General features: G+C 34.7%; 7 protein-coding genes across 18 annotated transcripts in view; 4 read left to right on the top strand and 3 right to left on the bottom strand.

The window, feature by feature from the left end:
• Positions 1–1,457, bottom strand: part of LOC123539401 (fucolectin-5-like) — a 9,859-nt gene extending 8,402 nt beyond the window's left edge. Inside the window, exon 1 of the mRNA XM_045323970.2 lies at positions 1,179–1,457. Coding sequence (XP_045179905.2) covers positions 1,179–1,364 — 186 coding nt within the window. The 5' untranslated portion in view covers positions 1,365–1,457. The remainder of the gene's footprint in view (positions 1–1,178) is intronic.
• Positions 1,458–66,083: 64,626 nt separating this feature from the next.
• Positions 66,084–97,600, top strand: LOC123539020 (uncharacterized). Of its 3 annotated transcripts, XM_045323484.2 has the most exons (20): positions 66,084–67,148; positions 77,091–77,308; positions 77,559–77,633; positions 79,094–79,208; positions 80,429–80,566; positions 82,273–82,405; positions 83,900–83,975; positions 84,933–85,010; positions 85,910–86,076; positions 86,881–86,915; positions 87,427–87,516; positions 88,443–88,551; positions 90,997–91,179; positions 91,852–92,011; positions 92,695–92,814; positions 93,257–93,308; positions 94,501–94,614; positions 95,177–95,320; positions 95,873–96,035; positions 97,333–97,600. In XM_045323484.2, the coding sequence occupies exons 1-20, from the start codon at positions 66,866–66,868 to the stop codon at positions 97,595–97,597; spliced, it is 2,718 nt and encodes a 905-aa protein (XP_045179419.2). In that variant the 5' UTR covers positions 66,084–66,865; the 3' UTR covers positions 97,598–97,600. The 3 variants fall into 3 exon arrangements, with proteins under 3 accessions (XP_045179419.2, XP_045179421.2, XP_045179420.2); XM_045323486.2 differs by lacking the exon at positions 80,429–80,566 and having other exon boundaries at positions 66,085–67,148; XM_045323485.2 differs by lacking the exon at positions 87,427–87,516 and having other exon boundaries at positions 66,085–67,148.
• Positions 97,601–99,649: 2,049 nt separating this feature from the next.
• LOC123539073 (transmembrane protein 272-like) lies at positions 99,650–109,741 on the bottom strand. Its single transcript, XM_045323549.2, has 5 exons — positions 109,373–109,741; positions 106,982–107,119; positions 106,290–106,358; positions 105,058–105,267; positions 99,650–104,124 (listed from the first exon to the last, which is right to left on the bottom strand). The coding sequence occupies exons 2-5, from the start codon at positions 107,073–107,075 to the stop codon at positions 103,916–103,918; spliced, it is 582 nt and encodes a 193-aa protein (XP_045179484.2). The 5' UTR covers positions 107,076–107,119; positions 109,373–109,741; the 3' UTR covers positions 99,650–103,915.
• A 2,768-nt stretch (positions 109,742–112,509) lies between these two features.
• LOC123538667 (transmembrane protein 272-like) lies at positions 112,510–126,816 on the bottom strand. Of its 4 annotated transcripts, none has more exons than XM_045322947.2 (5): positions 126,632–126,816; positions 119,989–120,129; positions 116,877–116,945; positions 115,928–116,104; positions 112,510–114,489 (listed from the first exon to the last, which is right to left on the bottom strand). In XM_045322947.2, the coding sequence occupies exons 2-5, from the start codon at positions 120,086–120,088 to the stop codon at positions 114,266–114,268; spliced, it is 570 nt and encodes a 189-aa protein (XP_045178882.1). In that variant the 5' UTR covers positions 120,089–120,129; positions 126,632–126,816; the 3' UTR covers positions 112,510–114,265. The 4 variants fall into 4 exon arrangements, with proteins under 4 accessions (XP_045178882.1, XP_045178883.1, XP_045178884.1 ...); XM_045322948.2 differs by lacking the exon at positions 126,632–126,816 and adding an exon at positions 124,006–124,121; XM_045322949.2 differs by lacking the exon at positions 126,632–126,816 and adding an exon at positions 123,650–123,969.
• Positions 126,817–128,419: 1,603 nt separating this feature from the next.
• LOC123539936 (uncharacterized) lies at positions 128,420–132,694 on the top strand. The gene is made up of 2 exons (XM_053529863.1): positions 128,420–130,485; positions 131,824–132,694. Exons 1-2 carry the CDS (start codon positions 128,420–128,422, stop codon positions 132,692–132,694), a joined length of 2,937 nt encoding a protein of 978 aa, XP_053385838.1.
• Positions 132,695–149,733: 17,039 nt separating this feature from the next.
• LOC123538991 (endoplasmic reticulum resident protein 44-like) lies at positions 149,734–188,974 on the top strand. 2 transcript variants are annotated; one of them, XM_053530026.1, is made up of 13 exons: positions 149,734–149,897; positions 161,136–161,208; positions 161,743–161,852; positions 162,505–162,550; positions 163,142–163,326; positions 165,011–165,126; positions 166,097–166,157; positions 169,950–170,066; positions 171,009–171,120; positions 171,718–171,865; positions 172,491–172,599; positions 179,024–179,447; positions 181,924–182,062. In XM_053530026.1, exons 1-12 carry the CDS (start codon positions 149,829–149,831, stop codon positions 179,402–179,404), a joined length of 1,527 nt encoding a protein of 508 aa, XP_053386001.1. In that variant the 5' UTR covers positions 149,734–149,828; the 3' UTR covers positions 179,405–179,447; positions 181,924–182,062. The 2 variants fall into 2 exon arrangements, with proteins under 2 accessions (XP_053386001.1, XP_045179370.2); XM_045323435.2 differs by lacking the exon at positions 179,024–179,447 and having other exon boundaries at positions 149,737–149,897; positions 181,924–188,974.
• A 17,126-nt stretch (positions 188,975–206,100) lies between these two features.
• LOC123537912 (melatonin receptor type 1A-like) lies at positions 206,101–287,688 on the top strand. 6 transcript variants are annotated; one of them, XM_053530023.1, is made up of 6 exons: positions 263,868–264,265; positions 264,985–265,700; positions 277,860–277,980; positions 280,494–280,614; positions 283,947–284,248; positions 287,082–287,688. In XM_053530023.1, the coding sequence occupies exons 2-6, from the start codon at positions 265,512–265,514 to the stop codon at positions 287,498–287,500; spliced, it is 1,152 nt and encodes a 383-aa protein (XP_053385998.1). In that variant the 5' UTR covers positions 263,868–264,265; positions 264,985–265,511; the 3' UTR covers positions 287,501–287,688. The 6 variants fall into 6 exon arrangements, with proteins under 6 accessions (XP_045177759.2, XP_053385998.1, XP_045177762.2 ...); XM_045321827.2 differs by having other exon boundaries at positions 264,718–265,700; XM_045321828.2 differs by having other exon boundaries at positions 263,868–264,270; positions 264,718–265,700.
• Positions 287,689–288,358: the final 670 nt, after the last annotated feature.

The following is a 288,358-nucleotide window of genomic DNA, read 5'->3' as shown; positions in this document are numbered from 1 at the left end:
CGAAATAATGCTCCTTTAAGGTTACATGCCTCTAGGTCAAATACTTTTTGAGATACATGCTACACAAGCTTTCACATGCCATTTACGTATATATTTGACCACGTCAAGGGACATAAATCTGTTTTTACTTAGTGAAACCTCAAATAAAAGCACTGGTGCACAACTTCGCATGCTTGATTTAATTCTTGTGTGGTTTCATGACTCTTGGCGCATATACTTTTGAGGTATATGCGACACAAATGTTTAGACCGTTTATGTACAATTTGACTGTCAAGGGCCATAACTCTGGTCTTACTACGTGAAATGCGGGATGGGGCACAAAAAGTATAACAACATTTTTAGGAAGTCACATTTGAACTCGAAGGAGATAGATCTACGTTAAAATTTTCTGGATTTTTATTTGACTTGGAGTCGGCTTCATCATTACTGGACGAAATAGTTTACTTTCAAATTGGCTGTCCACAATGTATTTGATTCGAGCACTTCCTACGACTACTCCTCCAATAAAACACCATCTCTTTTAAAGGTAAAATATGGATGCACGACCTATATTGTCAGTACATACGATATTTTTTGCGCGAGTGCACTGCATATCCGACAATTATGCACTTTAGGTGGCGAATCCTGAACTTTACAGTGGTTATCGCTTGCTGCGCGATTGAGCTGCGCACAAAATATTGTGATGAACTCCTTTAAACGAAATAACTTATTTCGTTTAAACGAAATCATTTCGTTCAAACGAAATAAAAAAAAGTCTCACATTACCTAATTGGAAAAATGTGTGTAACATGTCACTTTAGGGGCACCGTACATTATACTGTTAGAGATCTGCCCCCTCTTTTTTCTGCCGTGATAGGTTGGTGTAGGGAAATTTGTATTGCCTATGAAATTTAAGGCAAATCTACAACCACTTAACATGAAACACAAAGTATCGTGATTGATAGAATACCCGTAAATACATAAAAAAATATTAATATTGAATTTATCATAACAGATTTTTCAATGCCTTGGTGGCTTTTGTGTGCACATTCCTCTTCAAACCGGCAAAGCTATATCTGTAAAAGACGCAGGCTTAAAGATTCTAGTAACAAATATCCCGTCAAATTAGTTGTGTTATAACATGTATTATACATTAATTAAACAACAACATAACAAAAAGAAAAACGAAAACAACTCACCATAACTTCACAAAGAGATCCGCATTCGGTCCTGCTGCAAGTGACGGTTGACTGCATTTCAAAATTATTCAAAATCGGATTGAATCCTGTCTGATAGCGAACAAATTGAACGTTGACCGCAACTGTTAAAATGGCGAAAAATGCTACGAAAATGGTATATAGCAAAGTTTTGGAAAAAGTATACATCCTCTGTGATATGGGTTGCTCGACGTGTCGAAATTTGAAGGCCGAATGGCTGAAATTTTACAATAGTTTCATTTTATAACATTACATGAAACGTTATGAATAATTCCTGGAAATTATATCTTGTTTGAGCATTGCGATATAATGAAATGAACTAGCTTCAGTTAAATATGCATGACTTTAATAGCAGAATACCAAACCATAAATTGTTTTCATTATTGATTCTTGAAAATTAACAATCAATAGTAAATGCATTTTACAAATTTGTCGTCAACGTTTAAAGTCTCAATGTCGGCGTGACATATGAAACCAGCTAATGTTTAAACGAAATCGGATCCGCGGTTTTCGACAAATGCATATCCATAGGACGACGGGCACACTTCTATATAATCTTGCGAGGCATACGTCTGTTTTTGACAAAACAGCAATTGATGAACTTCAGCTTTTTCCTTAAGTAAAGTAAATGAAAAAAACGGGCTAAACGAAAGTCGCATTTCCATTGGTCTGTTGTCAGGGATCACGCGCAAGGGTCACGCCGTCTAAATGTATGCGCATGGACTTCTTTTTATTTTTTGCTAATGGTGAGTCAGTTTTCAGCAATTTGTAACGCCTTAAGATAACTGGGCTTTTGCACGACATGTCAGCTTTTCCCCTACGAAAACAATATTTGAACTCGGTATAAACACAAAATTCGTAGTAATTTTTTTTCCAGAAAATTTAAGGAAGATTTTGTAGGAATTGATCCAGAATGAGTAATCAGTTGATAGTCTGACGTTCTTCAGGCATTAGTCATTACTTTAATACCCTGTTTTGTGAATCTTGTTGGCCTAAATAACGTCAAACGTGGTGTGTTTAACCACGTACAGATGCATGCTAGAATTTGGGGCGAAAATTTTCTCAATAACAGAATTTCCTCAAACTTTGGATATTGAAGGACAATCATCTGAGAAACAAAACTATGCAAAAAAAATAATAGGTAATTGGTATCAAAAAAAAGAGTTATCTGCCCTTAAAAACAGCATTTCCCTTAAACAAATGACGTTTTCAAGGGCATATAAGTCTTTTTCAATACCGGTGCCTTATGATTTTTCTTGCTTATTTTGTTTTTTAGATGATTGTCCTTCAATATGCAGACTTTGAAGAAATTCTATTATTGTGAAAAAAATCGCCTAACTCATATATAGGAATGTTTAGCACAATCTACGTTTCAATAGCATCAAATGTATAAAAAGATCAAACCCAAAAGACAATTTCGACTAAAATTACATATTAAGTTATAGATTGTGCAAACTGTATATAAATCAGAAAATAATATACATAGTCTGTACTGTTTGGTCCATCGTAGTTTATAAAACAACGATATATTATTATTATACATGTAAGGATACATATTTAAATATCAAAACGGTACACCATTAGTAGAATATCTTTTATATCGTAATTTAATAGAATGTCAACGTTGTTGATATATTGGCAATTACATGTATTCGTAAAGCAGTGAAAGTTTTCGGGGAAAGTGTTCGAGTGTGTAGGGATAACTTGTATATATTTATGTTTTAACAGGAAACAAACTTACATTAGCGATACATCTTATAAGAAGCTAAATTTAATTGAAAGTATGACTTATTCTTAACTTGTTTTAATTATACGGTTACTGAGTGGTAGTAAGTTTAAGTGTTGGCATGGAATGTGAATGAATAAAAAGGTTCTGTAACGACATCTGATATTGTCGTTAATAGACCTTCTCCCTCGCGTAAATATGTCCTCTGTAAACGGCCATTGCAGAAGTTTCAAGCAATAATGTCGGTATTTATGTCTATTTGCATATTTGAAGTGGGTGAAATTAACAAGAAATAAGGCACTTCCTAAACGGGGAATCGATCTTTTTCAGCTTATCCGAAAAACATTTGAAAAATTTATTATGCCACCAGCATTATGCTGTTTTGAAGTAAAAGCGGAGAATACTCAATAATTAAAGTACTGGCATTTATGGTTTGCATACACTCCTTGCTACCGATAAATATATAATATAAAATCATTCAGAAGTAGCAGTTAAATAGACAATAATGTTAGGGCTTATTGACATAACAATTCAAATAAAATTCTAGACGGTGATACGGTTCTTGCACTTAGTATTGTATCTATCGCTTTGTAGATTATCTTGAAGTTATTGCAAAAGGTTTCGAAACTGAAATAAGCTAGATTATTCAAGGAGAGTTCAGTTTAAATACTCTGCATTTGTTATAACCACAGCTGACATGTTTATTTAATTTTCTTTCTGTACTTGTAAATTTAATGTCAAATCCAAACTAAAGCCTAGTAAGGGAGATGATTAAAACATTATTAGAAGCGTTATTAAATTATAACATGTGCTCTGCAATTCCATTCAGTAGTTCCAAAGTTTTATTGGAGAAAAATTAGAAACTTACGTACCAACAATGGCTATTATTTAAAAACTGTTTAAGACAAGACGGTCATTATAGGACTGTCCCTTGTCCGATTAAGACTGTTCGACCTTGAAAATGTCCTAAATTTCACAGATGATTGAACAGGTCAAAATTACGTCTCCTACAGTATTGACTTAATAAACTACTTACAGTTTCAAAGTTGATATTGCATAAAGACAAACATTCTCATACAATTTCAAGAAGATAAGGTAGGAAATATGACGGCTAAACTGTGCACACGTTTTGATTTTTTAATTTTGTCACCTACACTCAATGATGACACAATTTCAAAATTGTCCAAATATTTATTCAGATACAAAATCTGACCAGGCCTCATTAAGATGTAGCAAATATTATAACTTTTAAAGTGCTAACACACCAGATCATGATGCAAGGCGATACCTAGTATTGTAACAAGTCACCTAAAATGTTTCAAAGGTTCAAGATAAGCAATGTGAGATATGATTATAACGTTCTGCAATTTCTCTAATACTAAACCTGTCTTTAGGACAAGTTTCTTTCAATTCCTTTTCGCGAAGTAACACTCCATACGCACAAAGAAGACAAGCCAAATAAGTGAGAAAATTAAGAAAAAACATTAAATAATTCAAGGCTTATGAACGCCGCTTTTCATGGAATTGCACTCTGTGTATCATTGAAGATTCCACGTGCAGCCGTATTAATACATCTGCGGATGTCTCTAAAGTGTAGTCTGATAACATATGCAAATGTTGCGTTCTGCTCAACCAGGGGATAGAGGGCGTGAAGTGTAGCCAGCATTTCCACTACCGTCCATGAATATGGTCAATTAAACCAACATGTTAGTTTATGTCGTGTTGGGCGACCTGTGGATTTCCGTTTTATTTTGCTTTTTGATTTTGTTTTGTAATGCACTCCCTGTTATTCTCATCTTTCACATATTAGATTTAATTACATCTCCTTTTGCAGCTTTGAAGTTATTGTCTAGACAGTACTAATGTGCCCTCCTACTTTTGTTTTAGGGGAATAAACCTTGAAGCACGTTTTAACTGACAAGTAGCTCAGCCAATATCATTGGAACCGATAGACACATACAGGCAAATTTGAATGCCTCTCAGCAAGTTAAGAGAATATAGCAAGTGGAAGTGCTTGTCGACATTAACTTTATCATCACTGATGACTGCCCTATTGAAATAACTCGCTCTAGTATTATGCTTGGCAACTAAAATACTAAATATTAGAAAATCTCATATTTATACTTTATTTAATTGTCCACATGTTCAGTCTACATATATACGATTATGGAATCTAGAAATTGTTTATTTATTTTCACAAAAAGAAATACTTGCTTAATGACTTCAACATGCTACAAATTTGTCAAGGAAATATATCAGTGTGTTGCAAAAAAATCTGATCTTTATAATTGTCACAGATTATCATCTTTTTAACTAACACACACACAAGCGGAAAAAAACAATAGTCGGACACCGTATAAGGTCGGCCGGCGGCCAAAAGTATGTACGGCACGATAACTCACTCAGAGTAAATGGCGAGGGGGTGCAAATGCAAAGGAGAAGGAATGGGAGGGTGCGGCACATTTCATATTTCCAAATTAAAAGGTAATTTAAAGGTCAAGTACCCTTTTTAAAACCTCAGAATGAGTGGAATATGCATATTGGGTCATGAACAAATCGCGCATCTGTAGACATATGAAAATAAATTATTTGATATTCCTTGTTATCTTTCATTATCTGAAATTGGTTTATCAGAATTGTCTATTTGATAACAGGCTCATCAATTTTGATAGTAGTCCATATTTTCAAATAGATTGTCTTTTATGTAACTTCTACTCTTCTAATTAGTTAAACTCCGTATTTCAGCATACTTCGAAGCCTTTTGTTGTCACCTAGTGACTATCTGTGTGAGTTTTGTTTTAGAAAACTCAACTATTCCTTTTTAAGACAGTACTATACATATAAATGGCCCTGCGCCTGACATCCATGTTAAGCGGCTCAATTAATCTTCAGTCTTTTGACCAGTGGTCAATTGACATTACATTCAGATAATTCTAGAAGGTCCACTGCACTTTATAACAATTATTCAATTTAAAAGTATTGATTTACAAAAGAAATCACATATTCTCAGCCCGCCCGCTTAGCTCAGTAGGTAAGAGCGTTGGTCTACGGATCTCGGGGTCGCGAGTTCGATCCTCGGGCGGGGCGTATGTTCTCCGTGACTATTTGATAAACGACATTGTGTCTGAAATCATTAGTCCTCCACCTCTGATTAATCATGTGGGGGAAGTTGGCAGTTACTTGCGGAGAACAGGTTTGTACTGGTTCAGAATCCAGGAATACTGGTTAGGTTAACTGTCCGCCGTTACATGACTGAAATACAGTTGAAAAACGGCGTTAAACCCAAAACAAACAAAAACAAAACATATTCTCAGGAAAAAAACAACATAAAAGCTTACGTAAAATTTCATTCAGTCTCTAAATCTCATTCTAGGTGCATGTGCTGTCCTCATTTTAATTGTAACTCGAAAATACGATCTACTGTATATAATAGAAATTTCACTTTAAATGGTCATTCAGATTTTTCTTGGAATTCTTTTAATGTTATCATGTACTTACATGAAATGCCCATAATTATCGTTTACAGTATGTTGAGCTTACATAGACCTCTTAAAACCAGATTTCGATAACGCTGTTATAAAATTCGTAATAATAAATTTTGAAATTTTTTATACATGTACCAGATAAAGGAATAGAGTTTATTGACTTACCTAATATTTTAGAGACCAATCTGTAGTTAGCTCTATTCTAAATATTTTAAGAATTCAAAGGCGGCTATAAACCGTAAAAATATAATAAACCAGTAGGAAACGTAATGTGTAATTACAACAAGTTAAAGCATAGCAAAAGTTCCTTCTAGGGCACATCTATATAAATATATAATGATGATCTTGTAAAATTTTGGTTGCAATGTCTGTTTTAAATATGAGGAACCCTAGGATAGGACGCAATGACAAGACCATTCTATCTTACTGACATTCCGTATCACCCGTTTAAGCTCCCCGGGGGAGGGGGTGATACATTTTGCACAAAAGGGGGCGTTTATTTCTGCACCAAAATACAAAGAAAAGACACGGAAATTTTGAAAAAGATGTATGTTGTTTTCTATTGCCTAAAAAATGTCAAGTCCGCTATTTCCGCAGTATGCACGCTAACATAAGTTATTAAATCCAAGAAAAAAGTAAAACCGTAACCACTTTCAGTTGGAAAATACGGCAATTAAGAAACACTGACTGTACACATTGACCCGATTTAAACTCAGTCCAAAAATGTCCAAGTGTTACTGGTAAAGTGTTTTGAGAAGTTTATAGAGATGATACTAGGGGACATTAAAAGTGAATAGTGGACATTTTCCGGAACTTGTTTTTTAACTAACATGTAAAATGGATATTTCACGGAAGTGTTTGATTTTAATCAGTTACATTTTGCCTGACTTATTCACCCCTTCAAAGCTGGTAAGTCATTTTTGTGCTAGATATATGGTGGGATCCTAAGGTACTAGTGATTTGATGCGCTAACAGGTTACGACCTCGCACACAACAAACTTAGTGGTCACTGCTCAAGTAATTCACGGCTGTAATTTAGTAGTATCTGTCCTAAATCCCGTGAATGTGTCATCCGGGCATTTGATTCGTGAATTTGTTGCACACAATGAGAGGGTCGCAATGGGGTTTATTATCACATATTAAACATGCATTCGAAGGTAACGACATATTTTAACCTTTGTGACAAATGAGATGTTTACCTGTTTCAACAACAACACTTTTCCATCCTCGGATTTAGTAATGTGTAATCCGCAGAGCAATCCGGAGAGCGCGTTCAGCCAGAGAGTCGCATCAATTAGGGAAGAATATTTCTAATGTCAGAGGTTATTGCTAAGGTCACGGAGTTTGATTGTCCAGCTTGGAATGACAACAGCTTTCGAGATCAGTATCTCAGTCAAGTGTGACTTACCGAATCTAAGTGTTCCTTCTCAAGAGAATGAACAATGAAATTGTCTCGGATTTAGGCAAAGAGCTTTATGTTCAAGAAAGTTGTAATTGTAAAGAATCTAAATACTGTTATCAATACTACAGTTAATTTTCAAATTATTGCTGACAAACGAATCAATAACATTTCTATAAATGTCCAAAATATAGAATTCCTACGAGTATAAACTTTGAAAAATGTCTCATTGAAATATCTCAGTTTATTGGTGACTATGCTAAAGACTGGTATCAGAAAGAAAATGCAGACACGAATGCTCCTACACATTATTTACAATGTTCAAATAAAATTTGGATATGGAGATTCTACTCGGCTTGTGATTTGAGGGTAAATGTATTTTCTATGAGCTCCATATCCGCTTTCTTGAGATTCTACTCGGCATGTGATTTGGTGGTAAATATATTTCATATAAGCTTCATATCAACTTTATAGAGATTCTACTCGGCGTGTGGAATAGGGGTAAAAGTATTTTATATGAGATGCATACCTGATTTCTTTAGATTCTACTCGTCGCATGATTTGGGCGTTAATGTATTTTATATGAGCTCCATATCTACTTTCTAGTATCTGGATATTCTACTTGGAGTGTTATTTTGGGTGTGTGTGTGGGGGGGGGGGGGGGGGGGGGGGAAGGCGGCAGGTATTATATATAATATATATAAGCTCCATATCCGACTGCTTTAGGTTTTGTTCTATCTGTTAATTAAGGAAGAAGGTATCATTCAGTAGAATCGATTTGTTTCAACAGAGATTTTTATCCATTTAAATGAAAATCTATTACAATGTACATTGAAACTGTGTTACATATTTCACATGTTTCTCATATTTCGTATAGACAGAATTTCTCTCAAATCTACTACTTCTTACCATAAGAGAACTGTTCTACATTTTCAAATAGCCGCCGTTCTGTAAGTTTGGTTATGTTATATGCCGGGGTCTCCGTGGTCGAGTGGTTAAGGTCACTTCAAATCATTGCCCCTTATCGATGTGGGTTCGAGCCTCAGGGGCGTTGAGGGGTACCTGGGGTCTTCCTCCACCATCAAAGCTTGAAAGTCGCCGTATGACCTATAATTGTGTCGGTGCAACGTTAAACCCAACAAAAACAAAAACAAAACGTTTTATGTCTCCAAATAGTCTCCTTACAGATTATGTCTATGATTACATTGTAAAAACATGGATTATTCCCTTTATGGATATACTGAAACGACTACACCACACTGTAGACTTCAAGTTCGCAAACAGTCAAATACTCAGTTGCTTCAATTTTCAACCTAACGTAACGTCCTCGACATGGTGTATCAAATATGACTGTGCAGACCGCACCAACAGCATTAGTGTGATTGAAGGCAGTTTGAAGATTTGACATATCGTTGCCTATTTCGACAACTAGGTGATGCAATCTTTCAGCTGAAATATATACATAATGAAAGCAATATATAATAACATTGTCGAAATGCTCTACCCTGTGTACATATAAATATATTGACCAAGGTTCCTCCTCGATTTCAAAAAGTAAGATCTTCTTTTAATATCATAAATTGACTAAGATTTTTATCAAAGCAATTGACGTCCTACATCTCAAATAAATAAGGTTTCTTGTATCTCAAAGAAATTGAGGTTTCCCTCTATCTGAAAGAAATTAAGGTATTTGTATATCTCAAAACAAATATGGTGTTCCTTCATTTCAAACAAATATGGTTTTCCCCTATCGGAAAGAAATTATGGTACTGCTACTTAACACAACTGATTTCTTCCTCTGTCTCAAAAATGTTTAAAAGTTTCTATACGACCACAGAACAAACCCAGTATTGAATTTGTAATTAAATACTCCTTTTCACTCATTAGCTATTATAAGACATAACTTAAAAAACAAAGACAAATATCAAACAGGGAATGCCACATACCAAAAACGCAGCCTCCCCAAAACGAAACCCACAGCACACAGACGCGTACACCACAAACACACACACACGCGCGCGCGCACACACACAAAGCCAACACATTAGGACAAAACGAACAAACAAAGGAACATAGTGGGGCACCGCCCTGGAACGGTCAGTGGCAAAAACACCACTGGGGAGCTTAAACCGGTTTATGGTGCGCAACCAACCTCACTATTACCCTCACCATGTTCCAAAGACACGGGACAGTGTAAATAAAAGTTATCCTATCCAGGGGAATCTCTAACACACGTAATGGAAACAAAAAGGCATAGCATGTAAAACACAAAAATGCTCGTGAATATGTATATAAAAAGCAAACCTTTAGAACCAAAACCGTATGTACTCAATTGCTTTTCAGAAGACGGAGCAACAAGAGAAACACCATTAAGAGCCCGACGAAACAGGCCAAAAGACAGATATCAAAACAGTTCAGTCCTGGTAGGATTTAAAAACTGCTCATCATAGAGTCCTTCCCCTCTTCCGTGAGACACAATCAAAGAGGGAAGCGTAGTGTCCAACTGTAAACGGGTTGAACACTAAACATGCGGTATGTCTCAAAACAGTTGGGTCGTAACCTCTTTTTATAAAACGTTTTATAATTTTACCAAATACATTTGGAAAATTACCATGCCCCAAGATCCTACGAAGTTTGTAAACCACATCCCCATAAAAAACGGGTTTAGAAATACCTTCTCGCAGGCAGAAGTGTCTTTAAATTACTATTGAATTTTAAAACTAAATCAGAATTACGATAGTAAAATTTAGCAAAATATTTACGCAATTTCTAATAACGGTAACCTTGCTGAAGAAGTTTACTTGTAATATATTGATTACGTTCATTGAAATGCTTGACATGACTACACGCTCTAGCAAACCGAATTAATTGAGAAATATATACCCCATAAGATGTAGCCTGAGGTACATTAAACCTTAACCTACTTTTCTATAATGAACTTGTCCATCTTTCAATTTGGACAGTTGCATTAACTGTTAAAAGGGGTGCATACCAAAAAGTCACTGACTGATTGTCGAACAGTGTAGGTTATGATCAGACTGCATGGCAGCCGGATCATGATCTGCACTGATCGCAAAGGCGGAATCAATCGTGTCCAGCTTGATAAAGGTTAAAATATAAACATGTCAAGTCTTTTATTGGATTTACTCTTTTTATCATCAGTCCAGTCACAAAAATCAACCGAGAAAGCATTAACTTTTTTTGTCCTTCATTATACCAATCTGACTTATAATAATGTTTTTTTTATTTAAACACTTGCATAAATGCATTAGATTTTTAATGGCAATAACGTCATTTGATCATTTCTTGTGTCCTCTGTGTCAACGACCTGGGAGGCATTTAGTGTGTAAACAGACCGTCTTTCAGTCCGTCCGTCATACTTTCTTGTGTATTCAACACCTACATTTTTATTCAGTTGCAATTAAACAAGGTATATATCATCAACTTGATCTGGACAGCCTCCCATCTATAAGCTTATTATCGGACCTTTTATATCAACTATAATTCTTTTCTTCAGCTGTGACACTTTTTGGACTTTCAAATATTTTAAGCGAACATGCGCATATTATCAGTTTTAAGCATTTTCATTTTTGTTTGTTTTGGGTTTAACGCCGTTTTTCAACAGTATTTCAGTCATGTAACGGCGGGCAGTTAACCTAACCAGTATTCCTGGATTCTGTACCATTAATACATATGTTACTATATATAGCAACAAAAATGAATGTGTTTTCAGTAGGTTATTGCTTTCGCGCACTGATTATCACTTATCGGCCCGGGCCGAAAACTCATAATCATAATCCGCCCGGTGAACACGTGCGCGTGAAACCAATAGCTACATAAAACGTCATCGTAGACGTCATAATGGTCTGTCACAGGTTTACACGTTAGAACGTTATTTATCGCAGATATGTTAGATCTACAATGCTTTGCTTAAAATTAGTAATAAAACAGGACATGCACATATTTACTTTGGAGCCAGAGTTCCGAGTTTCAACAGTGTTCGAGTATGCCTTGTAAAACAGCATGATTCGCACGTTGCGGGTTTCTTCTCAGTGAAAATGTTATGACTGCTTTTCATAAACAAAGATCTAGATATCTAGCTATTGTTAATAAAATTGCAGTTTTTCTTTCATGAACTGGCTCAAATTATGTGTTGTTCCACATTTTTAGAATGGTGAACCATTGATGAGTTTGATAGTACGAATTTACTTAGCTCCTGACCGACAAGAAATTCTGTAGATCTAGATCTAATTTGTCTAAATGTGCAAGAATAAGTTTACTGTAGTACACTCACTTATGACCCCAAATTGCTTAATTGCTTCCGGCTAATGGCCCTCATAATGGCCCTCGGGCCATTATTCATTTTCCGGGCCGATTATCACCTCCCGGCCCGGCTCTGTCGTGTATTAACCTCTAAGTACAAACCTGTTCTCCGCAAGTAACTGCCAACTTCCCCACATGAATCAGAGGTGGAGGACTAATGATTTCAGACACAATGTCGTTTATCAAATAGTCACGTAGAACATACGCCCCGCCCAAGGATCGAACTCGCCACCCCGAGATCCGTAGACCAACGCTCTTACCTACTGAGCTAAGCGGGCGGGCTTCAAGCATTTTCATAGAATATGCATCATAATATACTGAGAAAGAATGGGACCAATATGAGAAGACACATACAGCAGCAGTCAATACGATTCACGATGTATATGGCATTTATCTCAAAGCTCTTCAACAGGTCAACAGTGGCGTGTGGATGAGTGTCTAATTTTGTGTGAGCACACGGGTAGGAGCTGCTGCGACTACCATCGACCTGCGAAATAGAGAATAGAAGTTGTTGTACATGTTTTTATAGTAACATGAAGTCTTCAATCTTGTTTATTGTAAGTCAGAAATAATTGTAAAACAAGCATTTGTATAAGGAATGTAAGGAAAGTTCGTTCTACATGGAAAAGTAAATCAGCATATCAAAACCCATGGAAAGTAAGGCATATAACAGTTTTCCATCATATTTAATGCTGATATGTTGACATAATGCTGCTATTGAACTTTTCTTAATTTCAGATTGTCTTATTGGAGAAAAGGCATTCTGTTCTTTGTACTAAGTTCAGAAATTTTCAACTTTTGAAAATAAACAAGCATTTCTTCCTTCATTGATTCTAACGCAACTTTTTTATGTCAGATCTGAATTATTATTTGTACAGTACAGATTCAACTACTATAATGTAAAACAAAGCAAAAAACTTCTAAATATATTTCAACATACCGGTATGTGACTGCAAAGTATGGAAGTGGCCTAACCCTTTAAATTTTAGTGAAAATGCCATTTTCTGCAAAAAAAAAGGAACATTTTCACCTTATGTCATATATTCCTCTCAACTTATCCAGCAGTAAAACACAAAATATGAGTCACTATTTTTAGTCTTTCAGTGAATGGTATAAACTTTTATCGTTTTCTTTTACATCTCAGTAAAATAAAATGGCCATTTGCTTAACACCCTTTTTAATGTTCTACGTACAGTTTCCTATTAAATATTGCTATGTAAGATAAATGAATACATTTAATGAACAGAAATGTTCTTTACAATGACATTTAAAAAAAAACATTTTAACTTAAGTATGACTACTAAATCTTCTGAAGTGTTCTCCATAGGCATGCATACTAGCTTAATTAATGAAACAAACATATCTTATCAATTGGTTTCCACATCGGAAAGAAATAATATTGTTTATCTTACTGGAAGGTGTGAGTGTGCTTAAACAGAACGAGCATTTTGGAAATCTTAAAATCAAAAATCTCAATGTCGGTTAGTTGGGAGCGGGGTGTAGGTGTTTGGAATATACCATTAAGCTTGCAGGAGAATCAGCCCGGAATTGTGAGCTCATTGTGACATCTTTATTTAAGGCAACATTGGTACTTGTATTCAGTATGTTTCCACTGCTGCAACTCTCGTCTACTTCTGAAATTAAACGTAATTACGAGAAAGTCTTTTTTCACGAGGAATGATTTTTGAATTGAACAAGTCCCATAACTAATAATGAACAAATGGAAAATTCTTGTATGATCTCGTTTACATACCCGTTAATCTCCCGTTAATATTTCCCCTGAAAACGACTGTGACAGCAGTTTCTATGGCAGCGTCCTGGTGCCAGCAGAGATATTTAAATTTATCTTACGTACGACTTACCATCTCCTACGTAGTAATTAGTATCTCCTACGTAGGACTTAGAGATAGTATCGTATCTCCTACGTAGGAGATAGTAAGTCTATCATGTATATGTATATAGTGTCAGGATACGAGTAATATGACCCAGGGAAGTGCCTACGCCTTTAGTATCTTGAACAATGGTTTGGGTCCAATCTCTAAGGTGACTATGTCGTAGACTAGCTGACAAACGATGTAGAATGTCCTCTGTTAAAACGTACAGCTAGTGAGACCAAATATCTCATATATAGAACTTTCCTCTGGCTACGCTACCTTGCCTAAATGATTTGTGTACCAATGATTCGTAAACGATTTTAATTATGAGCTAGACAATTTCAGGGATCAGGCAAATCACTAAATATTTCAAACTAACAATTTTCAATTAGCTCAAACTCCTATAGGCTGGAGACTCTATACTTGACTGGTCCTTTTTCGTTGAAGTTCCCGTCAGACAATGTCTTTGAATCAACAACATACGAATCCTATCGCATAGATGTTCGGCCTCTGTCCTCTTAATTGAAGTTGCAACTCTATATAATTGCCCTGACTCCTGGATGTTCAGCGCCTATATGCTATCACATGCAGCATTCATCTACCATAGGTATATCCCCGATGCCTTGGCTGTACTTCGCCAATAATGCAGAACCGTCTATAAGCTGGAACTCTCCTACTCTCAGTAAATTACCAATCTCTGGGTGTCTGTCTCAGCTTTCCGATGCTCAGCCTATATTTGCTATGGTCTACAGGTAAAACTCCTATGCGCTGGCCCTATAGTTCGAAACCTTGTTGAAATTCGGCAACTCTTCTTTAGTCTATGAATTTCAAACGTCTTCTTTTTTAATAATTTATCCGCCCTGACAGGGTAGTTGCAATAATGCAATAACCTCCTTCTCAAGGTACTGGGATAAATTATTAGTTGAATCCTCGACGTGTCTTCTTCAATCGCTGGATACCGAATGTTCTCTCTGTCATCCATTTATCTTTACCCTAGCAGACTTGCTATTTTTATGCAAACCCGCCCCCATGGCCCCCCCCCCCCCCTTCGAAAAAGGTGGGGTATATTGTTTTGCAGATGTTGGTCGGTCGGTCGGAATGTAGACCAATCCGTTTCCGGATGATAACTCAAGAATGCTTGGGCCTAGGATCATGAAAGTTGATAGGGAGATTGGTCATTACCAGCAGATGACCCCTATTGATTTTGATGTGTGTATGTCAAAGGTCAAGGTCACAGTGACCCTAAATAGTAAAACGGTTTCCGGATGATATTTCAAGAACGCTTGGGCCTAGGATCATGAAAGTTGACAGGGAGGTTGGTCATGACCAGCAGAAGACCCCTATTGATTTTGAGGTCAGTATGTCAAAGGTCAAGGTCACAGTGACCAGAAACAGTAAATGGTTTCAGGACAGTAACTCAAGAACGCTTGAGCCTAGTGTCACGAAAATTGACAGTTAGGTTGGTCATGATCAGCAGATGACCTCTATTGATCTTGAGGTCAAAGGTCAAGGTCATATTGGCCAGGAACAGTTAAACGGTTTCTGATCTTGTCCAAAACCACAGGGCCTAGGGCTTTGATGTTTGGTATGAAGCATCATCTAGTGGTCCTCTACCAAGATGATTCAAATTATTTTCCTGGGGTCTAATATGGCCCCGCCCCGGGGGTCCCATGGTTTATATAGACTTATATAGGGAAAGACTTTGAAAAACCTCTTGTCCAAAACCACAGGGCCTAGGGCTTTGATATTTTGTATGTGACATCATCTAGTGGTCTTCTACTAAGATTGTTCAAATTATTCCCCTAGGGTCAAATATGGCCCCGCCCTGGGGGTCACATGATTAACATAGACTTATATAGGGAAAAACTTTGAAAATCTTCTTGTCCAAACCACAAAGACTAAGGCTTTGATATTTGTAATGTAGCATCATCTAGTGATTATCTACCAAGTTTGTTCAAATTATCCCCCTAGGGTCAAATATGGCCCCGCCCTGGGGGTCACATGGTTCATATAGACTTATATAGGGAAAAGCTTTTAAAATCTTCTTGTCAATACCTACAACATTTAAATTTTGACCGTATGTATGGTTTTGAGTGGCAAGATGAACCTTGACATGAGTTGACCTAGACCTAGTGACCTACTTTCACATTTCTGTAGCTACAGCCTTCAAATTTGGACCACATGCATAGTTTTGTGCACCGAAAAACATTTTGACCTGGACATTGACCTAGTGACCTACTTTCACATTTTTGAAGGTACAGGCTTCAAATTTGGACCACATGCATAGTTTTGTGTTCCGAAATGAAATTTGACCTTGATTTTGACATAGTGACCTACTTTCACATTTCGCAAGATACAGCCTTCAAATTTGGACCACATGCATAGTTTTGTGTACTGAAAACATTTTGACCTTGACATTGACCGTGTGACCTACTTTCACATTTTTGAAGGTACAGGCTTCAAATTTGGACCACATGTATAGTTTTGTGTACCGAAATGAACTTTGATCTTGAGATTGACCTAGTGACCTACTTTCACATTTCTGATTGTACAGACTTCAGATTTGGACCGCATGCATATTTTTTGTGCTCTGAATTGAAATTTGACATTGATTTTTACCTACTACCTGCTTTCACATTTCTCAAGCTGCAGCCTCCAAATTTGAAGCACATGCATACTTCTGTCTACCGAAATGAACTTTGACCTTGATATTGATCTAGTGACCTACTTTCACATTTCTCAAGCCACAGCTTTCAAATTTGGACCACATACACATTATTTTGTACCGAAATGAAATTTGACCTTGATTTTGACCTTGAGCTAGTCTTGAAATTCGGAACATTCAAAAATGGCTCAGTGGATGGCACCAAGATCACTTTGTAATCTCTTGCTAGGTTAATAGGTTAAATGTCAAGGTCAGATTAAACCAGAATGGTAGAACTTTTGTTTACAGTGAGCATTATAATTTATGTTCCTTGTGCAATTACTAAATGCATCAAGGGGGGCATTTCGTGTTCGACGAGCTCTTGTTAGAACTTGTTTCTGATTGATCCAAATTTAAGCATAGCGTTTTACAACGAGTACTTGCTCTATCAAATATCCGGTGCCCTTTAACTTTTGTATATGACATGTGTGATTCCGGGATCCAGCTATCCACATAATGAACCCAAATCAGCCACAAATGACCCAAATTCTATAATTTACAGCAACTCAATAATAATTATACAAATGACAACATGAAAAGGGAGTCAAGCACTATCTGTGTTTATGTGTTACGTTATCAATATGTTAAATATACAAATTATTCTGACATATAGTTTCCTGATTACGAAATATATTCAAAATACGCATTCTGTTGTTTGTATAATTTATGTTCCCACTTATGTTTAAAAGTAGTAGAGGACCTGACTCTAGATCACATTTCCCCTTCTTTGTCTATATAAAGCCGCCATCTTGGATTGAGAGGAGTCAATTTTCGGGATGGGACTCAATGATGTGGATTGGGTGCAGTCAATTTTCGGGGTGGATCTCAATGACGTCACGTTAATATGTTTATCCTTCATTTTAGATATTGGAAATAATGAAAAGATAAGAAACGATACCGCTCTGTTCATCTTTTATTTTTTGTATAAATAACATGCAATATATATATACTCAATATCCATACGGGTAAGATATACATCCATCTCTCACTCTCTTAACAAACACAATCCTATGATTTTTCTTTTGCGTCATCGTTAAAAGTCTAGCTCGATCACGGTCTCGACCAATTTTTTGAGAATCTGTCACCGTTACGACTCGGTTTGATGAGCCTATAATCATGTCCTTAATGGTTTCAAAATTGATTGACATTTGATTTTTGAAATTCAGAGTGATGCCTTTTATTTTGCAGTGTGTTTGTTTACCAGACTCATCAGGATTTTCTAATTGATACTCATAACTTTTTGGTCCGCTAGCCACAAAGGTCTTGATTTGATTTCCTTGTTTTTCGTCCGTCAGATCACCTAAATAATCACCTAACGAGGGCATCCAATCTCCTACCTTTGACGTAAATACAACAGAATCTGTATCCGCGTACAACGCGCGGGGTCCTAGCTTTTCTAAGTAAGAGTATAATTTGAGTCTAGCTTGAGCTGTTTTATAGGCTGCAGTGACCACGTTGGTTTTCCCAGTGGGCTCTACAAATTCCTCCTTATATTTCCAACGAATCTCTACCATTTCATTAGACTCAAAGTTTACAGCCGTTACTTCTTCCCTATCACTCGTTAGTTTTTCAAAGTATAGGGCCGGTGTGACATGAAAAACGTAAGACCTGTGAAATACATAAGACTATACGTACTGCGCATGCGCACAAGATATTTACATCGATGACGAGCATGGCCGTGAAACATGTAAGACTGAGCAGATTACAGCAGAAATTTATGATTTTATCATCCTTTTAGATAGGGACAGGTTTAGTTTTAACATGAAGACACAAGTGGAGAAACATTTTCGATGAATACAAGTATACTGGATAAGTAATTTGTTAGAATTAATATTTATTATTGGAATGAAAGCTGACATTGTCGGTGACAACGTCCGTAAATTTCACAAGGTGATTTTTGTTTAATCTCTGACCAAATTTTCCCCAGAATGAATTGAGCATAAGTTTAGCAAAAGCGCTCATTCCCGGGTTTTTCTCTATATTACTGTAATCAAGTTGGAGCCCCTCGTTTTCATAATACTGTTCAATATACGTTTGTTTTTTGCTCTTAACAGCCAATCAGAAAGCAGTATTTTGACAAGCGGTAACACTTTTCCAATACACCTAGCAGGTTAAGACCTGTATCGCTTTACGTCTACTCCACGCTATAGTGTACATATATATTGATTTTAAACAGCGCGTTAACGCTTTATGCATAATTATAGAAATGATTATGGCAAAATGTCATTAATTTCTTTAATAAACCTGATACGAAAATGAAACAGAAATACCTAATTTAATCGTTCATACAGCATAAACCGTGATGTACTTTTCTTTAATACATAGATGAATAACTATTGACACGGCAGTCAATTAAGCACGATGGTTGTCTTACCTTACCTATCTGTAAAAACGTAAAACATTACTCTATTATGCTTGGAACGACTTTGGTAGCAGTGTTTGGTATCAAATGAAAGGTTTTGACGAGGACTATTGCGTTGTATACAGAATTTGAATGCGTGGTCACTCCTGCTTAAAATTATAGGTGTTACGAGGTACTGTATTACCGAACACTTGCTCTCTTCTCTTGATAACTTAGCATGTTGGGTTCTATCGAATGTCTACGTTAGTACTATAGGCAATATACTTAAACGAAGTAAATCAATCATGCGAGATACGGAAGTAAATTAAGTGGTGAATGAAAACCAATGCCTCCATGTATGAAACATTTTTCGAGATACACAAACGTTTTATTACTGTCTGCAACAGATATGAATCTGACGGATTTGAGCGTTCTAATCACATCCAATATTCGAATACAACTACCTTAAGCAGGCAAATCGATCATACAAGTCTTCTAAAATCGACCACGTCATAATGAAGCACAAAACATTCAGAATATTGACACAAACTAGAAATTTTTAATATTATATCACATCACACCACCCCACTACACCCCCACCTCTCTCCACCACCCGCCACACACAACCTCTCACACCACCACCATCACCACATCCCCACCCCACACACCACCTTCAGAGATGCAGCAACGTGACAGTTTACTTGAAACGGAGAATACGTCATTTAGCGTATTTTTTGAAGTTGCATAGATTTGGAATTTGTATGCACGGTAGTTAAATTTGGCTCGGTTGGTCGAGTAAAACGTATAAAATGTAGGGGAAATTGAGAATTTGAAAAATGGAAGAAACTTTCATTATTACATGTCAGTATTTGTTCTGCTCAGCGGATATATCTACGAATTTGTTGCATTATATGTTCATATTCAATGAAAGCGGTAATCGAAATCGTGGATTCAGCTGGCATGTTTATGACCAGCAATTTCGTTTGCGCCAGGCCATTTCTCTTTCTGGTCAAAAATAAATAACGACCTCTAGTGGCGCTGTATGCAAATGCAACCTGTCTTTAAAAATGCATCGTCAGTCGTGCGAATTGAAGGTAAAGAAGGAATTGCACTTGCTATCCCTTGAAATTTGCGGTAAATTGTTCGATACGCTAACATTTGCCATGATTGCATTGCCACACCATTGACAAGCAATCTGAAAAACTTCAGGATTTCTATATACTGTATCATAAAATGTGATACTTTGCAGTTAATTGTCGAAATCTATAATAGGGCACCTACCTATTTCGTTCTGTAGCAGGGGATCATCATAAAAAATAGTCCAGCGCTGCCTCCCCAGACATTCGCTTCCTGCCACGGTTCAATCAGCTAAAGGTGCGTCAGCGTCCTTGGTATGGCTTTCGTCCTAGTCGTCTTCCGTCAAACCTAGGTTGGTACTGGTGTTGTGTAAGTGGGGCGCTGTGCAGAGCTTATGCTCTCGTCCTTCTATTTCCATATTGCGGGTGGTGGGTGTGCTGCCGCTGCCGGCGTCGGCATTCGCCTACTTACCGGTACTCGTGCATGTTCTCTTCTATTGAGAACCTCACGCTGTGGTGCCCATCTCCTCTCTCGCCCGCGGCGCGGCCAAGTTAGTAAATAAATTTAACTTTACGATTTAAAGTTGAGAGCGTCGTACTTGACTTTTGTCATGTAGAAATTCAACTGAAAGCGTTACATGTGTGCCCGACTTTTTTACATAGACTGGTTCCTACCTACTACGTTTCTTGTGACTACAAGCGTGACAATCGGTCTGCAGTGACGTAGCCAGTATTACAATAGAACGCTTTTTGTCGCAAAAATAAAATGAATGATTATCCCCCGACGAAAGTCGGAGGGATATAATTTTGGCATTTTCCGTCCGTCCGTCCGGAGCCATATCTAGGAAGTGGTTGGGAATATATTTATAAAACTCCTGTACATGTTTATCACTATGAGTTTATGCGGTCCGTCAAGTTTCAGTCGGATTGCCCAAGTAACACCAGAGTTATGGCCCTTAGAAGTTCAATATGGCAATTTCTGCATCATAACTTTTGATATATTTGACCTAGAACTATGAAAATTAAACAGAGTTTAGATAACCAAAATATGGTTGTGCACACACAATTTTGTTTGGATTTACTTCAGAGATTCAGTTTGTGACCCGTAGGTACTCTGTATAATGTTCAAGCTCCATATCCGCTTCAGGAGAATCTACTCGACCTGTAGCATTCAAAGAATAGGTATTATTTTATAGAATCAATTGTTTTAATATCGATATTTTATGTATCAAAAGAAAACCTTTTAAGTACTATAGCAGCCTTTTTTCATGAAAATATATTATATCTTTTCACATTGTACAGACATTTTACAAGGACGTAAAGTATCTAATTTATTACGTAATACGATGCATTCCTCCAAGGAAGTTGTCAATTACACATGAAACGAAAACAGCTTGCTGTTATTCTGCTTGGTTGCATTATATACCTCCAAATGGTCTCCTTATAGAACATGTAATTAAAAGATTCATATAAATTCTACTTTGTAAAACGTATTTCTTGTCAACGTGCATTATTCTTTTTATGGATTTACTCCTGGTCGAAAATTTCGTGTTAACAAGGAGTTTGTATGAATGTACGTGTAACGACTATATCAAACTGTAGACTTCAAGTTCGCAAACAGTCAAATACTCAGTCGTTTGAATTTGCAATCTAACATAACGTCCTCGACGTGGTGTATCAAATATGACTGTACAGTCTGCACCAACAGCATTAGTGTGATTGAAGACAGTTTGAAGATTTGACATGTCGTCGCCAATTTCCACAATTAGGTGATGCAGTCGTGTAGCTGAAATATACATGTTGAAAGCAATATATAATAACATTGTCGATATTCTCTAAAAAGCTATATCCTGTTTACATATCGATTTCAAAAAGTAAAATCATCTTTTAATGCCATAAATTGACTAAGGTATTTATCAAAATAACTGAGGTCTTCCTAAGTCTCAAACTCTCAAAGAAATTGAGGTTCCCCTCCATCTAAAAGAAATAAAGGTATGTGTACATTTCAAAACAAATATAGTCTTCCTTCTTTTCAAACAAAGATGGTCTTCCTTCATTTAAACAAATATGGTCTTCCGCTATCTAAAAGAAATTAAGGTATTGCTCTTTAACACAACTGATTTCTTCCTCTGTCTACAAAATTTTGAAAAGTTGACATGCGACCATGCAACGAACCAGGTATTGAATTTGTAATGATAGGCTGTGACTAAATACAGAGTTGGTGTGCCCGTGATATATTACAGACTCCGGTATATACCGGATTAACTAAATTAGAACAAAAATACCTTAAATGTATATATTTTGTAACCATGGTGATTCTAACCCTAACCTTTAGTCAGTATATTATGCACATTATACACTAAATGCGTGCGGACATGCAAAAAATGAGTATTTTTGCCGTGCGTTACATTTGATAATAATTCCGCGCATGCGCAAAACGGCTGCACCAACTCTGCAATGAGAAACATTCGTAATGATAATATCCTTTTTGCTCATTAGATATATGGTGGCATAACTTAACTTTTAACCTGTTAAATTTCTATATTGAACTTGTCCATCTTTCAGTGTGAACAGTACCATTAACTGTTAAACGGGGTGCATACCAAAATTTCTTTTTACTATCAGTCAAGTTCAAAAAATAAATCGAGGAAGTATTGACCAACTTCTTTGTTTTTCGTTTATATCATTCTTTTATCACATATTTGACGTCGCGGTGGTGTTATAAAGCCATTAAATAAAAGTGATAATACACTAGGTCGACGTCGTTTATGGTATATGAGACATTGGTCAAATTGACTTGTTTATATAGTAAAAGAAAGTAGAATGTTTGATGTTTCGACAGGAAGGCTAACATGTGAAAGAATATTACATTTGTGACTTTTCAACTCGTTGAATAGATTCAATATGATAAGACACTCATGATATACCCCTTATATAATACTGTAATTTTATTTTATCGCTTGCAGAGATGCATCAGATTTTTACCTGCAATTCTGGAAATAAGAAAATCACAGGTCGCCCAAAACGAAAACCCGTTCAATTTATTTAAGTTAAAATTAATGACAATCTGATTTAAATCATCTCCAACTAATACTACGCACCTTGGACCCGAAGACATGCTATAAGACACTCATTTTATTAACAGAGCATTGCTTTCAACATTTTGAAAGTGAAAGTAAAAATTCCAGTCTTCGAATTGTGATTATCACGCACGGGTTTATAATTGTAATAAGTAAGCTTTTTATAAACGCACGAGGTTTTTCTATTTTCATAAATTAAAAACGTTTTAAAGTTATACCGAAGGTAAACTGCCTTAAGGTATTGGACTCGTAATAGAGTACCTCCTTTTTGAAGAGTACTCAATTCCTACCATAAACCTTCTTTGACTGAAATTTTCAGGTGGGGGGGGGGGGGGGGGGGGCGTAGGTTCAAGCCCCACTGGGACCAAATATTTTTTCTCCATAGTTTCCTTTTTTCTAGTAAGATTTTACTTCTTTCAAGAGTTATTATGGATGTATTGTACAAAAGCGGAAATTTTTCATTTTATAAGCGATTTCTTGCTGTTCAAAGTGAATTTTCTTCTGAATTAGGAGGGGTAGAGTTAGACGTCTTTAAAAATACTGAGTTACCTGCGGTAAAAGTTCTCTATTTTGCCTTCATTCTTTAGATTACATATTGTGGAAGAAATGCAAGTAGATTTTACTTCTGCCCTAAGGTTATTTTTGAATGAAGTGAGCAAAATTCAAAACAGACCCATGGGATTTGACCTTAATTTTTCAATGTTTGAGTTAGAATTCTGTCTAATTAAATCTGTTTACTTGGGGCACCCTAGAAGAAATGATATTTACAGTTTTATTTTGTGTTTAATAATTGTTAAACAATAGTTTGATGTTTCTTTTATCAAAATTGATGCTGTAATGAATTATCTGCAAACGTTTTAGATAGTGGCCATCACATTGAAATTTGTCTCTACTTCAGCTTGAGAAAAATACCATAAATTATACAAAATTTACAAAAAAACGGCACGGTAAAACTTGTTTAAAATTTGCAACACAGTGCGAAACATAGTCAACTTTAAGAATATACCAAGCAAATGCAATTTTTTAAACATTGCTCTTAGGGGTCCAATACCTTAATTTATAAAGCTTTATCATATTCAGCCATCGATAATTACGTATTCTTCTGTGGTGTATTAGTCAAATACGCAAGAAAATATTTATTGCTTCGATTCCCGACTCGGGTTTGATTTCACTTTTTCAAAGATAATTTTAGAAACAAACGGTTCATATGTTCATAATATTTCATAATATTACGAAACTTTTAATCTAAAGAAAAACATTTCAGCTAAAATCTGAGTACAGTCCCTTTTAGTCAAACGCAAGTTGAAACGAGTTGTTAGATTCAAATGAAAACAGATCGGTGGAAATTAAAATAGCAGTATTTGAAATCAGATTATACAGAAAATGAATTTGAATCGGTTGTATTAAGACGTAATTTTTAGGAAGATCGAGAACATTAATCAGATTGAACTAATGACAATAACGTCATGTGATCATTTCCTGTGCCCTCTGTGTCAAAGTTCCTAGAGACATTTAGTGTATGAATTGTCTGTCCTACACTCTGTCCGTCATATTTTCTTGTGTATTCAACTCCTCCAGTTTTACCCATTTGTGATTAAACACGGTAAATATCGTCAAATTGACCGTGACAGCCTCCAATTTATTTACTTATTATCGCAACTTTAATATCAACATTTACTGTTCTTTTCTTCAGTTATGACACTTTTTGGACATCGAAATATTGCAAGCGGACATATTATCAAGTTTCAAGCATTTGTATAGGGTATGTGTCATAATATACTGACAAAGAATGGAACCAATGTTAGAGGAAACATACAGCAGCAGTCAACTCGATTCACGATATATAGGGCATTTATCTCAAAGCTCTGCAATAGGTCTACAGTGGCGTGTGGATGAGTGTCTAATTTAGTGTGAGCACACGGGTAGGAGCTACTGCGACTACCATCGACCTGCGAAATAGAGAATTGAAGTTGCTGTACATGTTTTTGTAGTAACAAGAAGTCTTCAATTGTAATTTAGAAATAATTGTAAAACAAGAGTTTTCTACTAATTGGTGTAAGAAAAGTTCGTTCTACATGGAAAAAGTGAATAACCATATCAGAAACCATGGAAAATAAGACATATAGCAGTTTTCCGTCATATTTTTATGCTGACGTGTTGAGTTAATGCTGCTATTATTATTTTTATATTAATTAGACATTGTCTTATTGGAGACAACAAAACATTCTATTTAATATACTAAGTTCAGAATGTTTGTATTTTTGAAAAAAAATGGGATTTCTTCTTTCATTGATTCTTACAGAAACATTTTATGTCAGATCTGAATTATTATTTGTACAATATAAATTTAACTACTATAAAGTAAAACAAAGAAATAACTTGTAAATATATTGCTCGATATGTGTTCTGCAAAGGCTACCCCTGTAATATTTGAGTGAAAATGCTATTTTTCAAAAACAAAATAAGTGAGGGAATATTTTCACCAAATGTCATATGAGCCGTGCCATGGGAAAACCAACATAGTGGGTTTGCGACCAGCATGGATCCAGACCAGCCTGCGCATCCGCGCAGTCTTGTCAGGATCCATGCTGTTCGCTAACGGTTTCTCTAATTGCAGTAGGCTTTAAAAGCGAACAGCATGGATCCTGACCAGACTGCGCGGATGCGCAGGCTAGTCTGGATCCATGCTGGTCGCAAACCCACTATGTTGGTTTTCGCATGGCACGGCTCAAATGTCATATATTCCCTCAGTTTTTCCAATAGTAAAACACAAAATATGATCGTAGTTAGTCTTTCAGTGAATGGTTTTAACCTTTATTGTTTTCTTTTACATCTCTAAAATAACATGGCTACTTGCATACGTGGAACAAACTTTCTTTTCATCCTTTATAATGTTCTTCGTACATTTTTCTATTGAATATCTCTGTGTCAGATAAATAAATATATCTTGAAAACAGATATGTTCTTTAAAATGAAATTTAAAGTAAACACTTAAACTTGATTGACTACTAAATCTTCTGAAGTGTTCTCCATAGGTACGCATACTAGCTTAATTAATGAAACAAACATATCTTATCAATTGCTTTCCATATCGGAAAGAATAATAATGATATTATTTATCTCACTGGAGGGTGTGAGTGTGCTTAAACAGAACGTGTAGTTTGGAAATCTTGTAAAAATCTCAATATCGGTTATTTGGGAGCGTGGTGTAGGTTTTTGGAATTTACCATTAAGCTTGCAGGAGAATTAGTCCGGTATATAGAGCTCAGTGCGACATCTTTGTGAAGGGCAACATTGGTACTTAGACTTGGTATGTTTCCACTGCTACAACGCTCGACTACTTCTGAAATTATATGCAATAACGAGAAAGTCATTTTTTTTTTCTTTCTTTTTTTCTTGGCAAAAGCTATCAACGGTCTGTGTCCAGTTTGTTCGAAACTTTTTAACAGGCGATTAAGCTAATGGTTGGTTAATGTTTAGAGTTATATTTCGACATTTCAGAAGACTTAGAAAAACAAATGTATGAGGTAAGAATTATGAACATTGAAAAATCTTTAAAATGAAATCAAAATATCACACTAGTGTTTCCCATCAAGTCTAGCATTTTGAATCAAAATTTAACCGCCGGTTAGTTTAACAGCCGATTAAAGTTTCGAACAACCGGGTCCTGGTTATCAAATAATTGGCCAGGACACATGCATAACTTTGAGCAGTATTTGCAGGCTCTTCAACCCAAGATAATAGCCGCAAATAAACTACTAAACTCCAAATGAATGAATAAAAGATCCTTTGGAAACAAAAAAAAACAACACACAAACAAATAAAAAACAAAAAAGAAAAGGAAAAATACCATACTCGTTTTAATTGAACAATAACAAGACTTTGTATACCCATTTGTAACAGGCACATTTGTTTTGTTTCAGATAATGTTCTTCAACTAAGCTATTTTGTTCTTATTCTTATTTATCTATAGTCCGAATCAGATTCAAGTTTAATTTTCAATGACCTACAACAGCAATCCATGCCCAACCACATTGCACAGTGCATATATTGTGATACAACATCCATAGAAAACAGTTTCCATTTAGAAAGTAATTTTGGAATAGCTGCAATAAAGTAAGCTATAAGCAATACCGAATAAAGTCTAGAGGCCCGTTGCTCTGACTATATTTCTTTCAGAGGCATAAAGTAATATTTCATCTGGTTCCCAGCTTGCCAAATGCATATTGCAGTGTAAGCAAGGTAAACTATTTAAAACAAAACTTCTTGCGTTATACCGGCCCGTCAAAACGGTGCTGACTAAGGGACAAGATACATTAGTTCAAAAAATGCACCTAGTAAAAGCAAACCAATACAGTATATGTATGTTATATTGACGTGTACATAACTGACATGCATACAAAATTGAGTGATCCAATACAAATATATCTACAAGGGCAAAATTAATAGGTGATATACCGTGCGAGTGATACAAAATAACTTTTACTCGATGCCAGTATGCATTTGGAGTGGGGCAATTTTCACAATCCCACATGCATTTGGCTCAATCTAAGCGAAATTTCTTTAAATATTATAAAATAATCAAGATTGTACCATTGTGAATATGTTCCTCAGCACCTGATCTTATATAATATCCACCAAGGATCAAACCATCCTCGTAGGTCATGTAAACACTGTACAGGGTGCACAGTTTTTGTGTGTCTTGAAATATGAATGACTTGCAGTCCTGAAAGCACAATGATAAAGAATTTGTCAATAAAGATACATTTTTTTTGTTACATACACCAAATGATTTATATATTATATATACATATATCTATTTTAGGTCGATTGTGAAGCAAGTTCTACAACTTATATCAATCACTCTCGATAAATCATTTCCGATGGAACTTATCGCCGGGAGGTATGACAGATGACAGGCCGGTTTCCCTTTTAATGCTGAGCGCCAAGCATGGGAGCTACTGGTACTATTTTTCACGACTTTAGTATTACGCTACCGGGAATGGAATTCACGACATCCCGCACGCGAAGGTGACGCTCTACCACTAGGCTACCAAGAGATTGGTCTCACTTATCTAAAGAATTACTTACCGACATTGAAGTTTTTTTCCATTTTCTGGTTATGCTTGCTCTACAGATAAAGATCAGTCATTGTATTTAAGATTGACCTTGAACAATACTACGATATCCAGCCACGATAGGTTGGAACAGGAATAAAGTATTGGCTATGAAAGCTGTTGCACATGTTTAATTTTATAAGCACGTAAATCAAAATGCAAAACATTGGTTATATCGAATCTGATATCGGTATATATCAAATAATGAAGAATTCTTTTTCTGAAGAAACAGTATTGAAATATTCTTATGACTGATTTATAAAGACATGTGCAGTCAAGTTGGCATTGTCGGCTATAATAAGCATCTGACCTAAAAAAACGGCAAACTTAAAGTTCATTTTATTCTGTCAAACATGGGGACTAACAGATTCCAAAAATGAAAACGAATATTTTCTCAAAATAATTTCATACAACACCAAATGCTCATAAATAAAACACAAAAATAACAAAGCAATTGACTCACCATATTTTCACAGAAAGAGCCGCATTCTGTTCTGCTCCTAGTGACGGTTGATTGCATTTCAAAGGATTTTAAAATCGGATTGAAACCTGTTGCGCATTTAACAAATTTAACGCTAATCTCCGCAACGTTTAAAACCGCCAATGATGTTATAGAAATTATAAAAATATAAATGTAACGCATTTTGGAAAAAACATACGTCTTTTTATATAAAGACTTTTTCAGGTATTCTAATTCTGTCGAATGAGAAAACCTTATCATACAATGTTTATAATGTGCTAATAACTAGGCCTATGCATAAAATGCTATGCATTCACTGAACTTACATCAAATGTATTGTTTACTTGAAACTGAAGTAAACTAAAGTTTCAATGAGATATGAAAGAATTCAATAACAGTACCAAGTGTTTTATTGTTTTCAGTACAACTGATTCTTAAACAAACATTTTCAAGAATTGATTCTACAAATTTCACCGGAAACGTTTTGTACACATGCACACTCTAGGCAAAATATATATTCTGAACGAAACCACTGTGAATTCTAACAAAAATCGGGCCCGGTGTTTTCGATTAATTTACTTGATACGTAGGAAATAAAGTCAAGCGTTCATTCACGTGTTTAAGAAAACTTTAAGCACACGCAATAGGAAAATACAGTTAGCTCACTTGAACCTAAATATTAGGAAAACATTCCCTCTTTGAATCTGCTGGTGAAAGTAAGGTAAAACCTATCATAATATAATTCCACTTAAGCCGGTGATTTGGCGTTTAGGGGTGAGGCAAAATTCACATGAACAGACTTATTTAAATCGAGTCTGCTATTATTTTGCTTAGCTGCATTCCATGCTTCCTAGGAATCTATCTCCATATATATTTTGTTAGTGTGTATCATTTCAAGTATGGATCTTTTCTTAAACGAAACGGTTGTAAGTACGTATTATTTATTATGTTATACCAGATTTATATAGATCTCTTTTCTTTTTTAAAGCGCTTTTACATAACGCAACGGCAACCATTCAGGAAGCAAAATTATCCTCTAGTAGTACAGACAAAGAGCGATCAATAGGTCAGAGTGAAACAAGCCCCCCAAACAGTGAGAGAGAAATCCTTTTAAAGGCCTGCCCAGCTTACTTAGTCCGGCTTTTTTATGAACAGACAGTCCGGTTCTTCAAGCGTGTTACCACTAGACCAACGGGCAACGTTATGCAGTAAGATATCGCATGAATGAGAAGACATGAAACTGAAGAGAATAGGTAAGGGTAGATTTCTCAGAAGCATAGAGCACCAAAATACAGCCTCAGAGCCACGCGTATGCAAAGTAGGCCCACAACAAAAAGAAGCTGTAATGGAAAAATATTACAGACGGGTTGCTTCAAACATCTAACTTGTACATAATACTTTATTCCAAATATAGATAGAGGGGGATGAAGTGGTAAGGGATAAAGTGCGGGGGAGGGGGGGGGGCGGGGAGGGATTTCCCATTTATTCCAAATATAGGTAGAGGGGGGATGAAGTGGTAAGGGGTAAAGTGCGGGGGGGATTCGAAGGGGAAAGTAGAACAAGGATGAATATACAAAGGGAATGCTACGTTCCGTAATCACAGTCTCGTTACAACGTAAACCACAATAATACAGACACTCATGTACCAAAGATAAGCTTACAACCACATCCAACTAAATAACACAGAAAAACAAACAGTAAGATACAAGAACACATTAGGGCACCGCTTTAGACTCACTTCTATAGCATAAAATGCTTATAAAATACATACACAAACTACAACTCCGAGATAACTTATTAACCCTTATCATGCTGGACACGAGTGATTCTGCCTTTGCGAAGACCAGTGCAGACCTCATTCTATAGTCTCGCCATTTAGCCAGTATCTTTTGGCAAACACCCCATTTTACAGTTGAATGGTGATATCAAAATTGAAAGACGGACAAGTTCATTATAGAAATTTAGCATGGTAAGGGTTAATTTATATATGTAAGTTATATATTGCGAATACTGTACATAAAAAGGATAGACAGTGTATGTATTATTTGGTCCACCGTATTTTCCATCGAATTTTAGAAATGTAAAACCGATATATATGTATACATATTATAATAATTACACTACATTTAGTAAATATCAAAATAAAAAATTTTGAAGATTATCCTCCTCTTGTATCGTGAGTTTTTTACTGTTTTAGTCATTCACTTATGTTCGTGATCAGTCATTAGTTTTTTAAGTTTGTTACTTGTACATATAGATAATGCATATATCTTCAAGTATTATCAGGCAACACACATGTTAATAAAGCTATAATTCTAGTGATAAATTTTATAAGTCAAAATAAATGAACAACATGTCTACATGGGTAGGTTTCAAACGAAATAGATGTTTGCTTAAATCATAGTTTGATCAAATATTGCAGTCTCTTAGATATTTATCAGATTTAAAACTACAGTATTGATGTAAAGTTCAAATGTCATATTTCAAAGAAAGCTGAAAAGACAGCTTAAGTATTAGCAAATTTGTCCCGAGTGCTATGTAAAAAGTCAGACATTTGAGCCGTGCCATGAGAAAACCAACATAGTGGGTTTTCGACCAGCATGGATCCAGACCAGCCTGCGCATCCGCGCAGTCTGCTCAAGATCCATGCTGTTCGCTAACATTTTCTCTAATTCCAATAGGCTTTGAAAGCGAACAGCATGGATTCTGACCAGACTGCGTGGATGCGCAGGCTGGTCTGGATCCATGCAGGTCGCAAACCCATTATGTTGGTTTTCTGATGGCACGGCTCATTTCAATTCAAGAACATACAAAGCATCTGTATACGCACAATCAATTGCTTTTGTTGAATTTCCGTTTTAGGACATGCTAAATCTATATAACGCCTTTGTCTGTATCTGTTATATTAAAAGCATGAAAGACGCTTAAAGAGCGAAAGGACTAAAAATGTCTAATGTTTGACAATAAAAAGGACAAAAAAGATATGGACCGTTACATGAGAACTCCTGTATTAGTGACATGATGTAGATATTGCATAATAAGTAATTCAAAATACTGAAAAATCATCGTTTTTCTTATGTTCATGCAAAAACTAGAAACAAGTATATTGTAATATAGTCAAATTCTACCATATTTTACAAATAAATGGTATTTGTGTTGTCATCGCAACGAAAATTCCAAAGCACCCATGTATGATGAAAATATACAGGGTTGTAGATTAAATGCCCGTGATGAAACAAAAATATACGGTTTAGTTATTTTTCAGTAAAATCATTATAAAAGAATGTATAAACAGTTTTTTTTCTGTTCATGACTGCAGTATGAAATGCAATTGATTGTGTTGCACGTCTAACAAGACAAATCAAGACATTCGTTTTTCAGCATGTGCTTGGTGTTTTGTTTTTGTTTTTTTTTTTTTTTTTTTGTTTATTTTTATTTATTTTATTTTTTTACTATTTTTTTTAACTACTTTGTGGAAACTGTCAAACTTTAGTCTTTACCGGCATAAATTTTGGCTTACTGCCTTTTAGGTTCACCAGTATCATAAAACGCAAAAAAGAAAAAATAGAGGCAGATACAATTATAGCAAAAACAAGGAATGTCACACTTTTGCTTCATTTTTTTAAATGATCCTTTAAGTGGTAACTTATTTAATTACTCGTAAAAGGGCTGTTATAAATTTTAGTCTCGCTTTTGAATGCGCACATTTTAGTTACACTGCTTGTTGGTGACAGGATACGGGATATACCCTGTCGAGGAAATCCATATTAGGCGCGAGCGAAGTGTAACGATTTTATCTTGCCGACTACCTTTTACATCCTCGCTGAAATTGACATCATTTTTTATATAATTAAGCTACTTACGATTACAATGCAGACTGGAAAATTTCTGCAATCTTCTCTGGTCACCATACTTTGATTATAGTTGATTAACACCAGTGCCAGCCATAAAATGCAAAATGAACTGTATTTTGACTGAATCACAAAACACAGAATCTCATTTGTACATGTTATGAACTGGTTTTGAAAATCTTTTATGGTCCATCCTTCCGAAAAATCATCAGATTACACGATGTCAGAAATGCCTTAAAACTTTGGCTTTCGTCCCGTTTCCAGTTAATTCCTTTATCGTGCAGGTATATTTAATGATCCTACAAGAAACTGCTGTCTTACAAATGTGTTAATTCCTTTTCTTTACGATGATTTATCTAAAACAACATTTCAACCTGTTAATCGCGGCCGTGCCATACAAAGTTACTGTTCTTACTTCACGAACCTAAATTTGATAGGAAAAATGAGAACGGCAAGAAAACGCTAATTTTTTTTTATCTTGGAAATGATATCTAAAGCTGGGGCTTATAATTTTACTTGATTCAATTACGCTTCCGATGCGGCAGACATTTTGTTTTTAATCAAGTTCATACCTGTAATGTACTAGCAGGATATGGAATATATCCTTTCTCCACGGGACGTCTATTGACCAGTAAAAATGCAAGCATCTTGTAGGTGGCGAGATAAAAAAATATATTATAACAGCATGTGATCTTGTTTACACACCTTTAATATCCCATTGATATGTCCTCTCTGAAATCAACGGTAACAGCAGTTTCGTGTGTATATATGTTTGTATGCATGTTTGAGCTATGGTGAACATATCAAATTACTACTTATTACTACTTTAAAATTGTCACGAGATGTCATAGACTTTGTATTAATTGACCAAATTCCTTCCATTTGAAAGCATTCTGCTTCATTAAAGAAAAAACATGACCGCTAAGTGAAATTTGAAAATAGCAAAATTGAAAATGACAACAGAACAACCAAAAGCCATTGCACATTTTATGTAAAAAATGCATACATTGTAATTTCCGTAAACATTACCGAGCACAGGGGTCCGTATATTGTAGTTCGTCTTTTAATTGTTATTTTAACCATACTGTCTACAATAAACCATAGGCTAATACAATGATACGACACCCTAGACGCATTACTTCTTATTAGGAAAAGTAATTTTATTCTGTCCTCAAAGGATATTTAAGGCAGGTTTATTGTCTATTTCATCTGGCAACTAAAGAGATTTGAGTGCACATATGTTGCAGAAAATGTTTTGTTTTCTTCTTTATTTTATAGGGTATATATAACATGCAACTGATAGATTCAAATGCATTCTACTTTGTAAAAACGTATTTCCTGTCAACGTGCATTATTTCTTTAATGGAAATGGATTAACACCGAAATTTACGGTCGAAATTTTCTTGTTAACTAGGAGTTTGTATGAATGTACGTGGAACGACTATATCACACTGTAGACTTCAAGTTCGCATACAGTCAAATAAGTAGTTGCTTTGATCTGCAATCTAACGTAACGTCCCCGACGTGGTGTATCAAATATGACTGTGCAGTACGCTCCAATAGCATTAGTGTGATTAAAAGCAGTTTGAAGCTTTGACATGTCGTCGCCTATTTCCACAACTAGGTGATGCAGTCGTTCAGCTGAAATGTATAAAATGAAACATGCGCTCTGTATATTTGAACGTTTTGCATTTAAGGTCTTCATCGGGTATTCATTCATCTCAAAAACATTTAGGTATTCCAGGCATCCTTGTCAACAAAATAAAGGTTTTCATCCAGCTCAAATACGTTTAGGTAGGGGGGCAATTCTAAACATAATGACAGTCGCGCTCTTCCTTAGTAGTTTGATGCAAGAAACTCGTGCTTTACATGGATGATACAAGAATGACTTCTTATAATCCAGGAATATTTCATTGAAAACTTTCTTATAATTACCATTCGGGAGATATTAAGTTTTGTATCAGATGTAATTATATACACTAAGCAAAATACATGTAGCTATGGGAAGCGATCAAAAATCTTAAATTAGAGCCTACAAGAAAATACGTTGTTCTATAGAAAAACCTACCAGGCAGATACTCAGTGAACTACACACTTCCTGTGGAAAGTCTGCAGTATCAGAGAAAACTGTTTATAGGTGGGTACGTAAATTTAAAGATGGTTAGGTATATAGACAGTGCTCATCCTACGGGTCCAAAACAGCAATGATGTCAAAGACCATTGCTGCTGTAAAAGCTGATTGATGAAGACGCCAGTTACGTGGTGTCCGAGATAACGCCTTTTCTTGGCATGTCAACGGGGAGAACTTAGATGATCGCACAAATTTCAGTTCTAAACAGGTCTAATTATTTCATGAAGGCTCATAGCGTCGCTTAATAAACAGATGATGCAGAACGAAAAGGTTGACTGGTCGTCCGTAAACAACTAATTGTAATTATTGCAAAACGAATTTTAAAAGTGTTAAAAAGCTTTTGTATTCCATCTTCTTTAACTCGAGGGGTACTGGTGTACATAATTCTACACAGTCAGAAAAGTCAGTCATTGGAACGTTTTATAGAAACAAAGCACTGAAAGTGGTTAAACGAAAACACAAAAAAGAAATGCACACAAGGACTTCGTGGTCCAGTTATTCCATGACAACGCTGTGGCACACAAAAGTGCCATCGTTCAAGTTTGTGAGGGATAAAAAAGTGGTACAAGTCATGCGCAGTAACTACATCTATGTCATAGTGACTCTTCCCTCTTTACAAGGCATAAAGATGCTGACTGGGCGCAAATAGTTTCCGAATAAAGCATTTGGGCGTGTTTTTTTTTTTTTCAGTTATTTAAACCATACTAAGGGGAGACTACACTGCAGCGTTTAGATTTCTCTGCTGAGGAAATGCGTGGAAGTCAAGAGCGAATACTTCGAAGGGATAAACTAGATATTAAGTCTGTGCACGATTGTCATTATTTTAAGAATTGTCCTAGTATTCCTTTGTCTAAACATATTTGAAAATTGTCAAAATGACTTAATGATCAATATAAACTTCAATGGTAAAAATGTCATCATTCATTTAGTTTTAAGTTTCATCTTTATCTGACAATTAACATGTAGAGTTCTGAATGCCATTACTAAAAAGTGACCAAACAACGAAAACACAAAAAAGAGAAATGCACACAATGACTTGTCTTCGTGGTCCAGTTATTCCATGACAACGCACCACCCTCCTCCCCTCCCACCACCAACACACACACACACACCCGCGTTAATGAATACCCTTCTGATATAAAAGTATAGTTTCAGAACCTTGCTTAGACTTTTAAGGCACATGCTTAGATGCTTCACAGCAGTTAATTTATCTTTTAATTTTGTTCAGTATATTTTTGAACATTGGTAAAACATGTGGTCTAAAGTAAACTAAATGTACCATGTACTGTGAAAGCTTTTACATGTATAAAGAATAAACATCATATTTGCAAATAATTTATAATCATTGACATTGAAAAGCAATACAACATACTATGTACCTCTTCTTTGATGGATTTTTAAATTGTTGTGTCATGATTTAAGATTTTAGGACCTGTGGAATTTTTTTTATAAAATAGCAGAATCCTTACGGCAGCAATCAAACCGGTTGACGATATATAGGGCCTTTATCTCAAAGCTCTGTAACAGGTCAACAGTGGCGTGTGGGTTTGTTTCTAAAACAGTGCATGCACAAGGCCAAGAGCCACTGCGACTTCCATCAACCTAAAAATAGTTCATTATGTAAAGACTATTACAATACATACATTTGTTATTATATTTCGGAAGCACTTTACAAATGTTATTCATTTACATTTTGTATTCTACGCACAATTTTCAGTTAAGTAGTTCTATGTAAATGAATACGTATCAAATGGACAGAAAGATTCTTCAAAAAGACATTTTTAATCAGAGTTTAGCGTTCATATGAAACTTTAAAATTCTTATATTTCCAGCATATATATTGTACAAGCATACACGTTTAAACAATTACGTGTGTAAACAAAATGATAATTTTATCAATTAGTTTCCGCATCGCCAAAAATTCTCAAAATTCAGTGTAATATACTTAACCTTTTTTGTGCTAAAGATTTTGAAAGTGTCCTTAAAAGAATCTATATTTCATATCTATTTGACGTGACATTAATTTTGAGCCGCGCCATGAGAAAATCAATATAGTAGCTTTGCGACTAGCATGGATCCAGACAAGCCTGCGCATCCGCGCAGTCCGGTCAGGATCCATGCTGTTCGCTTATGGTTTCTCTAATTGCAATAGGCTTTGAAAGCGAACAGCATGGATCCTGACCAGATTGCGCGGATTTGCAGGCTTGTCTGGTTCCATGCTCGTCGCAAACCCACTATGTCGGTTTTCTCATGTCGCGGCTTAATAATTTACCATTAAACTAGCGGGAGAATATGAAGCATATTGGGAGCTCATTACGACGTCTTTATGAAGGGCAACATTGGTACTTGTACTTGGTACGTTTCCAATACTACAAAGCTCGATTAATTCTGAAATTAAAATGAATTATGTTAAAATCGCTTTTTTTCCGATAATAAAATAAAATGTTAGTAGGTGCCATAATTGACATAAACACATTGAAACACAAATTACATGCAGCTCTATTTCGATCATTAAACAAAAAAATGTTGTAAGAACGAAAAAAGCAGAAAGAAGAATGTATTAGGAATTACAACGTTCCATTGACGTATTCCGGCCCGCAAAACAAAACCAATAGCTTACCCTAACACAGAATATACAATCGGGCACCGCCTTGGAACACACTACTGGGAAGACATTTTTGTATGTCCAGGTTAGCCCTATCAGGTTAGGCCCTACCAAGTCGTATAAAACAAGTAATCTTTTTTTAGCAGTAAGCACAATGCCCGACTTTATAGCACGGCATCACTTTAGTATTACGCTGTAGACACATGACATGTTACCCACCACCATCAGTCAAGTTATACTGACACCGGCCTGACTGGTCCAAGAACTACCCTGTTAATACTGACCGGCGCCACGCGAGGAAGCTACTGGTAACATTTTTCACCTTCGACGCGGCAAGGCAGTGAACCTGTTATCCCTGTTATCCCTTGCACGTGGAGCGGGCGTTCTACAACAAAGTTACCGAGGCGGTTCTATTATGATTGTACCGTTATGGACATACTCCGCAGCATCTGATCTGGCATAGTACTGGTCCAGTATATCACCATCGTCGTAGGTCATGTAAACACTGTACAGGGTGCACAGTTTTTGAGTTGCTTGAAACGTGAATGACGTGCAGTCCTGAAGACACAATAATAAATTGGTCAATTAAGGTATATGCAGATACAGTTTTACAAAATATGTATGTGTTCTGGTTTACGTCTTCTCAAAAAATTAAAAAATTCAGTCATCTACTTGTAGCAGTGAGCACGCTATATAGTGCTGCTCCACAGATATTTCACTCCGTATACACGTGACATGATACCCAAACCAGTCACATTCTACTGACACCGGGCTGACTAGTCCTTGCACTATCCTGTTAATGCCGAAAGCCAGGCGATGAAGCTAATAGTATTATCATGTTTACGTCTTTGGTTTGACGCAGGGTTCGAACCAATGACCCCTCGCACTGTACAACGATGTTACCGAGGCAAGCAGCATATTTGACCAGCATACCATTGTGCCGTGTTCAAGCTGTACGATAATAAGGTAAATGTTGTTCTATATAACTCACACTGGGTTATAACTCATACCGAGTATGGACGGGAAATTGCCTTTTTTCCCTATTTTTCTTTTCAAAATGCGCATCATGATTTGTTTTGCTTTTTTTTTAAACGAATAGAACGATTTACGAAAACAGTCTGACGGACATGAAATCACGGTTCATCAAAAATGGACGTCAATAGGCGTGTTTGAAGGTTTGCAGAGAAAAAATGTTACAGAAATTTCAAAAATGTAGATTACGCAATACATGTGGAATAATCTTTTTATTATGTTGAATTTTATATTAATCTAAATGTCAAAACAGAACCTTATATGAGCCGCTCCATGATAAAACGAACATAGTGGCTTTGCGACCAGCATGGATCCAGACCAGCCTGTGCATCCGCGCAGTCTGGTCAGGATCCATGCTGGTCGCTAACAGTTTTTCTAATTGCTATAAGCTTTGAAAGCGACCAGCATGGATCCTGACCAGACTGCGCGGATGCGCAGGCTTGTCTGTATCCATGCCGGTCGCAAAGATACTATGTTGGTTTTCTCATGGCACGGCTCAATTATCTTAAATTTAGGCTCATTCCAGCTTAACCAAATGATATCCCAAATAATATTAGATGACATGTATCCTATATCATGACTGATTCTTATTTCTTTCATTATAACTCGCAACTGTTTATATACCAAAATTTCTATTTTTAATTAGTCCTTTTAGTACAGTATTTCCATCTTTCTTAGCAATCCAAAATGTTGAGTAAAAAAAAAATACATATTAATTTGAAAATGTCAAGATCAATTGTCAAAATAGAAAAAAATAAATATTTGAAATATAATAAGATACTTTCAAAATAAATTAAATGTTTCTAATGTACATAATAGTCACTTCTCATAATTATAAATGACGACAAACATGTAGAAAATACTAATTATTTTTGATTATTTTTGAACATTTAAATTCGCGGATTTTTAAACAGCTTTTAATAGCTAATTAAAAGCCACTGTTCAAAAATTATAAAGGTCAAAATATTGACGTGGTGTATGGACATATATTTGCTGTGAAATCTAAAAGCACTTGTAAATTTAAACATATGAATGGAACTTCAAATTTAAAGACTGCTCATAACTATTAATATATAAATAAAAGTTACACACTTTTAAGACCTGCAGCTGTCGAGATTAATTTTGTATGACCGATTCATGAGACAAACTATTATATGCATAGGACACTGAAAATGGTAAGTGAAATAGAGAAAGTGGAAACTCCACAGGTAGCTCAACACGACAAATTGAAAATGTTGCAGCCTCGGTTTGACTGAGCCTGTTCATGGACGGTAGTGGAAATGCATGCTACTGTCCACGCGCTCAAGCACCAGGTTGAGCAGAACTCAGCATTTACTTACACATGCTACAAGTACAAAAACAATTTAGAGACATCCGCAGACGTGTTCATACGGCGGTGCACATGGAACCTTCAATATTCCATGAAAAGCAGTGTATGATCTCCACTTAAAATCATGTGTTTACAATAGAGCCCCAACTGACTTACCTTAAGACTTATACTTTTTAAAACAAACAACCAATAAACAATCGTCCACTCACCATTTCTTCACAAAATGATCCACATTTGATTCTGCTCCTGGTTTCTGTTGACTGTGTTTTAAAAGAATTTAAAACTGGATTGAAACCTGTGTGATATCTAACAAATTTAACATTGACCATAGCGATATCTGAAACGACTAAAAGTTTAATAAAAGCATTGATAAATATACGTAACATGATCATCCTTTGTGATATACACTGCTTCTTGGCTTACAGTAAAAATGAAGACATTAATGATAAGAAGTAATTACGGAAATGTTTGTTAAAACGCATTATCCAATATATGTACTCAAAATAAAATCCGTGAAAGAGTATTAAATTTGTTCTTTGATTAAAATTTAACTGAACAATTTACTATGAGATATGGTGGAATACAGTGCAAAATCATTATGCACAGATTGATTCTTACATAGTCAGCAACAATATGACTGTTAATCAGTCATTGATCGACTATTGTTGGATTGCAATAAAAATGTATTAGCAAACATGAATATTTGGATAGTTAAGACTTTACCAAGCGACATGATTACAACTGGAAAGGAAATCCCTTAGTCTACATTTAAAGTCGGATGTGTGCCAGGATATGGAAGACCCAACCGGAACCTGCCTTTAGGTTTGTAACAAACTTATCCGATGATTCAATTAAGCGTACCAACTTTCGTTGTGACAATTCATGTATTTGCTTTATTTCAGTATAATTGAAGGTTATTAATAAAATTTACTAACTTCCAACATTACATACCAGATTTTCAGTCATGTTGAAAGCTCTCAATGTTAAAATACTTTCATTTGTTCGTGTACAGTGCTTTTATTTTACAAAAAAATGCTGTTCGTGTACAGTGCTTTTATTTTACAAAAATGCTGTTCGTGTACAAAATACAGTGAAATCTAAAAAAAAAAAAAACCCGAAATCTTATTTTCCGTTTTTTTTATGTCTTTTTTATGTAAGTAATGACTAAACGTTTTGTGATGAGTGAATAAGAATCTTACACTATTCGAATATCATCATCATGTATCATGTTTAGGCGATAACGGGGCTTTGCTAAGTTACTACAAAAACAGATATCCTAGAGCTTTATATTTTCACCCGCAAAAGTTAAGTTCTTAACGAGATTCGTTTTATTGCAAACCATTATACATATGTACTCGAATAGTAACAGAAATTAAATCAATTACGGCTCTTCGTTTAGAAAAGCGTAGAAATCGAAACAAATACACGTCCATAACAGGTGCCATTTTTTGTTATATCTGTAATATAATAATTGAGCTGCGCCATGAGAAAACCAACATAATGGCTTTGCGACCAGCATGGATCCAGACCAGCTTGCGCATCCGCGCAGTCTGGCCAGGATCCATGCTGTTCGCTTTCAAAGCCTTTTGAAATTAGAGAAACCGTTAGCGAACAGCATCCGCGCAGGCTGGTCTGGATCCATGCTGGTCGCAAAGCCACTATGTTGGTTTTCTCATGGTTCGGCACATATGTCATTAACTATAATGACCAAAGTGCATACATTAAGGTATTTAATATATATGTCCTGTTGTTTTACACTAAATTAGAATTCATACACGAAAAACAATATAATTCCCTATATTGTTATATACAACAGGACTGTCATCTTCAGCTCAAGCACTGGTGAAAACAAGGAGAAATTGCGCAAAATCTTGTTCACACAAATCTAGTTTGTAAATTGTGTTCATCGTTTTCAGAAGTATAAAAGCAACGATAATTGTTTAAAAATATCTACTACAATGACACTGCCAAACATCTTAAGTGTGTCAGATGAAGTAAAAAAAAAATTAATATGTGATTGCATGTCTTGAGTATGATGGACATGTTACATGTTATTAGGAATAGGTCTTTCAAAATACGTGTAAAATTCAGATGTTATTAGCAATATATCTTTCAAAATTCGTGTAAAATTCACACGTTATTAGCAATAGATCTTTCAAAATACGTGTGGAATGTTAAAGATATTGGCAAAGCAAGCGTTACGTTACAAGAAGTGTTACGTGTACAAACTGAGCATAGGGATGTTTAGACAGCACGAAAAGTCCATCTATTCAGACAGAGGAGAAGTCAAGCTTGTGTAAAGACAAGTGTTATTAGTAAAGTAAAACTAAGGTATATTGCTTGCAACTTTGCGATAGTTGAATGATAAATCTGATAGCATCTATGGGCCGAACATCATGGAATCAGGACAGCTATATTGAGGTGCAGCTGTTAATGTAAAACATATTGGCTAAACATAGTCTGAACAAAACTGCAACAAAAATGCCAGTAAGAAATGAAAGTTCCATCTCATTCGATGTTAAGATGAGCATCATTATTCGTATCATTGAGTAGTTTGCCAAGTCCTCGCAAACTAATTTTTTCGGCGTGCCGTATTAAGCACGATTTTATGACCTTGTATGACCTTATGCCGCCTGAATAATGTACCAATCGGATTGCTTGGTAAGGTATTCTCGGTATTTTCAGCCATAATGAGAGATTTTGTAAGAGTGGCGCTGATTGGAGGAAAGGCTGGAAATGCTTCACTCTGAGTCATGTGTGACACTGAGTGAAATGACAACGCGTTCGTCATCTATAACGGTTACCTCTTTAAGTACAACACCATCGGGTTGTATGCGTACCACTTGAACAGGTGAGCGTAATCAAATATTCATATGCTCATCCGACATATTTCTGTTTTGTTAAGTTTTCTTGTTTAGTTATTTCTGTTTTGTTAATTTTCCTTTCCTTAAGTTTTGTTTTTACAAAAAGGTTATTTGTTTTATCCAGTTAGTAACTCTTACCCTGCATTACAGCAACAATTTCTAACCAGTGCAAATCATTACTAACCTGCAACAACATGTCCGATACTGTTAAATTTTAGACTCTAAATTTTAAATTAGTCTTTCCGGTGAAAACAGTACTGTACATATTCTGAATGATAGACAAATTTGATAATAAGCTGAAGTAGGGTAAGGGTTCATGTTGCTTCCAACAATTCCAGAAACAAAGTATAGAACGTATTTCAATATTGTTTGCTTACTGTTACCATCTTTTATGCACCAAAGACTCAAAGTGAGCTTTTGTGATTGTTTGGTGTCCGTCGTGTGTCCCTCCACAATTTCTAAACACAGTCTTCTTCAGGACTACTGTCCTCATTTATACAAAATTTCACAGTGGCCCCTTTCAACATTGCCAAACGATTTAAAATACAGGTTTCTGCCCATATATAACTTGTGCTTCAGTTACATCACGCCGACCATCTTTTTTAAAGATATTTCTTGTTTTGAAAATGATTGGTACACTTATAATTTAGCCAAAGGAAATTGTATGTATGAGATATTAAGAGCCCTGCAGTTTTACATAATTATGACATTCAGCATGATTTGTCACAATGGTCACATGTATTTTCGGAAAAAGAACCATATATAACAGAATAGTTTTAGAGAAGTGAGAACTATAGTTTATGATTTTCTTCTTTTGATTTGATACGTAATTTAGGGCAGCATTGTTAAAATATTGCAAGCATATGGATCGGTAATGTCATCAAAAGTGACTAAGTGTAATGACCTAATGGTACATTAGAGTCAACATTTATAAGTTCAAACTAATTTATTTTATCTCAATTGTGATGAAAGCTCTAAGCTTATTTGAATCACTCTCGGGTCTGTTTCCTTGGAAACCAGTACATGGGGGTGGTCGTTACTCCAGAGGATCTCAAACCCAGGTTGTGCGGCCGACATCCACACTCCCATTGAATAAATGTTTTAGGGGGTTGTAGTTAGTTGTTTTTTACAATTTAAGTCAAAAGGAACAATGGTACTATTTTCCAACCATAACAATCACCAGGCTATGCATCCCGTTTAGAATACTGTCCAAAACAGCTTTACAGAGCATTGTAGACCTTTACACCGACGTTTTTTCAGATTTTTGTCATATAACCAAGCTAATTACATCGAATATAGCATTTATTCAAGAGAAATTTTCATTAAATTTAAAATAGTCTGACAATTCTGTACAGTTGTGAACTTTTAATTAAACTTCAGTTTAAAGTGAATGTATAAACTGTATAAGAACAAGTTGTCATCTTGTAAGATAAAATTGTCCTCGTTTATGTACCCAGTTAGGTCAAGTTTATAGTTTGCTGTATGAATTTAAGGTTCATTGCTTGCTTGAGGCATAATTGTGACACATCATTTTACTCTATATACCATAATTTATTTCAAGTTCATGCATTTAACTAGAGCTACTATCTGAAACTGTAATGCAAACTCGTTGTCAGGGAAGTAAGAGTGCGGGATTGATCATACCCTAGTAAGAGATTCGTGTGGGGGTTTGGGGTTTGGATGGAGACATGACAAAGTCCTGGGAGAAAAGGCTGACTAGCTGGAGGGAGAGAGAAAGACGGAACATGGTAGTAAGCCCCGTCAAGGTCATATAACCTTTGAAAAGCAGAATTAAACTACAAGAAAGCAAACCCACAACAAGCGTCGACGGCACTACCAGGGATGGAACATGGAAGTTGACCATATCGCTCTGTGGTCTAAGATAGGGAAGAACCATATCAATATTGAGGTTACAGTACATAGGAAGGTCTACGAGAGGAAGAATGTAACATATGGGAAAATAAGACCCATCGGTTTTTCACACGAGTGAAAATATTTTATATAGCGCAAAGACGGAGCCCTTTACTTTATTTAAAATCATGGAAAAAGTATTATAGGTATTTTAACTTTGCAAACGATGTGATAATATTCAATGCATTGTCTTTCTTATGAATATTTTATTTTAAAAATGAATTTAAAAGAAAATGGTCTTTTTGCGTATACTTTATGTCTGTCTGTCTACAATTAGAAATATAGTAAAATATGGATAATGTGCTGAAATTTCTTCTGTTTAACAAAGAATAAATAGATTCTTATGTGCGCTTAAAGACCTTTGCAAACGACTTAGTAATCTATATTCATTTAGCTATTGTTTCATACTAATTTCAGTTTTCTAGGTGAAAAAGAAAATGGTCTTTTTTAAGCATTTTGCAGATGAGTATAGGTTTTTTTCCTTATCGGAAAGACGCGAACATTCTCGTATGTTTCCGTCAATTCTTACGGAATTTAAAGGTCCATTACTAAAACCCGAACGAGTATTATATGAAAACCAGAGTTTGTAGCTGAGACTTCCTATTTACTGAAAATATGGCCCACTGTATCGGATCTGACCAAATAGTCATGAATATGTTCAAGAATAACTAACAAATAAAAAAACAAGAGCTGTCGGAGGACAGCAACGCTCGACTATTCAACAGCCTTGTCAATTGAATGAATACAAAAGTTGAAAAAGGGGCATAATTTTGTAAAATGCAATGTAGAGGTATTGAACCTCTGTACTGCATGTCATATCATGACAGTGAACAAGTGTGTGAAGTTTCAATCCTTTCCAATTTGTGGATACTGAGATACCAGCTTACATACAAAAACTTAACAAAAAAGTGCTAAGTCAAAGGGGCATAATTTTGTAAAAATGCCAAGTAGAGTTATGGGACCTTCACAGTGCATGTTAGATCATGACAGTGAACAAGTGTGTGAAGTTTCAATCCATTCCAATTAGTGGATACTGAGATATCAGATTACATACAAAAATTTAACCAAAAACTGCTAAGTCGAAAAAGGGGCATAATTTTGGAAAAAAAGAGAGTAGAGTTATGGGACTTGCTTAGTGCATGTCAGATCATGATAGTGAACAAGTATGTGAAGTTTCAATCCATTCCCATTAGTAAGTACTGAGATACCAGCTTGCATACAAAACCTTCACCAAAAATTTCTAAGTCGAAAAAGGGGCATAATTTTGTAAAAAAGCAAAATAGAGTTATGGAACCTGTGCAATGTAGATCAGTTCATCACAGTGAATAAGTGTGTGAAGTTTCAATCCATTCCCACATGTGGTTACTGAGTTACCAGCTTACATACAAAACCTTAACCAAAAATTTCTAAGTCGAAAAAGGGGCATAATTTTGTAAAAAAGCAAAATAGAGTTATGGAACCTGTGCAATGTAAGTCAGTTTGTCACAGTGAATAAGTGTGTGAAGTTTCAATCCATTCCCACAAGTGGTTACTGAGATACCAGCTTACATACAAAACCTTAACCAAAATCGGGACGCGGACGCGGACGCCGACGCCGACGCATGGGCGAGTGCAATAGCTCATTATTCTATGAATAGTCGAGCTAAAAATGTTGCCTATGTCAAACCGAAAGTATGTTTTCCGACTGCTTACGAACCCGTCGAGTATCTTCGGATTTTTTCGGAAGAATCCTCCGAAACGAGGCTATAATTTATAAATAGATGCAAAATATATTATGCCCAAACGATAACGTGATTTTTACAAACTTAGCACATGGAATTCAACAATTTTGTAACTCACAAAACCTTCATGAAAATCATTCTTATAATACAGGTAATAAACAGCTATACTACAAGTTTGCGGGAGGACAATTCAGGCCCTTCCCGAATAGAAGTGTTTTTACAACTTTGTCTGCAAACTTTTTCAGTTAATCTCTTTTCAGTATAGTTTTAAGAATATAAATGAATAACTGTCTTACACTGCCGAAACAAAATGTGATTGAAATTTACCTAAATACACTGATTTATGTACATATGGCTACATTAATTTAATAAGATTTTAGACATTAAACACATTGTCTTGGCCTAATATATGTCACTGTCAATTTTAAACATAAATTTTGTACATTTCATATTTTTCGTGCAAGTCGTGTATAATTACCATCATGGAAATACAGTTATTTTGTCGCGCGTCTTAAAACGGATATTCGTTTGAAACAATTTTAAAATCACGTGATCCCGAAGAATTTCCGACCGATTACGGAAAAACGATAAACATGAAAGTAGGACAAAATGACCCCCCATGTCAGTCTAAGAAAATACAGAAACAATTATTTGTTTCTCTGTTTTTGTGTTGATTTCAAGGGAATATTGCACGGCTATCATAATGTTTAGTACTATATTACAAAATGTGTAGTCTTTTTTTAAGATTTATGTCTATTCATTTGTCTTTATTTTGCACCTTTAAGCTCCTTAACGGTAAAGACTGATATCTTCTCACCCGCTAAACAGCACACATGTACGGATTTATAAATTAGTGGACGCTCCATAATATGATTTGTTTACAGCCAATAGTCGATTTTAAACAGCTTGAGGATCGAAGTTCAAAATTTAAAAAAGAAACGTTGAAATTTTAGGCGGCATATTTTGGGCAAGTTAGAAGTAGAAAATCAAAATTCAAATTTTGAAAGGATGATGTTGAATTTCGCTTACATTGAATTTCGCACAGAGTCGGAAATCGAAGTTAAAATAAAAAAGAATTCGTCGAATTTCGAGGCAGAATTGAAATTAGATCAAGCAGAATGACCGAATTTCAAATATTTTGAGGGGTGCGGTCGTCCAGTGAATAATGTGTCGGCCGCTCAACCTAGGGGTCGTGGGTTCGAGCATCCGTGAAAGGGGTCACGACCATGACTTCTCATATGACACCAGTACTGGGTTTTCCCGGAAGCTGGCTGTTTAAAAGATAGTTTCACATTCAATACCAGTTTTAAATTCGATTACTTTGAAAATTCGAGCATGCTTGAAATATAATACCGAGAATAATCTATTTAGATTTTTAACAGGGAGCTGTGTTCAATAAACGCTTGATGCCCCCGGTGGCATCCTTGTCGATAGAAAGCAATCTAAGTCCAAAACGAGGTCAAGTTCAAGGACAAGGTCAAACTGAGGTCAGGTGATGTCTGAAGATGAGGAATGGTCACAGGTTACATCTGCATTAGTATCAAGTCATTCTAGTAAGGGGTATTTATGCTAGACGAAACGGTCCCATTTGGTTAACCTCGTACGGATGGACGGACGGATGGACGCCGGGGGCATAAAAACTTGAATTTCGATATATCCGATCTTGCACGATTTTTAATCTTTGAATCTTGAGCAGATCGCAGTTTCAGTATTAAACTGTAATTCAGCTTTTCAAAATTTGAAGTACGATTTTCGAGATGGCTCGACACTAATTGCTTGCTCGATATTTGACTTTTTCATTTCAATATCAATCTTGGAACAGGCTGTTCATTCAATACGAGATCGAAATCAAGTTGGCTTTTGGGATATTATAAATTTCGATCATAGAGCTGGCCCGAAATTAAAAGCTATTTTGCAATTTGACTTTTTTCGATATTCAGGTGTAGCTTAGGATCAAAATTCGATAAGTTATGAAGTTGAATTTCGATCTTCGAGCTGGCATAAGATTCTAAGCTAGTTGGACACCGCTCACGACATAATGATAAATGTGCAGTTATTTGATTACATAAAAAACTACTTAAAATCTTTAATTCATAATCATGAACATCAAAGAATGTATTATAAAAGCGAGTTTCCATCTGATTGTAAGTAAGTAGAAATTACTTTTGGAAAGTCATTGTTTGGTTTTATAATAATGTGATTGTTGAGAATACCGTTATAAATGGTATTCTGATTAAACCACCAACAGCCATTTAGGTTTCTATTTTCTAATCTATCTTTGCAATCACTGTAAATTAGACTTAACAATATCCCTAAATCCATATGATCAAAAGTATTAATGTAACGGTACATTGGTGAAGAAGGGTTAGACATCGGCCTGAAATACGGAGTAGGCCGAAAACTAGCGAACAGTCTCGACAGCCGATTTACCTGGCCAAACGTATTATCGGCTTTTGTGGTGATTTTCACGATTGGTCTAATTTTCCCATATGAGTAAACAGAGCCTTTGGACATTTGCAGGCAACGAGTATAGCTTACTTTGCTTTAGAGAGAGACAGAAGGCCAGTGAGAGACTGGGTCAGGCCGCTGAACGTGCGTCTAGCAGGTTGGCTGAGGATGGAGGAGAAGAGCTCGAAGCAATCAACCGACGCACAGTGTCTGATCACCACTATGGGCCCCACCCGCCACGAGAGTGTTCATGGATTTAAGGATCGAAACACCCGATAACGATGGAATCAATGTGATGATGTTGGTTGAGGAGCAGTTTACAGTACATAACAGGTACTTTGACTGTATCACTACACCCGGAAGAGTGGAAGTTTTGTTACACAATTCTTCATAAATGATACTGTCCACATTGACATCTTTTGCTGATTTCCAAGATTGATTTTTAAACATTTGTATAGATCATGAAAGTCATACGCCCAAGAACTGAGAATTTAGGTACCCAACTGATATATACTTTGCGTTTGACAATTCATCAGACAAGCTGACATTTTTGACACCTGTCTGATAAATATGAATGAACCAATTTATACTTAGAGTAATACAATTATACCACTTTTAATAATTTTTCAAAAACACTTGGAAACTTTACAGGACTAGGAATCTTACAATTCTCAAAATGATGTTTAGTCTTGATGGGTGTTATATTAAGTAAATCTTAAAGGAACTTGGTCAAAGATAACTGTATACTAATATAGCTTTTTATATGTTTCAATGATGTTAATGACATAATGCGTATTTCAATCTGGATTTTAAATAATCCTAAGCCCAACTTTTAGCTACAAATGAGTCGCATTTTCATTTTAAGTTTAAGTTTCTGATTTCAAAGGATTAGTCACAGTAACAATTAATGAGCCGCGCCATGAGAAAACCAACATAGTGGGTTTGCGACCAGCATGGATCCAGACCAGCCTGCGCATCCGCGCAGTCTGGTCAGGATCCATGCTGTTCGCTAACAGTTTCACCAATTCCAATAGGCTTTAAAATCGAACAGCATGGATCCTGACCAGACTGCGCGGATGCACAGGCTGGTCTGGATCCATGCTGGTCGCAAACCCACTATGTTGGTTTTCTCATGGCACGGCTCATTTTTTTTGATCGCTTACCTTAAAGCTGGATTGGTATAGCAATTAAAGGTCATAAAGGTGGCAATTTGATAATTTTGTCACTTTAACAAACGACCTCAATTTCCTTCTACCATGTGATGGTGACACAGTCCCTGCAGGTAGTATTGTAAATCTTTCTCACCAATGACAGTCCGTAACACTGTGGTTATATATGCCGAAAGCTACACTTTGTTTTACATAATATTTATAGGTAATGTGATTAACACGTTCAGACGAATAAGTTATTATAAGCGAGTAAAAATAGTCTACAAAAAAGCGCAGTTATACAGTTTTCGTGTTTCATCATTCTTTTGATAAATGTCATGGTTTTGATTAAGTGTTGTCTATTCACCTTCGGCTACAAAACTCAGATCTGAAAACAATTATTTTCTTAGCATTTTATCGGATATTTAGAAGCTAATGCCGAAAGTGGTTGCTGAGTTTGCTTGTAAACAGTCTGAGATTTGTTTTATTCATAAACAGTCTTCACGAAAAAGTTTGTTTGTTTTGGGTTTAACGTCGTTTTTCAACAGTATTTCAGTCATGTAACGGCGGGCAGTTAACCTAACCAGTGTTCCTGGATTCTGTACAAGTACAAACCTGTTCTCCGCAAGTAACTGCCAACTTCCCCACAGGAATCAGAGGTGGAAGACTAACGATTTCAACCACAATGCCGTTTATCAAATAGTCACGGAGAACATACGCCCCGCCCTAGGATCGAACTCACGATCTCGCAATCCGTAAACCAACGCTCTACCTACTGAGCTAAGCGGGCGGGCACACGAAAAAATACTTAAGGAGGTAGGTTACCTTGTTACCAGGGTAAATTCAAATTAGTTGAACCGCAGTGATTTTTTGTATTTCGTGTAATTAAATGTTTTAGCTGCTACAATCTCAGTTCCGTTTATCTCTGTCCCTTCAAGTACAATTTTTATCCAGGTCTGAAGTACATGACCCTCTTAGGGTATTTTATATAGAAAGAAGAAGGAAAATGCGGATATTTAACACTTTTCAGTGTATTTTGGTTTCATTGTTATCCGTAGAAGTCTGCATAATTAATAGTTTTACTAGTATGCGCATTAGCTTTCTAATAAAAGCTTAAAATGTATATGTCGCGGGGCTCGTGTTTCCATGGTAACGCATTTTCTCTCATTTTTTCAAGAATTATGTATGAAAACGGGGTTTTCGACGGCTTCTGTGCCATTCTGTTATTGACCAACATGGAATATTTGGGTAATATGATTAGCAAAATACCAAGAACTTTACATGGTACTGTGTTTTTCTTAAAGTTTAGAGTAACCATGGCAACAGAGATGTTTAAAATAGCTTATATGTTGCTTTTTATCGTAATTTCTTATAAAAAATATTATATAAAATTATCTTTCTTGTTAATGTAGCTTTAAAACATCTTATTTCTAACGTTAGTAATATTTTCGTATGAATTGCAGTTAATTTAACAAATTTCACAGCTTAAAATACTTACAGCAGTGCCCGTCGTCTGACATTTTTATTGAAAAATCGTTTTGCATGCTGCTATTATTCTCATGGATATTGTTGAAATGAAAATAAAAAGCCGAAGCTGTGTTCCTTAAATAGACCAGTGTCAACGCTTTTGAATTTTACAATTAGACATATAGGTCACGGGCTTCGTTTCCATGGTAACATCAATTTAATTCAAGACACCACAATTTTATACTGGAATTTGAACAATTTTAGAGCTCAGTTTTAGTATTTAAGTAACAAATTATCAACGGAAATTGGGAAATAGGTATAACAAATCAAACTGCCCAATTTTTATTTGTAAATGACCGTAATAAGTTACCTTTCAGCCAACTATATTCCCAATCACATCAGTTACTATCACACATTTTCTTACATTCCGCATAACATTTCAATATAATTACATAAAAGAAGCAAAATATTGATCATTTTTCAGAGCAAAAGACTAATAAAAAGTATTTCAGCAAATAACGACTGTTTAAAAATAGTTCAGATAAAGAAAAAGCACAGAATAACGTACTTTCAAAATAAAAGCCATTATTTTTGCGCGGTAACTGACACGTAACGTCCTGACGTCAATGACGTCATTTTAAGGCAACAATGTTTTAAAGCGTTTCTGCGGCAATTCATTCATTATTTCTGCATTATTAAACCATTAAACATAAGATTGGAGGCAGGTTCAAGATTTATTTCCAGAAGAATGGATATACAAACACATTTAGTTTGTCGTAAACATCGTCGTAAATCGTCACGTTAGCTTCCGGTTGGACATGCGCACTTACAAATATCAAGGTAACCTACCTCCTTAAATATTAATTAAACAAGTCCTCCGTTGCAAAACCTCTCATGAACAGACTCAGTCAAACCGAATCTGCTGTTATTCTTCTTAGTTGCAGTCTATGCTTGCAATGGATCTTTTTTACAGATTTTATTATCGTAAAGAGAGACAGCTTGTGTTTTATTTTCGTTATTGCACAGTGTAATTTGGTCTTTGGTGGCGTAGTGTTAGCGTAATGAACTTTAGTACGCCAGGACGTTGGTTTGTTCCTTGACATATTAAATACTAGAAAAATGATACCAACAGTTCCCTTATTTGACGCTGTTGACGACATTGTAGGAGGAATATATTTATAGTATCCTGACTTAGCCGTGAACAGATTAAGACTGTTTTATTGTCAGTAATTTTGCAAAGTTTTTGAATCGATATTTCAAAGAATTATGAAGCCGGCATGTTTCAATTTTTGAATTATGATAGGTTTGTTTTCATGTTTACTATACGATTTGTAAAATACACATCTGTAAATAACTTGAACAAACCGCTAAATACTCTTCTAAAACTATGGGTGTCTTCAATTTTAATGACAATATCAGTACCATTGAAAGCGTCGAGAAATTTCAAATAGTTATAAATATTGTCATATTTTCTGAACTGATGTTAAGCTTTATTCGTTTGTTTGCTTGGGATCCTTCAAATCAACAATAGAACGTCAACAAAATTGAACAAATAATAAAAAAAAATAAACAAGGAAAAGTCACATTTAAAGACCGCATCCAACTGATACAGCCCTGCACGTGGAATTTGAGGTATGTTCCATTCTATGAATGTGCACCAAAAGATATATTACGCTTTCTTGAAAATTCAGATTTGATATTAAACACTATCAAAATGTTTTATATAAATGTAACAAAATCTTAAGTTAGAAGAGAATGCATTCAAGTAAAATAACAGAAGACTCGCTTTAACTGACTGTTCATGAGGGGTAATTTAAAGAGAGAAAAAAACACACGTCCCCTAGAAATGTCTTAAGGACGTATGCTAGAATTTGGTGCGAAAATTTTCCCAATAACAGAATTTCTTTAAACTTTGGATATTGAAGGACAATCATCTAAGAAACCAAAAAATGCAATAAAAATCATAGGTCACCGGATTCAAAAAAGAGTTATCTGCCCTTGAAAATGGCATTTCCCCCAAAATGACGTTTTCAAGGGCAGATAACTCTTTTTCGAATCCGGTGACCTATGATTTTTATTGCATTTTTTGGTTTCTTAGATGATTGTCCTTCAATATCCAAAGTTTAAAGAAATTCTGTTATTGGGAAAATTTTCGCCCATCTCATATACAGGGAATTCTAGCGTACGCCTTTAAGCGGAATTCTATTACCTAAATATTGAATTGACTCCATGATCCCAAAGGACAAGAAAATATAACAACAATGAATCCAAGTATGGGAAGATTTTTACCGCCGTCACACGGCACATAATGATTTAACAAAATAAGCCTCAATACAACATTGAAAAATTATAGATCAATTTGTAAAATTACGTCACAGTCTTGAAATATTGTATTCCTTTCATTTTACACAGATGTAGTAAATATATAGTATCAAGGTGTAATAATGTACGTTTTAAAACACCTAGATTAACGGTGCATAACGTTGACATTATATGTGTAAAGAATATGGGTTTAGACTATGTACTATGTAATAGTCTTAATAAAGTATATGTTCTGTGTTTTTCTGTTCTGTTCATCGAAAACATTTCAGGTTTTCCTTCGCATTGCCATTTTATGACGGCTAGGGTAAAGATGTGCAGCTCCTATAGCGTTTTCTTTGTATTAGAATTTGTATTAGAATTTAGTTTCTCAAATCAAAATCAATACAAGCTCTTAACTCTTACTCGACCTTTAAGCAGCGCTAATTATCGTATTTTCGTCCCCCACATACCAGTTGCTAAATCTCGCCCCGCGACCCTCTTATTTTGTTTTCGCTCCGCACCTCCACTAAATAGCGAATTTACTCCTCGCGCTCCCGCCATTTTAACTTGTTAATTCTTGTTTTAGCTTGGCGGGGCCGCGGGGCGAAAACGCGAAATGGCAGAAATCAGCCACCATACACTACAATATCTAATGAAAACATAGAACAGATTTCTTGAAAAATAACAAGAATATAATGTAAATGTATGAATATCCTTTTACAGCATTTGATTCAACCAGGAGACACGGTTTTATTGAGTCTGTTCATGATACGTAATGCTATTTGCAACACCCGTCATATCACCTGGCATAAAATGAATTCTATTTCAAATAGATTTTCGTTTCAAACGACCATGACTGAAAGCAACACTAATTGAGTTTTTACAGACGCTGTACGACACATCAAGCCTAGAAGACACTTTCGTCATGTTCATATTTGTATCGTTTACATCACTAAAGATATTGCAGGAATTGTACTTATTTATAACAATAAAGACATATTTTTAAAAATATATGCTAACATACTTAATCATTAAATAATTACTGATTTTGTTGGTTTAAACATATTTATTCATCTATATTGTATCTCATAGTAATTACAACTATACAGTTTTGCACATAGTATAGACAAGTGGATTGAATTGAAAGCTTAAGCTTATAGAAATTCTTTCCACTGCATACTTAGTATTGGTACAAGATATGGCGATCTAAAAGGATAATTGGACAAAATAAGATTGTATGATGAAATTATTTTTCTTTTATATAACTTTAAATTTAAAGTAATGGAAATGGAGACTAAAGAACTGATGTAGTAATAATGTTCAGGAGATATAGGTTTAGTACATGTAGAAGAAAATGGTAGGGAGCGACTTGGGGATGGATGTCTAATCGTTACTTTTAGATACTTACTTTCGCCTCAGTCAAACCGTTCCTTTTTTACAATGTAGATGTAACGGTGAACCAAGAAATGTTTTTTCATTGATCGGAAGTTAAAAGTATAGTTCGGACATATAGAAGAAAGCGGTAGGGAGATGGATGCGTGATCGCTACGTTTGGATAGTTTCTTTCGCCTCAATCAAACCGTTTGGATTTTTCAATGTAGTGATGAACAGCAAGAAATATTCTTTCATTGTCTTCATCCTTTAATGCCATATTTCCAAAGAGAATAGTCTTTAGAGTATAAGGACAATATCTGCTAATTTCATTTGTAAGTATTGTACGTATGTCGTCGTAATGTGTACATTGGAAGAAATAATGGTAAGTTTTTTCAGGCCGTCCGCATGAGCAGAGGGATGATGCAGTAATATTTTTGGAGAACAGATCATCGGCGAGTGAGCTGCAGTTGGTTCGAAGGCGAGTAGGAAGAATCTGATTTTTTTCGCCGTCCGCTATAAAAATAAACAGGAACTTGATTATTTGCTAGAAAAAGTTGTCTTTTGAAAGATGAAACTGAAGGAGAGTTTCTAATAGGCAGAGGCTCTTACAGTTGACGGAAGAAAAGAATCAAAATAGAGAGACGTTCTAGCTCTTGGTACCTGGGAGTCAGTTTGGTTACGAAGATTGTACGTATCATTCGAAACAGTGGATGGACACAATGCCGTAAGGTAAGATGGAGTGAGGCCATGCAACATCTTGAAATATAAAATAACTTTATGCTTCTGCCTCCTACTTTCAAGTGGTTCCCATCCAACCTCGTTCATAAGTTTCTGCAAAGAAACAAGTTTGATAGCACCTGTTACTATCCTAGCAGCCTCGTATCGGACCTTTTCAAACAAGTCCTTCTCTTGGACCGTACAATTGTCAAAAATAATGTCGCCATACTCTAGAATTGGACGAATGAATGAAATGTATATGGTTTCAAGCGATTTGCGGTCGAGAATAAATTTAAGTGTTCTCATGATATTAATACGTTTATAAGCCTTTGTTAAAATAGAAAAAGTGGAAACTTCACAGGTCGCTCAACACAACAAAAACGAAAATGTTGCAGGCTCGGTTTGATTGAGCCTGTTCATGGACGGTAATGGAAATGCATGCTACCGTCCACGCCCTCTAGCCCCAGGTTGAGCAGAACTCAACATTTACACATGTTAAAAGTACAAAAAAAAACAATTCAGAGACATCCGCAAATGTGTTCATACGGCAGTGTACACGGAACCTTCAATGCTACACTAGTGTGTAATTCCATGATAAGCGGCGTATGGTCCACAGTTAAAATAATGGGTTTGCCCCAAACGAGAAAACAATAAGCAGAACTAAACAAACTGGAATTTAGAAAGGGGATCTGAGGTTATGGAGCCTGAATATCACAGGAACTGCCAAAAGACAAAATTAAAAAGCAGGCACCATATCCAAGGGGTGATTATACAATACCCAAAGCTATGAAAGCGGGAGTATTGGAACCACCCAGGCTGAAATTTTCACGCTGAGAAACTAAACAGTACCAATAACACAACATAAAAGTCGTGCCGAACGATCTGAGAAGATCGAAATATATCAGCCCTGATTGAATGTACGGGGAGACTTTTTACGGCCGCCACACGGCACAAACAACGCTGCTGTGATAATATAATAGAAAAAGTGGAAACTTCACAGGTCGTTCTACACAACAAAAACGAAAATGTTGCAGGCTCGGTTTGATTGAGCCTGTTCATGGACGGTAGTGGAAATGAATGCTACCGTCCACGCCCTCTAGCCCCGGGTTGAGCAGAACTCAACATTTACACATGTTAAAAGTGTAGTCTATATGGGCGTGCCACTTTAGGTCTTTCGTGAAGATCAGCCTTAAGTGCTCGTGGTTGGTCATTTCCTTGATTTCTTCATTGGCAATATATAGACTGGGATGAAGACCTGGATTGACTTTGCGAGAAAAAATAAGTGATTCGGTTTTCCTTGGACTGAAATTAACGAGCCAGCGTGCTGCCCAATTTGATATTGTAATGAGATCAGAGTTTATAATTTCTGCAGCTGTCGCTGGATCGTCAATAATCAAATACAGACTTGTGTCTTCGGAAAAAAGGCGAATGTTGGCATTTATATCGATGACAATGTCATTTATGAATATTAAGAAGAGAAGAGGACCGAGGATCGATCCCTGGGGTACACCAGCTCGAATGTAGTTCCAGTCAGATTGGGCGCCCGGTATAACTACCTTTTGTTTCCTATGAGAGAGATAAGATAAAAACCAACGCAAAAGGCTACCACTTATACCAATACATCTCAATTTGTGGACAAGACCTTTGTACCACACGCGATCAAATGCTTTCTTATATCGCAGAATACAGCTCGAACCTCTTTGCTTGAGTCTATTGCCTCTGTGAAAAAATTATATAAGTAAGTGAGCTGATTAACTGTTGAATCACCTGGGACAAAGCCAGACTGAAGCGATGTGATAATGTTATTTCTATTGAGATAGTTAAATGTATGTTTGAAAACTATTCTTTCAAATACCTTACCTATTGTACTTTGGAGTGAAATTGGGCGATAGTTTCCAGGTAAAGACTGATCACCATTTTTAAAGACGGGTGATACATAAGCTTCTTTCCAAGCATCAGGAAATGTGGTTGTAGTCAAAGGGTAGTTAAAGAGATCGGCAAGAGGAAGAGATGATTCGGTAGAAAGTTCTTTGAGAATTTTGTTGTTGACAGAGTCGGGCCCAGAGGCCTTTCCAAGGGGCAAGACTTCAAAACAATTTCAGCTTCGCCAGGAGTAACAGTAAAAGGTTCCATGATAAGTTCAGAGTTTCTTTCTGCGTCATCAAGTTGTGGTGCATTTCTTTCGTTCAAAATAGTTTGGTCACTAAAGAAGTTGTTTAGGATATTTGCTTAAGAAATTCCATCCTCATAAATGTCGGCCCCATCTTCTAAGGGAGGAATAGTTGAAGAATTGGAAGAAGGTTTTATGAATGACTTGAGACATGCCCACCATGATTTCGAGTTTGTGGATGTTGTTTTCAGATTATTGGCTAATTTAAGAATGTGATTTTCCTTGGCAGCTCTAATTTGGGTAATAGTATGGTTACGAAGATTTCTAAACCTTGACCAATCTTCCACATTATTTGATAGTTTAGCTTTTCTGTATGCCCTTCTGCGTCTTTTTATAGATTTTTTTTATATTCGTTGTTATCCATGGGGGTTCGCAGGGTCGAATGGTGACTATTTGGTATGTATGATTTTGAAATGCTTAGTATTTGATTAGTGACATTGGTTGTGTATGTATTGATGTCTTTGTCCTTAATTTGTTCCCAATTTGTGTGTGATATTTGGTCTCGTAAAAGCTGATAATTAATTTTATCGAAGAGCCAGATGTGTCGTTTGAAAGACGGTTGTTTGAATTGTTTTAAATTGAGGAGACCAAAGATTGGACAGTGGTAAGGTAATGTTTGTTCAAGGCATGGGCCGCCAGTTCCAGTCATATAGACGAGATTCTTGATTTTGTTGAAAAATTCTCATCAAATGTACTCAATTTGGCTAAATGTATAAACTAACATTGTATTGTAGAGTTTGCATCTACAGTTACGTGTAATATAGTTACTTTCATTTTCTTAAACTATCTGTCATTTTTAGGATACTGCCATTAGCTTAACAAAATATATTTGATAAACGTAAATGAACTTGCATATATAACTTTTAGTATTTATTCGTTTTTCAAAAAAAAAAATTTGGTAAGGGTATGTCTTTAAGATTTTTTACTTACTAAATTAAAATAAATGTTTACGTACAGCTCGGTCAACATGATTAATTCTTTGCGGATATGACAAAACATTCACAGGTAGGAAATGACTTTTTCCGAACAAATTAAATTTCTAATTGAAGCCGTGGACCTACCTGTGGCAACAGTGTTTACAATTATAAAATCATCCCACAAAACATTAGTAAGAACATACTGAAGGCAATATTGTGGTTCGCCATTCAACGATTAGCTTCTATTTTTAGGATAGTAGGATAGTTAATTGAATTTATCATGTTTTTCAAAACAAATCTGTTTACCAAAATATGTGTCAACTGAATCTTATTTGAAGCTATTTTAATGATCCAAAGGTACTTTGCAAACTTGTTTATGCAAGCAATCAGGTTTTTGTTATTTTAAATACCATGTGCAAAGCAAAAGGAACCTTTTAATTATGTACCCCCCACCTCTCTCTCTCTCTCTCTCTCTCCTCTCTCTCTCTCTCTCTCTCTCTCTCTCTCTTTGATTAATATACTGCACAATAAATTGTAAAAAGCCGTAACAATTTACTTATCTGTCGTAAAAGTAAAATTTGCTTTATCTATTTGGACATTTATGTCCGCTTCGAGTGCGGGATGTCATGATTTGTTCCCCGGTTGCGTCATACATGTACCAAAGACGTAAAAAACGGTACTAGTAGCTTCCTCGCTTTGCGCTCAACATTAAGAGGATAGTGCTAGGACTGGTCAGCCCGGTGTCAGTATAATGTGACTGGGTGGGGTATAATGCCACGTGTCTACGACATAGTGAGGCAGCAGTATAAAGTTGGGATTTGTGCTCACTGCTACAAGCAGACACCATCGTTTATATGACTGAAAAAATTGTTGAAAAAGACGTTTATGGGGGCAAGGGACAGTAAATTTGAAAACTCCACAACTCTGCGCTGATACCAGTGCGAAAAAAATCATAAAAAATCCAATTTCGACAAATTCAAGGCAATTATTGAGCGAATGTCTCGCATAGACATAGGACTTCTTTATATGACATTTTCAGTCTGCCGATTCTGTTGCTTCTGTGATAAAAACGAGTAAAACGCAGGTTTCAGGACACTAAATTTTTAGACAAAAATGGCCCAAAATGCACTCCTTGCGCGATCTGTACCGTATTATCTGCAAATGACTGACCTAAAACACATGCATATTTTCAAAGCATGTGGCCAGACGAAAATAATGGTGAGAAGAAAAGTATCACATAACCGTTTACTTTTTCCGCAAATTTGAGCTGAAGCTGGATGGATGGAGGACCGTTTCCAATTCGTCTGACTTCCGTTACCTCTGGTAAAGTTTTAGACCCGGCCGTCTACATGGAGCTAGGAAAATCGATACAAGCACATATTTATTTTACACAATAATCACTCGTACGCAGGAATCCTTAGTTCTATAAACATCATAAATAACCAGTTGAATATATATGCCTGTAAAGTACATATGTCTATTTTATTTAAAAAACGTACCCGGGCCAAATGCGAAACTGGCCCCTGCCACTTAAACCCGAACACAAACAAACAAACATGAACGGCAAATAGGTATATATTAATGTATCGTCATATAAATTTACAAAAAAACAGTTAACCCTTAGCCTGCTGGCGACAAGTAACTCTGCCTTTGCGAACAGTGTAGGTCAAGATCAACCTGCACCTCCAATGAAGGCTGATCATGGTCTGCACTGTTCGCTATTCAGTCGGTAAAATAGAAAAATAAGAAAACTTAACAGGTCGCTCAACACGACAAAAACGAAAATGTTGCAGGCTCGGTTTGATTGAGCCTGTTCATGGACGGTAGTGGAAATGCAAGCTACCGTCCACGCCCTCAAGCCCCGGGTTCCGCAGAACTCAACATTTACATATGCTAAAAGTACAAAAAGCAATTTAGAGACATCCGCAGATGTATTCAAACGGCGGTGAACATGGAACCTTCAATGATACACGTGTTGAGGCGTGTAATTCCATGAAGAGCGGCGTTTGGTCCCCAGAAAAAGTAATGGGCTTGCCCCAAACGAGAAAACAATGGGCAGAACTAAACAAACGGGAATTTAGAAAGGGGATCTGAGGTTATGGAGCCTGAATATCACAGGAACTGTCAAAAGACAAAATTAAAAAAAACAGGCACAAATCCAAGGAGTGATTATACAATACTCAAGGCTATGAAAGCGGGAGTATTGGAACCACCCAGGCCGAATTGGTCATGCTGAGAAATTAAACAGTACCAATAACACGACATAAAAGTCGTGCTGAACGATCTGAGAAGATCGAAACATAACAGCCCTGATTGAATGTACGGGGAGACTTTTTACGGCCGCCACACGGCCCAAACAACGCTGCTGTGATAATAAAATAGAAAAATAAGGAAACTTCACAGGTCGCTCAACACGACAAAAACGATAATGTTGCAGGCTCGGTTTGATTGAGCCTGTTCATGGACGGTCGTGGAATTGCAAGCTACCGTCCACGCCCTCTAGCCCCGGGTTCAGCAGAACTCAACATTTACATATGCTAAAAGTACAAAAAGCAATTTGTATTCAATTTTCATTGCACATCCTTTCAAGTAATAAACGGTATTGCCCAAAATGAATGATGGAGCAGTCCAATTTTTAGAAATTTAGCAGAGTAAAGAGGTTACCATTGCACATTTCCAAACGTGGGAGTAGGATGAAACTAAATTAACCAGGTTCATTTGATTTTTGTTTAAGTGAGATATCTATTGTTATATGAGACATTAGCAAGCCCCTGTGTTGAAATGTTGATGGTCTCAACCAATTAGGTTAGGCAATAAAGTCAAAATAAGAAAACATTTCTATCTGACAAGGATTATGTTGCCTTAATGTTGAAATATTTGCCTTAGAATTGAAACTTCAAAACGATAGTCAAAATTTAATATATCAACATGAATTTGAAGCATTAAAACGAGCAGTTTAGTGCCAAATAGCCCAGTCTTTAACTGAGAAAAAGTCGCAAAACACAATAGACATATATTGTTTTTGATGAGGAACGGCGTGAAACACTTGTGCTGAAATTCGGCGTATAACATGATAAAAAATTGAAGCACAGTTAAGTTTTATGGATCATTACAAAATAATAATAAATTGAGCCGCGCCATGAGAAAACCAACATAGTGGGTTTGCGACCAGCATGGATCCAGACCAGCCTGCGCATCCGCGCAGTCTGGTCAGGATCCATGCTGTTCGCTTTTAAAGCCTACTGCAATTAGAGAAACCGTTAGCGAACAGCATGGATCCTGACCAGACTGCGCGGATGCGCAGGCTGTTCTGGATCCATGCTGGTCGCAAAGCCACTATGTTAGTTTTCCCATGGCACGGCTCATATGAAGATTACTGAAACATACTCAAGAGTTTAGGCAACAAGTTCAAAAGTTTAAGTGAGTTTACAAGGCCAACTACTTTGACAAGCCAGTGAATGAAAATTGGCAACTGACACCGTGACAATGAATAAATGCTCAAGGCTTCACATTAGGCCTTGTATGGTATATGTCAGCACATCAGACAATATTACCCTCAAAGGTGTGAAGATATTAGTCATACAGACAAGTCCTGAAATCTTCAAAGAAATGCAATCTGTTTTAACTTCCCAAGATTTTCATATGACCAAAATTCAAAAGTATGTTTACTCCTACACACTTAAACATATTGATACTGGGCATTTATGATATTATTTAGTAAAGACTGTCTACAGTGACCAACCTTTGGAGAATTTCACAAAGGACATCTTTATATACAGTCTGACAAAGAGAGGTTTTGGTTTAACGCAAACAAGACATGGTCTAGTTAGCATTTTATTAAGGACCTTTAAACAGTCCACACACTCTTATAAAACATGAAATATTTTAAACGAACTTCCAGTCTGCTTCATTTTGTTTTCATCGAAAAGACGGTGACGCAGTTATTAATATCAAGAACCAAACTCCATAATCTGTATTGGAGAAGTTTCCTCCTTTTAAGAGGAGGGGTCAAAATGTCGTTATAAAGGTTCAAACTCTAGGTTTGTGGCAAAGAAGTCATGTTCGTTGTACGCATGAAACATGCCAGTTATAATGTGAAATGGACCGGGAGGAAATAAAAAGGTCGTTGTAAACAGAAAGTCGCTGAAAGCAAGGGGACGCTAAAGCAGTATTTACTGTATTAGAAAAATGTCGAAGATGGCTTAAAAAGTTCTTAAGTTTAAAATTAAACAAAATTCATTGCATTTATCTGAATAGATTATGTATATTAGATGTATAGTTTTAAATATACCGCATTAATTATTAACACACTAAACCGCATAAACATAAACATATTTGTTATTTTTTATCTATAAAACTGTTTTGTATTCTTTAATAAATTAACATTATATTGGCAAGTCTGTTAGTTAAGAAGTGTAACCCGGAACATGGCTGCCAATGAATTTGAAGAAAGTGTCCATATACGCAGGATGGTTTGATTTTACTGATATTCGCGAACAGATGATACGCGGATTTTAAACACTCGAATATTAGGCATCAATGTCTCTGAACGAACGCGAAATATTGCTTCTTTATGCGAATATGGTTACTTTACGCGAATATTGCTTCATCTACGCGAATGTGGTTACTGTCTATAAAATCGCGAAAATTACTGATCTACTGTGTTTAATAAATTATAGGTAATTAACTATGTATCGAAAAATATGCACGAGTTCTTCAGTGGAAATTTTGCGCGACTTTATGAGTGCAATATTATTCAACTAAAGAACGAGTGAATGTTTCTAGATGCTTTTCATTACATACAGACCTACACATATAAATATTATACAGATATTATGAATTTGTTCAAAAGCCTGAATAAAATTGACAAAACTAACCTTTTAAAATTCTAACACGATTCGATTCATTTTCCTATTAATTCTAACACGATCCGATTCATTTTCCTATTAAACAAAGAAGGCTGAAAACAGTGAATTATTATACAACAAATCACTGTTCTGACGTCACAATTATTACGTCATAGCGTCAAACGGCATAGCGTCGCGCTGGAAAAGAAACCAATTAAAAACTCGCAAATATTTAATGAATGACGTCAAGTATGTACTTAAAAATCCTTGGTAACGTGTTAGAATCGAAATAATATATCTCATTTAGTCTGTCGTTCAGATGCGTATTATTATATCACTCGGGCTGCGCTCTCGTAATATAATTCCTTCGCATCTGAACTCCAAACATAGAGAATATTAGGTTACAGTATGATAAATTTAAATTTATTAGGCGAGTTGAAGAAAATATATTAGGCGAGGCTCTGCCGAGCCTTATATTTTTTCGTAGACGAGCCTAATAAATTTAAATTTATTCAGACAGTAATCTAATATTCTATTTATCCTACCTGTTCACAAAATTAGGAAAAAGTCTTTGGAAAGAGCAACAGCGTGCAGACTTGACGTCATATAATATGACGTTTGCTAGTGTAATTCAGTTTGTGGAAAATTGAAAAAATGCAATACCTTTTTTGTTTCTGGATATAAACTTTTGATTTTACCACTTATTTTCTTAGTTAGAACATTTCCAATACAATGATAACAGTTTCAATGAAAAATTCGGAAACAAATTGTTTTCAAAATTTCTGGCTGAAGTGCTGTAAAAGTGAAAAAAAGCAATAACTTTTTTGTTTCAGGACAAAAACCTTTGATTTGACCACTCATTTTCAAAGTTCAGACATTTCCAATGCAATGGTGATGATTTAAATGCAAAATTTTGATAACATAAGTGATTTCAAAAGTTCCCGCAAAAGTGATATCTTGACACTGACTAGATAAAGCAAACGTTTATTAGGCAGGCCGATATTGCGCTATATCTTATATGAGGGTAGGATAAAATCATTTATTCAACGACAAATCACTGGATGAGATATATTATTTCTTAAACAAAGAAGGCTGAAAACAGTGAAATATTATACAACAATTCACTGTTCTGACGTCACAATTATTGCGTCATAACGTTAAAACGGAATAGCAGCGCGCTGGAAAAGAAACCAATTGAAAACGGGCAAATATTTATAAATGTCGTCAAGGATGTACTTTAAAGTCCTTGGTAACGTGTTAGAATCGAAAAAATATATCTCATTTAGTGATTTGCTCACTGTTCTGACGTAACAATTATTACGTCATAGCGTCAAACGGCATAGCGTCGCGCTGGAAAAGAAACCAATTAAAAACTCGCAAATATTTAATGAATGACGTCAAGTATGTACTTAAAAATCCTTGGTAACGTGTTAGAATCGAAATAATATATCTCATTTAGTCTGTCGTTCAGATGCGTATTATTATATCACTCGGGCTGCGCTCTCGTAATATAATTCCTTCGCATCTGAACTCCAAGCAATCATTTATTCAACGACAAATCACTGGATGAGATATATTATTTCTTAAACAAAGAAGGCTGAAAACAGTGAAATATTATACAACAATTCACTGTTCTGACGTCACAATTATTGCGTCATAACGTCAAAACGGCATAGCAGCGCGCTGGAAAAGAAACCAATTGAAAACGGGCAAATATTTATAAATATCGTCAAGGATGTACTTTAAAGTCCTTGGTAACGTGTTAGAATCGAAATAATATATCTCATTTAGTGATTTGCTCGTGAATAAAATCGTTTGTCGTTCAGATGCGTATTATTATATCACCCGGGCTGCGCCCTCGTGATATAATTCCTCCGTATCTAAACTCTAAACAATGATTTATTCAGCGACAAATAACTAAATGAGATACATTATTTCTTAAATAATGCAATGATGTACATTAAAATGGCGTTAAGCATCCGAAATGAAATTCAGACGTAAATGTGGAAAAATACTCAATTGTAAAATAACGGAGAATAAAAGCGGGTATGCTATAACACAATATACAAACAATTATATAGATAATTAGGGGTTATGTAAACTGTTTGCAAATAGGATGATTTTTTTTAAATATACCTTCGTACAGATTTCATAGTATCACATATTGTACTCGTATCCCGTGTTATATATAATTCTTAAGATCATTACGTTATGTCACCAACTGTTAAAAAGGTTGTGGCCAAATAGGATACCCTTGTTAAATAAAGTTATTAAATTATTATTATTATTATTTTAACTTACATTGTATTACACTGTTCTACTACAAATTTGGGCTTTTATAAATTAAATTTAGCAGAACGTTTCTTATTTAAAATCTGTGAGAGACACGTTTGTCGCAAATCAAGGACACAACCATTGCTTACGACGTTAAACGTTTAACTATCCTCGTTGCAACTCGACGTTGAAACGTTAAACTTTCAATGTAACGATACGGACACCTTTGGTGACAAGAATACAAATGTACGAGTAATTAACTAAGTCATCAGTAGATAGACGCGTACAACTGGTTGAATAAGTGTTTGACACATTTGACCAAGTTCCCGACAATCGCGCGATGGTTGTCTACTTGTGAAAGCAAACGGGACTTTGCAGTAGAGTGTTTTAAGAGCGTGGGATGCCTTTATCTGGAATTAGTGGAAAACCACTTAGCCGGATATAAAAGCCGAACGTACTTCTTACAAGGAATAAACTGTTACCGTGCAATACGATATCATAATCTTCATGTAAAAAGATTATGTATATATATTCATAATTAACTTAATTTATTGACATATAACAAGCTTGAATTAGTTTAACAGAAACGCGAATAGTTTTTAAGCTCAGTGTCGTATATAAGAAAATATTATATATTGCCTAATAACATTATTAAATCAGAGAGTGTACGCGCTCAGGTTGGAATGAGGATTTTAACCCCTGTTTTCGGCAAAACTCTTATTTTATAAGGCAAAGATTGTGTAAATCAAAGAAAATGATTTCAAACAAAGGTGTGCAGGTGAACAATCTCGTTATTATACTGAGACATTGACCTTGCCAGAGAGGAAGTGACGCAAGATTTTCCAGCAAATATCATCATCGACGCATACAAAGGTTCATAAAGCTTAAAGAAATAAAAGGATTAAGTAAATATTTATTACACAAGGAATTGTTTAACGAAGCCTTAAGGAGAGAAATAATCCGTATTAGTTATAAGATGAAACCATCTGCTACTATGGTCGATTCAGAACACATATGTCAAAAAACTTGTCTATGTACAAGTAATTTGTTGGCGTGCCATTGTGGCCGCACGCAATTCACGTGTATAAGAACCAAGAACGGTACCAACAAATATCAAAATATGCATATATTCAATACGAATCGGTGTTATAAAACACGGACGATGTTCAAACAAGTAAATTTTGCATATTTTCTAATATTTTATGTGTTACTAGCGTGTTGTAGACAAGGATATACAGCTTCCATCAGAAATCCAGAGGGTATGTACTTATTGTTAATAGTTACACATACTCATTCGTGTTAATATCGTACATTTTTGTTTCAAATTCCTAAAATCACAAAACCAGTATCTTGACAGAATATAAAAAGATTCTGACATGATGTAACCAATATCACAATTTTGTAACCAAGATCCTAGAAGATCCGAACACTGTCGCGAAGGTCCTAACACGATATAACCAAGATCTTAACAAGATGCAACCTAGATCCAACAATCACGTAACCAAGATCCAAACACGGTGTGACATGTAGCGGCTATTACGGTGTAAGACAAAGTTCACGATGATGAAACTCTTGTGACCATTTGTTCTGTTAAGACATAACTTGTAACGTTCAGAATATGTTGAATATTTTGAATAATGTATCGGCTACCGAATAGAAAATATATTTTTTCCAAATGTTCTCTAAATTATTTAGTTTTTAGCCTTTCCTGTCTCAGAATATCCGCTCTTAGCTCAGAGTATGTTTAGTGGAAAAGTTGCACAATCATACAAGCTCTGAAGAACCTCAGGAGTCATCTCCTGTGAAAAAAGGTGAAAACAATCATAGGCTTAGAATACAGATATAAGAATCTACAAATTACAGAATACAAATATTCTGCAGAAACATGTAAACAAAAATGTTTCCGAAATATTATATTTTACTGATTGTATAGATGCGGTTTATGTACCATTTGGTTTGTCGTATCATTGTGACGTAATCATTGACGTCATCTATGTAGCAAGCTTTGTCATGGAAGCATACCGGAATACTTGGAAATTGTTTTAAAACTAGCACACAATTATAGAAACGCATTGACCGAGTATTAAAATCAATATCATTATCGAGTTTATCGAATCAATTGAGCGCGTTTCAGACATATGATATTGCCTTTTCACGACAGGCAGGCGGGTTCGTCACTGATGATTATATTTCAGTATTTTGAAAATTTCGTTGTCCTTTTCGAACTTTCTTTCTTTGATGTTAATGTACAGGTACAACTTTTATTACGCTTTGCACGCCTATTTATTTATTTTCCACTACGGTGGCTTTGCTTTGTAACAAAACGTCTATCTACACATGTACACATTAATTTTCACTTTGTATAATGTTGCGCAATGATACATCGTGTGTTAGGCAAGTTATGTGCAATGAATGTGTATATAAAACCACAATGTTATTCTGGCTTCTTGATCAAACGATATATTATTATAATATATTATAATTACGCAGGTATCTTTTGCTGTTATATAGATTTTGGCTAAAAATAATCTTTCTTTAAAATTGAAGTTAGGTCATATTATGAACATTAGGAATATGATTTTTGCTTAATAAAACTATCTTAAAAATGCCAAATCAAGAAAAAAAAGATGCCAGCGTCGGGAATCGAACCCGGGCCGCCGCGGTAATAAAGAACTCAATCAATCCGCCACGAAGAACTATGTGTTAAGCGCGTTACATAAATAAGACAGTTTACCTCGAGTAAAGCGTTAAAAACGCTTTTAGATCTTCTGTGTAAAAAATAGTAAAAACATTTAATTCCATATAGATTGTCAGTAAATAAGTTTTAAGATTTTAAGGAATATAGCATTGATTTCTTGGTACATTTTTTTTTCTTTTTCTGTTGTCGTGCGATCTGGAGGCTAGTGCCTTTTTAACAAACTGAAAATAAATATGTCTGTAAATCTTCCAAAGGGAAGTATAGTACAAATCTGTGTTGATATTTTACTCTTTATTTCGAATTTTTGGACACTTGTCCTTTTTCAGACAGGACGTCAATATCATTCATTTCCTGTCATATAAATGTTACATGGATATTACTTAGTCAGAAAAATATTTCCATATTCTTGAAAAAGGACAAGTGTCCGAAAATTCGAAATAAAGAGTAAAATATAAATGCAGATTTGAAAATAAATATCCAGTATTTTGTGAAGATTCTATTCAGTAAATTAAGCACAAACTTTAAGTATTATAATTCGTTATAATGCTATAATGAACATTATGCACAAGGTGCATATGATATAACACAAAATCTAAAAAACAATGTTATCACGTCTGCATTAACTGCACTGGGGAAATTGTAAAATGCACGGGCAGATAGGTGACACTGTGATTGAACTGGTAAATTGCTTCTGCAATGAATATCGATACAATTAAAAACAATTGCCACAGACTATTTGATGTTCCTTGTATTTCTATAGTTTTGCGCTAAAAAAATGCGTATATAAACGGCATATACTAGTAAAGGAAGCAAAGTAGAACCTCAAGATGTTTCTGCAAATCGTAGGGTGAAATGGAACAGATATATTTTATCGTTGATTCAGGTATAGGCAATTTGCTATTTAGCAATTTTTGCGGATCGTGTTAGAATAAGATATAAATTATTGCACGAAATCCCCCTTTGGAGAAATAAGCCGATTTAGCAAACAAATTGTCTTTTCTGTTACAATATATCTGCCGCATATGTCACAGGTAACACTGTTCAGCTGAGACAGCTTAAATTTATTGTTCTGTCAAAACACATGTTTTTTTAAATGTTGACACATCAGATAAATAAAGATAATAAAGTACCATGTACTGTTGTGCCTAACGAGTTAGTAGATACTAGTCTGAGAAATTGGTCTTAGCATTACTCGGTCATTGATTGGGTGAAAATGTTAAACGGATGTTTTTGATGAAATTTGCCCTGGAAACGGAAAGAAATTATATTAAAATGAATGCAATACTATACCTTTATCAGTATGTTGTCCTTATCATATTGAAATCTCGAATATATAGGACGAACCACAATACAAAAAGTGTGAACAAATTTTGTCAAAGATTAATAAAGAAAATTAAATCAAGAAATAAAAAATGTATTATTATTCGAAAGCAAGTTCATGCATCGGTACGTTTGCGAATTAGCAAAATCACAACTGTAACATGCAGACTATAATAAAGAAATGATGTATTCATTCCAATAGAATATGAAAAACGATATTTCTTAACATTTAGTCTGCTGAGGGTAAGTGATTTTGCTTTGCGACAAGTTTAGACCAAGATCAGCATGCACATCCGTGCAGTCTGATCATTGTCTGCACTGTTCTCTATCCAGTCAGTCAATTTCAATAATAAGTGGTTCTGCCCAAATTGAATGATGGACCAGTCTGTTTTAGAAATTTAGCAGGATAAAGGTTAAGTTCTTAGGATTATAATTTTATCAATTTAATCAAAATCGTCCCATAGTTTAGTAGAACAAGCTACATTTTTAACCTTTAGCATACTGGTGGCAAGTGATTCTGCCATTGCGACAAGTGCAGACCAAGATCAGCCTGCACATGATCATGGTCTGCACTGTTCGTTATTCAGCCTGTTAATTTTCAGTGAACAGCCCTTTGAATAATCAATGCTACTACCCAAATTGAATGATAGACCAGTCCATTTTAGAATCTTAGCAGGGAAAAAGGCTAACTTACGGAAAACTCGTTGCTGCACTTAACAATGATCACGTGAAACGTCCATATATTATGGTAAAGCTCCATAAGTTTTATGTTAAAGACAGATAAAGCAGTTTATATAATGATAACATGGTTAGAGTAGCTCTACTTTCAAAATTGCACATAACCTTAAAGTTAGGCCAATAAAGGGAGGTAATTATAATCAGTGGATATAATAACATTTTTAATTGTGTTGATTAATATTCAAACCTTTGGCAAATATCTGGGGAAAAAAACAATTACAGAAAATAGGATTTAAAAGAAAACGACAGATCTCATATTCATCAGAAAAAAAAAATGTGGCATCCAGACATTGTGAGCCTTTAACTACAAAACAGTAAAACTGGAAAATAAATGAGTGTTATAACCTGGTTTTGTGTGTGATAAATGTTAAAACATTAAGAAGTAGATAAGTAACAATTGTTCTGACACTTTCATTGATGACATGAGCATTAATTTGACACATGAAATAGTGCGGGGTTAATTAGGGCAACATGCAGTTATTATGATTCGTACACAGATGAAAAAAGTAGTCCGTTAAATTAAGAAAAGAAATGGTTAAATGAATACTGTTATTTTAGACACCATTCTAATGTCAGCAAAACAAAAATAAAAGAAAAAAGGATAAATAAAGATATTAATGCTTATTAAGTGTGCGTCATTTTGTTTGTTTCAATGGAGTTACTTAACAATGATGTTATTAAAAATATCTGTTTATAAAGTCCGAAAGATAGATAACTATGCTAAATTTAAGAGAAGGGAATTGACTATTTAGAGATAGAAACAGATTTTTAAGCAATATGAGTACTCCCTTAATGGTGCATAAATGTATTCATACGCTAAACAACCCAATCACCATATGTAGTGTAATGCCAGATTCTATTATACTACTAAATTTTTGTATTGCTCTAAAGAGCATGTCGTGTTTTCTTTATTTTATTGCCCTCTCTTGTCGCATTCAGATGACGATAACTAAAACATGAATCACTGAGTAAATAAATGCGCACATAAAAGACATTGCAAGCCAGGCCGCCGACGAACTAACACTGAACACTTGACAATTTATCACTTCTTATTCATCGAAACCGCCTCGGTAGCCTAGTAGTAGAGCGCCCGCTTCGAGTGCGGAAGGTCGGGGGTTCGATCCCTGGCCGCGTCATACCAAAGACGTAAATAATAGTACTAGTAGCTTCCTTGCTTGGCGCTCAGCATTAAGGGGATAGAGCTAGGACTGGTCAGCCCGGTGTCAGTATAATGTGAGTGGTATATTATGTCACGTGTCTACGGCGTGATATTCCAGTGAGGCAGCACTATAAAGTTGGGCATTGTGCTCACTGCTACAAGTAGACACCGTCGTATATATGACTGAAAAATTGTTGAAAAAGGCGTTAAACCCGAACACACACATATTCCGCCAATACTTTAAAAACTACTTACAAGTACACATCTGACGTTTGAATTTCTTAAGTTTCTACGATGGTAAAATTCAACAATAACACGTGAAAGTTTCTACGAAATCAAAATCATATTATTATATTATATTATTTTGTTCATTGTACGGCTTACACTCATTTTTTAAAAGTCACGTAAAGTACATATTATAACCGAGCGAAATATATGAAAGGAAATGATAATAAAAAATACATCGTTGTCTGGCTGGACCGAAGGAGAACATTTATCTTTTGTCTCTATTTGATCAGACAAGTATATCTCTGCAAAAAGTTGATATTATGTTTTCTTATACACGTTGTTCGCGTGTTTTGTAAAAAAAAAAAATTTCATGTGTATTTTTGTGACCTTTAAGAAGGGGAATAGATCGTAAAACGTAAGAAAATATCATTGCATGATTCGATATTATTGAAATTTTAATAGGGTATGAAAAATTTATATATTTCAGTATTTTTAATATATTGACAAAACATCATGTACAAGTAGATATGTTAAATTTTGTGAAAAAGATAAGGAACACTAAGCATGAATTCCCGTCATTGTCTGTCTGTAAGCTTATTTATAGTCGCAACTAAAACCCATATGGGTAGTAATCTTTATTTGAGCCGTGCCATGAGAAAAACCAACATAGTGGGTTTGCGACCAGCATGGATCCAGATCAGCCTGCGCATCCGCGCATTCTGGTCAGGATCCATGCTGTTCGCTTTTAAAGCCTATTGGAATTGGAGAAACTGTTAGCGAACAGCATGGATCCTGACCAGACTGCGCGGATGCGCAGGCTGGTCTGGATCCATGCTGGTCGCAAACCTACTATGTTGGTTTTCTCATGGCGCGGCTCAGTTACATCTCATCTCGTTATTGTACATATATTTTTATAATAGCAATAGAAACAAAGTTTACAATATGAAAGTACGATGCAACTCGAACATGGAGTTATAAGAGATGGCTGACAATATCACAGCTGTTTATCGTTATAACTGTACAAGTTTACGGAATCATCAAACAGAAACACCACTGCTAAACAGATATTGCATACTATTTTCTTAAAGGCTGTGATATTTCTAAAACAATGAAAGTATAAAAAGATGCTATGGGTGACTCCTATAGAAGTAACGTAACGTATGAAGATAATGCAAAATATAGAAGACGCTCCAATAGACTCTTTTCCCATTCCATGGTTTCATGCAGAGCTATCTGCACATTGTTGTCCAAAACGAGGCGCAGACTGCTAGGTGCACATTGAAATATAGTTATAATCGTTATTTCTTGTAAGATATCTGACAAAATCGTTTTTTTGTTGTTGTTTTTTGTTTTTTTTTACTGGACTTCTTCACACAATTCCTTTTGGTCGGTTCCATAATGAAAACTTTTCGTTTCTATACATATTCATAATAACCCTTATTACGAGATGCTTTCCTTGTACCTAAGTGCGCCAGGGGTAAAGCACCTACACGTGGCTCTATTATTAGTACGAATATTGGTTATTTTTATTAAGAGAAGCTGGGGTGACCGATCTCATTTCACGTCAGTAAGTTTCTGCCGAGTCTTTATACATTTTTTTGTGTGTGAAAATAGTATGACTGTGAGCTTTATGTTTCAGAAAAGAAGGAAGTTAACAGTGGTACAATTTGCATTGTAATAGACACAAACATTTACAGTTTCTGATATTATCACGTGTGACGTTATGTGTATTCCCTGCAGACATGGCACCTAACCAGATTTGTGTGCCATAAATTACACAATCTTTATGCCCGCCCACCAAATAACCTACTTTTACACTTGAATTTTATGTAAGGTTGTACAAGAAATGATTTGTATAAAGTTCTTTTATTCAATGTTTTTTTCGCGATTTATCACTCAATTTGGGTGAAAAATCTGTACTAGATTAGTTAAACAACTGCCGTGGGATATTGCCTGTTCTACTGACCGAAATGTAAAATGCTAAATAATCGTTTTATTTCAATTTATGCGACGTAAATTAATTGTCCCAAACACGTCAGCTGACGTGAGAATGTTAACATACGTTACTTTAGGTCTGAATGGACTTAGAAATATGGTCAGTGTTGACACAAACACACACACACAATATTTTCAAAGTAATAATCCTAACTTCACTTTCAAAAATATTCTTAAAACTGATTTTGATGAAGAGAACAGTGGGGTGAGGGATGCGGCTGTGGGGATCTTTGTATTTTTCCTGTCACGTATGGTTCCTTCAAAAAAATAACAATGTTGGCATGTTCTTTTATTGAAAATTGAGTTTAAGCTGATCAAATACAACATTCTCTCAAATTTTCTTCTACAAAAGTATCAAAATTACATTCAAAGTGAGAAAGGCAAAACCTTTCCTTATACTAACACATATTCTGTATGTGAAAATAGTGTTCTACAACCTTCTCGAATAGGCGAGATGTTCGCCTTTAGAATAAGTAGATCTTAAATATTTGAATGCGTCGTAATGTAAACCTTTCAGCACAACAGATAAGTCTGTACTTTGAACACATGTTTAAAACTAATAGTATGGAAGTTAAAGACTCTAGTAATATTCAAATACATTTATTTCATGGACCGTATAGGTAGAGTTAGCGAGACTATCAGCAAATGACATAAAAACAAATAGACTTGCCACAAAATTATGAGTGAGTAACTTCCAACTTGGAGCTAATTGATCTTTATCTAGAATGTGGTCGTCATAAGAAGAAGCCATCCGGCTGACAAACGGACAAACAGAGGTTGGTTCTACCCATATACCCGTCTGTTCTTGCAGAAATAATAATAAAGCTACTGTTATAATGACTCTTATTATATACCTCAATTTGTGGTTTTGTTATCAAACGAAATCTTCATTGTTTATCGACTTTAAAATAAAACCGAGTGATGTTTTATATGCGCTATTTATTGAACTATATCAGTTCATGCATATTAAATGTAAGTAGTCCGCCAACATACAATACAAATGGCACAATAAGGAATTATTTTCTGTCTATTCAGACTTTTTAACAGAATTTAAACAGGTATATAAAAAGCCAAATCACTTGCTTCTCACCGATATTGGTTCTAGCCGCACTCGGGGCGTTGAATTCTTCATGTGAGGAAGCCATCCAGCCGGCTAACGGAAGGTCGGTGGTTCTACACAGGTACCCGCTCGTGATGAAATAATGCACGGGGGGCACCTGGGGTCTTCCTCCACCATCCAAGCTGCAAAGTCGCCATAGTCCTTGCAAAAAATAAGAATAAAAAAATAAAAAGGACAAATAAATAATTAACCGGTTTAGAGAGCGAAGTCTCTGCAAAATAAATACAATATTGCAGCAGAGTATACCGGGGTGTGTAATTTAAATTAGACAAGGATATGTATAGTAGACAAAGAAAAGCGGTCAGGGGCAAAGTCCCCACTGGGACATTCAAAAACATGTATTAGAGAAACGAATTGACAGTAACCCGTACAAATGTACGTACAAAGCCTCACCCTTAACCCGCACCATGTTCAAAAGTTACAAAATATAGTAAATAAAAAGTTATTTCCACCTGATGAAGTCCTAAAGAAAAGGGCACGAAATGTGCATCACACAAAAATAAATATGCATGAAACGTAAATAACAATATACGAATGTAATCAATGTCTTCACAGAAGGTAGAGCTTCATAAAGGGTCCAACAAATCAGTCCAGAAAATAAGTATCGAAAGAGAGCAGTCCCAGTGGGCTTTCAGAGCTGGGCACACGTAGTCACCCATGTTCCATCGTTCCAAAAAGTAAAGGAGCTGAATATTTGTTAAAGAAATATGTGGAATATAGATTTTCCCGCATTTGCTCTTGGATTTTTTGTATTATATATATATATATATATATATATATATATATATATATATATATATATATATATATATATATATATATATATATATATATATATATATATATATATATTTAAGGTAATGGACCCGAGTTGGCAATCGGCAAATTACATTTTTTTTGTACGTACATCCCTGTATGACAGTCTGGAGAATGCCGAAAATGATTACGTAATCACACGGAAATTGCCGAATGTCGTTGCGGGTCCATCACCTTAAAGTTAAAGTTCTTTGCGTTATTAAATCAAACATATTGAGGAACTACACAACTTGTTAAAGCGGCATGCCTCCAGATCGTTCGACAACAAAAAAGATATTTTTTTAAATATCTTGAAATAAGTGCTATATTTCTTAAGAAGGCTTTAAAACTTAATTACTGACAAACTTTATGTTACGGAAACACATGAGAAGTTGATGTTTTTACTACTTTTTACGATGAAAATCGAAAAGCGTTTGTGACGCTTTTACTCCAGATAAACTGTCTCGATTATAAATATCCATATTTTGAGGTCATTATTCACTACTTCAGCTATAGTGCTATTGGTTACAACGAAGGGAAAATGTCTTTATTACCGCGGCGGTCCGGGGTTCGATTCCCGACGCGGTCATCTTTTTTTCTTGATTTGGAATTTTTAAAATATTTTAGAAACAAAAATTCATATTCTAATGTTCATAATATGACAAAAACTTCAATTTGAAAGAAAGGTTATTTTTTAGCCAAATCTGGAGGCATGCTGCTTTAACGCTATAGAAAACATTTGTTTTGATAAATATAATGACGTAAGCTCAGTGATTGATGACAAAAACGGCGTGAATTTCTTATTTACACGACGTTATCATGTGAGGAAAATTAAGTTATGATAATGTTATCGCTTAAACTTGGCATATAAAAATTATTATGGCTACAACCATGTAAGAGTAATTGCGTCTAGACAATCCGCATCCAAATTTCATAAAATGACGATAATTTAACAAAATATACTTAGAGGCACGAGTGACAGCTTGCATTTTTACACGGTGCATTAAACAAAGAACTTTATCCATTATTATCCGCATATTTATGCTGTTGAATCATATATTAAACAAAATTCTTTCATCGTACCTTGAACTCTAATATTTCATTATTTACATTTAATCTGAATGTTAAATTGATTTTATTGATTTCAGATCTCGATGATATTATTGATCTAGACCACGAGTATCTCACGTATGGAAGCTACCATGACAGCGATGACGTCATTGACACTATACAGTATTACTTCCGGTCAGAAAAGGGAGATAATTATAGACCTTTAAGGCGTAATACAAATATTGATCTCAACACACCATTATGCTATGTAGATAATACATCAAGTAACATCATTTGTGAATATGGAAACAACCAGGTAATTAATACGGTATAACGTGACATAGATTCACATTTGTCTTCGGAAAAAGTCGTAATTATTCGGCATATTCCGCGAGTACTAAGTAGACGTGCAAATTCTGATCACTTTTTTAGTTTAATTAACTTTTTTAAAATTTTTATTCTATTTCACATTGTATTAAATTGTGTAATCCTTATATACACATATATGGAGGAAAATCTAATAAATTAAAAATATAACGTGATTACCAGTAAATATTTTTTTTCAGAACACCAACTTTTATAGGGATGAAGACCATTCCGTAGCTGTGGCAATAACAAACGAAGATGGAACGATGAAATTAGTAAGTTTTGTATAAAATGGGTGCAGTGTTAAGTATATCAGCTCATGCTCATAGCATTTTAAATTAAAGGAAAGTTTGCTTATAAAATTGGGGTTTTAAATGAAATGTCAAGGTTGTGAAGCGGTAATGACAATCGGCAGTCTCCGTGTGATTACGTAGATCTACTCTCGTAAACATGGCTGAAATGGCGTTCCGTAAAGACCGAAGTATTCCGTATAAAAAAGGAAGAATGCCGAAATCGTACACGGATAGTACATAATTTGCCAGTTGTCATTAATTACGATCTTCTACATTAATTTGCAATATCGTAGCAGTTTTACTAAAGAATTTTAGATCTTTTACTTAAATCTCAGCTACATTTACCGTAGGCTTCAGATTATTCCATTTCTTATATTATATAGCCATAACTGATAGGCATAATTAGATCATGTTCGCGGCATTCCCTGTCTCACTATCATATAATGTTACCTACAGTTTTACATGTCTTATGTAAGTTACCTAGGACTTGTACCTACAGGTTTTCTAGAAGTTTTTTTGTCATTTTATCATATCTTAAAAGATAAAGAAAAAAAAACAGTATTTTCAACAATCTTTCATTATGCTGTATCATCAACAAGAAATCGAGTCGCTGTAAAAATATAGAATATAAAATAGTACTACCACTAATGCAATGCATTAAATAAGTTTTATTTGCTATTTTGTTTTTGTCTCGAAAACATTCAGCCTAACTTATTATTTACGTAACAATGTAATGTATCAGACAGTATATTATTACATGACTGTATTCTATTGTTTCTCTGATTGGCTAAAAACGGTTCGAAAAGTAATAAGTACATATCATATCAACTTCTCTTGAGTTATAAATAGTACGAAAATAAAAATAGATCGAAGTTGGTGCTTAGAAAACCAATATCACCCTGATTTGGTCTAAATTTATTCCTTATTTCTTTATTAAAGATACAATTGTAATAACAAGACTGACTATACATTTATTCATGTAATAAAACAATTATTGACTTTTTCATAGGTTGATATCAGGATTTATCAACCCTCAAAAAGTTATATTCTTGCGCTGTATATTGAGCCCAGTTTCATTCGCTCGAACTCAAATAATTCGAACACCATCTTCCGCACGACCTGATCGTCAGGTCCTTGCAAACAATCCTATATATATAACGTATATTTGTTCCAACGCTCGAACTACCGATGACTCGAACTAATTTTGCCTGTCCCGTCGAGTTCGAGCGGAGGATGTTTCACTGTACAAACACATGTAACCACCATTGTTATCATTTCAAATGTATCTTTATTCAGATGCTTTGATGTCTATTGTATATTTAAAGGGTATATAGATATCAGCTGTGACGCGTGCTAAAAACCAAGGCCAGTTACAAAACCGTAAGGCACATCAACACTGTGTAATAATCTATAACTATTTCATTTCTTACTTATTTATATAGAAAGGAATAGTTAACACAGAGGATGCTGTCAAAGAAATTGATCCGTTGGAATCCAAGGGCCTTCCACCAAACAGGTACCACGTGATTAAAAAGAGATGGACAGCCAATATGGTCCGTAAGTGAATCGTCATCAATATCTTAATTGCCGTGTAGTACATATTTCTAAAAATAGCGTTTCGTGCCTTTTATTAGCTCGCCTATTCAAAGAATAGGTAGAGCTATTGGTCTCACCCGTGCGTCGACGTCGGCGCCGGCATCCCGATTTTTGTAATAAGCTGGTATCTCAGTAGCAACTTGTGTGAATGGATTGAAACTTCACACACTTATTCACTGTAATAAAGTTACTTACAATGCACAGGTTCCATTACTCTGTTTTACATTTTTTACAAAATTATGCCCCTTTTATACTTAGAAAATTTGTTTAAGGTTTTGCATATAAGCAGGTATCTGAGTACCCACAAATGGGAATGGATTAAACTTCCACACACTTGTCCACCATCATGAACTGATATGCACTGTACAGATTCCATAACCCTGTTTTGAATTTTTACAAAATTATGCCCCTGTTTTGAGCTCTTGTTTTTGAAACTGTTTTTATATTTTTTAAAAATTTACATTTAATTCTTAAATTATATAGACTCGTATGTTAAATTGGTAAATTTTGAAAAACAAAGCACATTTAAACTTGTGATATTAAGGATTCTTTTTAAAGGATAAGGCTTTAAATATTTTAATTAATGTGATATTTGTTATATTGTTACATAAAACATCTTTTAAAAATGCTTGTTATACAAAAATTAAATTTGAAGTCCCGTCTACCAATTTACGTCTCAATGTGTCGATATAATACTGTATTTCCTTAATAGAGGCGTGATCATGCGCTGGAAATTAAAAAAAAAGACTAAACGCTATTTATAAAATGCATTTCAAATTGCTGTGAACTCGAAAAATAATGTGTGTAAAAATGTATATGCTAAAGATGTTTACGTGTTAATACACGTGTAGAAGGAAACATGTGAATAAAGTATTAGTTTAAGTCAAAATGTTTAAGGTAACGCTCCGCCCCTTTGAATTTAAGGTACCATGTTTCGCCTGTATAATTAATTATATTTTTTCCCACTTCACAACGTGCACAGATTCTTACATCGAATTTATTCGGTGTCATGCGTAGGAAGACATCATAATAATATACTGTCAGTAAATAGTTCTGACAGCGCACTTTAAATGGTCGCTGAAATGTCAAAATATGATTTAGAAGTGTTATGTGCTATAGTTTCAGTTACTTTCATATCTATATTTTCAATTACTGTCATAAATACTTCATATTCTTTATAGCAACTCGTTCCAAACGTTCGGCAAACAGGAGTAAAAAGAATAAAAAAGATAAAATTAGAACAAAGGGAAGAAATAAAAAGGGCTCTTGCACCACGTGTGGCATTTCCGTTGGAATTCATGTCGGCATTGGAATTAACAGTAACATACAGCTTATCCCAAATTTAAAGAAAATATATCTTTATTTACTTCCTTTTTTGTTTTTCCCTTTGTACAAATGTAGCGAAAGTATTTCTTTATTCATTTCCTTTTTTCCCAATATAGCGAATGTATTTTTTTATTCATTTCCTTTTTTCCCAATATAGCAATATATATTTTTATTCATTTTCTTTTTTCCCAATATAGCGAAAGTATACCTTTATTCGTTTCCTTTTTTTACCTCAATATAACGAAATAAGCCTTTATTTTCTTTCCTTTTTGAGTTTTTGACAGTATTTCATTATTCATTTCTCTTTTTGTCCATATATTGCAAAAGTATTTCTTTATTCATTTAATATTCTCCTAATATGGCGAAATATGCATTTATTCGTTTCCTTTTTCTTCTAATTTAGCGAAAGTCTTGAATTAGTTATCTCCCCTTTTCCCTTTATATAACAAAAGTATTTCTTTAACAATTTCGTTTTCTCCAACAAAATAAACTATGTCTTTCATTCGTTTTATTTTCTTCCAAATAGGGAAAATATTTCATTAGCAACTTAACAGCGGAATTATTTCTTAATTCATATCCTTTTCCCAAATTTAACCAACATGTTTCTTTTTTTTTTCATTTCCCTCGCTAATAGTAATTTTGTGTAATCCTCTATCTTACACTAGTTCATTCCGTGCCTAGCATATGAAAAAAAGTTTAATATTGAGAGTCACTTATATTATTTATCATGTGGTATTTTGCGGTAAAATAGCAAATTGTAAAAGTCCATACGTCTATCCTAGATCATATATATAATAAATTGATTTTGAAACTATAAACATTTAAACAAAGTGTACTTTTATAAGCTATTACAAATCTGATCATTGTACTTAAGTGTGAATGTTTTATTAGCCATTCCAAATCTGATCAGTGTAAATGTTGCCCCTGTGACACAAGCTACTGTGAAATCATTATTATTCGTGGGGGACTAATTTTCGTGGATTTCGTGGTTGAGACAATCCTTGAAATTTAATCCCAACGAACAAGTAAAATTCACATTCATTTTATGTTCAAAAGTTGAAATCCACGAATTCATATCCCCACGAAATTGCCGTTTTGACCAAAACCACGAAATTTCGTGCCCACGAAATTAAATGATTTCACAGTATCTAAAACACCTTTTCTAATTTCCACTGGTTAAGGATTTATATTGCTGGTTTATATATATATATCATAGTATAACAGGTGCTTTATTTGTCAAACGATTCCCGTTTTCAGATCACTAATGGGGAGGTGGAAAAACTTTTAGTTCATTATTATCATGATGCATAATTCTGGCTTTTGGACACGTGTTACGCAATATTTGAAAACTTAATAATAATGAAAATAACTAAAAAATGTTGATCATGATGTTCATGGTAATATATACTCTTGAACAAAATATAAACAACTTATTAAAAGAATTCCAATGATTTATTGAACTAATTCACATTAAAATTATTTTTCACTGATATGGAACTCGTGGCTAGGGCACTATTTAAAATACTGCATTTTGTGTTTACTCGGTAAATCAATGAGCACAATTGTTTCTTTTTAAAACACTTATCTTTGGGCAGTTAAAGACTATATTTAAAACAACCTGTAGTAACTATTCAAATCGCAGTCATGCAAACACACGTATCTATATTATGAGGGTTTTGACTTTTTTTGTTTATTTCAGGTCAAAAAGCCAAGCCGTACCAACCCTACCCCACAGAACCATCACCATACAAAAAGATTCCCGATTGGGTGTCCAAAAAGGGCTCCTCTTGCATCGATGTCCTCTGTGTGGTAGACTATAGCATCTATAAAAAGTAAGGAAATAATTTTAGTAATATATTTATGCAACAACAGCAACAGCATATTTTTCAGCATACAAACACCACAATACTTCTTGCATAAAGTATGAAGCTACTCGTATATTTATGTGGCAGACTGACTCAAAACGAATTTGCCCGTAGACGTGCATGCCATCCTAACATTGATCTCAGACTAGTGCATACAGTGCATTTCGCTAAGTTAAGTATAACTATTTCTTATAAAAAATCTGCAAATTTATACAAAGGCACACTCAAGATGCATTGTCTGCGAAAGAGTTTCTAATTCTTTGACAAAAGACGGAAATTTATAACAAAAAAGTGATTTACGCCAGTAGTTTGAAGGTAATTGCTATATTATGTGTATATTCAAATTCTAATAATCAGATAAAATTAGTTTATTTGCACTAGTCACATTTTATCATTATCTACATATAACAAATATTAAGATTAAAATATAGAAGTAGGAGAGCTTGTTGTTTTTAAAGACGCCATGAAGATCTGAATTAAGGGGCTTCCGCGGTCGTCTGGTTTAGGTCGACGATTTCGGATTACTTGCCCTTTACCGCTGTGAGTTTGCAGTCTCTCTTGGATTGTTTAATTCATTCTTATCACGAGTACATTCAACAGGCTTATATAAGGCAGGGCCGTAGGAACAATTTGACCGATTATGGTAATTCTCTTAGCAATTTTTTTGACAGCTGATTTTCATAATGTGTGCCCCTCCCAATCTGAAAATGCTTCCTACGGTCCTGTAAGGTCAGTAGTTCTACTTAGGTGTCACTTGTGCCTGAGTAATTCCGTGGGGACACATTGAGTCTTCCTCCATCACCAAATGTTGAAGAGTCGCCATGTGATTGCGTCAATGTGACGTTACACCAAATAAAAAACAACAAAATCGTCCAAATAGGCATCACATGCAAGTATAATTGTGTAATTAAGTGAAAAGAATCGAATCATTATTATACTTGAACAAAATTCATTGACAAGTTGTTTAGTTTCATTCAACGGTTTTATACATATGGTAAATCGATTATAGTGTGAAATAGGTTTACCTTTCAGTGCAGACTGCACATGATCACAGAAGAAGTAACAGTAACCCGTATTTCATTTTTTTTGTATATACCAAAATGAACGTTACGCATTTGCCAAGAAGAGATGTAAAACAATATCCTGTACTGTACAATTTAACAATAACCGGCTTACAGAAGATTTGTGGTTCTACCCAAGTGCCTGCCCGTGATGTAATAATGCCCTGAGGGGCACCTAGGATCTTCCTCCACCATGAAAAGCCTGAAAGTCGCTGCATGACCTGTAATTGTGTCGATGTGCTGTTAAACCCAACAAAAGAAGAAAAAAGGTAATCCCTTCATTATGTGTGTAAATTCGTCCTGTTTTCTGGTAACAGCGCACTCGGAACAGTCATTTTGAATATAACTACACCATTATGTCATCTGCTTTATATATTTGTCTTTTTTTTTGGTATTACAGATTCAAAGCAGCTGAAAAGACAGACAAGAAAGCTATGGAAAAGATAAGATATTATTACGCACATGTTATAAATGGGGTATGTATTTTGAATTAACACATATGCTAATTAATACTAACAAAAATGTTTACTTTTTATATGACCACCTTACAATAATACAGAAAAGAAAGTTAAAACGAATGTTTGTTTTTACCTTTGACCGCTTGGTTGTTTAAGAATAATCACGGAAATAGTCGATTTCATCATATAAACGTTTTATATAGTATAATACATGATTTATATGTTTTATGAACATTAAACATTGTCACATATTACGACGTTCGCTCACAAAATTTGAAGCGCTGCCCTTGACTTCTTAATGTTTTGAAAACGCAACGATAGAATTTCCAAAGAAGATTTCTTAATGTGTGAATATTGACGTCATTAGAGCATTATTCTGCAGAATGGCACTTTTCATACATGTCTTCGGTTATTTCAATCATGCTGTATATCAAACGAAATTTCGAAGTTTTGACAATAACTCTGTCTGATAGACGTACGTTCGTACAGGTTAGAGACCACCAATTGTTTTCCATGTATACATACATTATAGCATTATGGCGTGTACGGCCTTCCTTAAATCGAAGCGGTTTAGTTATGTGGAGTAAGGCTAGCATCTATTTTTACTTCTAAAAGTCTTTGTTAGATATTTGTTCACACTGATTTATCAGTGCAGGTTTGGGGTTTAAGTAGCTTACGTCAAAAACTGACTGCGAATGAAGGTTGGATAGCTCATCATACGGTATCAAATACTCGTTATTTTCCGGAAGTAGACTTGAAAGAGGGCCAAACTGGTTTTAAGTTTGTGTTTTTTGCAAAGTGGTGCTGAAGTAACCATCAACCAAAAAAAAAACACGGTTCATAATTTAGTCAAAATACACTGTAATCCTTCTTCTCAGTTCTGTTTCTTACTTATACATATATAGATTGATAACTATTGAATAAAAATACTGATAAGTGACAGAGATGTTTTATATTTACATTCTTGACTTTCAGATTAACATGAGATATTCAACAATTGCTCAAAAAGGTTTAAGCATAAATGTGCGACTGGCAGGATATTTCATTGCGAAGGTAATTACACTCACTCATTTTCATGTACCAGGTTAAAAACTACTTATACAAAAATATCTGCTTCAGTTGGAAAGTACCAGTAACGTAAACTACTATAACGTTTGAAAGTAAAACGTTTTAGAGGCAACATGAGGAAGTGTGTGTCTTAAATGCCGAAGTACTCATCAAGAATAACGTAATTACACGGAAATTGCCGACTGTTATTACGGATCTATGTCCGTAACATTCTAACTGCTAACTTAAAATGAACGCAATGGTTTGATTCTGTGATTGAAATGATAGGTAATACTATTACATTAACACATTTCTAAAGTCCTACTTAAATATTCACATGAATTTCAAATATGACAATTTCAGTATGGTGTGCGTTTTATTATTTTCTACTTGAGCCGCACCATGAGAAAATCAACATAGTGCATTTGTGACCAGCATGGATCCAGACCAGCCTGCGCATCCGCGAAGTTAGGTCAGGATCCATGCTGTTCGCTAACGGTTTCTCTCATTGCAACAGGCTTTGAAAGCGAACAGCATGGATCCTGACTAGACAAGTTATTAGGAATAGATCTTTCAAAATACGTGTAAAATTCACATGTTATTAGCAATAGATCTTTCAAAATACGTGTAAAATGTTAAATGTGTTGATAAAGTAATTCACAAGATATTGACAAAACAAGCGTTACGTCACAAGATTTGAGCCGTGCAATGAGATAAACCAACATAGTGCGTTTGCGACCAGCATGGAAACAAACCAGTCTGGTCAGGATCCATGTTGTTCGCTTTCAAAGTCTGTTACAATTAGATAAACCATTAGCGACCAGCATGGATCCTGACCAGACTGCGCGGACGCACTATGTTGGTTTTCTCATGGCGCGGCTCATTTAAAAATATATTTCTTTCAGAGACCTAAAGATCTGCCTTTTATAGATGCCGATAAGATGGCTAAAGATGCTGGGTATCGAGTTAATAGCAATTACACGTTAACAGAATTAGATTCATTCCTTAAAAAACAACAGAAAAGAAAAAAGAACGTGTTGCCAGATTTTAATCACGCTATGTTGTTTTTAGAGTAAGTACTCCTTACAAATGTATGAACAGTTTTGCGATGACATAACTGATGAAAAAAAATGTAATAGTGCCTCTCTCTGTATATATGTATGTGATAAAAAGTAAATTCCTTTGACATTGTATTAACGAAATATCAATCATTCAAAGTATATTATTTGCCAAGATATTTACAAATGTCTTGCTTCTGTTAAAATTCTTCTTTAGCTTTTAAACCTCTGTCAATTCATTGTGAAATCAAGATTGCCTCGTTGTGTCATTAATTTAACCTAGCTATAAAGCAAAAATATCAATTTTATTGAAAACATGATTTATGACCTCAGCTTCATTTTGGAGATGTACGTAAAGTTACGCAAGAAAACGATCAACTACAAAATTATCGATTTTTTTTTTCAAATAAGGCTTATCAGCAGTCGCGTTTAGTACAGATACTAGTAGTTGGGTCTGAATATTCCAGCATAAATTACCAGTCTATTTCCATTGCAACCCTGATCACAATTTCTGCATCATTGTGTCTCACTGCGACCTCCTTATTTCATATTATTTCTGAAGACTATACATGCACATGATGTCAAAAAAACAAAAACGAAATGGCATTGCCAAGAGCACCTCTTGGCAATTTTCAGAAATTCATTTTCCAATAAAGTATAAGTATACATTATTATTCAACGACTTTAGGATATGCTGTTACATTTAACTTCTTTTTAACGGAAATTAAATAACTAACATTGACGAATATGTTTAGTAGTTATTCTAAAGGAAGTAACGCATATTTTGATTTCTAGAGTTAAGAATTTTGTGTTTTCAGATATGCAGCTACTAATCTAGGCGGCTCTGTTCTTGGTAAGGGAAACGTCATTTTTGACGTTTTTATGCATGAGCATGTTTGCATATATTAAAGGAATATAGTTTTGATATCTTGAAACCGAGATTGGCCCATTTTTAAATGATTTATAGATATATCAAATTAAACTGGTGTATCTTTCACTTGAAAAACGTATTTACTTACTTTTATATACATGTTTAAAAAAATTCAACTTTGGCGCTAAACCAATTTAGTTGCTGTTACAATAGTTTTGCATAAAGCCATAGATGTTGCTTTAAAAAAGAGATACTGTTTTTTTTTTTTTCGACCAACTTTATATTTGCCATTTTCAGATCAATTTTCAACAGCGTATGCTTTTATATTGCATGTCCCTAACAAATAGAATCGCACGACCCTCACATTTATAGACCCTTTTAAACTTGTTATATTTCAACAATATATAATTAGTTGTAACGACTATGCATTTTTGACTAACCATTATATTTTAACCATAACGTGTGCTTTATATTGCATGCTGCTTATAAATAGAATCAACTGACCACCATATTGATGAAGCCGTGTATCAGTACGCGTTTCAACACGGTGAACCGAAGAACGGTGTGTCTGCTGATGATGGAGGTAATATCTCTAAATTTTAAGTTGTACCAATTTTAATATTATATTGGGGAATTACGTACTCAAGACACTGGTCGAACAAGGTTTGTCTATATTAAAGAAAAAAGAGACTTCGGCGTTTCATCGGAAAAAGATGACATATCGTACATGACTGCATGCATTTCCACATTGAATTTAATAAACTCGTTGAATGAAAATGACAAAATACTTGACAGAGTCTTGCAATTTAGTGTTTTACTCAACGAGAATCTTTTATTTACAATAACTAACAAATGAAAACACCTTATGAATTTTGAAAATAAAGCGTGGATCGTGAAAAAAATAGTGAACGGTAATTTACAAGGTAACAAGCTAGCCTCGTCTTAGATACATATAGACTGAAGTCATAGATAGTTTTGTCCTTTTGGAAAATTTTCAGTTAGACAAATGCTCTAGCGTACTTTATGAATGAATATTGCACGAATGAATGCGCATGTCAAAATAACTTATTTTTTGGTTTTTTAATCCTTGCACAAAATGCGTTGTGCTGCTCATCATTTTAGTATTGATATGTTGCATAATCCAATAAGACCTATAGGAAGATAACTTGTAAACATAGAACTCAAGCAAGAAAAATAGCCGAGTGTGTTCATGCTCAAGGTTACGAAATGTGCAACACTCCTCACGCCCCTAGCAACGGCGTAAGCGCACCTCTTATTTACAGATACATTGAACAGACTCCGTGTTCCCAAAGGACCAGAAAACAACGCGGAGTTCAAATACGGGAAGGGGACATTTCACAGCCGCCACATGGCACTTTAATACTGGTGTTGTGAATGTTAATGAAAAAAAGTTCGTTCGTTTGTTATCAAACACTGCTGCAAGCAAACAAGCACGGAACCTGAAAGGTCTTTCATTATTTTTCAGTGATATTTATTGTTTATTTCTAGGAACAAGTTTTGTGAGCGGTATATGTTCGGATTCAAAGAGCACGTCATTAGTAGTGGACCATGGTGCGTATACATCGGCAGGAATTGGAACCCATGAACTTGGTCATAAGTACGTGGTTTGACTGTATTTTGTTTATCTCTGTTGAATAAACATATTATTCTCATCCATGGCCAGCTTATGATGAGAAATATCGAGTTTTCTCTCCCTTGAATATCGATTGTTTTAAAGCAGTTCCTCCTGATTGGATTGTCTCCCTTACATTAAAGTCTACTTACTAAAGCCGTATATTAATAAGTCACTTTCATATATTTTGCATTTATCGTGGTATTGCTTTGAGCAATACATTGAAATAAAGCTATAACTTCTGTTACTTAATAGATTCATATAGAACGATTATCTCTGTAAAAGCATAAAACATTTCAGTAAAAACATATAAAAACATTATGTTAGCCTACGATGTTATACGGATTTTGTGTTTTCATGTAACAGAAAAGAAATACATATAGATAAAACTATATCCTTGTTTTGAAATTTTAAAGTCCGCCATAAGCAGATGGCCAAATATTTCGAAAAAAAAACAACAACATGTAAAGTAAGTTTCCTCCTTTGATCAAAACGAGACTAATATATAAAAAAGATATTTGTCATGTAATGTTTCCACCTGATTCCCTATTTCATTGTTATGGGTTGATCCGGTATTAGTAAATAAAGGCCATAGTTATCGCGTTTTGTTAATATTTTTATGTAACTTCACATGCCTAGAGGTTTTCTTTTTAAAACATGAAAAAGTTTATAACCTAAGCAATACGGTATCTGACATATTTATAAATTTCGAGCAGTATAAAAAAACTTGATTAAACAGGCATGTTAAAACACGCACACACATTTGACTGATTGCCAATTTTAACTGGACTTGATCCTTTCTGTTGCCAGATAGCTGTAAACTGCAAGGTTTTACATAAAAGAGAGGAAAGAAGGAAATTTTTCAATTAATGAATCTATTGGTATATGATAATCATAAACCTTTAGAAAATGTCATTGAGCCATAAAAAATGGTTCTGTTTCATTTTGTCTACTTTTTAACCGTGAGTGTGAAAGTTTGACAAAAAGCAAATCTAAAGTGCCATTCCTGTTTGCGCTGATTTTACAGTTCAGTCATGAAATAAAATTTACCTGAGCTATAATGGTGACTGTTTTGCATGCTTTTCACGAACATAACCGTGAGAAAAATGAAAGTCGCACTAAGGTCTAGATAATCCCTGGAAAGCATGCTTTTATTTTTTTTTTTCAATCTTGGTTTTTCCTATAGCTAAAATGGGCATGGTATTGCTTGTTTGTCATTTTTCCCTGATTTGTACATCTGTGGAATTCACGTTGTATCTTTTATTTAAATAAATGTACCAATCGCTCCCCAATCATAACTTATAACACTCTTTTCCATAATCTGACTGTTATTGATATTTTTTCTCCTATCGTTAAATATCCTAGAATATCTAACTGTTTTGTCCGATCTTATTCGTGATTATTCGTATTGTTCTTAAACCCCATGGTCGTATTTTCCTAAAACAGCTCGAATGAATAAAAGCTCTGTTCTGCTCTGTTCTGTTCAGTTCTGATATGTTATATTCTGTTCCCTTTCTTCATTATTATGAACGTTATCATTTCATATCCCTAGATAGAAATGTCAGTTGTTGGTATTTGTAGTTCTGTAAATCAGCACCGTAAGTTACAACAGAGCTATTAGAAAACCGCCAGTTTTTAGTTTCTTGGTTAACTTTGACGTTAAATGGAAGCAAGAAGCTTTTATCTTTTTAAAGTTGTTAATATGTCATCATAATGTTCATAGAGGCAAAAACATCTGCATATGTGCTAATAAGTTGTCATATTTTGAAAAACATGATTTATTTGCCTCTAAAGTGAAAGAAATTGTAAATTTTAGTGATTTTCACTATATGCTCCATGTCAGTGATGGCGATACTTTTAAAACAAAATTGGCAGCAAGAAGATATTCAGTTAAAATAAATATTTTTACATCAAATTGGAGAGGAGAAATTGATGTATAATGTCATATCTGCTAAAACATTCACAAATGTAAAGAAATATTTGAAATTAACCATTGAAAATAGTTTTCCTATATAATCTATTGATCAAAGTTTATTCAATTGGGAAACCAATTGATTATCGGGTTACTTTCAAGGGGGACAACCTACCATGATATGCCAGTTGAGGTATAATAAAAGCTGGGGATGTGAAAGTTTGACACAAAATACCGATGAGAGATATTTACACTGATTAAATGGTCTACCAGTCAAATGTGAAATTTGTATAACGTCATAGTTTAAGTCACATAGTGGCACTACAGTCAAGTATCAAATGTAACAAATCTTAAGATATTTATTGTGAGAACTTTCCCAAACCGTTTTTACGGGTTTCAAAGTTCGTATTCTATGAATCATCGTGATAGAGGGTGACTTGCTGGTTCTTTTACGCATGCATTGTCTTTTTTCTTAAAAGTTTAGATGTATCGGTTTCATTAGTGTTATCTATTCACAGTCTTGGCGTTTATTGGCATGACGGCGAGGGTACAGCTAGGGGGTCACCCTGTAATGCTTCACTGAACTACATTATGGCTCCAGCATCATACCTCATTGATGAAAAGAATCTTAGATACAGCTTCACTTTCTCCACATGTTCAACACGGCAGATAAAAACACACTTGGACACTCTAATAAAACTGTAAGATTTAAAATTAATCGCAAAGGGCAATGATACAAGTAATACTAGATTAGATATATTAAATTCGGTTGTAGCAAATACATGTATACGGTCACACATGGACAAACACGTCTAAGACAATTGTATGTACCTCAAAAGGTGAGGCATGTTAGATATATGTGTATTGAGTAACAAGCCATTACAAATCAAAATTATATTCATTGTTCATAGGGTTGCAACTTTATGAACCTTTTGTAAACCTAACGTTACTAAATTACATGCAAATAAGATAATGATTTGTCTTTAACTGGGCCGGTAAGTCCTTTTTTAAACTTCTGTAAACAGAAACTGTTGTGGAAAAGAACATGCATTTGCACCTTTTAATACTTACTTATGTCTTCATATTCATTAAATGCAACTGAAATATTTAAATTTATCACTTGTCTTAAACTCGACTGGTTATATTTTAACCCTTACCATACTGGACACGATTGGTTCTGCCTGTGCGACCATTGTAGATCATGATCTGCCTGCACATCCGTTCAGTCTGATCATGATCTGCACTGTTCGCTATTCAGTCAGTATCTTTTTGGCAAGCACCCCTTTTAACAGTTAATGGTACTGTCCAAATTGGAATATGGACAAGTTCATTATAGAAATTCAGCACGGTAAGGGTTAATGTTTGTTTTCTAGGAACCGAAACTGCTTACAATGTAACCAAAGAGATAGGAAATCACGACAAGACGTTCAGATAGATCGTGAAGTACAAACTCATATGAATGTTCTACCCGGAGAACTTGATGACGTCCATGTTCAATGTAAACAATTATATGGAGCTGGATCATTTATGTGTGTAAGTAAAATTACTGTTTTATCCATCGTTCACTAACAAGGGTTCCTCGCTGTCTACTTGCATTTAACATATGATACCAGTCATAATATGAGCCGTGCCATGAGAAAATCAACATAGTGGGTTTGCGACCAGCATGGATCCAGACCGCTCAGTCTGGTCAGGATCCATGCTGTTCGCTAATGGTTTCTCTAATTGCAGTAGGCTTTAAAAGCGAACATCATGGATCCTGACCAGACTGCGCGGATGCGCAGGCTGGTCTGGATCCATGCTGGTCGCACACCCACTATGTTGGTTTTCTCATGGCACGGCTCATATACATTATTCTTAAGAACTCAAAGATTGGCAATAGTTATAAAATATCTAGTCTAAAACTAGTTTTGAATTCATTGTAAAACAAACTATTTTTAAGGGTATTTTCCATTGTATTTTTCATGTTTATGGAAACCTACAAGCTTTAAATTTCTAAATTTGACATTTTTTGTCCGAGGATTGCTATGGAACTTTAAAGATAGTTTTGTTCGCATGATAGCAACATTTTCACGTAAAAATGTGAATTTTCGGACCAGTGACGTGTATAATACCGCTGGCAGGTCTCACAATAAAACCAGGAGAAGAGCAATGTTTGCTCTCCAGGATCAAACAAGAATAAATCTTTTAAAATCATTGTATTTATTTTATTGTAGCCACCTAAAAGTCCTGAGGAAATGTGTTACAGAATGTATTGTTATGATCCAAAGCGCAGCGCATGCGCAATCATCAGCGAACAAATGGCCGCAACCGGAACTCCTTGTGGTAAATACAAGGTAAATAATATCCTTCAACAGTTGTCGAGTAATAGCTTCAGTACAAAACCGTGGTTTTATCAGTGTGTGAAATCTGGCACATTTTATCAATCTTTTAGATAATTTGTAAAGAATGGACAAGCCTTAGTAAGATTGTTGTTATGATGATTAGTAATTAACCTGCTAAATTTCTAAAATGGACTGGACCATCATTCAATTTGGGCAATACCATTTATTATTCGAAGGGGTGTTTACTTAAAATTTACCATGATCTTGGTCTGCACTGGTCGCAAAGGCAGAACCACTTGCCGCCGCCAGCAGGTTTAAGGTTAAAGTTACCAAAATATTGACAGTTCTGTGATATGAAATATTTGTGTTGGGGCATTTTGCAGGTTAATGATACTTCATGGTATTTCAATTACATTCCGTGTAGATTTCCTATGCTGTATTCTTACATTTTCAGATTTGCAAAATGGGCAAATGTGTAAGAGATCAAAGAGGCCGAGATGTTCCGGGTAACTATAGAATTTGTTATCTTTGGATTTTAAGGCACATAATGCCTTTGATTATAATGTGACTGCCACATTTTTTGTAGTAAACATGAAATGCATTAATTTCTTTTTACATCTTATTTTCGATAAATGTTGCCTCATAATAACTATCCAAGCTTTGAAAATGGGTTAATACAGTATAAGATATTACTCAATCTGATGTTTTGATTACCTCCCTTTATCGTTCTAACACAGTAAACCTTTATGTGCAATATTGAAATTAGTGCTTTTCTAGCCTTCTGAATAAGCACAACATCTATTTGGACGGCTGCTTTATCTGTTTTCAACATAAAACTTTTAAGCCTTATGGAATTCAAAATAAATGCATATTAACCTTTAACATGCTAGATAAATTGTCGTCTGCTGGATATGTCGTCTGCTAAAATTATAAAGTTCATTAAATTTGCTCCAAAATTGGAAGAAATATTGTCAGAGTAGCAAACAGCTTGGAACCTGATCAGACGCCGATTTAATCGGCGTCTGATCTGATTCCAAGCTGTTTGCAAAGGCTGTTAAATTCGCCTGCAGCAGGCTAAGGGTTAATCTTCAAAATTTTGTTTTTAAAAACTACGAAACTAAGACTATACGACGACACTTGAATATGCAAATGGAAAACTACATTCAAGGAGCTCTGTTACCAAACTGGTCACATGTGGCATATCTTATAGTGTTTTTTGTGTGATTTCGGGGTACTTACGTCTTAACGAAGCTTGTTTCACGCGACACCTTCAGAATGTTAAAAGGTTATGTCATCTTTACGAAATTTACGAATGCTTAAATTTATTAATAATTCGAGGGTTGAACTAAAATCTGTTGTAAACCGTATTAGATAAAGAAGAAGTTATTCAGTTTCCCGTTCAACCCACGAATTGTAAATAAAAAGTAAAAGTAGGTGATACAGTGTGTCCTAAGGAGTTTTGATTCAGTAAAACAAATTCTTGTGTGGTCTGTAAAATACTAAAATACAAAGACATACCTTCTAAAGCATTTATCATCCAATTGGAAACAGTTTAAAAATAGAACAAATATAAACGAGTTCTTACTAATATCAGAATTTTATAATGTTAATTAAAATATATTAATTACGTCAAATGCTGTTAAACTAATTCCAAAAAATAGGTTATAAAATTGTGAAAAATCGTTTTTGTTTTTTCAGATGACTGCCCCTATCCAGACATCCCATCTAATGGCGCCCACTGCGAAGATGCGACACCTTTCATGTGTAAAAATGAGAAATTTAGACAAAAGTGCTGCAACTCTTGCAGTAAAAGTATGTATTTTTTGTAGGAAAACTAAAAAAGGGGAAGAAGACAAATGTTAAACTCTGAATACGATTTCCACAATATAATCACGTGTCACAAGTCAATAAAGCTTTCATTTTATACTTGCATTGTTAATTAAAAGTTATTCAATTCTTTCTTTGGTCTTTGATATAAGACTGATATCAATATTTATTTTGCAACGAACGAAAAATAATACATGTAACGTGTTTTACAAGTGCATTGGTGTTAGACAAAGGGTTTTAACACAAATTGTATACATTGAACTTACTATAAAGATGAAAGAAACGGTAAATAAAAATGCAGCTGACTGGACATTTTCCGTCAGAAGGTCAGGACATATACTGATGTCAATGAGCAGTTACATCTTTTGAATGAGATAAATAGGACATATGACAGGTTTTTGAAAATTACTGCGCAATATAGCTTTAATAATAAAATTTGATATTATGCACGTTACATATGATCAGAAATCCACAATATCCCAGATCCAGCTGTTGTTATCGTAATTCTTTTTTCATCATCAAATTGTTTAAATTTATATTGTTGTAGAATTCTCTCCCGAGGAGGCGTGCAAGGATTCACATATTCTTATCAATGGCATGACATGCTCCCAGCTAATGGTTTCAGTTTTCGGACGTCCTGGTTGTGCAAGCGATTATAACGTACAAAATATGTGCTGTCTCAGCTGTAAACGTAAGTTTTACATTCCTACGTTGACGTTGATACATATAAACACTTTTTATACGACAGCAGTGATATCTGTAAACTTAAGTTTTACGTTCCTAATTTGACTCTGTTATCTATAAACGCGAAAAATGTATATGTGAAGCACACAATATGTAAAACAAAGGCACACATCGATACTTGCCTGTTAGCATGTTGAATTGGGAGGGGTGGGGTGTGTGTGTGTGGGGGGCGGGCAACGTTTTGCCTCCTACCCTCAACTTCTAACCCTAAAATCGCTATTTAAACAGAAAAGGGGAACGGATATCTTTTAAAAAATATATAGAGATATACGTAACATAAAACTTTTTAGATATAAGTTATTTTAGCAGTCTTGTGCAAAAGTGGATAGAAATTGTTTAGGTTGTCCGGATATTAGTTACCTCGCCTCCTTCCGTGTATTAATAACGTTTAAACACGTTTTTTCTATACATTATTTCTTAATTATACTGATATCGCTCCTAAGCTGGTGTAAAATGTGCTTTTTACTAACTGAAGTTCCACCTTTCTTACATATTGTAGGGTTGCTAAAGACAGGCGATGCAAACTCTGCTGGATTAATGATTCATATTGGTGTTGGTTCCCAGCTCGGCCCACAAGCTCCTTCTTTTCGACAGAGGTTTCAAAATAGTTTCGGAACCAGTGGAGGCCTTCGCAGTAACTCTATATCTAATAAGATTATTGGGTAAGTACTTCGCTTTTTGCATGTAACATAAGCATTTCGTGATTCCTTCTGAGCCAAATGTTAAAATGTCCATTTTAATATGCTTGTTTCTGTTAAAACACGCTTACGCTAAAATGACGTCACGTTAAAACGTGCGATGCCGTCAATGTTTTTGTTGCGACCAAGGAAGAGCGTTACTATATCTTATCTACTGTTTTAGATTAAGGGCATATTAGAATCGAAATAATGTATAGCAAAATCGTGTTTTACCTAAATTAATACACTCAAAATCGGTTATACGTTGCCAGAATAATTCACTCGGGCTACGCCCTCGTGAAATTACTCCGCGGACATATTACCTCTTTCCGTGTATTAATAACGTTTAAACACGTTTTTTCTATACATTATTTCTTAATTATACTGAATGTTTGGCTTCCTAACAGTGATATACAACAAATGTTCCCTTAAAATATATTCACATAAAAATCTATTCCATTTCAGTCAGTTTGCGAAGAACATATTGGAATGAAAAATCTGACCATTTTTACAATGAACTGTCTTCTTTTAATCTATGGTAAAATATTGACAAATAAAAAAATTACAATCTAAGTTGACCTATGTCAGTCAGGTTAGAAAGAAAATCTTGAACGTGACGTAAAATAATCATTTCCGGCTGTTATAATGAAAAGCGATTCATTTGATTTGACCAGTTACAGTCTATAAAAGTCCTAGTGAGTCTTTGAAAGACTTTTAGCTAGCTTGTAGAAGGCGTGTTTTTCTATCCACGTGTCCAACCGATTCTTATGTAAGATATGATAGTGCACATGGGATCTTCTCCACTATGAAAGGTGGTAAAGATTCATTATGATGATTTAAACCCCAGTTTAACAATAAAAACCCATAAAACTAGCTCAACTGGTTGGGTTCCAATGAATCTTAGCAATATTCATTATACAGCCAGTAATGAAATCTTAATATCGACCGACTGGAACCATAAATAAAATGAAATTTTAGAGCACGCTGCAAGCATAACTGCATAAAGACTTGATAAAACTTTAGCAGACTTTCATTTTAATCATGACGTGATTTTACAGAAACTGAATGTCCTTAATAAGTTACAGAAAACATAGTTTTGGAAATATTTACCGTCGGCTTCACCAGAAGTCAGCATTTGAGACAGAGTCTTCAGTTTTATGTCTTTGCTTTTTGTTGATATTGGACAGTTACTTATAGAATAAAAAACTATAAGTTTCCGAAATAATGGTTCGCTGGGAAGTTTTGTATAATACCATATTTATATAATATTTATTTTTTTCAGTTCTCAGTCAAGAGTAAGAACATCACAAAAGCAACAACAACAACAACAGAAACCAATGTATCAAGCGCCAGTAAATTATCCATCAAAAAATACGAAAAAGACGTCACCACCCAAAGAGTGTAAGGACGCGAATATAACTATAAACGAATACTCTTGTCAGTATATAGGAAAGAATAAGAGTTCTTGGTGCGAGAGTTGTATGGTTCAACAACATTGTTGTGAGAGTTGCTGGCCACATAGTTCTAAAATTGATAAATGTAAATGAATGCGTTCTGTGTGTTTTGATTCTTTTCTCCATCGTCTATTTTTTTACAGCGTCAGACATTTCTTATTCCAGTCGCGTCTACAATTCGTCAGGGTCACAAATGATGACAAAAGGATGGATGTCATGTCTGATATCCGTCTCCTAAACTCCAAAGAGGCTTTTTATGCCTGCAAGACATGGAATTCCTCGCCTCTTAAGCAACAAAGACCTGACAAAGTTGTAAGATGCTTTTCTTTAAACTGCTCGCCTTTTCAGCATAGATCAAAACTGTATAAAAAGAAATACGAGACGTTTACCAAAGCAACAGGGCAAAAATCCAAGAGGCTTTTCATGAAACTCCTCGCCTCCATTGCTTATCCATAACTATATAGCAGAACGGCTTGTCATGAAACAGCTCGCCTCTATTGCATATCCATAACAATAGGACAAAAAAGAACAGAAAGTTTTTCATGAAATAGCTCGCCTCCATTGCATATCCATAACAATAAGACAAAAAAAAAACGGAAAGGCTTTTCATGAAATAGCTCGCCTCTCCATCCTCACCAGAAGTTTTAGGACCGAAAACCGGAAAGGCTTTTTACCCTTATCATGCTAAACACGACTGATTCTGCAGTCTGATCATGACCTGCACTGTTCGCCATTCAGTCAGTATTTTTTTTGGTAAGCACTCCTTTTAACAGTTAACGCAGTTGTTTAAACCTTGCACCAAAAGTTTTAGAATAATGAAACATTAGTACAACGTAGAAACAATTTTGTGAGTAGGATTCCACACTAACTACCCATCTTTTGCAGCTAGTTACACTTGATTTCGGTAAATAAGTGAGGCAATATTAAAAAGGTAATAATTTGAAAACATTCCGAGACATCAAAGATCATATATATATGCAGTTGTATTTTTGAAATCATTGTGGACCTCAGAAGAGTGCCGTACGCCAAACCTTGAAATTCTCATGCAAATCTCAAATCAAACGACCTCTAAACGAGTTTTAACGCAGTCGATCCGCTGCCTTTATCGATAATTTCCGTTTCAACACGTGTTTCTCCGGTACTTGCCCTATGCAATTTTGACACATCCCGGCTTGTAGGGAAAGCCACGTGTTTGTCTGAATTACAGTAACGGTCTAAAAATACTGAAGTGGAATTTGGAGAATACGGAAACCTGGACTTTCTTTACGAATCCATTATTTCAAGAGCCAAAAAAAAAGACCTGTTCTGGAAATTTTTTTTATTATTTAGTCAGCGATGGCAGTACATTTTGGTGTATGCATGCGAAACACATTCAGTTTTGACACAGAATTTGAAAGCCGATGACTTCTTAAGAAACAAGTTTGGTAGGTAGGAAAAATTAAAGCTGAAGTCATATTATATGTAAAAACTAATGTAGAATAATTTTAACAGTGTTGTGGTATTTGCAACTGTATCAATAAATTCAGAGCATAAACTGTTCCAAACAAAAAACAACTCGCCACAAAACACGACCACAACACGTCACGTGAAGCATATACGTAAATGTCAGCAACTTGAATCCGACGCAATGACTCGCAACATCGCATTGTCAGCATGCATCATTTCTTCATTACCATGCTTAACAAGATTTGAAATTAATTCTGTTCCTTCTAGCGCGTATGCAATATTCTGTCTAAACGTTTTAAGAAAATCTGACTTTAGCATCATGTTACAGATGTTTAGGCCGCAGTATTATGTAGCCCTTCCAGATGTTGTCGTCACTTGATTAAAACACGCAATTAAGCATATACATGTAATATATATATATAGAAACATAATTTTACATTTATGCATTTACGAAACGCAGGGAAAAGATCTTAACAGATAAATAAATAAATGAAAGGAAGCATTTGCAAATTGCATATAGATATATGTATAGGATATAAGACGAAAACGATCCAATATGTAAAATACTGGACTGTCCGAAGCGCGTTAGCGCTGAGGACCGTCCAGTATTTTACATATTGGATCGTTTGAGGCTTATATCTTACTTAAAACATTGTTTTGATGACATAACCTATAAAAAAGTACGTATAAACCATTGACGTAAAATATTCTTGAATTAATTCGGTTTTTATTCACATTAATGCATTTAATAAAAGTTGCTATATGATTATGAAATACCCTGTAGATCCTCATGACAATTTTACGCACGTTTTTCTCATAATGCACGATTGCGTTTTTCTCGGGTTTCTCGCCTTCGTGATATTGGACTTTCGTTAGCCCGGGATTCTCGTGATGCTATTAATTGTGTTTACACATGTACACTGATGTACGGAATAAGCAGTAGTATTCTCATGAGTGGCGGCGGGAGGAGATAAATTTTGTGACATTTTAGAAAGGATTTATTTTAATTCATGGCTAGGATAAAGTGATTATGTTTTTTTTATTTAAATGTGTACAAGGAAACTTTCTTTGTGTTAAAAATTACAAGGGTATGGCGGATTACGATAATCAGATAATGTTTCACTGAAAGTATAGTTGAAATCGGACAGCTGGAGAAAATGAATGCTGCATGTGCACTGAATGAGAAAATGGGTTGTTTGTTTACACGCCTGACAATATACTGTTGTGATTTATTAATTCAATGACAGTTTTTGTTGGGTTGTACATGAACTTGCCCGAAAATCTTCAAATTTAGTGCAAGAAGACTTACAGAACAGACATTTTAATATATTATCGGATACAGCTACTGGTAAGTCCAAATCATATTATTTTCGTTCCTTTAGACGCATAGTGGCTAGGCGGATGCAGAAAACTAAGGAAAACTTGCTTTCAGTATGATTTTTATTGATGCACTCGAAGCTACTCGTATTTATGTTGTTATTATTACAACGGATGTTTAATGTAGTCCACTGAAACAGGTTGGGGAAGGTATCAAATTTAGCTAATTTAGCTATTTATAGCTAATATAGCTATATATGGCTAAAAATTGAACAAAAGAACTGCATGTTTCCATTAATTACTCTTAAACTGTAAATAGGTGCATATTAGTTACTTGCATATTAACTGAAGTTGGTAATTGTAACATTTTAGAGAAATAAAATAAAATATTTACCGATGCATTTTTTCAGAAATAATTTCAATTTATCCTTGCATCACACAAAGTAAATTATCTGATAAGTACACAAAACAAACATTATTTTTCACAGTTTTGCTAATTTTCAGCTCTTCTTTCCTAAGCACTCTTAACACATCTATGAAAATATGTTGAGAAAGTTGTGATTTGTGAAAGATCTGTGATATCACACAACATGTTTTATAGCTGGCATGTATAATGTGTAACCAATCCAAGGGAGGTGAAAAGAATTGAATGATGATTTAAACTTGCACATTTTTCATGGAAATTCCATGCAGTAATACAGTTACACATGATTTCCTCCTACCAGCTTAATATCATATATAAACACTGCATGGTCATCACATTGTTGTTAGGCTAAGACAAGTTGTTTTTGTGTTCAGTGTTTGTGTCAACAATAACTAACTGAAATTAATTGCAATTAAAGACAATTGTGCGCACTTGTAGCATAAGCTAAACAATCAAAATTTTATGTAATATCAAAATACTTTGAAATAGATCTAGTAATGGGCAGAAAACTACCATTCAGGGGATGTTAAACTTTGATTCAATTTACATTAGCCTTAAAGTCACTCTAGGTGTTTAATACAGGCTGTTGTGGTTACTGGCACAACTGGGCTTAATTCTCCATTAACAATAACTGCATGCATCGGTAGATGTTGTTCTTGATTGATCAGTTCTGTGTAGAAAATTGTGTAAAATAGATGGACACAGTGACAGGATGCTCGTATTAAAAATATGAGCAAGGGTGAGAAAAATATACATTTCTTTTGTTCACTTTTTAGCCATATGTAGCAATATTAGCTATAAATAGCTAAATTTGCTAAATTTAATACCTTCCCCAACCTGTGAAATACTGAAAAATATATTTAATATCATTCACTTTGAATCTATTGGATTTATTTTCACTAAAATCTCAGTATTTCATAAAATAGCATAGAATGAAATAGAATATACGAGTACAAAATTAAAAGATATTTCGACAAAACTAAGGTTCATGCAAGTACATGTGTCCCTTAATTGCAGTTCCTTTTTCTTTCCGAATAGGCCATCTCACAGACTGAACAAATGTGAGCAAATGCTTCACACTGGCTTCAAATACAAGAAATAAAGGCAATTTATTCTACGTAGGGTGCAATAAACGTTCATTTTTTTTTAAATGAACATCCTGTTTTTTTTTTACAGTTTTTTTTCAATACGGATGTAATACTTAAATAAACATAAACTGTAACTGTCAATACCCAACAAATCTATGAGCTGCAACATAAGAAAACCAACATATTGGTTTTGCGACCAGCCTGCGCAGTCTGGCCAGGATCCATGCTGTTCGCTTTCAAAGCCTAATGCCATTAGACAAACTGTTATCGAACAGTATGAATCCTGCCCAGACTACGTGGATGCGCAGGCTAATCTTGATCCATGCTGGTCGCAAACGCACTCTGTTCGTTTTCCCACGGCGCGGCTCATATCATTTTCAGTGGTTTACATGAACATTAACGTGTAAGCATTTGTTTAGTTTTTTCTATGTACAGATGAACGGATAAATACGGGAAATGTGGAATGTGACATAACAAAATATGAGCCATGTATACGATGATGCAATGCTTCACCTAATTTTCGTATATCGCAAATTATTATTACTATTATTTTTATGCTTCCCGAAGGGCGAGCACTTTGCTTGACACTTTGTGCGTCTTTCCGTCCGTCCGCCCGTTGTATAACTTAAAAGGTATTAACGGCATTTTATTAAAATTTCACATAATCATAGAGCAATCAAAGAGCAGTGTCAAAGAACCATAGCTCTACCTTACCTAGCTGTTGGATTATCTCCCTTTATTATACAAAATAAGGCTTTTTCCGGAGCATTACTTGAAAAGTATTGATGACATTTCATTTAAACTTAACAAAATCATAAAGGCTGTTGACAGTACGGCCTAAAAGAACTATCATGATTGGTCTTATAAAACTGCTTTTTCAATAGAGAGCAATAAATTCTTGCACAATTTTTAAAACTGGAAGAAATTATTGCTCTAGGAAAACGTCCTTTAAGGAGTAAGACTACGTTGACGCATGCAGAATACATATATGTATAATGCTATTTTTAAAATTTTGCATCTAGATCTATACATAAAATTTAATTTTGATATTAATTTTCCCTTTTATTATCAGTACTGTGTTATTTTATTGGACTGCTTTCATTTGATTACAATATTTCTATATGGAATTACGCTACATGTATTGATAAATATTGATAAATATTGGACTACACGAAGACATTGATTTTGTATATAAATCGTTTTCCTCGTGCAGTCCAATATTAAATACACAGTCCAATATTAAAATAATATTGGACTCCACGTGGAAAATACTGAACTAAGTCCCATTGAAAGCAGTCCAATATTAAAAATACAGTACAGCGAGAACAAAGGAGTGGCGTCATGACAATGTTTTAACTGAAGATAATAAATATCACATGACCAGCGATATTTCATTATGTGAAGAATTAGCGAGAAAGATCATGCACATTAATTATATTAATCTGTAGTCTACATTATTAAATATTCAATGCACGGATTGATACCCTATATGAAATATAATTTCTTGTCGGCCTGTTGTTAATAACATGCATTTCACAATAGATTGACTTAAAGACGCATAAACGCACATTGTCGTAATTATTCGAAATGAATATGCATGTGTCCAAGATGGCGGCGTCCTACTGGTAATCGGATGCCTTTGACAGTACCCTTGTATCCATTACCTGCTCAATCAAGTGTTAAGTGACAATCTCAAGAGAAGGAACAATAATATTCAATTCTGTAAATAGTAAAAAAAGTGCACAAATACCAGTAAACCTGCCCAAGTTATGTATGTAAGGATGCGATATGTTAAATGAATCTATAAAGGACGTGCTTAAAAGACAATGATCGTTTTTAGTTTATTTCTTCTTTATTGTACGTGCTGTCACTACACCTAGTTGTAATTTCGGATGAGAATATTCAGCTCCCGAGTTGCTGTTTTGGCTTGCTGCTTTTTTTCAATCCACATTTGCATCCAGTGGATTTATATCCTAGCCATTCTTGTTTATAAATGTTCAATACACTGCAAATCTTTTGAATTAGGAGCTGCATCTACATTGCATGTAATTAGTACAATTTTATAAGTACTGCATGTTATATCAAATTACAGGTATATGCAGATGACATCCTCGTCCTAGGAATTTTCAATTTTATTTATTCGCCTACTTTCGTCTTGCAGCAAAACATTCCGCAGCATATAGCTCCACAAAGGCAGCAAATAGCTACTAAGATCAGACCTATAAATATCCAGTCTATAATTGTCACCGCAAGAGCGAACTTTATTAGGGACGTATCACAACAGTCATTCGAAACGCCACAGCCATCGATAACATCCGAGTAGTTCCCAAAAACCCATACACTACCTGTAAAAATAATTTTAAAATATAAGATAATGCAAATGTTTTGATTAAAAACACAACGTGATTTTTTGGATAAGAAAACCACAAAAAAATAGAGTCATAGATTTATTCCGAGACTATAGCCTACTTATCTAACATCTGATTGGCTCCCGATATCCAGGTATGTCAACAACTGTTATAGCACAGTTTGTACTCGTATTCCAATCTAAACTCAGCTAGTATCATAAAGAAATTGGCAAGAACATACTTATAAAATACTCGTTCATGACTATGTTCATTCTATTAACATTTTTGGTTAAACATATATTCCTGGATCACTTGATTCGACAACAAAAAAGTCCTCCTTTTAAGCTGCCACTTTAATAACCTAACCATATATTTTAACATATTGAAAGTCTTGACAGTCAACAGTCAAATTTATTGCCCAAAGTTCGACATCAGAAATACATTCACGGGGTCGTGGGTTCGAGCCCCACTGGGGTCACGACCATGACTTCTCATATGACACCAGTACTGGTTTTTCCAGGAAGCTGACTCGAGAGTGGTTCAAATAAGCTTAAAGCTTTCATTGCAATCGAGCTAAAATGAATTGGTATAAACTAAACTAATGTTTCCTTCATGTTTAGACTTTAGGCCAGGAAAGCCTAGTGGTAAACTATAGACCAGTCAATAGTACAAACTATGGACCGGCAATTTATATAAGGAGGCATTGAATAAAATGCAACGTGATCGCGAATGAGAACAAACACTAGCTTATTTTAGACGCGAATTTCTCATCTGTGGGCCAGAGTTTGTCATCGGTAGCTATGCACATAGAAAAAATACTTAGTTACGGCATGACACTGACAGAATGCCACCTGAAATAATATTTCCTTACGGTCTAGTGACAATTTAAAATAAAATAAAACAAATGAAACAAAAAATGTCCACACGTACCACATATAAGCCAGACAAAATTAAACAGTAACCCAATTGTCCCAATTATAGTCAAAACGTTGCATTTGCCCTTGATACCATCCTCTTCTATATCGTCGTCTTTTTTCTTTAAATTGCTCAAACCTCCCATCAGTACTGACGAACATCCCGATACAATTAGGTAGATAGGAATCAATTTTTCAACTGGACAATCATTAACGTATGCAGCTCCTGAAATTAATACAGCAAACCAGACTTATTACTTGCAATAAAAGGCCGTGTATTATTGCACTAGAATTAAATTTCATTAGTTGACAGGTTTGTAATGACCGAGTAACAGTACGGAAATCACCCGGGTTTTACTTGTATTGCCCGATCGAATACAGCCGTTCGCATATTACGAATTGTGATTTTTTTATGGTGCTACCGGAAATATCAGCAAGAATGCAAATTGTTTCCAAGCAAATAAAGTTACTTCAATGGAATGGAATTTAAACGAGTTAATCATGTAACATTTTTGCTTATGACCGTGTGTGTTCACAACGGTATTAATATCGTTTTAGCTTCCAGTATGCGATCTAAGGCTAAATACGACATGCGCTTCCTCCTGTCTCGGGGTCACACGTCAAAGCATGTTGATCAACATTATTGTATAAAAATAGAATCCAAACTGTGTTTAATAATAAAATTTACAGAACTGCTTGTGGCAGCACTAACATATATACTTTTAAAAGGATCATTAAAATGTAAAATGCAACGAACAAAAAAACAAACTAGTATGTAATGAAACAATTAAACGGACCAAAATACAAAAGGAACAAATGTCAACACAACTAAACTGTTTCTTTAAATCAGTACAGTTAACCACACTTTCCAAGAAGGTGGCGACATATTTTTAGGTTAAGAGTTAGACACAATTTAGGTTGTATAGTGACTTTTCCAGCTTTTTTCTCGGGGTTGGTTGGGGGGGGGGGGGGGAGCTAGTGAAAAAAACAAAGACCACAGAGGCCCCTCTGGGCAATGTTTCAGTCATGGGCTAGTAACTGGGTAAATTAATTGGCCCTGTGTAAACTAGTTTGATGGCTTCTACAAATAAAGAATTTTCTTCAATCCAAGGTGAGGTTTCGAATCAACATCGATGAGGGGTAAAGTTTTCGAAGTATTCGACCCTTGTCACTTGGTCACATAAATTATCCCCAGGTGGCAATATTTTAATCTATGAAGATATTGTTAATTGTTCAACATATACTAACCCATGACGATTTTTGCAATGTTAAGTCCAAATATGGACAGTACAAGAAGCACCACTATGATAATAATACCTGCAAATAAAATAATTATACTTATATATGAGTTATGTAAGTCATTTTTCATTTGTGTTATTGTAAATGTTCTTTCATTATACAGACACAATTCCACGAGAGAGCTAAGCGCATTTAGGGAATAACGCAAAATAGTATCCTTTTTAGGAGTGGGGAGGGACGGGGTGCGAAAATTAACCATAAATGAAAAGGACTGGTTAGCTCTCTAGTTGAAAGTGATAATGCAAGCTTTTTCGTCAGTTTATACTTATAGCAGTTGAAATTTTATTTTAATGACTTACCAAGCATAAATAAAATGAGCCGTGCCATGAGAAAACCAACATAGTGGCTTTCCGACCAGCATGGATCCAGACCAGCCTGCGCATCCGCGCAGTCTGGTCAGGATCCATGCTGTTCGCTTTCAGAGCCTATAGCAATTAGAGAAACTGTTAGCGAACAGCATGGATCCTGACCAGACTGCGCAGATGCGCAGGCTGGTCTGGATCCATGCTGGTCGCCAACCCACTATGTTGGTTTTCTCATGGCGCGGCACAAATTAACATTAACATTAACTGTGGATATTTAAATTTGTGTACGATTGATCAACAACTAGAGAACGCAGATATATAAAAATTAATACATACAGCATGCTCCTGCTAAAAAACCCTTGTCTCCTCGACCATGACCATGACCTTGACCTTGTCCTCCAGCCTCTCCACTTCCATCACCATGACCCATTGTAAGTCAGTTAGTCTGTATATATGCCTCTCTTACGAATGTCTCTAAAACATAGAAAAACTTGAATAAACTTTTCGCCTTACCGCTGTATTTGTGTTTTTGTTGTTGTTTAAAAAAAAAAAAAAAAAAAAAAAAAAAAAAAAAAAAAAAAATATATATTTTTTTTTTTTTTTTATATATTTATATATTTTTTTTTTTTTTTTTATTATATATATATATATTATTTTTTTTTTTTTTTTTTTTTTTTTTTTTTTTTAATTGGCACGCGCTGAAGGTATGATGTTTTATCTGGTAAATGATTTCGATTTGCTTGATTTTATGTTTTTGCAAAGTCATGTTATGAAAAAGTCTTTACACGAGTAATTGTAATCGTATTTATCAGAAGGATATAATCAAAACTGAGGCAGTGCAGAGCAAAGCTGAGCAGAGCAGAGAATGCAGAGCAGTGCAGTGCAGTTCACAGCAGAGCAAAGCTGAGCAGAGCAGAGAATGCAGAGCAGTGCAGTGCAGTGCACAGCAGAGCAAAGCTGAGCAGAGCAGAGAATGCAGCGCGGTGCAGTGCAGTGCACAGCAGAGCAAAGCTGAGCAGAGCAGAAAACACAGAGCAGTGCAGTGCAGTTCACAGCAAAGCAAAGCTGAGCAGAGCAGAGAACACAGAGCAGTGCAGTGCAGTGCACAGCAGAGCAGAGCAAAGCTGAGCAGAGCAGAGAACACAGAGCAGTGCAGTGCAGTTCACAGCAGAGCAGAGCAGAGAATGCAGAGCAGTGCAGTGCAGTTCACAGCAGAGCAGACCAGAGTAGTAATTTAATTAAATCTCATGAATTTACAGCATTTCGACATGATAGTTACACCACATTCATACGAGGGCTGTTCAGAACTTACATAGACTTTTGCTGTCAAATGTCGCATGTTGTTTAAATGGCAATGTGAAATATATCGCTGTAATTCACAATCTTTCTGTAATTTATTCATACACCTTTTGTGACGTTTTTTTTTCTGATAGGCGAAGTGCGTCGAACGTTTTTTTTTACCATAGCTACGCATAACCGGCGCCCTCGCTTTTTGATTTAAATTCGATGTCTAACGTTCGCACTAATAGTATTACCAAAATACGCCAAAGTGCAGCAACAGGTCAGGTTTACATGAACCTAGAGTATGGCGTCATTCCAACGCGGGAGGCAGAAGATAACAATGGTTAAACTAAGTGAGCATTACAGTTTATAATGCATGTAATGTTGTCATCGACTCGCATAGATAATAAGACAGTTGCTTAATTATGGAGAAATTTTGGCGGACAGCAACTGAAATAAACTAATAAAGCAGACGCCATAACAATGTTCAGTCATCTGTGTCTTTATCTTCAATTGGTAGAAACGATTCTCAAATGGTCCAGAATTGCTTAACCCTTAGCTTGCTGGTGGCCTTTACGACCAGTGCAGACCAAGATCAGCCTGCACATTCGTGCAGTCTGATCATGGTCTGCACTGTTCGCTATTCAGTCAGTAAATATTTAGTAAACACCCCTTCAAATGATAAATGGTACTGCCCAAATTGGAAGATGGACCAGTCCATTTTAGAAATATAGCAGGCTAAGGCTTTAAGACAGCGAAGATGGAGGTAGAAAACGGAAACTCTGCGAATCGACATTAACGCCAATGTATGACTCTGTAGATAAAGACCAAGTACTCTTGTTGAGTACCCTGTCCCAGATGCGTGGCATAAGTGTTCATACATTTTTAGCATTCTAACCGAACAACTTATTCTGACTTAAGTATTGCTCATGAAAATTTATAATAGCGTCACAATGAAAGTACGACGCCGTTCGTTAACGTCGTTGAAATATGATCGCCGTGCGCCCTGTCCGTGTATGTGACTGTTTTCGAGGAGACGTAACTCCTGGTTGCACGGTCATAATCACGTCAAATCTGCAATGCAGTAGAAAACTTTCAAATCATGATGGTATATTTCTTGTTTTTAAATTATATAAAAGCTAGAGAAAAAGTCTTATGTTATTTTTGAAGAGCCCTCGTACAACACTCTCTTCATGTTAACTTATTAAAGCTTATATATGAATTAGTTGTATCTAATTATATATTGCAACTGGAAAGAACTTTGACTATTGCTATATGTAGAAAATCTTTATTCGGACTGAAATAAACTTCATATTTACATTCGTAACAACAGTAACAACAAAAAAAAAACTTTTTATCCTTTCATAACCTTTTTTTTAAGAAGTTCTTAAAAAATCTCATATTGATATTCAAATATTGTATTACGAATTAAAAACACATACTTACTTAAGACTTAAGTGCTTATTTAATTCCTAATATTAAATTGTCTATAAAATTCAACCTTGTACATACAGTTGATTAGTATAGGTTGCACTGATTTCAAATGTTTACAGTTTGATCGATATCGTTAGCCAGTTGTTGTAAATATTGTATAGTTATTTTAGCAACGACTGTACATTTTACCTACTTTTTAAAGTAGTAAATCAAATATTTAGAGCGTCCTTAATAATATGCAATATATACTAAAAACATTTCAGTTCATAAAAGTTAAGCTTCGACTGTAAATGCATGTATTTTAAACTCAACTTTAACGATTTTGGATTAGACCGTTAATAAGGAGCTTTATACAGTATATGAGCCGGGTCATGAGAAAACCAACATAGTGAGTTTGCGACCAGTATGGATCCAGACCAGACTACATCCGCGCAGTCAGGATCCATGCTGTTCGCTTTCAAAGCCTATTGCAATTAGAAAAACTGTTAGCGAACAGCATGGATCCTGACCAGACTGTGCGGATGCGCAGGCTGGTCTGGATCCATGCTGGTCGCAAACGCACTATGTTTTCTCATGGCGCGGCTCATATTATATAATCTAATCTATTTTCACGATTTATTGAACATCCTGTGTTGATTTTTCTTTTACATGCAAGATTATACAATATAATTAACAAGAGCTTAAAACTTTTTTAAAGGCAATAATATATAAGGCAATTTACTACTGTCGATCTGGGATCATCTGTCAAGTATAACTGACCAACAAAAACATCTTGTAGTTCAAACATTTTTAGGCAATATAAAGCGAAGGATTTTCAAAAAAAGCAACCAACTTATTTTCATCTTATTTCATAACGGGGGCGTTTTAACTGTAAGTCGGTTAGAGATTATTTATTGACATTCTAATGCATTAAGTTTTGTCTTCACTACGCTGCGCTCCTTTTCGGCAAACTTAATTGCATTGAAATGTCAATAAATGATCTATAACCTATACATATATAGTCTTAGTAACTTATTGCTGTAGAGGTGTCAGTCACTGTACTTCACAATTTGTGTGTTGTATTCTTTGTTTTTAAAGTTTTCACAAACTTGCGGTTGTGATAGATATTTTCTACATTTTCGCACTAACAAAAAACATTCCTCTGTCTTTCCCAGTGTGCAAAAAAAAAAAATTTAGTTTAGGGCTAAGTCATTACCCGGGTACATTCGCCACTTTTCGTGGAATTACACTCGAATATATTATTGTTCCATGTACAACGACGTATGAACACAACTGCTGATGTATCTTAATTTTGCTATCTGTTAATCAGTTCATCAATGATTGGTTTCAATGTTCTAAGGTTCCGTCAAAGACAAAGACTCTTATTCATCGTGTTGGAGTTTCTGTTTTCACTGACATTTGGATCAATCATTGTTTTTCGGTCCCACATCTGTGCTGTAAAAACTAAATAACACTCAATAATTTGATTACTTTTCTACGTGAAAGTCACGGATCGTTATGTATTCTGACAAGACCCGATTGGTTTTCCTATTAAAAAGGAATACTGACTGCGCTCCTTTTCGATAACCTTAATTGCATCAGAATGTCAATAAGTGATCTATGACCTATACATATAGTCTTAAGACTTATTGCTGTAGAAGTGTCCTTCACTGTACTTCACAATTCTTGTTGTTGTTTTTTTTTTCAAAATATTTTACAAATTTGTGGTTGTAATAGATATTTTCTACATTTTCGCACTTACAAATAACATGCCTATGTCTTTACAAGAATTGTTATCTAGTTTAGGGCTGTGTCGTTACTTCAACTGGGGACATACGCCATTTTTCATGGAATTGCACTCCAGTATAATTTATTATTGAATGTTCCATGTACATCGCCGTATGAACACATCTGCTGATGTCTCTTAATTGTATTATGTGTTAGTATTCTGCTAAACACGGAAGCATGCATTTCCACTACTGATTTGATAGACTAGAATGTGTCTGTAGGACACAGGGAGTGCCCCCACTAGTACATTTGTCACAAATAAGGGGCAATAATTCAAATGTTTGCAGTCATAAGAGGGTATAGCCTCAATAAACATTTTATCTAAAGGATTCATTATTTTAGGCCATATGCTTTTTAGCTATGAGCATCACAAGCAAAAAATCCAATATATTGGCTTTTCAAGGGCCGTAACTCTGTAATTAGCGCTAAAACCTCAAGAAGAACGCCAAGTGTACACAGTCACATCATGATTAAGACTTGTGCAAATTTCGTGAATTTACATCAATTTTTTTTTTGAGCTAGCCACGTCAAAGGTAAAAATGTGCATTTTTGGCTATTCAAGGGCTATACGTTTAGAATGAGTGGGTGGAGCCAGACTAAAAAGAGGAGGTGCGCAAGGTTTTATCACGATAAAGACTTATGCAAGGTTTCATTAATTTATATGAAATACCTTTTTGAGGTAGGAGCGTCACAAGGTGGCAGTGTGCATTTTTGACTATTTCAGGGACCATATCTCTAGAAATAGGGGATGGAGACAGACGAAAAGTAGGAGGAGCGCAAGTTCATATCATGATTAAGATACAAGCAAGGTTTCATCAATTTATATGATACTTTTTAGCTAGGCGCGTCACAAGATGCATTTTTGACTATTTCAGGGGCCATAACTCTAGAAATGTAGGGCGGAGCTGACAAAAATAAAATAGGTGGTGCACAGTTTCATATCACAGTTAAGACTCTTGCAAGATTTCATTAATTTATATCAGTGTTTTTTGAGCTAGGCACGTCACAAGAAGAAAATGTGCGTTTTTTACTATTTCAGGGGGGAATTTATCTGGAAATAGTTTTAGAATAGTGTTGTAGACTTAAGAAATAAAATTTGTGAAAAGATTCTTTGGATGCATAGAACGCAACAAAGAAACATAAGAGAAGACTATGTTTGATTGAGTCTGTTTCTGAGAGGTAATGAAATGCGAAGAACCCCTCACGCCCCCATCCCCAGACCCCTAGAACCGGCTTATGCGTGATTCTATTATAGCGGAAAAGCTGACTTATATCAAAGTAAATCTGAATGTCATCCATGATCACAAAGTTCCAGAAAATATAACAACAAGTACGGAAGTGCAAAAATGTGTGGCACGAAATCACTGACAAGATACAAAATATAAGATATAATTTTTATGTATAGTCGTGTGTAAGCAATTACAACATTGGCTATAAATAGCTATTGGCCGACTTAACAAAAGTTAACATATAAAAATCACATTTAACAATGTAAATAAGCACATATATTATCAATATAAAATGCACATTATACATAAAACAGTCGCAGGAGTAATTCAAAGTTTAAAATGCACAACGCATACACCCGTTTGCAGTAGTAGACCACTTTAATAATATTTTTAATTTTATGTTTGTTGGATTTAACGTCGCACCGACACAATTATAGGTCATATGGCGACTTTCCAGGTTTGATGGCGGAGGGAGACCGATCGCTTTATTGTCGCAGAAAAAAAATGTATGCGGGCTTACTTTAAAAAAAATCTACAAATTACAAGAAGGGTAGTGCATGTCACCTATATGCCACCGTAAGGGTGACTATTGATTGCAGCAATTTTTCCTTCTTGGCTTCGTTCATTTTTTATCTTACTCTTTTCGTAACTCTCATATTCACCTCATAGCTGTGTAGTCATTGAGTACGACGAAGAAGAAGTCACCTCATAAATAAATACACACACATACAATTTCAGATCAATGCCGTTAAACTTTACATACACGAAGGAAACAAACGCATATACTGCGTAAACTTTGTTTTAAAATCAATGTATATTTTACTTATATGTAGTTTAGTTGTACGTATTTACCTATATATTGTTACGAAATAAATATTGTTTAAACCAAGTCGCAGCCTCTATAATCTCATAACTTTTTGATACATAAATGTACCATATATTTTTAATATCATAACAGTCATCACGTTATTAATATGTGTTCAATAGTGGGGAAAAAATTGATAATCCCAGAAGAAAGATTTGATTTCCTTCTCAATCCCGATGAAATAATGAGCCGCGCCATGAGAAAACCAACATAGTGGCTTTGCGACCAGCAAGGGTCCAGACCAGCCTACCGTGACATCCGCGCAGTCTGGTCAGGATCCATGCTGTTCGCTTTCAAAGTTTACTGAAATTTGAGAAACTGTTATCGAACAGCATGGTTCCTGACCAGACTGCGGGGATGCGCAGGCTGGTCTGGATCCATGCTGGTCACAAACGCACTATGTTGGTTTTCTCAAGGTGCGGCTCAATTATTATGATGTCGTATTATGCACATTTAAAGTTTTTGGCAGCTAAACGTTTCAGAAACATATTCTTTCTTTTTTCAAATGAACACAAAGAACGATAACTCTCAAAATATTTACTAATTGATCATTAGTGTCAGACTGTGAACTTTTTCGTTCACCTTCGTTAGAGGTAGCGTACATTTGAGCCGTGCCATGAGAAAATCAACATAGTGGCTTTGCGACCAGCATGGATCCAGACCAGTTGCGCAGGCTGGTCTGGATCCATGCTGTTCGCTAACGGTTTCTCTAATTGCAAGAGGCTTTGAAAGCGAACAGCATGGATGCATGCTAGTCGCAAAGCCACTATGTTGATTTTCTCATTGCGCGGCTCAATTTTTATTTCATATTGCGATCATGTGAGACTTATTCGTAACACATGTTAAAATATATATTTGTTTATTTCGTAAATGTAATTAATTTTATGTAATAGTTAAATTTCAAGGGAAGGGCCGTTTACTAATGTTGGCAGAACTTGTAGCCTGACCTTATTGCTATTATTTCATTGATGTTATTGTCTATCTCTGCTGTTATAAATACATGTATGATATGCAATATTAGATTATATGAGGCTAGTGTATTTATCATTCCTTTAACTCTGTCCCTGTACTTTCTTCTTCTTCATCGCTGACGCAACACATTATGACTCCAAAAAGGAAACAAACAACCACGACGATCAGACCTAGAAATACCCAGTCAACAATCGTCACCGCAAATGCAAACTTCATTAGGGACGGATTGCAACAGTCTTTAGCACCTCCGCAACCATCCATTACATCGGAGTAAATTCCGAATACCCATACACTTCCTGTCAAAATAGCAAAAGTCGTGAAGACATGACATTTTGTAAAATTATGAAACACTATATATTGGCAGCTGATGTTAGATTCAGAGATAAATGTTATGAAGTACAATAATATTGTTTCGTATCTAGTCTGTTAAATTCAGTACTATTTCGTATCTAGTGTGTTAACAGCAGTACTATTCCGTATCTAATGCGCTAATAGCAGTATTATTTCGTATCTAATGCACTAACAGCAGTACTTTTTCGTATCTAATGCACTAAATGATAGATCAATTAAAGCAGAACTATTTCTTCCTCAATACTTCTTCAAGTTACTCAGTTCAGCTGATCACCATTTCACTAGGATTTTTTTGTTCTCATTTTATTACTTATTTCCAAAACGCTTCCGAAAATTAAGAAAACAAACATCCATGTTTGTGAAACTCGGTGCATGACATTTCACATGTGCACGTGCACATGTTACCAAGGAAACGCTTCCGAACCGATTATCACAAAGAAAACCACCATATTAGATCCGATTTAATGAATATCAATATAAAACAAGTTGCTAAAAGGTAATATTTGTCATTTATGGAGTTTGCGCTTTTAATTCACTGAAATGTATCAAAGAGCTATAAAATAAATAGATTGGCAACTTGAAAGGCATATAGAGCAAATCTCGCCAACCTCCCGTGACAAAAAAACGAGATCTCGTTACCGGAAGTGGCGCTGTCTCCACGCGCCATTTTGTATGCGAAAGCAATTATCACCGTATTACCACGCTTCTTTCGATGGCAAAAAAACCCCTGTACTTCGTGTCTTAAGACCATTTCTCATTAAACTAATTTTGCTTTAGAAGCTAACATGTATTTTAAATGTAGTTTTAAAGGTACAAATTTTAACTGCATGCTCGCCGATGTTTGTTTTTAGTAAGATAACGCCGAATCACGCTCTGACACGAGCTCACGCGAGATTACAGCCAGTTGCCATTCTGTGTATTTTATACTTCTTTGAATGTATCAATTAATCTTTTTCGATTTGTGCAGTTTATACGGTTTTACAAGTGTAAAATTCAACAGGTTCAAATAGTTCAAGTTGACATCTCGCTTTGATCACACAAAAATAAGATATTTTTAGTTTAGATTTTTTACATATCGTCATGGTTTCAAATCCAATTTGAAGTGTTGCGACCAAAGTTTGAATAAGATGAACAAAGTCATAAAATAATATATCTAGTAACAATATCCGTAAACAAACATTCTTCCTTTCAAACAACAGTACAGTTGAAATATGTTCGCGATTCTATCAATTCAACTGAAAAACATTCTGTACAATTACTACTTTGTACATAGGATTTAATCTTGGATTACAGTTTCATCAATGATAATTCGCTGTCTCAATTTCTACAATGCTATATACATAAACCATCATATATAAGGAAAACAAAAATGTCCACACTCACCACATATGAGCCAGGCGAATTGAAACAGAAATCCAATTGCCCCAATTATATTAAACACGTTTATTTCGCCATCGTCCCGTTTTAATAGACCTCCCATAAGTAACGGCACACTTCCCGACACAATCAGATAAACCGGAATCAGGTACTGCTTAGGACAGTCGTTAAAGTACTCTTTTCCTGAAATACAAAATTTAAGTTCAGTTTTTGCTCTTAAGTTATAACTTTTAATATAAATTTTGAAGGAAGACCTGTGCCCATGTGAACATTATTACGGGCACGAAGCTGACGGTAAAGACAACTCTCATGTATATACTAACAACTAACGGAAATAAACTAAACACTGACGATATGGGCAACTCTCTGATATATATACTAACCACTAACGATTAAGGAACACAAGATTTATACTAAACACTGACGATATGGGCAACTCTCAGATATATATACTAACCGCGAACGATTATGGGACACAAGATTTATACTAAACACTGACGATATGGGCAACTCTCAGTTATATATACTAACCGCGAACGATTATGGGACACAAGATTTATACTAAACACTGACGATATGGGCAACTCTCAGATATATATACTAACCGCGAACGATTATGGGACACAAGATTTATACTAAACACTGATGATATGGGCAACTCTCAGATATATATACTAACCGCGAACGATTATGGGACACAAGATTTATACTAAACACTGACGATATGGGCAACTCTCAGATATATATACTAACCACTAACGATTATGGAACACAAGATTTATACTAAACACTGACGGTATGGGCAACTCTCTGATATATATACTAACCACTAACGATTAAGGAACACAAGATTTATATTAAACACTGACGATATGAGCAACTCTTAGACCGATTTAAGGAACAAAAGATATGTATCAACAATGAAGATATTGGCAACATCTAGACATATACTTACCCATGACTGCTTTGGCAATGCAAAGTCCAATAAAGGCCAATACAAGGAGAGCAACCACGATAATAAAACCTGTAAATAAAGAAATTAAAGTATAGAAAATAGTATGCTATATGTAGAAAACATATTAGAATCAAATTATATATTGAACAAATATATACTATGAAAATGCGTCAATAGATTTTATCAAACCTAGTTTCCCATGCTTTACGCGACTTCCGTTTTCGGATCACAATTTAGATATTTAAGAAAAAAAAACGCAGATCAATTTTCTTGAAGATCAAAACAAATTTTACTTATTTGATAAGATCGTTCTTATGTTTCTTGTTAAGAAATAAGAGTCAATAAAATGTGACAAATATTGGTCCATTTTAAATGATTAATGACTTTAACTATTTCATCTGAATGAACCGTTACAGAAAAAAAAATAACGAAAGTACATCGTACCATACTAGGCAATTTTTATTGGAACCACGGTATACATGTATAACGATCTTTTTTAGCCCACCATCATCAGATGGTGGGCTATTCAAATCACTCTGCGTCCGTGGTCCGTCGTCCTTCCGTCAGTCCTTCCGTCCGTCCTTCCGTCCGTTAACAATTTCTTGTTATCGCATCTCCTCAGAAACTACTGGGGGGATTTTGATCAAACTTTGTCAGAATGATGTATTTGTACCCTAGTTGTGTCCCCCTGAAAATCAGACTGATTCAACAATTTATGAGTGAGTTATGGCCCTTTGTTTATTTCTATAATTTACTTAGATTTATATAGGGAAAAACTTTGAAAACCTTCTTGTCCAAACCCACAGAGCCTAGGGTTTTGATACTTGGTATGAAGCATCATCTAGTGTTCCTCTACCAAGATAATTCAAATAATTTCCCTTGGGTCAAATATGGCCCCGCCCCGGGGGTCACATGGTTTATATAGACTTATATAGGGAAAAACTTTGAAAAACCTCTTGTCCAAAACCACGAGCCTAGGGCTTTGATATTTTGTATGTGACATCATTTAGTGGTCTTCAACTAAGATTGTTCAAATCATCCCCATAGGGTCAAATATGGCCCCGCCCTGGGGGTCATATGGTTTACATAGACTTATATAGGGAACAACTTTGAAAATTATCTTGTCCAAACCACAAAGCCTAGGGCTTTGATATTTGTAATGTAGCGTCATCTAGTGGTTCTCTACCAAGTTTTTTCAAATTATCCCCCAGGGCCAAATATGCCCCTTGACACATGGTTCATCTAGACTTATTTAGGGAAAAGCTTTTAAAATCTTCTTGTCAATAACTACAACAGTCAAATTTGGACCACATGTATATTTTTGAGTGGCAAGATAAACCTTGACATAAGTTGACCTTGATGTTGGACCACAAACCTTGACCTTTACATTGACCTACTTTCACATTTTTGAAGGTACAAGCTTCAAATTTGGACCACATACATAGTTCTGTATTCTGAAAAAAAATTTGACCTTTACATTGACCTAGTGACCTACTTTCACATTTCTCAAGCTACAGCCTTCAAATTTGGACCACATGCATAGTTTTGTGTACCAAAACAAACTTTGACCTTTAGATTGACCTAGTGACCTACTTTCACATTTTTGAAGGTACAGGCTTCAAATTTGGACCACATGCATAGTTTTGTATTCAGAAATAAGATTTGACCTTGATTTTGACCTAGTGACCTACTTCTACATTTCTCAAGCTACAGCCTTCAAATTTGGACCACTTGCATAGTTTTGTGTACCAAAATGAACTTTGATCTTGAGATTGACCTAATGACCTACTTTCACATTTCTGTAGCTACAAGCTTCAAATTTAGACCACATGCATTGGATTGTGTACCGAAACAAACTTTGACCTTTACATTGACCTAGTGACCTACATTCAGATTTTTTAAGGTACAGGCTTCAAATTTGATCCACATGCATAGATTTGTGTTCTGAAGTGAAATTTGACCTTGATTTTGACCTAATGGCCTACTTACACATTTCTCAAGCTACAGCCTTCAAATTTGGACCACTTGCAAAGTTTTGTGTACCAAATTAAACTTTCGCCTTGATTTTGACCTAGTGACCTACTTCCACACTTCTCAAGCTACAGCATTCAAATTTGGACCACAAACTTTGAACTTTACATTGACCTAGTGACCTACTTTCACATTTTTGAAGGTACAAGCTTCAAATTTGGACCACATACATAGTTCTGTATTCTAAAAAAAAAAATTGACCTTTACATTGACCTAGTGACCTCCTTTCACATTTCTCAAGGTACAGCCTTCAAATTTGGACCACATGCATAGTTTTGTGTAACAAAACAAACTTTGACCTTTAGATTGAACTAGTGACCTACTTTCACATTTTTGAAGATACAGGCTTCAAATTTGGACCACATGCATAGTTTTGTATTCAGAAATAAGATTTGACCTTGATTTTGACCTAGTGACCTACTTCTACATTTCTCAAGCTACAGCCTTCAAATTTGGACCACTTGCATAGTTTTTTGTAACAAAATGAACTTTGATCTTAAAATTGACCTAATGACCTACTTTCACATTTCTGTAGCTACAAGCTTCAAATTTAGACCACATGCATTGGATTGTGTACCGAAACAAACTTTGACCTTTACATTGACCTAGTGACCTACATTCAGATTTTTTAAGGTACAGGCTTCAAATTTGATCCACATGCATAGATTTGTGTTCTGAAGTGAAATTTGACCTTGATTTTGACCTAATGGCCTACTTACACATTTCTCAAGCTACAGCCTTCAAATTTGGACCACTTGCAAAGTTTTGTGTACCAAATTAAACTTTGACCTTAAGATTGACCTAGTGGCCTACTTTTAAATTTCTCAAGCTACAGCCTTCAAACTTGATGCACAAGCATAGTTTTGTGTACAAAGAACTTTGTCCTTGAAATTGATCTAGTGACCTACTTTCACATTACTTAAGCTACAGCTTTCAAATTTGGACCACATGCACAGTGTTGTGTAAGGAAGTGAAATTTGACCTTGAGCTAGTCAATAAGTCTTGAAATTTGAAACACTAAAAAATGGCACATTGGTGGGCGCCAAGATCACTCTGTGATCTCTTGTTTACATTTACATACAAATTACTCCAGCCATCGCTCCAGTGTCTCCTCGACCTCGACCTTGACCTTGACCTTGACCTCGACCTCCAGCCTCTCCTCTGCCATTGCCATGGCCCATTGTTTGTTTGTTTGTCTATCTGGCTTTGTGGTTGTCTGCCACTGAAAACGTAAAAGAAAACTTAAATACTTGACCCAAGTTTCATGTTTTAAGACTTCAACAATTATTACATACAGACATAAAAAAAGAGTAGCTCAATGTGTATAGAGAGTATTATGCATAATACATGCACACATACAGTTATAATTACAATATCAACAGCTATTGATAATTGAGCTGCGCCATGAGAAAACCAATATAGTGCATTTGCGACCAGCATGGATCCAGACCAGCTTGCGCATCCGCGCAGTCTGGTCAGGACCTATGCTGTTCGCTAACGGTTTCTCTAATTGCAAAAGGCGTTGAAGGCGAACAACATGGATCCTGGCCGGGCTGCCCGGATCTTGATCTATGCCGGTCGCAAATGAACTATGTTCGTTTTCTCATGGTGCGGCTCTTATTGTAATTACTGTATACATGTACAAACTATTTGTTGGCATATATCACATGACAAAAACAAACCTTATAAAGGCATCTAAAAACAAACCTTATAAAGGCATCTAATATCCTAAGGGAACTACATTTAACCCTGAATATATGATCGCGGTAGTCACTGACGACATGTAAAAAGAATCTAAATAAATACCAATCTTAAATGCCTCTTATACAAGAGCTGTTCGTAAGACAGCGCGCTCGACTTTTCTCAGTGCTTGACTCTTAATTAGAGCTTTGCCAGTAAAAAAAATCCAAGTTAAAAAGGGACATAACTCTGTCAAAATTCAAATTAGAGTTATGGGAATTGTGTCTGCTGGTGTAGACTTTGATAGTAAATAAATATTTTGAGTTTCAAGTCAAAAGCTTTAACAGTAACAGAGATATTTGACTTTATCAAAAATTAAAAACAAATCTAAGTTAAAAAGGGCATTATTATGTCAAAATTAAAATCAGAGTTATGGGGATTGTTTCTCCTGGTGAAGACGTTGATGGTAAATAAGTATTTTAAGTTTCAAGTCAAAAGCTTTGATAGTAACAGAGATATTTGACTTGATCAAAAATTTTAACCAAAAGTTCTAAGTTAAAAAGGGACATAATTCTGTCAAAACTCAAATCAGAGGTATGGGGATTATTTCTCCTTGTGTAGGCTTTAATGGTAAATAGCTATTTTAAGTTTCAAGTCAATAGCTTTGATAATAACAGAGATATTTAACTTTATCAAAAGTTTTAACCAAAAATTCTAAGTTAAAAAGGGGCATAATTCTGTCAAAATTCAAATCAGAGTTATGGGGACTATTTCTCCTGATGTAGACTTTGATGGTAAGTAACTATTTTAAGTAGTTTTTTATCAAAAACTTTAACCAACGGCGACGGCGACGCCGACGCCGACAACGGGGTGATCGAGCGCAATAGCTCTACTTTTTCTTCGAAAAGTTACAGACAAATCAATTATATTGGGGTATCTGTTTCCTTCCCGAATGAATTAAAAGTGATATCATTCAAGAAAGGGTTCATTTACATAAACAAGAGGACCATGATGGTCCTGAATCGCTCACCTCTTCCCACATGACCCAGTTTTGAGTATGACGTCGTTTTTTCTATTATTTGACATAGTGACCTAGTTTTTGAGCTCATGTGACCCAGTTTTGAACTTGATCTAGATATTATCAAGATAAAAATTCTGACCAATTTTCATGAAGATCCATTGAAAAATATGGTCTCTACAGAGGTCACAAGGTTTTTCTATTATTTGACCTATTGACCTAGTTTTCAAAGATGCGTGACCCTGTTTTGAACTTTACCTAGATATCATCAAGGTGAACATTCTCACTAATTTTCATGAAGATCTCATGAAAAATAATGCCTCTAGAGAGGTCACAATGTTTTTCTATTTTTATATCTACAGGCCTAGTTTTTGACCACACGTGACCCAGTTTCGAAACAGACCTAGATATCATCAAGATGAATATTCAGATCAATTTTCATGAAGATCCATTGAAAAATATGGCCTCTAGACAGGTCAAAAGATTTTAATAATTTAAGACCTACTGACCTAGCTTTTGACCGCAGTTGACCCAGTTTCAAACTGGACCTAGATATCATCAAGATGAACATTCAGACCAATTTTCATACAGATCCCATGAAAAGTATGAGGTCACAAGGTTTTTCTTATTATTTGACCTACTGACCTAATTTTTAGGGCACGTGACCCAGTTTCAAACTTGACCTAGATATCATCAAGATGAACATTCTGACCAGTTTTTATGGAGATCCATTCACAAGTATGGCCTCTAGAGAGGTCACAAGGTTTTTCTACTTTTAGACCTACTGACCTAGTTTTTGACCGCACATGACCCTGTTTCAAACTTGACCTAGATATCATCAAGATGAACATTCAGACCAATTTTCATACAGATCCCATGAGAATTATGGCCTTCAGAGAGGTCACAAGGTTTTTATACTATTTGACCTACTGACCTAGTTTTTGAAGGCACGTGACCCACTTTCGAAAGTGACCAAGATATCATCAAGATGAACATTCAAACCAACTTTCATACAGATCCCATGAAAAATATGGCCTCTAGAGAGGTCACAAGGTTTTTATATTATTTGACCTACTGACCTAGTTTTTGATGGCACGTGACCCACTTTCGAACGTGACTTAGATATCATCAAGGTGAATATTCTGACCAATTTTCATGAAGATCTCACGAAATATATGGCCTCTAGAGAGGTCACAAGGTTTTACTATTTTTAGACTTACTGACCTAGTTTTTGACCGCACGTGACCCAGTTTCGAACTTGACCTAGATATCATCAAGATGAACATTCAGACCAATTTTCTCACAGATCCCATGAAAAATATGGCCTTTAGAGAGGTCACAAGGTTTTTCTATTATTTGACCTACTGACCTAGTTTTTGAAGGCACGTGACCCAGTTTCGAACCTGGCCTAGATATCATCAAGGTGAACGTTCTGGCCAATTTTCATGAAGATCTTGTGAAATATATGGCCTTTAGAGAGGTCACAAGGTTTTTCTATTTTTAGACCTACTGACCTAGTTTTTGAAGGCACGTGACCCAATTTCGAACTTGACCTAGACATCATCAAGATGAACACTCTGACCAACTTTCATAAAGATCCCATGAAAAATGTGACCTCTAGAGTGGTCACAAGCAAAAGTTTACGGACGCACGGACGGACGACGGACACCGCGCGATCACAAAAGCTCACCTTGTCACTTTGTGACAGGTGAGCTAAAAAAATGTGATACACGTTTTAATACTCTTCTAACACCCTTGAACAGATTGCCAACTTTTATGCAATTGCCTTCATAAATAGAGACATTGAATCACATCAAACACTATTTCTGTTCTGAGAGAACGAAGAAAATGTATAATGAGATCTAAATCCGTAGGCCCCACCTTCGTCAAGGCATGAACTTCCCTTATTGTTCTGTCAACAAATCAGACTACTTCATTCTTCCATTCCATATATTTATAGGTCCGTAATTTGAACATTATTGACAATTATTCAAATAATTAGCCTTCTCCACCAATCCCGCCAGTCAAAATCGGTTATATTTACCTGATGAAAATCACCCCTATAATTTCGGTAATATCAAAGCAACATAACTACCATTAACGCTCCCTCTAGAGCCTTGGATGACCAAACTATAATCATAGAGATTCTGGAAATCAAATGCTTATGGTCCAGATATACCGTGACTAAATTTAAAGCTGGCTGTTTTTTTTCTGAAGCGTGTTATTTTAAACACATGTCAAATATTTCGTAATATGCGCTCGCTTCGTGAAACTGTTAGGTGAAAATTCTCATTACTTCTAGATCACCCCTCGTACTACATAATTGACAAGTTGCACATATTTTCGTTGTTTCCATGCTTAATTCGACATTATTACAATACTGTTATAAGAAAAAATTACCACAAATTTTCAGTATAATCCTTATGCAAAGCATGAAATGGGTTTAATATAAATTCCAATATTCACTACGAATCAAAATGGCGGAAACAACGTTCACATTGTGCGAGGGGTGTTCTAAAATTTATGATGCATACCTTGTATGGAATAGTGTGTAAGATATATAAATATAACCTTTAAAATGATATTGTATACTGTTATATGTATTTCTGTGTTATATTAACTGATAGAGGTACAAACATGTATTATCGCCTCGGTAGCCTAGTGGTAGAGCGTCCGCTTCGAGAGCGGGAGGTCGTGGGTTCGATCCCTGGTCGCGTCATACCAAAGACGTAAAAAATGGTACTAGCACCTCGCTTGGCGCTCAGCATTAATTAAGAGGATAGTGCTAGGATAGTGCTAGGACTGGTCAGCCCGGTGTCAGTGACTGGGTGTGATATTCCAGTGAGGCAACACTATAAAGTTGGGCATTGTGCTCACTAACCAGCTCACTAACCAGTGTTCCTGGTTTCTGTACCAATACAAACCTGTTCTCCGCAAATAACTGCCAACTTTCCCACATGAATCAGAGGTGGAGGACGAATGATTTCAGACACAACGTTTTTTTATCAAATCGTCACGGAGAACATACGCCTCGTACAGGGCTCGAATTCATGACCCTGAAATCCATAGATCTGCGCTCTCTCCATTGAGCATAAGCGGGCGGGCTTGTTCCATGATATATACTATACACGCAGTCATTAGTATTAGTGCATGTTAATTGCATTTGGTGTTCTTTTTAATTTAAATTATATATACATGCTTTCATCTAATTTGCAAACACAAATGTGTATCGCCTTCGGCGTTTGTGCTAATACGATATACAGTTAGATAGTAGTTTCGAACGCAATTACATCTGCTGAAATGTTAAATCAAATTATTTGATAAACGAATGTTAACCAAGGTTACGTCTGGCGGAATAGTGCCAATTTTAAGCTTATAATTTAACATTATCAGATGTTATTTCCAGAGCAATATCGTAACCTATTGGCTTTTTCAGCTGCGTAGCATGTTCTCTCCTTTACCTATGTTATTTTTTATTAGGCGTAAAAAATTGTTTGTTTCCGGTATCCCGACCTACCCTAAATTTTTGGCCCGACCCTAAATGTTTTTATGGCCTTGGAGAATATTTTTTTTTAACTCTTTAACAAAAAATTGCAAATCTGCACTTTTTTATGCTTTAAACATACTCAGTGATGTTAAAAATCAACTTACTGGTGCTCTAAAGGCATAACCCCTTTGTTTTGTATTCTTTTTTTGACACAAAAATATTTTCTGAAAAGTCTTCCTTAATATAAAAAAAATCAAAAAAAAAAAAAAAAAAAAAAAAAAAACCCAACCTACCTACCCTAGTTTTTTTAGCATGTTACTGGAAACAATGAATTTTCTTTAGGCCTTAAACTTGAACGGAATCATGTTTGCATGACTTACAATGGTATAACCTGCTTTGCAGCACGCGCTGATGGAACGATTGTTTACCCTAAAGAAAAGAATGTATTTGGCATGTTCTAAACTCTGGCCTGTCCTTGTCGGTTTTTGATAAGGCGTAAACAAAATTGTTTGTTTCCGGGATCCCGACCTACCTAAATATTTGGCCCGACTCTAAATGATTTTATGGCCTTGTATTCATTTTTGGACATAAAAAACATGACCTACCTAACCTAATTTTGTTTAGCATGTTACCGGAAACAAAGATTTTTTTAGGCCTAAGACTATGATATATCTTCATTAACACTAATTTATAACTTGATAACAGAAGGTACGTATCTAACTTGACGTATAGTTGATAAATAATTAATTTTTGATTGTCTTAAGAATCTGAATAAAGTCTAATAAAAGAAACTCAAATCCATGCTCAATTAGGACTATTTTTTCCCAGACGTGGGCAGCACAAAACTCGACACGGCTTCATATTTGTTCAGATTTGAGGTTATCATATAAAAAGTGTGCGTGAAATTATTTTGAAATTAGGCCAGCGGTTTCTGACAAGAAGATTTTATTTTTTGTGTGCATACTAGTAGACAACCTGGCTTTGCTGGGATCTGTAAAGGGACACCTAAGGAATATTCCTGTGACGTATGATTGAAACATATGCTTTGTGGCCTAGGAAACGGACCTTCAAGCAATTGCGGATGGAAGGACGGGTGGACGAAGCACGCCGGACATCCAACGATCCTGAAAGCTCACAATTAGCATTTTATGCACAGGTAAACTAAACGAAATTCCAGTACTTCAGTATATTACACATTTATACTCTGTTTATGTATACATGTATTAAGTGTTTACTACTTTAACATATAACGCTGACTCCTGTAAATAACACATAAACTACTAAAACTTACTTTTATGTTTACATAAACTGTATGTAGCAACTGTTCATATTTAAAATAGTATAACTTTTAAAAAAAATGTTTATGTAGGCTTCGTTTATTGTTTTATTTAGATATTTTAATTTTACTATGAAAACATTGGCCGACCTAAAATTTCAAACGGTTTAAGAAAACTTTTATAAAGTGATATGAAGAAAAAGGTTAATCCCGTGCATTTAAAGTAAGAGGTGCATCTGAAATAAAATATGAAAATGATTTACCTTTCACCTTGCGAGTCTGAATGATTCGTTTTATCCAGCAGAACAAGAAAAAAAATAAAAATATTTAGTGAGTCAAGTTACTTCAACTTTAATTAATCAGTTTACGGGGAAAAAAATTAATTTCTTGAAGCCAGTTCAAAACCATTGGCCTACTTTCAAACTTAGGTTATGCACCTCTCATATAATTATAGAAGCAGAATGTTTATTTTACATACTATATATACGATAACTAGGCAGTCTCAATGCTTCGATAAACACAGTGTAAAGTATTTGTTTGCAAGTGCAGCAGTGCAACAGTCGGCGGTAAAAATAACTTATTTGACGTTTCATTCATGTATCTTGTTACGCGGGGTAATGCAAAGGGAAAGTAACGGTAAAGGTTTTTGTTTAACGTAGGTAGTGGACGAAACAACTTATTTCCAACCAAGCCTACGGGTGTTATATATTTACCTCCCCAGCACCCAGATTTGGTCGATTCTGTTGGGAAAAATACCAGTTTAAGTGAAGCACCTGGCGCTAAACAGTCGGGATATCAACCACGACCGGTAATAGAACCCGGATGGCTGGCGTTGTAGTCCAATTCACCTGCTAACCGTTACGCCACTGACTATCTACGTACCTACGGTCTGTCAATTAACGTCAATTTACATATAAATAAATCATTGTATATGTTTATTTGCGAGTATAAAGAGCAAACATTACATAGAAAAATTATGAAGTGAATAAAACAGTTTTTTTAAGCCAGAAAAATGGGACAGATGGTGTCCCCTGAAGTGCCTCAAACTCCCCGTTGGGAAAACACATAAAGAATACTTTGTGCAGTTGGCGCATAACTGACAGCTTATTATGTTCATAGATTGAACATTCTTTTATCTAATGTTTTATATATTCAACTGGTGCATAACATCAAGTTGCCGTTAGCAACAGGTAAAACTAATTGACTAATCCATGGTTGCATGGTATGATGTTTATGTAATCAATTCACTTTCTACATTTAATGTCTAGACTAAAATTGCAATGTCTATCAATTAATTAAACAAAAACACATCTTATTGCACAAAGTAATGAATGAATATAAATTTCAAACATATATATGGTTACATATATTGTACGTATCTTTTTCTCAAATAGGGTTGTTCTTGGACCGGGTTGTATTTAAACATGGTCCAGGTTGTCTGTATATGGTCCCAAAGTCCAACTCCTAAAATCCGACAATCATATACATTTTGATAGCCTAAAACAGTTGGCTCGGCGCGCTTTTTGTAATTATTATTACTAAAAGGTTGGAAAGTTTGGTAGAGGGTGTTGTATACGCTAGTGTATCATATTACATGTAGCATGCTTGGTTAAACCGCAGGCTCTCTGTGAGGGGATTAGAAATGCACACACGTCTATATGTATGAATGAAGAATGAATAAATGTTTATTAGTTTATTTTGCCTTATTTATTTAAATATGAGAACCCACCTAGGTACAAACACAACAAATGGCGACGAGGATGGGATATCAGTGAGTTTTAAATTTTTGGATTAAATTCCGGAAAGAAAATGATGGATTTGATTTTGTTTGACAAATTCATTAAACTGAAACAGTTGGATTAAATTCCGAACAGAAAAAAAAATATTGGATTAAATTCCGTGAATCAAACAAGTTGACAAAACGTTGTGGATTAAATTCCTAAAAACAAAAATGTGTGCAGGATTAAATTCCGTTTCAGTAAAAAGGCAACAATTGTAAAACAATTTGGATTAAATTCGTGAAAGGGTTAAAAAAATTAACAATAAAGAAAATGGCAAAAGCATTATCTGTACCTAGTGTGGAACACTTTAATATGACAGGAGACCCTAGTAGCTTGCCAAGCAAATGGGAGCGATGGCTGAAATCGTTTCAATACTTCGTTGTCGGTTCGGGCGTCACGGACAAATCACAAAAACGAGCACTACTGCTGCATCTGGTAGGACCGGGCGTGCAAGGGATTTTCGAAACACTGGACAATACTGGAAATGACAATAATTTTGACGCCGCAGCTGATGCATTGAATAATTATTTCAAGCCGAAACTCAATGTATCATATGAACGACACAAATTCAATTCAGAAAAACAGAAACAGAATGAAACTATCCAGGACTTTGCTACGCGACTTAAACAACTAAGTATTTCATGTGACTTTAATGACACAAATGACAGAATACGAGACCAGATTATTGAAAAGTGCACATCTACAACGTTACGCAGAAAGTTTCTCAGTAATAAAGATTTAACATTAGAAAAAGTTTTGGAACTGTCATCAACGTTCGAACGTGCACAAGACAGTGCCACAAAAATGGAAAATCAAAGTACACAACAGCAACAAAAAGATGACACCACGTTTCAACTGAAACAATCGACTATGCGTCAAAGACAACAACGTGCGAACAGAGGTAGAGGCAGATTTCGTCAACAGGCACCGCCAACACATGTAGAATGTTACAGCTGTGGCCGCAGGGGTCACATGGCTAAGGACCCAAATTGCCCAGCAGCACGTGCAGCATGTACAAAATGTGGCTTTATTGGACATTTTGCAGTAAAGTGTAAATCTAAAAGGAAAAAGATACAACCAAAACAGAAAGTTCGATCACTTGAAAATGAAACATCCTCAGACAGTGAAAACGAATATCTGTTTAATATCAAATCAATTGGGAACGTGTCAAATAAAATAACAGTCAACGTCGGTAATATTCCGCTGAATATGGTTATAGATTCAGGAGCTAGTTGTAACATTGTTGACAAAAGTACATGGAATTTTCTAAAATCACAGAAACAATTTCAATGCTTAACACATAAAAAATCCACAGACAAGAAAGTGTTCGCTTATGGAAGCAAACAACCACTCAAATTGCTTGGTATATTTCGTGCGAAAATTGAATTCAATTCAATGACTATTGATGACGTAGAATTCTCAGTTTTGGACGGTAAGGGACAAGCATTGCTTAGTAAAGACACGTCAATTAGTCTCAATGTGCTAAGGATCGGACCAGTAGTGAATTTGGTCAAAGAGGACATCATGAGCGAAAACCCAGAATTGTTCAAAGGAATAGGGAAAATGAAAGATTTTCAATTGCAAATTCCCATTGATGAAAAAATCGAGCCAGTTGTTCAATCGGTAAGGCGTATACCTTTCAGTCTCAGAGAAAAGCTAGAAAAAAAGCTATTAGAACTAGAAAACAATGATATAATCGAAAGAGTAAACAGTCCTAGCCGCTGGGTAAGCCCAGTTGTTGTAGTGCCTAAAGGAGACGACGATATTAGGCTTGTTATCGATATGAGGCGAAGCAACACGGCTGTGAAGCGGGTACGACACCCGATTCCTACCGTGGACGAGGTGCTGTACGATTTGAACGGATCAACAGTGTATAGTAAGCTAGACATTTCAAATGCCTATCATCAACTCGAGCTTCATCCTGATTCAAGGGAAATAACTACGTTCATAACTCATGTTGGAATGTTCCGTTACAAAAGATTACTCCAGGGAGTCAGCTGTGCTAGTGAAATGTTTCAGAAAGTGCTTGAACAAGTTCTACAAAATTGCCCTGGTACACGTAACATTATGGATGATATAATAGTGCACGCGCCTACAAAAGATGAACACCAGAAGTGTTTAGAAAATGTGCTTAGAGTGTTACATGAAAAAGGGTTCACATTAAACCCATCAAAGTGTCAATTTGAAATGTCAAAAGTGACATTCATGGGAAACGTATTGTCCGAACACGGGGTTGGTCCAACCGAAAGTAAAGTGCGCGATGTGCTCAACGCAAGAGCACCACGAAATGCCGCGGAAGTTAGGTCATTCTTAGGATTAGTCAATTTCAATGCTAGGTATATTCAAAATCTGGCTTCAATTTCAGAAGCGATGAGAAAACTCACACGAAAAAATGTCAGGTTTAAATGGGGCCGCGAAGAGCAAAATAGCTTTGATACATTGAAACAGAAATTGGCAAGCGCGGAAATATTAGGTTATTTCGACATAAATGCCAAAACACAAGTCGTGACCGACGCAAGTCCCTATGGGCTTTCAGCTGTTCTCACTCAACGTCAAGGCAATGAGATATTATCGGCATGTTCTAATCTCTGGCCTGGCCTGGCCCGGCCTGGCCTGGCCTGGCCTGGCCCGATGAGCCCAATTTCCGACTGAGCCGGGCCAGGCCAGGCCAGGCCAGGCCATAGATTTCAATTTCGTGAAAGTGATTTCTTTAAAATCTGACTTTTGGAATAAGTTTGGATATTTCAGACATTATATAAATACATTTTGAACTCCCACTCTGTAAAATTATACACCTGGGAATAAGCCTGTAGCTAACATAACTATTATGTCTAATTTAAAGGTGATGCCTGATTAATTGTTATGACTATTAGCAGGGGATCTCCACCTCAATTGACCCTTGACTGGTGGTTTGGTTTTCCCCAAATTGAATAACCTAACTATTTTTATTATTTTGTCTATTGAGGATTATTTAGTATTGTCCGAAATTATTGAACTAGCACTCAAGAATATATTTTGTATGCTTCCGTAAAAAAAAAAATTGTGCCCAAACATAAATAAAAATATAAATATTGAAAACCAAATAAAATATAAACATTTCTTTACTGCCAGGTCGTACATGCAGATAAAGTTGTGCTGACAAAACGTTCAGCTACCAATCTCGGGACTGTAAGTTCGAAACACCTGTTTGACCATTTTCATTATCATTTTTTTAAAATTTCCTCTGTAAACTTAGAATGCAGGAAAATTATCACTTATCGTGATTTATTGTTCATTTATTGTTCATTTATTGAAAGAAATACGCAAGTATTTGAAAAAACAATTTTCCGGTTCCGGTCATGGCGGTAGTCAATTTTATGTAAACTGAAAGAAAATCCGAAATATGGAGTAATTAGCGGTTTGGAGGTCTCTATAAATGTAAGAACTGTGAATTGAAGTGATATTTCTTTGAAGTATTGACTTGTGACTTCCAAACTACTTCTACTGTACTGACAATTTTGAAGATATATTTTTTCACCTGTTTGAATTTGCCACGTGAAAATCGTGAAAGTTGTGATTAGAGACCTCCCCCGCACGAAATATTTTACAACTATACTGAGCATAAAAAGTTTGAAACCAGTACATAACGAACAATAACAAACAAGCAATAAAAACAACATGAACAATTTGAACAGTTCCACGTCTGCAACACCTATATCGGTAAATAAAAAAAGAGAACTATCTTCGCCTCTTGATGATGCTGAACAAAAAAAGTCTAAAACATGTGAACCGCAACATATTGTGTTGTCAAGTGAGGACATTATAGCAATAAGCAACGCTCTAAAGGGTACTCTTCGTGAGGAATTTAAATTAGAGCAGCAAAACCAAGTTCAGGCTATTGTTAATGGTGTTTTGGCTGGCCTGAACGCTAAAATCCAAAATCTCGAAACCGAAAATGCGGTATTACGTGCACGTGTTGATCAGCTTGAACAGAAAGCTGATGACGCCGAGCAATATAGCCGTAGGAACTGCCTGCGAATCAGAGGTGTTCCCGAAGAGGGACTATCCATTATAACAGAGTCCATGCAAGGGAAACCCGAGGCTACCAACGATGAGTTGTCATCGGAGAACGGTGATGACGTCACTGTCCAAAATAAAGATGAGTCGACTGATAGCAAAGTCAGACAACTTGCATCTGTTATGGAAGTAAACTTTGAGACGTCAGATATAGATCGATCTCATCGAATTGGTCAAAAGACCCCCGGCAAACCCAGGGACATAATAGTCAAATTCGTCTCGTATAGAGCCAAAAACGCATTCTACAGAGCGAGGTTTAACCTTAGGTCTTGTGGATTCCCTGGTGTTTTCATCAATGAAGACTTAACGAAAGCACGGTCCTCCCTTTTCTACAAGGCTAGGCAACTGCTTAGAGATCGCTTTCTTGCAGGCGCATGGACCTATGACGGTGCGGTCGTTGTGAAGGACGCTAATCGCAAAATCCATAGAGTAAATTCGGAGGCCGAATTAATGAAGATAAAAAGTCCAACGCCTATTCGTTGGGGTTGATCAATAGATATTGACTACCAATTATAGCACTGTTTGTTTTGTTGAACAGTATTCAGTTATACTAAGTTTTACGCATGATGGAATGAACGATCAATGATTTTACCTGTATGACATGATATATGTTATTTACTGCACACATGCAGACACAGGTGGACATTGCCTATACTTTGATGCACTTAGTTTAATTTTCAAACACAAACATAGAGCGAAATTTATTTACTGATGTATTATTTTAACATAAATATGTGTACTTGGCCCAGGCTGATATTGGAATCTATATAATGATCAAGTTTTTATCAATTATCAGTGGAACGGTTATAACTTGATTAGCGTGAATTATTTTTCATGCTATTACATAACCACACACGTTTGATCGGTATAAAATGACCGTGTTGTTACTTTAGAATGAGCACAGTATTGTCAGATTGTGAAGTCGCAAGGGAAACAACCACGATTCGCATTAATTTGTCATGTGCAGTCCCTTGCGCACCTGCATAATTCTAACCTGAAACCTTTCTCAGAGTTCTTTATGTACTCTCAAGTTTTTAAACAGTTACTAGTAGTTGCTTGTCTTTAGTTGTTAGCTTAAAGACGCACATGTACATATGTATGTTAAGACTGTGTAAATATGAGTCCATGTTTTATCTTTGACATTGGTAAATATATTGTCGCATATCATGCATACAGTTTAAATTTTGTAACATTTTGAACTGTGACTTAGGATTTTGATAAGTTATCATGTCTTTCAACCTACAGTTGTAAGTATAAAAAAACGTTTATTTACGTACGTATATATATATATGTGTGTGTAAGTATGTATATATTTATGTATGTGTGTGAGTGTGTACGTACGTATATGCGTGCGTGCGTGCGTGCGTACGTATGTGTGAACGTGCGTGTGTGTGTTTGTGTGTGTGCGTGCATGTGTGTGCGTGCGTGCGTGCGTGTAATTATGGTCCAGGTAGTAACTGAAAAGTAGATTTGCACTTTGTTAAAAAAAATTCAGATCTCTAACATACAATACAACAATCGATTTATTTAAACATGCTCTATGCAATGTTTAACATTACTTGTTTAAACTATTCGTTGTTAAACCCTACATGTATACAATTCCTTTCAAAACTATTTGTATTACCATTGATTATGTGGTTTATGATTTGTTTAACAGACTTTAACTAAGGTACTATTATCATGTTTCAGGGTTTTTAGCAACGACTTTACGAAAATTAATAATTTGTACATCTTCTTGGAAATATTCTTCAAAACAATATGGAATCATATACTTTGTTTATCTGAATAAGAGGTACTATTATCACGATTCAGGTCTTTTAGTAACGATGTTTACTGTAGCAAAACCTTTACGAAAATTAATAATTTGTATATATTCTTGGAAAATTCTTCAAAACAATACGGAATCATATACATATACTTGGTTTGAATGCTCTTTATAGTTTTTAGCTAAATAATGCTTCACACGTTAGTTAACTTCATATTTCGCTTCTTCATTTTCCTATTATTGCACTCAACTTGCACTATGCATTTCCAATCTCTTTTTGTTTTGTACTTCCTGAATTCTCTAGTTTCTCGATTTCCCTCTACCATTTGTTTCGATTTTTTGGTTTGGATTTGTATGAACGGTAGGAACTGGACAATGTACAATGTGCGTGATTGCATGATCTTGGTTACATGGTTCTTGATGTTCTTAACATCAGTAACATAATGAAAATCACTTCTTCCACATCGATCATGCAGTCTCATATATGCCCGTGGAAATTCACATTACTCTTACATGTCTCAATACTAATCTTTACGGTTTCAAACAGTTTCTTTACTTACTCCTTATACACTGAAGTACAGATTCAAGTTCGACATAGAATCAGCTACCCACACAAACGTGCCATTCCAGGGATCAAATGTACTCAAAACATTCTTCTAACCAAATCGATTCTTATATGTTTGGCAGTAATAGTGTGCAGTACATGGCTTATTTTCCTACTTGCTACGGCTGGAGATATCCATCCAAATCCCGGTCCGTCTTCATCACATTCTACCAGCTCTACATGCTCTTCTACATCGTCCATGTCTCATACATTATCCGAGCTCATGACAAGAGGTAACAGTCTGTCTGTGTTACATTACAATGTACAAAGTTTATTAAACAAAATCGATATCTTGGGGACTGAATTTAACTCTTTTGACATCTTAGCATTCTCTGAAACATGGCTAAACTCAAACACCTCTAATGACGACATAAAGATTCCAAACTTTCACTTTCCAGAAAGAAAAGACAGAACCGGAGACAGTCACGGGGAGATAATCGTATATCTAAAAAATACTCTGTATCACAAGCGTCGGCCTGACCTCGAGCTCAGAGGTCTAGAGTGCATTTGGGTAGAAGTAATGCCTTCCCACTCCAAACGAATTCTCTTCGGAGTCTTCTATCGTCCTCCAAATGCAGATATACATTACACTACCATGATTGAAGAATCTCTTAGATTGGCACTCGACACAAATATACCAGACATCATTGTAACTGGCGATTTTAATTTCAATCCCTCCAATCCGAACTTGTATCGCAAACTTCTTTCTATCTGCCAACAGTTCAATCTTGATCAACTCATTACTGAGCCAACCCACTTCACAGAGTTCTCTTCCTCTCTACTTGATCTTTTTCTCATTACGTGTAGTCACCGTGTTGTAACTTCTGGGTCGGAGAGCCAATACTTGACCAGAATCAACGATTTCATTGCCCTATCTATGCCCTTTTTGCTTTCTCCAAACCTCCAGCCAATACCTTCAGACGGCATGTATGGTTATACGATCGAGGTGATTACAACTCTTTAAGACGTGAAATCAGGAACACTAATTGGGATCTTCTAAAGGATGATAACATTAATATCTACACAATGTCATTCACTAACAAACTTCTTCAACTCTCAAAAGAATGTATTCCCACAAGAACCATCACTGTGAAACCAAATGACAATCCATGGATAACAACACATATAAAGAAACTAATTCGTAAACGTAAGAAATTATATCACAGAGCAAAGCGAACACAAAATCCATCTCACTGGCAAAAATTTCGACAAATCCGAAATGAAGTTATAACACTTATTCGCACTGCAAAACATGATCACTTCCACAAAATGGCAGAGTCGCTCAAATCAGAGTCTACTTCACAAAAGGACTGGTGGAAACTAATTAAACAGTTTTTATCCTCTAATGATAAACAAACAATACCTGCACTAAAACAACCTAACACCCAAGAACTCGTTTTTGATAAGAAAATAAAATCTGAACTCTTAAATGATTGTTTTAGTAGTCAGTCGTCACTTAGCAACTCAGATAAAGACTTGCCAAATAACTACTACCAGGAACCCTTACATAAGCTTCTATCTATTTCCATTACACCCCAAGATGTTGAGGACGCTCTCAAATCATTAAAAATTAACAAAGCCTCAGGGCCTGATGAAATAAGCAACCGTATCCTGCGAGAAACAGCTTCAGAAATAAAATTTCCACTCTGTTCTTTGTTCAACTATTCCTTACAATATGCTAAGGTGCCTCAGATCTGGAAAGATGCTCATGTCTGTGCCATCTTCAAAAAAGGCGACCCATCTCTGCCTAATAACTACAGACCGATTTCTCTTCTTTGCTGTATTGAAAAGGTTTTTGAGCGTATCATATTCAAATATCTTTTTAACTTTCTCCATGAATACAATTTAATCTCTTCTGTTCAGTCTGGATTCAAACCTGGAGACTCAACAGTTAACCAACTCACATATCTATATAATAGCTTTTGTAAGGCATTAGATGATGGCCTTGAAGTTCGCACAGTCTTTTTTGATATAAGCAAAGCTTTCGATAAAGTTTGGCACCAAGGCTTAATTCTCAAGCTCCAAAAAGCTGGTGTGCAGGGACCTCTTCTTAATTGGTTTCATGATTACCTTTCTGATAGACGTCAGGCTGTTGTTCTACCAGGTACCATGTCTGGTTGGTCTTCAATAAAGGCAGGAGTTCCCCAAGGCTCTATCCTTGGTCCTCTCCTGTTTTTAGTGTATATCAACGACATAGTGGAAGACATGGGTTCTCATATTCACCTCTTTGCCGATGATACTAGTCTTCACATAATTGTTGATCACCCGGTATCTGCTGCAGGTATTCTTCAGTCCGATATCAACAAAATCTCAGATTGGGCTGACAAATGGCTAGTCACATTTAACCCATCTAAATCAGAAACAATGATAATTTCACGAAAAACATCAAAACCTTTCCATCCACCCCTTCTTATGCACAATCAACCAATAGCCTCTGTTACTTCCCATAAACACCTTGGCGTTCACTTGTCTGAAGATGGTTCTTGGCACACGCATATCACCTATATTACAGAAAAGGCATGGAAACGCATCCATATTATGCGCAAATTAAAATTTCAACTTGATAGGAAATCTCTGGAAATAATATACCTTTCTTTTATCAGACCACTTCTTGAATACGCTGATGTTATCTTTTCAAACTGCACTCAGTATGAGAAACAAGAACTCGACAAAATACAGAATGAAGCATCTCGAATTGTATCTGGAACTACACAGCTAGTTTCTTTTCGTGAACTTCATAAAGAAGTTCCTTGGGAATCTCTTGAAACCCGGAGACGAAACCATAAACTCATACTACTGTACAAAATGAAAAATGGCCTTTCTCCAGGCTACCTTTCAGCTCTAGTTCCTCCGTCTGTTGGTGAAGCAACCCGATACAACCTACGCAATGTTGATGATATACAGGGTATACGCACTCGAACTTCTCTTTACTACAACTCTTTTCTACCATCTGCTCTAAGAGAATGGAATAGTTTACCGTCAGAAATACAGAATTCACCAACCCTGACTTCCTTTAAATCACAGCTAAAGCGAAACACCTCCACATGTCCAAAACACTTCTACATTGGTGCACGGAAATGGCAAATTTATCATGCCCGGCTGCGTACCGAGTGTAGCTCTCTGAACCAACATCTTTACATGAAAAACATTTCTCCTTCACCCCTTTGTCAGTGCGGAAGCACTGAGAACAATCATCATTTCTTTTTTGAATGTCCAGATTACAATGATATCCGTAGAAGGCTCCTCCAAACAACCTCCAGCTTCTGCACTGTCACTCTGTACACACTCCTGTATGGTGACCAGAATCTTAGCGACGACATCAATAACAGCATATTCCTAGCAGTTCAAAATTACATCAGGGAAAGTAAACGTTTTCCATGAGCTTAAAACTACATTAACTAACATTCCAGTTTGCTCCAAACCTTCATCAATCCAAATCAAATCAAATCTCATACATTTATTTCTTTTTCCTCTCATTTCTATAGGACACTTTATATTTGACTAATATTATCTGTCTATGGAGTTCATATTAACGGACGGAATCTTCTTATACATAAAATTTCTCTATTTTTTTATTGTTATATATACTATAAACTTCGATTTCTAATCTCGATTCTTTTCAAAATTTGCTAATTCCTAACTTGATACTAATATTTTGTTTCATGTCATTTTTTCTGTTCAATGCATATTAGCTAAATGTTTGTTCGATGATACATTTCAAACAAATTATGTAATACCGCCAAATTTACTGTAAGTTATCCCATATAGGAGAAGACCTTTATAAGCTTAGCTTTCGGATCTTATCCTTTTTCAACATGTATAATATTGATATTGTAAATTGTAAAATGTAATATGCACATATGTTTGAAATAAAATATGTTTAAATCAAGTATTTGACTATCTTCTACATACAAGTTATTACCATAAAATGTTGTAAGAATAAAACCAGTATCAATAAAATGACATTATATTGATTTAATGAAAACAATCTGAATTGAAATCGAACCCACGGTAACATGTGTGAAAGTCGGAGAACTTATCACTACGCCACTGTGCCATTGGTAAACTTTGCATGTTATTTTGGTCAATTTAGATATTTTCAGGTTACAAATATGATGTAAAATAAAGAGTGGCACCTGTCAATACTAACGGACAACAACTTTCAATTTCTAAAATAATGCTACCTCCGTTCTAGAACCTGGGATAGTATGGTGCGGGGAAGCGACATATAAATTTTGTAGTTTAGGTTATACACATACTGAATATTTTTGTAAGATTGTTTTTATATTGATCTAAGTATGTGGAAAAAAATCATACAAAGTCTTGTGAAGCAGGCTCAAGAGCATCTTTCAGCATGAAATATATCACTTAGAAATAACATAAACACAATGCACCATTATTTTTTTGTGCAAGAAAAATATCAATAATCTAAAATGCCAACACCCTGACAATGAGTTAGAGGTCCCACAATTAATGAATATTATTTTCATTACTCTTCCATAAATTGAACATCAGTTTAACTAAACCAAACACATTAAAAGTTCAACTGAACAGTTAAAAGGTCAGCTAAGGATAGTAGGGACACAACCTGTAATTACAATTCCCAAAGAGATGTGTTCTCAGTGCATGTAAATATTCAGTTATATTGCAGCAGGTAAACTTATCAATGAAATTAGCCATTAGTTTTAAAACCAAGTGTTAAAGTTGACTTTAAATAATCTGATTACAGAAAAAATGGGTAGTTATCATTTAGTTACACCATTTTCTTCAGTGCAAATCTGTATTTCAAATAAGATGAATGACGGCTAATTTATGATTCTCCAGAGGACTGGTTGACATACAGCAAGTAAACAATGCAGGTTAATACTGCCTGCTATTGTAATTGTATATTTAGATTTTATGCCATTCATTTCTCTATGTATAATAAAATCTGGCCTGGCCTGGCCTGGCCTGGCCCGGCCCAGTCGAAAATAGAGCTCATCGGGCCAGGCCAGGCCAGGCCAGGCCGGGCCAGGCCAGGCCAGAGATTAGAACATGCCATGATTATCGTGTTATTTGTTATGCTAGCCGCAGTTTAACTGATGTTGAAAGGCGGTATTCCGTGACCGAGAAAGAATGTGCTGGCGTTATTTTTGGAGTCGAGAGATTTCACACATATTTACACGGCATTGACTTTGAACTTGTTACTGATTGTAAAGCTGTTCAGTACATTTTCGCGCCAAAATCAAAACCAAGTGCGCGAATCGAAAGATGGGTCTTGCGATTGCAGGGATATAGATATACAGTGCGCCATGTCCCAAGCCGCGAGAACATTTCAGATTGTCTGAGTAGATTATTGGCTGATGATAAAGAAAAACGGATGTCATATTTTATAGATGATGATAACTATATTCTGAATATAGCACGTGCCGCAACGCCTGAAGCGGTAACAACGCGAGAAATAGAAAAAGCGTCTAGATACGACCCTGAAATGTCTTCAATTCGTGATTGTTTGATGTACGGTTTATGGTACAAAATTCCATTTAAGGAATATTTGATTGTTAAAAACGAATTGTCGGCTATCGGATTCTTAGTGCTTCGAGGTACGCGAATAGTGGTACCAAAAGAATTAAGAACGAAAATACTCGAAGCGGCACATAGTGGTCATCCTGGTATAGTGTCAATGAAACAGTCACTTCGTACACGCGTATGGTGGCCACAGATAGATCAAGATATAGAGAAATATTGTAAATCTTGTCATGGGTGTCAATTAGAAGGCCCTCCGGCGCCTGCGGAGCCGCTAAAACCGACGGAACTACCTAGTGGACCGTGGGAATATTTAGCATGTGACTTATTAGGACCACTTCCGACAGGTGAACATTTAGTCGTGGTAATAGATTTTTACAGCCGATTTATGGAAATAGAAATCGTAAAATCCACCACATCGGAAAATATTGCTACAGTTCTTATGAAAATGTTTGCGAGACACGGAACATGCTTCCTTTTAACGACTGATAATGCAAGTTATTTTACAAGTGACTATTTCAAGTCATTTCTAAAAGAACATGGCATTAAACTCACACATTCTACGCCCTTAGCGCCAAATCAAAATGGGCAAGTAGAAAGACAGATGTCAAGCATAATGAAGCGTATTCGCATAGCAATTGCTGAAAAACGTAATTGGAAACATGAGCTTCAGACATATTTATTGATGTATCGCAGTAGCCCGCATGCTACCACAGGTGTAAGTCCAGCAGAATTACTGTACGGTCGTAAAATTAGGACCAAAGTCCCATGCTTACAGGAATACGGAAAATTCGATCTTTCCGATCAATCTGTAAGAGATAGAGACTGCGAGAAAAAAGAAAAATCAAAACAGTATACGGATCAAAAAAGGAATGCGGTAGAAAATTCCATTTCTGTAGGTGATTTAGTCTTGTTAAGAAGCAAAAAGAAAGATAAAACAGACACGCGTTTTTCGTCTAAACCTTATACTGTTACGCAGAAACACGGGAATTCGGTTACCATAGAGAGAGATGGGGTGCAGTATAATAGGGATGTCACTCATTTAAAAAAGTACGAAACGCCGTTTTCGGAAAATACGTCCCATGAAAAGAAAAAGCGCATGTCGAAAAAACCAGAAAAATACAAAGATTACGTCTGTGAAAATGAGTACAGTTGACATTTGTGAAACATGGAATTAAACATTGTTTGCACCTAAAATGTTGTGGTAACCGCCACAAAGTTTAAATTTCTGATAACATGACAAATATGCAATCTGATATGACAAGAACATTAATTCATTACCACCCTAAATTGCTATATTGTTTACAAATGGATTAATTTTACAACCATGTGTCGACATGCCATGAACTATCTTGAACTTAGTTTAATGTTTTGATTGAACTGCGTGAATGAATTCTGACAGTGGAAAAACATTTTTGGAAATTATATTAATAGCTTTAGGAGTTTATTGTTTTAGAAATAAATAGATTTCGTGATGGAATTTTGAATTCAGTTTGTACTTTTATATTAAACTGCATTATTTTCAATTTCCTATTTTAATTTAGAATCAGTAAATATTTAATGAATGCATAATTTAAAAAAAAGAAGGAAAGTGATGTTGTATACGCTAGTGTATCATATTACATGTAGCATGCTTGGTTAAATCGCAGGCTCTCTGTGAGGGGAGTTCTCTGATAGCGTTAGAAATGCACACACGTCTATATGTATGAATGAAGAATGAATAAATGTTTATTAGTTTATTTTGCCTTATTTATTTAAATATGAGAACCCACCTAGGTACAAACACAACAGAGGGCCACCCAAAGAATATTAGATGTATAATTGTGAAATACTTTGGAAACGAACGAGAGCTTTTCTTACCCATTTTAAAAGTTTTTCATATTGTGATACAGAGAAAACTAGTCCAGCCCTGGCGGCTATGTGTTATACTTGCAGGAATTTGGTAGGTCACCTAAGGAACATTTATTACTTTGAATATGATTTAAAATTAGGCAAGAGGTTTAAGTGGAGAAGATATTTACTTTTTCCATATGGCCGTACAGAGATAACTAGCCCTGTACCCTGAGACAAATCAAAATAACTTGAAGCAAATTTTGCAGTGTGGTTACTTTTTAAATCGGCCCAGCGGTGTAACTGCAAAATATATTTTTCATATAACTATATAGGGTAAATTAGACCAGCCTCGCAATCCTGATGGCCATTTTTATCGAAACTAATTTGCTTGAAAGAATTTAACAGAGGGCCACCTAAGAACTATTTCCATGAAACTATTTTGAAATCGAGCCAGCGGTCTCTGAGGAGACTCAGGAGAATAGCTAAAAAGCTGTCAGCTTTGTCAAATTGCTTTCTTTAATTTATAAATTGTAAAGATAACTTTGTGTCAAATATCCATGCAAATGTAAGCCATGTTGCACCATTTGAGGTATACTTGCCAAACAAAAATTCCGAGGGACCTGCCCCCAGACCCCCACCCTCCTCTAAACTCCACGCCTGTTAAACGAAAACCTTGATTCGCTATAAATTCCTCCCGTCATCAGCGTTGTTTCGGAACCTGATTCCGAAGGCATCGTACTATAAATGCATAAAAGATAACATAAAATTACTGTCTTTTAGTGATACTTATAGAAAGATCTATCGAGACCGATGATATCAACCGACTCTAGATGTTTTATTATCAAATCTAATAGGCCGAAATTTACTTGAGAGAATTAACCCTTAGCCTGCTAAATATCTAAAATGGACTGGTCCGTCATTCAGTTTGGGCAATACCATTTATCATTTGAAGGGGTGTTCATTCCTTACTCGTGACTATGACACCTAATGAAAAATATTGCATCTGGTGTTACACCAGTGAAAGATTTTTCGAAAAATAAAACAACAAATATACTCTGTATATTTGTTTTACGACTGTACATGGCAAGCAAGAAAAAAATATTTAAAATGTAGTTTTAGTTCCGCTTTACTATATTTGAGCCTTCAAATGTAATCTAATGTGTTCCTAACACAAATACCTGAAATACAAACATTTTCACATGAAAGGGGGCAAGTTATAAAAGAACAATCAACCACACATGACATGAACGCAAGGAGTATACACTGACCAGATGTATCAACAGAAAAGTTATCATTTTTTGAAGTTTAATACCATTGTTTATATTGCTTCTGAACTTAATTGGTAAAATGAAACAATAGTCCCATACTCTCAATAGTCAATAGAGTTGATCACAATGAGTGCGCATACATACACTTTATACGAAATATAATTCGCATACATACAATCACACGAACAATGGACAAGTTGAGGACACAGTGATGTCAGAAAATATCTTGAATAAATAAGTGGAAAACTACAGAAGTTACCTGAAAATTACACACATTTGTAACTAATCTGTAATTTTCACTTAAGAATCGTACACTTTAAACCGCGTGAGTGTTTTTTACATTCGCTGCAATCTTCATTGATATGAAAGTTTTTGGTTCTGTATATTATACTCTAATCGGACTAACTTTTAAATTATAAAATGCTTGGACGTCCATAAAATGCCAACAATCGAAACTGTGAATCTTTCTATCATCTTTCTACAAATTTTCTAGTCTGACTCTTGGTTCCAGAAATGTTTATAAAACGTGTTCGCAGCAATTTCGTAAATAAAGTTTACTTAGTACATACGAACTTCTGATGTACTAAATATGTAATGAGAATAAGTAATTTAAAAAGAAAACTTAATGCATGTAAATGATGTATAGCTAAACACAATATAAATTCATACAACCACTAAAAAGAAGAACCTTTTAACAATCGACTCTTAAATTATGAATACAGCTGCACATTCGCAATTAATTTATATACCTGAATATAAAGTGAAGTTAAATGCATTTGATGTGAATTTTCTACATTTGAAGCGATTACATAAAGATAAAATATTTTAGTGACAGATGAGCATTGAATTACTTTACTTACATTTATCAAAATTATCGTTAATGAAGTCAACAATATCGGCTATGAAACTGTTGTGAAGCTGAAATTGTCCCGCTCCAACAGTTGTCAAACTAAAACTTGCATTGAAATGATAAAGAAATGGTTCTTATTTGTTTGTCTTTTAATTGTAAATATAGGTTACCTTCTTTTCTTACACCAGAGGATTATTATCACAAATATAAGAGCTTTTTACTTCTCCCTTATTTTGCCATGGATATTTTGACTGTCCGTTTATGGGATTATGATCACCTTGTTATTTTTGTTGAGGGCGTTTTGACCACCGTGGCATTTTTGAGCCCAGGGGATTTTGAATTTGAGGCTCTCCCATTTTTTACTGTTTAGCTTGCACAGCTACACCATTGAACAGGTGACACAGGTGACATTGGTTTGCGACAATTTTAATTTTACACGTATTTTGCAGCGTCTTAGCTTGCCCAGTGCCAATTTCCTAATATATTATTAGATCAATTATTTTATTGACTATTTTATTGATGGCACTTGCCAGTTTAAAACGTTACGTGTATAATTTTTATTGAATGGGAAACATGTGTGTTCTCTTTTAAAGAGAATATTACACAAGAGGGCCAAGATGGCCCTAGGTCGCTCACCCGAGATACAAATCGTAACAGTGTAAACATGTTTGACCAAGTGATTTCATGGAAATAAATATTCTGACCAATTTTCATAAAGATTGGACCAAAAATATGCTCTTGAGTGTAAACAAGTATACTCTTTGGTTTAAACATATTTTATTAGCGAGATAGTTTACAAAATACATATACAATCAACAGAATTCACAAAAACGCTTAGGATAGGATCGAAAGCCTAAGGCTTATATAGATCTTTTCCTGTATGAAACAGTTACACATTCAGGGTAGTATATGAGATAACTAATAGTCAATTTTCCATAAATGTCATGAAGTAATAACAATTATTATAACTGTAAAAAAAAGTGAAAATAATAAGTGTGAGACATGAAGACTTGACGAGAATGGGCAGATGGTTAATTTCAAGTATTATTCAAAACGTTTAGAAGACTCAATGAACCTATAGACTAATTTAAATATTGTAGTGTTTGTATCATCTGTTAGGTAGGAATTGCCATAGAGTAATAAATCAGTAGTAATATCAGTATACTCTTTGATTTGACCTAGAGTCCTAGTTTTGACCCCACATGACCCAAATTTATGCTTTTCCAAGAGTCCATACTAACAAACATTTTGACAAAGTTTCGGGAAGATTGTAGCAAAAAAGTGGCCTTTAGAGTGTATACAAGCTTTTACTTTGATTTGACTGGATGACCTAGTTTTTGACCCATCATCATCCAGATTCATACTCGACCTAGAGGCCACCAAGAAAAACATTGTGATCAAATTTCATGAAGATCCAGTGTAAAATGCAGACTCTTTTGCATACACAATGTTTTTCTTTGATTTGACCTTGCGACCTAGTTTTCTATCCAAAATTACCCATATTCAAACTTGACCTAGATTTCATTAAGACGGTCATTTTGAAATAATTTTGTGAATATCCAGTGTAAAATACAGCCCCTATTGCGTACAAAATGTTTTTCTTTGATTTGATCGGGTGACCTAGTTTCTGAACCCAGATGACCCATATTCGAACTTGACCTAGATGTCATCTAGACAAACATTCTGATCAAATTTCATGAAGATCCGAAGTAAAATGCAGTCCCTATTGCATACAAAAGGGTTTTCTTTTATTTGATCTCGTGACTTAGTTTTCCATCCAAGATTATCCATATTCAAACAAGACCTAGATTTTATAAGGGCAACCAGAACTTAAAGAAGGACATATATTCTACCCTATCAACTGAAGATCTGTGGGAAAATTTCTCATCCATTCTAAATACCCTATAAGAGGAATTAATTCCGTCAAAAATGTCCTCGATTAGAAACCACCTTCTCTGAGTGAATCAAAGTCTGAAGAGAACAATAAGAATGCGTGATAGGGCCTTAAAAATAGGAAATCAAAGAAATCCTCGGATCGTAAATATTTCTTGGACCTCAAACATACAGCCCGAAAGCAAATAAAAGAGGCTTATCAAAATACATTGAAGATATTCTAAATGTAAACCAGTCAGATACCGCTCCTATATTAGAACCAAACACCAAAAAATTCTACTCCCTCCAAGATTCAGCATCCCTGCTTGCCACACTCAAAATACCAAAACATACTCCACTCTGACGAAACTTCAAAAGTAACAGCTCTGTATGAGCATTTCCATTTGGTATCCAGCCCAAAATCTCCTCTAAACTAACCATCCTATTGCAAGATGAAACTCCAAGACAAATCTGATCAAAAGCAAAACCCATCACCTGAAGACTGCCAAAACTACCCGAGAATGTTAAATATTTATGCCAATGGCGTAGAAAAGCTCCTAACAACTCTTAATCCTCATAAGGCATAGATCTGTGTTCATGTGTTTACACCACTTTTCTTTATTTCTGATTAGACCAGTGATACTGTGTTTAGTACCGGCGGGATCCCCATTATTTCATCTCTTACACTCATTCTTTATCTGATTCTGGTGACTTACAGTCGTTAAAGAATTAGTTTTATTGAACTGTTTTAAGATTAATTCAGTGACAGAAAAAGACGAGAGCAATGCCTCAGAATTAACAAGTATAGTTGAGTACATGACACAGATATCATTCCAACCTAACATATCAAATGAATAAAGTATGTTAAGCAGTAGTATGTTTGATGGCTGTTTAATTACAACAAATGTAGTCTTGATCAATAATGCAATTTCGACAGCCCCTCGCGAGTATTAGGGGCAGGGTGTGCGTCGGTGATTAGTACAGAATAAAAGAATAAAAACTGAAAGACAGTTCTTTCAGCAATAGTAAGAATGTGAAAGTGATGAATGTTGAATTTTACACTCCTAAAATCGGTAAAAGGCTAACGCTTGAACATCGATCTTGCTCAAATATATAGTATTACTGTAAGATGACTGTTCATTGATTGCATCTTGGAGGTATTGTGGTATTAGCAATTTCAAAGTAGATGTTTAATTAAATTTGGATAACACATTAGTTTATTACTGATGGCGATTTTTTTTTATTCTTATGGCGAAAATTGTACACTTTTCTTGCGTCAGCGTATTCATAAACAGAAAATTGCTTCTTATGCTGTGAACATGACTAGCTGGATATAAAGTAAAGCCGTGAGAAAGTCCTTGTTAAAACACTTGAAACAGCACAGCTACGGTAAACGCGGCGAAGCCCTGAAATGGATTCGGGTTCTTGTAAAGCCTTTTGAAACCTCCACTAGGATCGATTTTTGTTTTAGTTTCTTTGCGCCACATAAGCCTTGGTTTATCATAAAGAATATATCAAACTATTAATAATAAGTAGAAGAAACTATCAAGACAGGTTAATCTCTTTTGATAGATGCATTTCGTTCTGAATCACATGTACTTTGACTGATCATATTCCATTTTGTAGAAGATATCAAGCTTCTTTTTCAAAAAAGAATTTTGTCATTTCTTTTATGACTATTGTGTGATTAACATATTTCTCTTGGATCTCCGGGATTTGAAAGTATTACAAACCATGTACATTTAAAAAAATATGCAAAAAATGCAAAATGAAAGGGAAAGTAGAGCTGTCAAAATGGAAAAAAAACTGCAGTGCTTCCAAAAAATATATAAGTTAACTAGTTCTCATTTCCCTAAGTACCTAGACAAATATGTTAGACACATAACAAAAACAAAGTTAGAGAAAGAAGTTCGACATTTTCAACAAAGTAGAATGTGGACAGTCGAAGTACATGTGTTGTTAGACAAAATACATATTACCGAATAAGGTGTCCTTTATAAAAGTATCAGCTACTTCTTCTGAACAATTCCATATATATGTGTGCTATGGATATGACGGGTCTGTTAAGAATGATTTCAAAAATGAAAATTTACCCAGGGGGTGGTCTCAAAGGCTTAACATGATCCTTAAGAGCTTCCTAAACCGTAATTCTGAACGGTACGAGCTCAAAGTACATGTCCGCGCTTAGACCCCTGCTCTTCCTTGCATGTGTAAATGACCTCCCACAAAATACACAGTCTTAAGTATGACACGACAATATATATACCTCTGGCAGACAATCAAATACCCTCTAAAAGACTTTTTACCCTAGGAAATGAATTGGAATTGAATCCCTCCATGGGTCAAGTTATCCATGTTACAAGAAGAAAACATCCTATATTAAATCATAATACTGCCTGTACCTACTAGAATCTTCCACCTTAGCAAAATATCTTGGCGAGGATATCTCAGACGATCTCTCGTGGGACGAACGTATAAAAAGGTCAACGCTAGGTTTTCTTCGCAAGAATATAACGGTCAGCTCAAAACCCCTTAGGTCCATAGAATATCAGACCCTCGATCGTAATACCAAAGCTGGAGTATAGCTCCAAAGTCTGGTCTCCATACCAACAAACCCAAATCGACCAACAGTAGCGGTCCAAAGACGAAGACGTGCTGTGCGCTATGTCCGACTTCGGTCGCACTTCCAGTGTCACTGACATGCTAAGCAGACTAAAATGGCGCCGGTTAGGTCTACGGCGCTTTGACTTCCGACTCTCTCTCTCTCTCTCTCTCTCTCTCTCTCTCTCTTATATAAAAGCTCAAAGCAACTGGTTGCAATCCCCATGTAATATTTTCTCACCCCCCCCCCTAATAGGGCAATCACTTCCCTATCATCCGCTGTCTTACTGCAGGTTAATCTCTGCAATCACTGACTAACTATGGAATAATCTTCCACCTGACATTCCCGTCCTACCAATCCTTGTGCAGTTCTGTGCCGCTGTTTACAACATTTAACACACTTTTCCATAAGCTTGCTCTTCATCCCTGTTTATCTTTTAAATCACTAGCAAATTTCCCTTTCCCTTTATTTGCCTTTCCCTTTTTTCTTTCAACTTTCTTCTAACAATCTATGACGCGTACGAAACTGTCAACGTCCCATTAGACAGTAATAGAAGATAGATAACAGAATAAAAAATAGTTGCGAAAATACGTGTCTGTATAACCATACAATCAATGAGACAGAAATAATGATATACATTGACAAATAATATCTAAATATAAGTTTATAATCCAGTTAATTAAGTTATTCGCTGCCTTGTAAAGTAGGCCTATATACGTTCTATGATTTATTTACATCTACCTGTAAATTTTGCAATCTAAGAATTTGAAATATTTCAAGAGAAAAATGCTTTCAGGTGCTTTTTTCAAATAACCCGGCTCTGTCATTTTCTGTAGTTGGACGGGAATGTGGGGGGGGGTGGGGGGGGGGGGGGGGAGGAGTATGAAGTCTCAATATGTATAAACGATCTTCATATTTTAATTTCCTGTGTTTAGATCAAGATAAGATGTGCTCCTTACTAAGTTTGTTAAATTAAATATCCAACACATAAAATCACCGGGCCCGCACGTCTGAAAAAAATGATCCGAAAACGATTAGGTACGAATCCGGGCTGTCCGACTATTTTTGTGCACGAACAAATCAAATATTATTTTTAAATACTATTAGTTTTTTACAAACCAAGGTCGACTTCTCTTTAAATATTTGTATAATCTCTTTTTAAGAAATATATTTGCAATGATTACTCTGAAAAAAAAATAAAGAAAACTAAATCTCACGAGATTACACGTTCACTATTTGGCAGCCATTTTGAAGTTGTCTGCTCGAAGCAAGGAAGTGCTGTCAAGCACATTTTTATCGAAAGCATTGGTCGGAGGAACCTTTTATGAAAATGAAACACCGAAACACATTTGGTTTATTGTTTTCACGCTCCACATGCATGCTCATTGCAATGGTATACCTTACTCAACACATTGGTGTGTGATAAAATTTTATTTTCACATGCGGCGAAAACGTAAACAAACAGGATTTACAAACTAACCTGTTTTCATACAAAGATAATGCATTGAATGAACTTTTATAAAGCTTTCATGTATATTCAGTGTGCAAATGTTAAATTTTCCGCAATGTTTCTTGAAGAAATTGAAAAGCTGTGGGAAAAATTCCTCCACATCTGTAGAAAAAAATTCAGAAGGATTCAAGGAAGTAGGTTTCCTACTACTAGTCCCAGTCCAACTAATTTGACGCGATCCTAGGAAATATTGAGATATTTATTCATATGGGCAATATCCCCACTCGCGTCAAACACTCGAAAGACCAAAATAGTTAAAGCAATTTCCCATGAAATTTACATCGCTGCCGACGCTTTACATGCTATAGGTTTAAATGCTGATTATATCACAGATTGGCCATAAATTAAAATAAAACTTACATGTATCAAAAGGGGATTAAATTCCTCATTAATCTATGTAAAGATTGTTAAATAATGTCCAAAATTACGAATTTTCTGGTGACTTGAACCTTTGTATTTACTGTACACGATCAACGTTTACCGTGTGTTTACACGCCATATAAAACCAATAACTTTACATGACTGTGTATTGTGATTTAACTTACATTATTTTGGTCCTTCAAAGTTCTGACGTTGAGATTGCCCATCACAAATATAAAACGATCTGAACGTCAAATTATTTTGACTAGTAGGTGTCCATACCTCTAGAATCAGATTGTTAAAAGGAGAAACACTGATATCTTCTAAGCTTTCAAGTTAAAACCTCCACTTTCAAAAAGAAACTTTGAAATCACATCTCTGCTTTCTGAAAAAAACGCAGTGGCGATAACTGATTGTGCATGAAGGGCTCTTTAATACAGAGCTCCAGATAAGCTTTTGGTGCAATTGGGTATTTACCCATCACTTTTTGTCTGAACTGGGTATTGGAAATTTGAAGTGGGTAAAAATAATATCATTACCCAGCCTTTTCAGAAGTAATTGGGTATTTGCTAAAACCAATTGGGTATTTTACCAATCTCGCACTAACAATAGCAACCCCAGCTAATTTTTTAAATGTCTTATTTATCAATAAAACCTATTTCATAATAAAGGTCTTGATTAGACAAGCTCAGAACAGTTTACTTTTTCTAAATATCTCTACCAGAAAAAAAGTTATGGCAATTTAAATACGTGTATTTTTCGCAAAATTTCACGCACTTTTTTATAAGATTTTCTCATTTTTGGTAAATTTTGTACAAAATCGATGGCACCGAAAACGACAGATTTTTTAGTAAATTTGCCATAATTTTTTTATTACTTGAGATATCTTCATGAAAATTGGCAGTCTTGTGTAATTTTTGGTGCTCTTTTCATTTTTGCACTTAAATTTTGGCTAGGACCTGGTATATACATGTCAGTTTTCTTTAAGTTGACAAAAAATCAATGTAGATTTCGACATTTATTCAAAGATGAAGACACATCATACACATAAAACAAAAACATAATGTAACAATAATCAATATTTGCTTTATACAATGTAAACACTAAAACATAGCAATATCACTTGGTTATCTAAATTAAAAATAAATAGCATTTATCACAATCATTTTAGCTTAAACTGAACCAGAAATGTGAGATGTGAGGAACTGGCATAATTAAGCTGGCCCAAAGTCAGACTGTTTTTGCCATGACATGGCTCAAATTAAATGAATAAATAACATGTTCTTATCATAGTCATTATACTGTCACACATACAACAACCTTTCTCACAACTCAAAAGTATATTTTGCTGTATTTTTTGAATGTTGTGTTTATTTCCTCATGACAAGAAATGTACCACAAGCGCCCAGAATTTCTGCACTCGGGTAAAAATGCACGTTTTATAATAAATTCAAGAGACACTTGCTGCACATCCTTCCGGGATGGCCAAGTGAAATGCCCAGGTCGCCTTGTTGGAGCCATGAAATTTACAAACAGACAGTCATCACAAGTTTTTTCAATAATGCCCGGGTACCAACTGTCCTGGTAAGCAACAGCTATATATTCACCGACACTGAAATTCTCATTGTTTATATTCATATCATTTTCAAACTCATTTTCATCATCTATTTCTGCTTCAAGTCTCTTTCTCTTTTTTATTTTTTTATTTTTTTCTACTAACATGTCATTGTGAATTTCTTTTAGTACACATTTCTCTGATTCTAAATGAAGTTTTCTCAATGACAGCCCCCCTTTTCTTGCGTCTTTCATAACTTTATTTCTGTCTGTAGAGGGCATATGAGAAAGCCATTTCAACATGTTATTGCGATTTCTTTTCAGCAACTGTATTGAGGAGTGGTGGTGCATAGATGCATTTGGGCGACGTTTTTGACTGGAATCCAAGTCCCCAAAATGGTGTTCGCAGCCAAGATTGGTCGACTGTGCATAGCCTGTGCATTTCAAATCTTCTGGGTTTGGTTCCTCACTAAACTGGCCATCGGGGAGAAAATCCTTTAACTGCTTTTCAATGCATCTAAGCATTGCACTAGAAACTACTTTGATTAATTCAAGCAGTAACTCTGTTTTTTCAGATTCTTTGAACACTTGATTTTCAAATAATTTTCTGTTTTGCACATCAGCAACATCATCAGATTGCCAGTGATTTTCAGGGTTCAAGAGAGTTTTGGGATTTGCAACACAAGTTTGCAAATAGTCTGCAAGGCTCTGAATATGTGAATAAAGCTTCAAATAAGGCACTAAGCCAGACGTAACAAGATTCCAGTAAGGTCCTGTAACTCTGAGAAAGAACAGTCCAAAACAATGAAGAAGTGTTTGTATAGTTGGACACTGCAAGTCTGCCTTGACTGAAATAAGTTTTCTGTTTGGTTGCTGTACTGTACTAAGAACCTCGAGCATATCATTTGAATGATGAAGTATCTCGGCTGAGGTCTGGAATATACCGTTGAACCTGTTGTCTTTATAGTTTCCTATAACAGACTTGACACCATTTTCGCTACAATGAGCTTCCCACCTGTCTCGTAATCCATGGTGGTCTCCAGCTGGTGCAAATGTGTCGGATACTGTGCGTACAACTCTCTCTATAACGGTACCAGTCTTGCCCCAGAACTTGAATTGTTCAAGACTGTCCCGACCGAGTGGGCCTTCTGCTTCTACAATATTTTTTTCAACTCTTTTCACATCATCACACGCATACTTGTGAAAACCTAGTAACACATGAGCCATACAGTGGAAGTGTTTAATTTTTTGCTTATCATTTTCAGGACTTTCATTTATTACACTGTCTCTCCATTCGTCAAGCAGTCTATCTGCGGCTTTTTCATTGCTTGCACGATCCGACATACTAAAAGAGAGCTTTTCTAATGTATTTCTTATGTACTGTTCAGAATCTAATTCACCACTCTTATCATTTGTTTGTATATCACACATTTCTTGAACATGGTGTTTCGTTACTTCATTTATTGTTTTTGCAGTTTCATGTGCAACGCGTGTAAAACCAAGGCTCATGATCTCTCCACTGTCTAAAGTCACTGAAGTATCCAGTATTTTTTGTTTTTTTCTGGTGGTTCCATCGCGGTTAATACCGAAACTTTCAGCTGCATCAATCTTGGAGGCAATAAATTTCTTTGCGATGAAGTGGCCCTCGTCGACAATAGTTTGGGTAGTTGACTTTGAGGGAAGATCACTGTTAGCAAGATCTTTAGAGAACATGTTATGGGAAACAGATTGGATGACTTTTGGGATTTTCTCAACAGCTACCTCAAGACCGGCTAGTTCAATCACACACAATCTTACATTGTCATTGAAGGAACCATCCGAATTTTTAGTCTGGAAATTGTCTTTGAGCTTCTCCTGAAGTGTTTCTTGAATAGTGACTAAGTTCTGAATTTCCATATTTTTATCTGCAACAGTTTTGTGTAGTTTCTTTATAGTGTCATTGGATTTAATTCCTGTTCTGAGTTTGTTCAAGCTCCTCTTGAAATAGTTAACAGACTGTTTTTGCTTTGTGCTGCTGGCACCTTGTTCACCTAGCTTTCCTTTCAGACTTTCATTTTCTAACATAAGTTGTTGAACATGATCTTCACTATTTAGTATGGACCGCCTTGCCCTTTCACTGTCATCATTTTTTAATAATAGCTCATTTTTCAACTTCCTATTGACCCTTCTGATTTTTCGTTCCCTTATCTCATGATGTCTTATAACTTTGTCTTGCTTTAGAATTGTCATCTTTGCTTCACGCAGTTCTTGTCTGTTTTTTTGTGCTCTAGAATCTCGTTTCTCAACATTTCGCACGGAATAGTGTCCTTTCGCAGACTTCAGGCGTTCTAGGTTTTCCTTCTCAGTCTCTATTAAATTCTGAATTGATTTTAATTCTTTTTGTTTTTTAACAATTTCATGCTGAGTTGTGTTCAATAACTTTTCCTCGTCTGTTTTTTTTGAGTTTGAAGCTCTTTTTCTGACTGTCGTCTCATTGTTGGACTGGGGAAATTCACTGTTCATATTATGCTGGGACTGAGTCTCTATCTCAATTTGGGACGGGGAATTATCACAAGACTTTATTTCTGGTCGCGACTTGGTGGTCACACTGCATGCCTCTAAGTTATTTGGGGACAAGGGAATATCACAAGGAGTCTCTGTCTCGGTAAGGGACTTGGTAATATCAAATGTATTCTTTGGAATGCATGTTGTATCTTCTGCGACTGTAGATATCTGATTTGTTTCGGTTTCATTTCTCAGTCCTGATGAATGACACTTTTCGCTCTCTGTTATGTTAAATGCAGTTGATTTAAACTCTTTGACTGATTTAAATCCTTTCACCTTTTTTTTGCTGTTCAACTTTCTATTAATTTCTTGCGCATTTGTAATTCTGTATTTCAGTGTACTTTGACTGGCATTTGATTGTGGCTGGAGAATTTGTATCCATTGGACTACACTAGCACATGGCAGATTTGATTTGTCAGCAAATGTTTTTAATTCTAACACATGTCCATTTTTCAAGGCACCTTCAGGGATTTGACATAATTCATTTCCTTTTAACCTATCTGATAAAAGCCCCAATTCCTGACAAAAAGGTCCAGGGAATAAAGATGCCATAATAATTGAAACCAACAAGACTTTCAGCTATTCAACAGTGTTGACATGGACCTGAAAATAAACAAACAAAAATGATTAATAAGATGACGATATAATCTGATTTTTTTACAATTGAAGGTCAAAAATGAAGTTACTTTCTCATTATTTTAAAGGTTCATAGAAATTTTTATTCGTTGTCCGAAATTCGGACATCCGAGTATATGGCCATTTATAGTCGGTGCCCGCTCGGCAGACACGCGGTTTTCAGACAATATTCAACTATTTTCGAAAGCAAAACGTCGAAATACATTTATAAATGATTCAGATTGTTAACTTGAATCATTTTGAATATTAACGGACCGATGCAAGAGTTCATTATACAATTTTTATTGATATTTTCTTGGAAGATTTTTCAACTCTAAACTAGGTCATTTTCGTCGAGAGAAATGTTCATACTTTTTCTTCGATTTCTACATAACGGCCATTTATAATTATCTAATAAGTATTTCATTATATCTAAATACCATTTACTATTAAGTTTTTTTGCACTGAAAGACCATACTATCGATAATTCTTTTGCTTTAGACTTTTTTCTGAGACTACCGCTTGGAAATCAAGTTTTCCAATATGGCGGCCAAGCACGCCTCGTGGCATCGGCGGGTTTCTTGCGTTCTCTGAACTTTGGATGCAAATGCGGTCGGGTAAACGTTGATGGATTTTAATAATTTATATATCACAAAAAAGCTTATAAAACGTAGTTTTTGATGGAATAACTCATTATTTTACATACCTTGTGGATTGGCAACAAATCTAACCAGACTTTACGGCATTGTAGATTTTTTTTTTCTAGGTCATTTTTTACGGAAGTAACGCCATTGTGAAGCTCATTCTTTTCTCTGATTGGATTATATTACCTCATAAATATTCATGAATGGCAAGATTACCGCATCTTTAAATGAAAACACACCCCGTTATAAACACGTGTCCACCATAAATAGCCGCGCGCGCAGGTGTGAAAAATACCGATTATTACCAATAATTGGTAATTAATAAATTAATTAACATACTTCTCCTTAATGGATTTTCTTTAAATTTGCAGCTTATGAAAGATAATTCATTTCTGATTTATCTGATATCAGTTTTATATAAATTGATTAGTAATAAAATGGTTTATTTGGATAATAAACCTAATGACCCATGGAATTTATGTAGAAAATCCTTATCAGTTAATTGATTATTGGATTATGCTGGGGTTGCTACTAACAATTGAGTATTTTTTTGCTTACAGTATACATGGTATATATCATTAAACAGGACTGACTAAGTATTTTAATGGCGCCCTTCAATGTCTAATACAAAAATGTATTTAAAATTGTAATGAATGTTTCATACTGTTGTTTTCTTTTTCACTTTTAATGCAGTCTGAGATCAGTTCATCCACAATATCCCGAACGATGTGGTCACCGCAATATGCATTCTCCCAAAAGATGTCATCCAGTATTGGTGACACTACATCGTCACAAGCAGATAACTGTCATTGTTGAACAGCAAAATATCTCACTAATTTGTTTGTTTGTGCTGCAACAATGTTTTTTCCTGCAACCTCTTTACATTTTATCGGCGTAAAATTGTTTACAAAGCGTCCAAATAACACCGATCAGCCGACTGAATGGTCCTGTTATTTTTCCGATAATTGCAACCTGTTCTGCAGTAACGTATAACCAGTCAGTCAGATCTAGCGTTAAAGTCTCGTACCCGTTCTAGTTATAAGGAAAATGCGATACGCAAGCTATTTTTTACGAATTGGGTATTAGGAATTTTAATTGCGTTTCAGTACGCACACTGTATGAATTCAATTTGGTTTTCTGCAATTTTAATTGCGTAAATACGCAAATACGCAGCTTATCTGGAGCTCTGTTAATATATGGGCCTATATATATAGGAAGTGTCTAGCCGTCCGGTAGCAAATCCTAAGGGAAATTTCTAGCCGTCCGGTTTTTGATTTTTAGTGAACAATTAAATGCTAGTACATTTTTAAAAATGCAAGTGACTTTTGCCCAAACTCGCAAAATTTTGCATGTGCAAAATCTCCAGTAGAAAATACAATGTTTTGAATTTGAAATTTCCTTAACTTTCAGTTTCGGTCTGATGTAGTATGCATTTAATGATGATGCTTCACACAATACGCACTGATTGATGATGTTTTTACATACTAAATGGAATGTTTGCATAGTTTTATTAAGCAACACGGTAACTACTGGTATGCGCATGCACAATATTAGATGGGAAAGTCCTGTTTTTTACTACACACGCTTATGTAGAAACAATGTTGAACAAATTGTGACTAGACAGTCAGGGGTGTAACTGTTTCAAGTTATGACAGTTTATAACCCGTTTGAGTTATTGGTTAAACTTTCATAACTTGTTTCAGTTATCATGAAATATTACAAAGCCCTCCTGTGCCAATTCATCATTTTGAATGAGACTAATGCAATTATTTCCTGAATCCTTGACCTTTTATATTTCCAGCTATGCAGTAAAAAATTTTACGCAAGGCTGATAAAGTTTTACGCAAAAGCTTTTAAGCTATAAAACTCTTAATATCTTATTATTATCCCATTATGCTTATCAGGTCATGCTCAGACTAAAAGAGAATTTGATTAACCTCAGTTTGCTACTACATGTAATTTCACTTTAAAGGTCACTTTGTAAGAACAGCAAAAAGACTTTTTTGAATAACTTACCTGAGTTAACTATATTTTATAGCTATTACAGGTTATAAAATGCTTGAAAAAGTTACTGAAATAGGTTACATAACTTAAAACAGTTACACCCCTGACTGCTAGAGTTGATAAATTGCGAGTTAAAAATGTTTGTATTCGCAAAAATTTGTAAGTGCAAAATACTGTTAAATTCTAACCCTGTGTTCCTCGAGAATCTGTTTCTAGATGTATGGATCAGTACCTATCCCCAAACAATTATTGAGAACATACATATTTTACAAGTTACAACAGTAGTCACAACAAGAGTGTCATAGAATCTCTCAAGCATTTAGCAATTTCAATTAACAAGTTATTAGCTCGACTATTCGTAGAATAGTCTACCTATTCTACTCACCCTGGCGTCGGCGTCACACCTTGGTTAAGTTTTTGCATTCAAGTACATATTAGATGGGAAAATCCTGTTTTTTACTACACACGCTTACGTAGAAACAATGTTGAACAAATTGCGACTAGAGTGGATAAATTGCAAGTTAAAATTTTTTGTATTCGCAAAAATTTGTAAGTGCAAAATACTGTTAAATTCTAACCCTGTGTTCCTCGAGAATCTGTTTCTAGATGTATGGATCAGTACCTAACCCCAAACAATTATTGAGAACATACATATTTTACAAGTTTACAACAGTAGTCACAACAAGAGTGTCATAGAATCTCTCAAGCATTTAGCAATTTCAATTAACAAGTTATTAGCTCGACTATTCGTAGAATAGTCTAGCTATTCTACTCACCCTGGCGTCGGCGTCACACCTTGGTTAAGTTTTTGCATGCAAGTACATACAGCTATCATTTAAAGGCATATAGCTTTGAAACTTATTTTTTCTTTTTCTAGGTCAATTACCAACCTCACTGGGTCAAGTTCCATAACTCTGACATGTATTTTGAGCAAATTATGACCCCTTTTGTACTTAGAACAGTGTACGAAATTCAGATTTGAATCCAGTAGCCCGTTCGGGCTACCAGATTAAAAAATTTCCAGGCCCGACACCAATTTCACTAGCCCGAACTTTGACACCTTAAAATACATAATTTTTGCACCATATAACATTTTGTTTTACAGACATCTCTATGCATGTTTGAAGTAATAAAAAAGACATACAGTACATGTTTGCCATGTTTTTGAAAAATTTTAACTCCAAATACTCCAGTCCAGATCAGCATCGTCAGAGTCCAAAAGCATCGGACATGACACTCCTTGCCAAAACGAAATCTAAACTGTTATGCCCGATATTTTAGGATCCGCACTCGCCAATTACTGCAACTCGGACTGTTGACAATTTGTAAGATGTAATACCGAGTGCTGAATACACATTACACACATGCTGATAGCATAATTTAAGCTCCACCTACTGCAGGTACTTGTGAGATTTTCGCGAGAAGTGTGAAAGCTAATCAAATTATCTGTTACGCTAGAGGTGATTGTATTCAGCCAATTAGAGCTGCGGTTACGTCTTTGACACTGTGTTTGATTGTCAACATGTAAGAGTGCAAAAACCAATAATTCCATAAGCGTTTCTCAGTCTGGAAAATCACGATGCAGTACTCGTTTAATTAGCATGTTTTTTTTAAACAAATGAGGAAAATTCGGTAGCCCAGTCGGGCTTGTACCTGTGGAAAATCGGTAGTCCGAGCTGAAATTTGGTAGCCACGGGCTGTCGGACTACCATGAATTTCGAACACTGTTAGAATATTCTGGTTGAAGTTTTACATGCAAGTTACTATCTCCAAAACTAAAGCAGATATTGAATTGAAACTTCACATGTGCCTTTGGGGTTGCAAAACTAGTTGATAGCACCAAGTCCCATAACCCTGACCTTCATTTTGGCCAAATTATGCCCCCTTTTGGACTTGGGCCCCCTTTTGGACTTGGAAAATTCTGGTTAAAGTTTTGCGTGCAAGTACATACAGCTATTTCTAAAAGGCATTTAGATTTGAAACTTATTTTTTCTTTTTCTAGGTCAATTACAAACCTCACTGGGTCAAGTTCCATAACTTTGACTAGTAATTTGAGCAAATTATGCCCCCCTTTGTACTTAGTGATGTGCATGTAACTAATGCAGATATTGAATTGAAACTTCACATGTGTCATCGGGGTTATAAAACTAGTTGATAGCACCAAGTTCCATAACTCTGACCTTCATTTTGGCCAAATTATGCCCCTTTTGGACTTAGAAAATTCTGGTTAAAGTTTTGCGTGCAAGTATATACAGCTATTACTAAAACATGTTAAAGGCATTTAGATTTGAAACTTATTTTTTCTTTTTCTATGTCAATTACCAACCTCACTGGGTCAAGTTCCATAACTCTGACATGTATTTTGAGCAGATTATGCCCCCTTTTGGACTTAGAAAATTCTGGTTAAAGTTTACATGCAAGTAACTATCCCAAAACTAATGCAGATATTGAATTGAAACTTCACGTGTCTTCGGGGTTATAAAACTAGTTGATAGCAGCAAGTCCCATAACTCTGACCTTCTTTTTGACCAAATTATGCCCCCTTTTGGACTTAGAAAATTCTGGTTAAAGTTTTGCGTGCAAGTACATACCAGGGCACTAGACAACTTTTGGGGACAGGTACTGATACCCTCAGGAAGGGGAATTTTTCGACATTTTAAGACCAAAAGGGGAAGTTTAAGCCATGTATATGTAACTCCTTTTCACACATATTAATACTGTTTTCAATCATTTCTAACTGATGTGACTATATTGCAACAGTAATCTTCCTTAGAGGCACTATATAATATTAAAAGAAAGAGTTAATATCGATTTGTGTCAAACAACCTATCATCAGGGGAATTTTCTTCTGAAAAAGGGGAAAAAAACATATTATTTTAGGAGGGGAATGGTACCCATATTCGGCCCCAAAAATGGCCAAACGAGTGCCCTGCATACAGCTATTTTAAAAGGCATTTAGATTTAAAACTTATTATTTCTTTTTCTAGGTCAATGACTAACCTCACTGGGTCAAGTTCCATAACTCTGACATGTATTTTGAGCAAATTATGCCCCCTTTTGGACTTAGAAAATTCTGGTTGAAGTTTTACATGCAAGTTACTATCTCCAAAACTAATGCAGATACTGAATTGAAACTTCACATGTCCCTCCGGGGTTATAAAACTAGTTGATAGCAGCAAGTCCCATAACTCTGATATGCATTTTGGTCAAATTATTTCCCCTTTTGAACTTAAAACTTTTGATATTTTACATTTTGGGTAATATTTTCCTGCTTGTAGGACAATATTTCGAATAGTCGAGCTTGGCTGTCTTACGGACAGCTCTTGTTTTTTGTTGGCACACAGTATCGTGCATTTTAAGTATAAGTTAGATTTATTACCAATTGAAACTTTCATTTCAGACCCTGCTGTTGGTTCATGGATCTAGTGGGGAAACACTACAACTTAGTGGAAACAATTTCAATAATATTATCTGTAAGTATTTTTACAACCCTTTATAAATTTGGAACTAAAATGGAATATTCTGTTTAATTAATGGAAGGGCGAATGATTAGCCCGATATGGAGCAGGCAGGTCTTCAAATTGCAGGGTTGAAAATTTGGGCTTTTTGCAAGGCATACATACTTTCTAACAGTTTGATAAAGATATTGTGTCTGAAATCATTTGTCCTTCACTGACTCATGTGCAGAAGTAAGCAGCAGCAACAAAAAAATGGTGACTGATATGCTTTAACAGAAGAAATCTCATTATTTACAAAAACCTTTGACTTACCCAACAGGCAGTTGAATACGAAATTTTACCTGCCCAGATTCTGTTTTTAACTGACCCTAGTGCCATGCAGTAGTACAGCAGTGGTGAACCAATTAACATTAAGTCTTTAATATTGCACCAAGTTTTGGCAATAAGCCAGATGCATGGCTTAAAGGAAAATTATTTTCAAATTGAGAGAATTTTGTTTTACACAGTTTGAATTTTTTTCTTTGTGAGTTTCAACTTTTCTGTTTTCAGCTACACATGAACTGGTTTTTGTCAACTTTTACGCCGACTGGTGCCGATTCAGTCAAATTCTTAAACCGGTTTTTGAAGAAGCTGGAAAAAGGATTAAAGATCTTTACCCGGTATGTTATTTCTTATATAAGAGTCAGTTGTTTACTGTATACATATTATATAGTTATTTCTTTAATGCCTTTCGGTGAAATGCTGGAACATATCTAGGTAAAATAAAATTTATATTTTCACTGTTTTTTAAAGCAGTAAAAATGTCAATTTTTAGTTTTCACTAGTTTAAAACAACACTTGAATGTGAAAGAATATGATTTATTAATCATTGGAAATTCTTCCCAAAAAGTAATGAACAGTAAAGGTTTTGATAGATATAAAACTCCTATTGACATAAAATTTGTAAGTCGTAGAACCATTTTAACATTTTCTCAGCCAAGCTATAGATTGTAATGTCATGGCTTTGCAACATAATGATGCAATGCGCGATGCAATGCACATGGAGTGTCATGTGTACATTTGGTATTATTTGGTTAAACTCATAAAAACACATTGAATAAATAGGAAACCTGTTTGTTTTACACATATGCTTTACTCGTGAACACCATACTTTGCACCTTCATTTATGAAAGCGTCACTCGTGAAAATATTGCATCTGGTGTTCACTTTGTGACATATATTTTTATGTTACACAAATATCTCCTAGATTTATTATTGTAAATGTTTGACAATTCCAAGTTTTTGAAAATGCGCATTAATTTTTTTTTACAGGATCAAGGAAAAGTGGCATTTGGAAAGGTAGACTGTGATAATGAGAGTGAGTCGTCAGTTTTTATGCTTTTTCCTAACATAGAAGTTTGTTTGTTTTGTTGGGCTTAATGTTACACCGAATTACAAGTCACATGGCAACTTTCCAGCTTTGATGTAGGAGGAAGACTCCAGGTACTCTTCAGTGCATTGTTTCGTAATGCGCAGGCACCTGGATAGAACAACAGGCCCAGGGCCTCCAATGTTGTAGCCATTTTTTAGAGAAACTGCCAAACTGAAGCTGAATTGCTGAAATTTGGCCACATTTTAATAAATTTCTTGTAGCCACTTTCAAAAATCTGTAGCGAGTTATTTGAATTTGTAGCATTTGGCTACATTGGCGAATGGCAGAGGAGGCCCTGAGACCTTCCGTAAGCTAGCTGGATGGCTTCCTCAAACAAGGAATTCAATGCCCAGAGTTAGGCTTGAACCTAAATTGGTGAAGGGCAAGTAATTTAACATCAGCAGCCTTAAGCACTTGGCCATCGAGATCCCCCTAACATAGAAGTAGCTCTGAGAAGTAGTGTTGTAATTAAAAGAGATGACACTGACATTATCTCGGCTCTTCAGCGTTTTAAATGTAATTAATTTTCCCTTACAGATGGTATAGCAACTACATACCATATATCTAAATACCCAACTTTGAAGTTGTTCCGCAATGGACAGGTAGTAAAGAAAGAATACAGAGGTCAAAGGTCAGCTGATGCCCTTGCAGAGTTCATCAAAGGTCAAGTAGAAGATACAATAAAGCAGCACACTACAATGGACGAGTTAGATGAATTAGAGGTTCGTTTCAGTATTTATCTTACAGTCACTTATTAATAAGCATGTTCACAGGGATATGCTTGCAGGTTTATGTCAGTTTTCTGAACTTAAAAAGTACCTTCAATTATTAATTGTCAGCAAAAAGTAAAGAGATTTAAAGAAATGTTTTTTTGTTTTTTTTTTCTTTTTTGAAAAAAAAATCTAGTCCAGTTAGAAAAACTTAATTTGATATTTGAAAAAATGTGTTGAACTATGATTGGTAGAATCCAGAAAATGTCAAAGAAAAGGGAACCTACAAAGTATTGCGACTTTTTAGCTCATCTGATTTTTTGAAAAAAAATGATGAGTTATTGTCATCACTTGAGCGGTTGTCGGCGTCGGCGTCGGCGTCTGCGTCGGCGTCGGCGTTGCCTGGTTAAGTTTTATGTTTAGGTCAGCTTTTCTCCTAAACTATCAAAGCTATTGCTTTGAAACTTGGAATACTTGTTCACCATCATAAGCTGACCCTGTATAGCAAGAAACATAACTCCATCTTGCTTTTTGCAAGATTTATGGCCCCTTTTGTACTTAGAAAATATCAGATTTCTTGGTTAAGTTTTATGTTTAGGTCAACTTTTCTCCTAAACTATCAAAGCTATTGCTTTGAAACTTGGAATACTTGTTCACCATCATAAGCAGACCCTGTACGTCAAGAATCATAACTCCATCTTGCTTTTTGCAAGATTTATTGCCCCTTTTGGACTTAGAAAATCAGTTTTCTTGGTTAAGTTTTATGTTTAGGTCAGCTTTTATCCTAAACTATCAAAGCTATTGCTTTAAAACTTGCAACACTTGTTTACCATCATAAGTTGACCCTGTATAGCAAGAAACATAACTCCGTCCTGCTTTTTGCAAGATTTATGGCCCCTTTTTGACTTAGAAAATATCAGATTTCTTGGTTAAGTTTTATGTTTAGGTCAACTTTTTCTCTTAAACTATCAAAGCTATTGCTTTGAAACTTGCAACACTTGTTCACCATCATAAGCTGACCCTGTACAGCAAGCAACATAACTCCATCCTGCTTTTTGCAATAATTATTGCCCCTTTTGGACTTAGAAAATCATTTTCTTGGTTGAGTATTATGTTTAAGTCAACTTTTCTCATAAACTATTAAAGCTATTGCTTTAAAACTTGCAACAGTTTTTCACCATCATAAGTGGACACTGTACATCAAGAAACATAACTCTATCCTGCTTTTTGCAAGAATGATGGCCCTTTTTAGACTTAGAAAATCATGGGTAGGACAATATTTCTATTACACAAAAATAATCAGATGAGCGTCAGCACCCGCAAGGCGGTGCTCTTGTTTTAACCTTTAGCCTGCTGTCAGAAAGTGATTCTGCCTTTGCGACCAGTGCAGACCAAAATCAGCCTGCACATCCATGCAGGCTGATCATGGTCTGCACTGTTCACTATTCAACTCGGTAAATATTCAGTGAACACCCCTTTGAATCATAGGTGGCAAACTGCCTAAATTGAATGATGTACCAGTCAAATATAAGTTCTTGAATTAGTTTAGTTTTGTTTATATGAGTTGTAAAGTTCATTACTTTGAATTGAGACCAAAGATACATGAAACAAAAAGGAAACATAAATTGAACAATTACCTGTCATTTATTTCAGGATACCAAGCGAAATATGATTGGTTTCTTGTCATTTATTTCAGGATACCAAGCGAAACATGATTGGTTTCTTTGAAGATAAAGAGACAGACAGTTATAAAACATTCCGACGGGTTGCTCTGCAACTTAGAGATGATTGTGTGTTCCATGCAGCGGTTGGGTAAGCCAGTTTGTCAAGAAATATTGCAGTTGTTCAAAATAAAACACCAATTTATTTGTGAATGAAGAAATTAATTGGATTGGGCAGTCTTTACATTTTGTTTTCTTAGCTCCTCTGTGCATAAAGTGCTTGGGGTGAGCTATTGTGATCCTGAGACTCGTCTGCTGATCCATCCACATTTCTGACATCCCCTCTGAAACTACTTGTCAGAATTGCACTAAACTTGGTCAGTAGCATCCTGGCATTGTATTTATCAAGTTTATTCAGATGTTTCAGCTTGGCCCCTTTTAGGGGCTTCCAGAGAAAGAAGCCTTTAAAAAACTTCTCATGAACTGCTCAGTGGATATCCATCAAACTTTGTCTGCAGCATTGTTATACAGTCCTCTCCCTAGTTTGTTCAAATGTTTCAGCCTGGTCCCTTTTAGAAGAAGCTAGAGCTAAAACTAGAAATACCTTCAAACAACTTCTCATGAACAGTTGGATGGTATCCATAAGGCTTGATCTTTAGCATCATTATAAGGGTCTCTCTCAATTTTGTAATTGAGGGCACTTTTACCCTTTTTAAGAGGCAACTACAGCTAAAATTAGAATTACCTTTAATTGACTTCTTCATAGGAACTGTTAGATGGATCTTCATCAGACTTAATCTTTAGCATCATTATAAGGTCTCTCCCAAATTTAAACAAATTGGGGCACTTGACCCCTTTAAGGGGGCTGTTACGACTACATATGAACTGGTTGATAAATCTTCATCAAACTTGATCTGTGCTAACTATCTGTTTTCAATCATTTTAAAGTGTGAATATTTGTTATAAGTGAGTTGGGTTTTAAGTGAGGAAAGTGTTTTATGACTGCTGTTAGACTTTAAAACAGTAATCTAAAAATGGCCATTTAGAAGTGTTAAGAACCGTATAATTCTAGATTTAATTCAGAATCCATTAAATATCCCACTGCTTTATTTTCATTACAGAGAAGTATCAAATGGTGAAAGAGCTGGTCTCGGTGCCAAAATAGTATTCCGTCCACCTCATGTAAGTAATTCTGTGTTCTGCTTTGTAAAAACTATTTAGGAGCTCAGGTTTTAGCTCAACTTTTTCAGTTGTTTTCCAATAGAGCTGTTATTGTCACCCTTGTGCTGTTTTGCACCAACATCCACAAAGTTTTACATGTAAATAGGTTTCTCAAAAATTACTAGGCCAAGCTTTTCAAACTTAACACATATATTCAGCATCATGAGATGACCCCTCATGGCAATATCTTTTTTTCAAAACTATGCTCCTTTTTACACATAGAAATTTTGTGAAAGCATGTTACTTAGGATCCAGATCACCAAATGTTTACAGGATCTCCAGACATCTGTGGCCTCATGAGATGACCTCACCTGGAAAATTTCATAACTCGGTCTTGCATTTTGGCAAAATTTTGCCCCATTTTCAATTAAGGTAGTTTTGCACGTTTGGATCGAAATTTGTTCTACAATGTAGAATTTGATTAAACCGTGACTTTTCAAAACTTCAGAATATACTAAGAAAATTCAGCAATTAAAAAAGATAGGGTCGCGTGTTTGATTTTTAGCTCGCCTATCACATAGTGACAAGGTGAGCTTTTGTGATCACCCTTCGTCCGTCGTCAGTCCGTGCGTACGTCAACAATTTCTTGTCTGCACGATAGTGGTTTCATTTATGATTTTATTTTAACCAAACTTGCACACAACTTGTATCACCATAAGATCACGGTTCCTTTCTTGAACTGGCCAAATCCCGTTATGGGTTCCAGAGTTATGGCCCCTGAAAGGGCCAAAATTAGCTATTTTGACCTTGTCTGCACAATAGCAGCTTTATTTATGATTTGATTTTTACCAAACTGGCACACAACTTGTATCACCATAAGATCTTGGTTCCTTTCTTGAACTGGCCAGATTCTGTTATGGGTTCCAGAGTTATGGCCCCTGAAAAGGCCAGAATTAGCTATTTTGACCTTGTCTGCACAATTGCAGCTTCATTTATGATTTTATTTTAACCAAACTTGCACACAACTTGTATCACCATAAGATCTTGGTTCCTTTCTTGAACTGGCGAGATTCCTTTATGGGTTCCAGAGTGATGGCCCCTGAAAGGGCCATAATTAGCTATTTTGACCTTTTCTGCACAATAGCAGCTTCATTTATGATTTGAATTTAATCAAACTTGCACAAAACTTGTGTCACCATAAGATCTTAGTTCCTTTCTTGAATAGGCTAGATCACTTAATGGGTTCCAGAGTTATGGCCCCTGAAAGGGCCAAAATTAGCTATTTTGACCTTGTCTGCACAATAGCAATTTGATTTTAACCCAAGTTGCACACAACTTGTATTACCACAAGATCTTGCGACCTTTCTTCAGCTGGCCAGATTCCATCATGGGTTACAGAGTTATGGCCCCTTAAAGGTCCAAAATTGGCTATTTTGGCTTTTGCAGCCATATAGAGACTTCATATATGGTTTTATTTGATACAAACTTCCAAAATATCTTCAACAACAATAAATCTTGGATTCCATGACAAATCAGATCCAATCGTAGGTTCCAGAGTTATTTTATATCTGATTACCTCCCCTGATTGTAATCAAAATGGATTTATATCAGTTAGTACTTATAGGACTTATTTGAAATTTCATAATTGTTATTAGTTGGACTGAGACAATCAGGGTAGATAACTATGAACTGATATTACGTCAGATTACCTCCCTTTATTTCAAATTAAAATGGGTATATCTCCATAACTAATGAAGATACTGATCTGAAATTTCATTTATGTCAACAGATTTATTTGGCAGATCCTTCTTTTGTTCACTTACAATATTTATTTTTTTTAATTACTTCCCTTTTACGTTACTATAAATAGCTTATTTTTAGTAACACATTTTTTATTGGCCGTAGGGTAAAACCGAGATCACTTTTCTGTGGTACAACATGGATGGTACCTCCGATTTTTAGGTGTATTTAGACATATCTATACCTTGTAAGAATTTTTTTTCTTTTTGGTTAAATTTCTTCGCATTGTTGTTCCTGTCCTTTGGACTTAGATATTTTTTCTGAGGACCTTCTTGTCCTCAAGTGCAATGATAACAGGTGAGCGATATAGGGCCATCATGGCCCTCTTGTTTGTTAGACTGATTTGAAAAATTCGAACCTCAAGCATTTTCTCATAATGGAAGTCTACGGGAAAATCACAACTTTCATAACATTTTCGCGAATAGAAATTTTTCTGCAATGTAGATTTTAATGAAACTTCTCATAGTCGTAAATAAACATATGGGCTTTAATGTGGTGAAAAAAAATGTATAGGTCCATGTGCTTATTTTTGAGATATTTGACCATGATTAAAGTGAACCGCACATTTCAAGATAATTGCATGACATAATTTTGGATTATTTAACGTGCCTGATGTTTTAATATCATATTTTAACTTTAGAAAGATAGTAACAATGCCAGTGTGATAAATTTACTCACAGGTTGACATTAATTCATAAAATGATTTTCATTTCTGTACGCCGAATCCAGGCTTTATTCTATGTTTTCCGGATAAATGATGTTAAGCCATCACTTCCGGTTTATCAAACGTGCAGAACTACCTTAAGAAAATTGTGCTAAAGCTTTTGTATGTATGTAAGCTAGTATTAGGATGGAAGGGATTCAAATATTCGAGTGTGCTGTCATTAGACATCTCTTGTTATTTGTTAATAATACTTGAACAATGTGTTACTGTAGTGCTGTTAGCTTTTAAGCCTTCATTGCAGTGCCAAGCTCTTTCTTTAGATAAGAAGCTTTTGTGTACTTAGCATGAAGTAAAAATGAAACTTAATCTTGCAACATTCATTTTGGAATGTTGTTCATCACATATTTTTTGTACAGGTTAGTACTGCTCTCAGGGTATAAAGTTTGTAAATTTCTAAGATCAGGTATGTGTGAAACCTGGCCATTGGTCAGTTTCGTGAATGAGCTCAGTATCAACCTATTAGATCCTGGAGTTGTGAGACATCTCCTAACTAAAATTTATAACTTGAGCCCCAGTAAACCAGTTGTAGAGATAGACCCTAAAATTTTCAGTGATAGTAATACATTAAATAAAGTCTAGAAATTGATTTCCAAGTCCTTGAAATAACCAAAAATGATTTCACAAATGTGAAGTTTATGATAGTTTTGTTAATATCAATAACAGAAGTTTTAATTTTTAATTTAAAGTTGTGATCTACAAAGAATGACAACTCTTGCCTTGGGCTAGTACTTATAAGCAGAGATATCTATTAGTTTACTTCCCATGCAATAACACAATTGAATGGAAAATGAAAACTGTTTTAGACGCAATATCATACGTTTTTGCACAACAAAAACTTTGAGGATTTATTCATTTGTGTTTGATTTACACCTTAAAATATGGTTCCTATGATTTTGTCAACTTACATATGGTAAAAAATTAACTTTTAACAAGCCAATAATAAAATGAAGTACCAGTAAGTAATTAATAGTGCAGATAATACAGTTTTGCTTGTATCAAAATGTCACAATAGAAGCACTTTTGTAATACAGAACACCTGGTAGGATTAGTAAAGGTGCAATTATATTGATCTCTATTTCCTATGCCTACCAGTTGTTTCAGTGACCATTGTAATTTCATTACTGTAGTTTTCAATTGAGAAATGAAAGAGAATAAAACTTGGAATTTAGACCTCATTCACTATTAGATTCTTTACAATTTCTATAAAAAAATACATTTGATTGTGTAGACAAGAGGTGTATTGCTTTGTCTAGGCAGTAGAAAGACCTGATTTCTTGATGTATTCACAGACTAGGAGAGAAGACATTGCCTATAATGGAGAAATGAACAACTTTGATCTTATGTTACAATGGATGCAAGAGAAATGTGTTCCCCTAGTTAGAGAAATAACTTTTGAAAATGCTGAGGTGAGTTGCTTGTTTTCATGCCCCCTACATCCATCAGTGCATGTATGTGTGTTTGTTTAGAATATCTTGTCCACTCTATAACTTTTTTACACATATAAGGATATTCCAGCCTTCACCATAACAGGACAGTGTGTCATGAATGACCCAGACTTCTGCCTCAAAAACCAAGGTCATATTTTGTGGTAAAATATTTCAAGGTAGAGAAATCTGATAATGATTATGCGCATGTTTAAATGTCAGTTAATACATTAATAAATTATCATTGCCATAAATTTCAGAACCACAGTAAATGTCTCCAGCATTGGTGATAACAGAAACTTTATCTAGGGTTATTAATATTCAATGGGTATGAAATTGTAAAAATGTTGTGTGTATATTGAGTAATTTGTTTAACTTCTCAGGAAGTAGGTCAGTGTCCTATGTAATGAGAAAATAGTTTGCCATTGGGAAACTTTAAAACGGTTACAAAAAAACAGGTGTCAAAAAGATTTTGAATAATGATGGAGTCACTACAGATTTACAGATAATCAGAAAATACTGTAACGAGATAGTCCCACTTTTTCTACAAAATTGTCACTAATGTTCAGCAATATATTTGTTACAAGAGATTGGTGAGTTTTCACCACACATTCTTAAGTGGTCTGAAGCCCCGGCTACTTTTCCTATAGCAAGTAAAAACAAAGAACCTACCCACCCCACGGCCACACACACTCTAGTTTGCAACTTCCACCTACTTCAGTAATTATTGAAACCCCTGCTGAGGTTATTAAGGAGGTAATGAAGACGTATTTCTTTATATATTTTGGAATTAAAAAATCACTGACTTACTTCCCATGACAAAATTTTTACTTTTATGTTCTTTCGTTACTTAACAATAGATTTATTTAAAAAAAGATGTTTTTGAAGCTTTGTTTAAAAGTTTTACTGTGATTGTAATTTCAGGAATTAACAGAAGAAGGACTGCCATTCCTGATATTATTCCACAAGTTAGATGATACAGATATAACTGAATCTTTTAACAGAGTTGTACAGAATGAATTATTACCCGAAAAAAGTAAGATATAGATGACAGTTGAGCTGCACCATGAGAAAACCAACATAGTGCACTTGCGACCAGCATGGATCCAGACCACCCTACACATCTGCGCAGTCTGGTCAGGATCCATACTGTTCGCTTTCAAACCCTATTGCAATTAGAGAAACTATTAGCGAACAGTATGGATCCTGACCAGACTGCATGGATGCGCAGGCTGGTCTAGATCCATGCTGGTCGCAAATGCACTATGTTGGTTTTCTCATGGTGCGGCTCGTATTAAGTTTTGTTTCAGTCTGTGATAAAAGTATCTTTCACTGAGTGAACATTAGATGCAATATTTTTAAGAGGATCTTCGAATGTAATGCCACAAGTCACAGTAAAAATGTTAGATCTGGTGTTCACAAGTGAAAGTTATTTAATCTTGCATCTAAGCAAATAAATGTTATCTTGTTTTAATTATTTAAATGTTTTTTTTTTTACTTGGTGAAAAAAATATTTGATAGGTTTCACTGTGAAATTACAATGTTATTCGTTAGTTTTACATTGTATTTCCGGTATTTCACTAATTCAATGAAAAGCATGTAATATAAGGGATTTCTTTTTTGTGTGTTTCAGATAGCATAAATTTTCTAACTGCTGATGGTACAAAATTTACACACCCCCTGCACCATTTAGGAAAAACAGCCAATGATTTACCAGTTCTTGCTATAGACAGTTTTAGACACATGTATGTTTTTAAACATGATGTCAGACAAGATCTAGAGTAAGTTATTTGAGTATATGTTATTTTTACTGTGAGATTGCATTTTGGTAATTTAAATCATATTTTAGGCATTTGTAGTCACTTGGTTTCTAATCACAAGCCTTGCACTGCAGTAGGTTTGAGCCTTAATTTAATATAGGCTTAATGCCCTTTTTTCATTTGAAGAATTTATACAGTTAACACACAGAAGGTATTTGGTTTTACACAGGGTCCCATCAGTGCCTGAAACATGCTTAGAAATGCATGTTGGGCCATACTGTGTGTGTAATAAGCTCATTAGAGCTTATGTTTCTTGTTTGTGCATCCAACTTGTGTATGTTAATATTGCTCGACTCGACTTGACTCATTAAGCGTGTTAAGTCTGACCTAAACTCCTACTGATGTAAATGTAAAACCAGTCAAAAAATGCATATTTATGACAAAATTGCAGGCTTAGTTCTGGTCATTTGTTTTCTTAGTTATAAAAGTTTACAATGTCATGTAATAAGTTATTCCCTAATAAAGAAAACATTTGTATCAGCTGTAATTAGTGTACACATTTTAAGAGTTGAAGATAGATTGAAGTGTTTTAGAGATGTCATCAGTTAAAAACTGTTATTCAGAATTGATACTCCTTCATTCACAGAACACCAGGTTTAGTAAAGCAGTTTATAGCTGATTTGCATTCAGGCAAACTTCATAGAGAGTTTCACCACGGCCCTGACCCAGTTGCCCCACCCAAACCAGTAGAACAGGTATGTTGTAAAATTTTGTGATAGTGGAAAATTAGTATAAAAATGTTACGTAATTTTTATTGTAAAATTATGTTAAGTCACATGAAGAAGGAATGTGCTATTTTGTAAAATACTGCTAGAAGTTATTTAAACAGCTAGAAATGTTAATACTGAAGACAACTGTTCTAACATTTGGTATCATGTACAGTTAATATTTATTTGTAATGAAAAAACAACCATTTTCATTGAAACAGCATGCCTCCAGATGTGTGACAAAATACCATAATTTTCAAAACACATTTATAAATCACTGTAAATGTAAATATTAAGTAAACAGAAATTAACCCTTAAAATTTGATTTTTTGCTTGAAGCTGTTCAGTAAATGTGACAGTCATTTTATGTTGTGTGCACAGATTTTCTTGACTAAACATAAATTCCATGATAGTACAAGTTCATTAATTGCCTACTGTAACTGTAAAATCATTTGATTCCTTGGGAATGAAATTTCATTGTTTTGGTAAAAACGGCAACATCATGGGGATATGAATTCGTGGATTTCAACTTTGGAAGATCAGATAAATGGGAATTTTACTTGTTTGTTAGGATTAAATTTTGTGGATTGACTCAACCACAAAATCCACGAAAATTAGTCCCCCACGAATATTAATGATTTCACAGTAATTCAAAGGTAAAATGAATGGAAGTTTTATTTGCGTGTTGGAATCATTTGCAAAGGTAAAATGAATGGAAGTTTTATTTGCGTGTTGGAATACATTTGTTGTTGAAACCACAAAATCCGTATAAATTGACTGGCAACAAAATTTTAATATGATTTTGAAGCATATCTCAGTCATATTTTACAGTGAGATTTATTTCAAACTCATACATATTATTTAGGGACCAATTTCAGTGGTGGCTTCAATCCACAAAATAAATTTTGATGAGTAAGTAAAATGTCTGATAAAATAATTATTTTATCTTTAAAATCTGATACTACAAATTCTTGTCCCCAAAAATTAGTCTTTTTCGCTGAAACTATGAAATTCCATGCCCAAGACATAAAATGATTTTTCAGTACTCCTGCTTATGATTAAAAATGTAAAGAGCTTTTTTGGTATGCCTATGCCTATAACTCACAGACTCGGTTTCTTTTTTTTTTTTTTTTTTTTTTTTTTTTTTTAGTTTTACTTACATATACATGTAAACATATGAAAGCACTTCCTCATTAACAAAATGTTATTTAAATCTGGAGGCATGTTGATTTGAAGTGTACATGCACATATATACACATGTGCTCTAGACACTTTATGCATGTTGGTTTGGTATAAACATGTTCAGTGCTCCAGCTAGGATTAAAAAAGGGCAGGGTGCTGGCACTGAAAAGGGCACTTCTGTGGTGGTGGTCGGTCCGGGACCGTGCTCCCCCGGGAAAAAAATTTAACTGGTCCATGCACACAGTGCATTTTAACATACTTTAGGCATGGAATGTGGCATAATTTAGGCATGTTTTTTGGCACACTTTAGGTATGGTCTTTTAATAGGCTGTGTCTGTCATCTCTAATGCACCTATTTATTAACTAAAAATTCTGCTGTTTGTATTTTACTTTGCATTGATTTTCAACTTGTAACATTTCTTTGTAATTGCATACTGAATAACAATATCTATGTGTTTAGGCCTATTTTACTTGCTACAATTTCAGTACACATCTTCTCCATGTAGGCTACTTGATATTTATAAATTTATACCTGCAACATATTATATACAGAAAATAAAGTTTAAACTTCCACTTAAATAAATGAAATCAGGCAAAGTTTTTAACTTACAACAGTCTAAAAGCAAGTTTAGCACTTGTAATAGACATATTCCGGGTATCCAAAATTTTATATCCGGATATGGTTACACTTTTTTCTAAAAGTCGTCGAATGTCCAGTTTAAACAATATTTTTGAAAAAATATTATGATGCAAAGACAGTTTAACAGCATTTCACAGTATCTGACATTAAAGTGTACCCTGTCATTACATCTTAGTAAACTAATTTCAAAGAAATCTTCATGAAAAAACGGCAATTTCACAAAGCAGACGACAACTTACTTTCGATTTCAAAAACTTGTAAAACGATAAAATCAAAATATTTTCCTATTTAAATTTGATTGTGATCGATTTTTATTAATTACATATAAAATGTCTGTTGTCTGGACTTAAGTTTCAGTTGTGTATAAAGGGGTATTTACGACTATATTACCGAAAACGAAAGTACACTTTGACAGGTGGCGCGAAATGATAATGATTTCAGACTGGTTTGCAAACTGTTTTAACACTAAGGTTCAATGATTTTAATGCTAGTGGAGCAGTCTAAAATATCATGGTCTGCCTCGGGCACGATTACAGCAGGTAATATTGTTTAACTGTTTGCTTATTATGTCAATGCCCCCCGGCGTGTATCACTCGATAAAAAGGGGGCAATAAAGCAGTGTATTATAATCACTGAGGCAAAAAAGGGAAGTTTGGCTAAAAAAAAGAAATGAATGGTTGTAAAACGGGCAGGGTGCTTGGCGGGGCAACAGGGCGGAACGAATTTCGGAACGGGCGATGCGCCCTGCTGTAAATAGCTAGCTGGAGCACTGATGTTGTACATATATTCAAAAATTTGAGCATGTAGTGAGTGGTGTTGTGAATGTAAGACATTGTCATACACATTAGAGCTCAGTGTTTAACTTATTTTTTGCCATTCTTTTAACAGCCTGATGCTGTCCTTTCACATGTAAATGATAAATTTTTGTCTATCAAATTTTAATGTTATAGCAATATTTCTCTGACAGTCATGTTGCTACATATATAATTATATACTTTGAATTTGTCTTGAAAATAGAGAACCATTTAAAAAAAAATCTATAATACCATATATATGAGGTTGCCCACAGGGCATGCTCAGATAACAGTTTGAATACCATTTTAACAGTATGTGCTCAGTTTTGACTTCCATTGGCAAGTGGGCATGTAACAGTTTGAATATCATTTTAACAGTATGTGCTCAGTTTTGACTTCCATTGGCAAGTGGGCATATAACAGTTTGAATATCATTTTAACAGTATGTGCTCAGTTTTGACTTCCATTGGCAAGTGGGCATGTAACAGTTTGAATATCATTTTAACAGTATGTGCTCAGTTTTGACTATCATTGGCAAGTGGGCATGTAACAGTTTGAATACCATTTTAACAGTATGTGCTCAGTTTTGACTTCCATTGGCAAGTGGGCATGTAACAGTTTGAATATCATTTTAACAGTATGTGCTCAGTTTTGACTTTCATTGGCAAGTGGGCATATCCGCATTTCTAACACTTAACAACTGTTTCTTTTCTACAACTGCTAGTTAATTACAATTGTTAAAATGAAAAAAGAAAACAAGAGACAATTTCTATCTTTAAAAGTGTGTACCTCCAGATCTAAAATTTTCGAAATTTATTTAGTCAATAATTTAGATAGGAAGTAATTTTTAAAGTGATCCATGCATTTTTAGCTCGCCCTGTGTCCGTCGTCCGTCGTCAACAATTTGACTGTTAACACTCTACAGGTCACAATTTTGGCCCAATCTTAATGAAACTTGGTCAGAATGTTACCCTTAATAAAATCTTGGACAAGTTCGATATTGGGTCATCTGGGGTCATAAACTAGGTCACAAGGTCAAATAAAAGGAAAAGCTTGTTAACACTCTAGAGGTCACAATTTTGGCCCAATCTTAATGAAACTTGGTCAGAATGTTACTCTCAATTTAATCTTGGACAATTTCGATATTGGGTCATCTGGGATCAAAAACTAGGTCACCAGGTCAAATCAAAGAAAAAGCTTATTAACACTCTCACCAGGTCAAATCATAGGAAAAGCTTGTTAACACTGTAGAGGTCACAATTTTGGCCCAATCTTATTGAAACTTGGCCAGAATGTTACCCTCAATAAAATCTTGGACAAGTTTGATATTGGGTCATCTGAGGTCAAAAACTAGGTCACCAGGTCAATCAAAGGAAAAGCTTCTTAACACTGTAGAGGCCACATTTAAGACTGTATCTTCATGAATCATGGTCAGAATGTTTATCTTGATGGTCTCAAGGTCCAGTTTGAATCTGGGTCATGTAGGATCAAAAACTAGGTCACCAGGTCAAATCAAAGGAAAAGTTAGTTAAAACTGTAGAGGCCACATTTGTGACCATATCTTAATGAAACTTGGTCAGAATGTTAATCTTGATGATATATAGGTCAAGTTTTAATCTGGGTTAGGTGAGGTCAAAAACTAGGTTACTAGGTCAGATCAAAGGAATAGCTTGTTTACACTTCAGAGGCCACATTTATAATTTTATCTTCATGAAACTTAGTCAGAATGTTAATCTTGATTATCTTTAGGTCAAGTTTGAATCTGGGTCATGTGGGGTCAAAAACTAGGTTGCTGGGTCAAATCAGAGGAAAAGCTAGTTAACACTTTAGAGACAACATTTATGACCATATCTTAATGAAACTTGGTCAGAATGTTAATCTTGATGAACAATAGGTCAGGTGAGCCATTCAGGGCCTTCATGGCCCTCTTGTTGGAACTTTTTATCTGGTACCTCTCTCTAAAAGTCAATAAAATAAGCCTCCCAAATGTGATAATTATTCTATGAAATTTAATGTTAAATAGAAGGAATCTGTCTGTGATCATACCCATTAAAATATGTATTCAAATGTTAATTTTAGCCATTTTCAGGGTGTAATTCATTCCTGTTGCCATCAGTTTTAATTTATTTTTGGAAACTTTGATATATGGAAGTATGACCCATTAAAAAAGAAATCCATATAAAATTTATTGTCTTTAAAAAATCTCAGTAATGTTAATTCATTGTAATTCATAATTCTTCTTTGATATAGTAACACAATGTTTTAATGATCTGTTTCTGATATCATTTATTAACATTTTCCTCTGAGGATATTTTGCATGCATTTTTTTGTGTGTGTAAATATGATAATCTGAAGAGTTTGCAGCATAGAGTTATTGACTACCTTTGTTAAGCAATCAGTGAAGATAGATCTATTTGATACATACTGTGGGGTAATTGCTAAATTACGAGCATGTTTAGGTTAGTAGGCTTTTTTCCTTTATGAATCTACCTCAGGTAAAAGCAGGCAGTCCCGAAGCAAAACAGAATGTTTTTTTCCCAATTCTGAACTTAAAATTCCCAAATGATTGTTAACTTTCAGTGTTCTTTCTGTTTTACACTAGTTTTGCTAAAATACTTCATCTGTTTATTTTGGTTATGTAAACACTAGTTATATATAGTTGAACAATTATTAAAATGAAACCCCACATTTGAAAATAGTACACAAAAACAGCACCTTTATGTACTTTATGGTAATTTACTACAATTCTTACCAATTAAGACAAGAGCACTGATTTCCAGCAGTGTTGTTGGCATTTCCAAAATGATTGAAGAAAGGCTTGGATAAAATGTTCTGTCCAATTAGGTGGATACTCAGATTCCACTGCAGACAAGAAAAAAAATGAAAATAATTCTTCAAATGTACAGAAAGGGTAAAAAAGTATTATATGAATTTAAGGTTGTGTCTTTCATTAAAGTTACATAACACTGTTTAAAAAAACCCAGATAACTCAGTTGTCCAAATAGAGGATTTGTATACTGACATGGTTATTGCACATGATGTTATATGGTCAGAGTCTTAAAGGGAGGAAAGAAAGAATGGATTCAGGAGTGTGAGATAACGATTAGTGAAAAAAGAAATAAAAAATTAATATGTTTTATGTTCGTAACAAATGATATGGCAACCACAAAATGAATTTCATTGATTTTCAGAAATTACTTGTAATCTGCAAAGACTTACACAAATGCAACTTAATGGACACAAATCTTGTTTTGACAGGCTCCCTCACTATAGCTTGTATTTTTTTGTCTTCCCTATGCTACCCACTAACAGCAGAAGCTTTAGTGCTATAAAGTATCAAAAATGCTGGCAACTGTTATACTTTGGTTTGAAGTGTTTTCGCTGTGTTGAAAATCCATTGAAATAGTTTTGATGTTTTTTGATACTGCAGAAATTTCTATATTTATCATTTGATGTTACCATTTGCTTGTAACAGCTTAGCATTCATACGTGTTGGTTTTGGACAACGCGATTTCTACAAATCCCACCAGGTTAGTGACCTGGTTCACGTCAGTATATATCCACGAGGGTTATTCTCAGTACTGGTGTTTGTTTTCCTTTTTTCAATATTTCAATATTTTTGGGGGATATTTCTTTGGTTTGACATCGCTTTTCATCACACCAAGAGGGATATTTTGGAATTAGGGCATTTTCTTACAATTCTATTTTCATCCAAGATATTGTTTGCATGATTCCCGAAATCCTTCCATATTTCCGAATGTTTGGAATAATCAGATCATTTTTAATGTCAATGCAGAAAGAGGATGAAAGGTCGTCTTCCACCTCTGAGCCGGCTTCAGAGCCTGATTCGCAAAAAGCAGAGCCTGATTCACAAAAAGCAGAGCCTGATTCACTAAAACCAGTGCCTGATTCACTAAAACCAGTGCCTGATTTGGAAACGCCCAAATCTATTTCCGATAATGAAAAGCCAACTAAAACTTTACCTGAAAGTACACCTAAACCTCCAGTCGGCTTAAGTGATGAGGAAGAACCTGAATCCGAACAAACTGGACACCTACCAATAGATAGTGACAAAACAACAAGTGCTATGCCCCCATCTTCTCCACCGGAATCTGTGTTTAAAAACTTGAAACCGTCCGATAAGAGATACACTTTTAAGCAGAAAGATGAACTGTAATCGGTGAAATTGGCTGTACATTTTGCTACATTGATCATACATGGTTTGTTGAAATATTCTGTCTCATTTGTAGTTTGTAGGGCATTTATAACAGTCAACTCAAAATTTTATTAGTTTTGTTGATTTTGATTTATCAAAAAAATATGTAAAAAGGAAAACAATTTCTAGGAGAACAAAATATTGCTCAATGATTGATTTGATTGATATTTTTTGTCTCCAATTTATGTGTTAAATAGCATGCTTATAATGGTAGTCTTTTAATTGATATGCTAACTAGAGTTCCTAACAACTGCTAGTGAAGTAAGCAACATACCCCATAGTTAGATATATAATACAGACTGTCACGGACTAACAACATATGTACAACACATGAGCCGCGCCATGAGAAAACCAACATACTGCATTTGCGACCAGCATGGATCCAGACCAGCCTGCACATTTGTGCAGTCTGGTCAGGATCCATATTCTTCACTTTCATAGCCTATTGCAATTAAAGAAACCATTTGTGAACAGCATGGATCCTGACCAGACTGCACGGATGTGCAGGCTGGTCTGGATCCATGCTGGTCTCAAACGCACTATGTTGGTTTTCTCGTGGTGTTGCTCAATTATGTACAACAAATTTACAGTAACACCCAGCTTTAATGTAAATGAATAAGTTCAGCCATTCTTTGTGTTGAATATATAGTGTACGAGTTTGGAAAACAGCAAAAACTTATTTTATATAAAGGCAAATATTAGAATGAATCTAATTATGACACCATACAATTCACATTGCCTGCCCACATAGCTCAGTATGAAATGTGCTGATATATTGTGGGTTTGTGTGTACAATACCTGAGTGAGGCATATGTTCTTAGTGACAATATGTTGAAAGATAATGTGTCTGAAATCATTGTTCATTTCCTCTGAACCCGCCGCTTAGCTCAGTAGTAAGAGCGTTGGTCTACGGATCGGTCGCGAGTTCGATCCCCGGGCGGCGTATGTTCTCCGTGACTATTTGATAAACGACAGTGTGTCTGAATCATTAGTCTCCACCTCTGATTCATGTGGGAAGTGCAGTTACTTGCGAAACAGTTTGTACTGGTACGAATCCAGGAATACTGTTAGGTAATGCCGCGTAATGACGAAACTGTTGAAACGGGTTAAACCAACAAACAAACAAACAATCATTTCCTCTGATTTATGTACAGAAGTTGGCAGTTAATTGTGGAGAACAGGTTGGAACTGGTACAGAAACAAGGAACAGTAGTTAAGTTAACTGCCTGCTGTTATATTACTGAAATACTGGTGAAATTATGATGAACTGCATCCTTGCAAAAAAACAAAACAAAAAAAAAAAACCAGAAAAATTGCACACACTCGGTTGACACTTGATTTTGTATGGTTTTGTGTAAAATTGTAGTCATCAGTAAAAGTGTTAAAAAATATATTTTGTATAATACTGGTAAATGATGAAGCTGCCTGAGCGGTCACCTCTACTAACCAGTCACTTGCCTTAAGTAGCCAGTCAGCTTACTGCCTAAATTGACAATTGTTCTGATTCCAACCTCTCTTAAGCAGTCACCTGCCTTGAACAGCCAGATAATGCTGCTCCCTTGGCTGGCTGCTTAACACAGGTATGACTGTATTCCACTATAATGTGCTAATTTGGACATATCAGTGGCTGTTTTTTTTATTAATTGTTCTTCTTCATATATCACACTGTGTTGCCTTGAATAGTGTCAGTACATCTAACATTATACACTTATTTCATAGATGTTTGAGAAACAGTCAAGACTTATTCTCCTGTTGAAGCATGAATTAATTCAGAACTTGCCACAGACCTGATGCTGAGAGACAAAAGTGTTGAGGTTCCTCAAACACTTATGAAATAACTGCTATTTTAGCTAATTAATTACCGAAAATGCCTAAAATAACTGCTATTTTAGCTAATTAATTAATTACCGAAAATGCCTAAAATAACTGCTATTTTAGCTAATTAATTTCCAAAAATGCCTAATAACTGAGAATGTTTTGAATTTGGTAATAGCAATGTTTGAAGAAAATAATCTAGTCTGCAGTTAAGAAGATAATTCAATACTGGTGACAATTACATGAATACATTGTCAGCCTGAGGAATGGAATCTCATTACCTGTTTATTACATTCCTTATGAATCTATAATGCCTTCTCCTTATACACTTCATATAAAGTCCCGAATGATCCTGTATATAACCATCAGTACTTAACACCAATACAAACACAAGTCATTTTGGATACCTTAGTAATACAGTGACAACTTGATTGAAGTTTCTATTTTTGTCCTTTCCCCATCTTAGGTAAGATCATTAGTGAACCATGAATACCCATTAAATATTTATCACTACTTTTTCATCAACTGTTTTTGTGAAATATGAAACTTGTGTTTTCAGTGGTGTTGAGTGTTCATCATATGCATGTCTTCCACTCATACTCTGTATTGTATCAGTTTGAAAATTTATCTTATTTACATTTTCTGTTGTTTTTTTTTACTTTCAGCAAGCAGGACATATTCCTCATGAACCCAGTGATAAACCAGAGCAGCCCACAAGTCCGCCAGAGTCTGCTTTCCAAAAATTGGCACCATCTGATAACAGATACACTATATTGCGACAGAGAGATGAGTTGTAGTGTTCTGTATATTTTAACTACATGACCATCTTTCATTTGTTGTTAGGTATTCTCGGCATCTGAAAATTTAATTTATATTGTCCCCGCAGGGGAGATACATATAGAAATGGCACAGTCAGTCTGTACATTATTTTATTAGTTTTTCAGAAACAGTGTCTCATCTGTCCTTACTGGCCAGTGACAGCTCATGCTCTTTTTATGTAGATTTTCATTTAATCATATCTGTTATATACTGCATTTAGATATGAAAATTTGAGTCTCTGCACATTTTAGCTATACGTTTTTTAATCGGATATCTGAGTATTTTCTTAAGAAATAGATAAAATATGATATCCAGTTTAAGGGTATGAAATAATTGATGTTTATTAAGGTAGTGGGCACGTAACAGTTAATATGTCTGGTGCAGTTGCCCAAAGCTTTTTATACCAGCCAGGGAAGCAAAAATTGCTTTTGAGGAATGCAAAGCCAAGCCGAATTTACCTTAATGTTAATTCTTTTAAGAAATGAGAAATTGGAGTTTGTAATGCAAGTAAAGGGCTATAATTTATATTACATTGTACATGCAAGATCTACTTTTAAACTTACTTTTACACTTAATAAGAAAAGATGTTGACAGTAGCTTTAACTTGTAAACTCTGAGATTTGTATTGATTTTGACCAGTAAATGTTTCTTTGTCCTTGTCAGTCTTTCTTAGTAGAAATATATTTAATAGCATAATAGTTTGACGAAAAGTTTACTTCCTCTGAAGAGAATAAGTTTTAAGATATGTATAAGAAGTTTTCTTCCTACGCCAGTTCCAGCAAGGAATGAGAAACTGATCAGTTTGGTTTCTTATCGGCGCTGTGCCCAGGTTTTGGAGGAAAACATCAGTCCATTGCGGACAAAGGAATATTATTTTTCTTGCCTATTATGCTCAGAGATATTAATTCTGTATAGGGATTGCATACTAATTATTTGGATATTTTCTGGTATTACTTGTATAGGATATGATTTCATAATATGAAATAGAACGATATGACGTCACGTTAGTCCAAAGAGCCTGCTGTTTACTGGTATGCATCCCTGGCATGGGATTGGTATACTTTATTCACTAAATTTAGGGGCAAGAAACCTTTTCAAAAGCTTTGCATTTCATTTTTGTATATAATTCTTCATTATTTCTTCAGCTTTCTTGTTACAGGCAATTTGTTTAAGACTCTCCAGTTTAATCAAATACAGCTGTTTAAAATTACAGGAACAAGTGTGGCCTGATATTGTAAAGCAATTTTTTCCTGAAATTTCTCCTGCTTTACTTTAAGGAATTTATTGTCAGTTTTAAACTGAATGTTAACGTATGTTATAACCTTTTGAGAAGCCAGTAGTGATTTCTTTTTCATACAGAAAAATAACTGTCCTAAAACAGTTACATCTGATGTTTTTACTTACTTCAAAGTTGACTTCTTATATTGCTTTTTTAGCTCACCTGTCACAAAGTGACAAGGTGAGCTTTTGTGATCGCGCGGTGTCCGTCGTCCGTCCGTGCGTCCGTCCGTCCGTAAACTTTGCTTGTGACCACTCTAGAGGTCACATTTTTCATGGGATCTTTATGAAAGTTGGTCAGAATGTTCATCTTGATGATATCAAGGTCAAGTTCGAAACTGGGTCACGTGCCGTCAAAAACTAGGTCAGTAGGTCTAAAAATAGAAAAACCTTGTGACCTCTCTAGAGGCCATAATTTTCAATGGATCTTCATGAAAATTGGTCAGAATGTTCATCTTGATGATATCTAGGTCAAGTTCGAAACTGGGTCACGTGCGGTCATAAACTAGGTCAGTAGGTCTAAAAATAGAAAAACCTTGTGACCTCTCTAGAGGCCATATATTTCACAAGATCTTCATGAAAGTTGGTCAGAACGTTCATCTTGATGATATCTAGGTCAAGTTCGAAACTGGGTCACATGCCTTCAAAAACTAGGTCAGTAGGTCAAATAATAGAAAAACCTTGTGACCTCTCTAAAGGCCATATTTTTCATGGGATCTGTATGAAAGTTGGTCTGAATGTTCATCTTGATGATTTCTAGGTCAAGTTTGAAACTGGGTCACGTGCCATCAAAAACTAGGTCAGTAGGTCTAAAAATAGAAAAACCTTGTGACCTTTCTAGAGGCCATATATTTCACAAGATCTTCATGAAAATTGGTCAGAACGTTCACCTTGATGATATCTAGGTCAAGTTCGAAACTGGGTCACGTGCCGTCAAAAACTAGGTCAGTAGGTCAAATAATAGAAAAACCTTGTGACCTCTCTAAAGGCCATATTTTTCATGGGATCTGTGTGAAAGTTGGTCTGAATGGACATCTTGATGATATCTAAGTCAAGTTCGAAACTGGGTCACGTGCGGTCAAAAACTAGGTCAGTAGGTCTAAAAATAGAAAAACCTTGTGACCTCTCTAGAGGCCATATATTTCATGAAATTTTCATGAAAATTTGTCAGAATGTTCACCTTGATGATATCTAAGTCAAGTTCGAAAGTGGGTCACGTGCCATCAAAAACTAGGTCAGTAGGTCAAATAATAGAGAAACCTTGTGACCTAACTAGAGGCCATATTTTCCATGGATCTGTATGAAAGTTGGTCTGAATGTTCATCTTGATGATATCTAGGTCAAATTTGAAAGTGGGTCACGTGCCATCAAAAACTAGGTCAGTAGGTCAAATAATAGAAAAACCTTGTGACCTCTCTAAAGGCCATATCTTTCAATGGATCTTCATGAAAGTTAGTCTAAAAGTTCATCTTGATGATATCTAGGTCAAATTTGAAACAGGGTCATGTGCGGTCAAAAACTAGGTCAGTAGGTCTAAAAATAGAAAAACCTTGTGACCTCTCTAGAGGCCATACTTGTGAATGGATATTCATAAAAATTGGTCAGAATGTTCACCTTGATGATATCTAAGTCAAGTTCGAAAGTGGGTCACGTGCCTTCAAAAAGTAGGTCAGTAGGTCAAATAATGAAAAAACGTTGTGACCTCTCTAAAGGCCATATTTTTCATGGGATCTGTATGAAAGTTGGTCTGAATGTTTATCTTGATGATATCTAGGTAAAGTTTGAAACTGGGTCAACTGCGATCAAAAACTAGGTCAGTAGGTCTTGAAATAGAAAAACCTTGTGACCTCTCTAGAGGCCATACCCTTGAATGGATCTTCATGAAAATTGGTCAGAATGTTCACCTTGATGATACCTAGGTCAAGTTTGAAACTGGGTCACGTGCCTTAAAAAACTAGGTCAATAGGTCAAATAATAGAAAAACCTTGTGACCTCTCTAGAGACCATATATTTCAATGGATCTTCATGAAAATTGGTCAGAATTTTTATCTTTATAATATCTAGGTCAAGTTCAAAACTGGGTCACATGAGCTCAAAAACTAGGTCACTATGTCAAATAATAGAAAAAACGACGTCATACTCAAAACTGGATCATGTGGGAAGAGGTGAGCGATTCAGGACCATCATGGTCCTCTTGTTTGAAATAGAAACGGATATAGGAGCCTGACTTTTGTATTAAAAATTGCATTCTCAGGGCATTTTGACAAGGAGTATTTTGTTCATTAAATATAATGGCGAAGTTGTTCTAATAGTTATTAAATTTGCCAGTTCTCTTAATCAAGACTTTTCAAAATTGGTTTAAGGTTAGACATACAAGGAATGTACTAAGTGTTTTTCTTGATAGTTTAAGGTTCTTGATATCATTTATCTCTTTTATGAAACATAGTTAAGGTTATGGATATGCTGAAATGGAGAGTACTGAAAATGACAGTGTTTTATAAATTCAGATATTAATACATTAATAGATTAAATTAAGGTTGCAGGCGTCAGCCTTTTACACTGTTGATAACATTTTGTACCAAGGTAAAGTAGTTGTATTTCAGTTGCTATTGCCTGTATTATCTATCCAGATTAACTTGAACCGTTGGAAAAATGTCGCTTCTGAATCTGTGCAAAATGTGCAGACCTATATTCCGGGCGTACATTTTCCTTCAAAGTTGTAGTTTTTAGTTATGTTTAGGAATTTGATATTGGTGTGGACTGCTTTTACAATGTTTATATACTCGTTGACTTCAAAAAGTTTTGTATGAAATCAAAGTTTTCTGGTCATGTATTGTTTGTTTTTCTGTCAAAGGTGCATAATCTATAATACACTGTCAGTGCCACTGTATATCCAGATTAGAGGGAGGATACTTATATTTTGAGTAATAGTCATGTAGTTATGCACCTGTGACAAGGTTTAATAAACAAAACATTAATGCTTGCTGTATTTATATAGCTGTATGAATGGTTATTACGAAGTAATGGTATGTGGTTTTCATTTGCTCTTAATTCTACAATATTGTCATGTTTCCATTTTATTGTAATTGTTCATTTTAATGATTTAAATTGTTTCCGCTTTTTGTTAAGAAATATGTAAAGTTTAAGCAAACCGTTATGTTTAAAAAGAATGGAAAGCTTGCTGTGTTGTCAAGCAGAACACCATATTGCGCTAAATCTGAGTATAGCTTTGAGCTCTTCTGATGTAAATGAGATGTGGAACCAAAATTTGTAGTCCTGTTTGTCGCCATATAACCTATACTGTGTTGGTGTGCCGTAAAACCAAATAAATTGTGGAGACGAAACTTTTCTAGCTTCATATATACTTAACACTAGGTTCTGAGGTTATAAAACTGAGCTTGGAGTCAACTCTGCAATTGGTCATTTTCAAATTTGAGCGCAGAATTAACCTGTCACATGCTGGCGTTTTTATGACTGGTATCCAGACTATTTTTTTTTTAACATTTGGCTAAGCCAAAAAATGTCTGATATTCTCTCTGGTCAAGAAATACAGTATATCCATAATACTGTCTCCTCATATGTAATTTTATAATTAAAGGCACACATAATATGTATGACATAAGAACATTTACTGGAGTGAATATGAAGAAGGAAATTCTTGAATCTGATGTACCACTTGATTATGACTGTTTTGTTGTTAAATATATATATATGTATATAATTAAAATAAGTATTTTTACACAGGCTTATAGAAGTTGGAAATGCTGTTTATACTGCCATCTGAATATTTACACAATTATTTATGTAAATGTGATCATTTGTTTACTGCTTAATGTTCTTTAAATCTCACAAACGGAGTTGTTGTTTCTCCGCTTCTGAAGATTTCACCTCTGTCAACTTCTAGGCTGTTTTTTTGTTATGGAGTCTTGAAGGAGCCCACAAAATACTTGTCAAGAAAATAAGAGTCTTTAGTATTGTCAATCTTTGATACATGTATCATGAAAAATTGCGTCATATATAACTAGCATGTAATTTTTGAAAAATTTCCTCTTCTGTACCTTTCGGCGTAACTGAACGGGCAGTAAATTTTGGTTTAGGTTTATGCTTGTACTCTGTTCCTAGTCATGCTAGAAAAAAAAATCGGCAATCTTTATCACATGTTCTTAGAGGTATTCTACTTGATGTCATATGCATTTAAATAAAACCTATCGGACGTTACGTTGTTGTTGCTCTACACGGACAGGGACAGGGATGAAAATGAGGCGAGACGTAACAATTCTATGTACGGAAATAGGAATGATGGTTATCGTGATACATGGTTGAATGGTTAACTGTTGACAGTGGTGTACAATGGATATGAGCCAATGCTCCGATTGTTTGAGCTATATGTGAGTGTACGTAATTCAACGGACTGAATGTGCATTCATATACATGATGAATACATGTATACTATAACGTGTGACTAAGTATGTTAACATTTTTTTATTCTTCGTTTTTTTTTTCAATTATTTAAGTCTTCATACTCGCATGGTGATTGATTACATGTGTCTTTGTAAGTCTGTCTGTTCTTTGTATAGGGTGGGCTAAAACACAGTGCTATCACAAACTGATAAATTGTCTGTGTTGTGTTTAGTATTTTAGAAGTGCTTTCTATAATGAGTTATCGTGTTTGAACTTGTGCTTGTGTCAGTATGATACTTCCGTAGTTTATACTTTTTCCGAAGAACATTTAAATGTATAGATTTATCTTTATTATTTTGAGCTATAAATTATTTTATCAATTACATTGTGTACTTATCAATGAGAGGTTAATATGTTATTAGAACGTATTACTGTGTAGGGGATAAGAATAACACGAGATACATCGATATCTATAAACGCATGTTAGTGGTTCGATAAATTTATTAGAACATATAAACTACACAGATCGCAATAGTAGGTTTTACATTGCTAAACACGGAAAATATTTATATTACTTTAGAGAAAAAAAATTGAAATTTTGATACTGAAGTTTGTAATGATAAATTATTACAATGAAAAATCTAATAATAAGTCATGTCCTTTGATAGGCCTTTATGACCGAGTGTTGAATTCACGGACATTGAGTCACTGGATTCCACTTTCTGTGTTTTTAGCCCTGATTGTCATGTCATATGAGGAGGCCAGTTAGCTGACTCGCATATTTGAGTTTTTGTACCCAGGTGTCCTCTGTGTCCGAAGTAATTACTGGACGGGTAGCTGGTGTCTTCCCCTGGCATTAAAAACTGAAAAGTCCTCGTATAACCTGCATTTTGTCAATATGACTTTAGACCGAATAAAATAAACACAGCCTCAGTTACTTTGATAACACCTATCAGATAGGTAAACTTCCTTCGCTAATAACCGGGGTTATAGTGTATGCAAGTTGTATAGTATGTAAAACAAAACCAGAAGAAAACCCACAATAAGTTTGTTGGAATGGTATTGTCTGTATATGAAAATATGTTTTAGTCGTGAGCATTTTATTTTGTTTGAATGATCATGTGTATATAATGCACTTTAAGAATTGTTGAATATAATATATGAACTTTTGTAATATAGAAACTATGTTGAAACTTAATAAAATGTCTGAAAATCTGATTTATCATTCTTATATTACTCAATTTGTCCATCCATCAGGGTTAGTTTACTCCTTTGTTACTAATAAATATTTATATATTATGATTAAGACACTTGACATCAATTTATATGGGTTATAACAAAAGAAAAGCTATAGGTAACGTGAATAGAGCAACAGTATTCTTTTGCATAGGGTAATTAAGACATTAACATATAACAAGAGTCAGTCGAAACATTGACAAATATTTAATTCTAGCATGTTTGAAACTACTAAACATTTTATAAAAATGCAACATCAGTTTAATGTTAGAATATTTAGATTTGTAGTAAATAAAAACTTAGAATATGTTAAAAAAAACGTGCCAGTGTGTTATTCGAGACTTGAGCGCTAACTGCCGTAACTTCTTCGTTTAATAAGAGTTGCGAAACTATCGCGATTAACCGTCGGTATGATGATACAATTTCCCACTAAAATCCAAGCTCTTAGAAATTATGTCCCGCAGCTAATGTAACCATTTCCCATTTTTGAGTAGCCATAGATTTATATGAATGTGAATTTATTTGAATGCAAAGAATCTAAAGTTCTAATGTTCACTGTAGATATATAGATAGTGTCATTTAAAGGAGGATGAAATCAACACGATAATGAGAGATTGGACAACAATAATACGACCTTTGTAAAAAAAAAATGTTAACATAAGAAAGAAATGAAGTAATTGGGGAAAAAAACAAAATGTACTTCATTTTTGTACGTTTCCCGCCGTAGCACTGCAATTAAATTATTCACAGCATCCGATATCTCTGGAAGGGATTCAAACGCATTAAATATTCTTTCATGTTTAATAAAACGGTGAAGTTCGTGATTAAAAGATTAAGGAAATTTAAATAAGCGGATATGATTTTTTTAAAAAGAAAACAAGTGCAATTAATGTTCATGAAACTACCTTTTAAAATAGATGCAAATAATTTTCATGGAACTATATAGCACGCAATTTTGAAATCAAGTAAATGAACGTTTTTGATATTAAGTTTCTTTTTATTAAATTGTACCATACTGATGGTATCTAAAATTTTAAATTTTGAAAAGTAATTGAAAGTTTAACTTTGGTTGTTTAAATATAACATTTAAGACGGAATATAATACATAAGTCTTGATTTGATCATTTTGAAGCATGATTTTTAAGATTTCCATGAAGTATTTATTTTATTTCCATGTATCCCCTCTTGCAGATAGTTCTGCCTATCAATATATTGATTCATATTTAATCCCCAGTTATACCTGGATTATAACAGTGGAAGAACTTTACTCTATGCAAACATAATGTCAAATACATGATTATTGTATGACTTCAGAAAATGTTTTAAGGCTAATAAGATAAATTCAGACTGAAATTTAGACGTAATGTTATTTATACCATATTACCCATCATGTATAATAAGGAGAAACAACTTAGCATTTACCACGAAATTTGAAATAACAATGGCCTATCACTAAATTTTTAAACATACAGTTACTTCATTCTTCCAGTTAACTGGTGTCATACAGGTGTACAGATTAATGCAGGGAAGGATTATTATTTGTGTCATGGATTGATATCTAGTACTATGTCATGTTTATACAGTAAAGGTAATACCTTTTAAGTCTAAACGTTAAGACGGATAAAAACGAAGTTTTTCATCACTTGGTATAAAATAAAAAGAAGTCCTTCAAATTATCAAAGATATTATTACAAAGTTAACGTGCATTTTGTAAAATCTTCATTATATCTATGTCACACTTCGAAAAAAGGTGTGTATTGTTTTTGTCAGTTTCTAACGGTCCGGCAGAAGACCATTTGGATTTCGACCAGTTACTATAGAGCGGGTTTGATAGCACATTGGTCAAATGCCTGTTGTCAGTAGATGACCTCTGTTGTTTTGGGTGTCAGTAAAATAGAAAAAAAGTGGAAAACCACAGGTCGCCCAACACGACCTAAACGAAAATATTGCAGGCTCGGTTGGATTGAGCCTGTTCATTGACGGTAGTCAAAATGCAAGCTACCGTCCACGCCTCTAGCCCTGGATTTAGCAGAACTACTGTAAACATTTTCCGCTGAGTAACTTCAGAACGCTCTGGCCTCCTGTCGTCGAACTTCGTAGGATGGTTGCTTGTTGTCAGTAGATCACCCCTTTTACTTTGCAGGACAGTCACTTAAGTCAAGGTCACAGCGAACTTGAGACTTAAAACGGTTTCCGTTCAATAACTAAAACGCTTCCGCCTACGTCAACAAGTTTAATAGGATGATAACTTTTGGTCAATAGGTATTAATGGGTATTAATTTGGGGTTTGTAAATCAAAGATCAAGGCCACAGTTACCTCGAGACCGAAAAACGGTTTCCGCACAATAAAGAATGCTTGATATACAGACGTCAAAATATGTATAGGATGGTTTGTTGTGGTCAGTAGATGAACTCTTGAATTTTTGGGAAGGTAAAGGTCAAAGTGTCATTGACTGAAAAAGGTTTACTCTGGATTACTAAAGAACGCTTTGATATACAGACACCAAGCCTCGTAGGATGATTTGTTTACACAGTTACACATACCCACTTTGCCTGCGACATGCCATCATGAGGCGATATGTGTTTTACAAACCCCATGTTATTAATGAATCATTTAGATAACTGATATTTGTTTTACCCATGATCACTAAGAACAACAACTCCAGGAAAGTATGTATCTGTTGTCCAGTATCAGTAATGCATTTGAATAAGTGAACTTCGACAAAAATTCCACAGCTACGTTAATGGCATTTGCTTGACTGACGCTTGCTGAAAGAGTTATTTGTAAAACATATACCCCCTTGATTACCTATCCAATTTTTAATCCCGAGATTACTATCAACTAGACTTTTAAATTACTGGCCCAAAGCGTCCGGGTCATTTACTGGCCACAGGCAATTATCATAAAGTTCGAAGGCAGTACACTCTGGGGTTCTGAGTAGAAATCCTTTTGTCTCGAGGTCCTTCTTCCATTAACCTTTGATCTACAGACTCCCAACACTATGGGGTCAGTCTATTGACAACAGGCAATCCCGTTTTCAGTCCCGAGGTGGCTGTGACTTCGATCTTTGATCTCCCGGCCCCAAATGCAATATTTCAAATCTACTGACCTCAGACTGACCCTATATAGTTTGAAGGCAGTAGACCCAAGGTTCGTATGTGAGTAGCTGAGGGGAAACAATTTTCAGTGTCGACGTCATTGTGACCTTGTCAATTTGAGCTACTGGCTCCGTAAACCAAAGAGGTCATTTACTGACTACAGGTAATCTTCATGTGAAGTTTGAAGTTCATAGGCCAAATCATTTTATCGAGTGAAAATCACCCCAGTGTCGAGGTCAATGTGACATAGACTTTTGACCTTTTGGCATTCAAGATAATACAGGTCAACTACTGACTATAGACAATGATCTTACGGAGTTTGACTCTTGTGAGACCAAGCGATCTGTAAGTATTCATCGAAAACTTCATGGTCTACGTTCGGACTGATAGACCAACCGACAATGAGCATAATTCGGCATAAATAATCAGAATAATTAGCTGATAAAGTGAAATATCACGAATGCGTCTCCTCATACCAAACACTGTTGAGAAAGGCAGAATGCAGAACTTCAGCCTAAAAACAGCTTATCTTTCACCGAGATCGTATCATTTGTAATGATTGTAAATATTTATTATACCATTAATCATTAGTCAAAGAAAAACACCATGTAGGCTCTATCGCAAAATCTCACGAATAAACTAATCACGAATGTCATGTTCTAAAGCAGTGGTGTTTACCTCTGTGCATACATTTTGATAGATAAAACAGCAAATCTTAAACTTACGATACGAAATCTAGAACAAATGAAGACTAGCAGTATGTATGTTAATTATCAACATCGGCTGCGTTTTTAGAACGTGGCTTTCCCTGTTGGATATTCATTCTTGTTTTTTTAACATGTACAACAAATTTTTACAGGTTAAATACATGGATTGGAAAACAAACTGATAGCTTAATATGTAAATTCCTTTCTCTAAGGTTTAACTACCAATATAATGTAAGCCGTTATATAAGAAAACGTTTTAAAAATATTTTAAGTTGCAAGTTATATTGTAATATGTACACAAATATGACATTTTTAATGATGACAATTTGCACTCCTTTATTGTTATAATGCATTGCATTCAGATATAGAAACAGCCAATCTCCTACTAGTTGCAACATAACCGTTCTGCACATATATCGCTTTGTTAATATCCTTATTTAATAGCAATAAATGAAATGAAATACAAAACCTTAATAGAGGTCACAATTGTGCCTTAGGAGATTAAAGTTGTTTGTACAAAAAAATAAATTGACAACCTGTCAGGGAAAACAGGAAATTAAAAGGATGCATCTGCAGTATTGTTCGATATTGTCAAAGAAACAGTTTAAATACACAAGGCATCTTTACATCATGTTAACTGGACTTTTAATATCACAAATACCTGAAGATGATAATCATAAAGTCAGTGAATTGTTGGTACACATTTGACATCACAGTTTTTACGGCTCTTAAGAATGTTGTATGCACTTTAGATCACGAAGAATCTGATGCGATTTGCTTACGTCTTTTTCTATATTCATCAGGTCGATATTTTTTCACAAAATTGCTTTTTAGAAAAGATCATATTGCCAAACGATGGTGAATACTATTTCAATATTTTCGTTTCAACTTACTGCCATTCGGCCCACAAATGGTGTTATAAGAAATTTAACAAGGGCATAAAATTTATAAGTAAATGATTCTAGAGTCCATGCCACATACACACATTCATATTTTGCGTTTGAAAGTTAGTTTTTCATAAAAGGAGATGTTTATGTCAGAACCCTGGCAACATATCTATGCCAACGTGCTTCTTCATAAACCTTGACTTAGACTTTTTTCGTCCGCTTTGTCAATGGTAAATAAGCTTACATTGTTTCCGAACTTTGCTTTCCTAGCGAATTGCACATTGGCAAAATTGTATTAGTCCAAGCAGAACTTGTTTTAGCGACATGAATAATTCAAGACTAAGTTTCTGAATTCTAAATTTATTGTTGTTGCATGCGACTCCTGTATTGTGTATTTGCAAAGATTTGATAGCTTAATTTATAGTGTTATGCGTATATAATTTTCTCTCTTATGCTCCACTTTGTTATTTGTCTATATTGATGACTGATTGTTTACTGCAAAGCCTGTCCTAGATTTGATTCATCATGTATGTCAATAAGTCGTTTATGGTTTTCAGACGGTTCTACCACAAAAAAATGATAAACATGGTGTTTAAGTCTGTATTATTCTGGGGTTTTCGAAAGTTTGAGAATGGTTGAATTTTTATTAGTATACTGGTACTGATGATAAACCCGAACAGAAAATGAGGTTTTTTACCTGTAACTTTTTTATTTCTGCAAATTTTAATCAATGGTCGGTATCAAAATAAAGCTTAACATTTGCTGAAAACTTTACATATAGTAAGCAAACTCACACGAAATGAGGCCCTGAAAGGGGTTTGTAAAATGGGGACTGTATGAACATTGACTGATGATAAATTCGACCACTTTGACATTTACAAACTTTTCTTCGTAGTGTTATATTGAAACTTTCCCCAAAAGGTTGCAACAGTCATTCCTGATCAAGTAATGAAAAGTGACCCAATGTCCGACCTTCATGTGTCAACAGTGAGCATGTGCAAAAAAACACACACTCTTCCCAGTAATTTTGGATAAATATTTTTTATACAGATAAATGTAAGTCATTTATTTATACAGAATATTTACCAATTTTGTTTTTGTTTACACCAGTTGGTGTTGTAAGTGAAAACAATTAGATGGTGTGTTCACTTTTATAAATAACCGATTGCAATCGAATAATTCCAAGGTGGTCGACTTTATCATCTGTCCGGGTTTATCATCAGTACCAGTACCTTATATTATTTAATGTCTAAAATGGGTTTACATAGAACATTCGGCAAGTTTATATTTTTATAATACAATTTTTTGCCGGACAGTCTGTATCTTTAAATGTTTCGATTAATTGAACTGGAACTTTTTTGATATACAGAATGTGTTTGGGTATTTCCCAGTTTCACCATTCAATTTGTTTTCTGCCGCCTTCGCTGCAATAAGATTATTCGTCTGCAACAGAAAATGTCCCTTTCAACCTATTCAATAAATTAATGACAAAAGGGGCATACTTCATTGGAGATTTTCATAAATTCACTTTCGAAATGTAGAAAGTGATTTCATTGGGTGATAATTGCAAATGAAATATAAGTGTAAATCTAAGGCAACATAAAACAACGAATGTATCCTATAAATATTGTAGAAGAGCAGATGTCTACCATAGCCATAAATTATATCAATTAAAATAATTAATTCACAACAAAATAATGGAGCGCATCACCAAAATCGATATAAATAACTTTTCTCTTTACCAGTCAGTATTAAATAAATAATAAGCTTATTACGACTCAAAAATTTGTCATTGGACAATTTAACTTTATAAATCAATTTTATTTATTAAATAATTAATAGAGATAGTACCTAATATTTGGAATTATGAAAATAATTAAAAGATGAACGTCTGTTGCCTATATATAACATTTAAGACCGAGTATAGTACTTAATTATTTTGAACAGAACAGAACTTTATTCATAATAATATGACTTGAACATAAGAAGTTCCTCGTCATCATAGCTATATACAGCATGCAGTAATAAACTATTTACATATATACGAACAGTGAGAATGAAAATATACAGACATCTATGATAAAAATAATAGCAAATATACCTGGACTCGGCGATCAAATTTATGAATTCGTACTAAATATTTTACAGACAAAAACAGTACAGTGTAATATGTTTAAATACAAATCGTTTCAATCATACAAGTAATTTAAATTATCATTTCTCATTTTAAACGATTTATTACTGTAACAATATATAGCCAACCTATTTAAAATTTTCAAATTAGATGTGTTTAAAAGTTCTATGAATTTAAACATACTTGGATGGTTGTAATAGTAACGTGGTATATACCTTTCTCTTAACTCAGAATAAACAGGGCATATTAGTACAAAGTGATATTCATCTTCCAAATCGTTATGTTCACATAAAATACATTTTCTTTCAGGTCTTAATATATTTCTATGTCTACCAGTTTCAATGTTTAAATTTTTCGACGACATTTTTAATTTGACAATACTATTTCGTAGTTTAACACAATTCATTTTATTTAGGTATTCAGATATATTCCAAATGTCAACTTAAGTTCTTTAAACAAACAAAGAGAATATTTGTTATGCATGTCCTGTCTCCAGTTGCTATTGTACAGGTCAAATAATCGTGTTCGTAATATTGGAATAAACATTTTGATATCAATTGATTCTGGATATAACCATACATCATTAAAACCAGATTCTTGTAATAAATGTTTTACTTTAGAAGCGCAGTTGACCACATTCTTATCTCTATCAGTATCATATCTAAGTGAGCTAAATACAAGTGTTAACAAACAATTATTACTTTTCTCTAAATGTTTTCAAATAATATTTAACTATTCTTATTTGTCTAATTACAAACAATGGGAATCTGCCGGTTTCGCCATACAGTGCGGCGTTGCATGTTGACATTTTTACATTGAGAAACCATTTTAAAAATTTTCTGTGTACCATTTCTAATTGTTCAGATTTTGTAAAACCCCAAACTTCACATGGATAGTTAAGAATGGATGCTACATAGGTGTCAAAAAGATTAAACATTATTTTGGTAGGTATTTCTAATGATCTTGTGACTGAAAATAGTGAGCTCATCGCTTTTGATGCTTTTCCAGACAATGTTTTGTGGCATTCAATGAATTGATCATAATTATATAATCATAGTGTTCAAGATTTTCTTAAACTTAATTAAAGTCCATGTTTAATCCCCATTTATAACTGGATTATTGCACAAAAAGTCAAATACAAGCATATTATATGACATCAGAAAATAATAAAATAAATTGAGATCCACTTATAAGGCTGAAATTAAGACATTATATTATTTGTTCCATGTAATGCATTATAATATAAATAAAAACAAGAAAAAACTTTTTCAGTATTTGCCATGCTACTTCATTGTTTCTTTTAACCTTTGTCATACAGGTGTATAGATAATACAAGGTACGATAATTATTTGTGTCATTGATTGATCTCTAGTACACTACTTTATCTATAATTAGAATCCACGTTTAAGGCATTGAATCCATAATGACAATTGGCAATGTCCGTGAAAATACATGAAAATACGTATTCTCATTAGGTAAACCGGCGTTCTTCGGACCTTAATGTAGTTAAACGCACACATGACTTTCCGTAAAATCCGGAGAATGCCGAAGTCGCATTCAGAGAGAATACGTATTTTGCTGATTGTCATTACGGGTCCACTACCTAATATGATTAGTGACAAAAGACTCTTGAATTCCTGCACACAATTCTAAAAGAATTTAAATTTGTGCAAGTTACAAAACATAACATTCATTTTTTTAAACATATGGGCAGCACATTCCTGAAGCATGTTCCAGGACAACCTAAAACGTACACTGGGTCGGTCATTGTATCGTGGTCTTAAAACCCTAGATCCACTACTATCTAAGTGCACATGTCCCCCTAAAATCCAATCAACGATTCCCATCATATCTGATGCGTATCAGCGATTATGTAACCGTAGCTAATTTGAGGGTAATTAGAACAGCAGCGGTGCCCAATGGACATGAAGATGTGTGTATAATAATAATAATAATAATAATAATAATAATAATAATAATATCATTAATGATAATAATAATAATGATAATAATAATAAAACACAGGTATAGTATAAAACTCAATGATTCCTTTGAATTGACAAACAATATCATAATAATGAAAAAGGCCATACCGGTCACAATATATAGAGAATAATAGGTTAGTGCCGTAGATGAGAAAGTTTATCTGGCGAGGTGGAGGAGGTTATCGGGTGAGCCGAAGGCGAACCTGATAACGTCCGGAGCCGAGCCAGATAAACTTTCTCCATCTTAGGCACTAACCTATTATTCTATTTATCTTGTCATTACTTCATTTTCCGATATTTGGCAATTTATTTTACAAAATTAAGTGTGCGACAACCGCTTTAATGACGTCATATTCGTAATGACGTCACTTATATAATGACGTGATTACCGGCAAAATCGCAATAACTTCTTCGTTTTTAAATAAAAACTCATTATTTGACCACTCATTTTCTTAGTTCGGACATTTCCAACACAATGATGATGGTTTCGTTGCAAAATTTCTTATGACAACAATATCGATCATAAGGTCACATGATCAACTGACCGTATATCACTGGTCACATGATCAACTGACGGTATATCAAGAAAGATATACGGCACCCTGATATCGGGTCGAAAATACTGCAAGTGACAGGATAAATATATATATAATAATGCTTAATAAAGTAACGGAAAATGGTGTTCTCTTACACGTGCACTTAACATTTCTGGAATATGATAAGACAGAATAAAGTCAAATTATTGTGTTAAATCCGGCGTAATGAATTTTCACTTTCAATTATAAGTTGCGTAAAGTGTACCTTTAACGTTCTTTACATTAAGGTACTGACATGCGCATTAGGTTTTCAGTCTTAATAGACAAATTTAATGCACTTAACAATATTCAGAAAGCAGTAGAATAGAACTTTAGGTCAGTGAATGTCACATTTTTTTTAATGTGTGCACATCTCCAGATAGTACTTGGAAAAATTAAAACTTCTTTTTATATACAATGTATTTGTATCAGCATTACGGATTTTGTATTTTTGTTTGTTTGTGTTCTTTTGTTTTAGTTCGATTGATACTTTTCCTATAATTCATTGGCATCTTAATTGACTGGATTTGCAACTGTAATGGCAGAATAAAGTTGTTGTAATGTTACAGTCCGAAGGAGATAAACTAGATCTTTCATTATTACATTCCTGTCAGTATATGTTTATAAATAGCCATACTCATCCATTAATCTAACAAAGTCTCTAGATACATATCTACAGACATCCAGATATTTGAAAACTAATTGACATTTGTATATCAAACAATCACGAAATGAGCCAGCCTCTAAGCACACAGACTTGACACAGCTATCTAGAAAAAAACACGATACATGTACAATGGAAGTATTATGATTATTCATCTGCAACTGCTCTTTTCCAAAAAGAAAAAAAAAAAAAAATGAACTGACCTGAAAGTATTTTTCTTGCTTTTGCCATTTCTGCACAAGGGGAAGTTACTGTGCACTTTATACTGAAACCTTTATGAGCAGGAGGAAAATCAGGTAGTTTGAAGGAAATAGATGATTATTCATAACATACAGCAGACTTCATCAACACACAGACGTCATACTTGTAAACAGCAGACTTTATCAACACACAGACTTCATACATGTAAACAGCAGACTTTATCAACACACAGACTTCATACAATGTAAACAGCAGACTTCATCAACACACAGACTTTGTACATGTAAACAGCAGACTTCACCAACAAACAGACTTTGTACATGTAAACAGCAGACTTCATCAACAAACAGACTTTGCACATGTAAACAGCAGACTTTAACAACTAACAGACTTCATACATGTAAACAGCAGACTTTATCAACACACAGACTTCATACAAAGTAAACAGCAGACTTTATCAACACACAGACTTCATACAATGTAAACAGCAGACTTCATCAACAAACAGACTTTGTACATGTAAACAGCAGACTTTATCAACACACAGACTTCATACATGTAAACAGCAGACTTCATCAACACACAGACTTCATACAATGTATACAGCAGACTCCACCAACAAACAGACTTTGTACATGTATACAGCAGACTTTATCAACACACAGACTTCATACATGTAAACAGCAGACTTTATCAACACACAGACTTCATACATGTATACAGCAGACTTCATCAACACACAGACTTCATACAATGTATACAGCAGACTTCACCAACAAACAGACTTTGTACATGTAAACAGCAGACTTTATCAACACACAGACGTCATACTGGTAAACAGCAAACTTTATCAACACACAGACTTCATACATGTAAACAGCAGACTTTATCAACACACAGACTTCATACAATGTAAACAGCAGACTTTATCAACAAACAGACTTTGTACATGTAAACAGCAGACTTTATCAACACACAGACGTCATACTTGTAAACAGCAGACTTTATCAACACACAGACTTCATACTTGTAAACAGCAGACTTTATCAACCCACAGACTTCATACAATGTAAACAGCAGACTTCATCAACACACAGACTTCATACAATGTATACAGCAGACTTCATCAACACATAGACTTCATACATGTATACAGCAGACTTCATCAACACACAGACTTCATACAATGTATACAGCAGACTTCACCAACAAACAGACTTTGTACATGTAAACAGCAGACTTTATCAACACACAGACTTCATACATGTAAACAGCAGACTTTATCAACACACAGACTTTATACAGGTAAACAGCAGACTTCATCAACACAGTATGTATGTAAACAGCAGACTTCACCAACAAACAGACTTTGTACATGTAAACAGCAGACTTTATCAACACACAGACTTTGTACATGTAAACAGCAGACTTCATCAACACACAGACTTTATGCATGTAAACAGCAGACTTCACCAACACACAGACTTTATACATGTAAACAGTAAACTTCATCAACACACAGACTTTATACATGTAAAGAAAAACTTTATCCTAAGCGAAGGTGACAGAATGTCGCAGACGGTATGAAGATTGGCATGTGTCCTTCTTAGCTTCGATTTATGATATATATTATTACTGCAAATACCTAAACATATCTGACAAGGTACCGGTCTATCTCAGTAAACAAAGGTTTCTATATACCAAAATGTTTGTTAGGATCTGTAAATTACAGAACTGCATGATGCAGTTGCCTCATATGTGGTAGATAACTAATATTCAAGATGGCGTCCAAAATGGCCGCCGAAAATTGTTAAATTTCTGTATATGGAGACTTATGGATATACAGGGGTGGTAAATTGTATAAATCTTATTTAAATACACTATAATATATGTTATTTTATCAAGAGGATAATAAAAGGCTAATTTTCATGAAACTTTACTAATATCCAAAACGGCGTTCAAGATGGCTGCCAAATTGAGTAAGATTTTTGTTTCAAGACTTCGTGGACAAACTGGCAATGTTATAATTCCTTTAACAAATTATCAATACTGTATTTTGGAAATGCATTTACACATTTCACTCTCTAGATTACAGAATTGCTTGATGCAGTTGCACCATGTATGGCAGATAACTGATATTAAAAGTGGCATCCAAAATTGCCGCAAAAAATTGCTAAAAATCTGTATATGGAGACTTATGTATTTACAGGAGTGCTAAATTGTATATATTTTATTGAAATGCACTAAAATATATGTTATGTTGTCAAGACGATTATAAAAGGTTATTTTATGGAACATTACTAATATCGAAATTGGTGTTCATGATAGCTATTTATCTATCTATGGTTACTGCCTCACGCCTCTAGTGAGTATTATGGGCAGGGTGCACGCCGGGTATGAGTGAAGAATAAAAGTAAAATTGGAAAAGTCTTCCAGACATAGTGAAACTATGAGACATAGCATGATTGTTAAAATGTTAAGAACAGTAATAGATCTAGAGTAAAAGAAGGTTAAAAACAACTGCTATATTTAATACTGAAACAGGGTCACTGCCTGCTTGAAGGATTCAAGATCAGACAGAGTCGCAATATGCGGGGGTAACCTGTTCCATAGGACTGTGGTGTGAGGGAAGAAGGAGAATTTAAAGAAGTCCGTGTTGAGATGACTTTAGCGGAGACTGAGGGGGTGCATCTGTCTGGTGAACCTGGTTAGGGCTTCTTTGTAAGTTGAAAGTGGGATGGCTACAAGATGGTGATAAATCTTGTAGAACATGACCAGTTTGGAGTCTAGACGTCTCTTCTCAAGTGTGCTCCAGCCTTAGGTGTTTTGTAGGTCCGTTAAGCTAGCTACTGTATCGTGAATGATCGTTTGTAAGCCGTCTGACTGTGTGTCGCTGGACCATTTCCAGCTTATGTATTTTAACCTGTGTGGGGGGACCAAACAGATGATGCGGATTCTAACTGTGGTCTGACCTGTGTTTTGTATGATAGTGCTTAGACGTTTTCGTGTTTTGTTTTGATGTTGCGTTTAAGGAAACCTAGTGTTCTGTTTGCATTTGTTGTTATTCTGTTGATACGTGTGTTCCAGTTAAGGTCGTGGCTGATGTCGACACCAAGGTATTTTGCATCCTTAACTGGGGACAGTGTTTGACCATGTAATTTATAGGGAAACACGGTGGGCTTTCTGGTACATGTGATGTGAAGGACCTGGCACTTGCTGGGGTTAAATTCCATGTCCCACATTTTACCCAAGTTTCTAAGTTTAGAAGATCATTTTGTAATCTTTGGCAATCTGTGAGGTACATAGCTTTGTCATCTGCAAATAGCCGTACCTGGGAGGTGACTGTATCAGGGAGATCTTTAATGTACAGTAGGAAGAACAGGGGCCTCAGAACAGAGCCCCGGGGGACCCCTGATATGACAGGGACTTGATCAGACATATGACCGTTGACCACGACAGACTGGGATCTGCCTATTAGGAAGGACCTGATCCAAGATACGATTTGTTTGGGGACACCATGTTCTTGAAGTTTGAATAATTTAAGGTGGTTGGCCTTGTCGAAGGCTTTACTGAAGTCTAGTAGGATAAGGTCGGTTTGTTTGCCAGAGGAAAGATTTCTTGATATTTCATCAACAAGTTCTATTAGCTGGGTCTCACAGGACCGTTTTTCCCGGAACCCTTGTTGCAGTTCATATATAATGTTCTGTTTTGAGAAGTGTGTAGATAGGCTAGAAGCAATAATATGTTCTAAGAGTTTGCATAGAACACACGCTAGAGATATGGGCCTATAGTTTGCGGGGTCACTAGTATCACCCTTTTTAAACTGTGCGGTAACATTTGCCTTCGTCCATTCCGATAGGGGTTGACCAATATTTAGGGATCTTTGAAAAATCAGTAAAACTATGTCATGGATCTCATATCGGAGCTCCTTCAGGACAATGGGCTTAATTAAATCTGGGCCAGCAGCCTTATCCACCTTAAGGTTTTGGATAAGTTTCAGGATACCTCTGGGGTCAAAGACAATATCAGCTATAGTTGGGTATTTGGTTTTTCAAAGGGCATTCTTACATAGTTGGGTCAGTGAGAGTGCAGAAACTCCGAAAAAATCAGACTGAAACTGTTTATTTAGGATGTTTGCTTAACCAACGTATTCCGAGTTAATTTTACTAGTTGTTTGATGTCAAGAATGTTCTTGATGTATGTTTCATAACATAATATAATTTTTTTTTGATGAGGTGTTTGATAGTTTTGAATTGCCTATAATACTGATTTTGACCTCTGTGCAACTTTACCTTTTGATATTGAATAAGATTTTTGTTTCAAGACAACAATGTTATAATTCCTTTTATATCAAATAATCGGGATTGTATTATGGAAATGCATTTACACATTGCACTCTTTGTCAACGCAAATTGGGTGTATTTCATAACAGATAAAGCAACTTGGGGGATAACATGTTAAAGATGACTGACTCAACTGTTACATTCAACAGTTCACAGTTTGGTTCTATCTTAACTCAGTCGTCTGTCTCTAATCATTATGAATATGTGTTTAACACTGACATTAATGTATATGTAAAACATTTACATGACACACACTGATTGAAGTTGGTATCTATATCTAATCTGTTACTATTGCTTCATTAATAGACTCGATAAGCAGATCTTATGAAAACATAGAACAAAGGAAAATAATAAAACATGTGACTGAGTTTTCAAATGCAAAAATGAAATGTGCAACACGCCTGACACATCCAACTAAAGCGGATCTCTATCATATATAATATTTAGACTCCTTGATTAAAACGGAACAGAAAATACAACAGTGTGGGGAGATTTTACAGCAGCCAGTAAGCACTTTTGAAAATATTCTCTTCGTTGCATACTTGGTTTGGTCAAGTCTGTTTTGTACTTCAATGTCACATGATTAGACATTGCAGATATTAATATCACCAAGAAACAATCGAGACAATATAAAAGTTATGTTTAATTTCTGTCTTGAAACATACCCTGTTGAACGTAAAAACAAATGAACTGCTGCACCCTGGTCTGATATGATTTTAAACAACTGCAGAAAGAATTCAACTTGTCAAAACAAATTAAGATCTGTCAGCAAAAAGAGAAAAAGGAAGATACAGCACAGAAATAGAGACATTATAATGACAAAAACAAGTTAATTTGGAATAAGAACTTCCTTAGTCGATTGGTTAATGTTGCTAACTTCAAATCAATTACCTCTCCCACCCCTTAGTTGATGTCCTCAACAAGTTTGTCCTGATATCTGAGCGATACATGTAAAGCTGTGAGACTCACATCTTTAGCAGATTACCCGAGTGATTCTTAGATTTCACAAATTATCCTTGGACCTACGTCTAGACATTTTAGACAATTTGGGTTTTCAGTTCCAAAAAATAGTGATCAAAAGCTACTATGGAACTACTTATTGACAAATACATAAAAATGGAATCAAGCCCTCCTAGACCGTTTGGATTTTTATACAATGTTTCTGTGTAAATATACTAGTTTCTAGAGTTATATGAGTTACATATGACTTGCATTTGTACTTCGTACAAAGGATGCCATATCTTTAATTGTCTGAAAACGGAGCTGTTCTTGTTTTTGTTCATATATACCACCACTTTTGTTTGAACAAGTTATGGCTCTTAAATTCAGTTCAAAATCTACATATGGACAGTACATCTTAAAAGAATATTGTCCTTGCAAGAAATTATTTATGCATCTTATACTTTATAATTGTTTTCTTTCTCAGAGTTTTTCATGGCTTAAATGGTAACAAGGGAAATAACTATGTCAAAACACGGATAAATAACCAGCTGGGAAAGTAATGTTGTGTACCATAAATCAAAAAAGTTTAAGAAGTATTAAAAGGGACCACCTATAGTCGATCTATTTATGCAATATTGAATACATACAGAGCAAAACCGTTTGGAAACCCTTATGAAATGTACTATTTCTGTTTGTTTTTGGCCTGAACTTCCTTAATTATAGTATTATTTGTTTCTTTTCTTTATATTACTGCATTTTTCTTATTTATATCTTACTATCCAGTCAGTATCAGCTTAATAACACAATATATGCTATTATTTTACACGGAAAAGTAAATAAATGTCAACCTATCTATTTTGGCGGCCATTTTGGACGCCATCTTGAATATCGGTAATCTACCACAGAAAGTGCAACTGCATCAAGCAGTTCTATAATTTACAGTTCCTTACGAACATTTTGATATATAAAAACCTTTTTTTACAGATGTAGACCGGTAATCTCCTTAAGGAGGCATTATATTGCATACCATTTGCACTATTACATAGCCTCCTTGACTACATTTTAACAAATGAAAGTGCTACCAAATTATGAACAAAAGTGACACAGCTTTTGATTCGCGCCCCTATAAGTAAAGGCCGAAGGACTAGCATATTTCTGACTGTCCACAGCCAATCTTTTTTATTACTCAATGATAATAAAATAAAATTAATCAAAAAATCGGATCGTAGAAAGTATACAAAGCCGCCATGCAAAACTAATATTAAAACTAATTTAAAACCAAAACAATTTGGCGATTTGGTTTGACTGTGTAATGAAATGTACAAACAATATTCCCTATGCGTCCTAGCATCGTGATTCTTTTACATATATACATTGAATGGACTCCATGATCCAAAGAGACCAGACAACAGAGCAACGCTGAGTCCATTCTTTTATTTTCAATTGCAGAAACAGAAGAATAACAGAGCTTTTTCCCAATATCTGTTCATATATATATCTGTGATGGTCTGGAAAACAGGTGACAGGCAATACATCCGAGACAATCACTGATGATTCTATTAATGGAAGAATAAGCGAGTGTTTAACTCTGCGTCGTAGAAAATAAGTTTTAAAAATTGTGCACGGATCGGCATGTCTAGTACATAACATATATATTTAACGTGTGCACAAATAAAACAAAAATACTGAATTTGCTAAAATTTGACTATGTTGTGACGATAGAAGAGGAACTTTCTTTTGCAAATAAACAATTTGTCAAATATGTTCTGATTTTTATAGGACTAATTATTCATGATTAGCAGGAAATATAACCAGTTCATAATTAGTAATTGCATTTAATCTACAAATAAAAAATCTGAACTAACGTACAGTTTATCGTGTCAAATGCGAATGAAATAGCGATATAAAATTCGAGAATAAGTTGAGTCGGTAGTAAATGGTGAACAAAAAATGATGGAAACTATATTGGTTTAAACTAGGAAGAAAAACTTTTCATATGAATAAAATAAAACAACAGTACCGTCAAATTACATTTGTATGAGCATGATATACCAATTGTATAAATAAATCCGAAGTGTGAAATAGTAATTATAAGTGATGACGTCATGCAAAGCAGACTTGCATCCGATGTTTCAGGAATTGTTAAAGCGTACAGACGGGTGGACGGACAATGTAAATGAGACAAGCCTGGATTACAACTTCATGACACGACATCCAACAATGTCCATTATGTTTATAACTTTGTTAAGTGTCACGGCAGTTGCGGGGAATATAGGGAACATTCTGGTGAGTTGTTTATTTGTTACTACGGTGTTACCTTTGTAGAGCGGATGTTGTCCTAAGTTTGTTCCACTGGAGAAAATAATTCGCTTTGATGTCTATGTAAGGAGCTGTAAGCCCCCAAGAGTTTTCGTTAACAAAGGTAGCAATGTAGTCATATCACATATCACAACGTTTTGTTAAGTAGAATAATATGTTTAGCCTTTTTAATTACTACGTTCTTTTTTTTTTGTTACAAAAAATATTGAATCAAACTAGATTCAAATGTCTGATTACAAAGGATGTTCTGATACACAGTTATCTGAGTAGTGCGTTACATGACAATCAGTACAAACATGGTCTGACCATCGATTAACTACAGCGTTACTCCAAAGCTAATATTTGACGATATTTCACTCGGTTTAAATATATAACATGAATCTGGTGTGTGTTTGTCGAATTAATATTTGGTCTTAGTGTATATGGCCTGTTATAAGACCTGTAATTCTAGAAACAGGTTATATTACACTAGGAAAAGCGTCTTTTATAAGGACGTCAGAATTCGCCTTTTTATAAAGACGTCAGAATTCGCCTCTTTCAAATAGACGTCAGCATTTGCCCATTTTAAAAACACGTCAGAATTCGCCTCTTTTATAAGGACGTCAGAATTCGCCTCTTTTATAAGGACGTCAGATCTCGCCTCTTTTATAAGGACGTCAGACATCGCCTTTTTATAAGGACATCAGAATTCGCCTGTTTATAAGGACGTCAGGATTCATCAAGCAATCCAAACCCTTTTAGATGTATGGATAGGGATTAATCCGTATATTACTTTTATACTTTTACTCAGATATAGTGCCACACAAACTTTTCCATATTGTAAAACGACAGACAGCTGTATATTACATTAACGGCAAAAACATTTCGTTCTTAAGGAAAAATAATAGAATGATTACCGATAAAAAATGCCTTTTAATTGAGATATCAAGCGCACCTCCTGCCCACAATATTTTAGGCATATTTAGAATACACGTGTGAAATTTCTCACATATTAAGAAAACTTTGACTTTTTAAAAATGAGAAGAGGTCGTAGTATGAATGAAATGGTGTCTTTGCATTATTTTATATTGTTGAACTTTTCGTACGTTTTTATACGTATACTGATTGGTATTTTAGATTAGAGTAAACCATGTTTCTTTGAGATATAAATAAATATAGTTTGAATATAGAATATGTATTTAAAAAATCCATTCAGCATATATCTACCGATCTGAATTTCCAGTATCTAATTAAAAACATAGTTTTATCTTTAACTGATTTGATTAAAGTTTGATATGTGCTACAATTTTGGTAATATTTTATATAACTGAAATGGCTAATGAATTAAGAGGTATTTAAAAATAAAATTTCATCATCATATAAGAAATGATTTTGTTGTTGAAAACATTCTGAGCAATTATATAAAGACACGGGAAACATCAGTGTGCCAGAACTATCGGTCTATAGAACTGTTTCAATGAACCGAAAGAACAATCCAAAAAAATGTGAAGAGTAACCATCGGAAGTATTTTGCGTAGTAAACATATACGGAGAGCAAATACAAAAATAATGTTAGCGAAAGTCAGTTATATACGAAAATTGGAATGGTGGTAAAAATGAGTGAATATGCTAAAAAGAATTAAAGGTAGTAACAGCACTTACAAGACAAATACATAACATAATAATTATATTAATGTTTACTGTAAAAGCAGAAATTTTCGCGAGGGTCTAATTTTCGCTATATTCGCGAGGGTCTAATTTTCGCTGTATTCGCGAGGGTCTAATTTTCGCTATATTTGCGAGGCCCTACATCTGGATCCATGCTGGTCGCAAACACATTATGCTGGTTTTCTCATGGTGCGGTTCAAATAATGTTTCTAATAGATTATTCGATTATGTGACAGATTTGTTAATTTTGTAAATAGATCAAAGTGGAAAGCTATGTATGAAAACAATAGAGAATTAGAAACTAAATGAGAACTGTTATGCAACGATCATGTTTCGAAATACGAAATTGCCAGTTTTACTTGGTGATAATTTACAATTATTTTGATAATATTTTGGCGGAGATATTGTTATGGTCGCTTACGCATAGACTGTACGTTTAAAACCAAATTATGACAACTGCGTCAGGAAGTCAACTATTTGTCTCAGTGGTTAGAGCATATAACTAGCACCCGAGTGAACCGGGTTTCGAATCCCGCTACAGGCAGTTGGGATGGGATTTTTCTTCGTAAAATGCTATGCTCTTTGATTTGTTACGGATTTGGGCTCATCCGGGAGACGGACTTGATCTCGTGCCGAAAATGGCTTACAACAACATAAATGATGACTTTCTTGAAGAGGGTATGTGTTACAGTCGCTTACGCATAGCATGTACGTTTAAAGTCAATCTCTGAAAACTGCATCAGGTAGTCGACTCTTTCTCTCAGTGGTTAGAGCATTGGTATAGCACCCGAGCGACCCGGGTTCGAAGCCCGCCACAGGTAGATGGGATTTAACGTCATAAAATGCTGTGCTCTTTGATTTGTTATGGCTGAAAGTTGTGAGAACATACATTAAATACCTAGTGTAGTTACTCTAAGATAAATGAAACAGCTGGACTTTTAAAATACTCAGAAACAACTAGAGCAAGTTTTCAAGACGTATAAAGATGGGTAATGGCTATTGACTACCCAGATAGCAGACATGCGTTGGCCCAACGTTGGGCCAACGGCAGACTCTTCGTTGGCCCAACGAAGATTTCTGACGTTGGCCCAACGCCATTTTGCTAATTGGCGCAACGTTGGCCCAACGGTTGGTACACCGTTGGCCCAACGACTGGTATCCTACACTCATCGTTGGCCCTCCATTGGGCCAACAACTGATATCCTACACTCATCGTTGGCCCTCCATTGGGCCAACAGCATTTTTTCGTCTATCATGGTTGGTCCAACGTTGGCCCAACGCCATTTTGCTAATTGGCGCAACGTTGGCCCAACGGTTGGTACACCTTTGGCCCAACGACTGGTATCCTACACTCATCGTTGGCCCTCCATTGGACCAACAACTGATATCCTACACTCATCGTTGGCCCTCCATCAGATGCCAACGCTATCCCAACGATTACGAAATTGAAAAAAGACTAAAACTAGCATTGTTTAATACATGTTTTATTTTCAGATAGTTGTGATTTTGATAACATTTAACAAAAAGAAATCTAACATTTATTTAAAGTTTGTTTGCAATTTTCCTGAAGAACTATAACAGAATATTTCATCACTACAACATGTAAAATATTGATTCCAGTCTTTTATAAATCTAAATATTTTCTTAATTCAGTCACTAATTAAATCCTACTAAAGTGAATTACTGTCTGTATATTAACTCATTATATATACAAGTTCTGTTTGTTTGTTTTCTTTTCTCACTGAAGTTGCAGTTTTTTTATTTTTATTTTTTCCTGTGCACCACAGTGCTAGGCACTCCATTATTACTCCCTTGGACAGCACCCTGTAAAAAACAAAAATCATAATATTGATTAAACCATCTACGTCAAATTGATAACAATAACTAAATAAATGCACATAAACCTCTGAACATGAAATTAATTTTTGTCTGTATTTAACCGAGAAAATTATGTTAGAATTAACAAGAAAATGAATTTTTTTATTTATAGAAATTTAATACTCAACACAAGTGCCATCCGCCTGCTTTAGATTAACATATGTTCAAGTCATATGGATATAACATGCATACAGGATATAAAAAGAAATTCTGTATAAGATTCCACAACTTTATCAAAAATATTTAAAAAAATAAAACACTTCTACTTACAGTTAATAGCTGGAAGACCGGGTTTTTATTAAATCTAGACCTATCACATGTATAATAGTTTCCTTTACTTCACATGTCTATAAAGCTAGAAATCTGGCCTAGAGAGTAAAATTAACCACATTTTCTGGGATTTCTTACATAACTCGGGTTACCGAGAGTTCATGTTCTGGAATATTCAACAGATTTATTGTAAACATTTTATGATTGTATAAAATTAGATATTTGTTATAGAGTTAGTAAGGGTTTTTTTTCAATACTTTTTTCACAATTTTTTCAAGGTAGTAGATTTGAAATAGTTCAAAATATCATTACGACTGCAGATAAGTTTTAAGTTTAATTAGCCCAAATTTAACTGATTACGAATTGGTGCAGAAAAGTGTTTAATAATTAATTAAATATTGCATGTTACATCTACACAGCCTGTGTATACCTGTGGGGGCTTGTGATAAAACAGTGACCCGTAAAATATATACATGTATTATTACTTCTAATGGACGAACGTCGGGCCAACGTAGGGCCAACGATGTTTTCTCTGTATAAGTCTTTCCCTGAAAATCAATATCGGGCCAATGCAGAGATATCTGTGACTGAAATTTAAAGTTGGTTCAACGTTGGCCCAACAGCTGTATTTACAATACTTATTAATCATTGTTGGGCCAACAGTGGCCCAACAACGATTATCCTTTGACGGTTTTCCGTCGTTGGCCCAATGACTTCATGTTTACAGGGTATCAAACAAGACATTAAACCGTTCACGTTCAGATTATAGGTACTCAAACATCTGCCAGTACGTATTACTGACTATTCAACACCAAATCGATGCTGATTTTTATTAAAAAATTGCGCCCGCTCACCTCAGTGCTGCGAGTTGAAATTATCGACAAAACGACTTCTAATTAATCTTTACTCACATGGTCTTAATTCAATTACTGATTGACATTCCATGTATTATCTGCAAAAATCAATTGTTCACAGAAAACATAAAGCCATTGATAATCACGCAGTGGGACATGTATGATACATCCCTAACAGAAATGCTTCAACGATCAGACATTATTGCAATCAGAAATAACAGCATGGATGTATTAAAATCCGGAAACACTCGGCAACAAACATGCAATAAGTTATTACTGTATGTGTATATTGGCAATAGTGTCGGAAGAAAATTGTTGCGGAAACATAAATTTCTCAAACAAAGAAACTGGCTCTTTAGCCAGATGTATCTTTTCCGCGTTTTTTCATGAATTTCGTTTTAATGATGAAAAACAATCAAACAAATGTATAGATTATCCTCAAGGCATCTGTGTGTGGAATAATATAATGTTTCGTTAATAAATTTTCCTAAGAATTCCTTTTGAAGCATCTAATAACACCAAACAAAATAATAACAGACTCGGTTTGAGTCTGTTCATGAGTGGTAAAGAAATCTTCTGCCACATCCTTCACGTTCTTTGCCGTTGACGTAAGCGGAAATGCATTATTATGGAACTGAATAAACTCGAGTTGTTAGCAATTTTATTCAAATTTAAACTATGCTATTTTATGATATATTTATCTTTTTTTTTAGCTTTGATAAATTGGATTAAGTGTTACAGAAATATAAGTCAAATATATACATTTTGTATCATAAAATATATGTCTTTGGGGTATTTCGTATGTTAATTTTTTATTACAATTCACGCATAATTTCTTTAAGAAGTATAATACAAATACTTATTGAAAATATGTTTATGAAAATTCAAAATAAATTTGTTAATTATAATTTGAGTACTTATGTATCAAAAACTACATTTTATTATGTATTCAAAGGTTTCGACACATGCAATTTCATAAGTTTTACATTTTGTTGAAAAATGCTCATTTAGTTTCTGTTACATTAAAATCATGCCGCAACAAAAAGTCGGAAAACTGGAGGTAAAGTCAATCACTGTTACGAGATTAAAAGATAATTACGTACACTATGTGATGATTTCCCAATTTGTTTTAAAGTATTTTCTGGTTTCGGTGTGTTTAAATGCATATTTTTCGCAAATTCACGATTTTCTTATTTCCTATAACAATGGACAGTCGGGCATTTTCCGTGTATCTGTTCTGATAGACGCATTTACATTGAATAGAAATACACGACATCATGTCACAACTAGTTAATTTTAAGCAAATTGGGCTTTCCGAGGAAGGAGATTCAGGGGAAAAAACGTTACGATTCCTGCATATCTTTTAATTACCATTCCGTTGTTCTTGGAAATTGTTTTAAATATCAGTGACTTAGGTGCACCATCATCACCACTACCTAAAACGTGTAATTCCGGTATGATTGTACATTGGCTAACCGAGGAATATTATATTCACGTCTTAATTGGCGGTAAATAGTCAAAAGTATTGTCCGAGGTCCGAACGACTTAGCGTAATAAGTTTTACCATTAGGAAAGCTGTCATGAACAGACTTAAGCTAAGTCGCACATATGGATATGTCCGTGCATGGAAATGCGGTACGGATTGGATTGGCCTGTGTGGGCGGACACGGGTAAGTACGGAGCAGTAAGTCTTAATACGGGAAAAATGGTGAGAAACGGGAATAAAAAACGAATACAGGACGCGAAAGAGTAGGATTGATACGGTGTTCTAAGTTGAACTACGCCTGGAAACTTGCCCAGCGCATGGAAGGGTCTGCGGTTAACTACGTTAAACTACGCTTTAGTACGGACAGCATCGGATAATTACGTTCAGCTACGGCAAGGTACGTTTCAGTACGGATTTTACATTAATATGTTTAACTACGGATGAATAAGTTTCAACCAAGTTTGCCTAAAGTCACGCTCAAATGGCTACGGATCTCTGAAACGTTTGAGGATGTTCAAAAGTTTGAGAAACTTGCATGTTTGGGATAAGTCTTGAATACATTTTGACCAAGTGTTGGTACGGATTGATACAGATGACTACTTTGAGGTACAGCTCAGGTACGGATCGATACGGATTACTACGTTTCTATCCGTGGCTAGACGTAGCTATCCGCGCCGTATGTGTGATTGGGGTTTAAATGAACCGAGTCTGCTGTTATGTTGCTTGATTGTGTTATATGCTTCTAAAGCATCTATTCACAATTTTGATTGACAATAGCATTTCATTTTCATAAAGTTTAGACTTGAGCCGAACAAAATTTAGTGTTGAACAACCGACCGGCGTAGCACACATTTTTGTCCGGAGATTTGTAAAAATGATCATGCAAATTATCATCACACTAAAGCTTAGTGCTTTTATTTTAACATATGAAGTGTTATTGAAAATCCTCAAACAAAATAATAGAAATACCCTGTCAAAAAGCATTATTTTATCAATGGACTATTGATATTAGGCATAAACAGGAGTATCCAGCCAAACACAAACTCATGGGACAATACTAAATATTTTGTTACTTTAATGAAATTGATTTCACATATCTAGAATTAATATTCTACAATTTGTAGAAGCCCATGAATTAATCTTTGACTGCATACACCATACCTCCCTATGATACCTTCACCTTTAAGAAATTAAAACAAAACACAGTTGAGTGGAAGAAAAGGCCGCGACTTTATTCTAAGAGAAAATTACTTCATGAACAAATGGCAAGGTGGAAAATTAAGAAATGCATATGAAAAAAAACATATACCTATTATGAAATATCAAATATACAGATGAAATGAAAATAAACCAAATCAATTTGCATCCCAGCGAAATTAGAACTATCCCCAGCGAAGACTGCCAAGGGACTTGCCAAGGATGCAAATTCTTCAGTTTTAATACTTAAAATAATATATGTTTTAAGATCATGTTCCTATCAAATCTACAAACACCTTGCCATGCTCCAAACCTGAGATACACTTTGGTGTGTTGAAGGGCCACTAAATTATTATTTTAACTTCTGCCATGAAACTGGTATAGTTCAATTTAGATTTGTAAAATAATAATGCCCCATAGAACTTAATCAAAAATATATTTCACTGGTTCATTTTTGACACAAATTTCTATTGCTTCTTTAAATGAAGACAACAAGATGTCAAGCCCTATGTCTGAAAGATGAACCCCGTCTGAACGGAAAAGACCAGGACAGTCCATTGTTATTTCTGTATTTCTTATCCAAGCACAACCGTGCTTTAAAGATGTACGTGCAGCTGACCTGTTAACGTCTTTACGTAATTTCTCAATTTTTTGGACTGACCTTGAAGTTCTCCAATCCAGACGAGGCAAAATATTAGACCAGACAATAGTACTTGCCAAAAGATAGATTTTTCTAATCTTTTTTAAATCATAACAGATTTTGGAAACAAGTCTTGCCTTTTTTTGTTGAAGCAGAGAATTACCACCACAATGGATGATAATTGCATCTGGAAGATAAGGCGCTTCTTTAAATGCCCGTGCGAGCATTGGCCTGACCTCGTCCCACACCATGCCCCGTCTTGTCATCCACTGTACAGTGATCTTTCTTTCATCAAACCCCAAGTTAGAGGAAGAACTGGGGGAACGATACCTGGCCCTCTGTTCTGCCCAGTAGGGGATCGAGGACCCCACAATCCACGCCACTGAAAGTACATAAATTGAAACGGCAAGATACCTGATATAACATTAACAACGGATATAGTTAAGATATGCATTAGAAGACCATCTACCCTTCTTCATAATGATATGATGCGGAACACCTTGCGATTCTAGGTAGGTTGCAGCACCTATTCTAAAGCTGTGTGTTAATATTTTAGATGTATGTAAACCTACGTGAAGCAAGCAGCGTTTCAATATTGTACTAAACTGGTAACGAGTGACTGGTTTGCCGTTTGAATGACACAAAAAATAAATAGCCTGCGGTTGTACTGCCATCAATGTTTTTGCAGCTGAAACAGGACAAAGTGTTGAATTTTTTATGTCACCTAATGTAACAACTTGGCTATGGCCACTGTGGTTATTTTTTGAACGACGCAATTTTATATTCAAAAACCTTCTGCCATTCTTAACCAAAATAGACACATCATCTTTTTTTAAAGGATAATCACACAAAGCAGCAGAAGTGTAAACTAATTCACTTATCCTGAATAAACCAAAGAAGGCAATAAGAAACGCTGCATTAAAAACACATACTTCATACCAAGAGCTGCATACTTTTTCCAAAGCAAATATCAAACTTTTGAGTGTATCGATTGATATTGGTATACGGGTGTCAGCAAACTTTTTGCTCCGTTTAAAACCTAACATTATTCTCTTGAAATAGAATGATTCTGATGGATCAATGACACCCTTAAACTTATGTATAAAACTTATACCAGATATGTAAGTACTAACAGTGTTGGCTGAGAGACCCTTTTGGTATAACCATGCGACATACAATGACAGCAGCCAAGTAGGTATTGGCAATGTCTGTGATATACCAACTGTTGCACAAAACTCTGTGAATGACTGAAGAGCTGTATGGTATGTCAGTTTTGTATTAAAAGATAGGCTATTTGAAGCAAGCTGATTGGATATTATTCCAAGGCCTTCCAGAGAAGAGATGGCACTTGCAGCGGTAACGTATCTGCCTGTGGTGCCAACTTTCTGAAACGCTGAAAATCAAGTCTAGATAAAGAATCTGCGATTGCATTATGCATGCCTGAAATGTGAACACATTTAAAATTTACGTTGTATTTCAAGCACTGAAGAACAAATAGCCTAACCAGAACCATTACATTTTTAGATTTACTTGATAATGAATTGACAATCTGACATACTGACAAGTTATCGCACCTGTACAGAATTTTCTTATCACGAAACAGCTCTGGCCACAAAAAAACTGAAACCACAATGGGGAACATTTCAAGTACCGTGATATCATACACAGTAAAATGATGTGGCCAAATTCCATAGCACCAACTTTTATTCAATATGATACCAAACCCCTTGCCAGAGCTGTCTGTGAACAGTTGCAAATCGTGATTGGAAAGCCACTCACTCTTATGTATAACAGAAACACCATTATGGGCTGACAGAAATGTGAGCCAAACTTTTAAATCCTCCTTGATTTCCAAGTTTACCCTCAAATGATAATGCTTTTGTTGCTCACAGCCTACTATCAAATCAATCAGCCCACGAATAAAAGGACGACCAAATGGTATAGCTTTACACGCAAATGAAAGGCTTCCAATCAACGACTGTATTTCCCTTAAGGTTGTTTTTGTCTTTGAAAGCATATTTTGGACTTTAGCTCTGATTTCTTCTAATTTTTGTAAGGGAATACGAATAACCATATCACTGGAATCTAATTCCAGACCAAGAAAAACTAGCACAGTCGTCGGATGAACAGTTTTTTCAGTTGCCAATGGTACCCCAAGGTTATCACAAATAACACAGAAGCTATCTAATATCACATGGCAGTCCCGAGAATTTGCTTTACCTCCAAACAAAAAATCATCTAAATAGTGCTTAACATTTTTTGATTTTGTTTTCTTTTTTAAGCACCATTCTAAGAAGCTTGAAAATGTTTCAAAAGTAGCACAAGAAATAGATGCTCCAAAAGGTAGGCATTTATCATAAAAATATTGGCCTTTGTGCCTGATTCCAAGGAGTGAAAAATCACTTGGTGAAACCGGCAATAGTCTAAAGGCTGATTGAATATCAACTTTTGCTAGCAAGGCATTTTTTCCCAGCATACGAACCATGTCCACAGCTTCATCAAAAGATGTATACTGAACAGAGCATAATTCAGATGGAATAAAATCATTGACTGATCCGCCTTTCGGATAACTCAAATGATGAATTAAACGAAAATCATTTTTGTCTTTTTTTTCCACTAAACCTACTGGGGAAACGCGAAAATTTGGTAATGGCGGCGTATCAAAAGGACCGGCCACTCTACCCAAAGAAATCTCTTTTTGTAACTTTTCTGTTATTACATCTGGTTTTTCATATGCGGAATTAAGATTTCTAGCATGCATTGTAATCCGGGGACCTTGGAAATGAAGAGGGAAACCATAAATAAACCCATCCAACAATTGTTCTGCTTCAGCTCGGTCTGGGTATCCTACCAAGTAAAATTTTAATGCATCTATTTTGATGGGAGACTGACCAAGTAACTTATTTTGATTTTGGCCATCTGGGTCTAACACCAGTGTTGGGAATTTTTGAATTCCGAAAGGAATAGCAATTTGTTTTCGGGTGTGGTTTGCCACATTCAAGACAGACATGCCTATATCTACATTGAAACCTTGTGCATAGGCCTTTGTTAAAGTGAAGGCATGGCGGCACACTGCTGGGTGTGTACAATGGTTTTTTGACCTGTGTATAGACACTGGACATTGGTGTCGTCATTATTTTTAACCATAGATCAGGATTTAGCTTTGACCAGGGTTGCAAAATTGTTTCCTGTCGCATACGAAATTGTTCATCGTAAGTACGCCAGGCAAAATCTTGTCTTCTTGAAGCTGCCTGGCGTATAGTTGCCATGTATGATAGTAATTCCGATGCTGATTGTGGATTACGGAGTAAATATATATCCATAAAAATCAGAAAAGCATCTGACCACTGCTCAATTGTTCGAACCTTTTCAGATGAGTCATGGTTCTGTCTTATTTCTAGGTTACCAGTGGAAGAAACCATTACTTGCGAACCATGTCCATGACAAATATTGTTCAGATCAGATGTCGACTTAGTTAGTAAAGCAAAGTTTATATATTTTCCTGCCCAAATTTTTTCTTTCATTTGTATAGGGATGTGGGCACTGACACGGTCATTGATTGTACTCATAATTGACAATTCAGAATTTGGTTGTAACTGAGAAATATCGAAAGAACCTATACCAGGTAAAGCAGGATTGTTTTGCATAGAACACGGTACAACAGGATTGTTAAGCATAGAACCATGAGAAAAATTCAGTGGTACAGTACTATCCTGATTATCAACAGTATCTTGGGCGCAATCATAAGAATTCAATGCAAACGCATTTAAAGCTTGCGACTCACCGTGTGGTTGTTCAAAGCAGCAATCGTCTGTTTGAACCTCAGCTGTAACAAACCTGGGTGGAGGCAGAGGAATATTTTCCTGGCCGTTACCACCACGCAAGGCATTCTGCACTTCCCTCCGTCTTGCATCCCTGGCTGCAGCTCTAGCCCCTGCCCTGATGGCTCTTCTGTCTGGGGCGTGCTCAACACGTCTTCGAACAGCAGCTCCGTCTTCACGATTCCGTCTTCTGGCTCTTTCCCTAGGCATTCCCAGTGAATACACCTGCAAATTAAAATACGCGAATTGTAATAAACAATTACAACACAATACAGTGTACCACGTGTCACGCCGCTGAATTCTGGATAAATTTGACAATAGTTGATGTTGTTCGCTTGGTGTCCTAGAATGAAATGGCAGAATAATAGCTCAAAATTGCAAAAAACGAAATTCACGATTTATCAGGAAAAAATTACCAAGGGAAATAACTAAGAGTGGTCAGGCTAATTAAGTAACTTGCTATTATCGTTGTCGTTGCACCTCATGTACCCAATGTCAGGCTCCAGTGTAGTGTCCTTGAAAAATAAAGCCATTTATTGCACAAAGTGCATCATAAATATAAATAAATACAAGCACATTTCAAAACATTAGAGGATAATTATGTGAAAAAAGAAAATAGTTACATACACCAGTCATTATCGTTTTCAATAAACAGAACACTATAATCACGCAATTGAAATAAAACAATTTAGTTTGTTTTTTTTTCTATTAAAAGTACAACACTATCTTAAAAGCCATCAGACATTGTGGTTGTTTGTGACAAAGTTCAAAGCAGAAGAAGATCAAAATATAAGAAAGAAGAGCTATAATAAGAAAGTGGAAATGAACCTTACGTTAGACTGGCATCAGTCGTTAGAGTCATTAAATGTAAAGCACTTGGCCATAAAATCAATCCACTCTGATACCACTTTCTGAAAAAAAAATCAATACCTCTTACCTCTGATTCTAACGTGTTGAGATGAGCCTAGAGAGGAAATGGTTTTCTGAGAAAATATCAATGTCAGTATGAAGAAAGAATAAACTTTATTACAGATTACTTGATCTCAACAGACTTTGTAAGTCTAACCTTACGCCAAAAGAACGACATAAGAGCTTCAGCTTGAAAATAACAGTCGTTATAAAATTGTTCAGTATTTGAAGATTTTAAATAATGAAGGTCTACATATTTTTATGATACTATTAGTATTTAAAGCAAGATGATAGACGCAAATAAGGGTTAATCATGTTAGGCTGAAATTTGGCAATGGTCCCCTTTTCTTAAAAAAAATGTTATCAGGAATAGGTGTCAGTTGCCGATTTGCTTTTGCGAAAAAAAAATATCGGGACAAAGTTGCGAATTGAATTCCCGTGTAAAATAAAATGTAACCAATGGAGACTCGGTTTGATTGCGACTGTTCATTAGAAGTAAAGATCCGTGCAGCACCCCATTCATTTAAAATATAATCTCCCTTTTTCAAACAGATCATTTTGTTGGTCAAATAATGCATTTTCCATTATTTTCCGTTAGTGTTCCAGAAAATATTCAATCATACGAAATTGTTTGCTGAGTGTTTCCTTATTCGATGTAATTTCTTCAACATTACCGTTTTCTCCTTATTGCAGCTGCTAGCTTTCAATAATAGCTCAACGGAGGAAATTGGAATTGTACATATGACGTGTTTACCTCAAAATAATTTTTGCATCCGCAGTATCTGTTCTAAATTGAACAAAACAATAAAATAGTGCAAAAATCAGTTAGTAATATATTGATTAGAATAGTTTAGATTTATAGCTGCAAAATATGCTACAGAAAATTGACAGTTGCAAAATGTAATTTTTTGTATAGTTTCAATTAATTTCAGTATTTAATACCGAGACTCTCGTTCCATTTTCAATATTACGTAACAAACACGTTTTGACTCTAGGTTATTTTGCTACGTAAATCATCACACTGCTATGCTAAACCTATAAAGAAATAGTTTGCAACAAATGTGTACAAATGTTTATAATAATAAAAGCTGTGTTGCAGTTGAATAGTTTGCTATGGAAGCCATGATGTGGTCCACAAATGAGATCATTTGTTTTCCTCTCAGAGTATGGAAAATAAACAATTTTATTACTTTTAGCTGCGATCTTATATTCACTTGCTCAAAAATTTGTCGTCTTTACTTGACCACAAATTATTTATCAAAATGTTTTGCACAAACAGTATTTACAACAAAACAACAGAAATTGGTTGACTGAAGTTAAGTACCCATGCACTGAAAAATCAGATGATTATTATTTGGTATGCATAAAATCATTAGGTCTGCATGAAATCTACCTTAAAAGAATTTATGGCAACGGTTGCATTATATATCGAAATCCCCTTGTAATCTATGTATTTCAATATCGTAAATATCCCATGGTTCCAATAGCGTTAAAATCTCACGATTCCATTCAACAAACAATTAAAAATCAAACGACTGTTCAATATTTACTATAGGTTGATCCCTTTGAAATAGATAGGGATGCATTACCGTTGAATAAATGGCGAATTATATAAGAAGCCAAGCGTTACTTTCCTGAGTTATAGTGCGTTTATTTGACGTGGCGGGGCGGAGTTAATCTCTGGCTTATGCAAATAATGGTAATCTCAAAAATCGAGCAAAGTAGGTAGAGCTACGATGTTTACAGTGTAAGGTAGATGGCCAGTGAATAAGAAATCAGGTTGCTGAATATACTTCATATCCTGCACAATAATGCAGTGGACCGTCGCGAAACCACGCCCCACTAGGTCAATTAAAATGGACTATATAATGCACCGATATTTTGTGTTGGTTTATAAGTGCTCATGTTCGCTTACAATTAAATTTTGCTGTTTTGAAAAACAACCTTGGAATTAGTGTTGTTATATTTTCTGGTCCTTTTTGATCATGGAGTCCATTCAAAATATGTGTCACAGAGTTCCGCTTAAGCCGGTGTTTGGGGTGTGAGAGGTGTTGCACATTTCATTCCCTCTCGTGAACAGAGTTAATCAAACCGAGTCTGCTATTCTTCTTCTTGGTTACGTTCTTTGCTTCCAGAGGATCTTTTTACATATTCTTTTATTGGTATGAACTGCACCGAAGATATCAAAATATTGTCCTATTTCCACTGCAAGTGAAAATTGACCTGACAGTAGATATAGAACAGCTTTTCTTGAGTTATCAAAAGAGATTCAAAATAATTTTTATATGTCCCATGGAAAGCTTTCATGTGTACTTTATTGCACTATTCACAACTCTGGCACCAATATTTCGTGAATTATGCCCCCTTTTTACATAACATTTGATGCCATGCACTTTCACTCTGTATCTGATATTACTAAACGGATTTGATTCATACTTCAACTAGTTGTACCACATCAGCACCCACATCATTACACATTGGTCATACCTCTGGTACCAATGTTACCTGAATCATGCCCCCTTGTTTCTTAGAGTTTCAAGTTAATGTTGGTGCACTTCCACTTTAGCATGTTTAGCTTTGTCATTACGTAATGAATTGGATTCAAACTTAAAGAAGTTCTTCCATATTGTCGTCCTCATCATATGATGCAAGGTCCATAATTCTAGCACAAATATTCAATGACTTACTCTCCTTTTTACTTTTTACTTAGAATCTTTGTTTAATTTTGATGCTTTTTTCACTATTTCTCTGTTGTTACCAAATGGATTTTATTCAAACTTCAAAAGATGGTTGTTCCACATGGTCACCCACATCATATGTCACAATGTTCATGATGCTGGCACCAAAATGCTGTGAGTTATGCCCCCTCTTTACTAGAATTTCAGATTCAAGTTGTAATGTACTTCTGCTTACTTATTTGATTTAAACTTAAATAGGTGCTCCACATTATTAGCCATATGATATGACACAATGTCTTGGTGCATTACTTTTGCAGAACTGTTCCATGAATTATGTCCTTTTTATACTTAATTCATGTTTTGATAAACTTCTCTATCTCAGTTATTACTAAATACATTTGACATAGACCAATATCTTCATCCACCACATTGAAATAATTAAACACTCCAGTGACAGCTCCAGCTTCCTTAGATGTGGCCAGTTTCACTATCCAGCACCGAAATAACCGAGCGCACTGTCTCCTGTGACGGCTCATGTTAATCATACAGTTAATTCATTTTTCAATTTAACTTATGTTGTACAGGTGTATAGGTAAATGCAAGGTAGGATAATTATTTAAGTCATTGATTGATCTCAAATACTATTATGCTTTCTTTAAAACCTGAGTAAAATATCGTAATTTAACATGGTGCTATCTCAAGAACATACCAGGATACCCTAATACCTTTGATCATTCATTGCAAAGAGTCGAAAGTATAATATGTACTGCGGAGGAGAAGAAAAATCTGACGTATCATTAAGCAAACATTGATAAAAGAAGACGTTGATATTCAGCATATCAATCTTTCTATGTTATCACTATCTGTTAGCAAAATATATGTATAGTTTTATCTTAATGTAGTTTGATCAAAGTTTGACATGCGCCATACATTCAACAATGTTTATACAACTTAGCCACGAAGGAAGTTTTCAAATCACAATAAAATCAGCTTAAAGGAATAAAATGGCATGCATCAATTTTCAAGTAATATTATCTTACGCGCTAATCTTACCTTAATTCTACTGCAAATAATTTCAATATTAGTTTTAATAAGGAGAAATGATTTGCAAAACTCAAAACTATTACTTATGTTAAAGTCATTTATACCTAAACAAATAGAAAAAAAGGAGAAAACTAACAAATATATAATGATACAGAAAGGTAATGGTATAAAAGTGGTACATGTAGCAAACAAACACGTGCTTCTCGTTTCTTTTGAAAACACATTAGATGCTTAACACAAATTTGTCCAGAATTTTACAAATAATAAGACTTATTTTTATTCTATATGCTTCTTCTAAAGGACCTCTTTACAAATTCTATTATGTATTAGCAATCTTGATGTGGCGGCTGTAAAAAAGTAAAATTAAACAGAACGCCACGAAGATAATAAACTAAAGAAGGAATTAGCTGTCTACATTTTTGTCATGCTTGATTGGTACTACTTTCGTCGCTTCTGTTTTTTTTAGAAACCTTTCTCGTCATGTAGAACGTTTTTATGCCTTGATGCCATCCAGCTGGCTCACCAGGGGTCCATGGATTTATCTAGGTCAGGCTCAGTAGCTAAACAAATACACGGATAAAAAAATTGAAAGTCGCCATTTGACTAAAATTGGGTCGATGTGACACAACAAAAATCAAGAAACATACTTGTTTTGAAATAAAGTATTTTGTTATTTTCATTTGCTTGTAAAATCAATTATTCATGGCAAAAACTCTATACAATTCAAATCTATTGATCATAATTCAGTAGGACAAAATTAATAAAAACCTGGCAGTTCTGCTTGAATGATCTTAAATGATATCAATCACTAAACACAGCATGCACAGCATGTCTGTATTAATTTCAGGAAGCACTCCGCAGAATCATTTCTTGCTAATTTGTGTGATCTAGAATAGATAATATAATTACTGTAATTATATTCAGTTGAAAGCGCTGACGAAACCATTCCTGAAACACAAAACGATATTACACAATTACATTAATTAATTCGTTATCACATGCTTGGGTAGAGGGTTATTTAATGAATTTCATTCTGATATCTAAAGAAACAAAGTACCAAACACAATAAGTATGTGGGTGATCAAAGAAACGTTTAGTATATTAAGATTTCATTCTCCAAAAATGACTCTGAAGGTACATTTCAGGCGTAAAATATTTGTTAAAGAAATATGAGCCGTGCCATGAGAAAACCAACATAGTGGGTTTGCGACCAGCATGGATCCAGACCAGCCTGCGCAGCCGCGCAGTCTGATCAGGATCGATGATGTTCGCTAACAGTTTCTCTAATTGCTATAGGCTCTGAAAGCGAACAGCATGGATCCTGACCAGACTGCGCGGATGCGCAGGCTGGTCTGGATTCATGCTGTTCGCAAACCCACTATGTTGGTTTTCTCATGGCACGGCTCATATTCAAAGCTTCAGATGATGACTGTGTTCTTATATAAATGCGTTGATTGTATCTTCCATTTTTATTTTATCAGCTCTTTAGTGTAGCGCACATAACAAAATAGACTTGTTGCAATCTATTCAAAAAGTTTCTGATGCTTGAGATAGACATTCTTGAGATAGTGCAGATAGTTAAGGAGATATAAATACACCTTGTGGACGCTTTCATTACGAAGTATGATTATTTCGAAAACTTGAACCTTCTAAAAGTAATAAATTAAATATGAGATACAAGTCTTTGGAGATTTGAGCCAATAAGAGTATATAGAATATCTATTATTACCAATGCCACTACCATACATTGGTCACACGAAGCATATTTAAATATATCAAAACAGTACTGCAAAAGCGTAAAACCATATTAAACACGGGCACAAGTATCTTACAAATAACCCAGTTATCACAGAACATAAAATATATTAACTTGAAGTGACAGTTCTAGAATAAATTTGATTTGCCCCGTAAATTTTCAAGAATGGATTTAAACAAAAATGTTTGAAAAGTTTATAACTACCAACACTTCCGAGTACTATTAAAAGCTAAAATGTAAATGGTAAATGCTACGCGAATCTGAGGACAGTATTTATCATAGAATGTTTAAACTTATCACTGATAGCTGAAACTATCTGTTAAGAAACAAAACTAGTAAATACTGACAGGCAGATTCCAAAGTATAATAGCTTTGCAACATTTGCCCTTTAAAGCTGTTGTTTTGAAACCTTTGGGTTGTAGAGATAGTTCATGTTTGGAAGAACGAATGGTCCGTGGTTCTAGCAGGTGCCTGCTCGCGGGAGGGGCACAAATGGACACCTAGTGTCTGCCTTTCCCATTGAAACCGAGAAAATCGCTATATGACCTATGATTTTGTCTGATCAACAAAAAAATGTAAAAGTAAGACAATGCCAACTCTAATGCGAAATAGATTATCTCTTTTAGTGTTAGATCTTGTAAAAACGTTGATGTTGTACATGTATTAATTTCACGCCGCAAGATATAAACGGATAGCAAGAGACGAAGTCAATCACTGTTACTCAATTAAGATACATAAAGGTACATTAAATGTTACTTTCTAAAGTTCATTGGGAAATAATTGAATATTTTTCTCGTTTCAGCGTACCGAAAAGTAGATTTTCTCAATTTTTCATTACCTTTAATTATATTATTTTGCAAACGTTAGGCTTTTTCGTTCTTAAGCTTTAAGTAGAGACGAATTAGGAGCAGTGTTTCTAAGTAATGCATCCTTTCTTCATGTGGTAGGCAAGAGTTACTTTAGCAGAATGAGTCTCCTCAAGCTAAATGTGAGAAATGTGCATTATCACAATAATAAGTTGTTGACGACTTACTTTCTAAGGGAGGCCAATTAGTAGTAATGTGTCTAAGTAAAACATCCGTTCTTCATGTTGTAGGCCAGAGTAGGCATAGAAAGAAATGTACATTACCGCAATATGAGCTTGAAAACATTTATTCATTCCGACGACATCTAAATTATCTGATGGCACATCTCGTACTAATAGGTCAAGGCAGAAATCTTATTCTGATGTTTTTACTTTTGTGTATTTCTGTTACCTGTTTTACATAAGTATTTGTATTAAAAAAGAAAAAGAATAATGTCACCCAGTTTATTTTGAATTTTACCTCTCAACCTACGTCTCTGGTACGGTAGTAGTAAAAGTGAGGTTAAGTTTGCGTTTGTAAGAAATGAGCCGCACCATCAGAAAACAAATATCGTGCGTTTGCGACCAGCATGGATCCAGACCATTCGCGCAGTCTGACCAGGATCCATGCTGTTCGCTAACGGTTTCTCTAATTGCAGTAGGCTTTGAAAGGGAACAGCATGGGTCTGGTCTGGATCCATGCTGGTCGCAAACGCACTATGTTGGTTTTCTTCTCAGTGAGGCTCAAATGGTAATCTGTTTTACTTGACCAGACAAATAAATATGACCGAGAGAGGTATATACACATGTAACTGATGATAAAAGATATATCTAAATAAAACATAGATGGAAAAATAATACTTTGTCAAGTAATAATCATTTTATGCTGTAAATTTTATCACTTAGGCTGATTGGGCAATTAACGTTGTTATATGATAAATTATGTATTAAAGACTAACCAAAACTAACTTCGTGCAAATCGTTCTGACAATACTGGTATAATACAGCTATTCTAACCAGATGACAGTTGGACAATTTAGGCCCTTCCCGAATTAACGTGTGTTTCTCTTTTCAGCATAGTTTAAAAACATAGAATAATGACTGGCGTACACTGTAGAATCAAATTGTGGTCGAAACTCACCTTAATGTCTCTAGTACCGTATTTACTGCAATATTGAATGAAAAATATATATATTTATACATTAAACACATCGTCTTAGTCTTATATCCGTCCCTGCCAATTTGTAGCTACATATTGTTTCTCCTTTTTCATGCAAAGTATGTATAATTACCATCATTGAAATACAGAAGAATACAGTTATTTTGTGGCGCGTCACTAAGGAATACTTTAAGAGCCCTTGTATTGATACACATATAAAGAATGTATAAGTATAATGCATTTGGTCATAACAAATGCTTTAAAAGTGTCACTTCTAACAATTAGCTCGGCGAAGTAAAAAGTGTCAATTTCAGAACGTCATTCAGATGTTTATTCTTGTACGATTTTAGAGAAAAATTAAAAGTCATAAAGTTGGTCTCTTTAATGATTAGACACGCGTTTTTTGTTTTTTGTTTTTTTTTGAAATCATCCGAAATAATGGTATCAAAGTCACATGCTCATTTCTCAACAAAACAGTTAATAATCCCGAACAAATACACGTTACGAACCTTAATATTTGTCCAATGTTGAGAACAACCATCTTTATTTAGTTTGAAAAAATATTGACTTAGACGTGTCCGGTGTTTGTCGTTGCTAACAAAATGTAGGCAGCCAGTTTCGAAAACAAAATGAAATTAAAGTGATTAACTACCTATTGATCGGGTAATTCGTCTTTTATTTTTCTGGCTTGTACTCAATCAAACCGAGCCTGCAACATTTTCGTATATGCTGTGATGGGCGACATGTGGTAATCCACTGTTTCTATTCTATGTATATGAGACTAACATCTATTTTCGGTTTTATGCTGTATAAATTGATTTGAATAATATCAATGTTAGTATCACATTTTCTATTCCCGTAGTATTCCGTGCAGTCTGATCATGGTCTGCACTGTTCGCCATTCAGTCAGTATATTTTGGTAAGCACCCCTTTTAACAGTTAATGGTACTGTCCAAATTGAAAGATGGACAAGTTCATTATAGAAATTTAGCAAGGTAAAGGTTAAGTAGGTACTTGAGTTTAATAGATTCAGTATGTTTTAGGTTTATGGGTAAAGATCTGATTGATTTTGTCCTTATATTCATTTCTTCATTTCAAAGTTAATTATGTCCTAAAACATTATACTTACTGTTAGTTTAAATATGCTTTTACATTTTATTAAAAATTGTAGTTTTACTATGGAGAAATCTTTGATCAGATATCTCACACCACACTAAGTCATATTTTCTTAATTTTGCATGCTCTTCAAGAAAAAAATATCGGTTGAAAGGAAATCTGTAACTATGAATTTCCAACTGATTTTGTTGCTTACTGAGAACTGGTCTAACAATTTAAACAATGAAAATCTTCTGAATAACAATATATAATACATGTACTTTATATTAAAAGTATAACAATAACATACAAATGTCAACACGACAGAAGAAGAGCCGTGTGTTACTTATTAGAAATTCCTCTTTTTTTTGTTAAACAACAAAACATCGTGTTTGATAAAGCTCATTTTGAAAAGTAAAGCAACGTTATCACGTTAATGAAAATCCGCAGAATAATAAATATTTAAATGAGCCGCGCCACGAGAAAACCAACATAGTGGCTTTGGAACCAGCATGGATCCAGACCAGCCTGCGCATCCGCGTAGTCTGGTCAGGATCCATGCTGTTCGCTAATAGTTTTCCTAATCGCAACAGGCTTTGGTGCGCAGGCTGGTCTGGATCTATGCTGGTCGCAAAACCACTATGTTGGTTTTCTCATGACGCAGCTCATATAACATGTAAAAGAAGACATTAGTTCTATATAGAGTTCACAGTGCTTTTTAATATCTACGTAAACACTCCCAAATTAATAAAACTGAACAAAGTTTAAATAGCAGGGAAGAATATGTCATTTACAGTTTTAATAAAGAAAGAAGAATAATAGTACCTTGATATTTGTGGAAAGTATTAGTTTGCAGTTCTGTAGGAAATGTTCCCTTAACCCTTACCCTGTTTAATTTCTATAATGAACTTGTCCATATTTCAATTTGGACAGTACCATTTATGTTAAAAGGGGTGTTTACCAAACCAAACATATACTAGCTGAATGGGCGAACAGTGCAGATCGTGATCAGACTAAACATGCAATAAACTATGTACCATCGCAGTTAGGACATGATACTAGTAATATCATTAAAAGTTGAAATTAAAAATTAAAAGTTAAATTTAGAGAAGTTGAAGTATGAATTTAAAAGATTTAGAAACTGAAGGTTTCGACTGGATTACAGATTTATTCCAACTAATGTACCACCCCCCACCCAAACACGCACATCTATAAAGTTCCCCACATTCCCCATGCTAAATTTAACGAACACGGACAAAGTCCCACCGTTGATTTGGTATCCAATTATACCCAAATCAGGATCAATTCATTCCGTATCTAAAAAGTTAATCGCCATCTTAAAATTTTTATTGTTTCATTTCTAATGATTCTTTGAATTTTAAAGTTTTAATTTAACAATATCAAGAGTCTGAAATCGCTCGAGCGGTACCATAATACACGGTTAGCGTGTAAATTTAACAGAGAAGGAGCGGGAAGCGGGGAGCGGTCTTCTACACTTATATTCTTTATAGTTCCCAAACGTGGTTTATCGTAGAATAACCCGAGTTTTGAGTTCTTATGCGTAAGAATATAGCACGAAGGCCTTAGGCCTAAGTGATATCTTGTTTCGCATAAGAACGAAAAACTCGGGTTATTCTACAATAAATCACACTTGGGAACTTATTATTTCGATTCCAGTATCAACTGTGTTAGAAAAAAATGGTAACTACTTTTTACGACTGTGCTACGCACCTGGATCAGATGACGTCATGGCACGGGAGTGGTTTATTGCAGAATAACCCGAGATAGATTTTACTCTACATGTATGTAGGTTATTTGCTGGTCGTGTTAAAATATACATTATACTCATTTATACTCGTATTCAACAGTTAGTTTACGCTCGATGTTGAAATTAATAATACATATAAAAGAATAATTAAATATTATGCGATAAATCACGACGCAGTGAACCCTCATGGATTTCATCAGCCATGTAACAATATATATAGAATTTTATATAAAATAGACTATTTTGACAGGCGTCACTGTTCATAGTCAGGATTTTCATGCTTTTTCAGTGACAATTTAAGGTTAAAAGGTAGGACAGGAGCAGGTCTTTAAGTTCTTAGTGTTACTTTTACTGTTATATTGGTGTAATCGCCTTCTTAAAATTGATCGTTAGAGTCTTTTATCAATGTGAATGTATTATACCACCCCAATGGGAGATACAAAAAAATAATATTACATGCGCAGAAAAAAAAATAGCGCTGTTGCGCATGTAATATTAAATTACGTATAGTATCACATGCGCAGAAAAATGTATTTGAGCATGAGATAATAAATTACTGTGGAATAAATATATTATTCAAGTTAAACTAATGGGAAATTTGCATTGGTTTTTTACATGAGGTATAATAAAATGAATTAGATGTATCAAGTTGATTGAATGAAATCTTTATAAGCGCAGCATTAGCTAACATATGAAGTTTAATAGATAATAGCAATGAATTACGTAACGGAACTCATTCATTTACATTATTTCATAAGTCAACCTTTTCTGTAAATGGTCGATTTATAGTTTGAAGTATCGGCCGGTCTAAAGTTCAACACTACCAATGGTCAGACGTTGGGAGAAAAAAAAAGGAAAACGTACATCATAAACACACTTTTTTTAAGCTACAAAATAAGCCTAGCATTGTAGCGGATGAATGCAAATTTATTGCCACAACTGTAGAAAAATATCGATTATCAAAGAAGTATTTTTAAATGTTGGCCAAAAACAATTTATGAAGGTTATTCTGTCATAATCCAGGCACTGTCGTTTGTCATTTATAATTCAGTAGCGAAGGAGTGTGACTTACTTTACAATATGTCAAACGTCTTTTTTGACTTTCAATCCCGGAATGTTCCCTCATCAATCACAAAATTAACATGGAAGTAGATCATTTCATGATTGAAATTCACAGTGCAAAAAATATTTTCAATTACATTAACTCAGCACGTGTACAACCATTATTAATTAATTAATTTCCACAATAGTTATCAACCGTACATGTTTTGGTATTCTTATGTTGAGATGGCAACTTTGTACAAAATGACACGTTCTATTATATGTATGCTCTTCTCTAGTTATATTCTAAAATGAGAGAAAAGACTACTTGATTATAATAAAATCTGTAAGAAGATCCTTCGGAAGCAAAGAATGCAACCAAGAGGATAATAGCAGATTCGGTTTAATTGAATCTGTTCACGAGATAAATAATGAAATGTGCAGCACCTCTCATGCCCCTAGCACCGGCTTATGCGAAACTCTATTACACATATGTTTAATGGACTCCATGATCCCAAAAAGACCAGAAAATATAACAACACTGCATCCAAGTACGGGGAAACTTTTTTACAGCCGCCACACGGCTCTTAAAATTTGATGCTGTGATAGTTAATAAAACCTGTAAAAAGATCCTTTGGAAGCAAAGAATGCAACCAAGAACAATAATAGCAGACTCGGTTTGATTGAGTCTGTTCATGAGAAGTAATGAAATGTGCAGCACGTCTCACGCCCCTAGCACCGGCTTAAACGGAACTCTATTACACATGTGTTGAATGGACTCCAATCACTCCATGATCCCAAAGGAGCAGAAAATATAACGAGACTTTCCGTTTAATTGTATAAATACGTATATAAACACATAACGTTGTAAACAATTTTCTACAAAATGAACTGTTCATTACTTTTCAAATTAAAAATAAAACAACAAAAGTGCATACGAGGAACGAACGACTGAACACAATTAAGGCCAATACGTTTCTACATCTAAATAATAGATACGCTATACATTCATTATTTAATACATAATGAACTTAGCAGTCGGTGAAGGAATAAGGTTTGGTATAAAATAAAAATTCTAGTGATTGCCTCTACTATAATGTACAGATATATTGTATACAATAATACACGGCGGGTATGAAACATTACTTTCAGTGTAAATACTGAGTGACACGTCTCGATGATCCCATTTTTTCTCTTTATCTTCTTCTGGCAACATTTTAAACAGTCTGTACATTAAAGTGGTGTATGGTGGTTGCTAAACCGTGATAGCACAGATAAGATATATCATTGATACCTTCTGCCTGTAAATCAAAACGAAATTCTTTAAGACTTGGATAATAATATATCATTTTTACAATTAATATAAAAAGAGCCTCTCCATTTTGTTAGATGAAGCAATATATAAATTGTTTTATCTATAACGGGGGTAGGGGGACTTCGTCGACTGCCTACATTAAAACACCTTCATCTTTTTTCATTTATTAGGTGATAAAAATACTTGGATCATACACATAAACAAGCAAATAATTATATAAATATTATGTTGTCTCATACTTCAAATCACCAACTATTTCCGATTTAGATAAGGATCTTAAAAGCGATGGCGAGTTTTAATTGTAAATGGACTTTATTACAGGTATGAAATAAATAACTTGCATTATCTCAGACGTCGATTTATAAATCGATGCCAAATTTACTTTAATTATACCTAAACATGAATTCAACGCTACGAAATCGCTAATTGCGATGCATTTTACACTCAATTGTTGTTTACTCTGCAATTAATATTTGTTACGAACCAGGTAAACTGAAATACACAGCTTTTACTCGGCTGCTTTTATGGTGTTCCTATAACATGTAAGGTAATGTCAATATGAGGTGAGTATGTTTTTGCGGCCTAGTACATTCTTAAATAACAAACGACAGGTACAGATACTTTCTTAAAATGTATAAGTATTGTTCCATACATCATATTTTCATTACCATGTAAAAGAGGCGTTAAACCAAACTTTATAGTCATAGTCTATTTTGATCCGAAATATTTTCCACTGTTGTGGCGCGCTGCAAAACCTCAATCAATTAACCATACACACATACATGTATATAAAATATTTTTTTTTATCAATGTTAAATGAATTATTCATTTTAAAACAGATACATGTACCATATTCAAGGTATTTGTAAATAATGACTACAATATACCTATTCATTGGTTATTAATGAAGATGACTGAGAAGTATCGGATATGCGTTTGGTAAAAGCATTTGGATTGCGTTTCGGAACAACACAACTGAAACTATTCCATAGTGATAAATCGGGTTTGCCTTTGCCGTTCAGTTTGTTTCAGCAATTATATTATATACATGCATCCGGTTAAATGAGGTGAGAACATGAATCATGCACAAAGTCTTTGGGAAAGCGAATGCAGACAAATATTCTACAATAGTGAAATTTATGAAATACATTTTCGTGAACACTCGTAAACAGAGGTCATAAGACGCATAACGTTCGTAACCAATATTTTTCGTAACCATAACAATATTTTGTCATCAATAATTTCTTGACGACAGATATATTGATCTTTCTTGTTCTTAATTGATTGAGGATGTCACTGTACATAAACCTTAGGTTTTGCTATCCGTGGTCGCTTTTTTCGAATGTCCTGTTCTATATCTGATAAAATGCATTTATTTTATGTTTTTCGGTGGTTTATCGAAATATAACGGTGAATTATATCCTGATAAACTCACTGGCCACTCAGTGAAAATTATCAAATCTGATACCCGGATTAACGTCAAAAAGTTTACCGAGCGTACTGAAAGCCGGAAACAATATGACGATGACGTCGTTAAAATAACGTCATCTTTGCGATGCTTCCTGATAAAGTTTCCCGCAGATTTCGACATTTTATTGAAATAAACACAACAAAAGTAGAGTTTTAGACATTAAATAAACAGAAAAAGTGTTGGTATCGATGTAATATCACGGTAATTTCACTCGTGAACACCAAAAGTTGTTATTTTCACTCGTGGCTGCGCCACTCGTGAAAATATCACTTTTGGTGCCCACTCAGTGAAATAATAACATGATATTACACCGAAACCAACAATTATCCTCTATATAATATGTAATATAAATGTTTGGCGTGACACATGTATAATACTCTTTCAATAAAAACATCGATAAACAGTAAGTGATTTTTTTTTGTGTGATATATGTACCGAATTGGGAATAACATTTCATATAGTATTGATTTTGTTGAAACATAACGCTAACAATAACGACAGTGATGCGCATTAAAAACTGAAGATTTAATTACACTGATCCAATTTGCCTTCAAATGTTTATCAATTCCTATAGTCGGATTTTAGTTTATTATGATATTTTAAATTGATAAAATGCTGCCGTCTGAGTATAAGACATATATAATACAAAGGGAAGAGAACAACATGATTTTATGATATCTTTTAAGTGTAATTTTAAACATAACACTGTATTAAATTGTATATCTCACCATTTCATAATAAAACTATCACATATAACTTTACGTGTACGAAACTACTTTTTAAGTAGAGTAATTCCCAAAATATTGGTAAGCTAGTGTACATATGTACATAATGTCTGAACGGAACACAGAAATTCAGACACTTACCTTCGGAGTTAAACGTAATAGAAACCTATAACAAATCAAATAAGAAACGTTTTCAAGCATAAACACTATCGCGCCGGCCATGACGATTCTCATGACGTTGCGAAAGAAACCTGGGCGAACGTGGTTAAATTCATTAAGAATTCATGAATTAAAAAATGTTTATATTATACTTGTTAGAACAATATTATGATATTTTTGACACGTGAGCATTATATTTTCGTTTACGAGACAAATTATAATGTTACATAATAAAAGTTATTCCGAATCAAATTTCCTGTATCTAATCAGTAGAAACGTAATAGTTTTTTAGGTGTTACTGAAATCTATCGTTCATTCAGTATGTTCATCAGAAACAATGCAATTAGCAACGCCCTCATGCAAAATGAGCAACACCATCATGCAAAATGAGCAACACCTTTATGCAAAATGAGCAACGCCCTCATGCAAAATGAGCAACGCCCTCATGCAAAATGAGCAACACCCTAATGCAAAATGAGCAACGCCCTCATACAAAATGAGCAACACCCTAATGCAAAATGAGCAACGCCCTCATACAAAATGAGCAACACCCTAATGCAAAATGAGCAACGCCCTCATGCAAAATGAGCAACACCCTCATGTCATTTTAAGCCTTATTATTTAAGATGAGACGGTTGATTTAAAGATCATCAGTGAAAGACAAGCATGGAATCAGACATTGACAAAGACAAAGATTATTTATCTTCTTGTACTAAATTGTAAGCTTTAGATGCCCCCATTATATCATCTGTATAATTATGTTTTAAGCACTCATTTTCATTATCATTTGAAAACCTCCGTTTGCTAGATCAATAAAATTGAGATAGTTATCGAATCAAGTTTGGTGAATCCCAGGCAGGGAATATCTTTCAAACTTTCAAAAAATATGGTTTCTAATAAGTAAGAGGTAAAAAAAAAGAGATCATTTCTACATCGCATCCCGAAAAATACAAAATCTCAAATACATGTACTAACATGTTTTCAAGAATATACAAACAATAATAGTCATTAATTTGTTGTATTACTTAATTGGTGCTTGGTGGAAAGGACATAATTAAAAACTGGACTTCGCAAGATGTAAAAGGACTCGCATTTCCTGTAATTGTATAAGTATTAACAAAGTATTTAGTAAATTCTGAGCAATATTTATTAACTAAATCTTTATCAAAGTATGTAAAAGAAAGAAATACAATGTACCATGTCCGCATTAAAGTGCAGTGAAAGACAGAGGAAATTTAGCTACACGTTATATATTTATCATTAGACATCAACAAAAATAACAGTCTTATATCATTGCTTCACCGATATGTACTTGTTTAATTGAAATAACGCATAAACAATTATTCCCAGTCCACAAATTTAATTTTCTTTTCTTGTCGTGTTTCAGTTGGTTCCCGAGTGTTTAATAAAAACACAACGTTTTAATAAATGACAAAAAGAGTCATTTAACATGCATCTTAAAAGCAAAGAAAAAACAAACATATATATAATGTGATACCAGTCTGACGACACATCCAAATGTCCAGACTTTTAAAACTCGCCCTTAATGTATAAGTATCCAAATTCAATAAAGCATTTTACTAAGCTTCAGTATAAAAGAAGAAACATGATTTCGCTTAAAGGGTGAGACAGAAAATTGTACCTGCAATTTATTTACTCACAAAATAGCTATACAATGCTTATTAGATAAACAGAAGCATAACATTATTCCAGTCCACAAATTTTATTTGCCTTGTCGTGTCCTTTACCAGTGAATAATCACCCCATATAGCCACATAAAGCATTCCAAAATATGCTCTTTTAAATTGCATTTCAACCAGCAGAAAGGAATATTTTTTATTGTTATGTTTATGTCCCACTATGCCTAATAAGGAAACCCGCAAATACAGTAATGTTTACAAAGTTTGTTAAATGTTTGCTGAACAGCAAAGTACCTTGTTGCACTCGAGTGAAATATCTGAAACAAATATCTATATCCAATCACTAATTGAAAGGAAAGGCAACGCTGTCTATTATGCATCTAATTGGGTTTTTATTTAATTATCCCCATGTAGTTTTATTTATAAAGAGAAGTGTAATCCACTACTGTACCCTAGCATGGTCGTAAGAGGAGCCTAACAATGCCTTAAACCTTTGATTCCACCAGGAATAAATCGTTTTAAATTGTTTTTAACGCATATTTTCTATGGAATTGAGGAACTAAATTGTTTCCATATAACCTGCATTGTGCTGTTGCGCCGTAAAATGAAAATCAACAAATCAATAAAACTAATTGCATGCTATTTACTACAGCACATACAACTTTAAATCAACAACATGTTTATCCTGCAGTAGGTTTCTTTGTTGTAAACAAGAATGCTCTCGAATGTTCCTTGCAGATCTATTGTTAAAATTATATCATTGTTAGAATGAAGAATGAACAGGAAGACACTATATTATTATGTGAGTGAAAATATTGGACTGGTAACTTATCACTCATTGTTATTGACTGACTGACCTGACTATCCTATCACTGTGTTTGTAATGTATGATATAATGCGACTGATTCAAAGGGTAAATCACGAACACAGAAAAGCCAATCAGTGAAAACAGTTTACACAGTAATATAGTACAAGAACGTGTTTCAACTAATTCACAGACAATAAAGAGACAATGAGTCTTTTAAATAATCTAATAAAAGCATGAACTATTCGCACAGAAGAAAATCTTCAAAACACGGAATAAGTACAAATGAACAGTAGATCCATAACATTGCGATGGGTAAAGATAGAAACAACCCTTACAATTATTACATCTCTGTGCCAATGCAATGTTGTCAAAAAGCAAGTAAACTTTCCAAGTAATAAATACATAGACGCAAGAGGAGTGATCTATAAAGTCCAATTTTACACCTAATATGGGAAATTAGCTGGAATATGAAATTTAAAAAAAATATGAACTATTGACTATGGTAGAATAATCTTACAAGCGGGTTTGTTATCAAGTTTGACACATTTAAATGTGTGTGGAATGATACAGGTTTTGTTGTACTTATCACTTAACATACAGCATAATCTCGCTCAATACAGAATCATAATGTCAATACCTTTGGTAGACTCTGACAAAACCCATGCTGTACCTAGAAACTCATTCAAAAATATTTGATACATTTTAAAACTTAACTTCATCGGTCGTAAAATCACGCGATGCCACGCGATATGTAGATGTAGACCCCTAACCTTATTAGTAAATATCAGGGACTACTAGAATATCATTCTATCAAATTCATGTTAATATGTTACGTAACTTCAATTACTTTCTAAATGCAGATGCCAATTGATTAGCTTGAGTGAAAATGTAAATGAAAATTCGTGCAGACCCGCGTTCCTATATTTGCTCTGCTTTACATTTGCTTTACAATGGTTTTGTTTATTTGGAGAGGTTTGAAAAAAGAAAAGAAAAGCGTTGAATGAAACGATAACTGTTTATTCGTGTTTGCATACGTAAAATGTAAAGTTAAAGACGTTCTGAGTTCAGCTAATTAACCTACAACTAGCAAAGACCCGAAACAATGTAAAGAACAAAATTCAAACCAGCATTTCCAGTAAACTGAGTATTAACCTAATTGTTGCAGGCTTAACAAGTTAAATTCATCATTTGCGAAAACAACAATGTCTCTTATCATAGCGTTCAATTCAAATCAATTGCTGAAGGCTCTAAACTTACTATCCCTTATAATAGCTTTTTTGCTTGTATGGCTTTTTAATCCCAGTACGTATCCGCACGGAGCCGACAGATATTGATGTCGGTTGATTTATGACGCTTTTTGATAACAAAAACTCGGCTAGAATGCACATTTAATTAATTTTCTACTAAAACGAGCTCTATCTGAATCGACAACAGTTCACAATAAATGCCTAATTATTTATTTGTGTGTGTTGCAATAAAGTACACACACATTTGCCTGTAACCTCTTGTTAAAAGGGTGATATCAAGTACTTGGTGTTTATCTAAATCAGTAATGCTTTTTTTAGCAAACCGAGGGCATAGTTATCACTTGTTGTGTGTGTAAGGGCAAAAGAAATACAAGACATGTTTTCTAGCAAAAGACAAGAGCGGTGATTCACAGAAGTAATATAAAAGCAATGGTGACAATGGATGGGAAACTTGACACAATTTTGATCACCGGAAATAGAAAGTCGTTATCATGTTCAAAAACCAGTGTAACAATGTATTAAACTGCTGAGCCATTGCGGTTTTAGCAAGATAATTATAGTCAAATCAAAACATGATGCGAAAACATACTCAACCATACAACACATTTTACCCAACGACATTAAATCCATGGTTTTGAAAGAAGGCATTATTGGGCGGTGCGGATTACACAGTGCAACAACCGCACTGAAGTGATTGTGAACCGTAAACTGTATGTTTATAAATATATCATTCTCTCTCACACGTCTAATCCGCCCGGACAGTCGCTCAGTGTCGCTGCTCTATGCTTCTAGGCTTTAACCTACTGTGCACCAGCTGATAATTTGCCATGTTCAATTCGATTACTTTGTCAATATCGTTTTCAGTACTAAATATTTGAAAAGGCATCACATTTGTTATTCACTCTGATTATTCATATCATTTAAGAAGAAGTTGAAATAAAATATTCATTAAGCGTTAGCCGTTCATGCAGCTAATTGAGTCATGAACTTGGGAGTATGCATTTCGTCAAAGGAATTGGAATAGTTACATTGTAGAGGGATAATCACACATTAATGGGGGCCTCCGTAGCCGAGTGGTTAAGGTCGCTGACTTCAAATCACTTGCCCCTCATCGATGTGGGTTCAAGTCTCACTCGGGGCGTTGAATTCTTCATGTGGGGAAGCCATCCGGCTGGCTTACGGAAGGTGGTGGTTCTATCCAGGTGCCCGCTCGTGATGAAATAATGCACGGTGGGGCACCTGGGGTCTTCCTCAAAGCTGGAAAGTCGCCATATGACCTATAATAATTGTGTCGGTGCCACGTTAAACCCAACAAAATGAATAAATAAACACATTAATAAGTTATAGTGTGACATTGCAATTACGGTAATCGCAATCACAGAAGTTATGTAATACTGTAAATTCATTTAATTTCGTGTGCATGAAATTTCGTGGTTTTGGTCAAAATGGCAATTTTGTGGGGATATGAATTTGTGGATTTCAACTTTTGAACATAAAATGAATGAGAATTTTATTTGTTCGTTGGGAATAAATTTCGTACATTTACTCAACCACGAAATCCACAAATGTTAGTGCCCCCGAATATCAATGATTTCACATTATGCATGTAAAAGGTTTGACTACTCATTGACTCTTGAAGTCCATTCTAAAATATGATGATATGATTATTTTTTGCATTGAGAATATAACAGGCGGACTCCACCTGAAGCATTGTTTACAACAAATATAACCAGAATCACACATCACAAAGTAGACCAATGTAGTGGAAACATGTAGCAGACTGGTTGCTTTAAATGCAAATCAAAAGGTATATGTTATTTATATGACAGATAAACAAAATGGGGATATGGTTAACAGCAGGAAGGGGAAACGAGGAAGGGTGAGTATGAGGAGAGTAAAAAAAAGGGAGAATGAGTACAAAAAGTGGAATTGAAGGAAGGTTACATCGCAAACATACAAGACAATTATATATAACTAACAAATCGAAACGGAGAAAGAGAAAATTAGAATTAGGACCAATGCCTTTGAATGGCCAGAAATCTATACATAAGGAACAGAAGAAGTGTCGCTGGTAAAAGACCGTATTCTTAAACATTTTTGTAATAGTCATAGTGCGTTTTAAATCCTTCAGTAATTTTCTGTCAGCGATAGTTCACAGGTCGCATATGTTAAAGTATTTCTTTCATCATGATTATGTTCTTACTGGCACTACGGTACATATACTCTTTACAGGACAGATAGAAGACTTTGATTTCCACGGGCGCGTTTAAGTCATATGTCAGGTTTTGTACCGAATGCGTTACATATTTGTTTAACAATATAAAGATCTTATAAGGCGACTTTGTACTTTTAATAAGAAATTGACCATGGTGGAAATGAAATGTGCCACCTAGTACCGGCTTAAGCGGAGATCTATTATAAACCTATTATTCCAACGGGCCAGAAAAATATAATTACATTCTGAAGGTACGGAGAGACATTTTAGAGCTAGCGTGGTAATTTATTCTCGGGCAACAAATTAAAGTTTCTTTTTCTTTTGTACTGTTTTTCTGAGATCTGTAACGCCCTTATTTAACGCAAGATTGTTCTCAAACTGAATTTCAACCCGCAAAACGGAATGTTTTTCATCACTGTGTTCCATAGAAGTTGATCTCTAATGTAATTGATTTTTGACAGAAACAGAAATAAAAGTAGATGATACTGATACATCTATGCCCTGTGATAACAATATATAATTAGTTTATACCCACAGAACAGAAAACAGCACTGCTTATAATGTCTGAGCTGGGTCTCTATTCAATAAAGCTGTTAGAGTGTGACACTGATCACTGGAGGAAAAATGTCCAATACGTAACGAGATCCTGGAGAAGTTTTGGTGCTAAACATTAAATATTAAACATAACCCTAAATTCTTAAACGATCCGATTCGTTTTACTATTAAACAAAGAAGGCTGAAAACAGTGAATTATTTTACAACAATTCACTGTTCTGACATCACAATTATTACGTCATAGCACTGAACGGCATAGCGGCGCGCTAGAAAAGAAACCGATTGAAAACGGGCCAATATTTAATGAATGCCGTCAAGGATGTACTTTAAAGTCCTTGGTAACGTGTTAGATTCGAAATAATATATCTCATTTAGTGATTTGCTCTTGAATAAAATCATTGTTTGTCGTTCAGATGCGTATTATTATATCACTCGGGCTGCGCCATCGTGATATAATTCCTTCGCATCTGGACTCCAAACAATGATGCGGGCGAGACCCGAGTGTTATGACAACGATGAATAATGATTTTATTCAAAGGCATATAACTGTTTTAGATATACTATTTCGATTCTTACACGTTTTCGAAATTTTAAGATGTTACACCAGATATTGCCAGTTTTGTGTAGATTTCTTTTCCGGAGTGCTGCTATGACGTTTGACGCTATGACGTCATGATTGTGACGTATACACTGTGTGTGCGTTTTATTAAAACACATGGTTTCAGTCTTCTTTATTAAAAAGGAAATAAATGTTTGCATGTGAAATCATTAATATTCATGCTTGATGGAATCCAAGAAATTTAATCCAACCGAACATGCAAAATACCCATTCATTTTGTGCATTAAAAATTCACATCCGAACGAAATCGTGCCTACAAAATTATATGATTAAATAGTGCACTCTTTCTTTAATTAAATTAAACAAACCTTTTTATTGCTTGCATCATGAGAGACATCTATCTGAAGTTAACCTAACTGTTTAAGGTATTTTAGAATGGGTTAAAAAAGAAAATATAATGCGACTATGCTCTAAGAGCAGGGAAGAGCCAGTAGGTAAATAATACAAACAAAAACGTGTTTTAAATCATCGGCTTCGTAGTACGTAATGATAAAGAGGCCTCTATAATCGAGTGGTTAAGGGCACTGGCTTGAAATTACAAACCCCTCACCAATGACAAACCAGTATTGTTTAAACAGAGATACCAAGTAATCTATAATTATCAAACTATCTCCTTAGAGAGTTTTCGCATATTTTATTACCCTAGAGAAAAAAAAAACGTTTCTAAAATGCACGAAATAATATTATGTCTTTCTATTGCAAATACCAACCAAAGACATACTTTTCTGATACAAGGAACATTTCGAACGACAAACAAAAGTATATTGGAACATTTGAAAAAGCTTAACAGGTTGAAACTTTAATTATTGCATTTGTATTAAAAGATATTTCTATCTCTCGTTATAGCGCTCGTTAATATGAATAACTGAAACCATGTTATGAATGCAGACAAGAAAAACCTATGTTGATTATTCTTTGTAATAATTAATTTCTTCTATGGCTTCTTAATCCCGATGTTTTATATAAGGAGCCGACAGAAATGCATGCAAGTTGATTTTACGACGCTGTTTGTATACCATCAAGATGTAAAATGTATTTATATAACATGGATTTGGTAAAAATGCACATTTAATCGATTTTTTCATTAAACAGAGCTTTGTGGCATTAGCATCAATAACAATATACACCCAGTTATAAACAGTAAATGTAATTCAGAATATGCACACAAATATCAATTTTTGGCCGTAGGGTGAAAAATAAGTTTCGAAGCGAAGCAAATTAATCGAAGTATGGAAATGTGCTGAATGTTTCAAAAAGAATTAAAACTGTGATGAAGAAATATTCGTTAAAAATAAAAAAAGACATCAGCCAAAACCCTAAAGGAATACTAGACCTAAATTTCGTATTCAGCCCTACGTTGTCTATTATTGATGTTATTTTTTTAAACAAAACTACTGTAACATGTCTTTGATGACTGACTTCCTTAAAAAAAAAAAACAAAAAAAAAACCCCCAATACCATCAAACGAGTATTTCCTTAATTATGACGCTGACTGTAGTTGAATGTTTATGCAAAGAATCTCATAATACAAAGCTATAAAAACTGAGTTGAAAATTTCACACAAAAGTGATTTGGAGATATTTGTATAACATAAGAAGGCGTCAGACAAAAGATTACAGGTATAGTAGACCCAAATTTCATATCTTACAATTTCTACATTTAGTTTATGTAAACATAAAAAGTAACATAATTATGTATACACACATTAAGTTTAAAAGAGTAGGAACTACATGACAAGGCCATGCTCGCTGAACTATATACTACTAAAACCCGTATTAATGAAACAATAACATTCGAATATTTATTTATTTATTTGGGTTTTAAGGCGCACCAACAAAGTACAGGTTATATGGCGCCAAACAGGACTACAAATTTTGGTTTTACATCTCATTTACATCGAAATAAAAACATGAGGTATGGAATCAAAATTTGCATTCCTGCTGGAATCACAGAGTTACAGCAAAACCAAATGTTAATACCCTATTAGCCGCCTCTTACGATCATGCAAGGGTAAGGCAGTGATTCCAATTCTTTTCATACACAGATCGTCCCAGAACCACATGGGGCATAACATTAGAAGGATACGAATACAGTCAAGATGATGCCGATAATTCTAGTTTTGCGCCATCGTTTTATTAAATAGAAATTAGCTCTAAGGAAATGTTGATTTTAGTTTAATGACTGTTATAAAATAGTCTTATATTATGTTATCAATATGCCACAATGCCTTTGTACACGTTAGTGACAATAATTATCATGCCGGCAATTCGTTATTAATGCGCATGGAAAAACCGCAATGATTTAATTTTTACCTAATTATTAATTTACGAACTGTCATGATAAAATCCTGATTAATGTAATTGATCAAACTACTGAATATTGCGTCGACAAGCGTATGTCTCTAGGGAGAACTCAACAAAAAATTAAACAGATACCGCGTACTGTTAGATACGATCAATGCTATCTCTGCCAGTGTATAATTGCACCGTTAACAAAATTAAATCAACGGAAACATGATAGAGAAATTTCATCACATATCTTTTTGTACTAATAATTGATATTCAGCATCTGGAAAGGTGTTATTACAGAATATATCAACGTGTATAAATACGCCAATCCTTTTTTAAGATTTGTTTTCAAATTGCTAATTCTGTTTATTTAGAATGTATTACCTCGATGTGAGAAATCATATATATTTCATTAACATTAGATTGTGCCTTTAGTCGAAAGACGATCTCTTAACGTTTAGTTAACTATAAATATATCTACAACAACGCTTTAATACTTTCGATTTACAACATGTTACAAGATTTCATTTAAAACACTAGAGCAGATATAAAGTAGTTCAACCCTGCCATTGTTTAGTGCAAAATGAATGATATCTTATATTTTTCATGCAATATCGTTACCTTGGGCATTACCTGGGTGCCATTGAAGGAAACTGTCATTATTGCCTTACCGGCATTAACATGCAAATCTGACTTTTGATTCTCAAATGCCCATTCTAAAAATATTATAATGTGCAAGAATCTTCGACGCCAATTTCAAAGTTATTTTATGGTACAACAATTTGTCACAACAAACAAATTGTCACATCTTCGACGCCTAGGTTAAACGTACTGCGAGGCATAACAGTTTACTATTTGTCAGACACAAAAATTTTTGACGCCCAGTTTAAATTATAAGTGTAATGTGCGTCAATTTAACATAAAAAACTTGGATTCAGTGTTGTTATATTTTCTAGTCCTCTTAAATCGTTGAGTACTTTCAATATCTATGTTACAGACTTAATAAAACCGAGTCAACTGTTAGTTTGCTCTGTAGCATTCTATACTTTCAAACTATTTTAACTTTAATTTTATACTTAGCATTAGATATTTGTCGTAGTTAATTTTCATTTATTTAGTTATTCATTTGGGTTTTACGGCACACCAGCACAGTACAGGTTATATGGAGCCAAACAGGACTACAAATTTTGGTTCCACATCTCATTTACACCGAAATAAAAACATGAGGTATGGAATTAAAATTTGCATACCTGCTGCAATCACAGAGTTACTGCAACACCAAGTGTTAGGACCCTATTAGTCGCCTCTTACGATCATGCAAGGGTAAGGCAATGGTTACAATTATTTTCATACACAGATCATCCTAGAACGAACAACATGGGGCAGTTAACTTTCATGCTGTTCTTAAAGGTATAATATTTATGCTGTTCTTGAAGGTATAATATTTACAGAATTAACGTCGATGAATGCATTAATGAGTAAAAAGCCTGAAAATACTCGTGCTTTCATGCGACAAATGGGAATAAGATTAAATTATCAATCATTGATCTGAAACAAAATATCTGTATTGTATCTAAACTTGGTCATAACTAAATAACACTGATTGGGTTTGCCTCATTTCATCTTCCAATCAATTCATTACGAGTTTGTCATTCAATGGATATCTGAATTAATACATATGCGCCTAAAATGGTATTTAAGATCTAGACAGACTAGTAATGAATTATACTATTGTGTTGATCATGATTATAAAAATAATGAGTGTCAGCTGTTACTTTTTCTACTATTTCTATTTCTAATGTTACTACAGTTATTATTACGATATGTCTGTTGGTATTTCAGCACGCTTGGTAAACCGGTAGACAGGAAAATGTAACGTTATTTAACCATACAAATGTGATAGCTGTACAAAAACGAATCACCCCCTTATTAGCTCATGGCATCCCTTATGTAATTTTATAAAACATAAACAGTAAAATCTGTGAAAAGATCCTTTCGAAGCATAGAACACAACCAAGCAACGTAATAACAGGCTCAGTTTGATTGAGGTGTTAAACATGAGCTGTTATGAAATGTGCAATACCCCTCACTTCCCTAGGACCAGCTCATTAATAAGCGGAACCAAACATGTAGAGCTACCTTAACGTTGTGTCTGTATAAATATTATTTTCTGGTGGCATTGCTCTTTAAAGACACTGAAATTCTATGATTCTGTGTTGTTTATGTGTATTTAGCTTGTAGTTCATGCATAATTATTTCCAGACCATAAATTCCTGTCTCATGTCGTACTTTTTATGAGGATCTAAACTGAACAAATATCCGTATAATCCCCGTTGTTATATAGCTATACAATTCTGTTATAAGTACGGTTTGTACATCACACGTAAAAACGAATAGGGAGAAATAATCCATATTGTACCTTTTGTATTGCATGTTGCCGGACTACTTTCATTTAATATGCATGACCTGTCACAAAAGCGCACATAAAAACTACACTCGGTTCTATTTAAACATCGATAAACAGTGAATGTTGCATACAAACAAAAAGATGGAGGTATACAATAAAATGGCCATTATACTCGTAACAGTAGCTAGATCTGGAAGCTCTCCTGGATTTTGCCAGGTCGGAAAATACACTCGAGTCGAATACAGCATCCCGGTACAACTATTCTAATAACCTTATTATGTAATGCAAACACAATTTATGGAGATCGCTTTTAAATTGCAAGTCAGTCAGCAGAATGTAAACGTACTTGATATTTCACCACATTTTACGTAAAATGTGGAAGACTTTCGCCGTTATATATATGTACAAAGTTTCTTTGTGAATATAATTATATATAGACATACATCATACTGATGCACTAATGTCCATTATCAGCCAGTGAACACAAGAGCATTAAATGCAACCAAGTAAACTAAAAGCAGACTCGGTTTTACTGAGCCTGTGGTGGACTGCATGACACCCATCACACCCATTGCACCGGCTTAAACGGAATTCTATTAGCTCCGTGATCCGAAAGGGCCAGAAAATATAACAACATTAAGTACGGAGAGATTTTTACGACCACTATACGGCACTTAAATATTGCTGTTGCGATAGTTAATAAATAAGACAACGCTGACTGTAACGTATCTGATTTGCTCTTAATTCAATAAATCTGATTGAGTGCGCCTCTATTTATCAGAAAAAGAAAATGCAATTAACTCATAGCGATTCATTCTGTTCGATGGTCATTGAAGTCCTATTATTAATGATAATGTAATTTATCCGCTTGTTACAATGATTTGTCTTTTGTTTCTGAGGTCTATGGTTCGATTTACAAATTCCATAAATTAAACCTAGCAGTTAATGCTTCATCATTTCGAAGCCGGAGTGTAAATATTGAAACATGCTACCGTATACAGAGTTATGTTATCATATTTGCCCTGCTTTCGAGCTGTTGGTAAATCAACATCATATGGTTTGCTTAGTGGTTATTATTTATTTGAAAGTGGGTGTTAAAATTGACAAAAACGATTCTTGGGAAACCGCTGTTCTACGAGTATTGACAGTTCGACTGCTACTCAGTTTTGTACAATCAATGTTGGTAAATAAACAATTAGGCTACCTTATAGCAATAAAAAAGTTCCGTTTTTAACAGCATAAAAACGAAAGAGACTTTGTCTTCGCGGGAAACCTGCGCAGAGCAATGCATTGCAACTGTTCCATTTAATTCAAATCAGAAGTTTATCCGACAATTTTACAAATTCTGTCCAATAAATACATTAAACTCTTGTCGCGGAGCAAAATACAGTAATGTTCCATATAATAGTAACAGAGAAACGTTAATAGATTACATCGTCTTACCTGAACTATATAGACAAAATGTAAAAGACTGCCAAATCCTTGACGACAATGCACTTAATGTATCTACACATCGTCGAATTGTTTGTGAATTGAATTTAAGACAATGCATAGGGCTGGATCGTACCGATTCTCAAACAAACAATCGTAAAATCATAAACTGTCATAACGTTAAATATTTCCATCTTGATAAGTATAAAAGCTTCTTAGAAAGTTGCGATGTCTTGCAGTACGCACAAAACGTTCCTATTAATAATCAAAATGACATAGATGAATTATACTCCGGTATCGTTACTATTGTGAACTTTGCAACTGATTTGTTTATACCAAAGATAAACTTCAAACCATTCATTAAACCATATTGGAATAGTACACTCTCTTCCCTACATAATCAAATGAAAAGAAAACGTGCTGACTGGATACGCGCTGGTAAACCAAGAAAGGCAGACTCTGTACCCTTCAGGGATTATAAATTGCTCAAAAGTAGATTCAGATCTGCACATCGTGACGCAGTAATGACATTCTTGCAAGAACAGGAAACGGAAATCGACACGGCTGCGGAATGCGATAACAATGAGTTTTGGCGGCTTATTAACCGTCGGCGTAACAAAAAAGCTTTTAACACAGGTCTTGAAATGTGCTTTAACGATACAGTTTATAATGATCCTCAAAATATAAATTTCGAATGGAAAAACTATTTTGGTGAGCTTTATTCACCAGGAGAAAACTCAAGATTCAATGAAAGCAATAGGTTAAAGTTAGAAAATGATCTTTTAGAAATAAAGAAAATTTGTCAAAACCAGACTGGTAAAACGTTTACTATAAAACCTGAAATGGTAAAAAAGGGTTTGCAAACATGCAAAAAACGAAAAGCTTGTGGCAATGATTCCATCCATTACGAAAACATTATGTATGGTGGATCACTATTGATTGAGGCTATCACAAAATTGTTTAACAGTATGATTCTTTTCTCCCATACCCCAGTAGAAATGAAAAAAGGTATAATAATTACTCTGTTTAAGGGCGGAAACAAAAAGAAATCAGACCCGAATAGCTACCGAGCAATCTCTTTATGTTCAGTAATTTTAAAACTGTATGAAAAAGTTATGTTGGAGTTACTGGAAATAGACGGGAAAATTGTTTTAAATGCATCACAGGGTGGCTTTCAAAAAAATGTTAGCTGTGTTATGACGTCCTTTATGCTCAGGGAATGCGTGTATTACGGCTTTGAGAACAATTCCGCTGTATACGCATACTTTCTTGATGCTAGACAAGCTTTTGACCGGACATGGACCCAATTATTACTAGTAAAATTGTTCAAAATGGGCATTGATATAACGCTATTTAAAGCCATCATGTCATTGTTTGATAACTGCTATAGCTGCGTGAAATCAGACTGGTTCCCTATCCTGCAAGGAACACGTCAAAGTCAATGCCTCAGTCCTTTTCTCTACATCATTTTCATAAATGATTTGATGAATGAAATAGAAAGAAATCAATACTGTTTTAAACTAGGTACATTAAAATGTGGTTGTCCAACATCCGCTGATGATATGGTTGTACTTTCTAACGTCAAGCGCGGCCTAGACTCTTTGATTCATATGTGTTTTACCAACTCAGAGAATGATCGCTATGTATACAATGCGAGCAAATGTAACGCAGTTGTGTTTAACGATGTGAATTCAACACCCCGCACTTGGAAATTAGGGGATGAAACAATACTCGAAACGGAAAGCTACCTTCATTTAGGTGTCCTATGTAATAAAACTCTTGATTTAAAAGAAAATATAGCATTAAGTTGCGACAAATTACGTAAAACATTTTTTAGCATCGTAGATTGTGGTATTTATAGAAATGGTATACATCCCCTAACATGCAAAAAAATATACATGACAGTTGTGCTGCCCAAAGCCTTATATGGAAGCGAGTTGTGGACTAACGTTACTGATACGCAGTTACTGCCCCTAAGAAAACTCCACAACCAGTGTATTAAACGCATACAGTCAATACCAACAAGTACTAGGACAGATATTGCCCTGGGTTGTATTGGAATTCATCCAATTGCTAATTTGATAGACAAAAGGAAATTATTGTTATTTGGTCAACTTTGCCAGCTATATACTAAATTCCGAATTAAAGAAGTCTTCGTACACCGATTAACATCATTCATGTTATCACCGAGGAAATCAAAGGGGTTTATACCAGATATCTACATGACTTTGGGAAAATACAATCTAACAAGTTATATCTTAAACTTTTACCGCACAGGGATATTTCCTAAGTTAAGTATCTGGAAAAGAAATGTCAATATAGCGATAGAAAAAACAATAGAATTTGACTGGAAAAACCGTATACTTTTGGATAGAAGTCTAAATCAGTTTATGCTAATACATTCGGTCTTTGAACCCTGTAACCTGTGGCATTTCAGCCGTTGTTATAGATATCTGCAGGCTGAGTGCACATCCACATTCATTTTAATGTGCCGATTTTTTACTAGAAAATATGAAACGCATTGCACGAAGTGTAAGCAAGTAACCAATGATCTGAGTAAACATATTTTGTTGTTTTGTCCTTCAAATGAAGTGAAGAGGTTCTGGTTATGGGTTACACTGTCTAAAAGCTTGGGTATAAAAAACTTTCAAACACTATGTACATTTTCTCCTGACTTACAAATAATTGAAATGTTTCGTGGCTTCACATCATTTTGTCTGAGCGACGAGGCCAGGGTGTATAGCTTTAAAGCTTTTGTAAAGTGTGCACATCTGATGAACTGGCTGTAAAATATTTCTATGTGAGTTCAGCAATTACCTTATTGAATTCATAATAGATCAGCAAAATAAATAATAATAATTTCGCCCAGGTATTTGCACATTGTAAATGTCTTAATGCTTTCGTTTCGATTAAGGCTTTTGATTTGGTGTGTTATTTTCAGCTGAGATCGATCGCTCACTGTTGTTTATAGATTTATATATCAATATTGTTCTAGTATTAGGCAAACCTTAGTTTAATACTTAAATGTCTTCTCCATTCTACAAGATTGTTTTCCCTTTCCATTCATGTATGCTAAATTTCATAAACTGAGTGAATAAGAAACTTAATTTTGCTGACGAAATTGTTATATATAGGTCTCTTTCAGCATGTCATTATGGAATAAATTATATCTCAAATGCATTTGTTGTACACATGTACATATATTTTGTATATACTGTTCTCGTATTTGTATTTAATTGTATTGTATGATTCATATGCTCTTCGTCATTGGAGGAAATAAAGAAATATATTTAATACTTTCGATTTACAACATGTTACAAGATTTCATTTAAAACACTTGAGCAGATATAAAGTAGTTCAACCCTGCCATTGTTTAGTGCAAAATGAATGATATCTTATATTTTTCATGCAATATCGTTACCTTGGGCATTATCTGGGTGCCATTGAAGGAAACTGTCATTATTGCCTTACCATTAACATGCAAATCTGACTTTTGATTCTCAAATGCCCATTCTAAAAATATTATAATGTGCAAGAATCTTCGACGCCAATTTCAAAGTTATTTTATGGTACAACAATTTGTCACAACGAACAAATTGTCGCATCTTCGACGCCTAGGCTAAACGTACTGCGAGGCATAACAGTTTACTATTTGTCAGACACAAACATTTTTGACGCCCAGTTTAAATTATAAGTGTAATGTGCGTCAGTTTACCATAAAAAACTTTTATTCAGTGTTGTTATATTTTCTAGTCCTTTTGGATCGTTGAGTACATTCAACATCTATGTTACAGACTTAATAAAACCGAGTCTACTATTATTTGCGATTTGTTACCATGCATTGCTAGTATTTACCATTGTTTATGTCTATATGCTGTATTATGCATTCGACTAATAAATTCTCTGTTCTGTTCTGTTCTGTTCTGTTATTTTGCTTTGTAGCATTCTATACTTTCAAAGTATTTTAACTTTAATTTTATTGTATTAAGTGAATCACTGAATCATTTGTACTTAGCATTAGATATTTGTCGTAGTTAATTTTCAATTATTTAGTTATTCATTTGGGTTTTACGGCACACCAGCACAGTACAGGTTATATGGAGCCAAACAGGACTACAAATTTTAGTTCCACATCTCATTTACACCGAAATAAAAACATGAGGTATGGAATCAAAATTTGCATACCTGCTGCAATCACAGAGTTACTGCAACACCAAGTGTTAGGACCCTATTAGTCGCCTCTTACGATCATGCAAGGGTAAGGCAGTGGTTACAATTATTTTCATACACAGATCGTCCTAGAACGAACCACATGGGGCAGTTAACTGTCATACTGTTCTTAAAGGTATAATATTTATGCTGTTCTTGAAGGTATAATATTTACAGAATTAACGTCGATGAATGCATTAATGAGTAAAAAGCCTGAAAATACTTGTGCTTTCATGCGACAAATGGGAATAAGATTAAATTATCAATCATTGATCTGAAACAAAATATCTGTATTGTATCTAAACTTGGTCATAACTAAATAACACTGATTGGGTTTGCCTCATTTCATCTTCCAATCAATTCATTACGAGTTTGTCATTCAATGGATATCTGAATTAATACCTATGCGCCTAAAATGGTATTTAAGATCTAGACAGACTAGTAATGAATTATACTATTGTGTTGATCATGATTATAAAAATAATGAGTGTCAGCTGCTACTTTTTCTACTATTTCTATTTCTAATGTTACTACAGTTATTATTACGATATGTCTGTTGGTATTTCAGCACGCTTGGTAAACCGGTAGACAGGAAAATGTAACGTTATTTAACCATACAAATGTGATAGCTGTACAAAAACGAATCACCCCCTTATTAGCTCATGGCATCCCTTATGTAATTTTATAAAACATAAACAGTAAAATCTGTGAAAAGATCCTTTCGAAGCATAGAACACAACCAAGCAACGTAATAACAGGCTCAGTTTGATTGAGGTGTTAAACATGAAATGTTATGAAATGTGCAATACCCCTCACACCCCTAGCACCAGCTCATTAATAAGCGGAAACAAACATGTAGAGCTACCTTAACGTTGTGTCTGTATAAATATTATTTTCTGGTGGCATTGCTCTTTAAAGACACTGATATTCTATGATTCTGTGTTGTTTCTGTGTATTTAGCTTGTAGTTCAGGCATAATTATTTCCAGACCATAAATTCCTGTCTCATGTCGTACTTTTTATGAGGATCTAAACTGAACAAATATCCGTATAATCCCCGTTGTTATATAGCTATACAATTCTGTTATAAGTACGGTTTGTACATCACACGTAAAAACGAATAGGGAGAAATAATCCATATTGTACCTTTTGTATTGCATGTTGCCGGACTACTTTCATTTAATATGCATGACCTGTCACAAAAGCGCACATAAAAACTACACTCGGTTCTATTTAAACATCGATAAACAGCGAATGTTGCATACAAACAAAAAGATGGAGGTATACAATAAAATGGCCATTATACTCGTAACAGTAGCTAGATCTGGAAGCTCTCCTGGATTTTGCCAGGTCGGAAAATACACTCGAGTCGAATACAGCATCCCGGTACAACTATTCTAATAACCTTATTATGTAATGCAAACACAATTTATGGAGATCGCTTTTAAATTGCAAGTCAGTCAGCAGAATGTAAACGTACTTGATATTTCACCACATTTTACGTAAAATGTGGAAGACTTTCGCCGTTATATATATGTACAAAGTTTCTTTGTGAATATAATTATATATAGACATACATCATACTGATGCACTAATGTCCATTATCAGCCAGTGACACAGAGCATAAAATCAACCAAGTTAACTAAAGCAGACCGGTTTTACTGAGCCTGTGGTGACTGCATGACACCTTCACACCATTGCACCGGCTTAACGGAATTCTATAGCTCGTGATCCGAAAGGGCCAGAAACCATAAACACATTAAGTACGGAGAGATTTTTCGAACACTATACGCACTTTAATATTGCTGTTGGATAGTTTAATAAATAGACAACGCTGACTGTAGTATCTGATTGCTCTTAATTCAATAAATCTGATTGAGTGGCCTCTATTTATCAGAAAAAGAAAATGCAATTATCTATAGCGATTCATTCTTTCGATGGTCATTGAGTCTATTATAATGATAATGTAATTATCGCTTGTTACAAGATTTGTCTTTTGTTTTGAGGTCTATGGTTCGATTACAATTCCATAATTAAACCTAGCAGTTAATGCTATCATTTCGAAGCGAGTGTAATATTGAAACATGCTACGTATACAGAGTAATGTTATCATATTGCCCTGCTTTCGAGCTGTTGGTAAATCAAATCATATGGTTTGCTTAGTAGTTATTATTTATTTGAAAGTGGATGTTAAAATTGACAAAAACGATTCTTGAGAAACCGCTGTTCTGCGAGTATTGACAGTTAACAATTAGGCTACCTTATAGCAATAAAAAAGTTCCGTTTTTAACAGCATAAAAACGAAAGAGACTTTGTCTTCACAGGAAGCCTGCGCAGAGCAATGCATTGCAACTGTTCCATTTAATTCAAATCAGAATTTTATCCGACAATTTTACAAATTCTGTCCAAAGTTCGGACAGGCGAATGGTTATGTCTTCTTAAAGAACTAGCATAATTATATAGGCAATTTCTCCCCTCAACAGATGTGGTGAAAACTCATTATTTGCTTTAACTCTGAAGAACCTCCGAATGAAAAGTGTCTCTTTAATTACAAATAAAACTCCATGGGTACGTTTTTTTTGAAAACAAAGAGGAAAAGAACCTCTATGAAATTAGCTTAAGGTGGTAAAACGATATGATTTATCACCGAATTGCAGGCATTACAGTTTTTGTATCGTATAAAATATGAAATAGCCCGGATTTAATTTTAAAGTGATGTTTATATGACTTGTTTTTAGTCTTTTTAGTACCGCTAAACAAAAACTTTAAACTTTCACTGTAACAATAAAATGTTTTAAACATGCAAGTGGAACTTGTGTTGCTTATTTAGCTGGCTCTATATGGTGAGTGTCAGCATTTATATGTTACAACGGTTAATTTACCATATTTACACCTTCTAAATTGAATTGTTATTGGCCAAGGACTATGTTAAATCATTTTCATTTCTCCTAACATTATTCTCATAAAGAAATAATCTTTGACATCTTGACGCACTTTTGACGTCATTTGTTGTTGTCACGTCATTTCTTTTAAATGTCCCTAATTGTTAATGGGGTGATATTATCATTTGTTTGTTTTCTCAATTCTCAATTTTTTCTGCTGTTTATTCTATTGAACGTTACAGGCTAAAATTACAATTAATTCTAAAGATACGATAAACAGATCCTTAATTCATAATTACAATTCCATACAAATGTGTTTGATGAAACTGTAGCCCTAATTTGTGTTTTACTAAAAACGTGCATTAACAAAACGTTAATTCATTCCTCTGTTAACGCATATTTGCTTACTCAATAATAAGCCCCGAAGCACTCGGGTGCACTTCAAGAAAATATTTGGAAACACCGACTGAACTGATGGGTTCGCACACAATTTGTCAGTTTATACAATATATGAGCCGCGCCATGGGAAAACCAACATAGTGGGTATGCGACCAGCATGGATCCAGACCAGCCTGCGCATCCGCGCAGTCTGGTCAGGATCCATGCTGTTCGCTAACAGTTTCTCTAATAGCAATTGGTTATGAAAGCGAACAGCATGGATCCTGACCAGACTGCGTGGATGCGCAGGCTGGTCTGGATCCTTGCTGGTCGCAAACCCACTATGTTGGTTTTCTCATGGCGCGGCTCATATAATGAATTAAAAAAAATGGTATAATTACATTACGGATTAAATAACATATTTTTCGTTTGTTGGTATAATTAATCATTCGTATAAAACATACACAGTGCAGTTCGACAGACTTTATTCCATTCACTAAACTAGACAACATGTAATGTTTTATATCATAGGACCCGTTTCTGTAATATGTTCATACGACAATATGACTTTAACAATTTAATATGTATGGGAATGTGTCGTTCCACAGTGTTGCAAATGATATCAGACAGTATAATAATATCAACGTATAGTTAGCGCTTATGCTAGAAACTGTTATTTGCAATTAAAACTTTTGAATCATAACAACTTTTATTAATTATATGAGCTGTTTATATCAACAAAGCTTTTCATATTATTTTCTAAATGTTCCACACTGGAAGGACTTAGTGACTATTCTGTGGTTTTATTAAATCTAGAAATACAAGAGCATGTTGCTTTTATTGGTCAACAATATAGATTGTATTATCTGCTTGAGGTATTTTCTGTAATAATAATTCCCATGCCACGTACTTCCTAATGGCATAAACACATTAAATTCTTATTGTATAACACCATCGTAGTTGCTGTAATTTTCAATTAACTCTTAACATGCTTGACACGATTGATTCTGCCTTTGCAACCAGTGTAGATCATGATCAGCCTGCACATTCGTGCAGTCTGATCATGATCTGCACTGTTCGCCATTCAGTCAGTATTTTTTTGTAGGCACCCCTTTTGACATTTAATGGTACTGTCCAAATTGAAAGATGGGCAAGTTCATAATAGAAATTTAGCAGGGTAAGGGTTAACTATGAGACTTCTATTGCCTTGTGATTACAGTCGCTGACTTTGAATTATTTGACCATGATCACTTTGGTCTCGCACCCGCGCCTGTGGTATAGAATGTATTCATGCTAGGAAGTCAGTTAGCTTATTCGCGGAAGTTCTATGGTTCTGTCTCGGTGCCTGTCTGCAACTGTAATACTTCTCGGATCGGCATCTGGGATATTCTTCTGATATAAAAAGCTGGAAAGTCGTCATATTATCTCCAAATGTGTCGTGTTGGCATTAAAGACACTGATTCTGGTATGCCTGGTATGTGGCCTATGGAGATGATAAGGTCTGCGTATTGTTGGTAAGGGCCAATACACAAGTCGGGACCATTGGTAGACTTGCTTCTGTTTATCATAATAAGCTACTGTATAGCTACTGTGCAGTAAATAAATTGCAAATCAGTTCTCACCTTTATAACGAGTTTAGAAAGCTTGATTGAATTAGGGCTAAATAAGCAAAGTGATAAGATACAACAATGTTTTATCATACTTTTAATAAAGTAAGTTTTTTAACAATAACATCTCATTATTGCTGTTTTTTATTATCAAAAATATAAAAAATGCATTCAGGCACATAGCTTTTAGAAGTAATAAATTAGTGTGTATTTTGAACAATGATATATCTTTATTGCTGGATTTTATTATAGATAAAAGAAAGTTAACATTATTTAGACAACGCAAGAGGAATTAAGCATTTTTAATATATAACATCCTTCTGTCTATATACCTTCTTTATATATTAAAAATGCAACTGAACACTTCCTTAATTTCTAAATTTAAAGTTCTGTAAACAATTGTTGCATGTAAAAAAGTCAACAAGTAACATGGCTGTATATGGAGAGCTAGGCAGATATCCCCTATATATAAACAGATATACAAGAATGATAAAGTTTTGGTGCAAGATACTTAGATCTCATAATATTATTGTAAATACCTTGTACAAAGAGTTGTATAATATGATAGGTAAAGTAAATGGAAGAAACTGGGCCTCTGATATTAAAACATTATTAGATAATTTTGGTTTCTCTTATGTATGGAATAATCCAAATGTTGTTAACTTGAAAACTTTTCCATTGTTGTTTAAACAAAGAGTGTATGATGTATTTTTACAGACATGGAATAATGTTATAAACAATCAAAGCTCGATGTTTCTTTATAAAAATTTTAAAGACTCACTCACATATGAAAGTTATTTGAGTTTATTACCTAATAAGTTTCGCATCTCTTTGACAAGATTGCGGTTAGCATCTCATAAACTTCGAATTGAAACGGGTAGATATGCAGTGAACAGAACAGAACGACATCAACGCTACTGTGCACTCTGTAATAAAAGAGATATTGAGGATGAATACCATTTCATACTTATTTGTGAGGCTTATCAGCCAATTAGAAGATTATATGTTAGACCATATTTTTACAGAAACCCAAGTGTATATAAGTTTAATGAACTGATGAAATCAAAAAACAGCACTGCACTTAAAAATTTGAGTAGATTTGTGTACGAAGCGTTTGCTTTACGAAATAGTCTGCTTAACAATACATAGTTGTAAATAATGTTGTTTTGTATTTATATTTAGTATCTGTATATAGTTTTCGATATTAGAATCTACCAGTAAAAACTATTGCATTTTCTTTGCAGTGACAGTCAAATATTAAGACGGATTCTTAAAGTCCCTGACACTGTTACAATATGTATTAGAATATATGTGACTGATATGTGCATTTTTATAAAAAAAAAAAAATGCGACTGTTGATATGGGCAGATACACCCCTGATTTTTTTTTCCACATTTAAATTGACGAAGCATATATCTACATATCTATAACTCATTTATCAAAAATGCAAATGTAATGTTTCACTTTTGACAGATTCGTGATAATGCATAAACATAACCATAGCGACAGCGCATTTATAAGTAAAAGTTATGACATGACATATACCTAACCATTTTAATAGTTCTTTATTTAGACTGTCGTCGCAGTAAGACTGTCACTACAGTAGAAAATATCATCATGTTGGTACCTACTGTACATATTATACATTTATAGAAGTTGTATACTTACCTGTAATAATTAGTTTTTCCTGAAATTGGGTCGGTTATCCGAAACAATCAGTGCAACGTAACGCGTGTTGTCCATTTACACATTCGTCAATACACATCGTGTGACAATCAATTTCAGGTTTCCTTATTTGGTAACCAAAATTACCATGTAATGTACTAATCCGTACACGTGGAATGTGATTGGTTGATACTAGTGGGTGTCAATTGCGGTTATCCTTATTTGGCATTGATTACTACAATGAAAACTTACTACGAATTTTGCAACTAGCCACATTTGTTACGAATGGATAAGTTTCATATTTGTGAAACGCTAATATTGTACTGGTATTTAGTGGATGACTGGCCAACTTTCTAAGCATATTTATTGTGAAAATAGATATTATACAGACCAGTAGAATCTATATTTAACTTGCGTATATATTTCTGCATGAAGAATAGATAGCTGGACTACATGTAACATTATGTATTTATACAAGACCACCCTCATAACATTTATATGTCAGACATTATTATTATGTAGATATGCTTTGATCTTTCAATGTTTAATTCAATGTTTAATTTATTACTTATTATTTGTATATTTCATGTACGACGAGAAACTGTGTACAGTTTAAGTCAAATAAAACATTCTTCTTCTTCTTCTTCTTCTAATAAAATCCAGCAATTATCTTTTTTTTTCGTTTGTTATTTTGTTACTTTTGATAAAAAGATCATAATCATTGAATAAACAAACTTGTAATTTCTCTTATTAAGTTTTGAATAATTATTTTATAGTGAGAATTGCTTTACTATAAGAGTTATAATTTAATTGGCCATGACATTACTCAACATGACTGAGCAATCAAAATTAGTACCTTATCAATTAAAATAATTTTGTGTACATGCTGAAAAAAAGACTAAAAAAACAACAGCATTTCAATTCATAAAATGCAAAACACAGGAAATAACCAATTTACCTGTAGGCAATAAAATTTATGATTCTCTGACAATAATTAGGCTACATGTCAAGTCTACAGGGGTTTTATGGACCCTTATCAGACTGGACCAGACAGGATCTTGTATATTGGGGATTAAAAAGTCTGGTATTTGGGGGGGGGGGGGGGGGGGGGGGGGTCACTTATATAGGAGATTTTCTTTGCCTTTAAACCCATTAAAACAAAAGAAAGCAACAATTAGGAAACCCGCCCGCTTAGCTCAATAGGGAGAGAGCCGATCTACGGATCGCGAGTTCGATTCTCGGGCGTGGCATATGTTCTCCGTGACGATTTGATAAAGGGCAATGTGTCTTAAATCATTCGTCCTCCACCTCTGAATCATGTGGGGAAGTTGGCAGTTACTTGCGGAGAACAGGTTTGTACTGGTATAGAATGCAGGTTAGGTTAGCTGTCCGCCGTAACATAACTGAAATACTGTTGAAAAACGGCGTTTAAATCAAAACAAACAAACAAACAAACAATTAGGAAGTTGCATACTTAAATTTATGTAAGACAATAAAACACGTTGTCTATGATTCTTTTACTTATTGAAGACGTCACTTAATGCAAATAGATCGCCAACTTTATTCTTATTCTAACTGACGTTGTTAATGATCATTGCAATAATGTTAAAAGCTCTCTTATTCTTACTGACTATGGTAATGATTAATGCAATAATGTTCACAGCGTTATTATTCTAATTGACGATGTTAAAACTCAATGCAATAATGTTAACAGTGTTCTTATTCTAATTGACGATGTTAAAACTCAATGCAATAATGTTAACAGTGTTCTTATTCTAACTGACGATGTTAAAACTCAATGCAATAATGTTAACAGTGTTCTTATTCTAACTGACGATGTTAAAACTCAATGCAATAATGTTAACAGTGTTCTTATTCTAACTGACGATGTTAAAACTCAATGCAATAAATTAAATGTTAACAGTGTTCTTATTCTAATTGACGATGGTAAAGATCAATGCAATAATGTTAACAAAGTCAATCAAGTTATTACTGAACAAGACTAATGATACTTATGATGTGCAATTATCAATCAATCAATCAATCAATCAATCAATCAATCAATCTACCTACCTACCTACCTACCATTAAATATATCAATCAATCTATCAATCAACCTATCCATCCATCCATCAGTCAACCAATCGATCGATCGATCAATCAATGATGATGAAAATGACGATAATAGTAATAATTAAAATAAGTAAATTTTCACCTTCTCTTCTAGTTTATTGTATTACTTGGAATAACTTTTTGTCACTACATCTTGAAAAAACAAAGAAACTTTTGATATTATAATGACTTTTCAAATTGTGCAGTTGTAATGTGCAAATGTAATTATGTTATTTGAGTGAAAAAAAACCAGTTATATCTGAAAAACCCTTAAGACACATTTGTATATCATTTATTTCCATATTGTATTCGTAATAAAAACATACTTTTATATTACTCACATAATGAGCAGGTACTTTATTTGAGAGCGTTGGTGGTATTAGAATTCAAATAGTGTTAATTACAGGTTTTAATGTACCATTTTACAACTGATTTAGATTTAGATAACTTCAAATGTTTCCAGAACCTAGATGTCCAATCGATTAAGCTAAGTGGATATTCTGGTGAGTTCTTTAATTACTTCCAAACATGCAATTACTGTAAAATCATTTTATTTCGTGGGCATGAAATTTCGTGGTTTTTGTCAAGACGGCAATTTCGTGGGGATAAGAATTCGTGGATTTCAACTTTTGAACATAAAATGAATTGGAATTTTACTTGTTCGCTGGGATTAAATTTCGTGGATTGACTAAACCACGAAATCCACGAAAATTAGTCCCCCACGAATATTAATGATTTCACAGTATGGAAATATTTGCTATGCTTTTATCTCCAGCTTTTAAATATCACGAGGCTTTGTTCTGTTATTATCTTTGTTATAGCAGATTCAGTTGCACATCCATAAAGCAGTCAGCGTAACGAAATTTACTCAATAGTTGGGTTTCTGCTCTGTAATCATATATTATATGCGATCAGTGATTAGATAGGGATGTTTTACTAGGAAAGGTAATATTCGAAACATACAGGAAACAACTTTGTAAACAAACAAGTTGTATTATTGATCGCGCCGCGATCATATTGAATAGGACAAGTATATGCGCGCTGGGGAAAATATTTCGTGATGGACCTGTGAATTCTTTACTTGTGGGTGAAACAGGTCTCATAAACGTAAATACGACTAGCTTCTACTGATTATAAAACATACCGTACGATTTGTTGTGAATTAACTGTTGTTGTACTTTTGGTAGTTCAACCGCCACCCTTGTTTAAGAGCAACATTTAAAAAACACGTTTTTTTTTCATCCTCAAGTAATAAGTAAGTAGACTCGCCCAGTTTAATCAATCTAGACGCATAATCTAACTCTATACATAGAGCGCTTACTTCACCCGATTTACATTCGGAACATTTTCACGCGTTTCGGGCTTTATCGTATGTTTAACATGGAAATGTTTGTCTCATTTTTTTTTTATTAAAAATGTTACTGCTTTCATTGTCTACCACTTTTTTTCCACCCTTGCCTGAAAAAACAGTAATGAGTTTGTACACTAGTCAGACAATTGTGCTCTGTTGAAATTTAACCAAACACAAGTTTACCTGTATAAACAGAAAGCATGATATGTCACCATGCGCGGATCCAGAGGGGGGGGGGGGGGGGGGGGACCGGGGGTCCGGACCCCCTCTGGAAAATCTTTAAATAGGAAAGAAGACAAGAAGGAAAGAAAATATTTTTCGAAAAAGGCAACATTAGGACAGCATGTAAAGTATATGCGGCTGCTGCTACATACGACCCCGACATAATTCATATTATTTATCTAAAAGAAACTAAGAATTTTACCTTCAAGAAAGCTTGATTTTTTCATTTTCCCAAATTTAACAGGTTAGTCCATAAAACTGTCCCAGAATGCAAAAAATGAAGTGTTAAATTTCAAAATTTCCAGGGGGGGGGGGGGCAGGGGATCGGACCCCCTCTGAGAAAATTGGCTGTGTCCGTGCATGGTCACTATACCTGTCCAGTACTGGACATTATGGTAAACGCTTCTTTCCTGCACAAATGACAATTTCGTAACTTCTGTCCGGTTTGTACAAATTTCTGGCCGCGATAAACCATTTGACTTGGTCTCATTTTGGCTACTATTGATTTTTTTTATATAAATCTAATATGTATCAAGAAGCTAGCCAAGAGAGAGACACAGTCTGGTTGCTTAAGGCAGTTGTCATCTTAAAATAAGTTTAGATTAACGTAATGTTCAATCTTATTCCCTGTGTGCTCTATACAGTATCGAAGGCTGAAAAATTTATTCCGCAGATACACATGTCTTTGACAAACCTTTGGTAAAGGGTTTCCTTCAGTGGTTCAGTGGGCGTGTGTGGGGGTGGGGGACTTGATCGGATTTGTTTATATTGCAACCAAGCCGGAAAATATTTTTTCTCTGATGGAGGCCAGATGTTTTTTTTTAATATGTTGAGACCAGAATATTTTTACAAGCGCATCCAAAATCAGATTGTTTGCCCAGATAATTCCACCCAATATCCCGCTAAGTATAATTCTGATGAAGTCCGCAGAAAGATCATTTGAAAGCATCGAAAGGAACAAGATAATAACGAATTCAGTTTGGCTGAGTCTGTCATGAGTTGTAATGAAATTTCCAACATCCTTTACACCTCCTTAAACAGGCTTAGGTGGAATTTCATGTAAATCAATGTTTCGAGACGCGTAACTTCTACCTCGAAATATTGACTTATGTAACATTGACATACCAACTATCATACACTGACGTATATAGGTCCTCACCAACATAAACTTTCTTGGGTAGTCCTTGTGTTCGCAACAGTTCAGCCCTACAGGGATATAATCCAGCTCGGATGTTCTACCCAGATGCCCGCCTGTTATGAAATAATGCCCGTTGGGGCACCTGTGGTCTTCCTCCACCATGAAAATCTGGAACGTCGCCATATAACCCTTTGACTATGTCGTTGTGACATGCAACCCTACACACAAAATAAAAAAAAAAAAGAAAAGGAAAAGAGGGCTATAAACCTTCTTTGGTATTTGACAATTTTTTTATTTATATCTAATGCACCAACCAGTCGTACAGATGACAGAAGTAAATATAAATTAAGGTATCATAACAAAGAAACATAAATGCAAAAAGTCGATGACTATATTCGTTGTTACAACGAGGATAAACTGGATCATATTTCGTCATTTGCACTTCTTATATTTCAAACAGATATAAATCTGTTTACGCTCTACCCGATGTACCTTTTCATGCAATATTACGACAATAGACATGTCAAAAAATACAATCATACAATCAATGTGTCTGTTCATGAATGTTTACATGGATATTTACAACGTGAAATATAACTTGTGCTGGATTATTGACAACTGTTGATAATGCCTTCTTTTTTTAGATTATTTGGAGCAAAGTCCTTAGTATATAAAGCTGTTATACGTAATTAAATAATTATCAATAAACCAATGGATTTAATTTTTTTAACATGAACTAATTACTCCACTGATGTGTTTTGAAACAGTCGGAAACAAACCTAAGTGGGTTTTCATTACAATTTATTCTGCTATCTGCTGAAGTTTGCTGGCATATAAGATTATATCTCGGACAGGATGTAAATTAACAATGAAACATTAAAACACGTGTAAGGTTTTTTTTCCATAACAAATCAATAAACTAGACTTTTCGTATACCATAGACTGCGAAATCCATAGAGACATAATTTTACTTGCGTATAAGCCTGTCTAGGGTGCTTGAACGGTGTTACGCTTTCCTTTACCTCTCATGAGCACACCATCAAACCGAGCCTGCTATTATTTTGTTTGGTAGCATTCCATGCTTCCAAAGGATCTTCTAGTAGATTTCATTGGACATTTTACATAACAAAAAGGATTAAACAGATGCATTTAGAATTAAGGATATGATTTCGCTTGGAGCAGAATAATTGTGGTACATTTTTTAACAGTTACGAAGTTTTAATAACTATAATATATTAGTTGTTTACAATGCAGTTTAGCCAAATGCTCTATATATTAGTTGTTTACAATGCAGTTTAGCCAAATGCTAGTATGTTTTTTTTAAATAACTGGTTTTCAGAAACAAGACAGCATTTTTCACGTACCAAGGCACTATCTACATTTTGCACGAAAATTAGACCTTACGTAATGTGCGAAGACGTATTCAAGTAATATTAGCCGAACACAAAGCTTATCAGCTTAAATATATTGATATAACTCTCTACAAAGTACTTGACGGGAGCGAAGGGTAAACAAAGTGTATAGGTGATAAATAATGATTACACTCACAACGAAACATTGATTTTTTTTCTGTTCCTCAAGCTTAATAACTCTACATTATCTTCAGCACATCGAAAAGTTGTTTGAGATAGGACGTGGAAATGTATTTGAAAACTGCTGAATTACGAAATGGATTTTTTTTTAAAGTTAAACATTATTGTATACTGGATATTACTTCCTTCATAAGAAAATGAATAACTGAGTTTTCAAAAGGATCTATTTTGTAAATAAAACCAGCAATATATTTATAATAAATACCAATCATCGGGTAACATATATATCAATTGATGTGAGAAACTAAAATGTGGAAAATGTTAACAAAACAATTTTTGATGAAAAAGCACTGAGCAGCCATACATAATAAATTTAAAGGATTACTTCGTCCTAGAAATATTTTTGAAGTGAAGAAGCCTTAAAAAGTGAAAACACAAACAGAAAATCAGTTTTATTATAGAAAGAAGAAATCGTCCACAAAAAAAAAAATGCGTGTATGCATGTGATTCAAATTGTGTAATAAGAATAGTAAAACAGTATTACTTAAAGTAAAGTGGCAATGATTACACTTTAAACACAAAACACAACACATTTAACAAAATGGCTTCGGATATTGAAAACTTACATCCAATGTTCAAAGACATGTTAAGTCGTTCGGACGGCTGGACAGACAATGTGAATGAGTCTAGTTTGGACTACAACTTTATGACACGCCATCCAACAATGTCAGTGATGTTTCTTATATTTACCAGTATAGCTGCGGCGGCGGGAAATATCGGCAATGTTTTGGTGAGTTGTCAGAGCCCTTTATTAATTAAGAATATTTGGTATGGTTATCTTTACATATAAGTTATGGTAAATGAAATTTAATATAAATACCCTTTTATATAAAGTAGGGTAAATTAAGCTTGTTACAGTTATCTTTTTATACAGCTTGGGGTAAATGAAGATTATTATCATAACCATTTTATGTAAGATAGGGTAAATGAAAATTGTTGAAGTTAAGGTAAAAGAAGCCTTTATATATGGTAGAGTAAACGAAACTTATTACGGTTATCTTTTTATATAAAGCTGGGTTAATGAAGTTTGTCACTGTTATCCTTTTATACAGCTTGGGGTAAATGAAGCTTACGACCATTACCCTTTTATGTAAGGTAGGGTAAATGAAAGTTGTTGAAGTTAAGGTAAAAGAAGCCTTTTATATATGGTAGAGTAAACGAAACTTATTACGGTTATCTTTTTATATAAGTTAGGGTAAATGAAGCTTGTCATGATTAAACTTTTATATAAGTTAGGGTGATTGAAACTTTTTATTACTATCTTTTTGTAAATGTAAGGATAAGGAAAATATGTTGTTATTATTCTATTATATTAGACTGTGTGAATGGAACTTATGAATATCCTTCCGTCGTAAGTTAGAAAATGGTTATATTTTAAACAAAGTATTTATCAAAAGACAATACGGAAGTTATTTCGTTTATATGAGATATTTAAACTTTTCTTATATACCCAGTACTTAGTTATTGATATATAATACCTATTTCATCATTCTAATATCATAACAAATATAGATGCATAGCATATGAGACCATAAACAAGAAAATGTTCAAATAAAAACGACTTAAATAAGGCTTGAATTCATACTGAAATGTGTCATTCCTCGGGCAAAAAGTAACTTTATGAAAAAGAATGAAATCTAGATTGATATCTGCAATTTTGAGTTTGGACTTCCCTTTATGAGGTAACAGATATATGTTCTTTATTTTTTTTCTGAATAACAAAGTCGTCTTTTTTCTCATATGAATCCAGCTTTCTTTACTGTGTCAATATTTATCTTAATATCTCTAACTCGTTTCATTTGTTGAAAGTTTTACGTTGTGATATTATCTTTACAATTTCTACCGCGATCTTAACCTGAAAAATGATACAGATATATTGAAACTTTATCTTTCTTGACGGGTTAAAAAGAATATATATATGAAAATTAATGATAACAGTTGCGGGTTACAAATGCTACAAATAGAACAAAATCGTATGTACTGCAATGAAAAATCTATTTCTGTAAATGTTTAAAACAAATGTTCTTCATCAAGTGATGATATATATTTTTATGATTTTGCGAACCTGTGATTAAGAAAAATCTATCTGCAAAATATTTTAAAACTGTTAGTTCTCTTTCAACTGTTCTATTAAATGGTTAATTTGAAGCCAGATATATATATAAGGTGTTTTGCGAGATATGACTGAACGAATTGCAAAATAGACGAAGATCCCGTACGATACGTACAAGAACGTTTGCATGCACCCTGCCGTAAACGAAACATTTCTATCAAGTATATATGATTGACATATACACAAATGTATGTGAGCCGCACCATGAGAAAACCAACATAGTGCATTTGCGACCAGCATGAATCCAGAACAGCATGCGCATCCGCATCCGCGCAGTCTGTTCAGGATATATGCTGTTCGCTTTCGAAGCCTATTGCAATTAGAAAAACCGTTAGCGAACAGCATGGATCCTGACCAGACTGCGCGGATGCGCAGGATGGTCTGGATCCATGCTGGTCGTAAACGCACTATGTTGGTTTTCTCATGATGCGGCTCATATAGACAAACCCAAGAACAAAAGAGAGACATATAGTGACAGATTTGGGTAAGATCTGCTGTATTACTTTTGTCTAACTGAAATTATAAAGAACTAATTATATGGGACGAAATTACACAACTGATACATATTTCGACAATGCGTTTAATACATCATGTATAATATTGATGAACAGCAAGCCCCGTGTTCACAAAACATTTTTCGGTCTCAGCTGAGTTTGAGTTTGAAATTTTAATATCAATTTTACTAAAACTTCAAGACTTGATTCCAACTGAAACTGACCATCACTACTGAAAAGTCATTTGAAAATTTTTATTAACTTGAAATTTAGTTTTAAACATGCTATTTAGATATAAATGACAAATAAAGTTTCATTATCAAACTCAGCTGAGACTGAAAATGTTTTGTGAACACGGGGCCAGACCTATTTAGAATATACGCCTAAGAAATTCCTATTTGAAAGTGAACCAATGTTGTGATCAGTTCAAACAAAAAAGCCATGATTTATTTGATTTCAGAGTCAGGTATTCCATTTAGTAAAGTGCTTAACAGGTGATATGCCTCGCCGACGATCTACCATCCAGTTGATCTAAAAATATCATTATTAACTGTTCTGTAACACTCTCTAATGGCTGGAAAATATTTCTGTATATCTATCAGATTTAATCATCGGAGTTGCCGAACGCATATGAAGTTTTTACAGTTCCAACTCAATATCAAGCATGCTTGCGATTTTAAAACTGAGACCAGATGGATTTCCATGACATGAGGTTGTCCTTTTAAAATGGCAGCTATTTATGTCAATAGATGGTTGGGTCAGCCAGTTTTGTTCAACAGGAAATGTGTGAGTTATGGTATCTAGTAATGAAACAGTCGCAGAATATATTAATGTAACCAAATCAGCTAAAAACTTGACAATAACGGTCATCCAACAGGTGTATTAGAGCTATAGTTCTCCGATGCGACTTTCAACAAAATGTATGGTGAAAATGAAGTTGAGGATAATAATAATTATAGTAATAAATTCTTTTTTCAATGAGAATAACACATTTGCTATAGACAGTCTTACACCACAGTGGTCCTCAAAAATGTTATGTTTAAACATTCTATCATTAGAATGCAACATATGATATGAATTAAAATAAAGTATTATGAACAAATGAACAAACTGATCATAAGTGGCAGAAATGTGACAGAAATTTATTTCTAGGCAACGTCAGAAACTAAAGACACCAACAAAAAAGAAGGAAAAAGAAACTTATTTAAGAAAAGTACATGAAATAGGTGGATTACATTAAAAAGAAGCAGCAACATTGAAATAGGTCTGCAAGAAATTAAATATTGGCAATATCAGAAATAGATTAATGAAAAAATAATACACATTATATGAAAATATAAACATTGCAAAGACAATTTCACTAAGAGATAAGACATAAAGAAGAAAAAGTAATGAAAATATCTAGTGCGCAAGTAAATAGATAAGAAAGCAGTAAATTACAAAATAAATCATGCCACTAAGTATAATTGAGGAACAATTCTAAATTCGATAATGATAATGAACACATTCTTCAAAATCTATATAAAAATGATAATTTTCATGGAAGTAATAATTTCTATCTCGACGAAAGAACAGTGTATTCACATCCAAAGATATTGTGGATGATATTGTAAATGGTGGTGGCTAGAGAGAATCACATAAATCAGGAAAACGAAGAGATATAACAGGATATTTCACTGGAGGCCATCTTACCCCTATTGCTGTCTCCAATGTGGTGTGGACCAGGAGGCTAAGTCAAGGTTATAACGACAACATGTAAATTATGTTTGATTAAAGAACTAGGGAAGATGAACAGAACATAAAGTGACTGCTAACAGAGTTTCATTTAAGATATTTTCTAAATTAGCTAAAAATATCAAAATATCTGATTTCAAAAGGGAATGCATTGCACATCTTGTGACCTCCAACCGAGAATGATCTGTGACAGTCATATATAGTTGATCTATAACTTCTGAGATGTTCACTTATGACCAATCTTATGTTTCTGTTGTAAACATAGAAAACAGTTGTGATCAATTTATTAATGTATTGCGGTGTCAAATTATTAAGTGATTTATAAGTTAGTACAAATGTGTGATAGCTAACTCGTTTATTGATTAATAGCCACCCCAAGTTCTTGAATATGTCCACCGAGGGTGTCATAATGTCAGTTTTCAGAATCATCCTCGCATTACATTTTCAATCTGTCGATGATGCAGGCAGATGTACCACTCATATTCAAATAGAAGAAGAATAAGTAAATTATAATATGCAGATAAAAATCCTATTTGTACACATTTTGAGAGCAGTTTCAGTATTATTATTTAACGTGAAATATTGATAAAGAGTTGTACTAATAAACTTTGATAATGTTGCTGCTGAGTCCAATAAGTCCAGGGGTGTTCAAAGATAATCCGTCATAAAATTATTTTGGGTCTATATTGCAAAGTACGTGTAGTTATTAGTTACCTGCATTGGAAAATAAACAGTGTTGATTGTCAACTGCCGCGTTATTAAAGTTTATTAATACAGATATAACATATATACAACATATAAATACATTATACGACAGTTGGCACCCCGAAGTGTGACTTGATATTTCTTAATTTGCATTTTCTTGTGTGGTAAAACCCCCTTTTAATATTCTATTCGCCAGCATGTAACTAAATAAAGGTCAATAATCACACATTGTTTTGACCAACGTCACTGCCTTATAACACTCCCCCAAAGATATCTAAACTAAATAACACAGATTAAGTTTGCGTCCTTTCGATCAGGAACTGTTGATTCCCAATTTGTTCATTAGTTGATGAAATTGGATGTGAAACATTTCACAAAGAAACTAATTTAAGTTTTATTTTTGGTATTTTCGTTATTTTAGTTTTGCAGTCACGTGATATGTACCTGATAGATTTTGTGCGATGAATATGGATGCATGCACATATTTTAAACAGGCTTGTGACAGTTGATTCCTTTACACATGATATACCACAGTTTTTAACGTACTGATTGCAATTACCTAGTATTACTTGAACAGTTTCAAAATCCAGATGCCAGTTGATTTACCCAGTCGATACACTCAAATCATTTTCCTTATCTCCAATCATGGTGACCATTACAGAAGTATGGCACATTATTTGCTCAGACATTATCTAAAGAGCTTCACAGAATAGCTTGTAGTTTGTATAAGAATTATCATTTTATTTTGGATACACAACACATTCAAAGGCACGGGTTTCTATTGACAGTTGGGCTTCTGTGCTGTCAATATTTTATCTCATATTAACCATGACTGAATATGAAAATTAAGTGTAACATAAGACCAGAATGTAAATAATATGGCAAAAAAATATGTTAAAGCGACACCGGCTTTGCGGGTATCTCATTAGTTCGGCCTTTAATGGTGTTCTCTTGATGCAGATACACGGGCAACATGTGTTTAAATGCAAACTAGATCATGTAGATTGTTAAGCTTACTTTTTAAAACGAATTTACACGAAGATATTTTTGTGTGTATACGTACCGTGTGATACATTATGGAATACCTGGCGGCGATAATCTGTAATTTTTGGAACATGGTTGAGATAGAGTCGGCTTTATTGGCCGTGCATATGTTGAAGCTCTCTAGTTGTGCTGTCACTGACTTTTCAAAGACGTTGATCATTCCTCATATAATAATAATTATGTTTGTTGTGTTCTTTTTGTCACGTTGTCTATGCATATAACTTGAAAATCTATATATACGCTGCTTTTTTACAATACATACTAGGGAAAGGGAGGGACGGAGACATGGGGTGTGGTTAGATATCATTCTATTGGATATATCTTGATGTGTTATATTTTTGAGTATGTTTGTTTTAGCTAGAAAAAGATGAATATTTTACCGACATCATTTCGCATTTTCATGTACTATTGTATGACCAATGAAAAAACGACTCTGTATATTAAGAATTTCAAAGTAGAATCATTTCAAAATAGGAACACATGTCAGATAATTAGTGTTACATCAGCTGTAGTCTTTGTCACATTCATCAGCTACAATATTTCCAAATATTTAAAGTAGTGTCTAATTTTAAGTGTAAATTAAAACTTTTTTTATCACATAATCACAAATACCCTAGCGTATCTTGTAAAGAGCACTATAAAGCAGGTTTAAGCATGAACTAAATGCATTTGTTATTATATTAAACTTAGAGGTAAAGTAACTTCTAATTTAGTTGATAAATCAAATTAATATCCTGGTAGCGTGAACTTGATCTGTTTTTGTTTGTCAAGCTTTTCACTGTTGCAATATGTTGTGTTGTAGATAAAGGTTTAATAAAGAGAAAAGTTTATCATAGACCACAAACATTGAATTCAGAGACAGGATATTTGGAAAAAAAAAACATGTTAAAAATGTAGATATCATTTCCTTCACAGAATTTCAGTAATTAAAAATAATGTATGCAGCAAATCACTTGAAAAATGTCTACATGTATGTAAAGATAATTATCAAAGATACAAATCTTTATTTTGCGTGTATACGAAAATCCAAGCATTCAGAAATTAGTCACATTACATCTACATAACTGAAAACTTTCAATAAAGTATTATGTTACCGGCAATTGTTGGCTTTTCTACATTTACTATGGCTGTGTCCCTGACCCGTAGAACTATACTGGTAATTTTTGAAATTGTAACTACCTTATTGCAGTGCAAAATCTTCGATCTGTCACATAACGGAGTGCTGTCGAAAAGGTTAAGGTTTAATTTTGAGACGTTAACATCAGTTATGTACGGCGGCTGGCGGTATGCATCAACGGCTGGTTTCCGTAAATGTTAAATAATAAAGCTAAAAGTTTTCGGACTACAAGAATTATTGCCATAAAATGTATTATAATTCTAAATTTTGTTAGTTGGACCGAAACCATAATTTTACATTATGTTAAATAAATCGCACTTGTTATACAAAAAGTAAAGGTTAGGGAAAATTTCCAAAAGCACAGAACACAAGTAACACAGTCAGAAAGCGTGTTTTGCCACCGAGCGGTACATGCATGTGTGCAAAATTAAGATTACCTCTAGTAATTTTCTCAAAACAAAAAATGATCAGCTTAGATCACAATTTAAACTTTACCATCAGTAAATATTGTCTATGGATCTCAACAGTTGTGACCAAAACACACTTATTCATACGATGAATTTATTCCAATTGTTTGTGTAAGACAACTGCGGTTGTGTGGGCACTTAAAGCCCTTTTACAAAAGCAGTATTTAACCAAAGTTTAAAAGTTGCTGTTTCTCTTCTTAGTAACGAAATTAAAATATGGAAGAGAAATTGATAATATTTGACGTCCACTAACACAATGCTGATAAGAGGATATTACAGGAGTGTCTTTCCATATTGAACGAGTAGAATAAAATAATACAATGCGTGGCCCTTTTGAGCAATTTACCATTTCCATTCAACAAATTTGATAAAATTTCAATGAGGCAAGACATAAAAGTAACAATCGTTTTATTATTTGTTAGCATCTTTCTGCTAAAACATCGAAATTTCTTTTTTCACTATTAAACATATTTTCAATTAGACCAAAGTTTTGCCATGGCCTGTCACTCCAATGACGTCATCCACACGTAATAATAATCTTCTTCTCTAATACATACTGAAAACAGCAGTATTAATTCAAACATTAATTTTACAAACTTGTAATGATGTTGTAAGTTTGTTGGTTTTGTTTGACAAATTGAAATATTTTTTACAAGCAAGAGTAGGATCGGCATCGCTTTGCTGGTAAATTTCTTCATATGTCATTTAGAAATATTTTAATTACAGGTTACATGATGCAATTTAGTTAGAAAATACATGTATTTAACACATTCCTCGTGGTGGGTACATAAGTGCGACTTCCAAACGAAACAAAAGCCGGATTTTTATAACAGTGAGGAAAACAGAGTAGTTATGAGTTAAACAGATGGAAAGGCTCAACAGAGATTTTTTATCTTATAGATCTACAAATATCATAATTAAGCTGTTTTCTAACTCCAGCTCCGTGGAACGTTAAGATAATTCCGTTCTCCCGTCAAATGCAAAATTGAATTTGTATATAATATCGGAAGCAGTACTCAGAATAGGTGTTTCGGTTTTTAAATTTTGATTTTTAAAGTAGCATACTTTCCCAAACTTGATCTTACAGTTGTAATCAACATGCTAAAACATGCATTTTATCTGATTTACCACGGGTCGTCGTTCAAATGCCAATGTAGCTGAACTATGAACCGTGGTAAATAAGACAATAAACAACGGGAAGAAATTTATTATTTTATAAAGGTATTACATGTTTGTGATAAGATCAATTGTTTGAACAAAGAGTGACGTTTGTAGTAAATACATTAATAAACAATTGATTCAAGATATTTTGACGAATGAACCTACGCAATCATAAACATGCAGTGGTGAGAGTAAACAAATATTGTTGTACGTACTCTAAATTCAATTTCAGTTTCTCTCAGTACGAAGAACAATTTGTACTGAACGAATTATCTTGATGAAATATATGAGGATAACCTCTTTAGAGCAGATAATGATAACGGCAGAGCTTTATTTATAACAGTTTGATAAATGAGGATATTAAATGATATTCTGCTACTTTCAGATTCTGTCGGAAACTCATTTATTAAACATACACACACACACACACACAAAAGCTTTATCTGTTTTACACACCTGATTAGAATTATAACTTGTATCAATTTGTCTCAGTGTTTCATAGGATAAAAACATGTCGGTTTGAAGTCGTTATACATGATCCGCGTTCCCGATTATATAATATGTAACAATATTACTGTATGATGTACCAACTGTCGAAAAATTCAGCTTTATTTTTGACGATAAATTTGAAACTGTATTCTGAATCAGAGTTTTCGACATAAGTATTTCAGATTACAAGTACCATATTAAAGAAATAATTTGTAGGAAAAGAGTGCTTTAACACTATTTATGCACGATGGGCGGTTATACGTCACGAGGGCGCAGCCCGAGTGTATAAATAGTGTTGAAACACGGTCTTGCTATAAATTATTTCACTTCTAATATGCCTTTAATCTAAAACAGTAGATAAAATATAGAGGCGCTCTTTCTTGGTCGCAACAAAAAAGTGGACGTCACCGCATGTTAACGTGACGCCATTCTAGCGTAAGTGTGTTTTAACAGAGAAAAGCATATTAGAATGATATATAATCACAAAAGTATTTTCGTATCATATTTAGAGAGATCTCAGACAACGTACATCTAGCTGATCCGAGGAGGTCTTAGCAAGGTGTAATATGAACATAATTTGTTTAAAGTATTCATGTACTGTACAAGGACTCCGTGCAGCTCAAGTCTTGAAGTATTAAGCTCCCTAGATATGGTTCTGCCACTGACCGTCCTAAGGTGGTGCCCTAATGTAGTCTTTACCAGTTATGTTGTCGGAGTGTGCTTGTTGTGTATCTGCTTTACTTTGTCTTTGTGTCTGTGTATGTATACACGCATACGCTGGTGAGATTTGTTTTGGGAGGCTGATATTTTGTAAGGAGGATTTTCAATTTGGATGGTTGAGATTGTTTTCTTAATTGCATTTTGTAAAGGTATCGTTTTTGTCTTGTACTTTGTTAGTTATCTTCAGTGATGTGTTTTTAATGATCTGCATCAGACGGACCACCGCTGATAGTGTGATGATACTCTATTTTAGTTCTTGGTGTGCGCTAATATAATTTCTGTGCAGTCCACTTCAAACCTGTGTGTTCTTTTGAAATAGGCTCATATAATAAAAAGCTAATTGCAAAACTTATCAAGCTTGCTTTGTGCTTAGAATCTATTGAATCCTTGGAGCAATTTTTGTTGAAGTTCTAGATTCTTGATACGCCGTTACTGTTGTTGATAGATACTGTATTTTCTTGTATTGTTTTGAGCGTGTTTCAATGGTCTTGTTTAACGTTACAGTTTCACAAAAGATGAAAGGTAAGGGTAGATTTCCACATGTCATATTGACGGTCATGCATGTATTTATTCTTTGGAATCGATCTCTGTATAATCGCTTTACGTGCCTATGTGTGAAAAACTAAAAACATTCTTCTTTTTTTTAAATTTCGTGGACATGAAATTTCCTACAAAAAAAGAGAGTTTCTCGGGGACATGAATTCGAGGAGTTAAAATTCTGAAAATATTATAAAAAGAAATATATTTACTTCGATTTAATTTCGAACAAAGACGCAAACAAAGAAAAAACAACACGAAGAAACCGCGAAAGAACAGAAATTTGATACTACCATTTTCAAGCCTTTCACCTGTTTGATCATTGTTCGATTCTGTCTGAAAGCCCAGTATTTCTACATAATATCTTAACTGGATGTGCTAAGAAGTATATAAGTTTGATAGTATACAGTACAACTCTTTCAATTTCCAGGGCCTACACAGTTGAATTGTAAACAAAATTTTAATAAATTAATATCTACGTTGTACAGTGATATGTCGGCTGGGGTGAAAATCTGTTACATATTATTTTAAACCAAAGTAAGAAATATAATGCAAAAACAATTTATTAAAACTAGATCATTGATTTCTTATATAAGTTTTTAATAACTTTTCTTGTTAGAACTGCTATGCATTCATCTTTTCTTTAGCAATTTTGTGCTATATTGAGTCTAAATGAATCAGATATGTTGAGCTGTAAGGCTTGAATCACATTGTCTAAAAGATGTAAGGACATTTACGTCTGAATGTGTATATCTCAAGTGTATACCATGCATGCCGGTAACAAAAATAAATAATTATTAGGGTAAAGTTCAATAACATGATATATTCAACATTCAAACTATAAACAAATATTACTGTTTGATTTTATATACAAAAACCGAAACTCTATCCTGGAAATACAAATACAGTAATCTATAACAGATGGTTATTTCCGATCCAAAAATAGTATAGTGCGTCGTTTGTTTATACAATTTTGATATAAAAGAATTGCAGATGTCATGTTCCGGTATCGCCAGATTGAATTTAAAGTGCAGTAGAGCGGGTAACATTCGCGAGAGTTTATTTTCGCTAATTTTATCAATCAAAGGAACACATCAATACAAAACTGTCGTGAAAATTGGAGTATCATCTCCAATAGTGCGAATAATTTAAAAGCGCGAAATCTCCATTACGCGAATAAGTCTGATACCGATCAAGTCACAAAAATATGGCGCAAAAAATACACGATCAACAGTAATGATACTCTTGAGATTATGAAGATAACGTCTGTATTCTTACTTTCGCCCACACTGTTTCACAATATGACTTGTTTCAGCACTGACGATGTTTTGACATTTTTACTTTATCTTACGCTGGCCCGTCTCTGCATATCCTTAGAAAAATCTTATAAATGGAGCCATATCAACAATCATGTTTCGCGAGCACGGCATAATTTGTTGAAACTTCTGCAACTCAATAAGAATTTGTTTTACATGCCCCACTTACCCGAGAAGAGACTGGATCTACAATAGTAGCACTTCATGAAACGTTAAGCAAAACGAACAATCGAAAATCGAGGCAGCGAAGTGTTGTTATCTGAGCGTGGTTCATCAACAAATGAGCCGCGCCATGAGAAAACCAACATAGTGGTTTTGCGACCAGCATGAATCCAGACCAGTCTGCGCATCCGCGCAGTCTGGTCAGGATCCATGCTGTTCGCTTTCAAAGCCTATATCAATTAGAGAAAATATTATCGAACAGCATGGATCCTGACCAGACTGCGCGGATGCGCAGGCTGGTCTGGATCCATGTTGGTCGCAAAGCCATTATGTTTGTTTTCTCATGGCACGGCTCATATCATATTTCACTTTTTGAAAGATATATCAACATTTAAGAATATATGATAAAAAAGGAAACCATAAACATCCTATACCACGTATTATTCGATACCGGGGCTATACGGGTAAGGTCAATGTTCCCTACACTATATCGCTCTGTACTTTATTAGGCTAACCGAGTCCATTCACAGAGCATCTTTCAGCCTTTGTTGCATAATGAGAGGTGTTTCATTGACCATTCTAATTATTATTTTACAAAATTGTGTGTATATGAATTCATTTCACTATTACCTTTAAGTACAGGCGGTATGAATTCAAACCCTGGTCGTTTTCAGTTTTGTTTACATATTATCATTTAATATACACTGGATTAAAACACAACCAAGCTGCAAGTATGATACGGAAGAAGAACGTTTAGTTACAGAGGATATCAAAGATTGAGAGAAATAGAGCTTAATATATGACTGAATCTCAATATATATATTTTTCAGGTTATTGGAGCCGTCATCAGTTACCGGCCACTCCTGCGTAACAAAGGAAGTATGTTTGTAATAAACCTCGCTATAGCGGACCTGTGTATAACCGGCATTGTGTGTCCAATGAATATGATAGGTATGCATTTATCATCTACATATTTGATTATGAATATAATCCGTAGACAGATCCCGATTTATTGATTTTCAATGGATGAACTTCACCAAAAAGCTAAAACATTTTTCATTAGATGAGATATTCAGATGTTATTTTCGGCAGATATTGTAAACTAAATAAACATTAATCTGTTATGACAGAAAATTTGATCAGGCCACTTTGTGGCTCTGTGATGAAATAAGTATTCAAGATAATTTAAAATGCAACCTTTTGTGTGAATGTCCATTGCATGCTAGTAGTTATTTTATCATGAAAGTTTCAAGTAAAACGTTTGAACCATTTTAAAGAAAATAACGGAAATTGTGTTCCTGGTTGGTCACATGGCAAATTTCCCCATCCACTTTAATATCAATAAAAGTAAGTCAAAACTGGTAACAGTAACACTTGTTAATGAAACTTAATACATGTAGGTATATTGCCATGAAAAATAAGTAAAATTAAAAAAGCATTTTGCGCAGACACCTAACTGGGACCCAGCCCCTTTTATGTAGGTTCTGTATGCTTCTGTATAAGCCAAGTGCCTTTGATAACTTATTTGTTAGGCAATATAACATACATATTCATATTCATATCTAAACTGTTCCATTGTAAACTGTTAGTCAGAAATGTAGTCACTTCCTGGTACAAAAAAAACCTGGGGTAATTTTGTAAAAGTTTCTCTTTAGGTATTGGCTTTATATTTGTAAAAAAATATCTGCCACAATTCACCACATTGCAGTGTTATTGATATGTGAACAATGGAGAGGATATAAGCTTTCATTCCGACTAACAAAAACAAACAATCAAACAAAACATAAAACGCATTAGAAAAACAGGAACTAGACAAAAAGGGAGGAAAAAATCAACGCATGACGCATGTTCATCCAGGCTAACAAACAGTATTGTTTGGTTATACAGCTGTTTGAAAATTGCGTTTCTTTTCACATTTTGGCAGTTGTATACATTAACTTTAGACCTACTGTCTTAATCTTTTATAGAATATATATATTGTATATTTATTTTCTTTTAAAGAGCAAATTCCTCTAAGGTTATTTTAAATATTTTTGGGATTTTTCAACAGCGTAAAGTCATTACTATAGTAGGGAATAATATAATAATGTTTTATTTTATTGAACTATTTTGCATTACACTGCCTCTTCGTAGCGAGATATCATGTGAAAGTATGCTTCATTTATGTTTTATTGTCTTTAAAGGTTGCCTTTTTTCGACATCCTATGGAAATAAAATCATAAATCCTGCTTAAGTGTAACTTACGCAAATACACGCATCTCGCCATCTATATTTTCTGGTCCTTTGTGATCATGGAGTCGATTCAATAGATGTGTAATAGAGTTCCGCTTAAGCTAGGGGGCGTGAGAGGTATTGCACATTAAATTACCTCTAATGAACAGAGTCGATCAAACCGAGTCTGCTAATATTTTTCTTGGTTGCATTTTATGATTCCAAATGATCTTTTAAAAGATTTTATTAAGTATCACAACAGCAATCATTAAGTGTCGTGTTGCGGCTGTAAAATGTCTCACCCGTACCTTGATTCAGTGTTGTTATATTTTCTGATCTTTTGGGATCATGATGTCCATTCAACAGGATCTTTTAACAAATTTTATTACATTTATCTTTAAAGTTATTTGTTCACTATTCTTTGAAAAGATCGAATATTTCTATTTATATATAAGTAGATTTAAAATGTATATCTGGTATTGAGAAATGATACAAAATTAAACTCATAGCGTTTTGCATCTTTCGAATCTTTGTTTTTATACTTTACAAGGGTTTTTGTAAACCCTTTTGTAAAATAAGGTGATGTATAGAATAACTTTAAAATTTAAGATTTCAGCAAATTTGTTTTTGTTTATTTGGGTAAGCGCCGCAACAATAATGCCCCTCCATGCATGATTTCATCACGAGTTCGTACTTTGGTAGAACCACATACCTTCTGCAAACCAGCTGTATTGCTTCCTCACATGAAGAATTCTACGTCCCGAGTGAGGCTCGGACCTACATCGGTGAGGGACATGTGTTTGAACTCTGCGACCTACGCTACTCGGCTACGGAGGCCTCATACAATTTCAGCAAAATGATAATTAAAGTTGCGTAAATAGAGGATATTACATGAGTGTCTTTTCATATTGAATTTATTAAACGAGTTGAATAAAATAATAAAATGCGAGGCTCTGCCGAGCATTTTATCAATTTTATTCCACGAGTTTAATAAATTCAATGTGGAAAGTCACAAAATGTAATATTCTTTTTATCACATGTTAACCTTTCCCGCCGGAACATCAAAAATTCTACTTTCTTTTACTATATAAACAAATCAATTTGACCGACGTCTCCTACACTATAAATGACGTCGACGTCAAAGTTTTATTACACTAGTGTATTATCATTTTTATTTAATGACTTTATTACACTCCCGCGACGTAAAACATGTGATAAATGTGTCTTTCTTCAGTAACCATTTTCGTTTTCAGGTGTGACAAAGGGACCTCGTTTCTTTTTGGATAAAGTTCAACTTTGTAATTTACTAGGGAGTATTTGTACAGTCAGTTGTATTGTGTCCATGCTGTCAATAGCGGCAGTAGCTGTCAATAGGTAAGATCCAGATGACTTTGTATTTGTTTTTCTGTTTTGTTGTATGTTGGTAATATGACCCTCAGTGAACTAGCTTCATGCATGTTTTGCTTTTTATTTCATTTTCATTTTAAGTTATTGTCTATATCATATTTCAGTCAATTGAAATGCTTTTGAATAAAAACTAAGTATTTTTTTTATATTTTGTATGATACTTATTATAAGCATTATTTTGCAAGGCTCTTTTGTTCGTTTATTTCCTTTAGTATTTTTCTGTGTTTTTTTTTTATTTTCTACATATGCTTGTTGTCAATATGTATTGCAGTGCTCTGTAATTTCTAGCACGTTTTCACATCCATTAAACATCGCAAAACGTTTTTGTCCATAAAAGAGATAATAAAAGCTTAAATCTGAAAAGGGATGTACACACTACTGGAATTAGAAAACTGCCCAGTCGTGAAAGGGTAATCAGATATTAATTTTATACTTGATATAAAAATAATTTCGATCTGTCTATAAACAACCATATGGAATTTAAGCCATTTATCTAAATATAACACAAAAGTATGACCTTATAAATTTATTTTTAACTTTCATACATTTGTACAATTTTCAGAACTTTTATCTAAACTTTTCTGTAAGAAATCAATAGTATTTGATGATATAGCTTTAAACCATTTTAAAACTGACATCGAAAACATGTACACAAATTTTTTAACTATACGTCAAGCATTTTTTCTGGATTAAAAGAATATAGAATTGAACTGAAATAATTAGAAAACCTTATTTAATATGTTTTGACAGACGTCTCTTACCTTGCATCAAACGTTCCTTATGAGACATTACACACAAATTTAGTATCTAAGAAACTTTGCGCCATTCTGTTTGGCCTTAATGAGTTGATAATCATCAATCTAACCCTTGTCATGCTGGACACGATTGATTCTGCCTTTGCAACCAGTGTAGATCATGCAGTCTGATCATGATCTGCACTGTTTGCCAATCAGTCAGTATCCTTTGATAATCACCCCTTTTAACAGCTAATGGAACTGTCCAAATTAAAAGATGGAAACGTTCATTTTAGAAATTTAGCAGGGTAGGGGATAACGTTTACTGCAGCAGATGGAATGTTACAACCAGATAATGAAATGTTTTGTTAAGCTCTGCTATAATCCTTCAGGTATTTATTAGTTAAACTTTGTATTTACAGAGCCATACAAATATGCAAGCATTTCTCTTACGAAAGAATATTTACACAGAAAAAGACTGTAAGTTATTGCATTGCCATATGGCTGTGTACGATCTTACTCGATCTTCCAAACTGGCTTGGAATAGGCGGACACACATTTGCGTTGAAGGAAATGGGTTGCACTTTTGATAGAGTTGCAAACTACACTTACACCGTCATTCTTACAGTTATGACGATTGCATTTCCTATGACAATAGTGTTTACGTCATACCTTACCATTCTGTGTTACGTCAGATCAAAACGAGAAAATTTTGAAAAGAATTTTGGAAACCTGCCAAAACAAAGAAAACACGATGAAGTACAATTCAGTATTACATTATTTATTGCATTTTTAGCCTTCTTACTGTGTTGGAGTTTATACATGATAGCAGTTCTAATAGACAGATATGACGAGTGGCCGAAACAAGTGTATGTATTCGGTACTTTATTTGGACATAGTAACAGTTGCATGAATCCAATTATATATGCTTATTTTAATGAAAGATTCCGAAGAGGGTACAAAGTGTTCATTAAAAAGTTGTGTTGTCGGAAGGTTACAAAGGAGCCGTTTTTAAGAGATGCACATTTTATAAGTACCATAAAATCTTCGAAAAGGTCAACAAGTTCAGACATGTCAACGTCCTGCAAAAGAGCCGACGTCGATGACATCAATGTACAATTATGATCAACATGTAACAATTGTGACACTGCAACGCAAAAGTTATTAAAATACATGTATCTTGTTCAAGTTATTTTTGGGCGTTGATTAATTTATTTACTGATAGCCAGTTGGTGCCATTGGTGGCTTTCATTTCTCCATAATCAGATTTTAATCTGTAATCATACTAGTCACTTGCAGATTTAATTTCGTTTAATAAACTGCTCAAAACATAAATTTAGAAATATTATTTTTCATATAAAAAATGTTTTCCTATTTTTATCTAATAATAAATTCATAGTCTTATCGTATTATATGTTAGTATTTAAATGCTGATTATGTTGATACAAGATATGTAGATTTGAGTTTGAGGATTGAATTGATGTATCACAGTCCTAAACTAAATAATATATTAAACAACATGAAACTATTTAGCTTTTAAGTCTTGTTTACATGTGAAAGCGATATATGGTTTAATCTATGACAGAAATCACTTTGTAGCACACCTAGCCTTGAACAGAAAGTCTTGTGTGTAACAGGAAGATCTTGGAAGTAACGTAACTAAAACTATGTAAAGTATTTCTTGTCTTAATACAGACTATGAAGCGAAAGATAAATCTAAGTTAAAAATGTCAAAGAAAGGCTCAGAAATGTAAAATAATTCTATATTATAATTTTACAAAACTGCAGTCCATTGTATGTTTTCTTGATCATCTTACAGCTTTCTTTTATCATTTTATAGCAGCATGTCAGGAAGTGTATTCATGTCTGGCTTTCAGTATTGTCTAAATCATTTTGCATGTGATGTTGTAATTATGTTCCTACAAGGTAAGATAGAACTTATACATTGTTGTCAGTTAATTTTTGTTTGGCAACAACGTTTTATGTTTCATTTTTTTATACTTTATGGCAAATTCATCTGTTAACATGTAATGCAAAGTTATCGTTTCCTTTTTATGGAAAGCTTAAATTTGTAAGAACAAACAAGAAAACCATTCCTTTTCTGATAAGGTGACCTTTTCAGCAATCGAATGATTCTACACGCACGATTTCCAGGGTTTCTCTTAGAAATGTCTTTGATTTGTTAAAGTCAGACACCATTCTGTCGAACAGTGTGAACGGTTTGAAAATCTTTAATGCATATGTTGTTTTCGTTATCGTGTTGTATTTTTTAAATATGTATCTTTTTGTACCTTTCATGTAACTGAAAGTTTAAGATCATTGCATTCATGTGTTAAACGTCATACTAGAAAATGAGACAAAGCAAAAATCACTTAAAAGTTCTCAGGAGAAAGTTTGTCGAGAAAATATTTTGCCGATAATCATACTCACTTTTAAACCATGAAGAAAGTTTTGTTTAAACAAGAGCGATATTTGTGATGATTTAAAGTCGTAACACTGCAATTATTTAAAAAAATGAAATATAGACATATGTATTATGTTACTCAGACGTAAGATTTATTTCAGACTCATTCAGATCTGCAAGTTCTTTTTGTATCATCGGATCTTCACACACAAGAAGACTATCTTATACTGCGTTTCGTTATGGTTGTTGGCGATTGTAATGGACCTTCCAAACTGGCTAGGATGGGGCGGTCATACCTTTGGCTTGAAAGAGATGGGTTGCACATTTGACAGGATAGCCAACCATTCTTACACAATATTTTTGGCCACCATGTCTATCGCAGTTCCCATGATAATTGTACTGACGTCATATTTGATAATAATTCTGTACGTGCGACACTGCCGAATGGAACTAAAACAAATAGGTAAGATAGTAAAAATAATCCACAAGACCTGTTGGAAACAGGTCAAACTCTAACCATTTTTTACACGACAATATAATTTTGATATTTATTCTTCATAAAGTGGATCTAGCTAATACAACCAATCCGAATGATAAAAAGTACATATATTTCATATTTGTTTTAATTTTCAATTGCAATGAATAAGTTTTTTAATATTTGAAAAAAAAAAATCATGGCACGGCACTTGCAAGCTGAGGTAAATCAAATCTGTTAGAAAAACATGTAAAGGTAAAGAACGTAAGCAACAGATAGCAGACTAAGTCATATACGGTTCAATAAAGTATGCAACACCTACATTTTATATCACGTCATCTTTCACCTGTTTAAACTGCACTGTAAATTCTGCTGTTGTTAATGACAATCATATATACAATGTACAAGAAGACCCCTTTGGAAGAATTAAACGCATCCGTGCAAACAAATAACAGTCTGAGTTCGGTCTAAATTGGTCATGACAGATAATGGAACGTGCAACATCGATCACTCCCAAGTGGAACTCTGTTATAAAAAAAACAAAACAAATCGACTCCATGATCCCTGAGTATCAGACATGGCACATGGTACATTTCTACAAAGCGAACTTTTATGCCACCACAAGTCTTTTTTCTATACAAAAGGGTGCCTCTCAATCATCTTTGCGAAACGTAAATAAATATTTCTCGCAAGCAAATCTTTCTATTTTCAACATATTGTCAGGTATGCTTCATAAAAGTATATTTACAGAAGCAGATTTGTATGTTTAGCGTTGTATAGAAAACATTTACGGGAACACAAATGGGAAAGGAAATAATTTAATCATAAATATAATTATATCTTAATGCAAGTAGTTGATATTTTATACTACTTGTTATTAAAAGGAAAGGGGAAAGAATGTCATAACTTTGCTGCAAAGCAATTAATACTGCCAAAAACTAATCACTGTGCATTTAATTGTAACAGAAACGAATCTTACGTGCAAAGAGATTTTATAAGTCTACGATCGTTTATATAATTATTATTTTGAACAAAAACATATTTCATGCATTTTATTTTCGCAAATGTTGGCAACAAGCAAAATTTATTTTAATAATATTCAAGGCAATAAATCGAACTTCTGCATTGAAATATAAGTAAATATTTGTTTACTGTAGCATGTTACTGGAGTGGATAATATTAATCAAGAAATCAAAATTTTAGCAAAATTCATATTTAAAAACACATGAACATTTACATCATACAGTTTATGTTAACATAAAATTAACAAGTGTATGTGTATTAACAGTTTTGTTTGTTTGTTTGTTTTGGGTTTAACGCCGTTTTTCAGCAGTATTTCAGTCATTTAACGGCGAGCAGTTAACCTAACCAGTGTTCCTGGATTCTGAACCAGTACAAACCTGTTCTCCGCAAATAACTGCCAACTACCCCACATGAATTATCAGAGGTGGAGGACGAATGATTTCAGACACAATGTCTTTTATCAAATCGTCACGGAAAACATATGCCCCGCCCGGGGATCGAACTCGCGACCCCGCGATTTGTAGACCAACGCTCTCCCTACTGAGCTAAGCGGGCGGGTCTTGTATTAACAGTACTATGCATTATGTTCATAATAGTACACACATAGTATACATGTACATGTATACATAAAAACGGTATAAATTTGTACTACCTCTAAAAACTGATTTTTTTGTCAATCAACTGTTACTGCTTGGCATTCAATCATAAATGTAGCTCTACATATAAACTTAATTTATATATTTAGTAAAGTGAAGACATTTGATGATGGTTTTATACTGAATATAGATATCAAAAGCTGAAATATTTAATTGAATGCTGGCCATTGGAAATCCTGAAATAATAATCATCACTACTGTATGCAACGTGATGTTGTACATTAACTGTACAACGTCAAATGAGCCGTGCCAGGAGAAAACCAACATAGTGCATTTGCGACCAGCATGGATCCAGACCAGTCTGCGCATCCGCACAGTCTGGTCAGGATCCATGCTGTTCGCTTTCAAAGCCTATTGCCATTAGAGAAACCGTTAGCGAAGAGCATGGATCCTGACCAGACTTCATGGATGCACAGGCTGGTCTGGATCCATGCTGGTCGCAAATGGCCTATGTTGGTTTTCTCATGGCGCGGCCCAAATATTAAAACATCTTGACTAGTTTTGAATTCTTAGTCAGAAACGATTTCGGAAGAGGTATTTGCCATTGTAAATTTGCCTATAAAAGTTTTAAATTTTCGGTTTTGTCTTATTTGTCGATTGATCTCTATAAAACTGTTGAGGATATCGCAGTAAGTGCAAATGAGACATTTCCACCAATTAAACTTAAATAATATAAATCCGATGAAAAACGTTCATTGGTAAGAACTTTACATAGGGAGAAATAAAGTTTAATAAAGGTTTCGCTATAAAATTGGCTTTACCAAAGTTATCGTAAATTTTCAAAAGGACCATACTACCAGTCCTTGGAAAATTTTGTCTGGGGTATACATGTATCTACATCATTCAAAAGACTGTCGCACTTCACATATATCTTTGTTATTGGTTTTGTGGATCAAACAGACAGTAGTTATTCCTTCTGCAAATCATGTTTTACTGACCCAGTGATATAGTATGAAGCTAGGACCAGGCTTGTGGAAACATAGAACATGGATGTGTAACCTGTTAAATCCAACCGTTAGATTAGGTGTATACTAATGACTACACGTGACTGCATGCGGAATAATTGTACTTCATGTAGTTAAATATGCTTCAAATTGTGAGATTCTCCATAATTATGAGGAATTATTCTTATACTTTTCCAGGCAGCATGTCGAAGAAGAGGTTAAAAGATGAAATCCAGTTTGCAGTTACATTATTTGTATCATTCATCGCCTTCGTAATTAGCTGGACTCCCTACATGATAGCAATCTTGTTTGACTACAAGGACCTCTGGCCAAAGCAGGTTTATGTGGCTGGAACGCTTCTAGGACACAGCAACAGCTGTTTTAATCCAATAATATATGCTTTAGCATGTGTGAGGTTCAGGAAGGGGTATTATGTGTTCCTGCATAAAATATTCTGTTTGAAAATTACAAAAGACAGTTACATAAATGATTCTAAAAACGGGACCACACTAAAATTTACGAGTAAAAGTAAAAGCCCAGTATCTACTCCTATTCTTGACAGATCTGCGAGAATTCAGGACGTTCGTTTATATAAACAGAATGTAAGATCTTGGTAGACATCTGGAAACATACTGTATATATTCTGAAAAACTTCAAAATATATAGGTAACAATTTTGCACAGTATGTCAGCATTGCTAACAAATCAACAATCATGATGACTGTATGATGTACGTGTAGATATACTTTGCCCATGCATGTTCTTATTTTAAAAACGATCGACCAATAAGTCTATTCTAAACTGTATATGTTAAACGTTTTCTTTTTAACATCCAGGCATTACTTTAGTACCACAGAACTTTTAAATTCGTGTTAAAACATTAGGAATCTATAAATACCCATCAATATTCCTTTGTCAAATACTTTTATTACAATGGTCTGGAACATATTAACCACCAAAGTCTCTTTTCCCCATGAAAAATCACGATGTATAACTGTGAACTGATAAAATATTTGACACATGCTTTTCAATAGTCATCCGAGTTTCTATACAGTTTACATATAAGACGTCACATTCATATTTGACGTCACTTTAAGTTACATTGACACAGTTCGCTACGTTGAAGGTTATATCTCTCTTTAAACAAAATATGTCAAACCCTTTCATTTTCAGAATCTTATGATAACGTTAGTTAAGGTAAGAGACTCGTAATGGATTTCGGCAATTTCCATGCGATTTCCTGTTCTTGTCTGTTCCTTCGGCATTCTTCGGTCGAAAATGCAGCTCATTTGAGCAATGGTTTCGTTGAAAATCGGAAAATGCCGAACGTAAATTACAGGCCTGCTTAGTACTGTCTTACTACCTACATAACTGACGTCAAAGTCTTGTGACCAGTTCATGAACTTATCTTTCTTTTTGAAACAACATTCAGATAGAAATTTCCAATAGATTATTAAATATACTGTTACGTTTTTA

The sequence above is a fragment of the Mercenaria mercenaria genome, chromosome 18, assembly GCF_021730395.1.
Source record: "Mercenaria mercenaria strain notata chromosome 18, MADL_Memer_1, whole genome shotgun sequence".
NCBI classification, from domain to species: Eukaryota; Metazoa; Mollusca; class Bivalvia; order Venerida; family Veneridae; genus Mercenaria; species Mercenaria mercenaria.
Note: the sequence above shows the minus strand (reverse complement) of the source record. Positions and strands in the feature narration are given on the sequence as shown.

Excerpts from the sequence above, each read along its gene's own strand:
- LOC123537912 (XM_045321824.2), top strand. The coding sequence starts at position 206,627 with ATGACGTCATGCAAAGCAGACTTGCATCCGATGTTTCAGGAATTGTTA. Across the intron at positions 206,816-277,859 it reads GGAATATAGGGAACATTCTG|GTTATTGGAGCCGTCATCAG; the intron begins GTGAGTTGTTTA and ends TATATTTTTCAG. Across the intron at positions 277,981-280,493 it reads GTGTCCAATGAATATGATAG|GTGTGACAAAGGGACCTCGT; the intron begins GTATGCATTTAT and ends TTTCGTTTTCAG.
- LOC123539020 (XM_045323484.2), top strand. The coding sequence starts at position 66,866 with ATGAAACCATCTGCTACTATGGTCGATTCAGAACACATATGTCAAAAA. Across the intron at positions 85,011-85,909 it reads CAGGATATTTCATTGCGAAG|AGACCTAAAGATCTGCCTTT; the intron begins GTAATTACACTC and ends TATTTCTTTCAG. Across the intron at positions 86,077-86,880 it reads CACGCTATGTTGTTTTTAGA|ATATGCAGCTACTAATCTAG; the intron begins GTAAGTACTCCT and ends TTGTGTTTTCAG.
- LOC123539073 (XM_045323549.2), bottom strand. The coding sequence starts at position 107,075 with ATGGGTCATGGTGATGGAAGTGGAGAGGCTGGAGGACAAGGTCAAGGT. Across the intron at positions 106,359-106,981 it reads TTTTTTAGCAGGAGCATGCT|GTATTATTATCATAGTGGTG; the intron begins GTATGTATTAAT and ends TTTTATTTGCAG. Across the intron at positions 104,125-105,057 it reads TTTTGTCTGGCTTATATGTG|GTAGTGTATGGGTTTTTGGG; the intron begins GTACGTGTGGAC and ends TTATTTTTACAG.
- LOC123538991 (XM_053530026.1), top strand. The coding sequence starts at position 149,829 with ATGAAAATGAAACACCGAAACACATTTGGTTTATTGTTTTCACGCTCC. Across the intron at positions 161,853-162,504 it reads GGATTAAAGATCTTTACCCG|GATCAAGGAAAAGTGGCATT; the intron begins GTATGTTATTTC and ends TTTTTTTTACAG. Across the intron at positions 172,600-179,023 it reads CACCCAAACCAGTAGAACAG|AAAGAGGATGAAAGGTCGTC; the intron begins GTATGTTGTAAA and ends ATGTCAATGCAG.
- LOC123538667 (XM_045322947.2), bottom strand. The coding sequence starts at position 120,088 with ATGGGCCATGGCAATGGCAGAGGAGAGGCTGGAGGTCGAGGTCAAGGT. Across the intron at positions 116,946-119,988 it reads AGCGATGGCTGGAGTAATTT|GTTTTATTATCGTGGTTGCT; the intron begins GTATGTAAATGT and ends CTTTATTTACAG. Across the intron at positions 114,490-115,927 it reads ATTCGCCTGGCTCATATGTG|GAAGTGTATGGGTATTCGGA; the intron begins GTGAGTGTGGAC and ends CTATTTTGACAG.
- LOC123539936 (XM_053529863.1), top strand. The coding sequence starts at position 128,420 with ATGGCAAAAGCATTATCTGTACCTAGTGTGGAACACTTTAATATGACA. Across the intron at positions 130,486-131,823 it reads TTAGTCAATTTCAATGCTAG|TTCCACGTCTGCAACACCTA; the intron begins GTATATTCAAAA and ends CAATTTGAACAG.